The 216,670-nt window shown below is 38.3% G+C and overlaps 7 protein-coding genes across 11 annotated transcripts; 4 read left to right on the top strand and 3 right to left on the bottom strand.

Annotated features, from left to right (window-relative positions):
* Positions 1–7,013: 7,013 nt before the first annotated feature.
* LOC131958582 (chondroitin sulfate synthase 1) lies at positions 7,014–11,445 on the top strand. The gene has a single exon (XM_059323682.1). The coding sequence runs from the start codon at positions 7,014–7,016 to the stop codon at positions 8,592–8,594; it is 1,581 nt and encodes a 526-aa protein (XP_059179665.1). The 3' UTR covers positions 8,595–11,445.
* A 1,846-nt stretch (positions 11,446–13,291) lies between these two features.
* Positions 13,292–24,435, top strand: LOC131958585 (protrudin). Of its 4 annotated transcripts, none has more exons than XM_059323686.1 (12): positions 13,292–13,348; positions 16,377–16,587; positions 16,688–16,758; positions 17,077–17,254; positions 17,382–17,477; positions 17,639–17,751; positions 18,026–18,111; positions 18,692–18,766; positions 19,178–19,298; positions 20,396–20,445; positions 20,790–20,871; positions 21,559–24,435. In XM_059323686.1, exons 2-12 carry the CDS (start codon positions 16,445–16,447, stop codon positions 21,666–21,668), a joined length of 1,125 nt encoding a protein of 374 aa, XP_059179669.1. In that variant the 5' UTR covers positions 13,292–13,348; positions 16,377–16,444; the 3' UTR covers positions 21,669–24,435. The 4 variants fall into 4 exon arrangements, with proteins under 4 accessions (XP_059179669.1, XP_059179668.1, XP_059179667.1 ...); XM_059323685.1 differs by having other exon boundaries at positions 13,298–13,425; XM_059323684.1 differs by having other exon boundaries at positions 13,298–13,478.
* A 2,356-nt stretch (positions 24,436–26,791) lies between these two features.
* On the top strand, positions 26,792–39,985 carry LOC131958579 (cilia- and flagella-associated protein 58). Its single transcript, XM_059323679.1, has 21 exons — positions 26,792–26,897; positions 29,999–30,187; positions 30,397–30,414; positions 30,771–30,899; positions 31,524–31,757; positions 32,011–32,141; positions 33,009–33,144; positions 33,805–33,999; positions 34,528–34,665; positions 34,918–34,979; positions 35,539–35,636; positions 35,784–35,866; positions 36,335–36,526; positions 36,645–36,806; positions 37,033–37,128; positions 37,351–37,542; positions 37,674–37,897; positions 38,169–38,274; positions 38,469–38,693; positions 38,783–38,910; positions 39,787–39,985. Exons 1-21 carry the CDS (start codon positions 26,886–26,888, stop codon positions 39,869–39,871), a joined length of 2,835 nt encoding a protein of 944 aa, XP_059179662.1. The 5' UTR covers positions 26,792–26,885; the 3' UTR covers positions 39,872–39,985.
* A 647-nt stretch (positions 39,986–40,632) lies between these two features.
* LOC131958578 (Fanconi anemia group I protein) lies at positions 40,633–64,950 on the bottom strand. The gene is made up of 33 exons (XM_059323678.1): positions 64,885–64,950; positions 56,262–56,351; positions 55,857–55,932; positions 53,532–53,662; positions 53,100–53,185; positions 52,688–52,813; positions 51,534–51,699; positions 51,154–51,242; positions 50,803–50,932; positions 50,618–50,710; positions 50,340–50,476; positions 49,688–49,865; positions 49,506–49,590; positions 48,675–48,876; positions 48,380–48,494; positions 48,096–48,218; positions 47,757–47,825; positions 47,477–47,578; positions 47,165–47,353; positions 46,814–46,935; positions 46,349–46,516; positions 46,054–46,230; positions 45,606–45,766; positions 45,361–45,443; positions 45,011–45,179; positions 44,382–44,509; positions 43,936–44,110; positions 43,342–43,499; positions 43,139–43,255; positions 42,901–42,984; positions 41,702–41,797; positions 41,324–41,464; positions 40,633–40,818 (listed from the first exon to the last, which is right to left on the bottom strand). Exons 2-33 carry the CDS (start codon positions 56,343–56,345, stop codon positions 40,717–40,719), a joined length of 4,062 nt encoding a protein of 1,353 aa, XP_059179661.1. The 5' UTR covers positions 56,346–56,351; positions 64,885–64,950; the 3' UTR covers positions 40,633–40,716.
* A 326-nt stretch (positions 64,951–65,276) lies between these two features.
* On the top strand, positions 65,277–70,172 carry LOC131958577 (polyribonucleotide 5'-hydroxyl-kinase Clp1). Its single transcript, XM_059323677.1, has 13 exons — positions 65,277–65,453; positions 65,924–65,998; positions 66,147–66,260; positions 66,453–66,578; positions 66,759–66,872; positions 67,062–67,089; positions 67,175–67,345; positions 67,545–67,634; positions 67,737–67,837; positions 68,153–68,291; positions 69,248–69,328; positions 69,819–69,912; positions 70,028–70,172. Exons 1-13 carry the CDS (start codon positions 65,439–65,441, stop codon positions 70,137–70,139), a joined length of 1,260 nt encoding a protein of 419 aa, XP_059179660.1. The 5' UTR covers positions 65,277–65,438; the 3' UTR covers positions 70,140–70,172.
* A 1,011-nt stretch (positions 70,173–71,183) lies between these two features.
* Positions 71,184–76,741, bottom strand: LOC131958583 (ubiquilin-1). The gene is made up of 14 exons (XM_059323683.1): positions 76,588–76,741; positions 75,543–75,695; positions 75,392–75,436; positions 75,179–75,301; positions 74,841–74,966; positions 74,620–74,748; positions 74,410–74,533; positions 73,976–74,098; positions 73,724–73,863; positions 73,541–73,624; positions 73,340–73,455; positions 72,888–73,113; positions 72,625–72,709; positions 71,184–72,457 (listed from the first exon to the last, which is right to left on the bottom strand). Exons 1-14 carry the CDS (start codon positions 76,696–76,698, stop codon positions 72,396–72,398), a joined length of 1,647 nt encoding a protein of 548 aa, XP_059179666.1. The 5' UTR covers positions 76,699–76,741; the 3' UTR covers positions 71,184–72,395.
* Positions 76,742–85,282: 8,541 nt separating this feature from the next.
* Positions 85,283–174,746, bottom strand: LOC131958587 (G-protein coupled receptor 183). Of its 2 annotated transcripts, XM_059323689.1 has the most exons (3): positions 174,546–174,746; positions 126,498–126,561; positions 85,283–86,647 (listed from the first exon to the last, which is right to left on the bottom strand). In XM_059323689.1, the coding sequence occupies exon 3, from the start codon at positions 86,644–86,646 to the stop codon at positions 85,552–85,554; it is 1,095 nt and encodes a 364-aa protein (XP_059179672.1). In that variant the 5' UTR covers position 86,647; positions 126,498–126,561; positions 174,546–174,746; the 3' UTR covers positions 85,283–85,551. The 2 variants fall into 2 exon arrangements, with proteins under 2 accessions (XP_059179672.1, XP_059179673.1); XM_059323690.1 differs by lacking the exons at positions 126,498–126,561; positions 174,546–174,746 and adding an exon at positions 98,117–98,237.
* Between the last annotated feature and the right edge of the window lie 41,924 nt (positions 174,747–216,670).

The raw sequence follows: 216,670 nt of genomic DNA, 5'->3' as shown, positions 1-216,670 counted from the left end.
TTTAGATAGAGCCTTGGTGATCCATAAATGACGTCACGTTTTTTATTTTGGCCAAGTTTACCGCCTTTCCCCTTTTGTCAACAAAAGCCAGGCTCCCATTATATGATGCCCCTCCCTAACCCATCACTAAATTGTTATTAATATTATATCAATTGTTTTGAAACATGAGTTTCTTTTAAAAACTATTTATTTTAGTCAAAATGAGGGATATTGGTCTTTATCATTTTTTAATTACATTTAACAAAAATAATCTTTAAAATTCAAAATAACTCCTAAAATTTGATTTTTAAAATATAAAATGGGACGGCATGGCCGTTGGTAGAGCGCTCCACTGCTTACCCAAAACGATCGATCTTGTACTCGTTGCTGTTGGAAACACTTGAGTTCACCCAGCTGTAATAGTTGGCAGGCTAAGGTTAGGGGGAGGACAGGCGTATGGAAATACACCTGACCACACTATCCGTGCATACGCCGTGGTCACAGAATGCTGCTGATCTGTCCCACAAATCCATCCCGTCATCATGTGATTGGGGGGGGGGTTACTTGATTTTGAAACCCGTAGTAGTCGTTCGTAGAATTTGAATATCCAATTATTTTAAATATGTTCAATTACTAAATATTGTGGTTAAATTATTCAGCGTTTTTTTTTTATTGATCTTGTTCTCCACTCTTTCAATACCCAATCTCTTAAAGTATCTAATAACTGTCTACTGGAACCTGTTTTAATAGGCCATTATTTCAATGATAGTTGGATCAAAGCAAGCATTCAATTGTTACAGTACGTCATGAAATGAAGAGGGTGGGGGGGGGGGGGGGGGGCAATTTCTCTCTGAGCGTGACGTCATTGACGAATTTCAGTTTAGTTTAAAAAGAAAGGACTACTGAAACCTGTTGTGATGGGCCATTATTTCAAAGTTGGTCGGAATAAAACAGGCTCAACAAATCGAGTGCTCTGGTTGAACACGCTATTTGTAACACTTCCTCTCCAGCTTTGTGCTACAGCCGGGGCATAACACGCCAGTGAAAACATTCCAGAAGTAAATCATGCATCCATCGTACATGATTAAATGGGCCCCGCAGCCATTCAAACACTTGGTGTTAAGCCAATACAAAAGTCCTGCTTGACTATGGTATTTAGTTACTCAGGCCTATACTTTTTCAAAGCTAATTAAAAAATAAAGTTGTGACTTGTCTAAAATGAACTCTGTGTTGAACTACTACATAAATTCTGCTTGACTATGTCTTTGAGTTACCCATACCTATACGTTTTTAAGCGAATCAAAAAATAAAGATGTGACTTGTATAAAATAAACAAATATGTTCTATGTGATTCGACTTATTAAAACGATTACTAAGGCAAGTTTTATACATTAGATATACTAAACTAGTTGACAGTTTCAAGTTTCAATACTTTAGCCCCTAGGACATCCCAGAGTCCAACCAGCTCTAAATTGATATACCTAAATAACGTTTGGAGTTATAAAGTACTAAGCATGCTGCCCAGCTTCGCTTAGGCTTTCGAAAACATTGAGAATTTGCATGCTTAATTAATTCGCCCGAGGGTCGGTCTACGACCTCAAGAGTTATGAAGAGGTTCCTCCGTGGACATTTTTTTTCGATTTATAGCTCATATAAGGTACCGGTCAGTCGAGGTCAGTTTTGACCCCCTCATCGTAGACTTTTCGGCCAACCGGCCCCCGTGCTCTGTCGCCCCAAGGCAAGATCCTGTCAAATTTGAAGCGCCTGCGGCGCCGGGAAGTGCCTTAACGGACACCCGACAATCTAGATCTAGATCTAGAATCCTAATTGAATTTTTTTTTTTTAAAAGTTTAGTCCGAGCAAAATAAAAAAAAAAATACATTAACCAAGTTGACTTGGTGGGTCTCGAACCCGCACCACCTGCGTGGTTTATAGTACACTAACATCTCCGCTATTTAGGCACCTTATAAAATACAGAGAATGAAAGACGTATTTTAAAATCTTAACTTACGCGAATATGCCTATTCTTTCAAATTAATTTTTTTATCCCAAATTAGCCAGTTCCAAACAAAGATTTTGTTATGAGTTTAGGCCGGAAAAATTGTATTGTATACATTTCATAGTGTACGTAGATCTAAATCAAATTTGAATGAAATAGTTCATTTCTTTTTTATTCTAAACACGGCAGATGACGTCATTAGTAAGCAATAGTGTCGTCACAGTTTTATGCGTTCTTTTACACATCTATTAATGCTTTTCCGGTTGCATAAATAATACTGTTTCTCTACATTCGAATACGCCTTTATTTTATATTTTTCTTCTTTAAATAAAATTGTGGTTATACATTTAAAACATCTAACATATTATTTTCAACAAAAGTCCGTATAAAGTTCTACATATATTGCTGCCGTTTCTGACGTGATGTCCGGCGAAAATTTTTTGCGGACAGAGAGAGAGAGAGAGAGAGAGATGTGCGAACGTGGCCCATTATAGTATTAGATACAAGGAGTGGTTTTCTCCCTGTCTCTCGCTTTTGTCAATTACGTCACGGTCATTACCGCTCCGCCAAAAAAATCTGCAGTTGGAGGATTTCTCTCCCCCCCCCCCCCCCCCCCCGCCACCGTTGACCGTAAACATTATAGGGATAGGATTAGGGATATGTTTGTTAGTAAATGTTCTAAAGCAGGGGTCTCCAAACTACGGCCCGCGGGCCGGATGCGGCCCGCGAAGTCCTCTTATCCGGCCCGCAGAGATCTTTTTGTCCACGGAAAAAAACGTTAGTTGGCGATGGCTGAGGGAGTTTGCCCAGAAAATCAAAGACATGCCTGGAAGAAATGGCCCCGAACTGAAATTTGATAGTTAATGCGGCCCTCGGACTGAAAAGTTTGGAGACCCCTGTTCTAAAGGGAATATCATACGCATTTTTTACTTATTACTAATCTATACTCTGTCGTCAGCCCATTTCACATATTTTATTGGATGTCTAGGCTTTTGATTAAATGCCCCGGGTTTCGTTTTATCGATATCTTGTATAATATATATTCTCTAAAGAGGGGACTTATTTGACCCATCTTCTTTACTCCTTGTGAAGCATGGGGGAGGGGTATCTTTCAAGGCAACTCACGTGTTCACGGAAATCTAGGGCACTGCAACTTTATTGAAGGGGTCAACATTATATAGTTTTTTTTTTCTTTTACATTCACTGGTTAAAATCAATGACTATTTTTATCTTTCAAACTTTTTCCCTCTTTCAAACAAGTTAAGAATTACGCGTTCGCTAAACCTTTGTGAAGAATAAAATAGCCACATAGAAACTGGATCGCATACTATTGCCCTTGATAAATTTTCATTGCCTCGCTTGAATAACGCTTAACAAAAGACATACCACTAAACTAGTTATGATACCCCCGTAATAGCTGCCTACACACAACACTCTAATGTAATATATGGTACCTGGCCTGTAATAGTTGCCTACAACTTACACTCTAATGTAATATATGGTACCTGGCCTGTAATAGTTGCATACAACTTACATTCTAATGTAATATATGGTACCACCTAGCCCGTAATACTTGCCTACACTTAACACTCTAATGATATGTCGTGCGAAACAAAATGTTTTAATACGGATGATATAGTTCAAATATAGAGAGCGTCTGATCATTTCCGAATAGGCTTATGTAAAGTTTAACCCTATTCGGGCTGAGCAAAGTAAAATGTTAATGCTCATGTAGCAAAGTTATTGTTTCCCAGTCTAGTCAGAATCTAGTACCTCTTACACCACTCCTATAATTTTGTGAGAATGTAGCGCATCATAAACCACTCCTAGAATTTAGCCAGACTAGAGCATATGAATGTTCATTGACTAGGGTGTTTGCGCTATTAATCAGCCGATCTCGATCTATATCCCGCTGTTTTATTCTTCCAATATTTTATTTTTTGTAAGTTTCAGCCATGTAACTAGGATCTAGATTGTATCTAAATTTTAAAATAAAACATGTTTCTTCTGACATCACCGTTTACATTTGAAAAAAAAAAATAAAAAAAAAACACTTTCACGCGCTGTAGAGCCGAGTTTGAAAGTTGTCAACATCTTGAATGCCAGTAGGATTAAAATGTAAAGAGCAAGTCTGTGAATGTTGGCCCAGTATTTGTTTTCTGGGTTACTAGATCACGCAGGCTGTGACCAACATACAAACGTTTGTCTGGCTCGTTACAGTTTACTTTAATTACAGTTCTCTTAGATGTTGGTGCTCTTATTTTTAACACGGTTACTCAGTGTGTGTTAGTGTATTCCATAGTTGTGTATTGATCCGTGTGCTTAATGAAACAAACCTAAGAAAAAAATCAAGTCTAAGCAGGCCAACGATATAGGACAGGAATCCCCCCAGTGTCTGCTCGCTGATGACCCGATTTCAAATTACACTTGCAAGAAAAAAAAGTTTTCCCTCTGACAAACCAAGATACCGATCACCGCTTTAACCAGTGAAAGCTAAGAATAGATGTACACGTATGGCATATTTATTTAGCTACACACGCCGTGTCGGATGGTTTCACACCGTTCTCCCTATCTCAAGCAGTGTTTCTTTCAGGCCCCTCCGAACTAAATAGAATTTATGTAGACAATATATACCCCCTGAAAATATAGCCCCCCCCCCCCCCGAGTTTCAAGTACCCCCCACCCCCCTTCCGTTTCAAAGTTTCAAGTCCCCCCCCCCCCACCTCGGAAAAAGAAAGAAACACTAATCGCAAGAACGTCTGTATTAAGAGAATAAATAATACGTTTTATGAAACAAGTCAATAGCTGATTTTAGTACAAGCTCCAGATAGCATGGGTACCTAGATAGCGGGTGATTTAAAACATTGACATGGGTTGAATATTGGTCGTTAGGTATGAAGAGAAATCTCTACCACATCGTGTTGGTACATGGACACCCCAATGGAGAACAAATCAAACGTGCACATCTCGGATTAGCTTCCTCTTCGTGAATGGAATTGTATGTTATATTTGTATGTGTTCATACGAGCCATGATATTATTACCTGAACTGAGACATAATACATACCAGTAATAAAACTCCCACATGTCCCGTCACATGACACCGCCGACTAAAGCCGTAGGTTTGTCAAGAGGAAACACGCCATTACCATAAAACTCTTATTGTCTGCTTTATTCCGGGAATTCTCAAAGCGTTGGCACCCTATAGAAACTATTTTAGTTCATTGTGTGGTGTGTTTAAAAAGATAGATATCTAAACTAATCTGCTTTTGCCTTAATTACCGAACTAAAACACTTGCCATGTTGGGTATATACAAACTAATAATTGGATTAGGATTAAGAACCGATGATCTAAGACATTAGGGCACAGACTGGGGACCGTTGGTCTGTTGAATATTGTGTTTCTTTGTGTGGTCCATACAATGTGAATGTAAAAATAAAACTTTGTGTCACGTATTGCACGTCATTTGCCTGTATGAGGGGTGGGGCTGTCGCATTAGCATGACTACAACAACGGCAGATATTTGCACCTTGTTCATCTCTGACAACAGTAAGATAACTTGGTTTAACACTCGCGTATTCAGTTGGCAGGTTCGAAACCATGCTGTACACACAGATCGTCGCGACGAAGCATAATGACACTCGAATGAAGTTGATGATAATACGACGGGGTTTTACCATATGATGAAATGAATACATTAACTCGTGTCCCCACTCTACGCCGCAGCGGGTGGTAGACTATGCTTGACGTCACAGAATTTTGCCGCTTTCTTTAGTCGTAAGGAAAGAAGCAACGCATCTTGGTTCAATATTTGTTGAATACCGCGGGTAACGAGAAATACTGCCAGGGATGCTTGATGTACACTTTCTGTAGTCTGTCGGTATTGGGGTTTTGTTTATGAATCGTTTGATCATTTCATCTTTTGACTGCCCTTTATAACGACTAGACCAGGACGGTTACGTTGTCACATTCGGGCACACGTCCAACACACTCCGCTGACAGTGTTATGTAATGTTGTAGTTGTTGGCGTTATTAATCGTCTATTTCTCGGTACCTCTGTTTAAACAAATAGTCTTATTAATTGATTTCATCCTAACATTTTACCGTAAACATTTTAGTTCAAACCCGCCCCTCCCTATCTCCCACAACAGAGGAAAGGCATTAAACGTCAATGCGGGCCTTATCCAGACAGTTATCACCGTGAATAATTTATTCGTATTATCAACTTTGTTTAAATCAACGTAACATTTGCCGCTATCTTTATTATCTGCGTCATTAAAGCATGAACAGTGTCTGAGCGCTAAGCTACGCTAACCGCATTATTTTTTTGTTGACAAGTTTGGGTCACGTCAAGCGTAAATCGTGTTGTCATTACACTCCCAGTGTCAGGGGAAATTAAACTCTCACTGTGTAGAGAACGCTTATATCACAGATACATGTGTGGATATATTACACCACTATTGGCGTGTCAAATAGCGGACAAAAGGTTATCTTACTATAACCGCTATTTACCACTGCAACGCATTTTTATTTTTAATACCAAAAAAAAAAAGAACAACACGTTAACAAAATGCTGAGAGGAGAACAGGCATTTGTGTCCACCAGGAGTAAATAATCTAAATTGTAATTCTTATAATAGCTTCATAGTGGAACAAAAAAATACGTGGGTCTAAACATCCACTGTACTTGTATTAAACTTTAATTTGTGAGGATACTTCACTTTCTGTTTTTATTGTTACTTTTTGCATAAATCTCACTGCAGCTACAATTTTTTTATTAGTTTCTTTGAAATTAATTTTCCTCTAGAATACCTCACATTTCCAGAGGGAAATGTAGTTAAGCACCCTTTTTCCAGCTAGGGACACATTTTTCCTTTATTAGGTGGTTAGTTACATTTCTTTTGACTGATACTGTGAGCCAACTCAGCTTTTATAGACACAAATTATTATCTACACTATATACCGCTATGTCAAAAAGAATTTTAACTTCACTAATATATTTTTTAAAACTTGAATTCTTTCTTTTGTATTTGCAGATGCAGCAAATTCTTTATCAGAACTACAAAGAGGAAAAGGGTTCATTTAAAAATACTTTAAAGAACAAAGAAGTTCAGAAGGCTGTATCTCTTCACCCTGTGAAAGATCCTGACTATCAGTTTCGTATTTATAACTACTTACGCTCAGTAAAAATCATGGCAGAACATCAGCGGGAAGTACATTTGCACAGGGACATGTCAGCCATGACAGATCTGATTATGGATGGCAGACTGCCATCAGAGCCAGGGCTCAGCCAGCCTCCAACATTGAAAAAATTTCATCCACTGAATGGAAAAGAAGTCATTCCATGGGATTTTGTTGCTAGGTCCATTTATTCACAATTTAATAATAATCCTCGAAGAGGAATAGATGATTCAGTTAAAGGAGCTTTAGATGAATTAGTTAATCAAGTCATAATGAAAGTTAATAAAAATGCTCATTTACGAGGTAGAACTATTGATTTTAAAGAAATTCAGTATGGATATTATCGTCTGGATCCAATGAATGGGCCAGACTATGTGCTGGACTTGCTTTTAACATATAGAAAGTACAGAGGAAGGAAAATGTCTATGAATGTGCGAAGGCATGCATATTTGCAACAGGCTTTCTTACCTGTAGAACTGAAAGAAGAAGATGGAGTTGTAGAAAAAGAAAACTCTGGAGTTGGGGCCAAAGTAAAATCATGGATTAAAATTATTTCAGGACATGCAGAATTTCCCAAAAATATCAGTAAAAGGGTTGAGTACATTGACATAGTCATGCCTCTGATGGGTAGGTTTAAGATTTTCCAGAGATTTATGAATAATTTTGAGACAGTTGTTTTAAAGCCTAAAGAAAATGCAAGACTTGTCTTAGTTCTATATAAATCTAAAGAGGATGCAGATGCTCACAGGCTTACCTTAGATCTAGTAAATTTCTATCAAGAGAAATATGGAAAAAATTATATTGAAGTTGTGTTGACAGATACAGAATTTTCTAGAGGACCTGGGCTTCAGCTTGGTGCTGAAAGGTGTAGTCATGATGCATTGCTTTTCTTTGTTGATGTGGACATTATTTTCTCTCCATCATCTCTTGAGAGAGTTCGTTTGAACACAAACAAAGGCTCCCAAGTTTATTTCCCTATAGTGTTTAGTCAGTATGATCCAGAGCCTGTATGCTACCCTGGCTCGCCCCATTGTGAATGTTTAAGTTCAGAGTGCATACTTAAAGCTGAGGATATAAGTGACTCTGCTGGTTACTGGAGGCAGTTTGGTTTTGGTATCGCTGCAATGTATCGCACTGATTACCACAAAGTTGGTGGTTTTGATCTAAGTATTCGTGGCTGGGGAAAGGAAGATGTGGATTTGTACACTAAGTTTATAGAAAATTCTTATACTATATTTCGAGCAGTTGACCCTGGTATGACACACATTTTCCATACCATTAAATGCAGTGATAGTCTTGAAAGTGCTCAAATGGTAATGTGTGTCAATTCAAAGGCCCAGAGTTATGCTTCCACATCGCTACTGGCCAACCAGATTTATAACAATCCTGAAATATTACGGAGACTTGAAATTTATTCTATAAACCATGGAACATAGTTTTCATGGCGTAAATATTAATTTTTGTTGCTTGAAAACATGTTTACACTATGGGTTGTGCTAAAATTTGCTTCCACATTACATAATGTAACCTTGGTAAATTCTAAATAAATTATGCCTCGGTTATTACATTACCCTCTATCTGTATTAGAAAGAAAATATTTTTAAAAAATTATCCTTAATTGTCATTCATTTATTTATTTTTATCTATTTTAACAAAAAAAGAAAAAACAACAGAATACTTCAAATCTAAAATAATAAGAATATTGTTGTAAAAATTGATGTTGAATAAACGTTAAGTATGCAAAAGCTTTAATGATGCTAAATAAGTGAACCACACTGTATATTACATTAGCTTGACAATGTGTAGGTTTGACTATATTAGAACAGTTACATTTTCGTATTACACCATGTTATTTACGGAATTGTAAAATAATGTAACATTTGGGGTCCATTTATATAACATCTTTTTATGGGTGCATTACAATTTCACCTGATAACTCTTGGGCTAGAGTCAACTGAAGTGAGTAAATTATTCAGTGTTCTTATTATATGAATTTTAGAGTTTTCCTAGCTTTGTTATGATCTTATTATGTTCCATCTTTCACATGTGTCTTATAGTATATAGTATATTTTAATATATTAAAAAGTAAAGATCTTCATTTGTCACATGCCATTTTATAATTTCTTTCACCCGAATTTGATTTTAAGGAAATGTATAAAGTAATTACATCTCACAAAAATGCCTTATTATTTTGTCAACAACATTTAAAATTCTAGTTTTCATTACTTAATTGTAATATTAATTAAAATAAAGTACAATTTTGAAATGTTGATAATTTTAGTCAAGTGTTAGAGATTGCCTAGTTTATATTATTTCATATATATAGTGTAATTACAAACACATAAGAAAATTATAAAATATCATATTTCATAAATTTAGACCATAATTTTTCATAATCTTGAACATCATAGCCTCCAAAATTGCTTAATTGTTAACACAGTTAAAACTGAGAACTTTCATTGTCATGTTAATTTAAATCAAATATATGTAGATACTTTCATTGATTGCTAACTGATCTTCAAATTGCATGTTTGTGTTGTAAAATATTTTATTTTATCTTAATCATTACTAGTTATTTTGATGCTGAATTTATGAAAAAGTGTTTGAATAATGTGTTTGCGCATGATAATACAAAAATATTTGCATGTGATACTTGTTAAATGTAACATATTTATGTACTTGTTGTTTACAATCCTGATCAAATGTTAACTGGATTTTGGCTTTGAAAAAAATGATAACTTTGAATATTATGCTTGTAAGTTATTAACATGCTTTTTCTGATGTCCTATGAACTCATGAAGGAGATAAATGATAATGTTTACTATTACTGCAAAGCATTTGTTAACAAAACAACTTTGATCTCATAAGGAGAATATCACAAGTTATGTTTTTTATGATTTATCACTATATTTAGAATTTATCCTCTACTAAAAAAATATGGATAAGAAAGAAGTGTTACCATATGTTAACATTTTAAGAAGCTTTTCAGGTTTGAAAGAAAGTTTACCCTACAGGACACGGCAGGTTAACATAGTAGGACACAGCACTAGTTGGTATTGAAGTATATAAAATGTTCTTAAAATATCTTTAAAATTTTATAGTTAATTTCTAATCAAGTTCAAGTCCTGATTCACCTTAAATTTAAGACTTTTGTAACTTCACTGTTAATATGGTACTCTACTGTCTACAGCTACTGAGGCTACATTGCATCTAATTTTTAGGCCACCTTTTATATTGTCAATAAAAGCAAATAAGATTAATTCAGTTTTTGACATTATTTCTAATTAGTACTTATAACATTTAATTAAAATTATTCATATAGTAGATATATAGTTTTGCTAAGTAAGATCATTCAGAATGAACCTCTTACAATTTTAATATTTTACTTAGATATATAAACCAAAGAAAATTACGGCACTTGGCTATATAAATCGTCAAACAAATGATGTATCTTAAATAATATTAAAAAATATTTTTAAAAAGTTACTTAAGAAAAAAAAGTTAAATTTTCAGTGCACTTTCTATTTTTAGAAATGTAAAGTTATCAACATATTCTTGAAAATATAAAGGTCTGTAAATGATAATTTGGATTAACTAATATTGAAAAGCACATGCATAGTCACTATGTAGATATAAACATAGCTTTTTTAAAATGTATTTTAGAAAAAACTAAACAATATGGAAAATTTATTAACTCAAGTGATGAAAATGTTTTGTCTAAAAAAAAGCTTTAATATTAAAAAGGAATTATTTAAATTATGCTATTCAATTATTTCACACATTTCAGTTAGAATTTAAAGTTTATTTTAAACATATTCTAACCTAACAGCGGTCTAAAGAGACCCTATTGAAAATAAGATATATTGATTCAAATTTTTATAAAGCAAAGCTTTTCAGTATACTTTCATCCCTGGGCTGCAAATATTTCCATTAAAAATATGGTTTGTACACACAGTTATGTTATGTGTGTAAGGTGCTGAGGGATGTCAGCTATATTTTGTACAATGTGTAATCAATGGAAGACTTATCTGATGGTTTGTGCCCTTTAGCACATTATTGTGGGTTATTACACTTTGATTTCATTCATTCTGTATGTTTTTGATTTATGAAAAGTATCTGTTATGTTGCAACAGGTATTGATACTTAATACACATTCATTCATCTAACAGTTTTAGAAATCCGTCATTTTTGTTTTTTGATGTATATTTTAAATGCTGAACTATTTAATGTATGTGAATACGTATTCAAAAAAGAGGGAATCGCCTAATAAAGATTATATTTTTGGAATTTACCTCTTGTTTCTAATAATTTTCGCATGTTTGTAAGTATTTTCTATTTCTTTGTTAGTTTCATCATGCATCGCATATATGTAATGCATATATGTATGTAAATATATATGTATGTGTATATATATATATATATATATATATATATATATATATATATATATATATATATATATATATATATATATATATATATATATATATATATATATATATATATACACTTATATGTATATATATAAATTTAAAAACACTTGTGCGCATATGAATACAGGGAATAAGTTTTACCTCTCTCTCTGATAACATAATATCCTGATAACAAAAAAAAAATGCACATATTATCTCAAAGGTGTTTCGCGTATTCTGTAGAGCCTCTCGCACTAGGATACCATCTTCAAAATAGATTATTCTATGCACTTTATTCATCATCATCTTTTCCTGTTCGTGCCCAAGACACATGGGGGAGATGAAGTGGAGTTCATCTGTTTCAGATACCTTGGCATATTGAGGGAAACCCATCAGAGCTAGGTGAAGTCATACCATCTACAGACTTGAACCCAGCTTCAAAATCGAGATTTTCTTTTTTTTACTTGTATGACTGTGTCTTCATATATATAGGGCTGGTAAGAAGGTCACCAACCAGTTCTACGGCTCAATAAAACCTTCATGGGCCATAGAACTGGTTGTTGACCTACTTACCAGCCCTATAGGGAATATATTGCGTGTGTATATATATATGTAATAAATATATATTCAACTACACCACTGCATATATAAATATATAAACATATATATATATATATATATATATATATATATATATATATATATATGGGTCGTCCATAAATTACATCACACTGGGAGGGGGAGGGGGGGGTCTGTAATTTTGTGGGAGGGGGGGTGTTCAGATGATGTGACGTCAAACTTTTGCATTATGAAAAAGAAATATTAGAAAATAAGTATTAGCCAATATTTTGCGTTTTAGTAAATTGTTTTAATAAATTGCAATAGGAATTGATTAAATTCCTCTATCTTAACATAGTTCAGACAAGATTTTTTTGCAAAATATCTATGTTTTAAGAAAAATGCAACTGCAATTTTGAGGGGGGTTGTAGGCTGATGTGTGACGTCATTTGGGGGGGGGGGGGGGGTTCTGGCTTTTTGTGACGATGTGTGACAGAGGGGAGGTAAAAATCGTCAAAAAAGATGTGATGTCATTTATGGATGACCCCATATATATATATATATATATATATATATATATATATATATATATATATATATATATATATATTCCATAAATATATGAATACACACAGACCGCACCGGGTGACACCATTTAGGGGGGGGGGTGGTGACACCAAGGCAAAAAAATAGCAAAATATAAGAGAAAAATGATAATTCCACTTAATTAAATGATTAATTCGAGTGTTAAATAGTCTTTTAAGAGGTGCAAATCGAAAGTTTGGGGGGGGGGGGGGAGGTGCAAATCGAAAGTTTGAGGGGGGGGGGGGTGTGCAAATCGCCTCTGGGGGGTGACACCATTAAGTGCAGCACCGGGTGACACCCGACCTCGCTACGCCACTAATACACATACATGTATATTATATATATATATATATATATATATATATATATATATATATATATATATATATATATATATATATATATGCCTAGATCTATATAATACTATATATAATATATACACACAATAACACAAATAATATTCAACTACACCACTGCAAAGGTTCTAAATGAAGTTTAAGGTCAACTTGGCAAGTTTTAACTGATGTTAAAAACATTCATCATATTTTACGAAATAACTCTAAAATGCATACTAATAACAGGAAGTTGTCGAAAAAAGGACATTTCTTCTTTGCTTCCAAGATTTAGAATATCTTGTAAGTCAAGACGATCTAGAATCATTCTAGATCTACATCTAGATTTAGGATCTAGATCAGAAATCTAGACTTATTCAGTGACTTTTCATTTTCAGTGAACTTCGGTATTTATTAGAAATTTAAAAAAATGGTAATCTCACGGATATAGGATTAATAATTTAATATAGCCGCAATTTTAGCGTATTTTATTCTCCGCTTCACGTTCTTCTCCAGTTGAGCGTATTTTAATTTATTATAAACACAACCGAAACACACAAAAACGTTTGGAAATCAGAGATCTAGATCTAGATAGAGATCTACTTATTTTTTTATGAATGTGATTTTTAATTAGAAAAGGTAAAAAAAAAAACAACATAAAAATTAAAAAGCATCATTAGAATGGAGGCGAGCGAGTTGACGAGATTCCTTCCATAGTATTGTTGACATGGAATAAAAACGTGCTTTTTAGATTTAGACCGTAAAAAAAAATAAAAAATAAAAACTTACGCCTAAAATTAATTTACAAATTTTATATTTTTAGAATCAATGCTATCCACTATAAAAGTTGCAAATCCAGAGAACTTGAAAATAATTTGTTGAGTTTAAGGCTACATTTATATTTATTTTCTTAAAGCCTAAGTTATAACCGGATGTTTCACTTTCGTAAGACAAATATTGATTGGCTGTAAAGTAACTTAGTGATCGATAACTATTTGTTTACAAAACTTTTCAGATCAAGTTTTTAAATAACAATGCAAATTTAAAACCCCATGACCTAGTTTTCTATTTTTAGCTTACAATGTGTACAATAAAATTAATGGCGGCCTATCCAATAGCAGGATGCCATTGTTTATGTCGCCATTACACGTGAAAACCAAAATGTTTTTGCTTTTTTTTTAATTTTTATTTAGTTACCGAAAATATTAAAAACATCAAATACGTCCAATCTTTAGTAAAGTCCGAAAATAACCAGAAAGACAGGATTTTATAACCATATTAATTGTAACTACGCCGTGCAAGATTTTTGAATTAATTTATGCACCTCTCAAATACCTTTGAGACTTTTCTCGCTGGTGTCCATTAGAACAGTACTGGGAGATACTTGTAACAATACTATACAAACTTAACCGCCTTGCAGTTGTGAGTTGCGCTTACGTACTTCATCCATTGCCATGAAAATTCTAACTGACACACGAACATAGCACATTCAATATTCTAAATTTGGATTTTGACAAAAGTAAATTATCAAAATCTAAAACGAAGTCAGTCTCTCTCTTTGTTTTTTTATTCATTTGTTAAAACAAAAATACAATACAAATAAATAAATTGTGTTTTCCTAATGTTTTGGTGTGTTTCGGGTTAGTATAATAAAATACGCTCAACTGAAGGTAAACGAGGAGCGGAGAATAAAATACGCTAAAATGGAGTTTTATGGAGATCAAGTATTTAGTATTAGTAAGCCATAGGTATTTATTTGACCATTGAAATATAGATCGTAGATTCTAGTTCTAAATTCAAGTGCATTAGGCCTAAATTTAAAAAAAAATAGGGCCTAGGCCTAATGTTTTAACTTAATTTTAAGTTTAATTGACAGAAAATTACTTGAACTTAGGCCTAGATCTAAATATTAATTATTTAAAGTCTTGTGCAGTAGGCCTAGGCCCCCAATTATATTAATTAAATAATTAGGCCTAAATAGTACTAAATACTAAATATAGATGTATAGGCCTATTATGTTTTTTAAGAAACAGAAAAAAACTTGTAGAAGATTTGCCACAACTAGATTTCTAGCTTTAGACACTTTAGTTAGACTCTAGATCTAGATTTCAACTGGTTTTCGGAACAGAGTGACAGACTATGCCATGGATTTACTGTTTTTTACTGCTGCACCATTCCGGAATAACAGATGCTATATCTTGAGATCACCCAATTAACATTCAACACTTTTCATGACTATCGCTAATTGTGAAAAAGTTATAAGCAAATGTGGCATGCTGGTCAAAACTGTATGACCTTCTGAAGCTTTATGTTTATTTTGGTTTCATGTGTTTGTTTTTTAAATTTATTTGAATTGATTCATTTTTAAAGCTGTATCATCATTTAGTGTGTATTGTTTGGATAATATTTAGTTAGAATTGACCCTTTGAATCTCTGACAGAACAAGTCCTCAGAGTGGGCGTGTTGCATTGAGTTAAATATAAACTCAAAACAACAATATAAACAATCTATTTTAAATCAGTCAGGCCTCATGCCAATTACATATAAGGTTGATCAAGAATGCTCTACGGAAAAACCCATAATTCTTCATTAGGACTAAAGTAGTAAATAGTCGCAAATTTTTCTGGCATAGACCTGAAAAATATCTATTTCATTATAGTCTCGCACTAAATTTCAGTTACTGTAATAGGGCCTAATTATATTTTTCAGATGTCAGCAAGACTTGAAGTTAAGTCACTTATCCCATTGAGGATTCCCCCTATAAGCAAAAGTAAAACTAAAACCGAAGGCTACCATTGTTGTTGCTTATGATCATTGCAGTGTCTATAATCATGAGACACTCTACTAATTAGTAATTGTAATTACTAGAGTAACTCTTCCTGTACCGACTATGCACCTCGTTACAAACACCTCCTTTTGAATTAGAAACTAGAATTTGAAATTTGAATTAAAATTAGAGGTAATTCTTACATACATTCTTGTATCTAAGTTGGGGATTTGGAGAAGCTATCTATGAGAGATTTGCATTCCTCTTTATTATGAGATACATCTGCAAAAAATATGTGATTTTTGCTTAGTTCTTAGTCTATATAAATTTAAAAAAAACCCCACTATTTGCACATGTAAGAAGGTATATCCCTTCTGTAGAGTCTTTGAACATGCTGAAAAGAGTTGAGGCCTAGTATGTAACCTATGGTTATAAAACACAAAGCACTAATCTTATAACTATCCTATAAATATTTTGTACTTATTATTGCCATTGATTTGGTTGTAACTTCTGGCTTAATTCCTGCTGATACATATCATTAAAAGCTTTATCCATTTTTTACAGAAAGTCACTGAACATATGTAATGCTGAAAGAATGATTTTTGAAATCATCTGCATATAGATGTGAAAAAATGGGAAAGCCTGAGAATAATGGAAAGCAGAAAGAGACATCTATGGTGCTTGATTTGTCTGAATTTGTTGCTGAGGTGGATAGATTTTCCAGGCTTATTGAACCATTTGCACTAATCTTTTACTTTATTGATGATATTAGACGGTAAGTGTCATTTTCTGCTAACATTTTAAATATTTTATCAAAGTCTAATTTAGTACAATTTTTTAAATACTGAGATCTATAAATTTTAAAATCATTTCAGTTGGCGTTTTCGGCAAAGCACAATATTAATATGGATAGTTTGTAATGTAGCATGTTTTTGGCTCACGCAAGGTAACTGATATGATTTATTCTTCATTCTTTAGTAAACTATATTCTTTAAATGAGTTATTTTTAGTTGCTTTTTTTTTTTTTTTTTAATTTTATTTTTTTAACCCTAAGAGCTTTAGTCAATGATCTTGAGACAAACTAGAAGTATTGAAATTCAAGCCCCCTTCTTGACTGTGGTCTAAACAGGGTTAAGAAACCTAGACCATCTGCTGGTTTGCAATTTTGTCTTGTACTGCTTAACAGATTTAATAATTGTTGTTCAACAGGTATTTAAATTAATTGAATCTTCTGATAATGAATTTGTGTTGTTATTTTTGAAAGGTGCTGTTTTTGTGCTGGCATCTACCTTTGTCATTGGAGTTGCAACTTTATCGTTGTTTCAAGTTCACACACAAATACTGAATAAAATATTACCAAGTAATCAAAAGGTATCAAAACTACAAGATGGTGAAGAAGAGGTGGCTGGTGCTTTGGACACTGTTCAAAACTTCAGATATAGGTACCCTAATAAAAATATGAGTAGTAGCTTATGTATTTGTTTCTTATATTAAAATGCCTTGAAGTTTTTAACCTACCTTACTTTGTTAAAGTTATACATTACATTTTTAAAAACATTTTTTTTTCAGTTTAATTGAAATGCATGACTTTGTGGTCAAAAGTAATGAATATCTTAGTTACTTTTACTCCATTCTAAAATGGGATTCAGTGGGACCATCAGCAATGTAAGTGAATTACTTTTTCATGTGTAAAAATATCAGTCCTAATACAATTTATCTTTTTCACGCTGTGTAGTCAGAACACTCCCTTAGTAAGTAAGTTAGCCAACATTTCAATTATCTTATCATGTAATCAACTCCCAATGTGTTTGGATTTTTTCTTTCAGTTATCACATTGAAGCATGCATTTTCTTGCTGAGCTTGGTTATTTGTCCGGCAAGATGGAACTGTTTCTTATTTATTAACTGGTTTTTTCTTTGTCATCCTCATAAAATTAAAAGTAAGTAATCCATATTTATTTTTTGCTAAGCTAGCAATATCTTGTTTAACTGTTTAGCCTCTACCTCATAATCTTTCACTGGTCGGTACTAGTTTTAAATGGGTTACACCTGTTGGACACAATAATCTCCCATGTAGAAGAGAAGTATTTAGTGCTTTGAACAAAACCCAGACTTTTTGTTTTCAAAATATTATGATTTAATAGAAAATTTAGGTAATTTACTTTTAAATGAGCAATGGTTGAATATAATCAGTAACTAGCTTTTTTTTTCTAGAATGCTTCACCTGCTTAACAGAGTATTTGTCTTCTAAGAAACAAGTAGTAGATCAGTCAGAAAAAGTATCAGCCGAGGGCAGTGAGGTAAGATCTATAAGTATACATTTCAGTGTTTACCAGAACTTCATTCATATTTGACTGTATAGAGGACAAATACAGTATGTTCAAAAACATAATTTTGAGAAAAAGGAGTTTATTAATCTCATTCACATATTAAAATAGTGCAAAATATTGTGTTGAAATATTCATGAAATATTTGCTTGATAGTTTTATGACAGTTAACATAAATGCTCTGGTAGCTTTCATTGTTTCCAACAAAAATATAAATGTACATTGATTTTTTTTTTAAAGTGGACATACACATTTGACTTTTGTAGAGTCAATATAATATTTTTTTAAATGTCTTAAAATATTGCTACTCACACTTGGAAGTGAACACTTTTTTGGAACTTAGATCAGGATTAAATTTAACTATTCCCATGCATGATTCAGAAAAATACACATTGAATATTTTGAATGAAGCCTTGTAATGGACACTAATTCAAACTGTTCTGTTTTATTGAGTTGGTCCCAATTATCTTTGTTCGGAGGCATTTTTTTTGTAACTTACTTGTAGAAAAATTGTATAGAATGATAATTAATAATTTCACCCAAATGTTTTCAGAAAGAACAGATCTCAGGAGAAAAATGTGAAAAAGATCATTGTGAGGAGGATCAAAGTGGTGAAGACAGCTCTGATGTGAGCCTGTTAACTAAATATTTTACTGTCAATAAAGCTTTGTGTTTAGTTCATCTGGCACAAGAACAGGGCATTTCATAACTCTTCAACTTGCTATTAAGTACTATACAGCATTAGTTGTGTTAGAATGCCAGCTCAGAAAGGTGACCAAAAAAACCCTGTTTTAATCACTTTTGGAATAAAAGTCTGGTTAGAAAAGAGAATACCTAGTCAACTAATAGAAATTCTCCTGGTGCTAATTGTTTCACTTTTATTACTTTATGCAACCTAAGCATTTGACTTGCCAATTTATGACAGAGCCTCCCTCAAACTTTTGTTGCTAACATAAAACTGAAAGTTGGGCCTGGCTGATTTATTTCAGATTATTCTACTTTTCAATTTATTGTTTACATTTGTGTGTGAATTTTTCAGCAAGAACTAACAGAAGAAGCCAGTGATAATTCTTTAGTAAATTTAGATCCAGCACCTGCAAAACCAGGAATGGTGGCAAGATTAATGGAGATTAAAAAACGCAGGAAACAGATTGCCAATGGTAAGCTTTTTATTTCTAATAGTAATAGCTTTTAAGTATACAGGAGTAAAAGAAAAGATTTATCACTTTTGTAAACAAACAAAAAATGTAAGATTTCAGTTTTAAAACTAAATTTCCAGTGGGGTATATCATTATAAAATTAGTAGTTTGCATTAAAACTATTTTACAAATAAAAATTCTATCACTTAAGCATGACTCATATTAGTCCATTGCATCATTTTTTTTTTGTTTTTCAATTTTTGTATTTTACAATGTAAACTATAGATATTGATAACAGATGAAACAGGGTTTTAAATATTCATTACTTGAGCATTTACAAATATCATATTTTAAGACATAGAATCTATTTCAGTTGGTCTAATTTCTATAACAATATAAGTATTTCTTTTCTTTTAATGTTTCAACTCATGAACACTTTAATCAAATGTATGTGAATTGAAAAACCGCAAACACAGGAGAAACTACCATAAAAAATTCAGTTTACACTGTGAATAATAATGTAACACTTTATGTAACTTCATTCTTAGTGAGCCAATGATAAAGTAGGTTGCACGTGTGCTTTGTATTTCAGTCCTATTACAGTGTAATAAGTCATTAACATCTTGATACATATTCAGTATAAACCAGCATTTTTGTTGTACATGTATCCCAACTTTACTACATATTTTAAAGTATCTGTGTTTGACTTCTGATCAGTTTGATACTGTATTAAAACTACAATGTACTTTTTGTTTTTTCTTTATCTAATGTTCTTTTTTCTGGTAAAACCTTTGGTGGAACAATTGGTTGCTTTTCTTGTTTTGTTGTGCATATTTAATATGACCAAAAAAAATATCTGCATACTGGTATAGTATGATTGATAATTTTACAGATTATTATTAAATGATTTAAAATCTTTTCCTCAAGCAATGAATGAGTTGCTGATTTCAGTTTGACTCTACTTACAGTTCATAAATATTGAAATGTCAGCTGTAAAAGTTTAGGGTGTCTCTAAAACAACACATTTTTTATTTATTTATTTTTAAATTTTCAAGGATTTTAATATTTAAAACATCTTTATTTTGTGAGTCCTTTGCTTGTTTCCTCCACCATTTCAGAAAGCTGTTTAGGTTGTAAAGTGTCTTTTGCATCTATTTTGAAAAAACGAGTAAGTAGTTTGGAATTCATACAATTTCAAAAAAAAGAAAATATTTTTAAAAATAATGAGAAAATTCCTGGCATAAATTTTATAGTTTAGACCTGATTTCTATTTTTCATAAATACACAGCTATTAGTAGCAACATGAATACATCAGTTTTTCTTAAGTCTTATTAGAAATTTGAATTTTAAGTATTAAGTTATTTAAAAAAAATAGCTTTAAAAAGTTGGAGGAGGATCTGCCTCATTGTTTTTTTTTTTCATAAATATGCTTACCTTCTTGTGTATACTCTCACCTATCCCCATTATGCATGCTGGATTTTGCATCATGCTTTGCTAATGTTCTATCCCTAGTCATATTGTCGGCACTGTGGCTACAGTTTTTGTAACCGATGTTGTTATCAAAAGGTTCCCCGTTCTGTTTTTGGAGCAACTTGTAAGTGAGGTCTTTTTGTTTAACTGATTGTTCCACTTTATAAAAATATTTGAATATTTAAATAGTTTACCTGAAGTATTTATCTAGGTTAATAATATATTATCTGCATGTTTAACACTTACAGCCAAAATGCAATGATTAATTATTATTGCCAAGCCCAGTAATAATAATTTTAGATCCAACTGTGGTCATTTATAACCATTTGTTTACCTAAGTTAAAACACACCCGAAACTCTTTCTGTTCATGTCTTTTTATATTGTTATATTGTCTAAATATTATTTAAAACATGAACTTTGGTCAAGGGATTTTTTTTTTAATAAAAGAATTTTTCCACTCAAAGATTTAACCTAAAGAAAAAGAAACTATGTAATTCTTATGGTTAAAATACTTCCAAAACAACAGCCCTAGTATTTCAAGGCAATGTCTTTGTAAAAATCTAAAAACAAGAGAAAAGCAGGTGCTTAAAAAGCACTCATGGGTATTTTCACTACTTTAGAACCAAAGACAGTGTTTAGTAACTTGCTATCTGCCTTGTTAAACTGTTCTTTCTTGTTGATGGTTAAATTTGACAGTAGATTTGTCCAAATTTCTAAAATGGTATTTTACCCTATTTTCATTAAATAATAATAAATAATATCAGCTTTAATCCCATGACCTTTGACATTTATGTCTTATCTCTTCCTTAGCTCCCGCAGCCATGAAAGAAACAGTTTTAGTTTGCTGCTCCTGTCATGCTCTGTTGGTGAGTCAAAGTGAGGCCACAGCAGAATCAACTGAAAAACATGGGCCTGGCTAGGAAATATCTTCACTGTGTAATTGTTTTTATTTTCTAATGAAATGCTACTTAAGCCATTGTTATACTTATAAACTGGAAAGCTTTTTAAATAAGTTCTTTTGATACTATGCATTTTGCTTAATTAAAATGTATCATTGCTGTAAACTTAATTTTTCTCCTACCACAGTCCATAATTAGTTTATAATATTCTTACAGTGAAAAACCACTAGAAGTAGATTTGTCTAACTTACTTGAATTACATACTTATATTCTAGTGGTTGTCACAAAAATGAGATGACTAAGTTACACCAGAAAATATAAGTCATGTAACCATTCAATTGTGTTGTTAATGTTATAGCAGTCTAAAAAGCAGCACTTTGATCAAATGGACCAATCTTTTGGGTGTAAAGAAACAGTCACTTAAAAATATTTACACATCTCACATTTAACTCTTCATAGTGAAGAATAAATTTTGTGCTCTATAGTGATGAGCTATTTTGAAGGATTTTCCCCATAGTTTTAATTTGACCTTTGTTAAAAAGAATAAGGTGCTACTGCAGTGGAACTAAGTTAACATACCTACTCAGTCATATTTATATATGAATTTAAATTATACATTCTGGGAAGAAGAAATCAAATTACCTTAAGACTCTTATGGGATCATCTATTTAAAATGTCCATACAAAAAACTGGAATTTTGCACTCTCTCACTCAGTAATTCATTAGAAATTACTATAATGTTACTTTGTATTTTTGCAGTCTTGATAATAATAGAATGGTATCTGAAATTCTCTTTAACAAAACTCTATCTGAATATTTGCATTACATCATTCTTTACTGATGTACTAAGCTGATTAATTTATGTGTAAAATACAAGAGGAAGTTAACTGTCAAGATTTTCACTTGATGCTTATCACATGGTATGATCATCATTCTTCTTTTTTCTGAGACAATTTTTTAATAACATGTCTAAATTCTTTTTAAAACACCAACTTCATGCTAAACTCAGTGTAATTTGAGTTTGAAATACTAAGTAATTTCAATGTTAAATTACGTTCATCCATAGAACTGTGACCTTTCTTTACACTCCCCTGCCTTCAAATCCTAGTGTGGAAATTATAGAGTTGATCTAAATGTATGAACATAGAGGTTCCACTGGGTTTCAATATTTAAATTATTATTTAGTCATTATATAAATAAATTATTTTTACAATGTTATGTAATTATTAATTTAGATTTTGGTCTTATTTAACAATTTGACAAGGTAGTTATTATCAACATAAGTAAATTCCCTACAAAACTAGGTTCCTTTTACAGACCCTAGCCTCAATCTAGTCCAGTTCTGTGATCTTTATATACACAGATTGTTAAGAAACATTTCATGATGGGTCATCTCTAAAAGACTTCTCAAATGTTCAGAAGAGAAAGCTTGCCATATATTACTATTTTTTTGTTAATTATCAAGACACAATATGTTGAAAATGTATCCAAAATATATTTCAACTTAATAATTTATCTATTTATATAGCATGTTAAATTGTACTGTAATTTTAAAAATATACAACCATCTACTTAAACACTTTAAGAGCTTGTATGAAATAATTTTTTTAGTTTTCTTATAAAAAAACAATAAAGAAAAAAACTACTTATATTTGTTTTGTGGACTTAAAAAACCAGGGCATAATTGTTGTTCTTTAAACAAAATAACTGGCACATTTTTTACAATTATTTCAATCATCTGTGATGAAAAAATGGTATTCTCCACACTGAGTTAATACATAATTCAGACTACTAGTTCTTACTTTATGTGACCAAATCAAGCAAAGTTTTCAAAGAATAAATCTGTAAATGATTCTTATCTTAAACCAATGAAATCCACTCATAAATTATAAACCAAAATTAAAATGAATAAAAGACTATTTTTTTATAATGATAAAATAAAACTTGATGTGTGTCAAATGTTTGTTTTATTGATAGTTTTTATTCCAAAACTTGATTTTAAATTTGATTTTGTCAGACATTGTTATTTAAATTTTGTTTTTACATCAAGCTTTTCTAACCATGTATGTTTTACAATTTATTTAACACATTTTTCAACTATTTCATGACACTTTTTAATATGATAACTTAATGAAGCAACAAACTCATTTAGCTACAGCAAATGATTAACTCAAAATAAAAATAAAAAATGAAGTCAGATACCCTATGTTCTCTCGTTTGACTGATGTTTAAATTGCAGTACTAAATATATTTAATTACTTTGACTGTCAAGTGACACTGATGTACATATTATTTCAACAGAGTTTTATAACTATTATTTTGACTGGTGTTTATTTCTTTAAGTTATTATAATTGTGATTTTGGTTTCATGTGTGTAGAGATTTTGGCACCTATTGTAAATTTTGAGGATTTCCTGACATGGATAGACTAAAATTGCCAATCCTGAAAGGGTTATGTTTTCCCTATTTTTTTTACTTTACCCATGTGACCAGATTTTTAAGAGAATTTTTAACAATCAACACTACTGTTAAATTTTTTGTTTTGTTTTTATTTTATTGCTCATTTTAAAACTATTTCCAGTCATCTAGAAAAGGTTGTCGATTTGTCTAATACAATATTTTACTCTTTTATTTATATTACGCTGCTTTTTTTCCTGAATATTTTTAATTTGTTTAATACTTTAATTTGACAATTAGCAACTCATTTAAGCTCAAACATTTTATTTTATTATCCAACTGAAGAGATCAAATTTTGATTATTTAGAAAATAATTATTGTAAATTAATTGTAACTTTTTTTTAAAAAAAATATACGGAAATAGCTAATTGTAGTGTTCTTTTTTTTTAAAAAATATCCTTATAAAAAATAACTTAGAAGTTGCAATCTTATCACATTTTTTTTTGCTCATTTGTAGGTTTTTTAATCACATTTTTATCCACCAGTCATTTGTTACTTTGAATAGCATTATTTTAATAATGTTAATAAATATATTCTTTTTATAAACATGTTTTAAGCTACTTAATAACTTAAAATCTTTTAAAAAACTTGTGAAGTATTAGTAGCAGAAATTCAGATTTTTAAAAAATATTGTAAATGTTTATTGAATTTTATCATTATCTTAAATACTTAAATTTTGTGTCTTTCATAAATGTAACAAATGCAGGGTTAATTTTTAAAATTAAAATATAAATAATTTGTAGGTCTTTTTTTTAAAACATTAAATCTAATCACAAGGAGCCTCCTCAAACTGTGTAGAACTGAATTTTGTAGTGATTTTTCCTTAATAGCTTTTATAGTACAATGCTTTATAATTAAATATTTTTGCTAAATCAACTTACATATTTGCTGGTAAAATATCAGATGTGTTAATGTTGTAGTTGGAGTTTTAAAGATGCATAACATAGCAAGCAGTTTTGATTTAATATTTCCAGTTTTTTTTCTGTATTAGGTGTTTATCTGTCACCCAGTTATAGAAGTGTGTATGCTTATTTTTAGAGTGAAATTATTATAGGCCTGCTGATAATTTTCATTTCAGTTTGGAATGTCAAATTCTTACAACTACTTGTGTTTGTGTACCTATGATATTCATTATTTAATCATGTATCATATCTGTTGTCAACCGGAATTCGTATTGGTGTTTCTTTTTACTGCTTTTACTTTTCTGTATTTGAAAACCACAGTTACAGATTATTAGATAAGTTGTAGCCTAAATACACACAGTTTTTTTATTAAATTGAGCCATAACTTCAAACTTTTTTCTTGTAATTCAATCATGTGTTGTCATTTCTACCTGAACAAAGAGTGTGTGATCTAAGCACATTAATCACATTCTTATTTCATTATTAATTACTCATTCATTCCTTAATTATATTTGAAGAATATTGAAAGGATGAAAAACTGAGGTTATTTATGTTTTTAATAGAGAATAATTTTGTCTGCAGATAATTTTAATATAATTAAATTTTTTAGATAACCGCGGTTAGAATTTTAATGTAGTTTGTTACTATTATAAGGTCATAAGTTAATAATAAAATGTGAATAAATTTGGCTAAATACATTGTTTGAGGGGATTAATAATTAGTTCACCTATTCAGCATTTTTTTAAACATACTGATAGTTTTCACATTACATTAAAAATAAATTAAACATACCTAGAGGAAATATTGTTTTGGCAAGCTGATCAGCTTAAAATAAGGATTTGAGTATACTTTATACTTTAATCTTCCTCAACTTATGTGCGGGCAAAATCTTATATAACATGTAGTTGAATCGAGATGTTTATTTGGTTATAACAATTGGTTGAATCAAGATGATGATTTGATTATAAAATTGGTTGAATCAATATATTTACTTAGTTATAACAATTGATTGAATCAATAAATTTACTTGGTTATAAAATTGGTTGAATCAATATATTTACTTGGTACACTTGGTTGAATCAAGATGGTGACTTGGTTATAACAATTGGTTGAATCAATATATTTACTTGGTTATAACAATAGGTTGAATTCATATATTTACTTGGTTATAAGAAAGATGCCTGAAAGAAACTCTGATCGTCTTCTCACTAACTTACTTTACTGAAGTTGTGAGGTCTATAGGCTGCACACCACAGTTTGCCCACCCCCTTCCATTGAAACCAAAGAGCTGCCACCAAGGCTTGTGCGCTGCCATTATATATTGTAAGCACACAGCGCGGGACAGTCGCGTGCTGTCGAACTTTACACCCAAGCTGGTTTTTATATAATAATTTTGAAGTAACAAACAAGCTATCTAAAGCACAGCATCTTCCTACAAAATGCTGATAAAGCCATATTACTGAAAAGAGAAAAAAAAAGATATTGTCCAGATAATACAAAAAGTGTATGTGTGAATAGTTAAGCCCCGCCACTTGTGGCCTGTCTCTGATGTCTGTAGACAATATTTAAACGCAAACCATAAAAACTTCTTATCCGCTTCTAGAGTTAGGGTTGGTGACCTTTTATTTCATGCAAATTACTACATTTAAAGTGATTAAAGTGTATATTTTCTATATACATTCTACAGATAGAGAAGCATTTTTAGTCAAAATGACGTCATTGATAAACATTGCTGTAAACGTCATTGAATACTGTACGGGAAATTGGTAGAACATCCTCCCATTTGTTATGCTCAAGTACTAGCCCGTCTATCCGACCACTGGCGTTGGTTGTTGATACAGAATGCAAAGTCTTGCAGTTGGCACTGATATCTAACCAAGATGTCGGACGAGGTACCTGTAGTAAATTAAGATAAAATATAATAGGCTTAGAACTTAAATGAATGGGGTTTCTTTATACAGCGCATCTAAGATTCACACGACATTCTCACAGTTTTGGAAACCTGTCCTAAGCTTAGCCCTATGTGGGTGTGGCTCTAGATCTATATCTATACTAATCAGCGCATATCACATAATCAAAAATACAATAATTGTTAGTGGTTCCCAGGTAAGCACTGCCACTAGTGCAAAAAGTGCACACACACACACACGAAAAATTAAGCCCCGACACTTTTTCACATCTCTAATTAAATGCACGCACGCAACCTTGACAGTTGGGGTTAGGATTAAATTTACCGAAATACATACCTTTTCATGCAAATTATTAAAGACATGTCCCAATTTCATCCTCTTCAATAAAATCTAAAAGTACAAGTTTCATATACTTTTTTAAAAATAATCTTTTTTTTGGGGGGGTGGCTGGAGAAAAGATCCACACTTTTAAAAATGATTTTCCTCGCTTTCCCTATGGTCACACATCGTCACAAAATACGTAGGGGCCTACATCTAAAGCTTGCCACCACCCTCAAAAGTACCTTCTTTATTTTTTAAAATACCACATTACTTAATAAAATTTGAATATTGACTGAGCTCGGTCAACATTAAGGGATTGTGCGATAAGGATTTGAAGAGCGGGGGAGGATTTCATTCACGTGAAGAGCCATCTGTTGAACGCTCAGGTATTGTTAGTCCACAACTTGTTTGGGCGACTGGTAAAGGTGGACGAAGAAATCTATCAGTTATTAAGCTAAAATACGAGCTTCTTGGCTTTGAGCAACATTTACCATCCATGCATTTAACGATCTGAGTCAAATACTGGCTAGTTCTCACATGAATATCGTGCCAACGCTGATCCTTTGAGAGCAGAGAAGAGGGAGAGTGAATAATGTAGTAAATTTGTTAGAACACTAATTTATGCAGCACACGTGTTGGTGCTATAGTCTTTTTAGATGCGCGCTACACACAGACAATTCCCGCTCAAGAAAGATAGTCAAAGATTTGCAGAAGACGGCTTATTCTTCGTCATTTTTTGATCGTCTGTGACTGAGAACGAGAAGCAGAAGAAGAACATTACATTTGATAGAAGAGAACAAAAACTTTACAATAAGCTTAAATATCACAACTTTTTATTGAGGATTGCCATATTAATAGTCTACAAGGCAGCAGTTGTTTAATTTTGGAGTTGTCTCTCCTAGAAGAGTGGCTGTCCCCAGCTAACGAGCCTCATCTGCCCGAGGACTCACCAGTAATAATATTGCGAATATTCTTGACATATAACTATTCAAACTGTACACATTTAGGCCCTAAGCACTCCACAATAAACAGCCCATCACCCATTAATAAATCATTCAAATTCTCTGAAGTATATATATATATATATATATATATATATATATATATATATATATATATATATATATATATATATATATATATATATATATATATATACAATTTTTTAACGGGGGGGGGGGATTGTGACACCATTAAGTGCCGCACCGGGTGACACCCGACCTCGCCACCTCACTGCCTGTTACTAATATTATTATTTAATCGTTATTAATAAAATTTCTATGAAATTTGCTTAGATTTAAGTCCGACTGAGGGTCAGTGCTTCTTCCAGACTTTTTTTTTCTCCGGGGGGGGGGGGGGGATTGTGACACCATTAAGTGTCGCACCGGGTGACACCCGACCTCGCCACCTCACTGCCTGTTACTAATATTATTATTTAATCGTTATTAATAAAATTTCTATTAAATTTGCTTAGATTTAAGTCCGACTGAGAGTCAGTGTTTCTTCCAGACTTTTTTTTTTCTCCGGGGGTGGGGGGGGGGGGGGGGGGGGGGGACTCTGCCTGGAAGAAACTCTGGTGAGAGTATTTCTTGTCATTTTTCAACATCCTCTTCGCTAACAGTAAAACACGCGATTTAATAATCTAGTGGAGAGTCTTTACTTTTAAAAATCTGTTACATTTAAATTGCTTTGTGAGAGATGACATCCGTTAAATCTATCATATAGGCTACAATGAAATATACTAGGAAAATTAAAGGTCTGGGCATAGTGCTAATAGTTAAATAATTTGCATATTATACTGAATGTATTGTTATTCTCACGTGTGTCGTCATGCCTGCAAGAAATAGCTACATTTACATTAAGTATTTAAATTTTTTAAAATCCTTTCAGCTTTAACATTACCTCACTGTATTACTGTTTACCTGCTGGTGCCACGTATGGGTCATGCACGCTCATTATTAATGCTGTGTCAACGAGCGGTAATTTTAAAGGGATGAAAACACAGCAAATTTAAAACATAGGATAAATTGTAAATTAGGGGGTGGGGTGGAGTGTGACGTCATTTTAGGGGGTTGTCTGACTTTTTGTGACGATGTGTGACGTAGGGGGGGGGGGGGGGGAGGGGGTAAAAAAAATGGCCAAAAAGCGTGACGTCATTTATGGATATGACCCCTACATTACTTTTTTTAAATGCAAAAGTGTGTTTACTCCCCCCCCCCCTTTTTTTTTTCTCTCCCTTCCACCTCTTCAAACATCATCAGAGTTTCTTCCAGGCATCTCTTCAGGCGGCTCTGCCCCCCCCCCCCCAAGAAAGTCTACCCCCCAACGAAATGAAATTTATATAGAAAATATATACTTTCAACAGTGTCGCCCCCCCCCCCCCCCCCCGAATAAAATCTCCCCCCCCCCGAAAATTTCAAGTGTCCCCCTGGAGAAAAAAGTCTGGAAGAAACACTGAACATCATAGCTTACGTCTCTAGCAGTGTGAGGTCGTTTAGTGCGAAATAGGTCTAGAATCTAGAATCTAGGTGGTTTTATGACGTCTTGTCTGTGCGGCTGTTAATATCAGGGCTAGGGTAAGTTAGCCTATATACAGGGATTTACTCTAGCTGCTAGAGTACATTTGTTTGGTAGTTTAATATAACAACGATAATGTCATATAGTTATGGACGGTTTGGGTCTAAGCAAAAGATGAGCATCAATCCAACATATTCTTTCTGATGTTCACTTAAAAACTTACAATTCGGCTGCCCCTTTTTTAGGCTGATGAAGGAACTGACCAGGCTGAAGGGAGCATAGCTGAGTCTGCTGAGCTTCAGAACAATGAGCGTCTTGCAGAAATTAAAAGTGAACTTGAAGTACAGCCTTCAAGTAGCAATAAGATAGATCAACAGCCATCTCAGACAGAGAGAGAAGGACCAGATGGAGAGGAGGGTGCTGCAGAAAAAGAGGTAGATCTATGTATATCAGCCTACTAAAATTTTCTAGCTAACAAGTTAGTGCATGAATGTCAATTAGCTTACAAAAAAATATCACTTTACTGTTAGTATTATTTTAATAAAATACCTATTAAGTTTGATAATATAAAAAAATAAACAAGTAGGCCATAACCTATATTTTTTGTAATTAAAATTTTTCTTTACATAACTTTATTTCTCAGGAAGATGCAGGTGCTGAGGTAATTGTCAAGCTGGAGTTAAAATATGTTGACTAGTTCATTGCCAAGAAAGAGAACCACAGTTTTTATTTTACTTGTTCAATACTTTTTGTCCACTGATATATTTATTTCCCACATTTTAATAATGTTGATTTTACCAGCACTTTTACTAAGCTACTGCTTAGTATGATACAAATTTCTGAACAAGATGTTACAGATCTTTTGAAACATCTTATCAAAATTTTAAAATATTTGTATCATATTTGTTGCATTTGAAATTTTAAAATGTTCAACCAAATAGTCAAATAAAAAAAACTTAAAAAAAAAATGAAAATATCTAAAATGGAATTGATTGATTGAATGTTACATTTTCACAGCCAGTTCCTGACCGGCTGATCAAACTGACACCATCACAGCAAGAGATCCTGAATGACATTGAGCCTCCACTCACCAGCCGGACAGATCTGCAAATAGTGGTTGACTCAGATGACGTCTTGCTCAAAAAGGTGGAAAGTTATGGTGTGGTGGCCATGTGTCATTTGGCCATCCTGTGTTTGTCCTTTGTTTATCAGTACATATTTCCTGTTTAATTCATTTTAACCCTCAAATGTTCAGCCTGTATATGTACTCTTTTCAGCCAACAGATCTAGAATTTTTCTAATTTGGATTCTAATGTCTGTTAATTTCAACAATACAAACAATACACACTTCATTAGTGACTAACATGCTTAAAATGTACTTGAAATTCTTTTTGCATGCATAATGATTTGACAGGATGAGTTTATGAGCCTACTAGCATGATTGTTTTTTAATTCACTACTTTGGATGGTGGCACCATGTTGTGTTTTGGCTGCTTTACATTATATGAAGTGTCATGGCCATGAATTGCCCAACATAATTTTAAGAATGCTTTCCCTTTAGTATTTTTCTTTGGCCCTTGTTTAACAACTACCCTCTGTTAATGTTATCAATAGTTTTGGCAAAACATTTACATCAAAGAGATTTAAAATATTTAATGATCAAAGATTCCCTAACTTTTGAAGAGTAATATTTATGGCTTAAATATGAAAACTTATCATGTTGAGCAATTCTTTATGTTTTAATCTATTAATGTTAATAATTATTCTTAGGCCTATGAAGCAGTTAAAAGCAACTTTAATGAGGCTAAAGTGCAATCAGAGCTGCGGAAGATGTATGATCTTTATCAAGAAAGTCAAGTTCAGAACATGTTATTAGCTAACACAGTTCACAAATACTTAGAAAAGATAGACCGCTATGAGGCACGTCACAAACGGGACCCAAGGGTTATGGCAGCTCTAAATATGAGCCAAAGACATAGAATTAACATTTTGGAACTTGATGAAGTGAGTTGACTAGAATAGGCTGCTGATTAATTTACTTATATCTATGCCTGTATAAAATAAAAGAAATATATAGGCCTATTAGTACTATATATATATATATATATATATATATATATATATATATATATATATATATATATATATATATATATATATATATATATGTGTGTGTGTGTGTATATATATAGTGTGTGTGTGTGTGTGTATAAAATATGTTGCTAAATGCCCTAACTTTATTTCCATCTTTAATCAGGAGAAAAAAGAACTTCAAAATGAGCTTCTTCAAACCAAAGTTGACCTAAAACAAGCAGAAGATTTCGGTAAAGGCAAGGTGAAGGAAATAAATAAATTGATGGAGGAAATAAAAAAACTGAGGGAAATTGAGTGAGTATCATGTAGAAAATATAAGCCAAAATAAAATATGACTACAGTACAAGGGTTTACTCATTTATAGTTTTTATAGTGTTTACATATAGAGTCGAAGGAGGCATCAGAAAAAGTCAACTTTATCTTCACATGTGGACTTTGGGGAACATCCACGTTATATTTAACATAAAATGATGTGTGTATTACAAAAAACACTAAACATTGACCTGCATACAAAAAGTGTAAATTTGCTCAAAACATCTTACTTTTAAATAATAATGGCATATAATGGCATTGCAAGGTACACTTGCATAAGACATGATTAAGTTTTGAGTGAATTATTTAATTTTTATGGATGTCCACATGGGTGGGTGGGAAAGGGAGTTCATCTAAAGTGAACAGAGAGAGAGGGGTGCCTAGAATTCCATTTTTTGCATGGATCTCATTAATGGATATCCCCTAAGCTATCCATACTAGCTTACAGCAATTAGAAGTGGGGAGTATTAGACCACCATAAATTAATTAAATATTTGCAGCTGTTGAATGGTGGAGTAATTTCCTAAGTAGGGGAATATGATGATTCATTTAATGTTATTAGACTTCCTCTTTTTGGCTCTTTGTGTTTTTGTTTTCTGAGTGTAATTTACATTTATAAAATATATAAAATATAAAATAAAACAGTTGAAATTATAAGTGTACAAAATATTACTAAAAAGATGTAAAGAAACATAAGCTTGAGGATAGAGAAACTTTTCCCTGATTACATCAGAAAGATACATGAAACATATTACTGATCTAAGTTATAGTAGGGATGTTAAACAATTTAGGCATACTGTTGGTAGTCTCAGATACTTATTATCTTCTCAATATAACTGTATCCACTAGAAAACAATCTGAAGCAATAGAAACTAAGCTGATGAGTAAAGAAAATGAGATACAGAACCTAAAGGAAAAATTTGAAGATGAACTTAATCGTTCAAATACTCAAAGGGTAAAAGAAATCTCTGAACTCATGACAAAGGTTTGTTTGTTTTATTAAACCTTCTGAAATAATTCAGTAATTTTTGTTTTATTAGGCTGGAAGTTTGACTATCAACACATAAGTATTTCACAAAACTGTCTGGAACATAGTATTCAAGCATGTGAGCTCATTATTCTGTAAACTAATTTCCCAGCTTTATTCTGGTGGATGTACTCGAGTCCATCTAACTCATGCTTTCTAATATTTTTATTGACATGAATAATTATACATTTTAGATGGAAACATGGAAAGGTTCTCTATGATAAAATTAGTTCCTGACATCACATACACCATCTGTGAAAAGTTAGGCATCGTCTTGGCCAACAATCCCTTCATATGCAAAGACCAAATAAACCAAATACGCACATTATTTGTATTGATTTCACTATTTCAAAAATATTTCTGTCATCCAATATTACAAGTAGTTAAGCAAATCAAAATAAATTTAATGAAGTAAAAGTTTGATAGTAAAAAATTACTTATGATTACTTGTAACTGTTCATTGTACAATTAATAATAAATTAATTATAGCGTTATGTCTATTGAAATACATATATATTTTGCAACAATTTCCTTGTAATTTTGACTCCAACTAATTCTAAGTTTTCAATTCTTTTTTTACAGTTTTATATTGTATAAAGAGAAATAGTTTTCATATAGTTTGCAGATGACCAGTCAACTAGGCCATCATTGCCAGAAAAGAAGTCACTTGTTCAAGACCAGCTGCGTCAAGAAAAATTAACGCTAGCAAAGGAACTGGAAGAATGCAGAAGATACCTCAGAATTGTTGACGATGATAGACGAATAAAAACTGATGCGCTGTTGACAAGCAGAGACAAAAACAGAAATTTACAAGTGAGATCAAATATATTTCATTTACATTGAATTATAATACCACATGTCAGCTAGGTAATTCCATTACAAAATAGTTAAACTGCTTTGCCATAATCTTAAATATTTAATAGATCTTTTTTATTGAGTTTAGAAAATAACAACTGGAATCTCAAAAACAATATATTAAGTAAATCTACCATGAAAATTTAATTTAATTTTTCAAGTTTGTCATCCTCTCTGTCTGGTTCAAATCTTGCAATCAGTTTACAGAAATAGTACTTTTTGCACATGGAGGGAGGTACAAACTGATATAGGTTACACAATTTTGTGTTAAGAATGCACGTCTAAAAATGGCAAACATTTTGTGAGAAAACAATTTTTTTTCCAGTTTTATTTCAGAACATGCCATAGCTCACAAAACTAAATGCAACTAACATACAACATAGTATTTTATTTTGCATTCAGTGGTTGCAATATTTGTTTTGGATTCTACTGATCTAATTAATGAAATTGTAACTTATAACAGTCATTTATTTAATATTTTTCCAGAGAGAAATACGTACCCTGAAAAAATTATCTAACACTTGTAAAACAGAAGCGGCACATTTAGAGAATCAAAAATCATCTTTATACTCTAAATGTGATTCTCTTCATATAGATCTGAAAAGAGTTCAAGGTCAATTTGAAGTGAGTATATAAACATTATATACATAGTTTATTTGATTTAAATTAAAAATTTTTAAATTTCAAATTTATCTTATATAAAAATTTTTTTTTATCTAGGTCTACTCATATCCATTAAACATTAGTCTAATGGATGTTTCCTTTTCATTAAAATAATTCTGTTGAGTAAAAGCTTTTAATACAATTATTATTAGAACAGCTTTAAAAAAATCAAAGTGATGTTGTCATAAAATTGTATTTGCTTACAATTTTCAGTCTTGCAACAACGCTAATCATGATTTAAACAGTAAACTTACAGCAATGACTCTTGAGCACAGGTAAGAAATTTATGTTTTAGAAATTTATGGCATCTAATAAAATTTGACATCAGGGATTTAACATTTAATCTAGTTCAAAGCAAAAGTTTCTTTCTCAAAAAAGTGATCAAATGATAAGAATAATTAATTGTAATAACATAAAAGAAGATAAATATCCCTAAATAATATCCCTAAATGTAGATTTATTCACTTAACTAGTTAAGAATTATAGACAGATTAGGAGGGACAGCAATAAGGGTAACAATTAAAAAAGCTTTATATATATATATATATATATATATATATATATATATATATATATATATATAAATATATATATATATATATATATATATATATATATATATATATATATATATATATATATATATATATATATATATATATATATATATATATATGTACACACACACACACATAAATAATATTAGTTCCTTTTTGCTTTCTATAATTATTATTAGCATTAGGCCTTTTTTACTTATCATAACGAACCACTATAAAATGTATTGCTTAGAAAATATTGTTCTCATGTATCAAATAATACTAATTTTATCTTTAGAAAAATGACATCTGAGTTAATTGACACTAGGAGACTTCTAGATCACCAAGGAAGAGAACTCATACAGATGAACCAAAAGGAGACAGCTAGACAAAATGGTAAGTTTTTATCATACATCTGAAAAGGGAATTAACAAAAAAGAAATTTATACATGCAAATGTAATGAAGTTATTTAAGAATTTGTATACTATTAAAATTTTAAAATTCGACAACTGGCTTTTAAAATTAAAAAATGTATTTTGCAGAAATCAGCAAACGTGATTCTGAAATAGATCATCTTGAGAAATTGTTAAAAATAAAACAAGATCAGAATGATACACTAACAGCTGTAAGTAAAGTTATTGAATAACTTTGCATGTATTTATTACTTTATCTTTTCTAATTATTAGTACACTCTTTTTTTGCTAGTCACAGAGCATGCAATTTTAGATGTCTACCATAACATTAAAGTAGAAAAAATATTTTCCCCTTATTTTATGGCCCTTCATGTAGAGGATTAGTGTACTTGCTGCAAATTTTCAACCACTTTAAAAACTATTAACATCCCTTACTTACCAACTTTACTTAGGCTTCTTTAACATGAGGGCCACTAAACTTGAACAGGCATACTAGTCTGTTGTGAGTTTTGAATCATACAAAGAATCATATATCTTCATATTCATGAGCGAGGACATTTATTCATTTATGATTGAAAACCTGACATACATTTTGTAATTTTTTTAAAGTGAAAAGTTTAGATTTTTCAAGTTATTTTTAAAAAAATTGTCTCTGTAGTTTGATCCCTCTAAATCTCCAGAGGTGTGTTGATTTGTTACACAAAAAAGCTAAAGTGGCTCATCTATTGAATCTCTCTGAAACCAATGCCATGGTTCTTGTGAAAGAGCTGACAGCTATGCATGAGGAAATACAACGCCAGAAACAAATTGTGAAAGAACTTGTTGTTAAGAAAAACCACTTACATGCCAATTTGGGAATCATCAAGAATCATGTGAGTTTTATTTTTTTTTATTATTTGCCTCTTAAAAAGGATAATAAGTTGTAAGTTAATATTTCTGTTCAAAACCTAATTTATATTAATAAAAAGATTATCTTCACATGAATTCTAGTATCTGGATACAGCAGAGAAAAGCCGTCTATTAACCAGAGAGGTGGAGGCTCATAAAGACTTTGCAAATAAAATGGATCTAAAAAGAATGGAGACAGAATCTAAGCTGGAGAGTCTAATGAGGACTAACATAGAACTCTATAATGAGACAAATACACAAGCAGTAAGCTCATTCATTATTTCAATCTTAAACTTGTCCTGTATGTATTTGAAAATTGTGTTTTTTATTACATCTGTAATTTTTGAGTGATTACATCCTCTAATTTATCACTGTCTAACTGTCCAATACCATTTTATTGTTTTTTTTCTGATCTATTCATAGAATTGAGGAGCTTTTTTTTCTTTCTAGAGTGATTCATTAACCTATTGATAATAGAATGTCATTATAGGAAATTGAACAACTACAAGTGCTGCAGTTCAAACAGAAAAATAAAGAGATAAAAGGATTGCAGTCCATGAACAAAGAGAAAGAGGATTTTATTCTGGTAAAATTGTCTCATTACTGAATGTTTCAACTTCTTTATCACTTGGCGAGTTAGTAGGCTAACTTTTTATAAGGTTAACAATATTCAAATGATTGAAGCAACATTGTAAAGTTTGTTTTCTGTAGCCAAGGGTTGTACATTTTTTAAACATTTTATTTGTACTTAATCATAATAAAATATCTTGCTAAATGACATATACCTAGCAAAGTTATACTTTCACAGAAAATGGAGAGCAATACAAAAGACTTACATCATCAAATAGAACAGCTGGCAGCAGAAGTGATCAGTTTAAAAGCACAAGTGGAGGATGGGAAGGCTAAAATTTTAGTCATGACTGAAGAGATTAGGATTATGATATCCCAAATGCGAAAAGCATGGCACACTATCAAAGAATACAAAAGCTTCATTGAATCGGTAATTTTTTTTTGTTTTCAAATATTGTTAATTGCATGAATATCCCTTAAAACTCCACAATTAAATAAAGCTGAATAAATTTAAAGTTTATTTTTTAAAAATCTAAAATTTGTAGCAATTTATATTTACAGCTTCGTAGAAAAAGAGATCTATTTGGAGCAAAGTTGGTCCAGGCTACCGTTGAGCTGGATTTACTCCATAAGAAGATTGAAAGATCAGAGAAAGTGATGAAGATGTCTTCAGCTGACCATAAAAATATGAACAATGATTTGTATATCCTCAAACTGGAAATCAAAAGTTTACGAGCGAAGTTGAGAAACCATGAAGTCTGTCAATTTGTGATCACAACTTTAAGGTATAAAATTATCACAATGCTGGTTGATTTCCCTTTTTTCACAGCAACAGTTGATGCCAAGCTGTTCCCTCTTCCTTGTTCCCATCAGCTGTGCAGAGAGAGGGGGCCTGATAAATGGGCTATCTAGCCCCTTTTCAACTTACTGCCTAGATTTTCCACCTGGCTTTCCAAAGCACCATTTTTTTCTTCTTAAAACTATCACTTAAAAATTGTCACTCTTTATTGGGATATTTTGTCCTTGATAAATATTATTTATTCTAATTGATTTTAGGCAAGAACTTTCAAAAACTGCAAAGCTTTTAGAACTAGAAAAGGCCAGAAATGTGGCACTAGTGGCCACTAGAGAACCAATCATACATCGCTGGAGAGCTCTTCTGGTTTGTATATATTTTGTGGTGTTAATTATACCATGGTTTATGTACACAAGAAATTGTTTTTATTTCCAAATCTCTGTTTACTTTCTAGTCCAGGTTTTTGTCACTTAAGCTATACATTTTATTTTAGACCAATGTGATAAGGGATCTAAGTTATCATCAAACATACTGCATATTTATAAAACTATCCCTTTTAGGCCTCAGATCCTTCCAAGTATGAGCTCTATATTAAGATTAACAAACTGACGCAACGTTTGATAAACAAAACAACAGAAGTTGTAGAAAAAGAGCAGCTGTTACAGAATAAAGATCTGTGTTTCATGGAACTTCGTGCTCTAATTCAGCGCCGTCAAATGCCCTCTCTAAGTATAGAGATGACGCTGGCTAAGAATACAATAAGAAAACAGCAAAGACAAATTCAGGCTAGTATTTTTTACTACTTTATCATCATATTTTATGTCCCTTTAAAAATTAGACATTGTCTAATTGACTCTGTTTTTTGCATCAACAGGCCATCACAGCAGAGCTGAATATGGCAACTGATGATCTCTCAAAGCAACAACTGTTGACCAACAATCAAAAGAAAGAGATTGATAAAACTAAGAAGAAAGTAGTGATCCAACAAAGGGTTAATCGCACGTAAGTTAATCATCATATTTTATTTTTTTATGAAAAATGTATTTTTATTTGCTAGCTCATGACACTAGAATCACCCACCACACATCTACATTAGACAGTGAAAAGTTTATGGGAGTTAATAACATATTTGCTCTATGTAAAAATGGTGTAGCTAATTATTGTCTTTATTAAACCTAAAACTGTGTTTAAATTAGGGATATCAAATGAGCTTTATTTTAGTCATGTTGAAGTGTAGGATATCTAGCTTTTTAAGACATATTTAGGCTTCAAGTGAATGATATCTAAGTCGCTTCTTGTCTTTCACACCTGGAATATACATCTTTGTAGGCAAGAAAATTTGAAATATTTTAAAATCTTAGAAATATTTGTGTGAAGGCATACAGTCAGTTTATATGTGGTGCAATTTGTACATCAATACCATAGCGTCATTGATCACCTGAAAGAGAAGGAAAATGCATATGGTATTTTCAGGTTACGTTAGGTTTGCCTGTCGTCCCTCCTGGGACATAGGCCGCTGACAAGAACTTTCCAGGTGTCTCTGTCCCGGGCTAATCTCTCCAACTGTCCCCAGGTGTATCCAATCTTCTTGGTGTCTTCTTCCAAGTCACGTCTCCAGGTCTTTCTTGGTCTGCCTCTCCTCCTCTTATTTTCAGGTGGAAATTACAAATTTCAAGGAAATACCAAACAAAAGACTTGAAAATGTTTTTATAACTTCACACAATTCCTCAAAGGGGGAAAAAAATGAGTTACATCCCTGACTATATGAAAGCATATGTATACATTCATGACAATTGGAAAGTATATGTTTCATTGAAATATAAACACAAATTTTGGTGTATAAATTACTTTTAATTTATCTTGAATGACATTATTTAGGCTGCAAGAGAAATGCAACAGACTTCCTCCCATCAACCTGAGACAGCACCTGAATCCAATGAATCAGCTAACACAAGGTTTATAGTCAACCTCTATCATTAATGTAGGCTAATATAGGTCTTGAGTTTCACAAGCCTCTTTTTAAAAACTATAATGAATAAACAACTAAACACTATTAGATATGGATGTATCTAAATAAACATACGTAAACATTTGCTAATGAGTTGCTTCATTTTTTTTTTTTGCTTGAACCATTTACAATATGTCAATTACTTCTTGTGTAGTGCTAAGCTTGAACCATTTATAACATTCACAGCTTATGAAGCATGCCATCACCCATAGGTTGTCTTTAGTTATTGCTGATATTAGAGTAAACATTGTTTTTTAAATCACTGGTCAAAACAAGGCTATCTATAAAGGAATATACATAACTGTTTTAGCAGTAAGTGATTAATATACAACTGATAACATTAAAAATCATTTCCCATTTAACATAGCCATTTTACTTATAAAGGTCAGCTGTGCACTAGTAAATAGTGATCAATTCAGATAGAACTGAGTAATTAGTTCATTAAGGTTTACAAGTTACTTGGTTAGACAATACACAATTCAGTATATACTAAATGTTTTGCTCTGATTTGGAATCTAGTTGGTCTCCTTACCACTTACCTAAATTTAACTAAAGCTTACATGGAAAGATAAGAAGGGGAAAAGATGAAAGCTTTCTTTCAAATAACAGGATAGTCAAAATACATGAGTACACCTTAATTTTAAAAATCACTTTTTTTTTCATTTTATTTATCCTTAACATGAATTTTGTCAAATAATTCTAACAATTTATTTAAAAAAAACCCACTTATATCTTAATGAATGTAAAAATTTGTAAAGTAGATTAACAATTAATTAATACATAATGAGATTTCATATATCTCAGCTTTTTCTCTTCTTTTTCTTGGCTGGAGGTTCTTCTGGTGGATCCTCTTGACTTTTGTTTTCCTGGTCAGAACTTGAACTTTCCCCACTATCAACAGCCTAAGTGAGGAACAGACATTTATTACATTTTTAAAAAATTCAGGCAATAGCCTAGTTTAATTGTGTTAAACTTTCAGGCAAAAACACAATGAAAATAACAGAAAAAATGTGATAATCTAAATTTGTTGGTTTAGAACATTAATGAATCCCAACTGTTAAAAAGGACACACATTGCTATAAATAGTTTTGTTACTATTTTCAAATTCAAAGTGCAGTCCTTAATTATGCATCTTACTTGTAAATAACATTTTTAGATTGGCACAAAATATACAATAGGAAGGCTGACCAAAGTCAGTTACAATTTTTTTAAAAGAGACTGCTTTAATGTGGCAAGAAGCTGCTCTCAACAAATACATTTACTCCAACAACCAACTAGACTGTCACAAAGATTCCTGAATTGGATTTTGTTAATTCTCTTCAAGATTTCCTGTCATCAAACAAGAGATAGATCAACAACACTTATTTCAGCCTAATAACTTGTTTAGTATATGACAAGAAAACTTACTTTTTCAGCTGTTGTTTCATCCTCATCTTGCCCATCAGTGTCATCAGAAGAAATTTCTTGTTCAACAACTGTGTCCACATTTTTAGAGATTATTCTAAAATCTCGGGATGTGGAAATCTTAATGTTTTCCAATAAATTTACCTGTACAATAAGTAAAAAAAAACTTAGATACATTTCAATGTCTTGACATTTAACAGGGTCAAAAACATTATTTTAGAAAAGAAAATTGTAAAAATTATAAAAGAAAGAGCCATTTACTGTCTGAAGTATTTTAGATGAAGCTTTCAAATATTTAGATTTCCATAGGGAATGACTAATATAAAAGGACAGTTGATCAGTTATTCTAAGAAATCCCGAACTGAAAAGATAAATGCTCACCTTTGACTTTTTGCTCAGCTGCATGAGAAATTTTTCAAATTGCTCAATAGCAAATATAAGATTAGGAATCACTTTCATTTGCTTCATGGTCTTGATCTGGAAATAAAAATATATCAGGGTTCATGCCGCTTTCTGTAAGGGAGATTCCAGATATTTTGCACTTTTCCCAGAAAGTAACATTTTACGGGGTGGCTAACCCATAAAACAGGGCATGGTGCTGACCAGACTATCCCTTCATATGCGGAGGTCACAGAAACAAGTGAACTTTACCTTCCCCATGTATCGCCAGGTTCAAAAGGGTATTTTTTAACCCACGAAAAATGTCTCAGTAACAAAAGCATTATTTTCTAAATCAACATTTATGTAAAGGTATTTTCTAGCACATTTTTGTTTTTGGTATTCTGTAAGGTGCATTTTTTAAAGAAATTGAATATAATGTAACACTGATTTTTTTAAAATACCAAAATGATGACAAAGTTTGACCCAAAACAATTTCCCTTTTCAACTAAAAAATTAAAAGGTTTTTTAATCATTTCCATTTTTAAAAATACAATCACAAGATAAAGAACTGTCACATTTCTTGACCCTTTCACCCTTGTTACACAGCATCACAAAATCTCAACTTCCCTCTATGTAAAGACCACTGTCCTTCCCTAAAAATTAATTTTTAGTCAGTGCCTTTAACATCTGATCAAGCTTTGAAAAATAAGTTATATGTTTGAAAGCTCAGGTTTTTTGTCTTATAAATTAATTTTTCAATGCAAGACAAACCATCATTGCGTAACTAATGTTACACCATAAAATGTATGTGAAAATCGTAAAATTATTTAGGAAATTGTGAGCAGCCCCCATCTAAAAAAAAACAAGATTTAACAAATCATTTGTGTTAAATCTTTACACAATCAGCTACACAAAGTCAAGGTGCATCATTATACCACGACAGCACAATGTTGCATGAGACGACAAAATGTGAAGTGGAGAATATGCAATTTACATACATAGCATTTGTTACTACTAGCGTACAAAACTATTGACAAGTTTCTTGTTTTAATTTTAACTTTTCTAAATTCCAGACCTTTTCCAGACTACATACTGCATATTTTGAACTATTCCAATAAAGAAAAACTGCCAGACTTCAGTCTTTAATAAAATATCCAGCCCAAAACATCTCAGCATTACTAAGAGTAGTGTATAAATACCATTCCATTTTGGGCAGAACTGGAAGCTTTCTTCTTGCCTTTCTCTTTTTTATCATTTTCAGTTGTTGTCTCCGTGTCTGACATCTACAAAGTTAAATACATAATGTAATCTATAGCGCAAAAGACAATAGCATCATCATATATATTTATTACGAAACCTTCAAAGAAACTTAAATACCAGCCATTATAGTAAACATAAATAATGAGCATACAAGTTATTACAAGTAAATTAACAAACCTGAATGTAGATGATCATGCTATAGGTTGGTGGAGTTAGTTGTTTCCCAACTAATGTTACAAGTTTCTCAAATCTGCTGCCCAGCTGACCAACTTGGGATGTGTACATTGTTATATACTGCAAACATACATTTTTTTAAATCAAACGTTTTTGAATTTCAATAAATACATAGTTGGAATCAAGAAAAAAAGTCAAATACCTACATGTTTAGTCAGTAAGGTGAGAGTGTTGTAAAGCTTAGTCACAGCCTTCAATAGCCCATGTGAACAAGGTTTTGTGCGTACAGCTGAATGTGTCAGCTCTATAAAACTTGTAACTAGCATTCCCAGTCTGGTGCAGATTGGTCGGTCCATTGATTCTTCTGAAAAACAAAACTGTTTAAGGTTAATAAACCATATAAGCTGGCATCAATAATAATTGCTACACAAAAAGTATAGTCTGAGACAATACTCATGACAAAACTTTGAACAGTATTTTATAACCAGCCCTGTTATCTCCCCTGATAAATACAGATGTTCAGCTTGTGCAACTATTTAGACCTTTAACAAAAGATAAACATTCTCACGCATAAGTAGGCCTATTTATAAAAACTTAAATATTTGAAATTTAAAGTATTATTGCACATCTATCCTATTTTCTTGCTTTCTAGCAACTTATTATATAAATAAAACATCCTACTCGTAGGTCATATAACACTAGGCTGAAAATACAAAAGAAATATTAATTAACTTTTAGTTAATTTTTGATGTTACAGAAAATAGTCAAAAGTGATAATTGTGTAAGCTTGTTACATCTACCTTGATCTTTTCTATTAGCTCCAGCCACGACTTCAGCCTTGTGACACTTGATCACCCAATCAACATCATCCAGCTCACTCTCTAGATATGTTAAAACCTGGCTCAAGATTCCAGCTGTTGGGCAATGGGCTGCTCTTGTTATGGTGTAGTTTGTCGTGTCTTCTATTTCAGTGTCCTGGTCAAATGTCATTTCTTATTTTAAACATACAATTTAAACATACAAAAATATTTTTAACAATATTGATAAATTAAATTCCCAAGTCATTTCTGTTCTTTTGGCATAAATTTTTGTCTGTATTTTTCTCTCTAATAGCATGGTATTAGTTTATACCTTAACCTTTCTATCTGATAGAATAGATTTATATCTGCACTTTTCTTACTGATGGCATAGATTTATATTTGCACTGCTCTGCCCAAAAGCATACATTTTTATCTGAATTGTTTACCTGCTCTATGTCTCCGAGCTGACTGTGAATATCTTGACAAACATTGCGTAGAATTTGAGGAAATGATTTTGTCTTTTTAGCAAGGGTAAAGAGAACAGACAAAAGTTGTCTACAAGTCGCTGCATCATCTGCAATCAGGAAAATGAACTACATTAACATATGCATGGGCTATCTTTATTGACTATTTGCTACTAATAAAAAAGTTTTTAGTTGAAAGCAGAGTTGTGGATGTTAAAAACTATGAAGAACAACTCCAAATTCTACTTGTGTAAGTAACGAAGTCAGAGTATACATTCTTGATTCTTTATACACAAGTCTAAGAGTTGTCCCTGTAACTACTTTAACCAAACCACTTGTATATTGACCAACATATCACTTCCCCCTTGATCTTATGCTATTGATAATTTGTGTACATTTTGTACTAAAAATGCTGACTAGTGTTTTAAGGTTGATAAATATAAACAAGGAGAGTTTATTCTAAATCAACTCTAATGATTACATTGTCTTTGATAAATCTATAAAACATAACTATCCCGATAAATATATTTTAATTGGAAATGTCTAGAACAATCTAACAAAATTTAAAAGTGTTTTATGATTTGCCAAGTATCTTGAACTGTATGATTTACCAATGGTTTGTTCTGTGGCAACTTTTAAAACCCATGTGTGCACTTGTTGGTATTCTTCTCCATGGTCAGACAAATAAGAAGCCAAATTAGCAATCACTGAGATAAGGCTGGTCATTTCCTTCAGGTTCTGATTCTCTTTGTCTTCACTCAAGATTGTTGAGACCAAGCGCTGTAGATACATTGCAGTGGTATCTTTTGAACAAATCTATTTGCTTGGTTATGGAAACTATTATATTACAGCATTAATTCGTACATCTTGGAACCACCCTCAAATGTTTGTTCTGAAAGTTTTCTGTGAGTTAATTATGAACATTTTCCAAAAATTTTTATTACAGAAACAGTTTCTTTACCTGGAATCTTTTGATGTGCTGGTGAATTTTTTCATCTTTGTCACTTTCTTTTAAATGTCTCTTTTCATCCACTGGCTCCTTTTCTGTAGGAAACAATTTTAAAAAAGAAAAATATCCATTGACATTTTGTTTTGCATTTTGACATATTTATGCTTAACTTCTATGAATTAAAGTGTAATTAAAGTATATAAATCCGAAAATATTTATTAGTAAGACTTATATGTGTCACTAAAATCCTAAATTACCTAAGAAGCCAAGACAGTGAAGCACAGATGGCAATCCATTTTTACAAGCTATTCCCACAACTAAATCTAGGCCTTCTAAACACTGGCTAATTAACTTCCTGTCCCGTTGGTCAATATTAGCTTTGGAAGCCTCATGTTCAACGTAGTAAAGATGAAACAATCTAGAGGAGAGAAAAAACACAATGTTACACATTTGTTCACAGTAGCACTTCATTCTTCTAGAACTTAATTTGTTTTTTTCTAAATAAAATAATTCAAATAATGAATTTGTTCAAAGAATGAAGCACCATTATTCTAAAACAGCAGTCAAATATTTTAAATACCTGTTCTTACAAAGTATTTTCTCACATTATACAATTCTAGATTCTGGTTTCAAGGAGAAAATAATGCCAATACTTCGGTATCAAATGAAAACAAGACTTTAATGCATGTCAGATATGAAACCTACCTTCCAAGCATAAAGAATGCTTTGAACAGTTTCTCTTTGTTCTTTATTTCACCATCACAAGTTCCTTTGCTGGACATTTGGTTCAGTTTTTGTGTGGCAATACATATGAGATATGGGAGAAAATCCTTGTCCTCTCTCAGAATTTTGATGCCACTTTCATGCTCAGGACTGTTATCACTATGGAGATTTTTAGACATTTATTTATTTACCACAGTAGCTTGTTAATCAGTAATTATAAAATGTAATCTTAAAATTATTTAACTTCTTAATTTATACAAATGAAAAAACATCATACATGATAATGGCTTGCAGAAAACTGACCACACAACTCAATGATATAAGACTGTTTGGTGTTTTAGTCTGGGCAACCTTCCCTTTTTTGCCTGCTGTAGACTCCCTTACCACAGTAATAACTTTTTCATGTTTGGCAAAGAGTTGCAGTACTTGTTTACAGCTATCTTCACTAAATAAAAGATTCATAAATAAGTAACCCTTTTTTTAGTTATGTTATTATTATTTCATATTTCTCAACTTATATTTAAACTTAACATTTAATTCTAGAAATAAACATGTTACTGTATTATTATCTAATCATAAGTTTTAAGCTTATTCTTTCACTATGAAGAGAAGAACATAGAATTAGTGTAAAAAAAAAAAGATTTAAAGACATTCCATCATAGATTATATAAATAAAATTTTTAAAATTTAAAAAGACCAAATTTTATTTTAATTGATAAAAATTACTAATTTTTAAACAGACCTATATTTTCCAGTGAGAAATGAATTCTCCATGAGCACCTCATACAAGCCCACAAGAAGTATAGCATGGATGTTATTCCTGACACCAACACCATTTGTTGTGCTGAAGTCTGCACTTTTGTCCTACACAATACACAAGAATAAAAAAAAACATTTCTAGTGTTACTAGTAATATTTCTTAAACAATACTTATTTGGTTAATTAAAGAATGTAAACTGAAATGTTTAACTTTATAGTTTTTGTTATGAGTGCTTGACAAAACATCAATTATAATTTGTTTATTTGTAATATAATATTACAATTAAAAATGTATTTATCTAATGATAAAAGGCAGTTTTGTTAAAGCGCTTACAAGTTCAAAATCTTCCATTTCAGCAGTGATCATTCTGCTGGTAATATTTTCCAACACTGTTTCCAGCAGTTCAACTGATTTTACTTCTTCATTTGCTTCATCTTCATCATCATCTTGTAAGTTATTGTTCTTTGAAATGATCTCCCTTGCTATGTGCAGGCAATGTTGTATACAGCTGATGAGATGTGCCTAGTAAGATGTATACAATTTAGAGTTTATAAGCAATCCTTTATATTGTAAGAGTATTATACAGAATACAAAGAGAAATGTATTAAATAATAAAATTTCTTAACTTAGTAGTAAAATGCTTACCAAGGGTTCTGCCAAATAAACTTGTTCACCTTGTGTTAAAATACAAGGTTCAAATCTCAAAGGAGGGCACACTTCTTCATTAGCCTCATAATATTTTTTAAGCTAGAAATTTAAATAACTACTTTAGGCACATTGTAAAAAATAAACATTTGTTAATACAAATTTGAAAACTTAGAATCATCAAATTTAAAAAAGTATACATTTAATAAGACAATTAGGAAAAAAAATGTGCAAGCAACAAGGTTTAGTTAGGACACTATAATATTGAGTAGCTTGATACCTGTGCCATAAGCATATCAAGAACTGGAGTCAGTAGCTTGGAATTGTTTTGAAGAACTTGATAAAGTCCCTGCAAACAAAGTAATAGGATTGAGAACATGCTAAATTGGTTGATTTATCCAAGAAGATAATGTCAGAATAAATCTAATTAAGAACAGTATATCATAGATACACAGCTTGCAAATGTCAATTAGCCTGAAAAAAAAATCATAGTGCAAATGTATAAGATTTGTAAAACACACTTGCCATGCTTATTAAATTTTATGCAATAATTATTTGGTTAAAGACCATATTTAATATTTTTAAGGCAATGAATTCTTTATTCTTCAAATACATTTACCATATAGATACTTGTGCGAATATCTGCCTGTTGGATAAAACATCTTCTCAAATTGCCAAGTATTTCCAAGCATAAGGCCTCATTGCTTCCAGCATTGTACCCAGAATGCACATCTACTTGAAGCTACATTAATAAAAAAAAAACTTTTCTAGGGGATTGCAATTTTGAAAATAAAAAAAAAAAATAATAAAAAAAAAAACCTATTAAATTAATTTTCAAGAAAAACTGTTTAATTGATTAATAAGCCTAAATTTTCATTTATTTAATGAGGAAGAAACATTTACCTGGCTGAGAGAAATGGGTTGGCTTGCTTGACTTGAAGGAAGTCCTCCTACTACACGGAAACTTTTTAGAATCAACAGGAACCCAATAGCTCCTATTTTGCGTGATTCAAGCTGCCTATAAAAATAGGTTTATACTTTTAGATCTTTATAACAACAGCTTATCAACTTTTAACTATATATTTAAAAAGATTATGTAGAAAATAAAAGTTTTGATTTAGAAAAACGGCAAATATGAAGTCTAGTGTAAGCTCACAATACGTTATTAGAAATTTTTTAAATACAAATGTGTGTTTACCTTGAAAACAAAGCTTTTCTAAGCACCAATATCAAAGTGTCTTTCAATAACGGGCTAAGTTTTAAGAGTGGTTGTAGAGCATTGAGTAAACCTTCAGCTGTCTTAAGTGGTAGCTCAACCAGTTTAACAAACAGTTCTTGAACTTTGCCAGTGGACTCCAGTAAAAGTTGTGGAGCAGAGTAAACAGTATCAGCAAGCAACTCTGTAACACCCAAGTGATAACAGCCATTCAATTGTTAGCATTTGGTTATATTTAAAATAAAGGATGGATCTGTTTACTTGTTGGATGTTCTGTTATAAAAAGGATATGTATGTTTACTTGTTGGATGTTCTGTTATAAAAAGGATATGTATGTTTACTTGTTGGATGTTCTGTTATAAAAAGGATATGTATGTTTACTTGTTAGATGTTCTGTTATAAAAAGGATATGTATGTTTACTTGTTGGATGTTCTGTTATAAAAAGGATATGTAAGTTTACTTGTTGGATGTTCTGTTATAAAAAGGATATGTATGTTTACTTGTTGGATGTTCTGTTATAAAAAGGATATGTATGTTTACTTGTTGGATGTTCTGTTATAAAAAGGATATGTATGTTTACTTGTTAGATGTTCTGTTATAAAAAGGATATGTATGTTTACTTGTTGGATGTTCTGTTATAAAAAGGATATGTAAGTTTACTTGTTGGATGTTCTGTTATAAAAAGGATATGTATGTTTACTTGTTGGATGTTTTACCATACATGAGTAATAATATATTTCCTAGGGAGAGACAAGCAAAGAAATATAATTTGAATGTTAAGACTGTTAAAATATTTTTGAAAGTAAACTTACCAAGATAATGGGTAACTGGGGATGTAGATTTCATAATAAAATTGAATATCTGATCCAATATTTCACTTCTAACCACTTCATGAGCCTGTAAGGAAAATTGCCAACAAAATTTGAAAAGAAAATATTTTAATTTAGCACTTTATTGTAATTTTATCAAAAAAGAGATCTAAAGTGTGTCTTACTTTGAATGTTTTTAAAAGCAACTTCTGTGCTAGCTGACAAGCCTGTTGTACTGGAGTTTTATGCCCTTCATTCATCACAGCCTCTGGGATTGCTCCAAACACCAACTTTGGCCCAAAGCTGTCCATCAGCCCAAACCCAAGTTTCACTAGCCCCAGTGTTACAAGTTCCAACTCATAGCTGCTTATACAATTATAAGAAATAATATTCATGTTTTAAAATTGTATCATTGTGGTAGGCAAAATACAGAATCAAACCTGCTCTAAAGTAAGTTCCAAAGTATAATTTTAGATTACGGTTAGATAACAGTATCTAGACACTATGCATAACATTTAAAGTATGGAATGGTCAAATGGTAAAGAGTATGACCACTAACTAAAAAATCTTGAGTTCGGATCCTGGACACCAGTCAGTATGACCTCAATGTGTCTAGAATGTGTTTAGAATGCAAAGGCCATTTAAACATGAACTCTACTCCATCTGCCCCAAGTGTATTGGGCACTAATAAGAAAAGATGATGCATAACACCATCCTTTAGTACAGGATTAACAATAGTTGAAACTACTTAATGTTTGATATGCAATAATGGTTATGTAAAGTTACTTGATATTTTTTTTATAAATAGGAAAAAATGACAAATGAACATGACCAGACCTATGATCCACTGCCTCTAACACCAAATCTTCTGTTTTAACACCAACTGGATAACATTCTCTAACCCACAAGGACTGATGTTGCCTTTCATCATCTCGGAAGCATTTCAGTATAGTACTTTTGACAAAGTCAAAGACCTAAAAAAATTGAAATGGACTAGGTGAAAAATAAAAGCTTAGCATCGATACAGCATTTAATATTTAACATGTTACTTCCATCTGCAATAAAGCAATTTACAATTTTAAAAAAAAAATTGAATTTTAGAGACTAATTCTTACCTGATCTTCAAAATGATGTAGTTGAGAAATAGACAATAAAAGTGACAAATTGAAAGGGGAAATAACTTTAGTTGCTTTGGATTGTTGAAGAATCTGTCAAAAAAATATTTATTACATGAGTAATACCTTATAAATTAAGCTATGTAACAAAACCCATTATAAGTATAAATATTTGTAGTACATACCTTAAGATATTTGATCAATTCTGTACCAAGTTCCTGGTCTTGCATAATAGCAGTTGTAATATGTAAGATAACAGTGCCTTCAATCTGGCGTAGAGTTTTTAAACATGTTCTTTCTGATATCAGGTCTTCACTGCATTAAAAAGAAAACTGTCATTATGGTCATTGACCTTAAAAATAAATTGCATTTTGAAACAAAGCGATAATCATGCAAAACTTCAGTTATTTAAAACAACCAGACACTGATCTTATAAAAACAAACTTTTAAAAAAATCTGTAATAAAAGAATTTGCTTGTCAAGCATTATTTCAGAAAAACAAACAATTTTTAAACTCTGAAAAAAAAATTATTTGCCTGTCAACCATTATGCTTTGACCTCTGTTCACATCATCCAATAAAGTGTAGTGTTTACAGATCCCTTCAAGTACTAATTTCTTGTGACCCTAAAGAATACAATCATTAACAGCAATGGTAAGCTTTCCTTTTTTTAAAGATCTTGTCAAATTAATTATTATAGCTGCGGATTTTAAAACATTTATGGTGAAATACATTGAACATTGTGATGACAAGTTTTATTTTAAAAAATCGGAAAGTAATTTACTAATAAACAGTATGAAAACCATAAATGATAAACTCCTACTAAAGAATACTAATTTAACAACCCTATTTTAAATCTTTATTTTATAAAATATACATTTTCATACATGAAACTTAATTTAAAAATTAAAACAAACCTTTGCAGAAAGCAGCAGAAGCTGAAATACTACTGCTGGTTGATCAGATAGTTCTAATTCAGCAAACATTCTTACAATCTTTTCAATAACAAATTTCAATTCCTCTAGTGTAAGCGGGATCTCATGAAAAAAAGTTGCCATGTGGACAATCACAGACGGTGCCCATCTAAAATAAAGTTTTAAAAAAGTGTTAATTGTTTATCATCCATGAAAAAAATGTGACATTTTTTACAAGCTTTTATTTAACTCACTTCCTCTGTCGTCAGTCGTCAGTCTGTCTAGACGGAAACGCAGGAGTGAAAATTCGGAAACTTCTACTTGACCGATACGATTCACATTTGGCACGTGGGTCAAGACATGAAGACAATGCAATCTGAATCTAAATTTGACTTAATTGGATGCCTAATTAATTTTTTATGAATTAATAAAAATTTGGACCGAATTAGTAGGCATGTCTAGCCAACCACACCACACGCGTCATCACCTTCAATAGCTGCGCCATCACGTTCAAAAACCATTGCGCGCCTACTGAACGTGATGTTCAGTAGGCGCGCAATGGTTTTTAGTCATGTAACTCTATTGTAAATAAAACATGTAAAGTACTGAAAAAAAAATTCATAAAAAAACGTTTTAATAACAAGCTTTTATGTAATGATGCACTAAAAAGTAGAAAATAAATTATAGACTACTATTTAAATAACTATAAAGAAAAGCGTGGGTGTCTTCCTTAACATTAGTAAAGGTATCCAATAGATACTAAAGTGACCCACGCTTTTCTTTATAGTTATTTAAATAGTAGTCTATAATTTATTTTCTACTTTTTAGTGCATCATTACATAAAAGCTTGTTATTAAAACGTTTTTTATGAATTTTTTTAAAACCACAATTTTGTTTCAGCTTCTATCATTAAACATATGATAGGATTGTAAGATTAACAAAACCTAAGCTAGTTAGGGTACTACTTTGTTAACTTTTTTTTTCATGATTTATAAATGTTTCATTAGAATTCATATAAGATGAGAAACAACTGCAGTTGGTGTTGCTGCCAATAATTATCTGGTGCTTTCTGCTGTTAAGCAACAAATATTTCTTAAGTAATTGAAAAATATTAGAGCAAACTGGTTACTTTTATTTTAAAAGAAGAGTATATACACCTGCAAGAGCAAATACTGTTTATTACATGACCTTTGAATTCTGAGCCTTTCATATCCCCTTCTCCTTTAGGCACAGAATCACATGAACTAATCAAAACCAGGATCTTTGGTAGAAGTTCAGCTGACCTACAAATGATATATTTGACAGCATTTATGGTAAACTGTATACATCTGTCTTAAAATAACAAAGAAACGCTTTTTTGTGTGTGATGTAAATGGTTCAATAAAAAAATGTTTTTGAATGTATATGGTAATGATGAAATCACTAAATATATATATATATATATATATATATATATATATATATATATATATATATATATATATACACACACACATACATATACAACAAATGTCATGAATTTGTTCAAAATAAATGTATCAAATACTACCCTTGGTTATACTAACTTACTTGCCACCATTAAAAGATCCATTTTTTATTGAATCTATGTAGAACTGTGCTAAGTCAGCCAAGCATTTTGGTTTCAGTAAATCTAACTTAATGTGAGGAGAAAAACAAGATCATAATATACTTTTTAATTAAACATCAAGTAATTAAGGCTTGTTGTAAACTATAATTAGACAACAGTTATATCCTCTAAAAACACTGTTAGATTTATGTCTACATTGCTATGAAAGATAAAGCACCCATTTAGGGCAACATTAAAAAAAAAAAACATAAATCATAATTCAAATCCAAACTGTTAAAAAGTTAACTTACCCTGCATGATTAAAGTAAACTAAAGTCACAAACTGTAACATTGGTTATCAGATATACACAAGTTAGAGTTAGTATGAAACACTTGACAGTTAAATTAAAGAAAAACATTTGATACAGTGGTACCTCAGTCAATAATAGACTAGTAATTCCAAAAGCTGTTTTTGAATTAATCTCATTTTTCTGAAGTACTTTAATTATACTAATAATGACATTAGTACATCGCTGTAGACTTTTTTCTGTGGCTTCCAGTGAACCTATATGTTATTGAACAAATTAGTTACACAATCAATTTCAAGAAAATTTTGAAGCCTTTAGTTAAAATTTCATAGTAAAAGCATAATTTAATTTTCATTGCCTCATGGTGTTAAATTACTTGATCCTATAGACCAGTGGTTCCCAACCTTTTTCGAGTGGCGACCCCCTTTTATAAAAAGTAAGTGACCCGCGACCCCCATAGAATTAAAGAGCCGAAATTAGTATGGAAAGTAATAAGCACTAAAATAAGATTTTCTAGTAAACTTTCAATATTAACTACACTTGATAACTGTTTTAATAGCATGAGTAAAATTGCATACTATTCACTAAACCTTCGAGGTTAAGTTTTTAAAAAAAATTTTGTTAGCGCCAACTTATGTCATTATAATTATCTTAATTTTGTTTTTTAATCGAAGAATAGTGTTGAAAATATATTCTCGAAAAGTCAATCAATTTTACGTTTGGGTATGAATGGTGAATACTACACCAAAATTGTGTCTGCAGTTTTTCATCTTACTCGGAATCATTCTGCAAATCAAAGAATTCATCTTGTAATTCATCGGGAATGCTGGCAACATCAAGGGAAGAAGAGAATGGGTAATGCGTAAATGCAGATTCTTCTTTTTTTCAGCTCAGAGAAATAGCGATGCAGTTCGTTTTCAAGAGATTCAAGATGCCCAGAAATCACTTCTTTCAAATTTTTAATTATCTCACAATCAGATTCATCTACCACACTGCAGAGTTTCTCAAATTTACAATATTTCCAAGATTTATTTTCTTTACTGATTTTGCAGCTTTGATAAAAATGCCCCGAGATTATCATGGAAAGTTATAATATTCGTTCATTTTCCCTGAATCTTCAGGTTAAGCTTATCGTGATGTTCGAACACATCTGCTAGGTATGATACTCTCTCCAACCACTCTATGTCGTTTTAAGTATACCAAAAAGTCTTGTTTCCTTTGCTTTCCCAAGAACAATTTGATTTCAGATTTCAATTCAAAAACACAATTTACAACATTTCGTTTGCAGCCACCGTACTGTAGTGTAGAAGAGCAGAACCTCGTGATCTATATTAATGTTTTTGCTCAGTTCTTTGAAGGCTCCAGATTTTATATAATTTACGACCTATACTAGCAATGGACTCTTCATGTCGATTGGTTAGTGCAGTGGTTAGGGAGCTAAATCTTTTCTGTTTTCTGAAAGCCCGATTTTGAGCTAAACATAGATGGCGCACCATTTGTACAACCCCAAAGCCGTTCTAACCCATTTTAATCCTCCCGTTTAAAAAAAAAAAAACGTATTTATTTTCTCGATGCTATCTCCACAAAATAGCAAATCTTCTTTGCTATCATCCGCATGAATATAGACACAGACCAACAACTGCCAACACGAACTCACGTCTGTTGATTTATCAACTTGAAAAGCAAACAATGGTCAAAGCTTAATTTCAATAAAAATGTGTTATTTAACATTTACGTACATGCAGTGTTTGATGAGATTTTCTCCTATTGTTTTTTTTTTTTTTTTTTTTTTTGCTTGGCATTTTCTATCGCGATTTCGTTTGATGCTTGCACTAATGCTGGTGAAAACTTCCTGTTCGATCAAGTCTCTGGCGTTTACAACTTGCTTCTTACCCAGAGTTTTTTCCAGGCATCTCTTCGGGGGGGGGGGGGGGGGGGCTTACCCCCGAAAATTTTTTATCGCCCCCCGCCCGAACGAAATGAAATTTATATAATTTATATAGAAAATCTATACTTTTAACAGTGTCCGCCCCCCCCCCCCCCCCCCCACCCCGAAGAAAGTCTACCAACCCGACGAAAATTTCAAGTGCCCCCCCGGAGAAAAAAGTCTGGAAGAAACACTGTTCTTACCGACGAAAGAACTCCATATATTTTTTGTGTGTTCCAAATGACTCGTCTCAAATGACGTTTTAGTTTTGAAGATTTCATAGATGTGTGACTGAGAACAACTTTGTACAGTGTGCTTTGTTTCTTCTCTATTACATTTCCAGTCATGTTAATGAAGCCGAATTTCAAAAATTCTTCTAAATATTTATGTTTTGTTTCAAATTACTAAGGTTTAGTATACCAGTTGGCGACCCCCCAGAAAGACCTTCGCGACCCCCAAGGGGGTCGCGACCCCCAGGTTGGGAACCCGTGCTATAGACTATGTTGTATTAATTTGCTTCTCACCATTAATTATGTACTTAATAAAGTTTATAGGATCAGGTCTCCCTTTCAGAATGTAGTTAGAAACACATTCACAAACCTGTTAAGAAAAATTTACATTTAAAAATAATTTGTTCACATAATAATAGGATATTTTCATTACATGTCTTATTTACGCATCATATTATGACATAGATTTCATCAGTTTCTAAAGATTTGCAATATTGTAGGGTAGGCCCTACCGCATGCTAGTTTAGTGACTGACATCTTAAATTTCCATTAACTTCAGCCAGGAACTCATGACGTTCATGATCTGAAGACCTAGTATATCAAAAGGATTAAAACTTAAAACCCTTTTGGTTGAAATTTAGACTAATAGTATTTTAGTTAGTATGTAACATTGTTCGATAAATACTATTAAATACTTACCTCTTCAGTTTCTTTGAGATTCAGCAAAGTTTTTATATCATCAAACTTTTTTAATCTAATGAGTTCCAATACTTCCTTTTCCATCTTTTTCTAACAAAATAAATAGAGAGTTATGAGTGTGAAACATTAATATCTAGGGCCTATGTATTGGTAGAGCTAATTATCACCAGTTCCAAGTAATATGTTTACAGATTACACTACAATTGATTACATCAACCCCAAACCTAGTCTTGGAGGAATGAAATTACACATTATATTACAGCAGTAAAAAAATATTTACATAAATGGTATAGGCCTAATCTATATATGCTTAATTTATAACAATTTTGATGAGTAATAACATAATATATTATAAATTAAATTTAAATCCAGATCTAGCTATGATGTGTATGTAGCTAAAGGCCAGTTAGTAGTAAAGTAGACAGTACTAGTAGATCTAGACCTAGTAGTATGTAGATCGGTAATCTATCGTTTTGTGTACGTAAAATCGGCCTAGGCTAGTAATGTGAAAAGAAGGTGCCTCATTAAATTTTAGTAAATATTTCACATTTTTAGGAAGTAAGATGTATGTTTTGAAAGTTAAAAAAATGTTTCAAAGTTTCATTCATGTAGTCTACCTGTTTTTAAACAATTGTATTAAAACTTTTCAGTAAAAAATAAAGACTATCAATGTTTTCATCAGATGCAACAAAGCTCATTGACTTTAGCAGCCATCTTCTTTAAGTTTTCATTTGTAAACTTATAGCTGGAGATTCAGGGGAAGCCATTCTATGTTACAAATAGCTGCTGTTTATATACTATATACTAATATAATAATATAGGCCTACTATTATAATATTACAGGCCTATAGGCTAGGCTAGGGCCTAGTATTATAATTTAATTATATATAGGCCTAATTATACTAATTAATATATTTTTTTTATATAGGCCTATAGCAAATCTTGACTCAGCTAAACTAAAAGATCCCACCATTAAGGCAAACTTCGCAATTGAACTAAAAAATAGATTTAGTCTACTCGAGAACCTACCAGAAGAGGACACCAATACTCAATGCGAGAAGATCCTGGATGTATACACGAAAACAAGCCAATGCATACTAGGACACAGGAACAAACAAAGGAAGGAATGGATCTCAAACGATACTTGGAATCTCATTGAAAAGAGAAGAGAAGCCAAAATCAAAACACTATCTGGAACCATGGAAAGCAGGGTACGGAACGATGTAGAATATAGAAGACTGCAAAAAGAGGTAAAAAGGAATGCTAGGAAGGATAAAAGGAACTATGTAGACACAATGGCCACAGAAGCACAGGCTGCAGCTGATAAGGGAGATAGCAGAACAGTCTACAAGATTATCAGGACTCTAACAGGAGGAATAGCAAATAGATCATCTACTATCAAGGACAAAAACGGGAAAGTTCTTACAACGGAGAAACATCAATTGAAAAGATGGGCTGAATACTTCGAAGAGACCCTAAACAGACCAGACCCAGAAGAAACTGCTGACTTCACTGACATGAACATACATTTTGAAATGTATAGAGGACCCATCCTAGAACAAGAAATAATAGAAGCTATCCAAAAAACAAAAAGCAATAGGGCTCCAGGAGAGGACAGAATCACTGCGGAGATGCTAAAGGCAGACCCAAAAATAGGTGCAGAAACTCTATTAGGGATCTTCAACAAAGTATGGAATGAAGAAAAAGTCCCAGATTCTTGTGAGAACTCGAGAGGCATTAATCTTCTGTCAGTACCAGGGAAAGTCTTCTGCAGAGTCCTATTACAAAGAATGAGGAAAGGAATTGATGGGATCCTTCGTGAAGAACAAGCTGGCTTCAGGGCCAACAGGTCATGTAACGACCAAATATTTGTCTTGCGCACTATAGTGGAACAGTCCCTGGAGTGGAATTCGTCTCTCTACATCAACTACATAGATTTCGAGAAAGCATTTGATAGCATCCACCATCCATCATTATGGAAGATACTAGAGCTATATGGCTTTCCAGGAAAAGTCATAAACATACTTAAGGACATGTACTATGATAACCAATGCTGTGTGCGACACGAAAATCAGCAAAGTGAATGGTTCAAGGTAAAAACAGGAGTCAGACAGGGCTGTGTCATCTCACCTGTCATCTTTTTGGTGGTAATAGACTGGATTATGAGAAGAGCCACTGAGGATAAGCCAAGAGGAATTGTTTGGGAACTTACCAACCACCTAGAGGACTGTGACTTTGCTGATGACTTGGCTTTACTTTCACATGCCCAAAAAGACATCCAAGCGAAAACCACAAGAATAGAGCAAATTGCCAAAAGCGTTGGGCTAAAGATAAACTCCGGAAAAACCAAGCTAATGAAAATAAAAACCAAAAGTGCTCTCAAGACCTTTGCGAATGGAGCAGAGCTAGAAGAGGTAGAAGACTTTAAGTACCTCGGCAGCTATATATCAGCAAATGGCAGCATGGAGAAAGAAATTGCCACCAGAATAGCAATGGCAGCACAAGCTTTTAACAGACTCGCTAAGATCTGGAAATCATCCTCACTGCAGCAGAGAACTAAAATAAGGATCTATAAGTCTAATGTACGTTCTGTACTCCTCTATGCTGCAGAGTCATGGAAACTAAACAAGAAAGTAGACAGCCGACTCAGAGGCTTTGAAAGAAGATCCCTCCAACGCATCCTCAGGATAAAGTGGGACGACAAAGTCCCGAACAAGGAAATATGGCGAAGGACAGGATTAAACGACATTGTCTCAGAAGTTAGAACGAGGAGATGGAGATGGCTGGGCCATGTCCTACGCATGAGCAAAAAAAGACTCCCCAACATGGCGCTGAAGTGGAACCCACCCGGAAAGAGAAGTAGAGGAAGACCACTGGGAACATGGAGGAGGGAGATGGAAGAAGAAGTACAGGCTACTGGCAAAACCTGGCATGAACTAAAGTGGCTCGCCCAGGACAGGGTGGAATGGCGGAGATTTGTTGTTGCCCTATACTCCACAGGGAGTGATGAGGATTAAGTAAGTTAAGTAAGTATAGCAAATCTTGGTAATCTATCGTTTTGGGTACGTAAAATCGCCCGCGGCTATTTATGTATGAAAACGTTACCTCATTGTCAAGGCTTTAATAGAGGTATATTGTGATATGTTTGTGTCAAATATTATAGATAAATGAATAATAAACCTAAATCAATGGCTAAATATATCGATATAGGCCAGAAATTAACTTTAAACAGCAGTGTCTCAAGTGTCTGAGAGCAAGATTTGCTATATAAACAGCAGCCATTTGTAAAATAGAGTGGCTTCCCCCTGAATCTGGCGCTAAAAGCTTATAAAAATAAAACTTAGACAAGATGGCTGCTATAGTAAATGAGCGTGGTTGCATCTGTTGGAAACATCGCTAGTCTTCATTTATTACGGAAAAGTTTTAATTCAATTGTTTAAAAACAGGTACATAAATGAATCAAGGAAACATTTTTGAATTTTTTTAAACATAAATCTTCCTCAAAATGTGAAATAATTATTAAAATTTAAGGAGTCACCTGTTTTTCACATTACAAATCGCGGGCGATTTTACGTACCCAAAACGATAGATTACCCAAATCTTGCTCGCAAACACTGCTGTTTAAACTTTAAAGTTAATTTCTGGCCTATAGTTTAGTTAGGGTAAAACTCCATTTCAGCGTATTTTATTCTCCGTTGCTTGTTTACCTCCAGTTGAGCGTATTTTATTATAACAACCGAAACACAACAAAACATTAGGAAAACACGATTTATTTTTTGTATTGTATTTCTGTTTTCACAAATGAATAAAATGAATGTTTAAAAAACACGACTTATTTATTTGTATTGTATTTTTGTTTTAATAAATGAATAAAAAACAACAAAGAGACTGACTGAAGTGATTTGTTTGTTGGTTACAAAAATAGAGATGCACACTTTGTACAATTAAGTGTTCCAATTTCAACTAAACTGAATAAAAGTATTAAAAGGCACAATGATGCTGCCGAAAGTGGGCCGAGGGGGGGGGGGGGGTGGAATTTGGTGAGGGATTGCTTGGAGTGTTAGAGAAAGTGTGTCAACTCACGTTGTCATTTAAAAAATAATAATGTTAGAGGTCGTCCATAAATAACGTCACACTCGTAGGGGGGGGGGGGTCTTGCTTTTTGTGACGACACGCTTTTTTTTTACGAGTTTTACCCCCCCCCTCCCCTCCGTTACACGTCGTCACAAAAAGTCAGACTCCCCCTAAAATGACGTCACACCATCTGAAACCCCCACCCCTCCCCCTCATCACACACCGTCACAAAATTGCTGACCCCCCTCTCCCTTACGAGTGTGACGTCATTTATGGACGACCCCACATCAATTTTTTTTTTAAAGTCAGAAATTTACTCATACAAAAAAAGGAAGGATGGTAGATTTACTATGAATTTAAATAACATACAACTCTATAGTAAAATATTTTTTTCAGTTTTAGCAAAACTGTCAAATTAAAAAACACAGTGTTTGTACATTTATTGCATAAATACAAAAATATAAAACAGAATGATTAACAGTGTATCAGTTTCACCATGAGACAAATGCCTTTTTTTAAAGTACAATACAAATAAACAAGTCGTGTTTTTTAAATATTCATTTTTATTCATTTGCTAAAACAAAAATACAATACAAAAAATAAATCGTGTTTTCCTAATGTTTTGGTGTGTTTTGGTTGTTATAATAAAATACGCTCAACTGGAGGTAAACAAGCAACGGAGAATAAAATACGCTGAAATGGAGATTTACCTTAGGCCTTAGTTAGTTACTATAGTTAGTAAAGTATATATATTTGATATAGATCTAGAATCTATCCATTGATTTTGGTTTATTATTCAATTATCAATAATATTTGCCATTATTTGCCATAACGATGAGGCAACTTTGTCACACATTACTAGATCTAGCCTGTGAGTAGCCTTGGCCGATTTTACGTACCTAAATCAAGTAAATCCAAACTAAATCGGAGTAGATTTCTATTTTCTAAATCCTAAAAAAAAATAAAAAGATAGATTACCTGTAGTGTAGACTAGATCTAGCTTTCTAGAGCTAGATCTCTCTAGATCTAGATTCTAGATCTAGAAATCTAGAATAGATTATAATTCTAGATCTAGTTTATTTTTTTAATTTTAATATTATATAGATCCTAGATCTAGGTATTATAAATAGTAGGCCTAAGATTAAGTTAAAATTTGGCGCATCAACACATATTTTATTATTTTCTATACTGGAGATTTTGTATGGAGTCCGCTAAAAAGTATCGATACGGACTATTTAGTGTAGAGATTAGGTCGAGTAACACTAACAACCTGTAGGATTTTCAAACGCAGCCATAAGTGTAATAAAAGTACTTTGGAGCGATTGAAAAAAAAAAAAAAAAAAAAAAACAAGAGAAACTATTACACACAACTAATGCCTTTTTGTGTGTTGAAGAACCAGATCTCGTCCGACCTTTCCCCCCTCACCACCGCATGTAGTAAATCAAACACCACCACCCCAAAAATGATGTAGATCTGTTTTTATATACCAGTCACAATGGGAAACGTTTGGAAAGCACTGGCCTACAAACTACAATTCTAGCTGTATATATTCAAGCTGTTACCACAATAGAAGCTATCATAATTTTTTGAATCATAAAGGCCCTCAGCTATTATTGTATTAACACAATTCATTCTTCACAATCTGAATTGCATTTGTAATAACTTACGTCGAACCAGCTAATAACCCTGCTGTGAAGCAAGAAAGTAGTCTTTACATTTTATTATAGCATGTCACATTGTATGGTGTTCATGTCTTTGAAACAACACAGGAAAATCAATGATGATAAGGCAGGCACTTTTAAAATTTTGTAAACATTATTTGACCAAAGCAGTTACAATGTTCATTTACACAGGTTCTACGCTCCAATGTCGAAATTTACCAAACTAAAGAGGTAGGCCTATATTTTTAAAATATAGGTCATGAAAATGTTTAGTTACGTATAGGTTCTGTCATAGCTTAGTCAAACCCCTCCCTGATGAATTAAGTTGATACAGTGACACAAAGTCGTCGAATACGTTTTTGGAAGCCTGAAGTAATTGAAGTTTCAGATTCAATGGCGTCTGTATTTAAAAATGTAGAGCAGTAGCGTAGCGAGGGGGGGGGGGGGGGGGCGGGGACATATGTCCCCGGGCGCCGAGCTTAGGGGGCGCCAAAATGGGTTGGAAAAATAAATTGAAAGGTTGAGGGGGGTGCAAATTGAAAGTTTGAGGGGGGGGGGGGGTGTGCACATCAAAATCTCGAGGGGGGGGTGCAAATCGAAAGTTTGAGGGGGGGGGGGGTGCAAATCGAAAAGTTTGTCCCCGGGCGCCGGGAAGGGTCGCTACGCCTCTGATGTAGAGAGCCTATATCTTAAGTTTCCATAGATTGATTTTTCACATATATGATTATATAGCTTTATGTGAACGTTTGATCTAACAAAGAAGTTTTAAAAATAAATAATATTTCAGTGTATGCAAGCAAGTTGGAAACGAAGCAGACTCTCCAAGCTAAAGCTACAGCGAGTAACATCGCCCATAACAAGCTCCATAAAAAAAGTGTCGAATATTTCCATCTTTCTAGAGTTTATGGGACCATTTTACGGATTTTATCATGTGTCCATCAGTGACGTAGGCTGCTGGGTGGTTAATAGCCCCCCTCCTTAAATGTACCCAGTGGCGTAACTAGGAGAGGGCGGGTGGGGCGACTGCCCCAAGTTCCGATCATTACAGGGCGCCAAAAGGGTAGAAAATCAATTATAAAGCTGAAATTTTGAATTATACGCAGTAAAAGTAAAAAATATACACGGATACAAGGCTTTACACACTGACTTAATTTTTTTTTCTATAACCATTACGTGACACCAACAAAAAATCTATTACGGGATAATGATTGCTAAAAAAATTTCCAACAACCTTTTCAAACTAAATAGTCCATATGAAAGCGAGAAGGCTGAAAAATTGCTCGGGCGCTGGAATGGGCCGCTACGCCTCTGAATGTACCTCCAGAATTATAGTCACCTATCTCATATCAGGTTACAGCTATTGTTGATGGTGCGCTCGTGTTGCTTTATTGTTATAGTTTTGAACGTTATAAAAATAAAGTGTATAATTAAAATAGTTATGGAATTAAAATTTAAAAAATCCCATTAAAAGCCATTACATTGCGACTCCCAACCAATAGTCTTCCGTCATTTAGCTCCCCACAAGACGGTTCCCGTCATTAGGATTTTCGACAAATAGGCTCCTGTCATTTGGGTTTCAGACGCAAGGGCCCCTGCCAATACAGTTCTTCATTCAATACTCCCCTGTCAGTAAGACCTTTCATCAATACTCGAGATTATACTTAGCCAGCACCATTAAATAATACAAATATGGGCTTATTTTTTTCATTATTTTGTATCTAATTAAAGAAATAGTATGTTTTTAAATTCAAGCCCAAGTGTCATCTACTGAATCTAATTAAGTCCATCAAATTAGTCGGTTCTGGGCGGTTCCAACTCATTTTGTGGGGAGAGATGTCCACGCTCTACTCGGCACATTTATCTTCAGTATGTTCATCAAAATAAAAAGTAGTTTTTCTATTAAAAAACATAATACATTTAAACTTCTATGCTCTATTTTAAGCACTATGTCTTTAAAAATGTATTATTGTTGGTTCATGAAGAAGTTTTTCATTGAGCATTTAAAACAGATTACGGGCCTTTTTGTCGAGGTTACTTTGATTACTTCGTTTGGTCTGAGGCCGATTATTCGGGGTCGTTTTTGACGGGATTGTTTTGTCGGGCTGTTTTGTTACGGGCCGTTTTGACGGTGCATCGTGAACAGGATACGGTTGACTAGATCTGATTCTAATTGCCATTTCAAAAATCTAATTGAAAAGGGGGAGAATTCAGCAGACCAATTAGGATAAACCAACTGTTCTTTCTGCCCAGGCTAGTCCACTATGTAAGCTAGGACATCAGTGTTTCTTCCAGACTTTTTCTCCGGGGGTGCACTTGAAATGTTCGGGAGGGGGGGGGCGGACTCAAATTTCCGGGGGGGGGCGGACACTGTTAAAAGTATATATTTTCTATATAAATTCCATTTCGTTCTGGTGGAGGGGGGGGGGGGCGGTAGACTTTCTTCGGGGGGGGGGGGGGGCGAAGATATGCCTGGAAGAAACTCTGTAGGCTATCTTGACTTAACAAACAATTGTACATAATGTGAATGTTACATAGGGGTGCGTGTCATTACCAATATTGATCCAACGTCTCCTATCAACATTTTTTAACTTTTTATTTCATTTATAGAATTTGATTAATTCATGAGCTTTTTTGTGACAAAATTACGATTTTTCAAAAAGTAATCCAGAATCAGAAAAGGCAAAGTTTTTCAATGTAGGCCTATCAGTGGGAAAGGCGGTTTGACTTTTGTGACGATGTTCGTTTTACTGTTTAATGTTCTCTGTCATACTATCCATTCATATATCTGGAGCACCGATACAATACAGGTGAGCTGTACTTCACTTGCCTCATGGATCGTCAGGTTCGAAAAGGGAAATTTACAAATTTGTACTTATTAAAAATATACCTTGGTTTAGAATTTCCATATATTTGGGGATGTAAATTAATGTAATTTTAATTTTAGGGTTATGGATGAATCAGCTGTTGTGGTTGATTGTCCCCTCTTCTAGCAGACACAATTTTAACTCCACTAAGGATCGATGTCTATTTAATCGTTTCGATACCTAGCACTTTTCCTGTAAACATAGCTACCACATTGGCAAACCAGTATCTATAGTGACAAAAATAAGTTTCATTGTAGTTATATTTTCTACCTTCCATAAGTTAATGGATTTCGGTAACTATCAACAGTAAAAAAAACAAACGACAAAATGAATATTGAAACTACGAATGATCCATTGATTCTAACATAATTTTATAACTATATATTGACATTAAACTATTCTTTTGATCTGGCAATTGCTCTAAACCATGTTCATTGTTGTTGAAAAGTTCCCTAATATTCAAGTTTAACATCTGTAGTCTCTAGATTTCTAGACCTAAAGCTACACTAAATAGGATCTAGATCCTCTATCTATAGGCCTAATTTGCTATATTTTTAAATAGACATACGTCATAAAAATGACGGAAGACGAGGTGATTCTTATTCCTAAAAATTGGATCTTAATAAACTTAAAACAATGATTTTACTCCCGTACTCTCTCCTCTGACTCTGCTAGCTAGGATTATTTTGTAGACTAAAACATTCATAATTCATAATAAAATCAACATTGAAATTGAACATTCATTTTGTTATGTTAAAACTAAGCAAATAAGCATTAGAAGTTGCACCAAACTTATTTAAATAAGTTATTATAATTATTTAATTAGGCCTCATCTGTTGTCCTAATTTCACCAGATCAGACTAAGGACTAAAGAAGATTATTAATAATTAATATTAGCTTAATTAGGCCTATTATATTTAAGATTGATGTTGATGAAACTATTTAGTTTTTAGGGCCTATTTGTTATTAACTCACTGTTTGATTTTCCCATACAATGCTTTTATTATTTTATAGGCTATTGTTTTTAAATATAATAATGTTAGTCATAACCATTACTTTTAGGGACAAGAGTTTAAACTGCAGGCAAATTCTGAACTTAGATTTGAAGTTGAGGCCAAAGCTACTGTTGAAATTGAGGTAAACATTTTATCATTTTTTTATCAGTATTATTAATTAATCAATGTAGGCTGAAGCTCATTAAAAACATTATTTTTAATTCAGATAACTTAGAAAAAATACCTATTTGAAAAACAGATGCTTTGATGTTTTCACTGCTTATTAACAGATGCTGGAAGGCCGGAGTGAAATGTTTGGAACAGAATTAGCGAAAAATAAAAAATATATTTTTGTGTCAGGATCGAAAATTGCAATATTTACATGGCATGGTTGTGTCATTCAGGTAAATCATATATATTGTGAATGCTCACATTTCTTTTGAAGGAATCACCTTTTTTTCATTATATAAAGAGGTCAAATTCAGCTCAGTTTAAGTTTACCACAGACTTTCTAAATCAACAGAACTGCTTATTGGCAGATAAAAACCAAGTGGTTCAGTACTATGTAACCTTTATAATATTGTCTTTCATCTTAGTTAAAAGGCAAAGCAGAAGTGGCTTACATTTCTAAAGAGACTCCAATGACTGTTTATGTCAACACACATGCTTCCCTTGAACAAATGAGAGAAAAAGCAGAGAATGAAAACACAAGAGGACCAAGGGTAAATTATAAAAATATGTATTTTTGGAATACAAAACTTTATCATTTACTTTAAACTTTATAAGGAGCTAGATAGGAATGTTGCTGTTTGTAAGAAAATATGTTCTAAGATTTATTTAGAATGTTTTTATTTTTAGTTTAATTTTTAACAATTTTTAATGTTTATTTTATAAATGACCAGATGTTAGTTGTTGGTCCAACTGATGTTGGGAAGTCCACCTTGTGTAGAATACTCGTCAATTATGCTGTTCGACTTGGAAGATCACCAGTTTTAGCAGACATTGATGTTGGCCAGGTTGTTTGGCATGTTTTCTCCCCAATATTTGGTTAAACCTTTGTTTTGTTGTTACCAATTTCTAAAAACTATACAAAATATATGCAAGGTTTTTTTGAAAAAGAACAACAAAGGTATGTTTTTTAAAAATATTGTTTAATTAAAATCAATTACAATTTTAATAAATACAATGTTTATACTTTTTTTTAGGGCAACATGGGTTTACCAGGAACAATAGGTGAGAGTTAAAGTTTATTGGTTATGAAAATCTTAATCTAAGTCTTGCTGCTATAGAAACTAAATGAAGTTATCTATGTTCACAGGAGCTCTTGTTGTAGAGAGAACAGCTGATGTAGAGGAAGGTTTTCAGCAAACAGCACCATTGGTCTTTCATTATGGTTATAAGAGCCCAAATGATAACTTTCAGCTGTACAATTTGCTAGTTTCTCGTTTGGCAGAAATTATTAATGTGCGATGTGAACAGAGCAAAAAAGGTACACATTTATACAATCAATCGATCATACCTTAACCCTTATTGGGGTCAATGGAGTACCACAATTAATTTTCTCTTAATTTTTCGCATAAAAAATTATCAATACACTCTCAAACAAAAGCTACTTATACTTATTAACAACTTTAATTAGCTGAAAAGTATGTAGTTAGATTATAGCTTTGATAATTGCTTTTTTTTAGTGAATTGTAGTGGAGTCATAATTAACACAGCTGGCTGGATTAGAGGAGCTGGTTATGAAGCATTGAAACAAGCTGCTGGAGCCTTTGAAGGTAAATACACTAAAAACAAAAGATCTATCTTTAAAAATTGCTTAAAAATCACCAGCTGATTGTTTGTGTACACTTTATAACTGTTTTAATTTAATATTTTAGTGGATGTAATTTGTGTCTTGGATCAGGAGCGACTTTACAACCAGCTCAAGAGTGACCTGCCTGACTTTGTCAGGATAGTTTTACTTCCAAAATCAGGAGGGGTAAGTCTAAATGTCGATGGGTGGGTTTGTAGTCAAATCTTATGGATCTACTAAATTGTGACCCATTCAGATGCAGCTAATTCTTTCAAAGACATACAAGATCTCTAATATATTTTAGCATGTAAACACTTCTTAAAGGTTTCTAAACTACTTATTTTCTTTTTACTTTTAAAACCTTGACATAAAAGTCAACGGCAGAGAATTTGCCACAATCTATTATTTTGCCATTATATTGTTAGCTAATTTCTTAAGAACTACAGATGTTCATTATTAAGCAGTTATTTTTATTAAGCTATAATCATATCATATTTTTAGGTTGTTGAGAGATCTCAAGCAGCAAGAGCGGATGCTAGAGACAGTCGTATCAGGGAATATTTTTATGGCTTGAAAAATAACTTTTTTCCTCACAGTTTTGATGTCAAGTTTAATGATCTTAAAATATTTAAAATTGGAGGTAGTAGCAATCTTTTTGCTTAGATTTTAGTATGTAAAGTATGTTAGAATTAGTACTCTGTTGGCATACATATATATATATATATATATATATATATATATATATATATATATATATATATATATATATATACATATATATACATATATATATATATATATACATATATATACATATATATACATATATATACATATATATATATATATATATATATATATATATATATATATATATATATATATATATATATATATATATATATATATATATATATATATATATATATATATATATATATATATATATATATATATATACATATATACATATATATATATATATATATATACATATATATATATATATATACATATATACATACATATATACATATATATATACATATATATATACATATATATATATATATATATATATATAGATATATATATATATAGATATAGATATATATAGATATATATATATATAGATATATATAGATATAGATATATATATATATAGATATATATAGATATAGATATATATATAGATATATATATATAGATATAGATATATATATAGATATAGATATATATAGATATAGATATATATAGATATAGATATAGATAGATATAGATATAGATAGATATAGATATATATATAGATATAGATATAGATATATATATAGATATATATATAGATATATATAGATATATATAGATATATATATATATAGATATATATAGATATATATAGATATATATAGATATATATATATATATATATATATATATATATATATATATATATATATATATATATATATATATATATATATATATATATATATATATATATATATATATATATATATATATATATATATATATATATATATATATATGACTGATTGTAAGCAAAAACAAATGTTTAAATTTATAAATTCTCCTCAGCACCATCACTACCAGAATCTTGCTTGCCATTGGGAATGAAAGCTCAAGACAGCCAGACTAAACTAGTTCCATTAATTCCAAGTAAGAATATTGTTAAAGTTTAAGGGAAAATGAAAAAAAATCATCAGGGACTTTTCATGAAGGACTTTATTTAATGGACAACATTTTGTCTGCTCTTATTCTTCTTCTTTGATCTTAATTGTAATGTTGGAAGAAATTTCAGCCTGCTTTTCTTTCTGGATCTGCTTTGTTCCTTGTCTTTGCCAACAAAGAGCAAATTGCAAGGCTGAAGTTGTTATATTTTGGAGTTTTCTCTCATAGATGAGTTGCTGTCACCAGCTATTGGGCTGCAACTGTCATGGGGTTAAAACTCTGGACTTTTTCAGTTTAGCAGCCATGAGCTTTATTGATCCAACAACCCACTTGTCTGCTCTAAAACCTTAAATTTCTAAAAAAGAATGATTTTCCCTTTACCATTTGTCAACTCAAGTTTATAAATGATTGCTTTATGAGAGTTCATTTTAATAAAACTATCGAAATTCATTTAATATATTTCTAATGGCTTCTCTAGGCAATAACCTTCTGCATCATGTACTGAGTATCAGCGCTGCTGCAACTGTTGATCAAGATATTGTTGAAACTAATGTTCTGGGTTTTATTGTTGTGTAAGAATATTTTTTTAAATAGTACATTTACTTAAGAATAACTGGTACTTTGTTGTTTAATAATATCATATGAAAATAGATTTTATTTTACTCCAACTTATTTTTATTGTTTCAGTACTGCTGTAGACATGGACAAATCTGTCTTTACAGTTCTCTCTCCATCTCCAAGACCACTCCCTCGAGATATAGTATTAGTGATGGACATTCAATTCATGGATATTAAATAATCTCTTTTGTTGAATAAAGTTTTTTTAATCTTTGTTTATACTATTAAATTAATATTTTCAACTCATTTGTTTTCTTGATAACCCCTGATTAAGTTTAAGCTTTTAAATTGTAACCAATAAGCTCTTTATTCAATACCAACCTCTTTGTCTGAAGTTTTAAAATTTTCTGTAAAGTTTTATACAGCCTTTTTATATAATATTATATTAATAATTGTAACTTCAATGAAATTACTGTTATTTTTGTGTCATTTCAACCTTAAGACAATATAACCTTGTAGGCTGTGTTAGGGGATTTTTTAAATTAGTGATAGGTTACCAACTACAGATAAAAAAGGACTTCCTTCTTTATTTTAATTACAAAACAATTAAGAGCTTTTGTATCAGCAGCACTTATTCTATAGCCCAAATAGTGATTAGTATCCAGTTCTTTGTTAACAACAATTCAGTAAAGATGCAAAGACTGCTTGTAAAAAATGTTAATAATGGAGGAAAATGCTTTAACAATTTACTAACAAAGAATATTTAGATCTTGAATTACCTTCAGGAAATTTTTTTATCTTATATATTTATTTTTAGTACCATAGTTCAAAACCTTGAGCATTTTTAATAGTATTTTACTAAGGCCCCTATATGTTCATTTTACCATACTAAACTTTTCTGCCATTTCATTTCGAGGGCCAGTTATAAAAAAATGGAATCTTTCCTAAGTGCATAAAACACTAGCAGTTATAATATAGGGTAGGGCTTACTAGAATTAGCCTTAAAAAAACTAACAAATAAATTAAACAAAACTATTATTTATAATCGGTAAACAACTTTAATTTTTTATGTGCACAAACAGTGAAAAAAAAAATTACCTTGAGAATCAACAACCAATGCAACACGTTAAGAGAAAGGCCTTAAAATCAGCTGGTAGAAGACAACACAGTGTTTCAACAGAAAGAGGTAGTTAGTTGAAACAATGTGGGGGAAAAATAGACTTGAGAAATAGGTTTGGTGCTTTTTAGGAAGAATGTACGTTTTTTTTTACGTTTCAAAAATAAAACTGAGTCTGTATAGATATGCACCAAATTCTTAGCATATCACACAAGATCTAAAATAACCCATTTTTGTTAATCAGTAGTACAAGGTCCACATTGAAAAAAAAAGAGGCCAAAAGTATTCTAATTCAACAATTCTTATTTGTTGACTTTAATTAAATGTAACTGAATAACATCTAAATAACTAATAATTGAAAAATATCTAAATAAAATGACGGAATTCTTAGGCATAAATATTTATTTCTAATAATTTCAATAATATCTAAGTTCTGAAAATGTTAAATGCAACTCAAAATGTTAACTTACTGAATAACTGAACACATTTCTTAATTCATTGATAAAAATAACTTTTCCTACACAGTATTGTGTAAACGCCAAAGACAGTGCTAAATACTAAACCATTTTCAACAAAATATTAAGATATTTCATACAAAGCGAAGAGTATTAAAATTTTCAGTCTAAAAACAGCTTCACTGTGTCCAAGGAATACATAATCTTAAACAGTTTAAAAAAAAATAAAATACTTATTTATAAAAAAAGATTAATCTTAATGAAAAATCAAGGTTTATTAGACAAGGTGTATGACACAAGATAATTGAAATGTAACTTGTATGCGATCACAAACTTTGTCAGCTGGTACAACCAAGGGTATGTTAAAACAAATGACATAGTCAGAACAAACCTACCTTCAAAAACTTGTAAATCTAGAACCGGTAGTTTGTTTTTCTGTTTAAATACTTTCAACAACTGTACACAATGTGTGCACAATCACACCTACTGCTAGTGTAACTGAACACAGCAGTGTACACAACAGTGTTAAAACCAGAGTACACCCACCACTTATTTGTGGGTAAACCAATGTACATTAGAACCTTTGTGTGTCTGTACATTTTTATTCATTTATAAATGCAATCTTACTTTGTACATTTAAAAAAAAAGCCAGATAGGAAGTTGAAATGAAATAAAAATAAAGAAAGATTTAAAAGATTTTAAATGAAGAATAATTAAAAGATTTTGTTAGCACATATATATTTCCTACATTTACCTATATTAAACTGTCTTTGATAACTTAACATTGAACATGTAAACATAGACAGGATTTTGGAATATTTGAATAATGAAATAAAATGTATTTTTTCACAAATGAATCATTATTTAATATAAAATAATAAATATTTTGTTAGTTTGTAGATTTTGAAATAAGTCTGTTAGAGCATCATCTTTGCTGTAAAAGTCTGTCTATAGCAGCATTCACATCACCAAATGTTGCTGTTAGGGCTGTCGAATTTAAAATTAACATTTAAATGCCATAACTTTATTAAATATAATAAATTATTCTAACAACAACTGTGTCATGCACAATATGAGATATTTTGAAGAAGTCAAAATTATCAGTGTTTAGTAAATACGAATTGCCTAATTATATCTTTAGACAGACAACCCACCTCTAATATTTGCTTCTCTATCAACAAAGCCCATGGTTGCTAACTGTTCTAACTGTGATGCATATCTCTGCTCTGGGGGCTGATTCTGTTCAACAATTAAAAATTACACTTTAAAAATAACCTTTAGCTGATTTTTTTTTTGCAGTATGCTAACTTGTGGTTATTCTTAATACTAAAATTCTAACAAACAAAAAAATACATTAAAATTTGTAAGCATGATCTGTAACTAAACTTTAGTTTTCTTGAAATGTATAGTTTCTAACCTGTTGTCCTCCAACCATCATCTGCATCATTTGAGCCATCATGGTAGAAAAAGCTTCTGGGTTACTTTGCTGCCCTAAACCTAGAGGTCCCCCAGCAGAGGTTATACCACCTCTGCTTGGAGTAGTTGCTGTTACTGTGGAGGAGGGGGAAGTTGTGGTTGATGGAGTAGCTGTGGATGTTGTACTACCTGTCATCATTGTTGGTAAACCACCTAAGCCTGTCACACTAGAAAATAAATGGCAAGAACAACATAGGATTAAAAACAAATACTTTAAGTTGAAAACCTAAACAAAACAAATAAAAAACATTAACTTTTATCATAACAATAAACTTTTTGAGTTATCTTTCTCTCGTATGATGTATACACCTAGAACAAACTATACCGTTAATATGGTTTTAACATTCACGCAAACAAAAAAAAAAGCTAAAAGCTATTCTAGTAATCACTTACTTAGAAAAAAGATTTGGAGACTCTTGTTGGAGCTGACTTAAACCACTTTGTATCTGCATGAGAGCTTCCAAAGCTCTAGGGTTAGTCACCATGTTTTGAATATCTGGATTCTGCATCTAGAAAAAAAAACAGCAGCAATTAGACTTCAGTAGTTTTTCCAGCCCATTTTGATTTACTTCTGTTATATTTAAATATACTAACCTGCTGAAGAAGAGTGGGCATCATTGTTGTTAAATTGGCTTGCATTTGTGGATTGTTGGCAAACAAAGGGTTATTTCCAATAATCTAGAAAATAATAAAAAGTTGGTTTTTAATAAAATAAGTAAATTAGGAAAATTAGCTTCAACAAAATGACAGTGTTGCTATTGATGCCTCTTAATGTACCTGTTGAGCAAGCTCTGGATTTGCAGACAAAGACTGCATCATTGACTGCATGTACGGTGCTTGAAGCATGTTGCTCATCATTTGAGGATTCTGCATCATCTGCATCATTAAACTTTGCATACCTGGGGTGTTAAACATACCTGTGGAAACAAGCGCTCAGTTTATATATTGCCAATAAATAAATTAGTTTACAAATTATTTCAGCTATATAAGACTGTGTAATGTGTAATAAAGGGGACTAAAATGGGTTACCAGCAGTAGTAGTGGTTTCTCCTGGTGTAACATTGGCAGCACTGCCTGTGGTACTTGCAGGTGGACTACCCCAAGGATTAGGCAAGGGATCCCTGTTTTCTCTGCCTTGTTGTGTATTTTCACCTTCAGATTGACAACAGTAAATTCAATTCAAATCTATAGCAATTTGTCAATGTACATAACTTCTTCAAAACATCTGAAATGAAAATTTTACTTTCGACTGAAGTCCTAAAAAAGAACATAATTTTTATAAAGAAATTTTCTGCACAAGCACAAATTCTGTGATATAATTACTGCACCCAACAAGACAAATTCAGCAATGGTTGTTTTACTTGAATAGAAAACATGATTAGAATAAAAAAACAAAAAAAAAATTAATTGAAGCTTATAAATGTAAGAAGTATAAATGTAAATAATATATAAATGTGACTAACCAGAGGTATTGCTCACAAGGGAAGCAAATGGATTAGATCCCATTGTTTCTTGAGCTGCACTCATCATAGGTTCTTGTATATCACGGTACATGCGTGTTAGAGCATTAAAACCACCAGGAATACTCTACGTCGAAAAGAAAGTTACAATTTTATACAACCTCATTTAAATTTCATGTAATATAAATATAGGTGTATGTGAATTATTCCTACCTCTAAATTACTCATAGCTCTATCTTGCGATCTCATTAGTTCCTGCATCATAGCTGGGTTGCGGGCCAATTCCATTGTTTGACGCATAAGTTCAGGGTTATTTAGCATATGAGTGATCTCTGGATTACGCTGTGGCAAGAGTTAAAATTTTTTCAAATTTAAGATCTAAATAAAAAAAAAAAGTAAAACCAAACAATTAATAGATAATTAAATATTTATACCTCCATAAGTTCTCTCATCTGTGGATTGTTCATTAACAAAGACCTCATAATTTCTGGATTGGACATCATTGATTGCACAAAAGGGTTGTCCATTAGTTGGCGTAACATATCTGGATTACCCAGCATCTAAAAGTAAACAGGTTATATAAAAAGTGTTTTTCATAGAGAATAAAAGAAAATATTTAATTGAGAAGCTTGAACATATTTTTATCTACTACAGATAGTGCAACATTTATAGCAAACATTCTTAAGTATGTACTACAAAAAACTTTCTTTTTAAAATGTCAAATTATACAGTAAAATACAAACTAAACAGCAATTTAAAAAAGCAATCCTACTTCACGTTGCATTCTCTGCTGCATCTCCATAAAGTTAGCAGAGCCCATGCCCAGACCACTCAAGCCACCAAGTCCTCCAATACCTCCAAGTGAAAAAGGTGTTTGAGATATATCTGGGGCAGTCTACAGAGAGAAATTATCAATGTAATAAGTGCAAGAGTAAGTCATGCTTAAAAAAATAAAGAAGTTTTTTTTAATAATAAACAAACAAACCTGCGGGGTAGCTGTTGAAGTCCTAGGTGGTGGGTCTGGCACAGTCTGAAAGTTACAGTAGATTAAAAACAAGTTGGTATTTCTTCACATATAGATATTTTATTAAATATTATATTATTTCCTGTTATATGAAAACATTTTGAGTACTAACTCTGTTGGCTGATTTAATGACTAGATGCACTGTTAATCCATCTTTTATTCCATGTTGCTCAAGGGAGTCCTCATCTTTCATGATTTTTCCAGCAAAGATAATACACAGTTGCTCATAAGGAGCATTAAACTTTTTTTGTATTTCCTCCTTTAGCTGCAACAAAAAGTTTTAGGTCATAAAGTATTTTAGAATTATTTAGAATTCAAAATTCAAATTTGTGTCCTAAAATAGTTTAGATTGTTAAAGAAAAGTGGTATTCAACATTTAGGCCTAATAAGAATCCAAATCTAGTAATAATAATAAATCATGAGGCAGTAGGCCCCGAATGATATTACAGATGTCTGATAATTGACCCTTCAAAACTTGGTGTATTTGTTTTTTTAGGTGTTGCGATAAGTATTTTGATCTCAGATTTAATCTTATGATCAGAAATTATTGTGGCATTATCAGACACAGTTGTAACTCCACATACCCCAAACTGGGGTAATGGTTTTGGTTAAGGACAGCCTTGGCTTAGCATTACTGGCATTAGCAAGTCTTATTTCAGTATTTAGTTAACTGCCAGTCCAGTAGGCCTAACCTAACATCTCTTTTTAAAGAAGATGCCATTGCTATAAGTATAACAGTATAACACATTCCAACAATGTTTTTTTCCCCCAGATCTAGTAAAATAATAAAATGAATTGGTGGTGTGTTAAATAAAGTAAATTTAGTTTGTTTTTTTTGTCTTAATTTATTAATTTTGTATTTGAGTATTTTGAGTTCAACACTTTAGTCGGATTGGCAGCCAATTCTCCAAATAAAGTTATACAATATTTATTAGCCTACATAGTAACCATGTCGCTAATGAATGACGTTACAACTAGACCTATAGAACTTCTAATTTACAAGCAAAAGAGAAAAGATCTAGCACGTTCTACATCGATTATCTCACCGCGGGTCAAATGTCACCAGTCAACGCAGCATTCGTAGTATTACTTCACAACACATAGTTTGTGTGACAAACACGTTTCAAAAAGTTAAAATACAGAATTTAAAATTATACCTCACGAACAGAAGCTCCGTCTTTCACCTCTACATTATGTTTCTCTTTAGGAGTTTTAACGGTTATTGTTATAACACCAGATTTTCCGGAATTGTTAATGTTCTCCGCCATGTTAAAACTGTGTTTCGGTGTATTTCAGAAATACGGCATTGTGGGAAAGACTAACTAAATCTTATGTGAAGGAAACCCGTTTAGTTAGCTTTAAATGATTATAAAAATTGCAATATAGGCCTATGACGATATATCCCTAGAAACATGCAACGTAGGCTACTCATTTGCAGACCATATTCGATTAGACTTATTTAGTTTTATATACAATATAAATTAGCACCAGTAGATAGGTCTACTCAATATTACTATATTCGCCTTTTATACACACAAGTTAAATATAATTAAAAAAAAAACAACCCACAACAAACAACAACAGCAGCATCCGCGTAGCGTAGGCTTCATTCAAGTAGTCGAGATTCTAGATTCTAATACTGGAATCTAGATCTAGTACTTTTGCTAGTAGTCATATACTTTAGTTAAACGTCGAACATTCTTGCAGCTTTATTATTATTAAATATTAATACAAAAAACACACTGCCTAATAATTCACTAATAAACATACGTTTTTAAAAAGCAACACCCTACAACAAAGTATTGAAGTTTAAAACATTGAATGACAAATCACGCCTACATTTTTTTAAGTATAGGGAAAGTATTTCGGCATAGGCATAGGGGATGGGAATAAGGTAGGTTAGCCAGTCTCCCCTCTCAGAGGCATAGCGACAAATTTTGGCGCCAGGGACAATCAATTTTGCGCCCCCCCCCCTCCCCCGAAGAGATGCCTGGAAGAAACTGGAAGAAACTCTGAAGAAAGTCTACCGCAACCCCCCCCCCCCAACGAAATGGAATTTATATAGAAAATATATACATTTAGCAGTGTCCGCCCCTCTTCCAAAAGAAAGTCTACCCCCCCCCCGAAAATTTCAAGTGCCTCCCCGGAGAAAAAAGTCTGTAAGAAACACTGCCCCCCCCTCCCTCCTCGTCTCTCTCTCTTTTTCTCTCTCTCTCTTTATATATATATATATATATATATATATATATATATATATATATATATATATATATATATATATATATATATATATATATATATAGCTATTGAAGGTGGTGAAACTGAAAAAGCGACCCCTCCCCAACCTAGTTGTAAGGTTGGTGGCTTTTCAAATGTTGGAATATTAATTTAACCCATTGTCCGATTGAGTTGGTATTTTCTTTTTTTTGGAAACGTTTTTCTACTTGCCTCACCTTCAGCTGCAAGTTGGTTACTGGTGACGCACATTTTCTTCTCAAAGCAAAACATCGATTGCTCGACGGCTGGAGAATGGGCGTTTGGCAGCTAAGCTGTGCAGGCTAGCGATTTTGTAACTGCCCCAAAAATAATTTTAACAGTGCAACCCCCTTACTTTGACTTACTGTCTCTGCCTGATACAGACAGATGCTATACTTAATATTCTCAGAAGTTGTTTCAAAGAAATCTATCTGGTAAAAAAATTGAATTACGTATTTATTGGACTATATTTTTAGGCTCAGACTAAAAAAATTGTAGAGGAGAAAAGAGTTAATAGTAATTCTAAAAATCATCACATTTAACTTACACTGTTAATAAAAGTATTGTTATTATTATTTTTGCTAATTGTATCAATAATCATGAATTGACTGTGAAAACCAAGGGACGGAACTTAGTAACTTTTGCTTCGTATAGTTATGTCACTGTTATTTCCCTTGAAATATCTTTTCTTGGAATTCACACATTATCCTAGAAGAAAATAACAGTACAGCAACCTCATTGGTTTAACACGGATGCCGTGACAAACTGAGGGAGGATGAAGCAGTCAATGATCCCCAAACTTTTGGATTTCTAAACTGTTCACTTCCATACCTATATTACATTTTAAAACTTTCTAGCTAACTGTTGTATGTAATGAGACATGCAATATGCGGAGGAGACACCGACACGTTTTTAAAATTCCCCATTCAGACTTAATTTTAATATATATTATACTAGTGACTGTTTATTTATGCATATTACATATTAGTCATCCAGGTATTAGCATTCTCAAAAGTTGACCAGACGCGTCAGAAAGTCATGTCACATACTCTAACCAACGACCGATGAATAACGCATACATAGATGCTTATTTTGTTGTTGACTAGAAGTTTCTTTGTGTTCTTTTTCATCAGCCGCAGATTTTTAGTTTTGTGTGTGGGGGGGGGGGGGGGGGGGGGAGGGAGAGGGGTAAAGGGTGAGTGAACAGAAGGGGGGGGGGGAGGGGTAAAGGGTGAGTGAACAGAAAAAAAACATGCGTAAAATATTTTAAAAAATTAAATGAGCTCGAAGCTTAAATTATAAAATTGAAATTTCATTGTATCAAAGCTCCAAGTTAGCCTTCGTGATTCACAAAATGAAGCACTTGTTCATATTATTAATATTATGTTTCGTAATCGATGGACTGAATAGAATAGCCATACGTCTCTTTTAAGTGTACGCCTTGTTAAACGGGAAAGCAGATTTAGCCATTGGTCTAGTCTTTCTGTTCAGATACCAAACACCATGTCCCTATATGGTAAAAAGATGTTGATGTGAAAGAATTCGTGATTGCCGCCTTCACGTCAACATTTTGCTTACACCCTACTTGTATGATGGTCCCAATGCTCAGACATGACCAGCTGTGATAGGCGCATTTGTGATCCAACATTGAATTTCATTGATCTACAAAAACTAAGTTTCATTAACCGCTATTGTTTTTTTTAAATAATGATTGCAGACCGTCATAGTTTTTATAATTAATATTTTTAAAAATGTTTTTTCAAAAAGCGCAACTGTTCAACATTTCTGACACAGACAAGTGTCACTAGGACTGTGACTAGTTGGGTTTAACGTTTGAGTTAGACAAGTGTCACCAGGACTGTGACTAGTTGGGTTTAACGTTTGAGTTAGACAAGTGTCACTAGGACTGTGACTAGTTGGGTTTAACGTTTGAGTTAGACAAGTGTCACTAGGACTGTGACTAGTTGGGTTTAACTAACGCTTGAGTTAGACAAGTGTCACTAGGACTGTGACTAGTTGGGTTTAACGTTTGAGTTAGACAGACACGTGTCACTAGGACTGTGACTAGTTGGGTTTAACGTTTGACTTAGACAGACAAGTGTCACTAGGACTGTGACTAGTTGGGTTTAACGTTTGAGTTAGACAAGTGTCACCAGGACTGTGACTAGTTGGGTTTAACGTTTGAGTTAGACAAGTGTCACTAGGACTGTGACTAGTTGGGTTTAACGTTTGAGTTAGACAGACAAGTGTCACTAGGACTGTGACTAGTTGGGTGTAACGTTTGAGTTAGACAAGTGTCACTAGGACTGTGACTAGTTGGGTTTAACGTTTGAGTTAGACAAGTGTCACTAGGACTGTGACTAGTTGGGTTTAACGTTTGAGTTAGACAGACAAGTGTCACTAGGACTGTGACTAGTTGGGTTTAACGTTTGACCTAGGGCTGAGTCTTATCTGAGAGCTGAGGTTTAGCGCTAGCCCCACAATCACTGTGGTCACTGACACTCTACTTCATCTGTCAGAACAAATCTTTGTTCATTGCACTCGATGTGTTAAATTTTCTAAAACACCCTGCTTATACTAATAATAAAAACATCAACAAACACACAAATAAAATCACAGAAACATTCAATTGTCTATTTCTTTATTAATGATGCAAGAAATGAAATGTTTTATAAGACTATGACGTATCAAATACAAGAAATAACACGAGTCTACACCATGAGACACATCACCAGGGTGTACTCACCAATCAAAATACATTTTAACTACAATTCTTTACATTTCTTAATAACTACCTTAATTAAAACAGATCATTAACACCTCAAGTGTTATGTAATTCTTATAACTGGCGTTTGCATTTAATGGAAGAACCGAAGAAAATAATAAAATCTACTTTTTGATCTGCTGTGTTTATCTTTTCAATTCAAACGCCATTTTGTCAATAACTAACGACAAGTGTGATACACAAGTAGTAAAACAAAATGGTATGTGCTTATATGTTACAGTCTGTTACAAATTCTGAAGTGCTCAGTGTTACATGATACAGCAGTTAAAAATGTGAAGTGCCCACTGTTAACAATAATTACAAAAAAATGGCATTTTATGTCCAATGTTACAACCCACTACAAACAAGAAATGTTAAATACTCGTAATTAAAACCCAGTACAAGTAAAAATGTGAAATACCCATTGTATCAACCTACTATATATTTTAAAAAATGTGAAGTGCTCATCGCCATAAGTCCTGAAGTAGCTAAAAATGGCCACCGTTTCAAACGATCGATTAAAAAAAAAGTGTGTTTTTAGGCTCAATGTCACACCAGAGCGGACAGGTTTGTCAAATGCAAATATCCAGTATTCATCTCAATTACAAAACATGAAATACAAACATGCTGAAACAATACCAATCATTTCATAGTTTAAATTCAGTACGTTAAAAAAACCTTTATAATAAATATGACTCAATAATCCTATTATAAAATTCTCTAACTGCAGAATACAATATTGGTCACTCGAGATAAGATAAATATGCCCAATAATGGACTCGTCCAACTGTATACTGTACTGGTTATTTGGCTAAAAAAATTAAGTTATTCATGAAGTCAAGTGGGATATAATATACGTGAAGACATTCAATAAAATTGCTGATTAATTTCAGGCGTGATTAATTCAAAGCGTAATAATTCAAAGCCGTCTGAGCTTTTTTTAGCTCATTAAAACATGTGCGCGTTAGAAGAGGAGTGTCTAAATAGCACCTTATTTCACAAACATGTGCGTTCAGTTAAATGTCGAAGTTTTTTACGCTTATATTATTCGTTTAGGTAGTTGGTATTTCAAGTATTTTAGTTCACAACAATGTACGTTTGGTAGCCTGACATCTCGTATAAACATACTATTAAATTTTGTGTGTGCATAACAAATATTTTCACCGTTTTTAACCGTTTTATTTACTTTCTCCAGCGAAACTAACCGCTTGAAAATGTAGACGTTGTAATTTGATTCTACCAAACACCAATAACATGTGTACTGTTGTGTGGTTTAATGAACATCACAACAGAAGATCACGTGCACCTGACGTCACTTCCTGTTGTACCTACCCTGCCTCCGTAGTTGACGGGTAGGGGGAGCTCGACACAAAAAAAAACCGTTCAAATTAATCATTTTGTAATTAGCAGCACCAGCCGACAGTTCCACGCCTAATGAGACCCTGAGTACCGGCAGGTGGCGCTGGTTCCAGAGTTGTCAACCTGTCCGGGAAAGGGGGATCTGTCTTGTAAACAAAAAGCTAACCTTTCGCAAGGTCAAGGGTGGGGTTTTGGAGAAAACAAGTTTGTTGATAATTTTGTGATGGAGCGTCAACACAGCGGCTTATAACTCAAATGATTTAATACACCTACCACGTCAAAACTCTATGGGGGAGGTGGGAGGATTCGCTCTGGGAGGGTTGAGGAAGGAGGAGAATAAAGGAGGAGACGGGGGAATAGTTAAAAGTAAAAATAAAACCACATTAACTTGAATTTCAATATATATATATATATATATATATATATATATATATATATATATATATATATATATATATATATATATATATATATATATATATATATATATATATATATATATATATATATATATATATATATAAATCAGTACTGTAGAAACACCCGCAAGGACAGTGCGTATGTGACGCTGTCATTGATCGCCCTATCAGATACGTGTTGCTACGACAAGCTACGCAAGAAAAGGGGGCACCATAGAACGATCGTGGTTAGGGGTCATCCATTTATGACGTCCACAATTTTTTTTGGGATTTTGGACCCCCCCCCCCGTCCACAAAAATCCACTTTTTTTCCTTATACAAGTCCATATGCGTCCACAAAAGTCAGTTTTTTTCGGACCCCCCCCCCCCCCCCCGCGTGTGGACGTCAAAAATGGATGACCCCCTTACCTATACTGGTAAGCAGTGACGTAGGCGGGGGTGTTAGGGGTGGGTGCTCTAACATCCCCTACTAACTGGAGCCTTAAAATGAAAGTTGTCTTAAGTTACAACTATTGGTGTCGCCGTGTCTTCTATTTCAAAATTTGGAACCCAACCCCACGACTGAACCCTGGCTACGCCACTGGTTGAGGAAACATGAGACAGCAGGGGGAGGGGATGAAGTGAAAGTAGGGGAAAGGAGTTTTGCTAAACGTGCTGAATACATTTGTCAGCGATGACATTAGTGTGTATGTGCGTATGAATGTGTATGTGTGTGTGAATGTGGAGGTATGGGATCTCAAAGATATCTCCAAGTTATCCCACATCTAAATAATCCAAACAAGAGCGTTTGCGGTGCCATAAACAGCAGCGAGCCCGCCATATTTGCTGATAGCACGTGCATCAGAAGCAGACGGAAATAACATCTTGATGTCAGATAAGATATCGTCTAACAAGCGAATTCTAATTTTACAACCCCGAGCGGTTTATTTTTAAAATAAAAATCAAACACATTTTACACTTTAAGCGAAGTATTACAGAATGGACGTCTATCTAAGGTCGTGTAGTGTAAACCGTATTTTTATACCGCTAGAAGTGTGTTGCTTTGGCCAGATTAGGAGAAATCTGAGAGAAATTATTTAGAGATCACTACTGCAAATAATGAATTAAGAAGCAATTGCGAATATTGAATTCTGGTTAAAAAAATAATTATAAAAATGTTTCTAATATAAAAGTGCAGAAAAAGTGCTCTGAATTTAAAACTTGAAGAAAAAAAATCAATTATTCTTTCAACACCTGGCGGTCAAAGAGATATGTTCTTATGTTGTTATGTACAATCAATCACGTCTTTACTTGCTCGATATACAATTTCACGGAAGTAACGCATGGGCGTACGGCAGATTTAGAACAGAACTGGGAGGACACTCGGTGGCCTAAAAAATGTCAAACTGGAGAAAAATCTACGATAAAACCCTATGGGCAAGGAAGTACAAAAGAGAAAATGGGGATGGATTGAACACACCTTGGAAAAGATCAGTGTTGTTAGTGAAGCAGAAGTAGCCGGAATGTCGTGGGCCCAACTTGGAGGAACCGCCCAAATTCGAGTACGACGGAGGGGTGAGGTTAGGTCCCTATGCTCCACAAGGGGTCCACAGAATGATGATAGGTGTAGTAGACGGACGCCTTACAGTAGAACACAAGTGTGTGGACAATATGACGTCATAGAGACTTACAAAGACATCAAAAATAGTCACAGGGACGAACTTTGAGTAACAACACAGTTGGGTGGACACGGGGTGGGGGCTTTGAAATTTAGGACAAACACCATATTAGAATAGAACTGCTGGACATTTGGACAGCAGACAAGAGAGGACATAGAGATATCTTATAGACTCGATAACTGTTTCACAGGACAGTAGGCCTACAGATGTTTGTAGCGTCGAGTTTGTAGTTGAAAGTTTGTGACGTTTGTATACACAGCATGCTAATGCTCGTAACGTATACGTTTGTAAACAGACAAAGTAAGTTAGACAAGGCAGCGTCGGGCACGCGACTGAAGCAGTTTTTGCCGGACAGGCTTGCGTGACAGTCACGTGCAGACCGTGAGCACCGAGTGCTGCTGATGCCATGAAAGGTTAGCGATAATGGCGCGTAGATGCTGCGCCCGCCGGATGCTCAATGCACGAATGTGACATTTTTTGGAGTTTTTTTTAATCCTCTAGAACTTATGAAACGGGTTTTTATTTACGATCCATCAGCTATAACGTTATGTAAATGAAGTCGGCCATTTTTATTCATCCAGGAAGTTCATTTAACTTGAAAACTTCCGCTTTTTAGACGGCATAGTACACTGAGTATAATGGTAATGATATACACATTGTAAAATAAGTAGCTAACTATGTCTACAATTGTAATTCTTTTAAAAGCCTCGTTGATATTGCAATTCAAAAGTCTTTTAAACAGTTTAATAATTCTTTTACATACAATATAACACATGCAAATCTTAAATAACCTCCTCCAATGCTAACATAAGCCTGCACGAAATTTACTTGTTGGTGTATATACATGTGGTACATATATGATATATATGTATATATATATATATATATATATATATATACATATATATATATATACATATATATATATATATATATATATATATATATATATATATATATATATATATATATATATATATATATATATATATATAATAGAGGCGAGAAACAGTCCTCTAGACAAGCTAAAACATGGCAGACAAACCACCAAAATGTCTGGAAGCATTAGCTTCTCTTGTTCAGGATCTCTTTATCGAACAAATCGACAGATCAGAACAATCGATAGCCAATCTGATCAGGTTGTCTCGCTTAGATTACACAGGATCGATAACTCGAACCGTTGGATCACATGCCTCTTCTATCTTTTAATCGGAGACAGCTTAGAATTTTCAAGGAACACATTTAGATGTTTTTATAACAAGTTCCCAGATATTCGTTTAAACAATGCAGTCAATCTGACCTTATGGCGCTCTGATGCAGTTCGCTGTGATGTCAATGATTAAAGGGGGCCACAAGGGGGTGGGGGTGGGGGGGTGGGGGTGCGGGGTATGCGGGCGGGGCCCTGCAAAGATTGTTTTCTTAAACATCTAATTTCAGCTGTACAGGAACTGACATTTCTTTTGTGTTGCATCACGTGACTAAGGTCAGATGTTTTGCATCAAAGATAAAACAAACTCCAAGCATGTGTTGTTGATTCAGATTTTCTGCCGTGCCCTAAAACGTTACAGAAAGTCGTAAGGAAAACGTAAAATAACACACGTATGTAACACGTCTAATTAATTAAACGAGAGACTAATTAGTTCGCTGTGTGAATTATTAATTTGGCTAAACACATGTGATCATTGTTCCGTTGCTTTTGCTCGATTTTGACACAGCGATGTACTGTTTGGTCTCAAGATGGCGGTTGCTTCCCTTGATGCATCGTTTGGGACACAGAAGGTCGTGAACCCGGTCCCGGAAATGTGTACCAGTTGCATAGTAAATAAAAAAATAACACGCCGAGTTGGAGAGTGTGATCTCAGTTAATATAACCCGAATGGTGTTGAACAGGAAGTTCCTCTGCCACGTCGGGTCGCGGCTGATTTCCTCTGAACTCATTCTTAAATCGCCCATCGGAAATTGCCTGTTTAGCGAGTAGACGATGGTGTACGGAAGCCACGTGCATATAAGATAAAAAGAAATGCTCAGTAGAGTAACGGTGGAGGCCTGACTCCCCCCCGATGACCCAAGATGGGCTGGCCCACAGTTCGTCAGGCTGTGAATCTCGCGGATAACCAAGACATTGAAAACAAGAGCAGCAAGGGGCGCTACTCCAAACAAAAGTAGTTCCGTGAACCAGGTCCAAAGTTCGATGAAGTTGCCAGTCTGGAGCTGGACGCGGTGGTTGCACGACTGCTGCTCGGCGTCGTACGTCCAGAAATACGCCTGCAGTGAGCTGATCAGCACGCAGAAGACGAAGAGGCTGACCACCACGAAGGCTGCGCGCCGGACGGTACAGTAGCGAGCTTTGGCGAAAGGATGGCAGACGGCGATGTAGCGCTCGACGGTGAAGCCGAGCACGACGAGCGGGGCGAGGTACTGGGGGATGTAGAACAACATGTGGAAGATCTCGCAGGAAGCATGGCCGTCGTACGTCTCGATGTTCCAGGCGTACTTGAGCTCCTGTAGCACGTGCATCAGCAGGAACACCACGTGGGAGATCGACAGCGCGCCTAGGTAGATCGCTGAAGAGTTGTTGGCCCTTGTTTTTCTACTCAACCAGATGTAGGCGCACAGTGGATTGGTCGGAAGTCCAATGACGTAGAAAAGGGGAGTGACCGTCTGATCTATAAATATAGCCGATGAATGTTTTGCATAAATCTCATAATAATTTCTGAATTCTTCTGTGCCGTTGGCGTCCGCGCTTGAGTTATTCATCATTCTGTGGACACACATAGGACATAGAGTTAATAGGGAACACTGATAACCATAAACATTCAATTAAATGATTAGAAACAAAGGGTCGTCCATAAATGAAGTCACACTGGTACGGGGGAAGGGGGGGTCCGTAATTTTTTGACGGTGTGTGATGGGGGGGGGGGGGGGGTGTTCAGATTGTGTGACGTCACACTTTTGCATTATAAAAAAAGCAATGTTAGAAAACGAATTTTAGCCGTTATTTCGCGTTTTTGGAAACATTTTTTAATAAATTCTAATAGGAATTGATTGTACTCTGTATAGCCAGGCAAGAGTCAGACACTGGCCCCAGCCCACCCCACTCAGGGAAAAATTATATGGGACACCTGACAAACTGGAAACCACAGTCCGGTTTGTCCACGAAGTTGGACTTGTTGTCTGAATCCTCCACCATATTCAAAAATTAAGAACGAAGAAGAAGAAGAAGAAAAGAGTCAAAAGCGTGACTTCATTTATGGATGACCCCCCCCAATGGATTAATCACAATAAAAAACATTACTTATATCAATGGTGGAGGTGGGGGGGGGGTCAGACAGTAGTTGTGAAGGAGTAACCCCCATTACCCATTACATAAAACACAAAAGCTAACAATACCTCAACCTCTAGTTTTTTAATAACTATATGAACAACAATCGTCCGAGTCTTCTGGTGCCACCCCCCCTCCCACCCTTCACTGCATCGCGTGTTTCTATTTTGGTACCACCAGTTTAAATTGCTTTTGTGAAACGAAAATTTTGGAAGTAGCAAAAGTTAAGCCTTAAATTAGAAACTTTAATTTTCAAAACTAAAACAAAACTTCGCGCAAAACAAGAAGCAGATGAATAATACAAGACTTTCTCTAGCAGACGGGTTCTCAACAACTCATCTGTTAAACAGGTCGACTAATTGGTCAAAATAAGGACCAATCAAAACAGTTAAAACAGGTAGTTAGTCACGAGGAAGCCTTATTATAAACCCTTTATTTAATAACGTCTCTTGCTGAAAATTAAGTTTCAGAATAACTGAAAAAAAAACCTGGTTGTTTTGGGTACATTCATGAATGTAAATCTAATTATCTAGTACCCCCCTCCTTCCTCAACACACCCCCCGCCTTCATACCAGCTGAGAATGTGCTAGAAATAGATTGCTTGTTGACAGGTTTTGCTTACTACATTCTCCAAAAACAACCCTTGCCTAGGATAATAATAGAACACACTAGAAGCAGATTTGAAGAATCTTTGCAAGATCGATAATAAAAAAAACTGAGAAGCGGGTGAGTTGAAACTGGAAAGATTAAAAATCTTTTTTTATAATTGAGCACTCGATATCCCATAATCCCACACCTAAAGCTGCCCGGTGTAAAACTATGACGTTCACAATTGATCTATACAGTCATCATGGTTTTATTGTGTGGGGGTGGGGTTGTTCTATACAGTCATCATGGTTTTATTGTCTGTGGGTGGGGTTGTTCTATACAGTCATCATGGTTTTATTGTGTGGGGGTGGGGTTGTTCTATACAGTCATCATGGTTTTATTGTGTGGGGGTGGGGTTGTTCTATACAGTCATCATGGTTTTATTGTGTGGGGGTGGGGTTGTTCTATACAGTCATCATGGTTTTATTGTGTGGGGGTGGGGTTGTTCTATACAGTCATCATGGTTTTATTGTGTGTGGGTGGGGTTGTTCTATACAGTCATCATGGTTTTATTGTGTGGGGGTGGGGTAGGTGGGATGAGGTAAGATATGTTCAGCACATTTGATCTATGAAATCATTGAGATTATTGTGTGTGGGAGGGGGGGAAGAGGGAGTCCAGAGGTATATGTTTAACACAATTTAAATGTTATCATAAGATTTATTGTAAGTGCTTGTGCGTAGGGGGGGGGGGGAGAGGGTAGTTGCGCAGAAGTGAGACAAGTATAGCACATTTGATCTCTGTAACATTAACGTTTGTATGTAGAGGGCGCTGGAATATGTATGTTAAAGATATTGGATAGCGAAAACAAAAAAAAAAACAAAAAAACATGAAAATAAATAAAATTAAACCGGACATTAAAACTTAAAAAATGAGCCGAGGTATGATTATATTAAAGACGATACGCCACAAAATGGCAGATTTGAAACTATTGAAGCTCAGAAATAATGTGTCAAAAAATTGTTTGGAGCTAAGGTGTTTCTTAAGCTCCCACCTCCAGCCATTGTGTTGTATGTGTGTGAGGGTGGGGGTCATATTAAAAACTGAGATTTCGTTGCATCATTTGCGCGATTGAACACTGTTTTGAGTCGAAATCATGCACAAAGAGTTTATGGGTCAGTTTTTCCAGTCAGTTTCTCGGGTCAGTATATGGGTCAGCTTGATGGAAACTGCTGATATTCTTGAGGAAAAAGAGCTTTTCAGCCTTTAGTTCAGACAATGTTAACGGTTGGAAGTGAGCAGATATTTGTTGTTTACACCTCGAGCGGATTAACGAGGATCACACAGAGATAATCTGTTTTCTTCAGGAGATTTATGGTATATGTGGCGTAATTTTCTTAGCACGCTGCTAGGCAATGTTTTTTCTTAGCTCCACCACATCAACTAGTCCACAACATCAACTAGACCATGTTTTTCTTAGCTCCACTACATCAACTAGACCATGTTTTTCTTAGCTCCACCACATCAACTAGTCCACAACATCAACTAGACCATGTTTTTCATGGCTCCTCCACATCAACTAGACCATGTTTTTCTTAGCTCCACTACACCAGCTAGACCATGTTTTTCTTAGCTACACCACATCAACTAGTCCACAACATCAACTAGACCATGTTTTTCATGGCTCCTCCACATCAACTAGACCATGTTTTTCTTAGCTCCACTACATCAGCTAGACCATGTTTTTCTTAGCTCCACCACATAAACTAGACCATGTTTTTCTTAGCTCACCACATAAACTAGACCATGTTTTTCTTAGCTTCACCACATCAACTAGACCATGTTCTTCTTAGCTCCACTACATCAGCTAGACCATGTTTTTCTTAGCTCCACCACATAAACTAGACCATGTTTTTCTTAGCTCCACCACATCAACTAGACCATGATTTTCTTAGCTCCACCACATCAACTAGACCATGTTTTTCTTAGCTCCACCACATCAACTAGACCATGCTTTTCTTGTCACAGCAACAATTGCATATAAATAACAGCAGAAGAAACAACACAACCAGACCACTCTAACAACACGACAAGACCCCCCCCCCCCCAAACAACATGACCAGACCCCTCAAACAACACGACCAGACCCCCCAAACAACACGACCAGACCCCCCAAAAAACACGACCAGACCCCCCAAACAACACGACCAGACCCCCCAAACAACATGACCAGACCCCCCAAACAACTCAACCAGACCCCTCAAACAACACAACCAGACCCTCTAACAACACGACAAGACCCCCCCCCCCCCCCAAACAAGACGACCAGACCCCTCAAACAACACGACCAGACCCCTCAAACAACATGACCAGACCCCTCAAACAACACGACCAGACCCCCCAAACAACACGACCAGACCCCCCAAACAACATGACCAGACCCCCCAAACAACACGACCAGACCCCCCAAACAACACGACCAGACCCCCCAAACAACACGACCAGACCCCCCAAACAACACGACCAGACCCCCCAAACAACATGACCAGACCCCCCAAACAACACGACCAGACCCCCCAAACAACATGACCAGACCCCCCCCCCAAATAACACGACCAGACCCCCCAAACAACATGACCAGACCCCCACCCCCCAAATAACACGACCAGACCCCCCAAAACAACACGACCAGACCCCCCAAACAACATGACCAGACCCCCCCCCCCAAACAACATGACCAGACCCCCCAAAACAACACGACCAGACCCCCCAAACAACATGACCAGACCCCCCCCCCCCCAAACAACATGACCAGACCCCCCAAACAACACAACCAGACCCCCCCAACAACACGACCAGACCCCCCAAACAACACGACCAGACCCCCCCCCCCCCCTCAAACAACATGACCAGACCCCCCAAACAAAACGACCAGACCCCTCAAACAACACGACCAGACCCCCCAAATAACACGACCAGACCCCCCAAACAACATGACCAGACCCCCCCCCCCCCAAACAACACGACCAGACCCCCCAAATAACACGACCAGACCCCCCAAACAACACGACCAGACCCCCCAAACAACACGACCAGACCCCCCAAATAACACGACCAGACCCCCCAAACAACATGACCAGACCCCCCCGCCCAAACAACACGACCAGACCCCCCAAACAACACGACCAGACCCCCCAAACAAGACGAACAGACCCCCCAAACAACACGACCAGACCCCCCAAAACAACTCGACCAGACCCCCACCCCCCACAAACAACACGACCAGACCCCCAAACAACATGACCAGACCCCCCAAACAACACAACCAGACCCCCCCAACAACACGACCAGACCCCCCAAACAACACGACCAGACCCCCCCCCCTCAAACAACACAACCAGACCCCCCCCCAAACAACACAACCAGACCAGACCCCCCCCAAACAACACGACCAGACCCCCCAAACAACACGACCAGACCCCCCAAACAACACAACCAGACCCCCCCCCCAAACAACACGACCAGACCCCTCAAACAACACAACCAGACCAGACCCCCCCCCCCAAACAACACGACCAGACCCCCCCCCCAAACAACACAACCAGACCCCCCCAAACAACACGACCAGACCCCTCAAACAACACAACCAGACCAGACCCCCCCCCCCCAAACAACACGACCAGACCCCCCCCCCCCCCAAACAACACGACCAGACCCCCCCCCAAACAACACGACCAGACCCCCCAAACAACACAACCAGACCCCCCCCAAACAACACGACCAGACCCCCCCCCCCAAACAACACAACCAGACCAGACCCCCCCAAACAACACGACCAGACCCCCCCCCAAACAACACAACCAGACCCCCCAAAACAACACGACCAGACCCCCCAAACAACATGACCAGACCCCCCAAACAACACGACCAGACCCCCCAAATAACACGACCAGACCCCCCAAACAACATGACCAGACCCCCCCCGCCCAAACAACACGACCAGACCCCCCAAACAACACGACCAGACCCCCCAAACAAGACGAACAGACCCCCCAAACAACACGACCAGACCCCCCAAAACAACTCGACCAGACCCCCACCCCCCACAAACAACACGACCAGACCCCCAAACAACATGACCAGACCCCCCAAACAACACAACCAGACCCCCCCAACAACACGACCAGACCCCCCAAACAACACGACCAGACCCCCCCCCCCTCAAACAACACAACCAGACCCCCCCCCAAACAACACAACCAGACCAGACCCCCCCCCAAACAACACGACCAGACCCCCCAAACAACACGACCAGACCCCCCAAACAACACAACCAGACCCCCCCCCAAACAACACGACCAGACCCCTCAAACAACACAACCAGACCAGACCCCCCCCCAAACAACACGACCAGACCCCCCCCCCCCCAAACAACACAACCAGACCCCCCCAAACAACACGACCAGACCCCTCAAACAACACAACCAGACCAGACCCCCCCCCCCCCCAAACAACACGACCAGACCCCCCCCCCCCCCCCCAAACAACACGACCAGACCCCCCCCCCCAAACAACACAACCAGACCCCCCAAACAACACAACCAGACCCCCCCAAACAACACGACCAGACCCCCCCCCCCCCAAACAACACGACCAGACCCCCCAAACAACACAACCAGACCCCCCCAAACAACACGACCAGACCCCCCCCCCAAACAACACAACCAGACCCCCCCAAACAACACGACCAGACCCCCCCCCCCAAACAACACGACCAGACCCCCCCCCCCCAAACAACACAACCAGACCCCCCCAAACAACACGACCAGACCCCCCCCCCCCAAACAACACAACCAGACCAGACCCCCCCAAACAACACGACCAGACCCCCCCCCCCCCAAACAACACAACCAGACCCCCCAAAACAACACGACCAGACCCCCCAAACAACATGACCAGACCCCCCAAACAACATGACCAGACCCCCCCCCCCCCCCCCCAAACAACACGACCAGACCCCCCCAAACAACACGATGAGAAACTACTCCATGACGATGGGCACTATTTCCATACATCGAACAAGAGTTCAAGGCCATCGTATAAGCTAAAGAGGCCATTATCGTTTTTTCCCCGACCTAATTTGTGAGCCAAAAATAGATTCATCTTTAAGGTTTTTACTCCGACACCTTCTATCACCCCTTCCCTCACTCCGCGTAAAGCGTCCACACTCCCACAACTCCCCCTATCAAGTCCCACAGCTGATTTCCTCCATAACCCCAATAATCCTATCCCCCCCCCCCCCCACAACCAATGCTAAGAAACGATACTAACGTTTTAAGAGGACAGGTATAGCCCTTGGGGCTACCTTAGTACATTGTATCCCCCTTAGGACAAAATAAAATTACTGATACCCCCCCCCCCCCCACCCCACTTTCTCCATCAATCTTTTTGCAGATTCTTTTTTTCCTAGCACATTTATCATGAGTTCGTTCGTTCAACTCAATATCATACAGTTGTCCTTCTGTAATTCTTTTGTAAATCCGTCTATTTTTTCCAACTATCTGTAGTTCTTTATTCTATCCGTCTTTTTCTTCACTCTACTCACTCCTGTTTCATCCTATTCATTTATTTATCTATCGTTTTAAATTTCTAATTAATCTTCCTGATGTTGTTTTATATCTTCCATATACCCATGACTTATGTTTCACTCTAACTTTTTTTCCAATCACGTGTAATTGTTCATTAAATCCATCAATTCGTCCCTCACCTTCACCCTCTAACCTTTCACCCTAACCCTCGATTTCTCCCCTCGATCTACATCCAACGCTTCCCTTAATCAACCTCTAATTATCTCAAGCCCCTAACTCCTCCATGTGCCACACGTGATTCTCCCCAACCCCCTCAGTATCAACTTCTCATTTTCTTTTCCGCCCCACCCTCCCCCTCACTTCCAGAAAACAAGCCACGGGTCTCGGCTTGGGGGCTATTTGCATATTTATTGTCCTGAGTGATAGGTTTCAAATTGCCTGATCTCACTGTTCACTACTGGCCCCGTGAGTTTCAGTGGAATTGAACTTTTTTGTTCCAAGAATTCGCCATGAAGTTCCAAAGCTAAGGTCTTTCATTTGTTATAATTACACGGACTAATTATTATCGAGCCAGGACTAATGAGCATTAATTTTCGATCAGTCTCATCAAATAGCTTTTACACATGTCAGTCACGTGACGTCAACAGTGAAGTCTACTTGCGGGCCGGTCAGGATCGCTCACAATAAACAAGGCCATTCATATCATTCCGCGAGAATCGGTACCGGATGTAGTTTCTAGGGATGTACTTTAAAAGAAATAGTCCCACATTTTATGGGCATTAAAACGTCTCCTTCCGCCGGTCACGTGGGGAGGGACTGAGAATTTATTGCATTAGATAATTCAATTTTCACTTTAACTCGTTCGGCCCTGATTCAGGGGGGACGCTTTTGGTAGAGTTAATGGGAGGGCATTTATGGTGCCGCAGCCCGGGGTGGTAGGGGAAGTTGGGGGAGGGGGAACTGGTGGGTGAGGGTTTGGATGGTGGGTGAGGTGAGGATGGGGGTGGGGCTGGAAACTAATTTTATTTTGATAGAGTAAAACACATCTTTTCGGTACTGTAGTGGCACACACATATGTACATGGTAGAAAGAATTTACATATATCATCACATCCGCTGAACAACTTCAGTATAACAAAAATAAATATAATGACTGTATCTTATGCTCAATAGAAAAGTTATGAAGTGCAACACAAATGTATATGACATGCAGGGAGAAGTGTGGATAATTATAAACAAAGTTTTGCTGGTATCTTGACCTGAACCATACGCAGGGTCATACTCACTCAGACCAACCCAGGGGCGTAGCGAGGGGGGGGGGTGCGGACCACACCGGGTGACACCATTTAGGGGGGGTGACACCAAGGCAAAAAATAGCAAAATATATAGAGAAAAACTTGAGTAGGTTGCAAATCGAAAGTTTGAGGGGGGGTGGGGCAAATCGAAAACTTGAGGGGGGGGGGGGGGTGCAAATTGAAAGTTTGAGGGGGGGGGGGGTGTGCAAATCGAAAACTTGAAAGATTGTCCCCGGGAAGGGTCGCTACGCCTCTGAGGAGGTGAGACCATTAAGTGCCGCACCGGGTGACACCCGACCTCGCTACGCCACTGGACCAACCTAACCCTAATCTTAATCTTGACCATGATTCTAATACTAAACCTGTGCCTAACTACATAACGGAAGGCCTTGAGCATGTATTTGCAAGAGCCACATTTCTAAAAAAAAGCAAATATCATTCTTTGAAATACATATATTCGTAAAGGTCGATTCTCTATTAAGAATTTTTGACGAGCTATTGATGATATGGTTAGAGGTAGGTTTAGGGGCACTTGTGTAGTCTTTTTAACGTAAGATTATGGAAGTAAATCTACACACACGTGTAGGTGTAGTCTAATTAACGTAAGATTTTGGGAATAAATCACACACGTGTAGGTGTGGTTTAATTAACGCAAGATTTTGGGAATAAATCACACACGTGTAGGTGTGGTTTAATTAACGGAAGATTTTGGGAATAAATCATACACGTGTAGGTGTGGTTTAATTAACGCAAGATTTTGGGAATAATTCTCCCACATAATTACAACAGTAAGCCCAGGAAACAATGCAGCTGTCAAAATCAATGAGCAGAAACGAAGTATCGATACGTGTAAAGTATTCACGCGATATTGGCTGACATCGATTTGTAATCCCACGTACAAGCCAAAACTCACAAATAATTTGTTCTCAGACACTCATCATTCTCGTGTGTGGTATACTGACACATTCAAGTTGTATCCACTCATTCAACATTCACACCTCCAGTTTGTTCACATGTGTTAGCACCTGCATGGTGTACTGACACATTCAAGTTGTATCCACTCATTCAACATTCACACCTCCAGTTTGCTCACACGTGTTAGCACCTGCATGGTGTACTGACACATTCAAGTTGTATCCACTCATTCAACATTCACACCTCCAGTTTGCTCACACGTGTTAGCATGTGTGTGGTGTACTGACACATTCAAGTTGTATCCACTCATTCAACATTCACACCTCCAGTTTGCTCACACGTGTTAGCACCTGCATGGTGTACTCAAACATTCAAGTTGTATCCACTCATTCAACATTCACACCTCCAGTTTGCTCACACGTGTTAGCACCTGCATGGTGTACTCACCTAACAGCCCTAGCCACTCACTGTACACACCTTTAGTCTACACGTGTCCCATGAAGGGTTGTCAAGTTGTTTGATCTATATCATATCCAACAAAACCAAATAAACTGTTGCTGAATCCCCACACTTTTATCAAACCATTTCTTTACTTGAATTATTATTTTAATTAAGCCCTTAGCTGCATTAATTATAACACTTAGCTGCATTAATTATAACACTTAGCTACATTCATTATAAGACTTAGCTACAATCATTATAACACTTAGCTACAATCATTATAACACTTAGCTACATTCATTATAACACTTAGCAACAATCTTTTTCACACCTTTAAAGTACTACAATCTTCTGAAGGTGCAACTACAATATAAATACCAATTAAAATCTTCTAATTATACCACTGCAATTTTTTCTCACATTTTAGGTAAAATTATATAACACATAATCCCAAGACATAATTTTGTTGCATAAACAAAGATAATCCCTAGACAGGATTCTTTTGTGCCTTAAATAAAAAACATACAATACCTTAGAAGTAGCACAATGTTATGCAACCTTCCGAATGCATCAGATTTATATTTCAAAATATCACGTTGCAAGATTAAGATTTAATCCAACATCATGAGTTTGCTATTTCAAGATTCAACACCCTCCCTCCCTTAAATAAAACCAAACAAAGAAAAAACCCTAAAATAACATGCAAAAAGAATTCTAGCAAGCAGCCCAACACGTCATCACCAATCATACAACTGCACCATACATCAGTCACGTGCTAATCTCCCCAATCATACAGCTGCTCAATACATCAGTCATGTGCTAAGTTCCCCAATCATACAGTTGCTCCATACATCAGTCATGTGCTAATGTCCCCAATCATACAGCTGCTTCATACATCAGTCATGTGCTAATTTCCCCAATCATACCAATGCTTTCTACCAAGTCCACTCACTTTATAATGTTTCCTGGTCAGCACAATGTCCAGCCATCACTTCCACATTAATAACAAAAACAAAAACGTCCAAATGGAAAATTAATATCTTCATGAAGGAATTCCAGTTCACCCGGTGCAGGAAAAGGGAGATAAAAATATGCGATGTTCAACAAGAGATGAACAAAGATCCGTGTTCTAATCCTCCAATCACACCAGCAAACAGACAACAGACACGTGATCAAAGCCCAACCAACGTGTTGCACGCGCATCTAGCACGTGGCCGGTCAGAACGAGGGTAAGTCTGGTTTTACTTAGGGAGTACAAACATTTCGTTTTTATTTGGTTGGAGGACTTGGTGACTCTATAGGTCAAGGTGGGAAAACACTGATTGTATGTAGTGTATGTAGGTTGGGCAACCTCTGATTGTATGTAGTGTAAGTAGGTTGGGCAACCTCTGATTGTATGTACTGTATGTAGGTTGGGCAACCTCTGATTGTATGTAGGTTGGACATCCACTGATTGTATGTAGTGTATGTAGGTTGGGCGATCACTGACTGATTGTACATAGGTTGACAACCACTGATTGTACATAGGTTGGATATCCACTGTTTGTGACAGTAAAAATAGTTGTGTTTCTATAGCCTGTGATGGTAGTACAACTCGAGGCATGACATGGTATTTTCTGGCATTATGGTACAGAGTGTTTAGTACAGGCATTTATAGCCTCAATGAAACGCATTATAAAGAAACGTGGAGTTTACTTGAAAGTCTACTAATCAAAGTGTACTTCTAACATTCAATACGAATAAGAATTGTATTCCATTATCATGGAAAATCCCGGGCGGATGAGGCTCGATAACTGGGGACAGCAACCCATCTAGGAGAGACAACTCCAAAATAAAACAACTGCTGCCTTGCAGCTTGTTCCTAGGTAAACAAAGGCTATAGAAGCAAATCCAGAATGAAAGGCAGGCTGAAATCGGAGTCAATGGCCTAAATGGCGCACAGCAAGTTGACTTAATTGTGTAGAAGAAAATCCCTACCTACATTACACTTAAGAACGAAGAAGAGGAAGATCATAGAAAATGCGAAAAGTTTCGACACTAATGTAACAATTAAGTCTCGTATCACACTCAATGGTGTATCCTACCGTTTCTCAGAATTTGAACCATTGTAGTCGGGCGTTCGTCAGACACGTGATCTGTTGAAGCCAGAGACACGAGTATTTTGTTGTCGTCAATGAAAGAACAACAAACATCCGAAGAAAACCGAATTACATCTACGCTGAGGTCTCTACAAATCCAGGGCCCGTAACCGAATGCTACACGAGGGGAAGCAACCGGAATAAAGATAAGATTGTGAGTAACGAGTGTCCCTATTTGCTGCCTCAGTGCATGAGTAGGAGGCGAAAAAACAGCCACGGGGGTGGGAGGGGACCCGTACATTTGTAAGATTGAGAAAGTCGTGCAGGGAATGATGGAGGGGGTATTAAGATGGGGACGGGGCCAGCTCTAGAACGGAACATGAGTCGGTGGATTGTTTATGCCGACAAAGTGGACCACACATGTCGGCTCAGTTGTGGGATGTTGTATTGTGTCGGTGGAATATTGTGTCGGTGGAATGTTGTGTCGGTGGAATGTTGAGTTGTGTCGGTGGAATGTTGAGTTGTGTCGGTGGAATGTTGAGTTGTGTCGGTGGAATGTTGAGTTGTGTCGGTGGAATGTTGTGTCGGTGGAATGTTGAGTTGTGTCGGTGGAATGTTGAGTTGTGTCGGTGGAATGTTGAGGTGTGTCGGTGGAATGTTGAGTTGTGTCGGTGGAATGTTGAGTTGTGTCGGTGGAATGTTGAGTTGTGTCGGTGGAATGTTGAGTTGTGTCGGTGGAATGTTGAGTTGTGTCGGTGGAATGTTGTGTCGGTGGAATGTTGAGTTGTGTCGGTGGAATGTTGAGTTGTGTCGGTGGAATGTTGTGGTGTGTCGGTAGAATGTTGAGGTGTGTCAGTGGAATGTTGAGTTGTGTCGGTTGGTGGAATGTTGAGTTGTGTCGGTGGAATGTTGAGTTGTGTCGGTTGGTGGAATGTTGAGTTGTGTCGGTGGAATGTTGAGGTGTGTCGGTGGAATGTTGAGGTGTGTCGGTGGAATGTTGAGTTGTGTCGGTGGAATGTTGAGTTGTGTCGGTGGAATGTTGAGTTGTGTCGGTGGATTGTTGAGTTGTGTCGGTGGAATGTTGAGTTGTGTCGGTGGATTGTTGAGTTGTGTCGGTGGAATGTTGTGTCGAGGGATGTTGTGTCGGTGGAATGTTGTGTCGGTGGAATGTTGTGTCGGTGGAATGTTGAGTTGTGTCGGTGGAATGTTGAGTTGTGTCGGTGGAATGTTGAGTTGTGTCGGTGGAATGTTGAGTTGTGTCGGTGGATTGTTGAGTTGTGTCGGTGGAATGTTGAGTTGTGTCGGTGGAATGTTGTGTCGGTGGAATGTTGAGTTGTGTCGGTGGAATGTTGAGTTGTGTCGGTGGAATGTTGAGTTGTGTCGGTGGAATGTTGTGTCGGTGGAATGTTGTGTCGGTGGAATGTTGAGTTGTGTCGGTGGAATGTTGAGGTGTGTCGGTGGAATGTTGTGTTGTGTCGGTGGATTGTTGTATTGTGTCGGTTGGTGGAATGTTGAGTTGTGTATGTAATGATGGTCTATGCATATAACTAAACTCAGTTTAGACTCTGTTCTTAGTGAAGAGGACGACAGTAGCGTACTTATTTCCGAATTCTATAAAATCACATCCAGATGAATAATTCTATACGTTATTTAATTTGGCTAAATATCACACTTCTACTAAGCTCCATCTTTCCACTATTCTATGCCCCAAATGTCTCTACGTCATTCTATACTTCTCGCGTCGTACTCACAGACTAAGAGAGAAATAAAATAACAGCACATTCTCTCCAACCATACCGCCTAACGTCAAAAACCCTAAAACGTTTCAAATGTCAATGCTTAACTTTACTTTACTATAGTCGCATATAAAACTATGCTACGACACTATAGTCTGTAGTAATGCTGCTTGCTGTTGCAATATTGGGTGTAGAAATGTTGATAGCTGTAGCAATGATATTAGCTGTACTATGTTGATGGCAGAAGCAATCATATTAGCTGTACCAATGATGTTGTTTGTAGCAATGTTGATGGCTGTACCAATGATGATGGCTGTACCCATGTTGTTGGTTGTACCAATGATATTAGCTGTACCAATGTTGATGGCTTTAGCAATGATATTAGCTGTAGCAATAATATTAGCTGTAGCAATGTTGATGGCTGTACCAATGATATTAGCTGTAGCAATGTTGATGGATGTAGCAATGAGCCTGTAGCAGTGCTACAAACCCTAGTTCCTGATTAGGTTATTTCGACCACCCGATCTAATGCAGACTGTAAACATATCAGCTTAGTGCACATACTAACATAACATTTAATATACTAAGCGTTAGCCTCAAGCGTTAAAGATCCATGTAAAAGTTAAAAGCCCAAATTAATTCGAACCGTCGGTCACGTGATCGATAAAGAGAGTGTTTACGTTTTGAACGTGATTGCTAAATTTGTGTAAACATGTCATGATTAGATTATTTCCCTTGAGTTATAAAAATAAACCAATCTGACTGCAGGAAATAATCGTCAATCAACCAGTAGCATTCACTCTATTTATAGCTCAGTCCTTCACTTTAACCTAAATCAAACAGTAAGCTCCGAGCGTGGATGATAAATAAAATAAACGTTAAAGAGCTATTCACACTTAGAAACCCAAATAAAACCAGCAGACATCAGTCTCAGACGATACACCCCGGACACAGAAGTCTCCAGATGTAACCCAGGCGTGCTAACAAGTGGTCAGAGGCCGCTCAAAGTCGTCTGCTAAGTGGACCAAAGCTACGCAAGTTGTCTCCGCTTGAATCAGACGGGCACGAAGCATGAAATCATCGGTCCAACTCTTCACACCGGTCACTCAGTACTCGATTATGCTGAGTATTCGATTACGCGTCTGTCAACGAGGTGACCGGAGTCAAGTATTCCACGCACGAGATGGTACGTTTCCCAGAGGATTCGATACTCATTCATTCCATTAGACATTTTTTTCCGTCGGAGTTCCTTCCCCTGCGAGTCAAGCTAAATTCATTTCCTGTTTCATCACACACAGCGTTCTACATTGTGCGAGATTTACCGCGGTTCGCTAATTACACACCAGCCCAGGCCTCAAGTCGCTGATCTAGACAGACTAAGTATCTGTCTGTACAACTTGTCTGCCTAGACAGAGCAGTTATTACGCACGAGTTTGCCCGTCCTTTCAATCATGACCGTTAAGTCAGCATGACCTTAACCTTTCCAGCGTTGAAAGGTCTGACCCTATTTTTGACCCCAGTCCCCGACCCCTTGAGATTCTCTTTATTGTAGACGTTGTCAATTATTTTCAATGCGAGTACACTTCTGGCAGTCTAGGGAGTCGGGCAGTGTTAGAGTTGGTGGAGGGTGGGTGGGGGTGGGGGTGGGGGAGAGTTACCGGGGGCGTCCAATCATTAGTGGAGTTTAAGAAGGAGGTCGAAAGGTCATGTAAAACTAATCCAAATTTCAAACACTAGAGAGATCAGCAAGCTTGCATTAGCGCTACACAATAGCGGTCAGTTAGCCTACAAGAGAGGCACACTGCAGTGGGCAGTTGGTATTACGATAGCGATACACTACAGCAGTCACTTGGACGGCGTGGTCGGATGGTAGATCACATAACTGCTAGCCCGAAAGTCTCGAGTTCGGATCCCGTCAGTAGAACGTCCCCAAGTCAATCCAGGTCTGATGGGTACATGTTAGGGAAAGTAAAGGTGGTTGAACAAAGTGTTGACCACACTATCCTTTCATATGCCGAGGTCACAAAAAAAACAACAGGTGAACTCTACCTTATCTACTCTATGGATCGACAGGTCAAAAAGGTCACTTTTCGAGGTCAACTAGCTCACGATAGCGAAACACTACAGTAATCAGCCGGCAATAGCAAATAAGACACAATGCCAAGACGTGAATTGAGTTCCTGCGTTACCATAGTACATATAAGCCTACTCTTCTCCAGTATAGAGGGGGAGGGGAAGTAAGCCCATGACGTCATGTATCGACGACCCTATAGACAGCGATGAAGATTTTTTTAGATAAAACAGTAACTTTAGTTACTACATTACCAAACTACATCACATATTCCAGGAGGTGGGGGGGGGGTGCTGAGCCGATGAAAGAAATTCACACTATTCTGGCTACTAAATCACGGTTAATTTGAACAGACAAATCCTGTTAATCCAAAACGGCTCTTTTATTTCTCCTTGGTGTTTACCTAACGACTGCTTTACGAGCGCTAGAACTGTGTTAGAATTTCAAGTAAACATCGGCCTACAGAAACGGCCGTTAATTTAGCTGGGTGTAAGAAACTGGAGGCTTGTGTAATCTTGAACGTGCCCAGCATTGGTTTAGGTAGTGGATGGGGTTAAGGCTACATTCATTGTTGGTGGTCGAGCTCAAGTCAACTTGACAAGGGAAGGTTCGGATCCTTGTGGGAATAAAAGCGTTAGGCGCAAACAGTTGTGATGGGTCGATATACAGATGTGAGAGTCCTGTTGGTTGAAGAGTTAGTCACATGGTGGCAGTGGGTAAACGTCAAGGGATCAAATCTTTAGTCATCCGATGTCGATTTAATTACACGTGGACGCTTGTTTGCAGACAATACAACATTTGCTGACAAAAGACAATTTGATACAAAATTTGATGACAATACAAATTTGATACAAAATTTGATGTCAACACAAAATTTGGTACAAAATTTGATGTCAACACAAAATTTGGTACAAAATTTGATGACAACACAAAATTTGGTACAAAATTTGATGTCAACACAAAATTTGGTACAAAATTTGATGACAACACAAAATTTGGTACAAAATTTTATGACAATTCAAAATGTGATTGCCATACAAAATTTGCTTAGAATATAAGTATTTACTGACATTACAATGCGAACATTTTTTATACGAAAATAGCGAAAATACTAAAATTTGTAGACAATATAAAAGTCACCTGACAATGCAAAAGTTTACCGCCGACACAAAAGTCTGTCAACAACAAATATATCCCATTATGTGTTACAGGCCCAACTCCGTCAACACATTGATCCCCCCTTCCCCCTTGTTTCTCTTCATCACTAGTGTTTGCTGATTTACTTAAACAAAGTTATCCCCCCCCCCCCCATCCAGAAATCGATGGAGGAGTTTTATCCCCTGCGAAATACGTAGAGGTCAAGTATACTAGAGCAATTAGATGGGAGAATCTTTCTGCATGGTTGTCTCTCTTGTGTGTTGGGAGTGCGAGAAAGTGTGGAGAAAGTGGGAAAATTGGAGAAGTGGGAAAAGGGGAGAAAGTGGGAAAAGGGAAACATGGGAGGAGAAAGTGGAAAATAGGAGAAAGTGGAAAATAGGAGAAATTTCACGTAGTGTTGTCTCTCCTGACTATGCTTAGAGTGGGAGAAAATGGGGGAATAGTTTTATTTAATCTGATTTTTGTGGGAGATAATTTATATAGGATTGTTTCCTGTGATGTTTGCATCGATTGAGAGAATGTGAGAAACGAACACTCGGAATATCTTTTCCGGTCATCGGATGTCAACTCGACAGTGCCTGTATACTAGGGACCATTAAGTAGGCGTGGTCAAGGTTTCAGTGACAGCAATACCATTGTACTAGGGACCATTAAGTAGGCGTGGTCAAGGTTTCAGTGACAGCAATACCATTGTACTAGGGACCATTAAGTAGGCGTGGTCAAGGTTTCAGTGACAGCAATACCATTGTACTAGCGACCATTAAGTAGGCGTGGTCAAGGTTTCAGTGACAGCAATACCATTGTACTAGCGACCATTAAGTAGGCGTGGTCAAGGTTTCAGTGACAGCAATACCATTGTTTTTGTACCTGATTTGTAACCCAAGTTTGGCCTTGATTGTTTGGCCGTGATTGTTTTGTTGCCAGAAAATCTCGATACATTTGGCCGTGTTTGTAGACAAATGATCTGCTCGTCAGTCCAGTGTGCTTGTTCTGATAAGCATGTCCACACTCTTAACACTAAATACATACTCTATCAATAGATTCTTCTAAGATAAACATTATTCAACAATACTTCTACAAAACCGAATTCAGTTTCACATAACAACTATCCGACCATTATAAATTGGAATAATAATAGAAATTATACATTTTGAAAATATCAACACACCTCAGTAATGTGTCTCTAGCCTCACCCTGATGAACTATATCAACACACCTCAATAATGTGGTTATAGCCCCACCCCGATGAACTACATTGTCTGTGATATTGTAGTAGACTAAACTTATGAGAAGCCACCTTAAGGTACGGACCACTTTAGACCTGTATCAAAATATAAGCAAAGCTACAAGTCTCAGCACTTGACATTTCGCGAGACACCGTGTTTGTCCTGAAGACTGGAATCCACGACCTACCAAACTCTGGCATTTCGCGAGACACGGTTTGTCTAGAAGAGTAAAACCTGCGACCTCGCTTGCTCTGGCAACAATCAGAGTTCTTTTGTTAGGTGTTTATGGCGCATCAAGGGCAGATCACTCCGCCGTTAGGAAAAGGTTAGCGCCACCCCAGCAAACCGCACAGACTCGCCGCTTGCCGTGAATACACATGCCTACGTCACAAGACATCCGGCCAATGCTTTTATTTTTATCCCGTAACACCGGATGGAGTATAGCGGCACCAGGCGGGGGGGGGGGGGGGGATACAATTGATTGGCGCCACGCATGTAATAAAAGTTGCAACCTTCGATTTTAGACGTATAATAAAAAGTTAGAGTTTTCGATTTTAAAACCTAAATTTGGACGACATTAAAGTTTCACGGGGCATGCCTAGGAAATCATGAAGACAGACCTACCATCATAGTTGTAGCTATTTGATCAACATCATAATGGTACCGACAACCACTTCAACACCAATTAAGACGACTTCTATCGTTTTGTAGTTGAAGTTGCTAGTATCGTAGATGAAAATTGTTCAGCTCTAAACTTGTTAATCTCTACTCCTGAGTTTTATCTTCATCATCGCGAGTCTAGTTAATCCGTTATGGTACTTTTAACAAGTATAAGATTTTTTGAGAAATTAACAATAAAAAAAAACCATGGATGGGTTTTCAAAGGTAGAGGAAATATAACCAGAAAATGTCAGATGAAATCATACATATAATAAGTAGAAGGACGAAGAAAAACAGCAGACACACGCCTAAGGGAATGCGTCTGTAAGATTTGCCACAAGTAGAGAAGAAAGTTAACCCATGACAAAAGGTTTTCGACAAGACGGCCTTCTGTTTACAGGACGCGGGACTCATTTTTCCCACGCATGCGTGTAGGCCACGCCACGCGAGAGGTAAACCATCCAGCAGGAAGCGTGGCGTTGTGGAACAAACCCGCCCCACACCTGGAAGCTGTTGGGGATTAGAGGTGTTAAATATTGGGTATACACATCCGGGAACTTACAGGTGACGTAATGATGGGGTTATTTTTAGCACAATTGACGGTCACGTGGGGGTAGAATTGGCTGCCGGTGTTTACTTTCTAGAAACTCATGTGTGAGTTAGCATCTGGGTAGTTAGTGGCAATCGACAGGTAATCATCACCTGCTGAAAAGTAAGTGGGTTTTCAGGTTGTCAATTACCGAAAGGAAGGTGGTTTTACAGGTGGGTTTTAGCGATGGTGGGTAAGAAGCCAAAAGTTGGGTGGGATGGTGATATCAGGGGATTGTGTGGTGGAGGGCTTGTGCCAGGTGCCAGGTCATACAGAGTCGTGGTCAGGGTTTGAACTTCTACTTCAGGGGATTGTGTGGTGGAGGGCTTGTGCCAGGTGCCAGGTCATACAGAGTCGTGGTCAGGGTTTGAACTTCTACTTCAGGGGATTGTGTGGTGGATGGCTTGTGCCAGGTGCTCTGAGAAGGCCAGAGTCGTGGTCAGGGTATGAACTCCTACTTTACATGGAGACGAAGTTAAGGGAGTGGAGATGGGGCGGCCATCAGGGCGTCGACACTGGGGGGGGGGGGGGGTGGCGCCAAAACTGGTTAGGAAAAAAATAAAAAAATAATTATGGGTTGCACTTCTGAAATATTCACAGTCGAAGTTAAGAAAATAGGCAGCATCTCGTCTTTACTGAATTATTTAAATATTTTCTACATCAGTTGTTTGACACCAAAATGCAAAACTGTAAAGGGATAGTGACTGGTGAAAAGCGCATCCAACCATTCCAAATTTGGGGAGGGGGGGTGCGCTTTTTCGGGTACATGAATAACTACATACATTGTATAGAGGGGGGGGGGGAGGGCAAAACTGATAGTACACCCTGGGCGCCGAATCTGTCGCTAGGCCACGACCTTTAGATGAGAAGTCGTGAGTGCTTTCGCTTGACCACACGCCACTGTTCTACAGAAAAATGCCAGTTAGTATACTGCAAGTTTAGGTGGTCTATTGTTTGACGGCACGCTGTAAATTATTAACCCTGTTGACCTTGAAATGCAAGTGCTAAAATATTTGACCGTATGACCTTGACCTACACCAAGCAATCGTTACATCAAGTGAAGTAAATCAATGCTTCAGTTATTAAGCTTATTGGGCCTATCAATCAAAACGATCCCATAATTCAACAGTCCCGACTCTAGTCGGGTGAACAAATGACGTCACAGCTCGTGCAGGCCGGGGGTTGAGTAGTGAGCTGGGAGGTTGTCTAATAACTAGAGAGGTTTGTAACAAATGGGGGGAGTAGTGAGCTGGGAGGTTGTCTAATAACTAGAGAGGTTTGTAACAATGGGGGGGGGGGAGTAGTGAGCAGGTTGTCTAATAACTAGAGAGGTTTGTAACAATGGGGGGAGTAGTGAGCTGGGAGGTTGTCTAATAACTAGAGAGGTTTGTAACAATGGGGGGAGTAGTGAGCTGGGAGGTTGTCTAATAGCTAGAGAGGTTTGTAACAATGGGGGGGGGGGGGGGTGAGCTAGGAGGTTGTCTAATAGCTAGAGAGGTTTGTAACAATGGTGGGGGGGGGGGAGTGGTGAGCTGGGAGGTTGTCTGATAGCTAAAGAGGTTTGTAACAATAGTATTGTTCCACACTTTATGTTGGTGATGTGGGTTCTTGTAGAGATTCAGTAACATTGACTTTTAGTCGTTGACTCTCAGTCGAATCACTCAAATCAGATGATCTAGAACACGAGTCTGCCCCCACACTAACCCACCTCTGCCCCACACTAACCCACCTCTGCCCCCACACTACACCCACCTCTGCCCCCACTCTACACCCACCTCTGCCCCCACACTAACCCACCTCTGCCCCCAACACTAACCTACCTCTACCCCCACACTAAACCACCTCTGCCCCCACACTAAACCACCTCTACCCCTACACTAACCAACCCCTGCCCCCACACTAAACCACCTCTACCCCTACACTAACCAACCCCTGCCCCCACACTAAACCACCTCTGCCCCCACACTAAACCACCTCTGCCCCAACACTAACCTACCTCTACCCCCACACTAAACCACCTCTGCCCCCACACTAAACCACCTCTACCCCCACACTAAACCACCTCTGCCCCCACACTAAACCACCTCTACCCCCACACTAAACCACCTCTGCCCCCACACTAAACCACCTCTACCCCTACACTAAACCACCTCTGCCCCACACTAACCCACCTCTGCCCCACACTAACCCACCTCTGCCCCCACACTACACCCACCTCTGCCCCCACTCTACACCCACCTCTGCCCCCACACTAACCCACCTCTGCCCCCAACACTAACCTACCTCTACCCCCACACTAAACCACCTCTGCCCCCACACTAAACCACCTCTACCCCTACACTAACCAACCCCTGCCCCCACACTAAACCACCTCTACCCCTACACTAACCAACCCCTGCCCCCACACTAAACCACCTCTGCCCCCACACTAAACCACCTCTGCCCCAGCACTAACCTACCTCTACCCCCACACTAAACCACCTCTGCCCCCACACTAAACCACCTCTACCCCCACACTAAACCACCTCTGCCCCCACACTAAACCACCTCTACCCCCACACTAAACCACCTCTGCCCCCACACTAAACCACCTCTACCCCTACACTAAACCACCTCTGCCCCCACACTAAACCACCTCTACCCCTACACTAACAAACCCCTGCCCCCACACTAAACCACCTCTACCCCTACACTAACCCACCTCTACCCCTACACTAACCCACCTCTGCCCCCACACTAAACCACCTCTACCCCTACACTACACCCACCTCTGCCCCCACACTAACCCACCTCTACCCCACCTCTACCCCTACACTAACCCACCTCTACCCCCACACTAACCCACCTCTGACCCCTACACTAACCCACCCCTGCCCCTACACTAACCCACCTCTGCCCCTACACTAACCCACCCCTGCCCCTACACTAACCCACCTCTGCCCCTACACTAACTCACCTCTGCCCCTACAAAACCACCTCTATCCCTACACTAACCTACCTCTACCCCTACACTAACCCACCTCTACCCCTACAAAACCACCTCTATCCCTACACTAACCTACCTCTACCCCTACACTAACCCACCTCTGCCCCTACACTAACCCACCTCTGCCCCTACAAAACCACCTCTATTCCTACACTAACCCACCTCTACCCCTACACTAACCCACCTCTGCCCCTACAAAACCACCTCTATCCCTACACTAACCTACCTCTACCCCTACACTAACCCACCTCTACCCCTACACTAACCCACCTCTACCCCTACACTAACCCACCTCTGCCCCTACACTAGCCCACCTCTGCCCCTACACTAGCCCACCTCTGCCCCTACACTAACCCACCTTTACCCCTACACTATCCCACCTCTGCCCCCTACACTAACCCACCTCTACCCCCACATTAACCCACCTCTACCCCTACACTTACCCACCTCTACCCCTACACTAACTCACCCCTGCCCCTACACTAACCAACCTCTACCCTTACACTAAACCACCTCTACCCCTACATTAACCCACCTCTACCCCCACACTAACCCACCTCTACCCCTACACTTACCCACCTCTACCCCCACACTACACCTAGTGGTCAGTCACGTCCAGCAAGCACGTCATAAAGTGCTCCCCTAATGGAGGTCACGGCCTCTACAACCATCACGAGCAGTTAGAGTTGACTTAACGATGGTCAGTTGGCCAAAAATCCAGTAGCTGGTCATCTCGCTCAATTTATTACCCGGGTCATTTCGTCCAAATGTGTCCGCCTCTGGTTCAAATGTATGTCAATACCCTCTGAGTCACGGTGTCCAGTTATGTACCCCCTGAGTCACGGTGTCCAGTTATGTATGTCACGTGAGCAAGCTTCCTTCTAACGTCGTCCAAATAGGTTTTAGATAGACGAGCTAGCAGGGGAGGTAATACAAGACGAGAATATTGAAAGAACGAAACGAGGCTACAAATACCAATTTTTGCATTCTGTTAAAAGCGGGCTGTAGTTACAATGTAGTTATAAAATCCACACTTCTGTTTTCGTATGAAAGCACAAAGTAGTTATCGTGTGTTTAAATCAAACAAGCAGTAATAAAAACCACACTTAAATCGTGTTGAAAGTTGGCTATAGCCAACCACCAACTCGTCACGATTCAGGACCATTCCCCCAATCTGACCATCCCCCAATCCGACCATCCCCCAATCTGACCATTCCCCAATCCGACCATCCCCCAATCTGACCATTCCCCAATCTGAATTCTGCAGCTCCCCTGATTGAGATTAAGATAAAGCCCCTCCCCTCAGCATGTAACGCCTCCTGCACAAAACGTTAAGCAACATAAAGCGGCTTACCCCGCCCCTCCCCCCGAATAGACCTGATGCCCAAATCTCCTTGCATGGGCTGCACCCCACTAAAGCCCAATGTAAAAATTGAAGTAATCCACGTCTGAGCTCTTGCTCGAGGTTTATCAAATTTTATCTTTTGATGAGCGAGACTTGTCCCGGAGATATACAGACAAATGCCATCCTGATATGATAGATAAATATTAGTTTGCTGCGCCTTAAAAGGTTTCACGAAAACTAAAATAAAATCGATTAATAATATCAAATTAAAAAAGAAGGGGTAACAAAATATTCATATACGCAGTAGATCAAAGCGAAACTTGGCTTTAAAAACTTCAAATACGCTGTAACAAAATATATAAAAAAGCTGGAAGGAAAATATCGTCGTATATATAGGACGTCAGAGAAGGGTATATATAAGAAACAAAATAGCGAAATAATTTTCTTTAATGTTATTAGTTCAGTTATCTCATTCAAGCATTTGATAAATCTTAGTCATGTCGTGGGTGAAAGATTTTCTTATTATGGTAATTAAGCTCACACTCCAAAGGTACATCTTTATCTCTCACCAGTCAATTTAGCACCTCTCACTCTAGTAACTACACCACCCCATATTCCAGTGACTAAAACACCTCATATTCCAGTGACTAAAACACCACATATTCCAAAAATTTAACACCATCTCTCACTTCAGTAAATTTAACACCCCTGACTACAGTAACAACAACACCACATATTCCAGAACTTAAAACACCTCTCTATTCAGCAAGTAAAACATTTCTCGATACTAAAACACCCCTCTATCCAGCAACTTACACATTTCTCGATACTAAAACACCCCTCTATCCAGCAACTTACACATTTCTCGATACTAAAACACCTCTCTATCCAGCAAGTAAAACATTTCTCGATATTAAAACACCCCTCTATCCAGCAACTTACACATTTCTCGATACTAAAACACCTCTCTATCCAGCAAGTAAAACATTTCTCGATACTAAAACACCCCTCTATCCAGCAACTTACACATTTCTCGATACTAAAACACCTCTCTATCCAGCAAGTAAAACATTTCTCGATACTAAAACACCTCTCCCTTTACTGCACTAAATAGCGATTGAGTTAGACAAAAAAATACGAGACTGAAAAAAAATAGCGATGGACTAAAAAAAAAGAAAAACAAACAAATCAAATAAGTCAAGGCGGGTGGGGGTCGGGGTGGAGCCAGTTGAGTGGCAGACTGATTGCATTTGCTAAACGTCTGTCAATAGCCGAACATCAAGTGGTGGCCGACTTCTCTACTCGGATGTCTTTAGAGACTTTACCCCACTAACTACGTCTACAAGTCTATAAAGAATGTATTCCACAAAGTCCGCCTTTAGTCAATTGATTCCACCCTGTCTTAGAGACTTTACCTCACTAAGTCTTATCTTTATAGAATTATCCTACCAAGTCTGTCTTTAAAGAATGTACCAGACCAAGTCTGTCTTAAAAACAAATTATCGTACTATTCACACGGGGCATGAGTAAGGTTATATTTTGGTGCAGATAAACTCTAAAGATCCCCTATTTACAAGATTTTTACAAGCTTTTACTTACGTCAAGGAGCCTTGGTGTTTAGATCAACATGTTTACCTGGTGTAGAACATCATGTTTACCTGGTGTAGAACATCATGTTTACCTGGTGTAGAACATCGTGTTTACCTGGTGTAGAACATCGTGTTTACCTAGTGTAGAACATCATGTTTACCTGGTGTAGAACATCGTGTTTACCTAGTGTAGAACATCATGTTTACCTAGTGTAGAACATCATGTTTACCTGGTGTAGAACATCATGTTTACCTGGTGTAGAACATCATGTTTACCTGGTGTAGAACATCGTGTTTACCTAGTGTAGAACATCATGTTTACCTGGTGTAGAACATCGTGTTTACCTAGTGTAGAACATCATGTTTACCTAGTGTAGAACATCATGTTTACCTGGTGTAGAACATCATGTTTACCTGGTGTAGAACATCATGTTTACCCGGTGTAGAACATCAAATTTACCTGGTGCAGAACATCATGTTTACCTGGGGTAGAACATCATGTTTACCTTGTGTAGAACATCATGTTTACCTTGTGTAGAACATCATGTTTACCCGGTGTAGAACATCAAATTTACCTGGTGCAGAACATCATGTTTACCTGGGGTAGAACATCATGTTTACCTGGTGTAGAACATCGTGTTTACCTAGTGTAGAACATCATGTTTACCTGGTGTAGAACATCGTGTTTACCTAGTGTAGAACAACATGTTTACCTGGTGTAGAACATCGTGTTTACCTAGTGTAGAACATCATGTTTACCTGGTGTAGAACATCATGTTTACCTGGTGTAGAACATCATGTTTACCCGGTGTAGAACATCAAATTTACCTGGTGCAGAACATCATGCTTACCTGGGGTAGAACATCATGTTTACCTTGTGTAGAACATCATGTTTACCTTGTGTAGAACATCATGTTTACCCGGTGTAGAACATCAAATTTACCTGGTGCAGAACATCATGTTTACCTTGTGTAGAACATCATGTTTACCTGGTGTAGAACATCATGTCTACCTGGTCTAGAACATCATGTTTACCTGGTGTAGAACATCATGTTTACCTGGTGTAGAACATCATGTTTACCTAGTGTAGAACATCATGTTTACCTGGTGTAGAACATCATGTTTACCTGGTGTAGAACATCATGTTTACCTGGTGTAGAACATCATGTTTACCTAGTGTAGAACTACATGTTTACCTGGTGTAGAACATCATGTTTACCTGGTGTAGAACATCATGTTTACCTGGTGTAGAACATCATGTTTACCTAGTGTAGAACATCATGTTTACCTGGTGTAGAACATCATGTTTACCTGGTGTAGAACATCATGTTTACCTGGTGTAGAACATCATGTTTACCTAGTGTAGAACATCATGTTTACCTGGTGTAGAACATCATGTTTACCTGGTGTAGAACATCGTGTTTACCTAGTGTAGAACATCATGTTTACCTGGTGTAGAACATCATGTTTACCTGGTGTAGAACATCATGTTTACCTGGTGTAGAACATCATGTTTACCTAGTGTAGAACAACATGTTTACCTGGTGTAGAACATCATGTTTACCTGGTGTAGAACATCATGTTTACCTGGTGTAGAACATCATGTTTACCTAGTGTAGAACATCATGTTTACCTGGTGTAGAACATCATGTTTACCTGGTGTAGAACATCGTGTTTACCTAGTGTAGAACATCATGTTTACCTGGTGTAGAACATCATGTTTACCTGGTGTAGAACATCATGTTTACCTGGTGTAGAACATCATGTTTACCTAGTGTAGAACAACATGTTTACCTGGTGTAGAACATCATGTTTACCTGGTGTAGAACATCATGTTTACCTGGTGTAGATCATCATGTTTACCTGGTGTAGAACATCATGTTTACCTGGTGTAGAACATCATGTTTACCTGGTGTAGAGCATCATGTTTACCTGGTGTAGAATATCGTGTTTACCTAGTGTAGAACATCATGTTTACCTGGTGTAGAACATCATGTTTACCTGGTGTAGAACATCATGTTTACCTGGTGTAGAACATCATGTTTACCTGGTGTAGAACATCATGTTTACCTGGTGTAGAACATCATGTTTACCTGGTGTAGAACAACATGTTTACCTGGTGTAGAACAACATGTTTACCTGGTGTAGAACATCATGTTTACCTGGTGTAGAACATCATGTTTACCTGGTGTAGAACATCATGTTTACCTGGTGTAGAACTACATGTTTACCTGGTGTAGAACATCATGTTTACCTGGTGTAGAACAACATGTTTACCTGGTGTAGAACATCATGTTTACCTGGTGTAGAACATCATGTTTACCTGGTGTAGAACATCATGTTTACCTGGTGTAGAACATCATGTTTACCTAGTGTAGAACTACATGTTTACCTGGTGTAGAACATCATGTTTACCTAGTGTAGAGCATCATGTTTACCTGGTGTAGAACATCATGTTTACCTAGTGTAGAACATCATGTTTACCTGGTGTAGAACATCATGTTTACCTGGTGTAGAACATCATGTTTACCTGGTGTAGAACATCATGTTTACCTGGTGTAGAACATCATGTTTACCTGGTGTAGAACATCATGTTTACCTGGTGTAGAACATGTTTACCTGGTGTAGAACATCATGTTTACCTGGTCTATTACAACATGTTTACCTGGTGTAGAACATCATGTTTACCTGGTGTAGAACATCATGTTTACCTGGTGTAGAACATCATGTTTACCTGGTGTAGAACATTATGTTTACCTGGTGTAGCACATGTTTACCTGGTGTAGAACATCATGTTTACCTGGTCTAGAACATCATGTTTACCTGGTGTAGAACATCATGTTTACCTGGTCTAGAACATCATGCTTACCTGGTCTATTACAACATGTTTACCTGGTGTAGAACTTTATGTTTCCCTGGTCTAGAACATCATGTTTATCTCACACCCTATTAACCCCTGATTTCCCATAAAGCCCTCTCTTTGACATTTATCGCATGATTTGTATTCCATAAGGAAATAATTTCTTCAGATCAGCTGAATTAATCCATCCATATTTTTTTAATTGACGTCAGCATACATTGAGCGAACTCAAGTTAGAAATTATTCAACTGACGGAACAATTTGTCCTGCAGTTTTGGCTTGATTAAGTCCAATTTTGAGAATTTTGGTCCATCTTGCTAAAAAATTCGGGTTTTTCTTTTAGAACAGATGCTAAAACTGGATATTTTGAACAATTTAACATAGAACAATTCTTGAGTAGTGTACACAGTTAACCTCATTTACAAAGAGTCAACGTATTTCAAAGGAATCTGGCGTTATAAAAATGCTAATGATTTATTTTCCCTCCATTGGATATTAAACCTTTGAAACTTGTTTTATTTGTGTAAAATTCTTCAGCTGAAATCGCGAAATTGGATCACAGACGAAAGAGTGCAGACTTGCTGGTAAAGACTAGTAATTTCATTCCAACTAGTGCAGAGATTATTGCAGGAACGTCACTGGTATTTGAACATGTCACAACAAAGTAAACACAACACACAACAGACTGGGTACAGTTTTCTCCATAAAAATGTAGGAAATATTTTACAGCAAAAAACTCATAGAAATAAAAATTGTATGTACGTATTTTATTTATCACAGCAACCTCAGAAGATAAGGAACATCGAAATGCGTAATCGAAAGTTACTTTTATTGAAATGCGTAAAATAAACAGCGTGGTTTATAGAGTAAAGAAAACTGATATTTAAGAAGAATAAGATTTATTTTTGATATTGCATTGCTCCAATGTGGCAAGCGTTTAATCAACCTTGCATTGGTGCCAGATATTTCTAATCCCCACTAGCAGACGATCAGATACCAGTTATTAAAAATTTGAACTGTCTAAAAGACAAAATAAAATTATAATTAGAGCTGATAAATTTTGGAGCAATCGCATGAGTGGAGTAGGAATTCATGCAGAGGATAGTTACAGTCAGGGACTTGCAGTTGAGCAAACAGCACACGGAAGTAATTAAGTAATTACTCTAATGAGTGTGGCTGACCTGACTCTCTTTACACAGTAATTACTGTCTTCGCCAGTTTTGTATAGGAGCTAGAAGGAGAATTACAGTTAAATAAGTAATTAGTGAGAACAGTTCAACCAGAATATCAGTTGGTCCATAAAGTGGGTTTCTGTAAACTGTTGTATCAATTGGTCCATAAGGTGGGTTTCTAGAAAATGTTGTATCAGTTGGTCCATAAAGTGGGTTTCTGTAAAATGTTGTATCAGTTGGTCCATAAAGTGGGTTTCTGTATAATGTTGTATCAGTTAGTCCATAAAGTGGGTTTCTGTATAATGTATCAGTTGGTCCATAAAGTGGGTTTCTGTAAAATGTTGTATCAGTTAGTCCATAAAGTGGGTTTCTGTAAAATGTTGTATCAGTTGGTCCATAAAGTGGGTTTCTGTAAAATGTTGTATAAGTTGGTCCATAAAGTGGGTTTCTGTATAATGTTGTATCAGTTGGTCCATAAAGTGGGTTTCTGTAAAATGTTGTATAAGTTGGTCCATAAACTGGGTTTCTGTAAAATGTTGTATCAGTTGGTCCATAAAGTGGGTTTCTGTAAAATGGTGTATATATATATATATCTAGAGCCCTATTTGTAATGTATGGACCCAATAGAAATCTAGAGCCCTGTTTGTAATGTATGAACCCAATACAAATCTAGAGCCCTATAACATCTGTAAAGCTTAATTTAGCTTGACGCCAGTTTAAGTTTACGTCCAGCGGTCAAGGACGTCATACGAAGGTCAGCACCTCGTTGGTTGGCTAAAGTTTGATCTGGACTAAGCGGATCGTACTTCCGGTGACGCACGTACCGCTGGGGTCTGATGATTGGGTAAATATTGGAGCCAGGGGTCTCTGGGTGTTTAGGGGACAGCTCGAATAGAAGTTAAAGCCGCTAGTGTACTTTATCCGCTTGTTGTAATGGGGAGGGGAACTTTATTAGTTGGGCTTGGAACCGTCAAAATGCTCGGTTTGATGTTTTGACAAGTTTAGTATAGAGTACAGCCATGTGTATGTTCGCTTTGTATGTGTTGTTTAGTATAGAGTAGCGCCGTGGATATGTTCGCTTTGTATGTGTTTGCTGAGAGATATCACAAGATGGGACAATAATTTACACATTAACTATTTATCGACGAAAATTTAAACTAATTAGTAGACATTTAAACTTCCTGTACAGAAATTCACACCATTTACAAGAGGAAATGTATATATTTAAAATAATTAATAAAAATGTTTTAATTACAAGCTATTTATATAATGTTTATATAATATATTAAAGAAAATACGTTGTATGGTAAATATATCAAGGAAAATAAAATACTTTGCATAGTAAATATATTAAGGAAAATAAAATACGTTGTATAGTAAATATATTAAGGAAAATAAAATACGTTGCATAGTAAATATATTAAGGACAGGGACGCCATTTTATTGTCGTCTGACATTTGTACTTAATGACGTCATACTGTTTCCTGTTGAGTGACAGGCGAACTTCAAAAATAAATGACAGTTGTTTCATGACCTTTTATCAGGGAAGAAAATCTTAACAGACATAGCCGGATCATAAATAATTATACATTTGAAATACGCTTTTAAATAAATCCCCGGAGTATCAATTGTATTCAACAAGATAGAATTTTGTTTATGAAATATGAATACGATAGAAATTCTAGAAAGAGACATATACGACCAGAAAGAATGAAACCCCATTGTGAAACGATATATTTTCTACCACAGACAGGCTGCTTGTAAGAACCTTTCAGTACTGACAAAACAAAGAAACTGATTTCATACTGACAAAACAAAGAAACTGATTTCATACTGACAAAACAAAGAAACTGATTTCAATACACTCAGTCCGATTCGCGTTACCTGTTCCAGATTTGTATCACAAACATTTTGAACATTCAACGACAAAATAAATCCATTTGATACCAAAACCAAATTTTCCTGACACCAAAACCAAATCTTTCTGACACCAAAACCAAATCGTTCTTAAACCAAAAACAAATCTTGTCATCAAAACCAAATCTTTCTGACACCAAATCTTTCTTAAACCAAAAACAAATCTTGTCACCAAAACCAAATCTTTCTGACACCAAAACCAAATCTTTCTTAAACCAAAAACAAATCTTGTCACCAAAACCAAATCTTCCTGACACCAAAATCAAATCTTCCTTACACCATAACCAAATCTTCCTGTGAGCAAGCAGCGAACACCGAAACCAAATCTTCCCGACACCAAAACCAAATCTTCCTTACACCATAACCAAATCTTCCTTACACCATAACCAAATCTTCCTGCGAGCAAGCAGCGAACACCGAAACCAAATCTTCCTTACACCGAAACCAAATCTTCCTTACACCAAAACCAAATCTTCCCGGCCCAGAAGACCTCTGTAGCAAGACTCGCTCAAGTGGACGGACCAGAGTGAGGGCTGATGTCAATTTCCACTTGTCCTCTTTAAGCCGCAACTTCCGGTTCCGCTGATGGCATTAAGTTTGGGCCGAAATTTACCTTGTCGTTGGGGAACTGGCTTATTCAATATCAGTGTCCCATCTAGCGCGACGAAAGCACAGCGCTGACGTATTTGATCTTTAAATTGAAATCAGTCAATGGGCATTCACTTTTTGTTTGGGATGTAATTACGTATTGATTATGGACCAAGCGCGAGGGAAACTCCTGGCCAAATCTGAACGGATTCAGCCGGTGATATTAAATTTTGGCACTTGGTAACACCCCTCAGACAGGGAATTTACCGCGCAAGTTTTTAGCGCTGGTTGGGCTCGGCTTGGGTGTGAAGAAATCATTGGGGCAAGTGTCGGGGGAAAAAAACGACTCGAACTTTCGACAGGTTAGGGCTGTCCATCGGAAATTGTGATCTCTCTGGAGCACTGACTAACGCCGGGATGGTTCGGATAAAGATTCTCTCAGTCATATATTTTCAGGTTCTCTCAGTCATATATTTTCATTTTGTTCTATTTTTAGAACACTTGTCCCTTTCTTTAAAATGTAGATTTAGTTCATATGTTTTTTGTATTTTATTTTTAAGAATTTTTTGTAATATATTTTTTGTTCGTGTATTTTATTGTTGCTCTGAAGATAGTTATTGGAGAAGAAAAGGAAATAGTTTAGAAGAAGAAATTCCCATACAATAAATAAATCATTGGATGCTGAATGGGGTGAAGAAAGCGGATCAGCCCGGGAGGAACTCGAGAAATAAATAAATACGTCGGTCAGGACTGAGGCACTGGGGGTAATTGTGGTGGATTGTTCTGGGTAGGGGAGGGGTGGTGGGTATGTTTGTAGGGTACATGTAGGGTGGGACACATGGTACACGCGGGAGGGGGGGGGGGGGAGGGTTCTGAAGGTGGGTTAGACTAGGTAAATGTTAGGGTGTGAGGGGTGGATACAACTGGGTAGAGGGTCGGGAGGTGGGTTAGACAAGGTAAATGTTAGGGTGTGAGAGGTGGATACAACTGGGTAGAGGGTCGGGAGGTGGGTTAGACAAGGTAAATGTTAGGGTGTGAGGGGTGGATACAACTGGGTAGAGGGTCGGGAGGTGGGTTAGACAAGGTAAATGTTAGGGTGTGAGAGGTGGATACAACTGGGTAGAGGGTCGGGAGGTGGGTTAGACAAGGTAAATGTTAGGGTGTGAGGGGTGGATACAACTGGGTAGAGGAGGTGGGTTAGACAAGGTAAATGTTAGGGTGTGAGGGGTGGATACAACTGGGTAGAGGGTCGGGAGGTGGGTTAGACAAGGTAAATGTTAGGGTGTGAGAGGTGGATACAACTGGGTAGAGGGTCGGGAGGTGGGTTAGACAAGGTAAATGTTAGGGTGTGAGAGGTGGATACAACTGGGTAGAGGGTCGGGAGGTGGGTACGTCTGGGTACATTTCAGGGTTGGGAGGTGGGTGCGTCTGGGTACATTTCAGGGTGGGGATGTGGGTACGTCTGGGTACATTTCAGGGTTGGGAGGTGGGTGCGTCTGGGTACATTTCAGGGTGGGGATGTGGGTACGTCTGGGTACATTTCAGGGTGGGGATGTGGGTACGTCTGGGTACATTTCAGGGTTGGGAGGTGGGTGCGTCTGGGTCCATTTCAGGGTGGGGAGGGCCCCAGAACAGTATTGAAGTGCAGTATTGTGCATAGAATTGTACAACGTTATTTTGAAATGGGTTACTAAATTTATCTTTGTATGATGTAAATTAAGCGATCAGTTTTTGTCATAATTTTAAAAGTCTTTCATTGGCTCTCAATGTTAGAGTTTATAACAGGTGTTTATACTTAGCATATGTGGTTATTTAACCTGCAGGCAAGATAGCAGGTAATGAAGTTTAGGAGATGTAGATCAACAAATATGATAGGACAGCAGGAAATAATTTCTATGAGAGGAGTAACAAGCAATGTGACAAGAAAGCAGGTCATCTAGTTTATGTGATGAACAACGATATTTGAGACAGCAGGCAATGGATATGTAAATCCACAGGCAACATGACAAGTTAGCAGGTAATGGAGTTTATGTGATGAACAACCATTTCGAGACAGAAGGCAATGAAGATGTACATCCACAGGCAATATGACAAGTTAGCAGGTAATGGAGTTTATGAGAGATGTACATCCACATTCAACATGACACGTTAGCAGGTAATGGAGTTTATGAGTTGTACATCCACATTCAACATGACAAGTTAGCAGGTAATGGAGTTCATGAGTTGTACATCCACATTCAACATAACAAGTTAGCAGGTAATGGAGTTTATGAGTTGTACATCCACATTCAACATGACACGTTAGCAGGTAATGGAGTTTATGAGTTGTACATCCACATTCAACATGACAAGTTAGCAGGTAATGGAGTTCATGAGTTGTACATCCACAGGCAATATGACAAGTTAGCAGGTAATGGAGTTTATGAGAGATGTACATCCACATTCAACATGACACGTTAGCAGGTAATGGAGTTTATGAGTTGTACATCCACATTCAACATGACAAGTTAGCAGGTAATGGAGTTCATGAGTTGTACATCCACATTCAACATAACAAGTTAGCAGGTAATGGAGTTTATGAGTTGTACATCCACATTCAACATGACACGTTAGCAGGTAATGGAGTTTATGAGTTGTACATCCACATTCAACATAACAAGTTAGCAGGTAATGGAGTTTATGAGTTGTACATCCACATTCAACATGACACGTTAGCAGGTAATGGAGTTTATGAGTTGTACATCCACATTCAACATAACAAGTTAGCAGGTAATGGAGTTTATGATTTGTACATCCACATTCAACATGACAAGTTAGCAGGTAATGGAGTTTATGAGTTGTACATCCACATTCAACATGACAAGCTAGCAGGTAATGGAGTTTATGAGTTGTACATCCACATTAAACATGACAAGTTAGCAGGTAATGGAGTTTATGAGTTGTACATCCACATTAAACATGACAAGTTAGCAGGTAATGGAGTTTATGAGTTGCACATCCACATTCAACATGACAAGTTAGCAGGTAATGGAGTTTATGAGTTGCACATCAACTGGCAGCATGACAAGACAGCAGGGATATGAATGGGTGATGGTGGTTGTTAGAGCGGAATCAGGGAAACCAACCGGCAATAAAGTCGCAATAAAATGTCTAGGGTAACATTTTATCATGCAATAAACCCCAGCAGTAAAAGATACATCTTTGGGATGATGTTTGATGTGCGAGTGATGTCATTTGTATTCGTGTTTTATTGAAGTCCGCCTTACAGCGCCCAAATGGCTCGTTTTCTCATGTTCTCGGCTGCTGATATTAAACTGATCATCTCCCCTGGTTTCTTGTTTTCTGACATGCTTTATCTGCCCCTATGTGGCGTACATTTTGTTTTACAGCTTCTAAATTCGATTACGTTGGATAATACAGCGGACATTCCCGAAGCTTTCAGGGAGATGTATTTTCACTTTCGATATGACCAAGTCTTTAATGTCGCGCTTGCGGGCAAAACCTTGATATCATGTAGACTCAACTAGACGCAGCCCACAAACCTGATTGGCTACCCTGGGGTTAGGGAATGTTATATTAAAGAACTCCAGGGCTGGGTAACCCTAAATTTTAGGCACCACATAATACTTTTTAAGATTATTTTGTATATTGACGCATACACCTTACAATTTAACTTGTTAGCCGCTTAGCGTAAACTGACAAGAAAATAATAATCAATCAAATCTGCTCGCTAAAAATCACAAATCACGGAATTATAACATAAGGCTAGTGAAGTTTTATAAACGTACGGGTTTCAAAGAAAGACGGGAACACGGTTTTCATTACAAAGAATATAATTTCACTAGGTACAATACACAATACATTTACTTTCATTATTGACTTATACACTATATGTAAGAATATACGTTAAGGATAACATATAAATATATACATTTATGATACCATATGTAAGGATACACATTAATGATACCATATGATATCCATTATATCAGTAAACATGATGGCGTTATTTAAATCCTCGTGTATGTAAGACCAAGGGAACCAGTTTCAGCCGAACACGTGTACTTTAAGTCTAGATTTCTAATTTGTTGACGACCCATGTTTGTCAACAGAGACCTATGACGTCCTGGAGGAGACTTCTGATTCCCCGGGACTGGCCAGTTCGCCGGAAGAGAAAGCTACTGTTTAGTCTGGTCCTGGGGGGTTAATTTGCCGCCATTACTTGACCATATATGTCAGTAGCATCCGGTCTTTTCCCCCCTTTCTTAGAGCCAGCGGAGTTAAGATTGTGATCAATTCCGGTGTCTGTTATTTACGATTTGCTTATTTTTAACGGTCCGTTGTTTGTTTATCGTTTTCTGTTTGTTTACGGTTAGCTGTTTTTTAACGAAACAATATTACTACGGGTCACTCGTGTAATATCTAATATGGATAGTGTTGTAAAAATGATACATCAAAAGTACAGAAAATATCATGAACGGAAAACAATCGGCTATTTTGAGACTTATTGACCTAATGAGAAAGATCCCAGATGAGGGGGCGTGGCCAGGAAGTAGAGAGCTCCACTAACCCGGAAGTCTAGATTTCAAAAACGTGGGCTCGAGTCTGTGTATCGTCGCTGTGTCCACCCGGTCTGATGTGAACCACATTAGGGAAGGTAAAGAAGGGTGGGCATGGTGCTGAACACACTAGCCCTTCATACGCAGGGGTCATCGTAAAAGATGAGCTATACTTGATAATCCTCCGCAAGATTTAATAGGGTAATTTTATGAATGTTTAAAAAATTTTTTCTTTCTTAAAATGGAATATAAAAGATTGCGTTAAATAAGATAAGTCTCTTAGAAAACAGAAATCAATGCGCATGCGTGCACGTGACGACAGGAAATAATAGCCCGTTGTATGGAAGCTAACTAAGTTCGTATTTTCAATCCGGCAATTTTTCATAACACAACCTGGCATCTTGTAGCTCTTCACGTGACACACATCGTTACAAAAACCTGGCCAGGTGTCGCCTACCATTTTACTCCAACAGCTGTAGAGCTTCTAGGCTTTGGCAGATATTTCTGCACTCAATAATGACGTCATTCTAGACTAAATCTTTGATGTTTTCATACAAAACCCCTGATGTCAAGTTATAGGGTTGACTTTTTTCTTCTTCATTCTAGAAACACATTCTTGTACATTTTTAAGGTAAAGCCTCCCAATGAATTAATTAGCATACAAACAGAATCTGGCTAATTATTTCAACACGCAATTACATCTCATTTTGGATGCTAAAAACGTTTTTATAATGATATGCTCAGAAAAAAAAATCAGCAACGAATGTTGAAGTTGGTCGACATAATCAACGCACGTACAACGAGATCTCGTGACCCTTTGTGAACCAGATTTATCGTTAAAGTTAACGATTTACAAGAAATATATGCTCAAACCACAAAATAAAATTACATTTGCGAATAATAATAAAAAAAAATCTGAAAAGATAATTCTATTTTGTATTTTAAAGACGCAGGCCTCTAATTTGAATTTAAAAAACACAGGACTCCACAATGCGCTGTTTTCCATTACTAGCCATCGCGTCATTTTAATTTTAAAATAGAAAACATTCGATATACATAGATTGAGACACGACCTGTCTTGAAAAGATGGAATAATTGAAAGCAAAAACCTCCAGCACATTATCATTCTTAGATTCACATCTATTTCAACTTCAATCGCTGGAGAGCGATGTTGGCTAGAAATGGGTTCATTCAGCCTCGCGGCGTCGGCCTGTACGCCATCAAGTGATGAAGGTTGCCATTCATAGGCTAATACATTCCTTTAACCGGGTCTAGGGCGGGGAGTGACGTAATACATTGCCGTTTGGGTGCTGACTACAGGAGAAATTCGTCATTTGAGGGTACTAGATCAAGGTTGACTACAATATTACTCAAGCTGGGTCAACAGTCGTACAGAAATGTGACCAATAGTCGTACACAAATTATGGCCAATATTCGTCAACAAATGATGGCCCGTCCAGAATCAATGGCCAAAGTAGTCAAAATATGGTGGTCAATAGTGATCCAAAAATTATGGCTGACATTTGTCTTGAAATGATGGTTACCACTTGTCTTAAACAAAAGTCAATAGTTGTAAATAAATATTTGGCCTTTAGTTGTATAAAGCACGACAAATTGTAGTTCGCAAAAGATGGCTTTTAGTCGTAGGATAAGACCGCCATTAAAAGAACAAAAAATGCTTTTAGTTTTATCTTTTGCTAACCTTTCATTAAGATTTAAGCTGTAATTTGCTTCTATTGTTTAAATTAGCCGAGATTCTAGCCAAAGCCTGAGGCGAATTAATTTCGTTTTAGTATCGGTCATTAGCACTGAGGTTAGTTAGTACCACCAAAACAGGAAGTTCGAAACTGAAAGAAAATTCTATGGTACAATTTGTATCCAAAATTACATACATTATGTATACTTTGAAATGTGTTCGACACTATAAACATTTAAGAATTCGATATGTAAATTCTTGCTTTCTTTCATACTCAGGAAATGCTATCTATTCTTCAGATCGGGTATTTTGTAAGTTTAGCACCTCCGTTGTTGAGACCCTCTGGTCCTTAACTGAATGTTTTATTGTTTAAAATACCCACATACATATCTCAAGCAAATTAATGTCATCAAAACTTTCTGCTGGACTCAGATTATCAATTGGTCAATTATCTAGCGAATTATTTAGTTGGTTCATAATTTCTACTGGATTAAGTTTATTAATAATTACTGCTGGATTTAGTTTACCAATACTTTCTGTTTGGTCTAGTGTATCAATACGTTCTGCTGTATTTAACGTATCAATACTTTCTGCTGGATTTAGTTTATCACAACTTTCTGCTGTTTCTAAACGAATCAATAAAGTACCAACAGATCACCTAGGGGGAAATAATTACAAGATCCCGATAAACAACACACGGTTCTCTTTGAAGTTTTCACAACGTCGTTCCTTATTTCCGGTCGGCAGACGCCATGTTGTCTTTGCCTTGCCGGATTAATGGCTGCTGTTGACGATAAACGTAAAACCCCTCACCGTGCCATTCGTTTGCTTAATATACATTCAGAAAAATACGTAGGCACAGAAATAGCAGATGACGTCATCGTACGATGTTGTAATTTGTCACCAGTTTTGTACCAACAATTTAGTTTGACATTAAGGTCGTTCACACGGATATAAACGGTACTTAGGTTTTATTTAGTTCGCTGGCGTTTTTCTACTGCCAAAAATAACTCGATGCATTTGCAGAAATCTTCTAAAATTAGGACCTAAGTGAATTAGGGGCGGGTGGGGTACGAGTAAATTGTTTTCGGCTATTAGGTGTAGCGGGTGCGTGGTTTCTATTCTAATAGAAACGGGTGGTGGGGCGAGAGGTGGTGGTTAGGTCTAGATTTAGGGGGGGGGAGGTGGGAGAGAGGGGGGTGAGACTGCTAATGGTAGTGGAGGGGGATGATACATTACAGCCTTCTATTACTTGGGGTAGGGGGTGACACTTTACAGATTCCTATTGTTTGGGGGAGGGGGTGACACGTTACATATTCCTATAGTTTGGGGGAGGGGGTGACACGTTACATATTCCTATTGTTTGGGGGAGGGTGGCTGACACATAAAAATATAGAACAAAAAACCCAAATATCAAAAATCTATTTTCCATTTGTTTATAGGGGGGCCCTAAGCACGAAGTATAATTTATAACCAATGGCATAGAGTACGTTTCAGACGGTTGCCAATCAAATGGCACACAGTACGTTTCAGACGGTAGCCAATCAAATGACACACAATACGTTTCAGACTGTAGCCAATCAAATAACAGCTGCATACAGGTGACAACCAATCACGTGACAGGTGTTGACAGGTGAAAAGATCTTGTAAAAATGAAAACAATTGATGTGACGCGATGTGACATGGAGAGTCCGCTGACACGTGATGTGACATTCATCTCTTGACATGTGAGGGGGGGACACACAAAGAATGTCAGCGGCGACATTAGGAATGACAGCTGCAGCAAAAATAAATAACAAACGTCGACCAGCCGTGAGAAGATGTTTTGTCAAAATGTGGCGGGTTCTAGTCCTGCTTCAACTGAGACTATTGTCGCTCAGCCATAATGAGTACTGAGCTTTAACTGTTTCAACACAGTATTTAAAACACTTCCTCAACTTGCGGTCAAATACCTACGTCAAATAAATAAATACAACTGCTATAACTTAATTAGGTCATTAGATCTAAACTTAGTCTGAAAGCTTTATTCGTCACGGTTCAGTTAATTCCACTCAATTTAAGCTAAATGTAACCAATCAGGTTACATTTGTCACGTGATTTCCTACGAACCACGTGGGTTTTTAGTTCTCAATGCTGGTCTAGACACAAGAGCAGGTAACCCATAGAGTCAGATGGTACATGAAGGTAACAGGACGTGACGTCACTAGCGCTAGGTAAATGATAAAGTAGTATTACCTGACAGAAGGTCTGTGAACGTTCTAGAAGGTCGCCAAATGTCTTGATGTATACAGCATCGCTCCTGGAGAGAGAAACGTTGGGGCCAGTTTATATGGGTTGTACATGGGGTCACGCTTCAACACATATATTAACTGACCAACATACGTTATGACTGACCAACATACGTAATGAATGACCAACATACGTAATGACTGACCAACATGCGTAATAACTAACTAACATAAGTAATGACTGACCAACGTGCGGAATGACTGACCAACATACGTAATGACTGACCAACATACGTAATGACTGACAGGGGGGGGGTCATAACTAACACAGTAGAAGTCAGTAGTGGAAAACACACATCACTTAATTGACTGACCAACACAAATCAGGACTGACCAACACATCAGTTGTCGACGCACATCATTTAGCAACTGACGAATGCACATAACTAGTAAACTGACCAATATACGTCACTAATAAACTGACCAATATACGTCACTAATAAACTGACCGGTACCCGTCACTGGCAAACTTACTTCAGAATTACACAACAGACATCTAAATACGAACTACCCGCACATTGCTGAGCTGGCAGACTGAGCACATTCTTCAGACGCCAACCCCAAACCTGACACCCCCCCCCCTACCTCAACTCCATCATTTGACGAAACTTAAGCGATAAGCTAATCCAATTAGATCATGTTAAACTGGAGACGATCAATTCTCACGCGGAAACCGATGCTGTTATTTGATTGTTATTAATTGTATAAATCCTTCGACGAAGGGAAAAGCTTATTTAAAAAAAACCTATCGAATCACTTCCAGCCAAGTTTTTCATCAAATTCTTTGAATGAGCAAAAAACGTGACACTCCAGGATGAAATAAATCACAGGAAGAACAAGATCAATGCTGGTTCGGTCGGGGTGAAAACAAAACTCCGGAAAGATTTCTCATTTTTCTTCCTGAAATACATTTCAAGACTTGCAAGGCAGATGGGAATAAAACATCGCACCAACATAGATGTGTAAGTATTAATTAAAACATCGCACCAACATAGATGTGTAGGTATTAATTAAAACATCGCTCTAACATAGATGTGTAAGTATTAATTAAAACATCGCACCAACATAGATGTGTAAGTATTAATTAAAACATCGCACCAACATAGATGTGTAGGTATTAACTAAAACATCGCACCAACATAGATGTGTAAGTATTAATTAAAACATCGCACCAACATGGATGTGTAGGTATTAACTAAAACATCGCACCAACATAGATGTGTAAGTATTAATTAAAACATCGCTAAAACATAGATGTGTAAGTATTAACTTAAACATCGCCCCCAACATAGATGTGTAAATATTAATTAAAACATCGCTAAAACATAGATGTGTAAGTATTAACTTAAACATCGCCCCCAACATAGATGTGTATGTATTAATTAAAACATCGCACCAACATAGATGTGTAAGTATTAATTAAAACATCGCACCAACATAGATGTGTAAGTATTAATTAAAACATCGCACCAACATAGATGTGTAAGTATTAATTAAAACATCGCACCAACATGGATGTGTAAGTATTAATTAAAACATCGGTCCAACATAGATGTGTAAGTATTAATTAAAAACATCGCCGCCAACATGAAACCACTAAACTGTACAAAGGGACTATAGATTCCACATTTAGGCAGGATGCCTGTTGTTTAAATAGATATGCGTTACAAAGCCGCCTACACAATTTGTCTAAATTTGAGCAATGCTAGCCCTGTGGTATAGACCAGCACCACAAAAGATTTTACAGTAGGTCGCCACTAAAGATTTTACAGTAGGTCGCCACTAAAGATTGAACTGAAAATGGAGTTTGGCTTCAAAATATTTCTCCCCAATATGGGTACGCTTCAGACTTTGGACATGACGCCTCTGCCTGACCATCCCATGACGCCTCTGTCTGACCACCCCATGACGCCTCTGTCTGACCATCCCATGACGCCTCTATCTCACCATCCCATGACGCCGTGTGACCATCCCATAACGCATCTGTCTGACCATCCCATGACGCCTCTGTCTGACCATACCATGACGCCTGCCTGACCATCCCATGACGCCTCTGTCTGACCATCCCATGACGCATCTGTCTGACCATCCCATGACGCCTCTGTCTGACCATCCCATGACGCCTCTGTCTGACCATCCCATGACGCCTCTGTCTGAGCATCCCATGGCGACTCTGTCTGACCATCCCATGACGAATCTGTTTGACCATCTCATGACGAATCTGTTTGACCATCCCATGACGCATCTGTCTGACCATCCCATGACGCATCTGTCTGACCATCCCATGACGCATCTGACCATCCCATGACGCCTCTGTCTGACCATCCCATGATGCCTCTGTCTGACCATCTTATGACGCCACTGTCTGACCATCCCATGGCGCCTCTGTCTGACCATCCCATGACGCATCTGTCTGACCATCCCATGACGCATCTGTCTGACCATCCCATGACGCCACTGTCTGACCATCCCATGACGCCTGTCTGACCATCCCATGACGCCGTGTGACCATCTCATGACGCCGTGTGACCATCTAATGACGCATCTGTCTGACCATCCTATGACGCCACTGTCTGACCATCCCATGACGCATCTGTCTGACCATCCTATGACGCCGTGTGACCATCCTATGACGCCTCTGTCTGACCATCCCATGACGCATCTGTCTGACCATCCTATGACGCCACTGTCTGACCATCCCATGACGCCTCTGATTCTGTCTGACCATCCCATGACGCATCTGTCTGACCATCCCATGACGCCTATGTCTGACCATCCCATGACGCATCTGTCTGACCATCCTATGACGCCACTATCTGACCATCCCATGACGCCTCTGTCTGACCATCCCATGACGCATCTGTCTGACCATCCTATGACGCCACTGTCTGACCATCCCATGACGCATCTGTCTGACCATCCCATGACGCCTCTGACCATCCCATGACGCCTCTGACCATCCCATGGCGCCTCTGTCTGACCATCCCATGACGCCACTGTCTGACCATCCCATGATGCCTCTGTCTGACCATCTTATAACGCCACTGTCTGACCATCACATGACGCCGTGTGACCATCCCATGACGCCTCTGTCTGACCATCCCATGACGCCTCTGTCTGACCATCCCATGATGCCTCTGTCTGACCATCTTATGACGCCACTGTCTGACCACCCCATGACGCCACTGTCTGACCATCCCATGACGCCTCTGTCTGACCATCTTATGACGCATCTGTCACCAACACCTGCTGTTGTAACCTATGTCCAACACAAAGCCTAGTGACACGTGACACATTTGATTGACAAGCACTGGACACCCACACCAAAGTAAACATGTGAGTATGGTTCAACCTGACACGCTTTCAGAGAAAACACTTCAGCAACAGTACATCTAGACAACACTATAGACAACAGTACATCTAGACATTGTCTATACAAAAACCACCCAACTCTGTTTCGGCTAACAAGCGCCACTACAACATCTCATGCATAGCGAGCAACCTATTTGTTTACCAGTGCGACACATGTAAAAAAAATGAGGTACAACAAGAGACAGCAAAAATTACCCATCACCAGCCATAGCTAAAGTGCACGGAGAAATTGTCCAATCGTAGAGTTTGATCCTGAACACCGGACATGACGTGTCAGGAGGTCAGGTTTGTACCAAAAACTGACCACATGACGGACAGCGTAAACAAAGAGGCAATCAGGATTGTGATTGGCGCATATCTCCAGACACGAGGATGTTTCTGGAAGCGGAAGTCTGCGGAGAATCTTCAGACCGCCGTACGTGTTGTTTGTCTGGGACCGTGTTTTAGTTAATGACGGCCGGACTGATCTCTCTTGTTGGCGCACGGAATGGGTAGTCACGTCAACACGTGCACTCTAAATAATAGAAACATGGGGTAGCGCGCGGGCTGGGCGGAGCTTGTTTATTATAAGGGGAGGGGGTCAGTGGGGGTTCGATAGCTTACAAGCTAGATGGACCTAATTTACTACAGAGAGATGTTCAATGGACGCTTAGTAGCTCGCAAGCTAGACAGACCTAATTTAGTGCAGTAAGATGTTCAATGGACGCTTAGTAGCTTACAAGCTAGATGGACCTTATTTAGTACAGAGAGATATTCAATGGACGCTTAGTAGCTTACAAGCTAGATGGACCTAATTTAGTACAGAGAGATATTCAATGGACGCTTAGTAGCTTATAAGCTAGATGGACCTAATTTAGTACAGAGAGATGTTCAATGGACGCTTAGTAGCTTACAAGCTAGATAGACCTAATTTAGTACAGAGAGATGTTCAATGGGCGCTTAGTAGCTTACAAGCTAGATAGACCTAATCTAGATCTAGTACAGTAAGACGTTCAATAGATTTTCATTTGCAGGCTAAATGCTCAATGGACGTTCAATAGCTCGCATGCTGGACGGAACTACCTTAACCCATACAGGATTTCTTAAATCTACCCCGAACAATGTCGTTTTGATACTCTGCTGTAAAAATGTTTACAAAAAAAAAAGATACGATAATGATTCAATTTTAGATTTAAAATATTATTTGACATAATTTTCAGTGGAATGTGGTTCTTTGAATAAAATAAAGGAAAGAAATAATGTATTAAACATTTCGGTGCATTGAAAAAAATATGTCTATCATTGCATCGAGGTATGAGATAAATAATTTTTGGCATGCGTTACAAGAAAACTTAATCTAAAATGACAAACTCCAAAATTACGTGCGTAAAACATAGCCACGTTGAATAATACACACTGGGGAAACTTTGCACTCTGGAAAAATTGTAATGTTGGTCAATTTGGTCAATTTGGTCAATGTGGTCATGTCCGCCTTAAGTTCATGCCAGTGTTCTGCCGGTATCAAAACATAGCCCGTGTCGATCTCTCACCCGTATAAACCTTTTTTTTTCAAGTAGGCACATGGTTCTGAGCCCTATAAAATATCATGTCACGTGGCTCTGACCTCTATACAGCAAGCGGACAGAAAGACGTGTTTCGTGTATCGTTACTATTGTAACATTTTCACCTGTGCTATCTACCTGGGTGCATATGTTACATACAGATATCGATTTCTAGAAATTTCGAGAATATTGTGGTAGCCAGATTTCTTCCTTTGTCTTTCTTGTATCAGGCCATCGATTGGCTGACCCTGCGCTCGTGCGTAGGTCACATGATGTGCTACAAACAATACACCACCACGCTACATTGAACCATCCAGTTGTTCCGCCTGACTGGAGTTAATAAAGCGCTCAATGAAAATAGAGTGGAGGATATAAGGAGGATCAACGCTAGAAAACCCGCCAAACCAGATCACGTGGTCCGTTTTAACACCTCGCGCTTGTTTGATCACACTTTGATTCGCAGATCACGCTAGGGTTCGTAGATCACGCTAGGGTTCGTAGATCACACTTCGGTTCGTTGATCACACTTCGGTTCGTTCGTTGATCACACTTCGGTTCGTTCGTTGATCACACTTCGGTTCGTTCGTTGATCACACTTCGGTTCGTAGATCACACTTCGATTCGTTGATCACGCTTCGGTTCGTTGATCACACCCCGATTGGTAGATCACACTTCGGTTCGTAGATCACACTTCGATTCGTTGATCACGCTTCGGTTCGTTGATCACACTTCGGTTCGTAGATCACACTTCAGTTCGTCGATCACATTACGATTTTCTGATTGAAATCACACCATCCTAAGCTGTGTTTCTGGTCTGTGATCCAATGTTGAGTTTAACCGTGGTCACGTTTCATGCCTACAACAGGATGAAAGGTTCAACCAGTGGCGTCACTAGGTCACGTGTCACCCGTGATGTAACCTAGAATATCGCACCCACCCCTTCTGATAAATTTTCTATTTATCATTATGTTAGGCGACCTATCACAGGCGACCTATTACCTGTTGACTCAACTTTAGTTTACTTTCTAGATTTGCTACCTAAGCCTTTTCCGACCCAATTATAAACAAAATGCAAGGCAACAATTGTTTGATTTGGGAGTTTTCTTTCCAAATTGGGTGGCTGTTCCAAGCTAACGAGCCTCGTCTGGCCGAAGGTTCGAACTCGGGACTTTTGGAGTTACCAACCAAACGCTCTCTCGCCCGACCTTTCCGTCGTTCCCAATATATGGAGTTCATCGTTCTGTCTGACAACATTATGTTGTCTCCTATCACACGATCATTTCAGTCAACATTTTGTTGTCTCCGATCATTTCTGTCAACATTTTGTCGTCTCAACACGCACATAAGATTAAAGACATTATTTCCACTGACAATACACACAGTACCGACATAACCCCGCTTTAATCCAGCTTTAGCGTCATATCCGGTCATTTTCATTATGACAAAAAAAATTTATGGCTCACAATATGATTGTAAATAATGTCGCCGCGGGCGGTACACAAAAAGTTACAAAGCGAAAAAAAATCGACAGATAACAGGTAGGTCACGTGCCATTGTTTATCATTGGACAGGATGTAATGGCTTGCTCACGTGACCGAATGTTTATGAACTGTATTTTGCTTGAGAAATGATCAAATTCCATTATGTAAACGGCGGGCTGGGGTACTAATGGACACTAGATGATAGGATAGGTCTTGTTCCAGGGTTAAAGGTTATTTCCGGCTCGAACCTCCGTGTCCCCGTGAGAGTGGGTGATCAATGAGCGAGCCTGCAGTGAGTGTCGGTGTTCCCCCGAGTCAGTACTCACCGTGGTCAGGACTGGGCTGTGTGTTAATTGATGGATTAGCCGCACGAGTTGTGGCCGTGAGGTGCGAAACGTCTCGCGTCCGTACAAAGTGTGGCAATCATCGGGCCATCCCAGGCTGATGATGTGTGGATGTTTAGTGTGGCAATCATCGGGCCATCCCAGGCTGATGATGTGTGGATGTTTAGCATGCCGCACATCATTCATCACGGCCGGCGTTAATATGAGAGACGTTAACACTTAACTGTCGATTTGTGGAGCGCGCTGAATGAGGATTTACTGGCCCGTGCTGTCATATAAGAGATTCCCATGTACACTTTTCGTTCGTGTCCAACCCCGTTCGAAGATTTGCTCCTCGACTTTAACAGTTCATTATATTAGGGCTTCAGTTACGTTGGTAATGTTCGCAAGGGCGTTGATGTATCATCAGGGCGGATGATGATGTCGCTAGATATTGTTGAATAATGATGTGATCTGGTTCAACTCCCTGTCACACTAGATGATGATGTCGCTAGATGTTGTTAAATGATGATTTGATCTGGTTCACTGTAGATGTTGATGCCTCTTGATGATGATGAGATCTGTAGGTGCTTGATGTCGTCAAACGACTCAATGATCTGCTTAAGCTGCTGCGCGCTTTGTTTAATAGCTTCGCTTTTTATGGTTATATCATAAGAGCTAACTTTTCTTTTGAGTTTATTGGTTATATCATAGGAGCTAACTTTTCTTTTGAGTTTATTGGTTATATCATAGGAGCTAACTTTTCTTTTGAGTTTATTTGTTACGGATGTTTAGGTCGTTTTGAAAAGCTGGATGTAGTTGTGAGTTCTGTCTTACTGTTTCACGCTTAGCGTTTTATGGCTATGATTTACCTGTTTCACGCTAAACGTTTTATGGCTATGATTTACCTGTTTCACGCTAAACGTTTTATGGCTATGATTTACCTGTTTCACGCTTAACGTTTATGGCTATGATTTACGCTAATTTCAACGTGACATCAAAGCTACCGTCGTAATGTAGGAATGGTGGCTCCATATTGATTCCCATGTCTCTGGCTTTTGTTATAAAATTATTTATCTATGTGGGGGCTAGTTACATTATTTTCATTCTGTTATACAAGGGGGGGGGGTTGATGTTTAGAGTTCCCGTGGGGGTAATGTAGCGTATGAGAGGGAGATCTATTTGTATAGACAAACATTCATCAGTTGGGATAGTGGTCTGGGCATAATTTTATGCTATTTGTGGATTTTACCCCGCTAGTAGATTATATCATAGTGTGTCAGTTTTGATAATTTCTTGAGGTCTTTATATTTGCTTTAATTTAATGCAGGCTACTCAATTAAAAAACAACAGTTTTTTTCGTGCACACAAAACTGGAATAATTTCCAGAAAAGTCGCAGCTACCTTGTAACAAACGGCATTGGGTACCTTGTAACAAACGTCATCGGGTACCCTGTAACAAACCGCATGCCCCGATTCCCATCAATCACTGCTTGACCTTTCCCCACTGTCCAGTCTTGATTTCTCCCGTCTCCACAAATAGCAACAGCATTCGATACGAGACTGCTGCCCTCTGGCGAGCTGCAGAACAAGTGAGGACCCTGGCAGTTGTTAGAGTACCCAGGTCGGACTTAGATGGCTGAATGTTCTACTCAGATACTTAGTGGACCAGAATATACCACCAGCTTAGACCACCATCAAAGACCACCAACACAGACCACCAACAGGAACCACCATCACAGACACCATCACAGACACAATCACAGACCACCAATACAGACCACCAACACAGACCACCAATACAGACCACCATCACAGACCACCATCACAGACCACCAACACAGACCACCATCACAGACCACCAACAGGAACCACCATCACAGACACCATCACAGACACAATCACAGACCACCAACACAGACCACCATCACAGACCACCAACACAGACCACCAATACCACCATCACGACCACCATCACAGACCACCATCATAGACCACCATCACAGACACCATCACAGACCACCAACACAGACCACCATCACAAACCACCAACACAGACCACCATCATAGACCAACATCACAGACACCATCACAGACCACCATCACAGACCACCATCACAGACCACCAATACAGACACAATCACGGACACCATCACAAACACAATCACAGACCACCAATACCACAATCACAAACACAATCACAGACCACCAACACAGACCACCATCACAGACCACCATCACAGACCACCATCACAGACCACCATCACAGACCACCATCACAGACCACCATCACAGACCACCATCACAGACCACCATCACAGACACCATCACAGACCACCATCACAGACCACCATCACAGACCACCAATACCACAATCACAGACACCATCACAGACCACCAACACAGACCACCAATACAGACCACCAATACAGACACAATCACAGACCACCATCACAGACCACCATCACAGACCACCATCACAGACCACCATCACAGACACCATCACAGACCACCATCACAGACCACCATCACAGACCACCATCACAGACCACCATCACAGACCACCATCACAGACCACCATCACAGACCACCATCACAGACCACCATCACAGACCACCATCACAGACCACCATCACAGACCACCAACACAGACCACCATCACAGACCACCATCACAGACACAATCACAGACCACCAACACAGACCACCATCACAGACCACCAATACCACCATCACAGACCACCATCACAGACCACCAATACAGACACAATCACAGACCACCAACACAGACACAAACACAGACCACCATCACAGACCACCAACACAGACCACCAACACAGACCACCAACACAGACACAATCACAGACCACCAATACAGACACCATCACAGACCACCATCACAGACCACCAACACAGACCACCATCACAGACACAATCACAGACCACCATCACAGACCACCATCACAGACCACCATCACAGACCACCATCACAGACCACCAACACAGACCACCATCACAGACCACCAACACAGACCACCATCACAGACCACCAACACAGACCACCAACACAGACACAATCACAGACCACCATCACAGACCACCATCACAGACCACCATCACAGACCACCATCACAGACCACCAACACAGACCACCATCACAGACCACCATCACAGACCACCATCACAGACCACCAACACAGACCACCATCACAGACCACCATCACAGACCACCAACACAGACCACCATCACAGACCACCAACACAGACCACCATCACAGACCACCAACACAGACCACCATCACAGACCACCAACACAGACCACCATCACAGACCACCATCACAGACCACCATCACAGACCACCAACACAGACCACTATCACAGACCACCATCACAGACCACCAACACAGACCACCAATACCACAATCACAGACCACCATCACAGACAACCATCACAGACACAATCACAGACTACCACCATAGACACAATCATAGACACAATCATAGACACCATCACAGACCACCATCACATACCACCAACACAGACCACTATCACAGACCACCAATACCACAATCACACCACAACCATCCATCACATAGTTTTAAAATAATGACCGTTGTTTTATAAACACATGCACTTCACAGTTTCAATACTTCAGTGACAAAATCGACTAGCTATTTCTTGTTGTTGACAAGATTTCTACATTGGTGAACGGTAATTTTTTTCTTTATTGAAGAGCCGTCGAGATATTTCTTTCACGAGCATTGGTCGGGAAAATTTCCCGTTTTTCACGAAGATCATGCCAGAAATTCCACGAAACGAAAATAGTTTGTTCGCCACGTAGTTCGATCTCAACTGTTTACGTCATTTGTCCACGTGACAACCGAATTACTCCTGCACGATCGTCAACACGAAGCTATATCAACACGCATGCGCGCAGTGTGCTCCGCCGTCCGGTAATTGTATTTGCGGACATTGGTTAAATTTGTTTTTCGGAAACTTCGAAAAAAAAAAACGAACCTTAAACTCTTAACTTGTTCAAATTGTTCGTGTGCAATCTTTAAAAAAAATTGTCTTAAATTTTTTTTTTATTACTGAAGACGGATTAGTAAGGGAGGTTATTCCAGACACGAAATACAATCGGGGTAATCCTTTTGTGGACAGCGGGGGAGATGGTTGTTCGGGCGGAGAAAGACAAAACAAATATGACAAAGCCTCGTCTAAAGCCGCCACATATGACTAGGCTCACCATTGTTTCGTTTTTTCCAATTAGCAGACGATTAAAATGCAATAATCTGCTTGTCACTCAGGACGGATCGATGCCACGTTAGATTGTTCCAGCATCGATACCATGTTAACTTGTTCCAGCATCGATACCATGTTAACTTGTTCCAGCATCGATACTATGTTAGCGTGTTCATGTATCGATACCATGTTAACTTGTTTCAGCATCGATACGATGTTAACTTGTTCCAGCATCGATACTATGTTAGCGTGTTCATTCACCGATACCCTGTTAACTTTCCATCAGATTTGACCTCATACTTGACCTCAGACTTGACCCCAGACTTGACATCAGACTTGACATCAGACCCCAGCCCAGCGCTAATCTACCACAGCTACAGACAACCAATCTCCCGTGTGAGTGAAATATTCCAGCATCGATACCATAATAGCTTGTTCCAGCATCGATACCATGTTATCTCTTTTCAGGGTCTATATCGATACATAACCCAATTTAACTTTTCTTTACTTGTTACTTAAATGGCACTCTGACTTAGCGTCAAACATGACCTCAGACTTGCCGTCAAACTTTCCGTTCATACTTTGACCCCAGACTTCATGTCAGACTAGCCATCAGACCTCAGTCCAGCTGTAACCAAACACAGCTACAGAAGACCAATCTCCCGTGTGAGTGAAAATATCACTACGCCTGTAGCAACAATAACCAAAAGTAGTCCGGATGAGCGTACACTGGACTTACACCAGATTAGTTCTTAGAGCTTCAACTACAGGCGTCTCAGTTGTAAACAAGACGCACCCCCCCCCTCCATCATTAGGACCAGGCTTGTCTCTAATCTTTACAGTTGTCAACAAGACACCCCCCCCCCCCCCCCCCACGCCCCATCGTTAGGACGAGACGTGTCTCTAATTATAATTTCATCTGTTGAACCACATCATTTAGTGAAAACGCCAGATATTTACCCACTAAACGTCTGTAGGGGTGGGGTGTCATATACAACCACATAAACCCTTGTCAACCACGCCAACCCTGCCAGCTACTCCAACCATAGCCCAACCCTGTACTATAAAAACAAGATTATCCCCCTCCCCTGAGGTTGATTTACCGGCTGATTAAGATGAAATAGCTCAAACCTTTCACAATCTAGTCTTTGATTAGAGAGCTAGGTGGGTGGGGAGGGAGAGACTGCTTTCATAGGCCTACAGCGTTTATTTACAAATAATAAATAATTACAGAGCGCGAGGATTGGCAAGTGTTAAGCAGCAGGGTGTGGGTGTGGGGTGGGGTGGGGTATAACTTAATGACGCCCCAGATTAGACTCAGCTGATGGAGAAGTCTGGACAGCGCTGGGATAGATTTTCTGACAGCTAATAAGATACGAATACTGATGGGGGATTTTCTTAACATATTAAAGCTAGTACTTTGTACGAAAGCTTGGGTCAAAACCAATTTCCGATCAATGGCCGGCTGTTGCGGCCTGTAGGAAATGATTCTCCCGGCTGGTGAGTCAAGGCCTTGTGCCGGTAGCCGGCACTTCTCGTCAGACGACACCACGCGAGATCTGGAGCGAGAACTCGATGACTGAATTCGCCTCCAGGCATTCTGTACAAGTTGCTAAACCCGACATCAAAATGGTTGATTATGAAACGCCCGAGGGCTAATTTCCAAAACTAACTTTGCTTGGTTCGATAGATGCTTCAAATAAACAGTGGCAGCAGAGTTTAGCTGTCACCCCCCTCCCCCACTTACTATATTAGGTGGGACAAGTAGACTAATAAGTCACAGGTTAGTAAATGGAGATACGAAAAAATACAACAGAAAAAAATGGCCGTTTTAGAAAGTAATTGCCTTTAAATAATGAGGATTATCGTTAGCCGTGGTTCTGGGAGTACAATAATTAATTACATTTGTGTTGACTATGAGGAAAAAAATATGAGGAAAATGAGAAAATAAATGATAAAAAGATATTATGACAAAACCATCTCACAAACATTTACGATGAATGTATGATTTTTAAAAAATATATAAAAATGTCTTTTTCAAAGTCGTATCAAATATTTTATCATATATTTCTATTACGGAGATTTATAAAATCTATTTATATTTATCATAGTTTTAATTTTTTTTCGCTTGTTATGATTAATTATTCTTATTAATTATTTTCAAATATTGTATCATTTATTGTACCTTATATTTCACTATTTTATTATAAGTTTAAGGTGTATTTTTATGATCTCTTATTATTTTTATTATGCGACCATATGATAACATTCAATGAAAAAGAATGTTAACAATGTGACAAAATATAAGATTTAAAAAATAGAACAAAATGTATGATAAAATCTATGATAAAAAAGTTGGTTATATATAGGATATGTTTATACCAATTTCTCACAAAATGTTCAGTTAGGTATGATCAAAATTTGGCAGCAACATAAATATGATAAAAAAAAGATAAAAAAATTTTCTATAAAAATCAGTTTAAAATTATATTTTAAACTGCTGATCTAAAAGTTACTATTATTAGGGCGGTGTTATAAGTATCAAATTGATCATTCTGATAATATTTGTGCATGCATTTCATCAACCTGAAGTGTATATGTAAACAAGTGTATCAGCAAATGGTTTGAAAAACAGTTGTTTGAAAGGAAACTAGAAAGATGATTTGAACAGAGGCCAATAGCCTCTAGACGGCGCCGCAGTCTGTACAATCGATAGCTCATAACGTCGCATTGTGTTCAACGATTTCACTGCATTGTGGGGGGGGGGGGGGAGGGTTGGGATAAACATGGATACAACAGCAATGAATGCTGGGAAATAACAGGGTGGGGCAGGGGTTGATGGCGGCTCCAGGAGGGAGTGGGGTGTGGGGTGTTAGAGGTTAAGCCAACAGGGCGTCGTGACGGGATTTAAAACCAGGGGGTGGTGTTTGAGGTTGGGATTTATGCACAGAGGTTGAGAGAGAGAGAGAAAGTATTTATTTCACGATGATATTGTTTAGACAACTGCACATTTATACAGAACACACCAAGTCTTTAGCCATTAAATAAGAGCTAGGTACGCCAGGTGTTGATTTCATACAAGAACATACACAGTGTAATCAGTGGAGCTAGCGAACAGTGAGTCTATATACTAGTAGACTCAGCGAGACAATGTGTAGTCGACACGTCGAACTGTCTCGATATTCGAACAATAATGTTTTTAGGTAGTCGACACGTCGAACTGTCTCGAGATTCGAACAAGAATGTGTCTAGGTAGTCGACACGTCGAACTGTCTCGATATTCGAACAAGAATGTGTATAGGTAGTCGACACGTCGAACTGTCTCGATATTCGAACAAGAATGTGTATAGGTAGTTGACACGCATACCTGTCTCGCCATTCGAACAAGAATATATCTACGTAGTCGACACGTAGAACTGTCTCGATATTCGAACAAGAATGTGTATACTTAAGTGACACGTCGTACCGGAACCAGAATGACACCACATTCCACCCACCAGAGATGCCACGGTTGCATGATTAAACTTGTCGTTATAGTCTCCTTCAAGTAGGATACGTTACAAAGCTAATTAAGTTTACACAATTAAAACATTGATTAAACCAGCCGGCAGAAGATAAATTTAAGACGCTGCTTCACGCAATGAACGAGTAGGCTACATTCTAGGGAGCGGTTTGATACTTGCATCTAGAGTAGGCTGATAGTACCATCACGTAGAGTAGATGGATAGTACCATTACCTAGAATAGACTGATGTTACCATCACGTAAAGAAGACTGATGTTACCATCACGTAAAGAAGACTGATGTTACCATCACGTAAAGAAGACTGATGTTACCATCACGTAAAGAATACTAACTGATGTTACCATCACGTAAAGAAGACTGATGTTACCATCACGTAAAGAATACTAACTGATGTTACCATCACGTAAAGAAGACTGATGTTACCATCACGTAAAGAATACTAACTGATGTTACCATCACGTAAAGAAGACTGATGTTACCATCACCTAGCGTGATGATACCGTAAACTAGAATAAACTTATTTATCATCACAAACTGTATTCTGATGTTACCATCACCTAGCCTGTGACATCATGGCAAGTCCAGCCAATAAACCCTGACGACTGAGGTTTGATGAGAGAAACCCTACAACTTGCTTACAGTATGGCCACTTGGCATAACAGTACAGGTCAAGCGGAGGTCAAGGTTAAAACAAAACAGGAAGTCTAGCCATAACACTGGATTTCTTGATGACTTTATGAACTCACGTTTAAAAGGGGACAGACAGAGAACAATTTATACAGTTCAAAGGCTGACGTTGGAAAATTAAAATGTAGAAAGCATGAAATTATACAACTTGAAAACTATAAAATACAGGGGTACCCAAGTGAGACCCGTTGCTGACATGGGTACCTACGTGAGACCCATAGATGACATGGGTACCCACGTGAGACCCGTAGATGACATGGGTACCCAAGTGAGACCTGTAGATGACATGGGTACTTATGTGAGACCCGTAGATGACATGGGTACTCACGTGAGACCCGTAGATGACATGGGTACCCACGTGAGACCCGTAGATGACATGGGTACTCACGTGAGACCCGTAGATGACATGGGTACTCACGTGAGACCCGTAGATGACATGGGTACCCACGTGAGACCCGTAGATGACATGGGTACTCACGTGAGACCCGTAGATGACATGGGTACTCACGTGAGACCCGTCGATGACATGGGTACCTAAGTGAGAACCGTAGATGACATGGATACCCACGTGAGACCCGTAGATGACATGGGTACTCACGTGAGACCCGTCGACATATTTACGGGCATTGAACCAATTTCTTGTTAATATGCTTTAACATACAGGTGCCATACACCAGCTGACGATATGAGACATACAGGAGCCATACACCAGCTGACGATATGAGACATACAGGAGCCATACACCAGCTGACGATATGAGACATACAGGAGCCATACACCAGCTGACGATATGAGACATACAGGTGCCATACACCAGCTGACGATATGAGGCATACAGGTGCCATACACCAGCTGACGATATGAGACATACAGGAGCCATACACCAGCTGACGATATGAGACATACAGGTGCCATACACCAGCTGACGATATGAGACATACAGGAGCCATACACCAGCTGACGATATGAGACATACAGGTGCCATACACCAGCTGACGATATGAGACATACAGGAGCCATACACCAGCTGACGATATGAGACATACAGGTGCCATACTCCAGCTAACGATATGAGACATACAGGTGCCATACACCAGCTGACGATATGAGACATACAGGAGCCATACACCAGCTGACGATATGAGACATACAGGTGCCATACACCAGCTGACGATATGAGACATACAGGAGCCATACACCAGCTGACGATATGAGACATACAGGAGCCATACACCAGCTGACGATATGAGACATGCTAGCACACATACACAATTGGCCTGGGAATTGAGTTTTTGACCAGTTCAAATATTTCATCAACTAAACACACATGGACTTGCATCATTGGGCCGTTGTTTTCTGCTCCTGAGTGTCACAACATTATGTGAGAGATTCGCTGGATTTATTGTGACATCCACTTGATGTATTGTGATATCCACTGGATGTATTGTGACATCCACTTGATGTATTGTGATATCCACTGGATGTATTGTGACATCCACTTGATGTATTGTGACATCCACTGGATGTATTGTGACATCCACTGGATGTATTGTGACATCCGCTGGATGTATTATGACATCCGCTGGATGTATTGTGACATCCGCTGGATTTATTGTGACATCCGCTGGATGTATTGTGACATCCACTGGATGTATTGTGACATCCACTGGATGTATTGTGACATCCACTGGATGTATTGTGACATCCACTGGATGTATTGTGACATTCACTACATGTGTTGTAATATCCACTGGATAGTAGGCCCAGATTGGATTAGAAACATTACATACTCGATGTTACGGATGGGGCCGAGTTCCCATCACATATTTTAAAACGTCAATAAGCTCAGAGCTGATGTCTGAAGAACGTTCGCAAGCTCAGAGCTAATGCCTGAAGAACGACCGTAAGCTCAGAGCTAATGCCTGAAGAACGTCCGTAAGCTCAGAGCTCACCTAAAAACGACTGTAGGCTCAGAGCTAATATCTGAAGAACGCCCATAAGCTCAGAGATAATGTCTGAAGAACGCCCATAAGCTCAGAGCTCACCTAAAAAAACGACCGTAGGCACAGAGCTAATATCTGAAGAACGTCCGTAAGCTCAGAGCTCACCTAAAAAAACGACCGTAGACACAGAGCTAATATATAAAGAACTTCCATAAGCTCAGAGGCAATTTCTAAAGAACTTTCTTAAGCTCAGAGCTAATGCCCGAAGAACGTCCGTAAGCTCAGAGCTCACCTAAAAAACGACCGTAAGCTCAGAGCTCACATAAAAAACGACCGTAGGCACAGAGCTAATGCATGAAGAACGTTCGCAAGCTCAGAGCCAATGCCCGAAGAACGTCCCTGAGCTTAGAGCTCATCAAATGACCGTAAGCTCAATGCCATTGACGGCCATGACCCCATCTCATAAATGTTGGCTGTCGTTTGACTTGTTATTCACCGTCGCCGCGGTAAATATATCCGGTTTTAACAATGAAATAACAACTCAGTTTAAAAACAAATATTTTCTAGGTTACCCGTTTTTTTATTATTTGAACTTTGTATCAAATGAAGGCAGATACACAGCTTTTGTTTACTTTTTTCTTTTAAAAATGTGGAGTTTAAAATCCCACGCAATGAAGACAGACTTCGTTTCCCGTGTAATACAACAATGTTCAATCGTAAACAACTCTAAAATGTGACATTTTTAAAGATAGTCTTTGCCCACAATCCCACATAGTATCAAATGTGGGAAGAAAATAATGGATTGGGACGTACACCGGTCAGGTATTCCCCATACTTGTGGGAGGAAAATAATGGATTAAAACGTATATTAGTCAGGCATTCCCCACACTTGTGGGAGGAAAATAATGGTTTAGGGCGTATTTCAGTCAGGTATTCCCCCAGACTCTCTGTTGCCAGAGCCTCGTTCAATTATCGACCTAAATAGCAAAATTATTTCTGAATCATAAATGTGTAATCGAACATGAAACACACTAAACGAACTATAGTATCGTCGCCGAGTTAGCGTGCTTAGAATAAAGTCCGTCAACCTGAATGCAATACTAACACAGATGTAGTTTTGATGGAGGAATCTTCCCAGCACACCTGTCAAAGCTGGTCACAAAGATCAGGTAAAAATTATGTAAAAAGTTTATCTGTAAATGTCGGCAGTGGATGTGTACAGGTCACTTGGGTGTGTACATGTCGACTAGATGTGTACAGATCAAATAGACGTATAGAGGTCAACTGGACGTGTACATATCAACTGGATGTGTACAGGTTAACTTGGTGTGTACAGGTCAACTGGACGTGTACAGGTCAACTTGGTGTGTACAGGTCAATTGGACGTGTACAGGTCAACTTGGTGTGTACAGGTTAACTTGGTGTGTACAAGCCGACGTGTACAGCGACGTGGTCAAACTCTGCCCCTTACATCCATCCAAGATACGAGAACCACAGACCCCATAGGCAGCTAGAATTACTTGGTGTGATGTAGACAAACAATCACACGGTGAAGCTGAGGCTATCAGTCACGTGATAACCCTGATCTCAAACAGGTCATAATTTTATCGCTGGATCCCTTATGTTGGGGACAGGAGAGGAAGTGTTACTTATACAGGGAGGGTTGTCTAGGCAGGCTTTCATCTTAGGGTTGTCATTAGAGCAGGCTTTAAACGTAGGGTTGTCATTAGAATAGGTCTCAATCCCAGGGTTGTCGTTAAAGCAGGCGTTAATCTTAGGTTTGTAATTAGAGCAGGCTTTAATCCCAGGGTTGTCTAGACATTACAGCATATTTTAATAACCTGCTTCCACCAGTTATATAATTTAGCTTACGACAAGGAAATCTGCCCATGTCTACTTGTATATCCCACATGTAAACTAGCCACTTAACGGAGCGGCACCGCATCCATTCAGCTAAACACGTAACCCGTCAAACACAGGCGCAGCTGTCGTGTCGTCAGACAGGTGTTGTGGAGAGCAAAACATGTATGGGGATCAACATAGTCCTGCACGTTAAAATATGGCTTAATCTTGGGATTAACACAGTCCTGAACATTAAACTAGGGCTTAATCTTTTGGGATTAACATAGTCCTGCACATTAAACTAGGACTTAATCTTTTGGGATTAACACAGTCCTGCACATTAAAATAGGGCTTAATCTTGTGGGATTAACATAGTCTTGCACATTAAACTAGGGCTCAATCTTTTGGGATTTACACAGTCCTGCACGTTAAACTAGGACTTAATCTAGGACATACGTCACAGATTAAAACGACCCCACTGCCATGTCGCTAAATAGATCTGATCTATTCTACGTCAGCAATTAACGACCCCCTTGTCCAAAAGATCAATGCTCCCCCCCCCCGCCTCCATATTCATGTTAACCTTTTAGTACAGTTGTACCGCTTTACGTATCTATCCACCGAGGTAGAATATGCTGTACAACATCACTATCACCTCCAGCCCAACACCCCATCAATAGAGTACAGCTTTACTTTCAAATGGTGTAGACATCAAATCACGCTAAAATCCCCTCAATATACAGCTCAACCACGCTAAAAAATCTCAATATATAGCTCATTCACAATACACAGCAAACCTCAATATACAGCTCAATCACAATATACAACTCAATCACAATATACATCTCAATCACAATATACAGCTTAATCACAATATACAGCTCAATCACAATATACAGCTCAATCTCAATATACAGCTCAATCACAATACACAGCTCAATCATAATATACAGCAAACCTCAATATACAGCTCAATTCAATCACAATCACGTTTTTAGTTCCCGTGCAAAATGGAGAAAGAAAAATGGCGAGATAGAAATAATCCGAGAAATGGTGAGAGAAAAAATAAGGAAACGAGAAATATTGGGGGAGAGAATTACATTTAGCCTCGAGCGCTCTAACGACCCGGCAGCTAATCCTAACCTTAATCCTAACCCTAATCCTAACCCACGAGTAGCCGAATGTACGGCTGACGTAGGAGAATTCGGTTGGTCGAACAGATTTACAACTTCCGAGTGCCGGGTTTTTCTGTTTTTGTGTGGCCAAGTTTGATTCATGCTGGAAATGTATATTTGGTCGCCAATTTTTTGTGTGCACGAAATTTATATTTCGTTTGCCAAGTTTTATTCATGCTACAGATTTTTAGGTGACCAATTTTTATTATTCGGTGGCCAAGTTTAATTTCTGATAGAGATTTTTTTATGTTGGCAATTTTTATAATTCGGAGGCCAAGTTATATTTATGCTGGAGCTTTGTATGTAAGTTGCCAAGTTCTATTAATGCACACATTTTTATATGATGGCCAATTTTTATTAAACCAAATACTCATTTATATTTCGGTAGCCAAGATGGGGTGAGATTTCAGGGTCAGGAAACTAAAACGAGGTCTCGTGCTCTAAGTCAACCCATAACGAGGCCGTGTAGGTTTTGCCTTCTGCTGCTGAGAGAAGAAGCAGACTTGAGCCACGTGCTCCACTGTCATTGGTGATTGGTTTACCCGCTGCACGCGCCAGCCTCCTTCTGATGGAGGTCGGTGTCTTGTGTCCACATCCTCCTGGTCACGTGATACGCTCATTTTGTCCAAGTCGTTTTGTGGAGGTTTTTTTTGTGTCAATAGACTGTCATTTGGCGATTTTCTTGTGTCATAGCCTCGTGACAAAACCTCATGTGTTTGTCATTTTGGAGCGTGCATGGGCGTCAACACATGGGGAGGGGGGGGATATTTACTGTGTTAATGAACTTATTTTCCTGTTATTTTATTTTTCTGTTCCCATTTTTACTGTGTGTATAGTTCTGTTTGCTTATTTCTGCCACCTACTATGTGTTTACTGTGTATATAGTTCTGTGTTTGCTTATTTCTGCCACCTACTATGTGTTTACTGTGTACATTACATAATTGCTTCGTTCACACATTTCACAAGTTCATCAAGGTCAAAAGTTAGAGCAATTAGACCTGAGCCCGATGAAAATATGTTTTTAGAGGGATTGATAACTTAAGATGTTGTATGAAGGGATTGGTGAATAAAGATGTAATAAGGGATTGAAGACTTAAGATGTTGCATTAAGAGATGGATGGTTGAAGAATTAGATTGCGAGATTGTGTATGCTGTGATCGTTGACTGAAAATGTGGAAAAATACAGAACAAGTTTACAAAGGACAAGTCAAAATGACCGTCTTATTGCCTTTGGTAGTCTTCAAAAAACTAAAGTCACTTTTTTATCAATAAAAGATTTTGCACAAGTACAAAACTCTATCAGAAACTGATTTATCTACCATCTAAAAATATCCTAAATACGATTTTAAAATCACGCTATCTACTTTTGAATGACTTAGCCCCCTCCCCCCTACCCCCTGCCTCAATTTAATTTTTTTGTGTGTCTGTGGCAGCAACCTAGTCTCCTACAGAGACAAATTTTTCTGATCTCATTTATTTCACTACTTAGTACAGTAAGCATGTAAACGGTTTATATATATATGCCATTTTTAAAAAAAATAATTTCTGATAAAGAAACACACAATACACATACTTGACACATAACCTATATGTAAGTAGCGCATAGATAAACAGGTTATACAAATATATAAAGCTCAGTTATGTATGTAATGCATATGTTTGTCGTTGGAATTGTATGAATTTAAGTGTTAGAAAATTATCGTGCGCATTTGTCTAAATTTATGAGCTAAAAAATTACTATTGAAAGTGTTGGGAAATAATTTTCATTTTTCAAATTATAGTAATAATTGTCGGCATGTTCATTAAACACAAGTTTTAAAAAAATATCATCTTTTACAAAAATTCTAATTATGTCTTTATTTAGTCCTATAGTAATTACTTCCCTTTGATAAATTAGGAAAACAAAATTACTTCCCTTTATAAAACCATTGCATTAGTCGAAAATAATTTACTTTTTAATTACTTTGTTTTGGTGTTGGGAAAAAAAAATAATTACATAATTAGCGGGGATTGATCAAGTGCAAATGTTGTAGGTATTTTACGGATAAGCTTGGAGTATTAAAATTGTTCATCAAATTGAAACATGCGCGTTCGTTTAAGTGAGTGCAAAAGACTATGAATAAGTTGGGGTACTATAGTCGTTCATTAAGCTAAAACAGGTGATTCCGCCCCGGGCGCTTATGTTCGCGTTAGTGTTTTCTTTGTGTTTAGGTGGGTTTGCGTTAGTGGTTGCGTTTTGATTTGGTTCGTTTTTGTTCTTTCTTTTTTCGTTTCTGTTTGTGTTTTTTTGTTTGGGTTTGTATTTGTGTTTTTGGTTGGTTTTGCGTTTGGATTTGGTTTGTTTTCGTTTGCTTTTTCGTTTTTTTTTTTTTTTTTTTTGTTGGTATTGGTGTTTGTGGTTGGGTTTGTTGTTAGGTTTTTGTTTTCGTTTGCTTTTTTGTTTGTTTTTTCTTTGTGTTTGTATTGGTGTTTGTGGTTGTGGTTGGGTTTGTTGTTAGGTTTTTGTTTTCGTTTGTATTTGTAATTGTGTTAGCGTTATGTTTGCGTTTTGTTGTTTTGGTTGGTTGTGGTTTGGGTGGGCAATGCCGGGTTTATAATGATTACTAAACACACAGGTAATGGTCTTTAACAGAAAGGTTTTTCACAGAAGCCAGAGCAGGGCCTGGCCGGGACGGCTAGTTAAAATATAATTACGCTTTTCTTTTCAACGAAAAGTGTACTTCTGAACAATTACTAACTTGTAGTAGGCCACGGATAAAAATAAAAATACATTACTCAGTATATATTAAAAATTACAGTAATAAAAAGCTGAGATAAATTATTAATAATTCTAAGATTAATGACACGGATTAATTATTAATCATAAAATAAATAATTCCAAAGATGAACTGTGAATAATAAAATAAATAATTGCTCTGATTAATTATGAAAAACATAATCAATAGCGGCTGCAATAAATTGTGAAAGAGATTGATGCGGAATTGAAGATGGATTTTATTTCCCGGTATTGTTGAGTTAAATCCCCTTCAAGAGCAGATCAGTTATTTCTTAAGGGGAAGTAATTATTCCATGCCGAACCCAGTCGTCTCCCTTGTGATATGAGCCTCTCCCAATTTCATCATCTGAATTGTCACACTCTCGGTCTTTTCAACGAGTTGAGCTGTCACACTCTCCAGAGCCTTTTCAACGTCCGTAATTAAAGCTAGGCCCCCCCAAATTAAAGACAAATATTTTATTTCCCGATGTGGGAGAACACAAGTGTCACAACTGCACTCGTTAAGTGCTCGATACGCTGGTGACAGAGTGGGGCTGTATCATCACGCAAGTGTGTTGTGGGGCATGGGTGTGTTGTGGAGCATGGGTGTGTTGTGGGGCATGGGTGTGTTGTGGGGCATGGGTGTGTTGTGGGGCATGGGTGTGTTGTGGGGCATGGGTGTGTTGTGGGGTATTGGTGTGTTGTGGGGCATGGGTGTGTTGTGGGGCATTGGTGTGTTGTGGGGCATGGGTGTGTTGTGGGGTATTGGTGTGTTGTGGGGCATGGGTGTGTTGTGGGGCATTGGTGTGTTGTAGGGCATGGGTGTGTTGTGGGGCATTGGTGTGTTGTGGGGCATGGGTGTGTTGTGGGGCATTGGTGTGTTGTGGGGCATTGGTGTGTTGTGGGGCATTGGTGTGTTGTGGGGCATGGGTGTGTTGTGGGGCATTGGTGTGTTGTGGGGCATTGGTGTGTTGTGGGGCATTGGTGTGTTGTGGGGCATGGGTGTGTTGTGGGGTATTGGTGTGTGGTTGAATATTGGTGTGTTGTTAACTATTGGTGTGTTGTTAAATATTGGTGTGTTGTGGGGCATTGGTGTGTGGTTGAATATTGGTGTGTGGTTGAATATTAGTGTGGTTTAGGGCATTGTTGTAGAACAAAGGTGTATCGTGGCACATATGTACAGTAGGTTCATATAAAAACATGACAGCTTTAAACGTTTTAAAATATAGGTATGTAATCGATCGCCTTTGATCCTTTATAAAAACGAAAGCTTTTGAAAAATTTTTCTCTTTGTAATTGCAAAATAAGTAGCACATGTGAAAATGTTTCATAGACTATTGCATCCGATGGTGAAACAATCATGGAGCCGGCGTATAGGGAGAGCTAGACTTTGGACTTTAGAAGGATCATAGTAGTGGCCTAACATAATTATTTTATTACTCGACATTGTTAAATTGCTTATTGGCAGTGTTGGTGCTACTATTACAATAAAAGAAAATTAGCTCAGAGAAAACGCAGACAACCTTACCATTCAGTAGGTCAACATCACCATTCAGTAGGTCCACCTCACCATTCAGTAGGTCCACCTCACCATTCAGTAGGTCCACCTCACCATTCAGTAGGCCCACCTCACCATTCAGTAGGTCCACCTCACCGACCAGTAGGTCCACCTACTGAACAGTGTTTCTTCCAGACTTTTTTCTCCGGGGGGGCACTTGAAATCTTCGGGGGGGCGGTAAACTTTCTTCGGGGGGGCGGACACTGTTAAAAGTATATATTTTCTATATAAATTATATAAATTTCATTTCGTTCGGGGGGGCGGTAAAAATTTTTCGGGGGGGCTTCGCCCCCCCGAAGAGATGCCTGGAAGAAACTCTGCTACTGAACATGATCCCAAATGATCCCAACAACAGCCGGGCGGGTGATCCCAACAACAGCCGGGCGGGTGATCCCAACAACAGCCGGGCGGGTGATCCCAACAACAGCCGGGATAAATAAAATATCCGATCCATATTTGTATTTTAGACAGACCGGGCTCCACAAATTTCCACACATTTCCCGGCCAGTGTCCTAACGGTTAACTGTCTAAACTGGCACATTAGAGAGCTCAAGTGTCCAGAGAAAAAAAAACGGTGAACAATTTAAAGAGCTGCTTTAAGCTAATTCCTAGGGAGGGGGAGGGGGGTTCAATAAATGACGTCACGCTTTTTGTCGAATTTTTTATTCCCCCTTTCCGTCTTCACATATTCTCAAATTTCACATAATATGACGTCAGGTTTAAGCCACCCTTTCCGCCCAACGTTTTATTTTTATTTACTGAAAAAATGTTTTTTTTTTCAACCAAGAGAGACAAGGTTAGGTGTGTTTTTAATTATAATTAACAAAAAAGAATCTTTGTCATAACAATCCGACCCCCCCCCCCCCCCCCCGCCCTCGACCCCCGACCCCATGTGACGCCATGGCAGGCAATGCCAGCGAACTGAAAAACTTTCCTTACTGGAGCAGTGTAAAGAGTCGACTATAGCGAGAGAGGACAAGTCTATTATTTAAGTACGGAGATCTATTGTTCAAAAACAGACCTGATAAACTTGTAATTTGTAGCTTAAATCTGATTGCAATGGTCCTCTCACACGCCTACACATTCCCGCACAAACCCTTTTCTTTTTTCGACACACATCATTTCTCCCACAATTCCACACACACACGCGCTCTATGCATTTATCGGCATCTTCCAATTAGATTTATTCAGCCGTGTAGCACAATATTGCAGAGCCCACCTCCTCCCCCACCCCCTCCAGCACTACACGGCTCATTACACCAACTGCTGGGCCTCTTCACAGATGTTTTATTTCAGGCTCTCACTATGTGGAAACTGAGAATATCTAAAGAGAATCGCCTTTGATTGAGTCTAAAGCACTCAGTTCGAGATGAACAGCTTAGAACAGCTGTATGATATCTATAGGAGGCAAACTTTTCGTTAATACTTAATCCTTAGATTTAAGCGATCTTGGCGCATCCCCAACTAAAATATGTTAACTAATTAAGTGGTTGTGTTAATTAATAAATTAACTTTGAAATTAAGACTAAGAAGACCTGATGGTTTCTGTTTTACAAGCTTTTATTTAGTTCGCAACGTCTGTTTGTTTGTTTGTGGGTTTGTGTCAAATCTTGAAACTCAATTTTGACCCACTTCTAATACAGCGGTTTCGTTCAAACTTTGATGCCAATACAAGTCTATCTATTTTTTAAATTGAATAAATTAGATGTTTAATTAGTCATTACAAATTAATTTCACAGTTTCGCAACTGTAAACTGTGGTTCTGGACGGTTGTTTTTAAGGGGCAGATAATCGTCTTTATTTTCTTATTTTCAGTCCATTTAAAAGCTTGTTGGTATAATCATGTTTTAAATATTTTTTTAATATAAACTATGCACATACCAGCTCCAAGTCGGCTAAATTATCCTCAACGAATGTGCTTACAAAAATAAAACCACTGTGGTTACAAAAATAAAACAACTGTGCTTACAAAAATAAAACAACTGTGCTTACAAAAATAAAACAACTGTGGTTACAAAAATAAAACAACTGTGCTTACAAAAATAAAACAACTGTGCTTACAAAAATAAAACCACCGTGCTTACAAAAATAAAACAACTGTGGTTACAAAAATAAAACAACTGTGCTTACAAAAATAAAACAACTGTGCTTACAAAAATAAAACAACTGTGCTTACAAAAATAAAACCACTGTGCTTACAAAAATAAAACAACTGTGCTTACAAAAAACAACAACTGTGCTTACAAAAATAAAACAGCTGTGCTTACGAAAATAAAACAACTGTGCTTACAAAAATAAAACAACTGTGCTTACAAAAATAAAACCACTGTGCTTACAAAAATAAAACAACTGTGCTTACAAAAATAAAACAACTGTGGTTACAAAAATAAAACAACTTTGATTACAAAAATAAAACAACTGTGCTTACAAAAATAAAACAACTGGGTTTACAAAAATAAAAACAACTGTGATTAAAAAATAAAACAACTGTGTTTACAAAAATAAAAACAACGAATACTATTTTAGCTATTGCAATTTTTATGTGACGTAATCAGTGCAGACAGTCCTTTGATGCTAGTCCATGGGGTATTTATGTGATGGTATCTTATAAAGGTAATTGTTGCATTAGCCCAGATGTAGCTCACTGTTTCGCTAGCCCAGATGTAGCCCACTGTTTCATTAGCCCAGATATAGCCCACTGTTTAATTAACCCAAATATAGCCCACTGTTTCATTAGCCCCAATATAGCTCACTGTTTCATTAGCCCAAATATAGCTCACTGTTTCGTTAGCCCAGATATAGCCCACTGTTTCATTAGCCCAGATGTAGCCCAGTGTTTAATTAGCCCAAATATAGCTCACTGTTTCATTAGCCCAGATGTAGCCCACTGTTTCGTTAGCCCAGATAATAGCCCACTGTTTCTTTACCCCAGATGTAGCCCACTGTTTCGTTACCCCAGATGTAGCCCACTGTTTCGTTAGCCCAGATGTAGCCCACTGTTTCGTTAGCCCAGGTATAGCCCACTGTTTCATTAGCCCAGATGCAGCCCACTGTTTCATTAGCCCAGATGTAGCCCACTGTTTCATTAGCCCAAATATAGCTCACTGTTTCATTAGCCCAAATATATCCCACTGTTTCGTTAGCCCAGATGTAGCCCACTGTTTCGTTAGCCCAGATATAGCCCACTGTTTCATTAGCCCAAATATATCCCACTGTTTCGTTAGCCCAAATATATCCCACTGTTTCGTTAGCCCAAATATAGCCCACTGTTTCGTTAGCCCAAATATATCCCACTGTTTCGTTAGCCCAAATATATCCCACTGTTTCGTTAGCCCAAATATAGCCCACTGTTTCGTTAGCCCAGATATATCCCACTGTTTCATTAGCCCAGATGTAGCCCACTGTTTCGTTAGCCCAAATATAGCCCACTGTTTCATTAGCCCAGATGTAGCCCCGCAAAGCGTTCCTCTCCCGATCCCCACATTAGAATTTGACCTGAGTAAGGGATCTAAGTGTTTTCCCCTGGGTACGGGCGATAAGGGTGATAGTAGCAGCCGTATCCCTACGACCGGCGTGCTGGAATATTCTCTACTAATGTACCATCCATCAACTGTTATGTAGATCTCATACTTAGCATGCACAACTTTGTGAATAATACTATGTTTTATTAGTACATTAATTCAACAAGATAATGTTGCTCTACTGAAGTAGAAAAAGGTTATCTTTAAGAACTTTAAGTATTTATTTTTTGAAATGATATTTAAAAATATTTCGGGAAAATTTTCCGCGGCTATCACGGCGTCAGCCTGCTGCACCTCGGGTGGGGGGGGGGGGGGGATGATGGTTTAACTGACGTCACCATTTAACATAACACACCGTTTGAAAACAGGTCCCACTATTATACAGAAACCACCATTATACACAAACCAACATTATACAGAAACCAACATTATACACAAACCAACATTATACAGAAACCAACATTATACACAAACCAACATTATACAGAAACCAACATTATACACAAACCAACATTATACAGAAACCAACATTATACAGAAACCATTATTATACAGAAACCATCATTATACGGAAACCCCCATTATACATACACCCCAATTATACATAAACCACCATTATTAAGAAACCACCATTATACAGAAACCACCAGTAAACAGAAACCACCATTATACAGAAACCACCCGTTATACAGATACCATCATTTAAATGAGTTTACGAGAGGTAGTGCTAGGGGAGATGTGGACTAGTGCAATGGGAGGTGTGGACTAGTGCTAGGGGAGGTGTGGACTAGTGCTAGGGGAGGTGTGGACTAGTGCTAGGGGAGGTGTGGACTAGTGCTAGGGGAGGTGTGGACTAGTGCTAGGGGAGGTGTGGACTAGTGCTAGGGGAGGTGTGGACTAGTGCTAGGGGAGATGGGGGACTAGTGCCAGGGGAGGTGTGGACTAGTGCAATGGGAGGTGTGGACTAGTGCCAGAGGAGGTGTGGACTAGTGCAATGGGAGGTGTGGTCTAGTGCAATGGGAGGTGTGGACTAGTGCCAGAGGAGGTGTGGACTAGTGCCAGGGGAGGTGTGGACTAGTGCCAGACAGTGTTTCTTCCAGACTTTTTTCTCCGGGGGGCACTTGAAATTTTCGGGGTGCGGTATATAAGTTTCATTTCGTTCGGGGGGGGGGGGGCGGTAAAATGTTTTCGGGGGGGGGGGGGGCTTAGCCCCCCCCGAAGAGATGCCTGGAAGAAACTCTGGTGCCAGAGGAGGTGTAGACTAGTGCCAGAGGAGGTGTAGACTAGTGCAATGGGAGGTGTGGACTAGTGCTAGAGGAAGTGCAGACTTCAAATAGCAGATTATACGTCAGAAATATTTAAAAAAATAATTTAACAAATATTAATGACAATAAAAATATGGTCACAAGTAAATTCGATTGCAAAGATTTATGAAGACAGATAGAGAAAATAATGCTCACTGCGTCCTTCAGAATACACAAATCGTAGGCCTTACTTCGTTTTAAGTGTCCCTGATTCAAATGTAAGGAAAATAACATTGGAACTCAAAGATGAAGAGTTTGTTATTTTTGATTAGCAAGCAGCATTCTTATAAATGCTACCTCATATATATATATATATATATATATGTAACTAGGGGAAGTTACCAAGAGACATAACGTGTTACAGTCTGACGTCACAGTGCAGGTGTTGGCTGATGCCAAGGCGTAATATCTCGGGAGGCGATGCGAAGGACGGTCTGTCAACTTTGATGTGACAGGATGCAGGTGGCTTATTAAAATCGGACTGTACGACAGAAGCGGCGTAATTAACAGTCTGATGTAACGATTAGAATCGATTACAATAACGATTACGGAAATGGATACAAGTACGACTACGATTTCAAGGGATAAATAGGGGGGGGACGGCGGAGCTCGACCCTTTTCCCCTCTTGCCTCTTTCATCGCTCGCTTAGATCAGTCAGTCTGTGTGACTATGTCAAATCGGTTATAGAACGGGTTAGCCGTATTGTGTTAAGAAGGATTATAGACATGTGGATTCAGTTATATAAAGCCTAGTGAAGGACTGTTAGGGGTCAGTTGATTCAGACTATTATTGAGAAGCATTCCTGTTGATTTATTGTGTTATTATGAAGCATTTCTTGATTCATGTAATAAAGGATCAATAGCGAACCTGCATCTTGAGTATCTATACTGTGGTCAATGTTGTCTAGAATGAGTGGTTAAACTCGTTAACACGTGGCACCTATAGTCAACCTTGTGCATAACTGTGTTTAGTGTGTGTGTGAATTCGGACATTCAGGAACTGTGAAAATTGAGGAACGAGGAAAAATTTTTCATACACACACGGTAAGAAAGAACTCTTTTTTTTTTAGTACTTAAGGAAGAAAATGTCTACTCTGGACGAGAAGCAGACCCATATAGTGGTCCTACCCAGAGAGTCCCATATTAACAAATTTTACGGGGACGGAGATCCAACTTTAACCAACAGGTTCAGTGAAGAGGTCAAAGCGGCCTGGGCCTCGAGACATATGTCACCAGAGGAAAGATTAAGACTGCTGATGGGCAGTATAGGTGAAACGGTTAGGGCAGAGGTTAAGTGCCACGATAGGACCGTCCAATCAGATCCAGATAAGGTGCTGGATCTGATTATGGAGACCTTTGGGGAGAGACGGTCGGGAGTGCAACTGCTATCGGGATTCGTGGGCTTAAAGCAGAGAATGGCGGAGAGTGTGATGGAGTACTCACACAGGATGAACAGGGCCTTTGATTTGGTAAAGGGCAAATCACCGGACATTGATGTACGCCTACTGAGGGACCATTTCATCGAGGGGCTAGCAACCCCGATCTTAAGGAGAGAGTTGAAAGAGGAGGTCCACAGAGACCAGCAGTTGACCTTCCTTCAGGTCAGGAACTCAGCGATCCGCAGGTCCGAGGATGAGGACCAATCGAACTGTTCGGTGGACAAAGTCTCTGTGCCTCAACAGAGACAATCCCCACCCACAGGGGCCGACACGATGGAGACCATGATGGTTCAACTGTTGGCCCACCTAGAGAAGGTTGACCAACGCTTGAAGTGGTTGGAAAGCAGGTCAACAGCTGAGAATCAGGAAAAGAACGGGACAAAACAGGGACGGGTTGGACGGCCGCGTCCTGCCAAGCCATCACTCCAATGGACGGCAGACGGTCGACCAATTTGTTTGTCTTGTTCACAACCCGGACATATGGCACGGTACTGTCCGGTGAAACGATCGCCCTCTGTAAGGCAGGTCAAGGCTACAGAGCGGCGAGGTAATGACTTGGTAAACAAAATGACACAGAAACACAGTAGGGAGAAAAAGAAAGGCAAAACACAACTAATGGAAAAAATGAACTGTGAAATGAACTTGAATGTTGAAAAGTTTCAAGTGAACAATTTGTTGGTAGAGAAAAATGATGATAAGAAGAAAATTGGTAGACTTAATAAAGGAATTCAAAGTCTAACCAGGAAACTGGATAGGAAAAGTTCATGCAAATTAAAAGCACAGGAGAAATGTTCATCTTTAGAGTGTCTGTTATCGGAAGAAGTAAATAAAAATAGTGGACAACAGAACAGTGTTGGCAAACTAGAAAAATTATCAGATATTGAAAAAGAACTTCAAATTACAGCAAAGTTGGGATCCATCGAACAGCGATGGGCAGCAGAATTGGCACTCTTTGACCTGGAGAGAAAATATCGCCCAGGGCAGTCCAATGGTAATGCTGACGCGTTATCAAGGAATCCTTACGAGAGACCGGGTGATGAGGAGGAAACACTGACAGGAATATGTGAGGTCAGAGCGTCAACAGATATCCCTCATGGGGTACAAGTGATGCAGAACGGGCAGACCGGGGTGGAGCACATATCCACGGAACCCGGACATATGGACAGTAGTGATTTTAATTGCCTTAATCACAAAAAGATAAGAGTTGCCCAGAGAACGGATAGTGGCTTACAACCGCTATTGAAATACGTCCAGGAACAAAAATTCCCAGGAAGAAGGGAAAGAGAACAATTTGGTCGAGAAACAAAGAAAATACTGAGTCAGTGGGACCGTCTCAGTATACAGGATGGTGTTCTCATGCGGAGAATTCATGACCAAATCGATGGGACAATACACCAGGTGGTGGTGCCTGGACAATTACGAGAAGAAGTGCTAAGGTTGGCACATGACAGGGCAGGACACCAGGGTCAGGACAGGACGCACAAAATTTTACGACGGAGGTGTTACTGGCCCAATATGGAAATGGAGGCCAAACGCCATTGTGAGGCTTGTGTGAGGTGTCAGCATGCGAAAATGCCAGTTGTCAAAATGAGACAGCCATCAGGACACCTACTAGCGACAAAACCACTAGAGATTGTGGCGATGGACTTTACGTCGTTGGAGCAATCATCGGATGGGACGGAACATGTGTTGGTAATGACTGATGTATTCACCAAATGGACTGTGGCGGTGCCCACACGAGATCAGACTGCCAAAACAGTGGCAAAGGTCTTATTAGAACATTGGTTCATCAAATATGGCATACCAAGACAATTACACTCTGACCAAGGAAGGGCCTTTGAGTCAGAAGTAATTAACCAACTGTGCAGTCACTACGGGATCAACAAATCCAGAACAACCACATTTAATCCGAAAGGAAACGGACAGTGCGAACGGTTCAACCGCAGCATGCATGATTTGCTGCGTACGCTAGAACCTGACCAGAAAAAACGTTGGCCTGATTTTCTCCCAGAGTTGGTATATCTATACAACTGCACACCCCATGCCACAACCGGCTTTACGCCATACATGTTGCTGTTCGGACGAGAGGCTCGACTCCCTCTTGATTTGTTCCTAGGAAAAAGAGAGAGTATGACTGGCTCATACACTGCACTGGAATATGTGAATGAACATATGAGACGAATTAGAGAAATGTACAGGGTAGTACAGGAAAGACTAGAACATGAAGCACGGCGAAGGGAACCGCCGGTACAGACAAAGGACCCGCCACTCAAACTGAACGACAGGGTATTACTGCGTAGCCACCCGTTAGGCAGAAACAAAATCCACGATCTCTGGGGACAGGAGATATGGCAAGTCGTGGAGATGCCTAAAGTAGCAGGTGGCCCCTTTAAGATAAGACCCATCGATCACACCAAACCGGATCGGTGGGCGAATATTGCTCAATTAAAGAAATATTGGAATAGGCAAGAAGAGCAGTTACACACAGAGAAACCCAAGACAATTAGGGAACCGGAAGTTATAACGGAAATTCACATACCCATTCCGGAACCATATCACCATCAACAGAACAACCGCGATACGCAAGGGGAGGATACCGGCAACAATGAGGATCCCGGTCCCTCCAAAAGCAGAGAGACAGTAGACCATCAGATAAGTGGTCCGCGGAGAAGTTTGAGAAACAGAAAGAATACGAAATTTTTTGTCAGCAACCATCAATTCTTTCATGGTCGCGCTGGTATGAAAACAGACTGTTCAAAAAGTCATAAAAGTGAACTGGTGAAGGCACCAAACGAAAAAAGGTGGATGTGAATTCTAGAACTGTTTTGTGTCTGAGGAAGATGATGTAGACACATTGGATATGTGAAATGGGGATAACTGTCAGTCTTATACGAATGTGACGACATTGACAGTGAGTGGAACAATGGATTTTTTTTGTTTTACGGTGGTGCGATGGACTTTGAAGGACTGCACCTGCCAAGCGTTGTTTGTGGTTGAAAACACACAAAAAAAAGCAGGGGTGGATGTAACTAGGGGAAGTTACCAAGAGACATAACGTGTTACAGTCTGACGTCACAGTGCAGGTGTTGGCTGATGCCAAGGCGTAATATCTCGGGAGGCGATGCGAAGGACGGTCTGTCAACTTTGATGTGACAGGATGCAGGTGGCTTATTAAAATCGGACTGTACGACAGAAGCGGCGTAATTAACAGTCTGATGTAACGATTAGAATCGATTACAATAACGATTACGGAAATGGATACAAGTACGACTACGATTTCAAGGGATAAATAGGGGGGGGACGGCGGAGCTCGACCCTTTTCCCCTCTTGCCTCTTTCATCGCTCGCTTAGATCAGTCAGTCTGTGTGACTATGTCAAGTCGGTTATAGAACGGGTTAGCCGTATTGTGTTAAGAAGGATTATAGACATGTGGATTCAGTTATATAAAGCCTAGTGAAGGACTGTTAGGGGTCAGTTGATTCAGACTATTATTGAGAAGCATTCCTGTTGATTTATTGTGTTATTATGAAGCATTTCTTGATTCATGTAATAAAGGATCAATAGCGAACCTGCATCTTGAGTATCTATACTGTGGTCAATGTTGTCTAGAATGAGTGGTTAAACTCGTTAACACGTGGCACTACAGGCAATTAGGTCTCATTACATGTGGCGTTGCGAGCATGGTAACTGTTGGCTCGTTACAATTGGCGTTGTCGGCAGGATAAATGTTCGCTCGTCACATATATATATATATATATATATATATATATATATATATATATATATATATATCTATATATATATATATATATATATATATACAGAGAGAAAAAGAGAGAGAGATAGTGAGTGAGGCGCAGTGGAAAATATATTAAAACCTCTGGACTACACAAAAACTTGGGTGCTGATCGAAAGAAACACCGTATACCCACAGGGGACGCCACCCTAACTACCACGACATGAAGCCATCAAACAAATAGGACCCCACCCCAATAATTGAATTAACATGTTATATAGTTTGTGATCAATTATTGCAATTTTTGCCAGTTGTGTTCGTTTAGTAATTAGTCTCTACATACGCTCATGATGTAGTGGTTTCTCACAAGCGGGAACAATGGGTGACTGGACTATAGAGTTGACGGTCAAATTATCAAAGTTACAGTACACATGAGAAAAGTAGAAATTAGATCACTTTTTATACTTTAGTTCCATTAATTATCTACGGTGTTCAAGTATTATTTTAAATGACGGATGTACTAAAATTTCAATATAATATGTACGGAATAGTGAATAATGTAAACTACATTAAAAATTAATGAATACAGTTAATACAGTAAAATATATTTAATTTTAGATAATACTGTAAACGTAAAAATAATAAGGCAGTATAATAAACCCATAGTTATAATGAATTGAAGTATAAAATAATTAGTGTAATCAAATGGTGTAAATGTGCACGCCGCTACCAACGTTTAATTAACACAAATACTCACCATCACCTGCACGTCTGGAGTTGAAATGGGTTCTGATTTGATTTCAACTCGCGCATGCGTACTGGCAGTCCTATGTATCACTCACTGGACCATACAAGCCTGTCTTCCCGCTTGTCAAAATATCTTTTTTATTTCGCTCTTTTATCGAATTTTTATACCGTTCTTTTATACCATTTTTATACCGTTTCTTTTATTCTAATTTAAATGGATAAAAATTAATTAATTCAGTGGGGAATTTATGAGCAACCTCCCCGAGCTTAAGGTATTGTAGGTTTACATACATCATTTTTACATCAAATCCCCACCCCCTCCAATATTTGTTAAAATTTCATTATTCCAAAGACGCGGACTTATTTATTATTTAACAATGCTACAGAATTTTTTTGGCGTATGCTTTATACACATTGCACTTATAAAATATATGAAAAGATTATTATTGTAATAAAAGAACTTCCTTTTTTTCGGATTTGAATTGCCCTGGGAAAGATAGTTATGTTACTTAATTAATTTTGCAATATAAAATTCTATAATTTAATCAAGAAAATTGTGTAATGATTATTTTTAGGGCCAGCCCGCTAGTGGCTAATTTGAAGCGCTAATTTTTAATCATTCTAAAATCACGTGCTAATAAAACAAGGATTGGTTTACTTGCTTATCTTGTCTATAAAATAAAATTGGATTTTTTAGTTTCCTCACGAGTTAGTGCACAAAAATGTAAAAATTTCACAAGTTAATTACAAAATAAATCTCAAACTAAATTTCCTACGAAAAAAAACCCCCTCGTCACTTTAAATATAATTTTTATTATTTAATTAGCACACTAAGGTTATTAAAAAATTCATTAATTTCCTCTATATAAACTTGTAAACAAAACATTAACTTTAAAAATCTGGACATATACTATTACAATGAATATTGAATGTTTGTTTCCCCAGATTTGGCTACACAATTAAAATAAAAAAAAGCCAAATTAAGATATCTGGTGAGGATAAAACGGACAAAATAGCCCCATATCAATTTTTTATTAACCATTGTCGACGTTTGCTGATGTAAAGAGTCAGGGAACACGAGATGATGTGAGTTCTAGAATTTCATAATTATAGACATCAAAGTTTTATTGGGTTTAACTACACACGTTCTATTTTGGTCAGTTTTTTAATATAACACGACAGTCATATAGGTTTGGTGACATTGGTTTTCTTTTACAGTTTGGTGAATAGGAAAAAGTGGCTTTCTTTTACAATTTGGTGAATAGGGAAAAGTGGTTTTCTTTTACAGTTTGGTGAATAGGGAAAAGTTGTATTCTTTTACAGTTTGGTGAATAGGGAAAAGTTGTATTCTTTTACAGTTTGGTGAATAGGGAAAAGTGGTTTTCTTTTACAGTTTGGTGAATAGGGAAAAGTTGTATTCTCTTACAGTTTGGTGAATATGGAAAAGTGGTATTCTTTTACAGTTCAAAAGGTCGACCTATTGTAGTATTTGTGGGATTTATTAGTGGTTTTAAACTGTAATATTGGTGGGATTTATTAGTGGTTTTAAACTGTAATATTGGTGGGATTATTCAATGGTCGTAAATTGAAATATTGGTGTGACTATTAATAGTATGAAGTTCGGTATTTATGCAACTGAAATTTTTTTTGTTTGAAAATGTTTTTTTTTTCTTTTCAAGAAATTCGATAGTTTAGTTTAAAGAAATGGAATTTGGTTTGAGGACAGTATGTTTGACTAGTTGTGTGGACCGCTAATGACTACAATCAGAACACAGAATAAGAAAACCACTGGTTTGGTTGATTTATCTGAACGTCTACCCTTGATGGGGTAACAAGAACAACATGACTGAGGCCATTATGTAACTTAGCCCGCAGCAACAAGCGAGGGTCAAGTTGCGTTAGTGAACGTAAAGGTTATAGGTTAAAGGTTACACGTTGCTTTGTGTGTACTGCTCACCCTTGTATGACGGTATAGAAGATTTGTGAGGAGTCATCAGTCGTTTGGCTGGTCACCAATAGTATGTCTGGTCACCGTCTGTCTGGTCACCAATTGTCTGGTCACCATTCGTCTGGTCACCAATTGTCTGATCACCAATTGTCTAATCACCAATAGTCTGTCTAATCACTAATTGTCTGTCTAATCACTAATTGTCTGTCTAATCACCAATTGTCTGTCTAATCACTAATTGTCTGTCTAATCACCAATTGTCTGTCTGGTCACCATTTTTCTGAGCACCAATTGTCTGTCTGGTCACCAATTGTCTGTCCGACCACCATTTGTCTGTCTAATCACTAATTGTCTGTCTAATCACCAATAGTCTGTCTAATCACCAATTGTCTGTCTGGTCACCATTTGTCTGTCTAATCACCAGTCTTCCATCATACAGTCGTGTGTGGTTTCCGCCACTGGTCAGGTCAGATCAATTGCGGGTCTCTAGGTAAAGGTTAAAGGTCATTTGATATATATTCCTGAAACCATAATACCAGCCCATTTTAGATTCTTTTTGACATTGTTTTGTTATTGCTTTATTGTTGGGCAGGTCTTTATCTGGGGACTAGCCTATAGCTGGGAGCTGGTCTATAGCTGGGGACTAGCCTATAGCTGGGGACTAGCCTATAGCTGGGAGTTGGTCTATAGCTGGGGACTAGCCTATAGCTGGGAGCTGGTCTATAGCTGGGGACTAGCCTATAGCTGGGAGTTGGTCTATAGCTGGGGACTAGCCTATAGCTGGGAGTTGGTCTATAGCTGGGGACTAGCCTATAGCTGGGAGCTGGTCTATAGCTGGGGACTAGCCTATAGCTGGGGACTAGCCTATAGCTGGGAGTTGTTCTATAGCTGGGGACTAGCCTATAGCTGGGAGCTGGTCTATAGCTGGGGACTAGCATATAGCTGGGAGCTGGTCTATAGCTGGGGACTAGCCTATAGCTGGGAGCTGGTCTATAGCTGGGGACTAGCCTATAGCTGGGGACTAGCCTATAGCTGGGAGTTGGTCTATAGCTGGGGACTAGCCTATAGCTGGGAGCTGGTCTATAGCTGGGGACTAGCTAATAGCTGGGGACTAGCCTATAGCTGGGAGTTGGTCTATAGCTGGGGACTAGCCTATAGCTGGGAGCTGCTCTCCATAGCTGGGCCGTGGTCTATAATTCAGAGCTGGTATTTAGGGGACCAGTCTATAGCTTGGAGCTGGACTACAGCTGGGAGCAATAAGTGAGCTAGTCTTTACGAGCTGTTCTATAGTTGGGAGCTGGACTTAAGGAGTTGCTCTATAGTTGGGAGTTGCTCTATAGCTGGGAGCTGGTCTATAGCTGGGAGCTGGACTTAAGGAGTTGCTCTATAGTTGGGAGTTGCTCTATAGCTGGGAGCTGGTCTATAGCTGGGAGCTGGACTTAAGGAGTTGCTCTATAGTTGGGAGTTGCTCTTTAGCTGGGAGCTGGTCTATAGCTGGGAGCTGGACTTAAGGAGTTGCTCTATAGTTGGGAGTTGCTCTATAGTTGGGAGTTGCTCTATAGCTGGGAGCTGGACTTAAGGAGTTGCTCTATAGTTGGGAGTTGCTCTATAGCTGGGAGCTGGTCTTAAGGAGCTGCTCTATAGTTGGGAGCTGGTCTATAGCTGGGAGCTGGTCTTAAGGAGCTGCTCTATAGTTGGGAGCTGGTCTATAGCTGGGAGCTGGGCTTAAGGAGCTGCTCTATAGCTGGGAGTGGGTCTCGAGCCGAATGATTATGTGTACGATCTGATTTATAAGGGCTGACCTATATCAAGGGACTGCTCGCTAACTTAACCAGTGAATAAAAAGCCCACAACAAAAGGGAATGCCAAGACAAACAGCCGGGAGGGGAGAGAAAAAAAAAACTCTAAGGGAGATAACCTTACAGCGCCATGAACATAATCTGGTCAATAATACACCATTAAACCCGTGCCCTACATCAGGGGCGTAGCGAGGGGGGGGCGGGGGGTGCGGACCGCACCGGGTGACACCATTTAGGGGGGTGACACCAAGGCAAAAAATAGCAAAATATATAGAGAAAAACTTGAGGGGGGGGGTACAAATCGAAAGTTTGAGGGGGGGGGTGCAAATCGAAAACTTGAGGGGGGGTGCAAATCACAAGTTTGAGGGGGGGGGGTGCTTGAAAGTTTGTCCCCTGGAAGGGTCGCAACGCCTCTGGGGGGTGACACCATTAAGTGCCGCACCGGGTGACACCCGACATCGCTACGCCACTGCCCTACATAACAACAAAGTGATCAGTCATACTGTAATAACCTGCTACATTCCTCTCTTCAATGCGTCATCCTATAATGTAGTACAATAGAATCCATAACAATAGCTCGGAGGGTGAGTTAAAAAATGGGATTTTCTCCAGGCAAAGAATCGAGTTAAATAAAGTTCGATCACCGTCCAACGACGGATTAAACCTCTTGTTTCACGTGCCAGCCTTAAGTCCGCTGAGATAAACGACATTGGTGAGGTATCTCACTTTCGTATCGGGTAGTTTTTCCCGCTTGGTGTAATGATTAGCACACGATGACGGTGGTGAGGTGTGTCAATGGATGGAATATTGAGCACACGGTGTGTCAATAGATGGAATGTTGAACACACGGTGTGTCAATGGATGAAATGTTGAACGCACGGTGTGTCAATGGATTGAATGCTGAACACAATGGATGTGTCGCCATAATTTTCTTTGGTAGGTGAATATATATCTGGATGTTCTTCTGTATTTAGAGACTATATATATATATATATATATATATATATATATATATATATATATATATATATATATATACATATATATATATATATATAAATAAATAAATAAATAAATTATATATATATATATATATATATATATACACACACACGGCCACATCCACGTCCTACGGCCACACCCACGCACCTAAGGCTTCACCCACGCATCCAGCTTATGGGGATAAATTTCTCCACGAACAATTATTCTCAAAACTCTTTTCTGTGTTACCGTCCTTAGTTTCGACATAAAGCTCAGTTTGAAACGTCAAATTTCACATCCGGCATGCACTAGTCTATTTGGGAAAGCAGAAACATCATACATAAAACTTCATACATAAAAACATCATACATAAAACATTATACATAAAACATCATACATAAAACATCATACATAAAACATCATACATAAAACATCATACATAAAACATCATACATTAAACATCGTACATCAAACATCATAAAACCAACAGCATTGGAAAAATAAGAAGCACAACCAAAAGATATATTTCACGTCTTTAAAAAAAAAATCTTGCTTGTTGGTATAAAAATATAGTGACAACAATGACATTCTTTTAAAAATGTATGAAGTAAAATAACTGGATAAACAGGTTTTTAAAAAAAAAAATGGATTTTTAAATTCTGAGAGCATTCTTTCATCTAGATTGTAGTGACAAACTTAGCCAAAAAAAAAAAAATAGGCTAACTGCTGCTACTAAAGTCCGTTGATTAAATGTGTGACCACCCCCCCCCCCCCCCATTCCCTCGTATATAGTGATATCTTGCGTTAAGTTATTGCAAGATAAAATGTTTGGGGATTTGTTCTGATATCAGAAAACACGTTGAATTATACTGGATCTATGTTAAATGCTACTAGGTCTATGTTGAAGTATGCCTGCACAATAACTAGAAAGTTGGCTGCGGTGCTGTTTGTTTGATTGATCCACACCTCTACAGCCGAACAACAGAGAGCTTATGACCAAATTACCCCCCCCCCCCCCCCACGAACTTTGTATGGTGACACACCTTGGTGGGCCAAAGGCTTGCTGTGCTAAAGGGTGTAAGCAGTGCTTTAATCACAGGCTTGCTGTGCTAAAGGCAGCAACATCAATACCCAGAACGGTTAGTTTCTATTTCACAATGTAAGAAGGAGCTCAGTGGTGTGGTTAGTTCAGACTCGACACCGTTTATGTGTGTCTGGGTGATCGTAATGGTCATAGTGCATCTTTTAGGTCATCTTATATATGACATCTAAACTGCTTGACACTAGACAACTAAACTGCTGAACTGCTAGACAATTAAACTGCTTGACTGCTAGACAACTAAACTGCTGGACTGCTAGACAACTAAACTGCTTGACTGCTAGACAACTAAACTGCTGGACTGCTAGACAACTAAACTGCTGGACTGCTAGACAACCAAACTGCTGGACTGCTAGACAACTAAAACAAAACACTTAGTTCCACTACCTGTAGGAAGTCGGGACAATTTGATTTCATTTCCTGGCATCGATTGGCCAAGGTCCAGTCACTTAACAGATGGTCTTACAGCGGCTCGTGGTCACAACACCTGGCTCTGGTACGTTGGTGTGCTGGCTCTGGTTCATTGTGGCTCGCGTTCATGGTGGTTCTCGTTCATGGTGGCTCTCGTTTATGGTGGCTCTCGTTCCTGACTCTCGTTCATTGTGGCTTTCGTTCATGGTGGCTCTCGTTTATGGTGGCTCTCGTTCCTGACTCTCGTTCATTGTGGCTTTCGTTCATGGTGGCTCTCGTTTATGGTGGCTCTCGTTCCTGACTCTCGTTCATTGTGGCTTTCGTTCATGGTGGCTCTCGTTTATGGTGGCTCTCGTTCATGACTCTCGTTCATGGTGGCTCTCGTTCATGGTGGCTCTCGTTCATGTTGGCTCTCGTTCATGGTGGCTCTCGTTCCTGACTCTCGTTCATTGTGGCTTTCGTTCATGTTGGCTCTCGTTTATGGTGGCTCGCGTTCATGGTGGCTCTCGTTCATGACTCTCGTTCATGGTGGCTCTCGTTCACAAACGCTGATTAAATTGCTATCATTTACATTTCCTTAGCGCAATTTCGATGCCACATATTTACGAAGCAAGTACTGCAACCATTTCATCAAGATTTGCTTGATAGCCACCAGTTTGGTTCGTCTGTAGTTACAACAGTGGTTCTTAACCTGGGTTCGATTGAACCCCAGGGGTTCGATGAATCAGTCTCAGGGGATCGGAGGAGGTCAAGCCACACACCCGACTCATATGATTCACGATCCCATTTTTTTCAATGAGGACAATAGAACCAATAAGAAGGGTTCGGTGAATGCGCATATGAAACTGGTGGGGTTCGGTACCTCCTAAAAGGTTAAGAACCACCGAGTTAGAGTGTTGAGAAGTCGACAACAAGATACGAGAATTTTTAGAAACTTAATGAGAATCTAGTAGGAGAAAAGTAAAACAAAGATAGGCCCTGGGTAACGAGATGTTGGGATACCTCTGGATAATGAGATATGGAGAGGCCGCTGGATAATGAGATATGGAGAGACCTCTGGATAACAAGACTCCGCTCATTTCCAATGTAGATTCCAGTTTATAAGCCATTTTAAATAAAATACTTAAAAAAAACTTTTTAAAAAACCACGTTTTTCTTGTGGACTAAAAAGTAGAAAATAACTATTTACATACATTTGATGACAAAAAACGTGGGTACGTTCACCATCAAATTTCCCGACCCATCTGCCCGACCCACGTTTTTTGTCATCAAATGTATGTAAATAGTTATTTTCTACTTTTTAGTCCACAAGAAAAACGTGGTTTTTTAAAAAGTTTTTTTTAAGTATTTTATTTTCTCCTTTTTAGTCCGTTGCTACACATGAAAAACGTGGTTTTTAAAAAAGTTTTTTATATAGTTTATTTTCTACTTTATCTAATGACTTGATTAAGTATGAATTGACTAAGTGTTTATAAATACACGGACTAAAAAAATCTTGAGCGACCAGGATTCGAACCTGGGTTGTCGCGGCCACAACGAGAAGTACTAACCACTATACGATCACGGCCAGCGCGCTCACATCGATTGGGGCCGAAGTAACTGTGTCGATAAGCCTCCAGTCTTGTCGGTATCTTTAGAAATCATGTCCTCAATTTTATGGTCCTTGGGGCGTAATTAAATTAAGCTAATTACGGTCTCTAATTGCTAGTTTTTATGATTGCATCTGAAATTGTTAGGCGAAAGTAGCATGCATGCCAAATTTCAGGTCTATAGAGCAATCAGAAGTGGGCTAATTTTCGATGTCAATTTTAACAACAAACACACGCGAAGCTGAGTTAATAAAAACGTGTTAAAATGTAGCATCTTGGTTAAATCTATTTTTAGAACTGCATAGACAAGGCAAAGCATGGGGTTAGCGGCGAGAATGGGTTTAAACGTGTGGTGGTAATGGTGAGCTGGTGTAATAGGACACCATGGTGTCACTAACTGGCTGTGTAGGATGTCACCATCCTACTACTAATGGTGTTATTCTCACCACCTCTCAGCTGTCGGGATGTGTTCAATAACTGTTGGAGTACAACCAATACGTTAGCTATGTCTATTCACAAATTTAAACTGAAAAACATGTCTATTCACACGTTTAACCTGTGACAACAGCACTGTCTATTCACACGTTTAACATGTGACAACAGCTCTGTCTATTCACACGTTTAACCTGTGACAAAATCTCTGTCTATTCACACGTTTAACCTGTGACAACAGCTCTGTCTATTCACACGTTTAACCTGTGACAACAGCTCTGTCTACTCACACGTTTAAACTGTGACAACAGCTCTGTCTACTCACACGTTTAAACTGTGACAACAGCTCTGTCTATTCACACATTTAACCTATGACAACAGCTCTGTCTATTCACACGTTTAACCTGTGACAACAGTTCTGTCTATTCACACGTTTAACCTGTGACAACAGCTCTGTCTACTCACACGTTTAAACTGTGACAACAGCACTGTCTATTCACACATTTAACCTGTGACAACAGCTCTGTCTGTTCACCCGTTTAACCTGTGACAACAGTTCTGTCTATTCACACGTTTAACCTGTGACAACAGCTCTGTCTACTCACACGTTTAAACTGTGACAACAGCTCTGTCTATTCACACATTTAACCTATGACAACAGCTCTGTCTATTCACACGTTTAACCTGTGACAACAGTTCTGTCTATTCACACGTTTAACCTGTGACAACAGCTCTGTCTATTCACACATTTAACCTGTGACAACAGCACTGTCTATTCACACGTTTAACCTGTGACAACAGTTCTGTCTGTCCACACGTTTAACCTGTGACAACAGCTCTGTCTACTCACACGTTTAAACTGTGACAACAGCTCTGTCTATTCACACATTTAACCTATGACAACAGCTCTGTCTATTCACACGTTTAACCTGTGACAACAGTTCTGTCTATTCACACGTTTAACCTGTGACAACAGCTCTGTCTACTCACACGTTTAAACTGTGACAACAGCACTGTCTATTCACACATTTAACCTGTGACAACAGCTCTGTCTGTTCACCCGTTTAACCTGTGACAACAGCACTGTCTATTCACACGTTTAACCTGTGACAACAGTTCTGTCTGTCCACACGTTTAACCTGTGACAACAGCTCTGTCTATTCACACGTTTAACCTGTGACAACAGCTCTGTCTACTCACACGTTTAAACTGTGACAACAGCTCTGTCTATTCACACATTTAACCTATGACAACAGCACTGTCTATTCACACGTTTAACCTGTGACAACAGCACTGTCTATTCACACGTTTAACATGTGACAACAGCTCTGTCTATTCACACGTTTAAACTGTGTGCACAGCCGCTGGTGACGTAGAACACACAAACACCCAGTACGAGGGCGAAGATCTGCCCGAGTCACGACTCAGCTAAACCCAATACCCAGTCTGTTGACCCAGGCGTCCCTGCACACTTTTTCTCAAACCACGAAACCCAACACATATTTCTATTTTTAACTCACCCCCCCCCTTTCCATAACGTCCCCTATCACCCCCTCACCCTGTATTGTATATGACTGCTTATGTTGCAGAAAAAATGTAATTGGTATTCACGCTTGACATCGATCTATATGTAGGTAACTAATAGCTTTAGCTGGTCTAACAACTTGACTTAGCCAGGCTCACTACTAGCTTTAGCTAGACTAACTACTAGATTTAACCAGGCCCAACTGTTAGATTTAACCAGGCTAACTACAAGATTTAGCTTGGCATACTCACCCAAACCCCCTTAAAGCCAGTATATTGTAGTCAAAAACACGCTGCATCTCAAGGCTTTCTTTAATTATTCACGGAATATTTTTTTCACGTGACAATAATCTAGACTTGTGACAGCGAGACTAAGTCGTGATGGGTCGGGCGTTAGATGTTGACAGTTGTACACATACACACACACACACACGGGCAAACAAACACACACGCACACACAAACACACACTTGGACAAACACACACACACTTGGACAAACACACACACACACACGGATAAACACAAGCAAACACATACGCACACGCACAAGCACACACACACGCACAAACACACACACACAGTTAAGCAGCAGTTCTTGACATCCCCCTACCCCCACCCTTCATCTTTTGTAGCTCAATTTACGTTCGTCTCACGAAGAACATGTAGGATCAAGTTCTAGAACTCCCAAAACACCGACCCAGCCCCCCCCCCCACCCATTGCTCAACTTTACTCCGTAGCTCTCCAATAAAAAGAGATTTCGTGCGAGATTCAAACCGTACTCAACTTTTTAAGTTTAATTGGATGGGGGATTTTTTTCTTGAGGTCAGCGTAATACCCTGGCGGGGCTGGGGCATGAAGGGTAGGGGGTGGGGATAAAAAAGCTAACTCCCATGTCATTAGGAAGTTTCCAAAGACTAGTACAGGCGTCTGGTACTGAGATATGTAAAGTCGTAAGGGAGAGAGGAAGGGGACATTTGCATTCTGCTCGCCCAGGGGGCAATTAGGGGGCTACTCATGAAGTTTATAGTCGCTGTACGCATGGGGTTAAAGGTTAAATAGCCGTAATCAAGGGGTTAAAGGTTAGATGTACTCATGGGGTTAAAGGTTAAAGAGATGTATTCAATAGTTTTAAAGTTAAATAGATATACTCATAGGGTTAAAGGTTACTTGTACTTGTGAAGTTAAAGGTTAAGTAGATTTATTAAAGGTTAAAATAGCCGTACCCAAGTAGTTATAGTTTAAAAATATGTACTTAAGACAAGTCTAATAGCCGTACACAATGAGTTAAGGGTTAAATAACAGCACTCAGTTCCAATAAACAACGGCCTATAGCTTTATTACACGTGCAGCTAAGAGTGAGTGCGTTAAACAGTTGTACTACACAACAATCGAGAGTGTTTAACAGTTAAACTATCTGACAGACTATGTTTAACAGTTAAACCCCAAAAGAGTCTAGAAGGTTTACCATGGAATTCAAGAAACGAGATTTAGCGAGATTTCCTACTTCAAGAAACGGGATTTAGCGAGATGTCGTACTTCAACAAACGGGATTTAGCGAGATGTCCAGCTTATGGTCTTATGGTGGCAGGAGATTTAAACCAGCCAATGGCCAGGCGTGTTTGGGACGCCATTAACTGGCGACCAAACAGTTTCTATAAATAGCAGTGTCTAGGAAGAAGAACGTCCATGACAGACAGACATGGACACGTTAGACAGACAGACCGACAGACAAATGGGTGGATTGGCGAAAGGACAGACCGACATACCGAAGGACACACACATAGACGGACAGACATGGGCACGTTAGACAGACGGACCGACAGACAAATGGGTGGATTGACGAAAGGATAGACCGAAATACCGAAGGACACACACATAGACGGACAGACATGGGCACGTTAGACAGACGGACCGACAGACAAATGGGTGGATTGACGAAAGGATAGACCGAAATACCGAAGGACACACACATAGACGGACAGACATGGGCACGTTAGACAGACGGACCGACAGACAAATGGGTGGATTGACGAAAGAACAGACCGACATACCGAAGGACACACACATGGACATACGGATAGAGAGACGGACTGAATGATGTACGGACATACATACAGACGAACAAACATACGACGGACATACCGACGTCCAAATGGACAAGTCAAAAATGTGAACGTCAAAATGTCATTACTGTACACAAGTCGGGCATTTGATTGAATTGAGATAGAGATAATTCGTTGCATTAGCAAATAGATTTTACTAGCTTTGACCACAAACCGACCGACAAACGAAAAAATGAACCCGACATCGTGATGAAAGTAAAAGGTTTAAATATAAATAGTATGAAATCGCTCATTAAAAATTCCAAGAAAGAAAGCCGTCCCCTCCGATTACATTTAGCAGCACTGTATTATTTAAGACATATATCGAACTAGACACTTTTAATTTAGTCACCGACACATTCAATTTAGCTATCACCTCAAACAGCTCTTAGACAAATGTATAGCTCTTAATGTAGGCGATTGAAATACTCCCAACTATAACAGTGTAGCTATCAGACCAGCTGTTCACTAACGAGATAAACACACAATATTATTGCAACAAGGTTCACTTGGTAGCAAAGTGGCAGGGTGGTCAGTAGTAAGTGCCCTCGGGATCTAGAGTTCGAATCCACGCTTTATCTTTTACAAACATATTTCAGTGTGTTGAAATGGAAGAATATTTATATCTAAAATGCCAACAACACATGCCATCATTAATCTTTATAACATGGTGCTATGGAGCAAAGATAACCTTTTTATTTTGCTAAAAAAAAATTCGCGAAATTAGAATTCCCCTTCTCTCAGCGAAAGTTGTTTATATCTGTCTATTCATTTATTTTGGTCAAATGTATAAAGTCGTAGGGCTTACTTACATCAGATTATAATTATCTTAAAATGATTATAAGTTATCCTAGCTCCCTAAAACACAGAATGTTTATAAAAAGACGGATCACGTGTGTAAACAAACTTAAAACCTACCTGTTTGTCACTTCTACTTGTAAACAAATAACACGAGTTTACCGAATTAGACCACCTGACTTTTCCTTTACTTTACTGTGCTTGTAATTGAACTAGCTAGACCGTTGTATGCCAGTGACCACAATGGCTACTAAAGAAATCCCATGCCTCTGTTGTGTGTGGATAGCCCGCTACAACCCGCCGTTCAAATCGCTCATTTATTTGGTGAATGACACCTCGATAAGACGGTACGTAACTCCTTCTCTCGGGTGTTCGCAAGTTATCGCGCTTGGCCTACGTCACCAGCCGCGCGTTCCTAGCTGAGTTGATAGCGAGGCTGCCCGCCAGCAGGAGACTCACAGCGACGTCACAGGTTCTCAAGGTCACAAACCGGCGACGTCACATGGTTCTCAAGGTCACAAACCGGCGACAAAAGGCCAGAATCTTTGACTTTTTCAAATACCCCGCCCCTCACCTCGACTTGACTTTCCTTTATAATTCAATCAGACTTTAAGATCCTGAGGCCATCTTCAGTACTCCACCCCCTCCCCCCTCCTAACGCCTAAAGTACTGGGTCATACTTCACATCCCCAGTACAGAAAGTGGAGCTACAAGAAGTCATAGACCAAGTCAGATATCATAGTTTTTAAAACCTTCCCAAAGTATCTTATACAATTGGATACTGAAGCCTAAAATCTCAATCAACTGTAGTAACATCTTTGTACGACTACACTCATGGACCGAATGTTTGTATGACTACACTCATAGACCGAATGTTTGTATGACTACACTCATAGACCGAATGTTTGTATGACTACACTCATAGACCGCATGTTTGTAGGACTACACTCATGGACCGAATGTTTGTAGGACTACACTTATAGACCGAATGTTTGTATGACTACACTCATAGACCGAATGTTTGTAGGACTACACTCATAGACCGAATGTTTGTAGGACTACACTCATGGACCGAATGTTTGTAGGACTACACTCATGGACCGAATGTTTGTAGGACTACACTCATGGACCGAATGTTTGTAGGACTACACTCATGGACCGAATGTTTGTAGGACTACACTCATAGACCGAATGTTTGTAGGACTACACTCATGGACCGAATGTTTGTAGGACTACACTCATAGATCGAATGTTTGTAGGACTACACTCATCCACCGAATGTTTGTACGACTACACTCATAGACCGAATGTTTGTAGGACTACACTTATAGACCGAATGTTTGTAGGATTTCACTCATGGACCGAATGTTTGTATGACTACACTTATAGACCGAATGTTTGTAGGACTACACTCATGGACCGAATATTTGTAGGACTACACTCATCCACCGAATGTTTGTACGACTACACTCATGGACCGAATGTTTGTAGGACTACACTCATAGACCGAATGTTTGTAGGACTACACTCATAGACCGAATGTTTGTAGGACTACACTCATAGACCGAATGTTTGTATGACTACACTCATGGACCGAATGTTTGTAGGACTACACTCATGGACCGAATGTTTGTAGGACTACACTCATAGACCGAATGTTTGTAGGACTACACTTATAGATCGAATGTTTGTATGACTACACTTATAGACCGAATGTTTGTATGACTACACTCATAGACCGAATGTTTGTAGGACTACACTCATAGACCGAATGTTTGTAGGACTACACTCATAGACCGAATGTTTGTAGGACTACACTCATGGACCAAATGTTTGTAGAACTACACTCATGGACCGAATGTTTGTAGGACTACACTCATGGACCGAATGTTTGTACGACTACACTCATGGACCGAATGTTTGTAGGACTACACTCATGGACTGAATGTTTGTAGGACTACACTCATGGACCGAATGTTTGTAGGACTACACTCATGGACCGAATGTTTGTAGGACTCCACTCATAGACCGAATGTTTGTAGGACTACACTCATAGACCGAATGTTTGTAGGACTCCACTCATAGACCGAATGTTTGTACGACTACACTCATAGACCGAATGTTTGTAGGACTACACTCATAGACCGAATGTTTGTAGGACTACACTCATAGACCGAATGTTTGTAGGACTACACTCATAGACCGAATGTTTGTAGGACTACACTCATAGACCGAATGTTTGTAGGACTACACTCATAGACCGAATGTTTGTAGGACTACACTTATGGACTGAATGTTTGTAGGACTACACTTATAGACCGAATGTTTGTTGGACTACACTCATAGACCGAATGTTTGTAGGACTACACTCATAGACCGAATGTTTGTAGGACTACACTCATGGACCGAATGTTTGTAGGACTACACTCATAGACCGAATGTTTGTAGGACTACACTCATGGACCGAATGTTTGTAGGACTACACTCATAGACCGAATGTTTGTAGGACTACACTCATAGACCGAATGTTTGTAGGACTACACTCATAGACCGAATGTTTGTATGACTACACTTATAGACCGAATGTATGTAGGACTACACTTATAGACCGAATGTTTGTAGGACTACACTCATCCACCGAATGTTTGTACGACTACACTCATCGACCAAATGTTTGTACGACTACACTCATAGACCGAATGTTTGTAGTACTACACACATGGACCGAATGTTTGTAGGACTACACTCATGGACCGAATGTTTGTAGGACTACACTCATAGACCGAATGTTTGTAGGACTACACTCATGGACCGAATGTTTGTAGGACTACACTCATAGACCGAATGTTTGTAGGACTACACTCATAGACCGAATGTTTGTATGACTACACTTATAGACCGAATGTATGTAGGACTACACTTATAGACCGAATGTTTGTAGGAATACACTCATGGATCGAATGTTCGTACGACTACACTCATGGACCGAATATTTGTAGGACTACACTCATAAACCGAATGTATGTAGGACTACACTTATAGACCGAATGTTTGTAGGACTACACTCATCCACCGAATGTTTGTACGACTACACTCATAGACCGAATGTTTGTAGGACTACACTCATAGACCGAATGTTTGTAGGACTACACTCATAGACCGAATGTTTGTAGGACTACACTCATAGACCGAATGTTTGTATGACTACACTCATGGATCGAATGTTTGTAGGACTACACTCATAGACCGAATGTTTGTAGGACTACACTCATAGACCGAATGTTTGTAGGACTACACTCATGGACCGAATGTTTGTAGGACTACACTCATAGACCGAATGTTTGTATGACTACACTTATAGACCGAATGTATGTAGGACTACACTTATAGACCGAATGTTTGTATGACTACACTTATAGACCGAATGTTTGTAGGACTACACTCATCCACCGAATGTTTGTATGACTACACTTATAGATCGAATGTTTGTAGGACTACACTCATAGACCGAATGTTTGTATGACTACACTTATAGATCGAATGTTTGTAGGACTACACTCATGGACCGAATGTTTGTAGGACTACACTCATAGACCGAATGTTTGTATGACTACACTTATAGATCGAATGTTTGTAGGACTACACTCATAGACCGAATGTTTGTAGGACTACACTCATAGACCAAATGTTTGTATGACTACACTTATAGATCGAATGTTTGTAGGACGACACTCATAGACCGAATGTTTGTAGGACTACACTCATAGACCGAATGTTTGTAGGACTACACTCATAGACCGAATGTTTGTATGACTACACTTAGAGATCGAATGTTTGTAGGACTACACTCATGGACCGAATGTTTGTAGGACTACACTCATAGACCGAATGTTTGTACGACTACACTCATAGACCGAATGTTTGTATGACTCCACTCATGGACTAGATGTTTGTAGGACTACACTCATAGACCGAATGTTTGTAGGACTACACTCATAGACCGAATGTTTGTATGACTACACTTATAGATCGAATGTTTGTAGGACTACACTCATGGACCGAATGTTTGTAGGACTACACTCATAGACCGAATGTTTGTATGACTACACTTATAGATCGAATGTTTGTAGGACTACACTCATAGACCGAATGTTTGTAGGACTACACTCATAGACCGAATGTTTGTATGACTACACTTATAGATCGAATGTTTGTAGGACGACACTCATAGACCGAATGTTTGTAGGACTACACTCATAGACCGAATGTTTGTAGGACTACACTCATAGACCGAATGTTTGTATGACTACACTTAGAGATCGAATGTTTGTAGGACTACACTCATGGACCGAATGTTTGTAGGACTACACTCATAGACCGAATGTTTGTACGACTACACTCATAGACCGAATGTTTGTATGACTCCACTCATGGACTAGATGTTTGTAGGACTACACTCATAGACCGAATGTTTGTAGGACTACACTCATAGACCGAATGTTTGTATGACTACACTTATAGATCGAATGTTTGTAGGACTACACTCATAGACCGAATGTTTGTAGGACTACACTCATAGACCGAATGTTTGTAGGACTACACTCATAGACCGAATGTATGTAGGACTACACTCATGGACCGAATGTTTGTACGACTACACTCATAGACCGAATGTTTGTAAGACTACACTTATAGACCGAATGTTTGTAGGACTACACTCATCCACCGAATGTTTGTACGACTACACTCATCGACCAAATGTTTGTACGACTACACTTATAGATCGAATGTTTGTAGGACTACACTCATAGACCGAATGTTTGTAGGACTACACTCATAGACCGAATGTTTGTAGGACTACACTTATAGACCGAATGTTTGTAGGACTAAACTCATAGACCGAATGTTTGTAGGACTACACTCATAGACCGAATGTTTGTACGACTACACTCATGGACCGAATGTTTGTAGGACTACACTCATAGACCGAATGTTTGTAGGACTACACTCATAGACCGAATGTTTGTAGGACTACACTCATAGACCGAATGTTTGTAGGACTACACTCATAGACCGAATGTTTGTATGACTACACTTATAGATCGAATGTTTGTAGGACTACACTTATGGACCGAATGTTTGTAGGACTACACTCATAGACCGAATGTTTGTAGGACTACACTTATAGATCGAATGTTTGTAGGACTACACTTATGGACCGAATGTTTGTAGGACTACACTCATAGACCGAATGTTTGTAGGACTACACTTATAGATCGAATGTTTGTAGGACTACACTCATAGACCGAATGTTTGTATGACTACACTTATAGACCGAATGTATGTAGGACTACACTTATAGACCGAATGTTTGTAGGACTCCACTCATAGACCGAATGTTTGTAGGACTACACTTATAGACCGAATGTTTGTAGGACTACACTCATCCACCGAATGTTTGTACGACTACACTCATAGACCGAATGTTTGTAGGACTACACTCATGGACCGAATGTTTGTAGGACTACACTCATGGACCGAATGTTTGTAGGACTACACTCATAGACCGAATGTTTGTACGACTACACTCATAGACCGAATGTTTGTATGACTACACTCATAGACCAAATGTTTGTAGGACTATACTCATGGACCGAATGTTTGTATGACTCCACTCATAGACCGAATGTTTGTATGACTCCACTCATAGACCGAATGTTTGTACGACTACACTTATAGACCGAATGTTTGTATGACTCCACTCATAGACCAAATGTTTGTAGGACTATACTCATGGACCAAATGTTTGTATGACTACACTCATCGACCAGAAATGTTTCTATATCACTGTGTAAGTAAGTTTAACAGTCACGATGCTGTCGTCCTATATAATTACACCATCATTTAATACCAGCATCTAAGAGACTTCAGACAGCGGATGGTAAGTCGTGGGTAAACTAGAGGTAATCGACTGGGTAAACCACAAGGGTAATTGCTTGTTCTGTGTAGTCTTGGTATTTTTTAAACGATTATAACGAGGTTGTAGTAAATAAAAATAACTATATAGAGTATATTATAGTAAAATTATATCTTTAATTATGTTATCCTGCGGCATATACCCGTCTTACAAACAAAGAATCAATAGCAGATTTTACAAATTCAAGAAGCATTGTTGTCGCAACACTCGTATCGTGACCGAGTTTGTTTAAAATAAATTTAATAACATTATGATGTCATGTTTTCAACAATGAAACCACAAAAATACAAAACAATGCTTGGCTATTTTTGGCTATTACCGTAGTAATCTTCCAATTCTTAAACTTTGTTTGACACTTATTTAATGTATAGGCTCTGGGCTTTATGGTTGTGTCAGACCCTAGTCTATGTATGTGCTGTCGCTATGTTTGTTAGACCTTAGTCCATGTATGTGCTGTCGCTATGTTTGTTAGACCTTAGTCCATGTATGTGCTGTCGCTATGTTTGTTAGACCTTAGTCCATGTATGTGCTGTCGCTATGTCTGTTAGACCTTAGTCTATGTATGTGCTGTCGCTATGTTTGTTAGACCTTAGTCTATGTATGTGCTGTCGCTATGTCTGTTAGACCCTAGTCTATGTATGTGCTGTCGCTATGTTTGTTAGGCCCTAGTCCATGTATGTGCTGTGGATATGTCTGTTAGACCCTAGTCTATGTATGTGCTGTCGTTATGTCTGTTAGACCTTAGTCTATATATGTGCTGTCGCTATGCTTGTTAGGCCCTAGTCTATGTATGTGCTGTGTATATGTTGTGTCAGACCCTAGTCTATGTATGTGCTGTCGCTATGTCTGTTAGACCTTAGTCTATGTATGTGCTGTCGCTATGTTTGTTAGGCCCTAGTCTATGTATGTGCTGTCGCTATGTCTGTTAGGCCCTGTCCATGTATGTACTATGGATATGTTGTGTCAGGCCCTAATCCATGTACTATGGATATGTTATGTCATACCCTAATCCATGTACTATGGATATGTTGTGTCAGGCCCTAGTCCAAGTGCTATGGATATGTTATGTCAGGCCCAAGTCTATGTATGTGCTATGGATATGTTATATCAGGCCCTAGTCCAAGTGCTATGGATATGTTATGTCAGGCCCAAGTCTATGTATGTGCTATGGATATGTTATGTCAGGCCCTAGTCCAAGTGCTATGGATATGTTATGTCAGGCCCAAGTCTATGTATGTGCTATGGATATGTTATGTCAGGCCCTAGTCCAAGTGCTATGGATATGTTATGTCAGGCCCTAGTCCAAGTGCTATGGATATGTTGTGTCAGACCCTAGTCTATGTATGTGCTATGGATATGTTGTGTCAGGCCCTAGTCTATGTATGTGCTATGGATATGTTGTGTCAGACCCTAGTCTATGTATGTGTTATGGATATGTTCTGTCAGGCCCTAGTCCAAGTGCTATGTATATGTTGTGTCAGACCCTAGTCTATGTATGTGCTATGGATATGTTGTGTCAGGCCCTAGCCTATGTATGTGCTATGGATATGTTGTGTCAGACCCTAGTCTATGTATGTGCTATGGATATGTTCTGTAAGGCCCTAGTCCAAGTGCTATGGATATGTTATGTCAGGCCCTAGTCCAAGTGCTATGGATATGTTGTGTCAGACCCTAGTCTATGTATGTGCTATGGATATGTTGTGTCAGGCCCTAGTCTATGTATGTGCTATGGATATGTTGTGTCAGACCCTAGTCTATGTATGTGCTATGGATATGTTCTGTCAGGCCCTAGTCCAAGTGCTATGGATATGTTATGTCATAGCCTAGTCCATGTGCTATGGATATGTTGTGTCAGACCCTAGTCTATGTATGTGCTATGGATATGTTGTGTCAGGCCCTAGTCCAAGTGCTATGGATATGTTGTGTCAGACCCTAGTCTATGTATGTGCTATGGATATGTTGTGTCAGGCCCTAGTCCAAGTGCTATGGATATGTTGTGTCATACCCTAGTCCATGTGCTATGGATATGTTGTGTCAGGCCCTAGTCCAAGTGCTATGGATATGTTGTGTCAGATCCTAGTCCATGTGCTATGGATATGTTGTGTCAGGCCCTAGTCCAAGTGCTATGGATATGTTGATTCATGCCCTAATCCATGTGCTATGGATATGTTGTGTCATACCCTAGTCCATGTGCTATGGATATGTTGTGTCAGGCCCTAGTCCAAGTGCTATGGATATGTTGTGTCAGGCCCTAATCCATGTACTATGGATATGTTGTGTCAGGCCCTAATCCATGTGCTATGGATATGCTGTGTCAGGCCTTAATCCATGTGCCATGGATATGTTGTGTCAGGCCCTAGTCCAAGTGCTATGGATATGTTGATTCATGCCCTAATCCATGTGCTATGGATATGTTGTGTCATACCCTAGTCCATGTGCTATGGATATGTTGTGTCAGGCCCTAGTCCAAGTGCTATGGATATGTTGTGTCATACCCTAGTCCATGTGCTATGGATATGTTGTGTCAGGCCCTAGTCCAAGTGCTATGGATATGTTGTGTCAGACCCTAGTCCAAGTGCTATGGATATGTTGTGTCAGGCCCTAATCCATGTACTATGGATATGTTGTGTCAGGCCCTAATCCATGTGCTATGGATATGTTGTGTCAGACCCTAGTCTATGTGCTATGGATATGGTGTGTCAGGCCCTAGTCCATGTGCTATGGATATGTTGTGTCAGGCCCTAATCCATGTACTATGGATATGTTGTGTCAGACCCTAGTCCAAGTGCTATGGATATGTTGTGTCAGGCCCTAATCCATGTACTATGGATATGTTGTGTCAGGCCCTAATCCATGTGCTATGGATATGTTGTGTCAGACCCTAGTCTATGTATGTGCTATGGATATGGTGTGTCAGGCCCTAGTCCATGTGCTATGGATATGTTGTGTCAGGCCCTAACCCATGTGCTATGGATATGCTGTGTCAGACCCTAGTCCAAGTGCTATGGATATGTTGTGTCAGGCCCTAACCCATGTACTATGGATATGTTGTGTCAGGCCCTAATCCATGTGCTATGGATATGCTGTGTCAGGCCCTAATCCATGTGCTATGGATATGTTGTGTCAGGCCCTAATCCAAGTGCTATGGATATGTTGTGTCATACCCTAGTCCATGTGCTATGGATATGTTGTGTCAGGCCCTAGTCCAAGTGCTATGGATATGTTGTGTCAGACCCTAGTCCAAGTGCTATGGATATGTTGTGTCAGGCCCTAATCCATGTACTATGGATATGTTGTGTCAGACCCTAGTCCAAGTGCTATGGATATGTTGTGTCAGGCCCTAATCCATGTACTATGGATATGTTGTGTCAGGCCCTAATCCATGTGCTATGGATATGTTGTGTCAGACCCTAGTCTATGTATGTGCTATGGATATGGTGTGTCAGGCCCTAGTCCATGTGCTATGGATATGTTGTGTCAGGCCCTAACCCATGTGCTATGGATATGCTGTGTCAGACCCTAGTCCAAGTGCTATGGATATGTTGTGTCAGGCCCTAACCCATGTACTATGGATATGTTGTGTCAGGCCCTAATCCATGTGCTATGGATATGCTGTGTCAGGCCCTAATCCATGTGCTATGGATATGTTGTGTCAGGCCCTAATCCAAGTGCTATGGATATGTTGTGTCATACCCTAGTCCATGTGCTATGGATATGTTGTGTCAGGCCCTAGTCCAAGTGCTATGGATATGTTGTGTCAGACCCTAGTCCAAGTGCTATGGATATGTTGTGTCATACCCTAGTCCATGTGCTATGGATATGTTGTGTCAGGCCCTAGTCCAAGTGCTATGGATATGTTGTGTCAGGCCCTAATCCAAGTGCTATGGATATGTTGTGTCATACCCTAGTCCATGTGCTATGGATATGTTGTGTCAGGCCCTAGTCCAAGTGCTATGGATATGTTGTGTCAGACCCTAGTCCAAGTGCTATGGATATGTTGTGTGAGACCCTAATCCAAGTGCTATGGATATGTTGCGTCAGACCCTAGTCTATATGCTATGGATATGTTGTGTCAGTCTAAAAGCTATGAATATGTTTGGTTTGACTATCATATAGGCTTCAACAAACACACATTAAACATTGAGGTAAATTTTGTTTTCTAGCCGACAAAAAATATTACGTTAGCAAAGTCTTTAAGGAGAGGGGAGGTGGGGTGGAAGGTCTTGTGTACATATCTGTGCTGGTTATTTAATTAAGAAGTTAATTAATGAATATGGCAGGGAACACAAATATTACACGCGCTAGGAGCAGTGGAAACGCAGTCTCTTTATAATCATCTGTTGTCTACTTCTTCTTCTTCTTCGTTCTTAATTTTTAATGTTGGGAGGGATCGAGCCTTATCTGCCAGAATTTTTTCGAATTTATCAACCATGAGCTTTGCCGACTCGACCATGCTTCCATCACAATTAAGGATTACGTGTCAACTGGTTATGCGCCATTGAGGCCATTGACTCCGATTTCAGCCTGCTTTTCTTTTTGGATTTGCTTCCATAGCCGTTGTCCAACCAAGAACAAACTACAAGGCAGCAGTTGTTTGATTTTGGAGTTGTCTCTCCTAGAAGAGTGGCTGTCCCCAGCTAACGAGCCTCATCTGCCCGAGGGTTCGAACTCGAGACTTTTCGGTTAAGCAACCATGAGCTTAACCGACTCGACCACGCCGACCCCCTGTTGTCTAGATTTGCCGTTTATCTTACCTCCATATGACCAGCTATTGTCTAGATTTGCCGTTTATCTTACCTCCATTTGACCAGCTATTGTCTAGATTTGCCGTTTACCTTACCTCCATATGACCAGCTATTGTCTAGATTTGCCGTTTATCTTACCTCCATTTGACCAGCTATTGTCTAGATTTGCCGTTTATCTTACCTCCATATAACCAGCTGCTGTCTAGATTTGCCGTTTACCTTACCTCCATATGACTAGCTATTGTCTAGATTTGCCGTTTATCTTACCTCCATTTGACCAGCTATTGTCTAGATTTGCCGTTTATCTTACCTCCATATAACCAGCTGCTGTCTAGATTTGCCGTTTATCTTACCTCCATATGACCAGCTATTTCTAGATTTGCCGTTTACCTCTATTTCTAGATTTGCCGTTTACCTCCACATGACCAGCTAGTCTAGATTTGCCGTTTATCTTACCTCCATATGACCAGCTAGTCTAGATTTGCCGTTTACCTCCATATGACCAGCTAGTCTAGATTTGCCGTTTATCTTACCTCCATATGACCAGCTAGTCTAGATTTGCCGTTTATCTTACCTCCATATGATCAGCTGCTGTCTAGACTTACCCTTTAAAAAAGATATATTCAGCCTATTGTCAAGCTCCAAAAATATCGACCAGCGCGCTATTATTAAGCAACAGAAACGTCGTTCAAAATGTCTTTTCTTTCGTCCATGTCCATTGATTGATTAAAACTTGAGCAGACGTGGGCCAGAAACATGTAGGCCACATTTTAAGTGGGCCGGTGCCCTGTCAAAACGGCCCCGTTAATTTGACCCCGTCAAATCGACCCCCGACAAAACGACCCAGTCAAAATAGCCCCGTCAAAAGGGCCCCGACTTATTGGCTCCCGTCAAATGGGCTCCCGTCATATTGACTTGCGAAATATAGATAGGCTCCCGACAAATGGGCTCCCGATATTTAGGCTCCCGACAAATGGACTCCCGACATATTAACCCCTGACAAATAGGCTCAGGACATATTGGCTCTCGACAAAGCGGCTTCCGACATATTGGCTCCCGACATAAGGGCTCAAGACAAATGGGCTCCCGACAAATGGGCTCACGACATATTGGCTTTTGACAAAATGACTCCCGACATATTGGTTCCAGACAAATGAATGGCATGACCACTATTGGCATAAAAGTAACCATTTTGTCCTACCTCCAATACCACTATAAATTCTTTTAAATGCCCGAATGAAATTGTTTTTCATGAACCAACATTAATTCACAAACAAATCAGCTAAATTTTTAATTTACAACAGAAAAGATCTGTTGCTTAAAAGCGAGCACAGAAGTGTAAATGTATGATATAAATGATGTTTACATGGTAACAGCATTTTGTTTTGATAACCTACAAGCATACTGGAAGTAGGAAGGTACAGCGTGGACCCTTCTCCCCACACAATGAGTTAGAACAGCCTTTAAATCAATTTTGGATGTCATAGATAGGTGACACTTAAATTAAAACATACTATATTTTATAATAGATAAACTAATATAAAAATAAGGCCTGCCGAACAAGAGATGCATACGCTGTATTACATGAGAGTGTTGGATAAGCTAACTCTAAAGAATATTGAAGAAGGGGTCCCACTGGCATGTGTCATATTCAATGCGACCGCTTTGTCGGGAGACTTAATCTCTACAGAAACGGTATTGTCAGTGGTCCTTTTGTCTGGAGCCAGACAGGAGCCTTTTTGTCGTGAGCCAAAATGACGCTAGCCTATTTGTCGGGAGTCGTAATGACGGGGGCCGTTTTGTGGAAAAACTAAATGACGGGAGCCTATATGTCGGGAGCCAAAATGATGGGAGCCTATTTGTCAGGAGCCTTATTGACTGGAGCCCTTTTGTCGGGAGCATATATAACGGTAGCCTATTTGTCGGTAGCCTAAATGACGGGAACTTATTTGTCGGGAGCCTATATGACGGGGACCATATGTCGCTGGCCATTTTGACGGGATCAATTTGACGGGCCGATTTGTCGGAGTCGTTTTGACGGGGCACGGAATGGACCACATGTGAGCCACTTTAGTAAGCCACATTTCAGTACCCTAGTGGGCCACATACACATAGGGCCATATTTTAATACCCTAGTGGGCCACATACACTATAGGGCCATATTTCAGTACCCTAGTGGGCCAGATACACTATAGGGCCATATTTCAGTACCCTAGTGGGCCACATACACATAGGGCCTTATTTTAATACCCTAGTGGGCCACATACACTATAGGGCCATATTTCAATACCCTAGTGGGCCACATACACTTTAGGGCCATATTTCAATACCCTAGTGGGCCACATACACATAGGGCCATATTTCAGTACCCTAGTGGGCCACATACACATAGGGCCATATTTTAATACCCTAGTGGGCCACATACACTATAGGGCCATATTTCAGTACCCTAGTGGGCCACATACACATAGGGCCTTATTTTAATACCCTAGTGGGCCACATACACTATAGGGCCATATTTCAATACCCTAGTGGGCCACATACACTTTAGGGCCATATTTCAATACCCTAGTGGGCCACATACACATAGGGCCATATTTCAATACCCTAGTGGGCCACATACACATAGGGCCATATTTTAATACCCTAGTGGGCCACATACACTATAGGGCCATATTTCAATACCCTAGTGGGCCACATACACTATAGGGCCATATTTCAATACCCTAGTGGGCCACATACACATAGGGCCATATTTCAGTACCCTAGTGGGCCACATACACATAGGGCCATATTTTAATACCCTAGTGGGCCACATACACTATAGGGCCACATTTCAATACCCTAGTGGGCCACATACACTATAGGGCCATATTTCAATACCCTAGTGGGCCACATACACATAGGGCCATATTTCAGTACCCTAGTGGGCCACATACACTATAGGGCCACATTTCAATACCCTAGTGGGCCACATACACTATAGGGCCATATTTCAATACCCTAGTGGGCCACATACACTATAGGGCCATATTTCAATACCCTAGTGGGCCACATACACTATAGGGCCATATTTCAATACCCTAGTGGGCCACATACACTATAGGGCCATATTTCAGTACCCTAGTGGGCCACATACACATAGGGCCACATTTTAATACCCTAGTGGGCCACATACACTATAGGGCCATATTTCAATACCCTAGTGGGCCACATACACTATAGGGCCATATTTCAGTACCCTAGTGGGCCACATTTCAAAAGCCTAATCAGCCATCTCTAGTACATGGACTTAGTTTAGTGTAATAAAAAAAAAACAGGATTGGAGCCCGCCGCTTTTAAAGGCTGAATTTTTTTGGTCTTTTGTGATATTTTAATCCGTTAAAACAAATAAAAAACAATCCACTTGTGAGAAAAAAAAAATGACAATCAAATATCGTGTTAATGAAAGACAAACACTTAAAACGGTGCAGGGCGGTAATTAAAAAACAAAAACCAACAATCTGTTCAGCGCAATCTTAGACAGGGGAGATCAGCGTGTAATTGACGTATAATAAATGGTGATAGGGGTCGTCCATAGACGTCTAACTTGGTCAAAACTAAATGACTCAATCGGTTAACATTGTATTTAATAAATATCTTATTTATTATAAATGTAATTTATATTTTCCTTTAATTATTGATTAGCCGGTTATTTGGTTATTTAAGGGAAGACAACTGCTCTAGTTTGGAGCGCTGTGATCTATCTCTTGTGCTGACAATAGTTGTATAACCTTTCCCCACCGATATTTTCTAGATTTTTTTCTTGCATAAAAACAGACTTGACAGTTTGATATAAATCACAATTTTATTTAGCCTAAAAACGAGTACGTTTTTGCCGGGAATAAATTTCGATAGAAAACTCAGAGACGTTTATAAACTTTCGACCATTTTGTGATGATGGATGTGGCACACAACATACAAACTTTCGTCTATTATGTGATCTCTTATGCAACATAACAGAGCATAAAAATACTGTATGGAGTGGTAGGCTTAGTGGGGGTTAGGGTTTTGGTGAGGAATCAATACGACAGAAATAGAGCTGAGTTAAAATATTAGCAGTGACAAGCGAACTTTAAGTCGTCACGTGTCCTTCACCTTGAATTTGTATCACATACAATCGAATTAAAAAGTACAACCGGAAGTTGTATTTACGAAAAGAGTAATACTCCCTATGTCGACCTAGGAACACTTTCGATTTTCTGAGGCCGAGCCAAAACAAAGCCGTGTATGAAAACCGTTACGCTAGAAATACTATGATCAGTCACTACTACTCAATAAGCGGGGAAACAAGAGACATAATACGCTGGTAATCTTTGTTTAGAATGAGGTTAGACCAGCTTGTTATTATATATTTTATCTCTTTGATTTTCTTTATTGATGCCAACAAAAAAGTGCCAGCTAAATTGGTTTTGCCTAGAGTGCATTTCATTGATCTGGCAAGCCGGACATCTAGTGTCAACTAGACGCTAAAATCGGTGATAAAGTAGTATATAGTGTAGCAGTCGATGCTCTGCAATGAGAAACATCTCTTACGTTTTACTCACATGTAAAGTGCACATTGTGGGCCTAATGCTATAGTATAGGTGGTCCAGGTACATATTGTGGGCCTCATACTATAGGTGGTCCAGGTACATATTGTGGGCCACGTACTATAGGTGATTCAGGTACACTTGAACCACTGATGACGTCAACTGGGAAAGTTGAGCCAGTGCAACATAAAATTGACTTGTCGAATCCTGTCAGCCAGGACGTCCTACAGACTCTGGTCGGGAACTGAACTAGAAACGTTTTGGTTAGCCATCGTCTGGTCTAGCGCTCAACCAAGATTCTAACACAGCTCAGTCTCCATTTTCGAATAGCTTATAATATAATATATAATACAACATATTACACTATGTTACTCTTATGATCTGCTTAGAAATTTTAACTATGAGGTGCCAGAAATATATAACACTACTATTTAACAGCTGCTAACGTAATTAATGTGGATATCAAGCAGATTGTCAACAAAAAAAAAGAATAAAAAACCTACAAAGTTCACGGGAATAAATATTATAGACACATATTGCTCAAACAGACCACAATACTTAACGGTTAGTATCAGTTCGAAAGCTGTTATTTTATCAAGGTATTGCAAAAAAAAAAAAAAACGATTTTTTTTTCAAATATAGAAAAAACAAATATAGTAAGAACTTTTTCCAACGTGACGAAGCACGGGACAGATTATGTATGGTTGAGTTGTTTCAGTGACCGTGGCATATGGAGGGATAGTGTGGTCAGCACTATGCCAAGCTGTCTCTACATTCCCTAACGTGAGGTACACATCAGCTAGATGGAGTCCTGGAAGTCAGGTACCCATCAGCTTGGTAGGGCCCGGAACATTGTACGGTTTCAGGTCCTGGATACGAGCTCGATAAATACAGATCTTTTGACAGAATATTACTCAAACTGACTTAATTAAACATGTATACATTTAAATATTTTAAACTGCCGATCTACGATTCTAATCTTAGGCCTGAGAACCAATCACAAGCGAAGGATTATCTGACTTACGCGCTACAAGTCACGCTGCAGGGGAGACAACTCCATTGATTTCTTACGTCCTACAGTACAAGGGGCAGTTTTTAAAACACACCTCAATGAGTCGTTGGTTAGCTGAAGAACCAGTCAGACAGGAAATAAAACATAAACATTTTTTTTTCAGTTCAAAACATCTGTTTGTTTGTCAGTGGGTTTGTTGTAAACGTTTTAAATATTTTTGACAGTTTTCGTTCAAAGCTCCCACACACATTTGTCTTTTAAGATAATGAAAGAGCAATCAAATTAGATATTAAATTAGTCATTAAGTGTTAATTACAAATTACTAAATTCAGTAACGAAAAGGGGACAAAACAAGATTAAGTAGCAGCCGACGGCATTGAACTGTTGGTCACGGACGGCTGGTTTCACGCATGAGCGCGTCCATGGACTAACGGGGTGCAAATACTTCTCTTAGAGAAAGTCAGTTTCTTTAGCAAATGATATGGGCGTTTGAAATCTCTTACAAGGTTTAGCGAGCAACGCTTTTAATGTTTTAAATTTTCAGCACATCCAAAAGGTTATTGGAAGGGTTGTTAAAAATATTTGTCTGTTTTGATTCCACATGATTTAAATTCACAATTGGAACAGTTCATATGATCAGGTGACGTATGTTATCAGGAACTGCCGGCTGTTGCCTACCAATCCACCTCACCCAAACTCACAGAACTGTTAGGTTGTTACCTGGTATTAACAATATTTATTTATTAAATCATTTCATTTACCTATACACAGGTACAGCAGTTCTTCCTACCTGCAAACGTCTGCTTAAAACAGTTCTTCCTACCTGCAAACGTCTGCTTAAAGCAGTTCTTCCTTCCTGCAAACGTCTGCTTAAAGCAGTTCTTCCTTCCTGCAAACGTCTGCTTAAAGCAGTTCTTCCTTCCTGCAAACGTCTGCTTAAAGCAGTTCTTCCAACTTGCAAACGTCTGCTTAAAGCAGTTCTTCCTTCCTGCAAACGTCTGCTTAAAGCAGTTCTTCCTTCCTGCAAACGTATTCTTAAAACAGTTCTTCCTTCCTGCAACGTCTGCTTTAAGCAGTTCTTCCAACTTGCAAACGTCTGCTTAAAGCAGTTCTTCCTTCCTGCAAACGTCTGCTTAAAGCAGTTCTTCCTTCCTGCAAACGTCTGCTTAAAGCAGTTCTTCCTTCCTGCAAACGACTGCTTAAAGCAGTTCTTCCTTATTGCAAATGTCTGCTTAAAGCAGTTCTTCCTTCCTGCAAACGTCTGCTTAAAGCAGTTCTTCCAACTTGCAAACGTCTGCTTAAAGCAGTTCTTCCTTCCTGCAGTCATCTGCCTGAAGCAGTTCTTCCTTCCTGCAAACGACTGCTTAAAGCAGTTCTTCCTTCCTGCAAACGACTGCTTAAAGCTTAAATATCTTCAGGCCTGTAAATCATTCAGTGCTGACGTCCTTCTTTCAATATCTTCTGGGACCCATGTTGCGTGACTTTGTTGAAAACTGAAATTTAAAAAATTGAACACGTCAGTCAAAAAGTTTTTCACGTGACAAGCTACCTCTTGTCAGGATTTAATGGACACCAGCAGGTTTCCACTGGATCGGTCATTTAACATTTGTGACATGTCACTGCCTTGGCTGTAGCAAAATACGACATTTGTGACATGTCACTGTCTTGGCTGTAACAAAATACGACATTTGTGACATGTCACTGCCTTGGCTGTAACAAAATATGAATTCCTCAGAGCCGATAGAGGTTTGTGAATCCTCCCAAACTCTCCCATATGTGACATCTTCCCATACTCTCCCAAGTGTGACATCCTCCCATACTCTCCCAAGTGTGACATCCTCCCATACTCTCCCATTTGTGACATCCTCCCATACTCTCCCATATGTAAAATCCTCCCATACTCTCCCATATGTAACATCCTCCCATACTCTCCCTTATGTAACATCCTCCCATACTCTCCCATGTGTGACATCCTCCCATACTCTCCCATATGTAACATCCTCCCATACTCTCCCATATGTAACATCCTCCCATACTCTCTCATGTGTGACATCCTTCCAAACTCTCCCATATGTAACATCCTCCCATACTCTCCCATGTGTTACATCATCTTCCCATACTCCACACATGTAACATCCTCACAAACTCTCCCATGTGTGACATCATCCTCCCATACTCTCCCATGTGTGACATCATCCTCCCATACTCTCACACATGTGACATCCCCCAAACTCTCCCATGTGTGACATCATCCTCCCATACTCTCACACATGTGACATCCCCCCAAACTCTCCCATGTGTGATATCCTCCCAAACTCTCCCATATGTAACATCCTCCCATACTCTCACACATGTGACATCCCCCCAAACTCTCCCATGTGTGACATCTTCCCATACTCTCCCATATGTGGACGAGCTCAGGCGAGCAGGTCCAAAAGACGAGATGACGGAATAACCCCCAGCCTGCACGTGCATGAGCGGTCAAGTTTGAGCAGCTATCTCTCTAATCTGTGTGGACGTTACATCGGCCTGGGCGACCCTTGAGGAAATAGGACTTGACAGCTTATCCCTGATGAGAAACTTGGAGACAAACTGTCCCTAATTACTGAAGATTTGAGGGAGTCACGTGATACAGGCGGACACTAGAGGGAACATTGGCCGGGAACTGTTTCGGACAAAACTTACAGCCAGGGAGCTGGGTGGAAGAATTCACATCCACCCCCCCCCCTCACTAACCCACTCACCCAAAGACGCCCACCCACCCACAGGCACTAAAATGAGTCTCATAGCTCCAACTACACATATTGGGCGCACTGGGCTACTACACATATGGGTTTCATGGCCCCAATAACACATGTTAAACTAATGGTTCGTATATTTATCAAAACAGTTATTTAGAGTTTGACTTCAGAACTCTAAAGTAACTTAAACTTAAAAAAAAAGATGTTTTTATTGAGATTTATGGGCTTTCAAAACTAAGGTCAATTAATGGATAAATGGCCATTGAAGGCTAATTTAGGCTTCAGTTCTGTTGACTACAGTCTACACAACTCTTTAAAAAATCAGCCACAAAATTAGACCATCGAAAAAGGAGCTCCTGTTAATATATTACCGGAATATCTGGTCTGAGTTATGCAATCCACAACCTCTACATCTGGATAAAAGACTGTGTTATCCAACAATGCTCGGGAACCCCACGTGATCAAAGTTTGTAAGAACTTTGTATGTGTTGAGTGCAATCTAAAGATCGCTCACACTTGGCGGCAGACGCCAAGTGTACTCCAACAGACGCCGATATCAGACGAATAGTTCTTCGACCTTGCACTCATTCAAGTTCAGCCAACATCTGTATTCCCTAGGTCGACACTTACTACTTTCTCCGTAGTTAACCTGTTCCCCAGGCAAAATGACAATCCTTTGGAAATGGGTTTTTTAAGATGAACATCAACACTGATGTATTTTCTTTTAAATGATAACATTGTTATCAAACTAAATCACAAAATCTTAAAGTCCAATTTATTAGACTACAAATCACATTTAATACCAATGACTTAAAAATCCCCACATAATTTCACTTATTCCAGAGTTTCAATGTTTCTGATAATAAACTCTGATGCCAGCTATAGCGATGTGCAAATTTCTCCACAGCTACAGCTAAAAAAACAAATAAACAACATAATCAACAGCTCCAAGCTCCAGCTAATTTTGTTGGTCCATAGCACCAAATTATCAGCTAGAAGATTTGGTCATTAGTTTAATGGCACAAGTTGGGCTTCAAATCCAGTGGTCATCATTTTAATGGTACAAGTTGGGCTTCTAAGGCCACTGGTCATCATTTTAATGGTACAACTTGACCTTCTAACTCCAGTGGTCATCATTTTAATGGTACAAGTTGAGCTTCCAACTCCAGTGTTATGTAAAAGATGTTGAAATACATAAACAATTAAAGACATTTCTTAATGAATATTTTAAAATTCTGTTAATGTTAGCTTAGGCAGAATAGGTGAACTGAATTGTGAAATGTCAGTGTTAAATTAAGTTTTATTACCTACAAGTCAGCGTAGGTTTGACATCACAGTTTTTCTTCATAAAATTTATATTCTAGATGATATAATTTATAAACAATTAGCGAAGTTTTAAAATCAAACAATTAAAAAGATAGTTCTTATGTTTTTTTATGCCACCTCAGTTGATATGTGCGTGTGTTTGACGTGTTTGTATGAGTTATAGAGGATAGGATGAGAGAGAGAGAAGGGGGGGGGGGTGAGGGGGGGGGGGGGAGACTGGCTGGACATTTTTTTTTTGCAAACCGCTCATTAAAAAGTTTATCCTCTTAAAGTGTTTACTAATCCAATTGGAAGTAAAATGTTAAAGGGGTCACTAACTTGACTGAAACCATTTTTTACTGGCCGAATCAGAAAACATTTACAATTCACATGACCAGAGATCCAGGAAAATTTCCATTTAGATCAGAATTTCACGTATGGCCTTTTTCTAATTCTCTAGTTTAACGTCACACATTTGTTCCATTCATTATTTAGCAATTAAAGCCCCCGCCAGTTCCCCATAGATTATTGTAATGCTAAGGGTAAAGAAAATAGGAACTGAAAATAAAGTTATTTCATTTAGCTCAACTAGATCGTAAAAAACGAAAACAAAACGATTGAAGAGAGATCAGATAATTCTGTTGGCTGCGTGGTGGTGTTGACCAAAACATGCTGCACCTGAATTGGTTATTGAAGCTACTTACACATACTTTCATCACAGACATTTACCCATCACAACAACACATCCACCTACCACAACAACCCAACCACCCATCACAACAACCCATCCACCCATCACAAGAACAACCCATCCACCCATCACAACAATCCACCCATCCACCACAACAACAACTCATCCACCCATCACAACAACCCATCCCATCCACCCACCACAACAACCCATCCCTCCACCACAACAACCCAACCACCCATCACAACAACCCAACCACCCATCACAACAACCCAACCACCCATCACAACAACCCATCCACCCATCACAACAACAACTCATCCACCCATCACAACAACCCATCCCATCCCTCCACCACAACAACCCAACCACCCATCACAACAACCCAACCACCCATCACAACAACCCAACCACCCATCACAACAACCCATCCACCCATCACCACAACAACCCAACCACACATTACAACAATCCATCCTTTGGCAAATTGTGTGTGGTTTACCCCCGTGGTTCAACTCAGGGTCAAGGTTACTGTATTCATAAGGTCTCTCGCTTGGTCCTCTGATAGTTTTACCATGCAGGAAATTAATTTGTTTTCGCAACTTAACCACCGTTCACAGTTAACTAGATCAGCGTTGCCATGACACAAAGAAAACATTGGCGCCATTTAATATCACATGCCAGATTTATATGGACAAACAAAACAAGTTTTTATGTTAAACCGCCTGGAATAAAAATGTGTACTACTCAATACACGTCAACTGACATATAATTTCCGTAACACTTAATATCGTAGCCCGCACTTATCTTTTGTTTTCACATTTATCTACAGCGTGTCCAGTATCCCCCATACAATCCCCCACCCCCCGCTATTCCAACAGCGATACAAGGCACTAACCAAACCTTCCAAGGATTCATAGAGTATCATATCCCGTTTAATGACTTACAGAATACGTGACTTATGACTTCATGACTTTAAAAGATAACGGTAGAGTTGCAATATCTAATTAACACATTGTAAACGAACAACCTATGGGCACGAATGATCTTTTCTATCAAAAGTCTGTCATGAAACTTTAATGAAGCTGGCCGACTGTCTATTTCATTAGCTTAGTAAATAATTAACTCTAAAAAGATGGAAAGCAAATGAGAAAAAATTCAATCAGCTGAATTAAAAATAGTTTTTGAAGGAAAACAAAACGTGTGTTGGGTATTGTCTGTTTGTAACACAATGAGTTGGTTTCAGCCTGAAGGTGTTTATCGTGCGCACTTTAAGATGTTGTTGTTGATGTGATGGTAGTGGTGACAGTAAGGAAAGGTTGACGGAGTGTCGCTGTTGTTTGTTGTTGTTGTTGTTGTTGTTGTGATGGTGATGACAATAAGGAAAATCTGCAACGGAGTGTTGCTGTTGTGTTTGTTGTTGTTGTTGTTGTTGTGGTGGTGGTGATGACAGGAAGGAAGGGTCAGTTGACGGAGTGTTGCTGACGTTTGTTGTTGTTGTTGTTGTTGTGATGGTGGTGAGAGGAAGGAAGGGTCAGTTGACGGAGTGTTGCTGACGTTTTGTTCTCTAACTCTTTAAGGTCTTGCTGGTCGTCACGTCACGGGTGTAGTATGGTAGATTAGGGTACCGTCAGAGATTTGTGGGGACCATCATAGATTTGTGGGGACCATCAGATATTTGTGGGGACCATCAGAGATTTGTGGGGATCATCAGAGATTTGTGGGGACCATCAGAGATTTGTGGGGACCATCAGATATTTGTGGGGACCATCAGAGATTTGTGGGGATCATCAGAGATTTGTGGGGACCATCAGAGATTTGTGGGGACCATCAGAGATTTGTGGGGACCATGAGAGATTTGTGGGGACCATCAGAGATTTGTGGGGACCATCAGAGATTTGTGGGGACTATCACAGATTTGTGGGGACCATCAGAGATTGATTTGTGGGGACCATCAGAGATTTGTGGGGACCATCAGAGATTGATTTGGGGGGACCATCAGAGATTTGTAGGGACCATCAGAGATTTGTGGGGACCATCATAGATTTGTGGGGACCATCAAAGATTGATTTGTGGGGACCATCAGAGATTTGTGGGGACCATCAGATATTGATTTGGGGGGACCATCAGAGATTTGTGGGGACCATCAGAGATTTGTGGGGACCATCAGAGATTTGTGGGGACCATCAGAGATTGATTTGGGGGTACCACCATAGGTTTCGTAGAGTCGACAGAAGATCTTGACCGTCAGATATTGATGGAGGAATCCAGAGTTGGCACCATTAAACATGGGCGGCGCTTGTGACGGTGTCAAATCACGTGATGGATTAAAAGATGACCAGAGCTCCAGTAAATTACCAAAGTCCTATCTAGTCGATTTCCCAGGAGTCTCGTCCACTGTCCAAATTCGTTTGAATCTTTGGAGAGAGGGGGGGGGGGGGTGGGTGGGGGATGGGGTGGGGATAGAGGATACGTATGAGAGGAATAAAAATGTAAAATAGTATTTAAAGCAACACAGAGCAGCAAAACTTTCAGATGGAATTGTCGCCTAATACGCATGTCAGTCCGGCAACTATGGGCACAAGTTTACAAATGCCAAGAATACGCACGAAAAGAACTGAGTTTAACAGCCCGGCTACTATGGGCACAAGTTTACAAATGCCAAGAATACGCACGAAAAGAACTGAGTTTAACGGTCCGGCAACTATGGGCACAAGTTTACAAATGCCAAGAACACGTACGAAAAGAACTGAGTTTAACGGCCCGGCAACTATGGGCACAAGTTTACAAATGCCAAGAACACGTACGAAAAGAACTGAGTTTAACGGTCCGGCAACTATGGACACAAGTCTGCAAGTGGCTGCGTTTAACGGTAAACTTGTTACAATGGGATACAGCATTATCTTGATGAGTTCAGAAGAAAAAACAATAAATTCAATTAATGTTTATGTCTTTTAGGAGAAGTAGCCTGGGCCATTATGTTTTCAATTGTTACAAAGCGAGCACTCAGTTGTATGAACTAAAAAACTCACATAACTCACCACACTAAAATATAAGCCACTGTTATAACATGGTTAGAAAATGAGCACAAATTTTATGAAATAAAAAAGAAAACATTTTTTCGACGAACTTTGGCTTGTAATTATTATTTGTTCTGGTGCTTAGAGATAATAATATCTTTGTAATGCGGCGTCACATGTCTGGTAATTAAATCTATAATGAGATCCTGGATTAGTGTCATGTTGCCAGTTAGAATAACGTCATCAATGCTCTGACCGGATGTTCTAAATATTAATCATCAAAAGTCAACGTCTGAGTTTAGCCTGTCCCCGGGGCTACATTTGTTAGTTTCATTATTTTCACTTATACTGGGGTGGGCTCTGACGTAATGTGACGTCACAACGTCAATGTTGTTATAATCCTCGTATAATTTAAAATTCAACTAGAAATACATATTCTATGTATTGCGATCTTTCTGTTCACTAAAAAATATTTTAAAGATTTTATTTAATACTTATATCTATTTCACAGCGACTCATTGTTCTATGCCTCAGTTTGACCTTCATCAATCTCCAGATGTATTCATCTCCGAAGAAAACGTAAGAATAACTGATTTTTAATCTAATTATACTTTAAAGATTACATTTAAAGATTACTATATTTAAAAACAAAAGGGGAGATAACTAGATTAACAAGAAGCGTTGACTATGGTGAGATGTGTTCACGGAAGTTTTAGTTCATAAGAACCGCCCAAGGACTCGCGAAAGGGGGGGGGGGGGGTATTTACAGTTTAGAGTTAGAGATTGTGTTGAAAACAAGTATTTTTAATCGTTTGGGTGTCAGATTAATTAAATTTATCTGAATTAAAATAATAAATAAGGCAAGCTTCTAATTGGTTTAAAAACTTACATATTATAGAATTACTGGTGTATCTTTAAAATATCTAATTAATAAAAAGTAGACATTGAAACGATAATAAACATATTTTTTTAATAATAAGCTTTAATGCAATTTAACACTTTAAAAGCATTGGTCGCTCATGAAATAATCGACACACTTTACGCTAACTAAAAAGGGAAACTTTGTTTTATTTTTTTTAGCGCACGACAGCTAGAGTTCGGATCCCCGGCTCCAGTGCGTAGGACGTCCCCGAGTCCATCCAGCTCTGATGGGTACCTGACCTAAGTTAGGGAAACTTAGCGACAGGGCATAGTGCTGACCACACTTTCACTCCAAGCAGATAAAATCATACAACATCAACAACACAAGCTGATAGTAAAATATAGTATTATTTAAAAAAGTACATCTGTGGTGACGGAGTGGTCTAGCGGTAGAGAGCTGGACTGCTATCCCGTAAGTCTCGTGTTCGAATCCTGGTTCACGTCAGTAGACCTGAGTCCACCCAATACTGTTGGGTACCTAACTCACGTTAGGGAAAGTAAAGGCGGCTGGGCGTAGTGCTGAGCACACTTTCTCTTCATATGCCAAAGTCACAGCGACAAGTGAACTCTACTTCACTTGCACTATAGACCTTTAGGTTTGAAAGGGAACTTTTTTTTTACATCGGTAGAGTCATGCCAAGTTCAGCTATACAAACATGGCTATGGCTGTGATTGTATAGCTAGATCCAGCAGTAATCAAACTGATTCCAAAAGTCATAGAGCCAGTAGGCTGAAACCTCAGCCCGTGAAATCAGAGCCAAACGCCAGGTACTTTACTAGCCTGGATCCAGACGCTCTTTTGTACCCAGATATTCAATACCTCATCATTTACTGTTTACCAATAGCTGATGAAAACTAAAACATCTTTCTGAGATAAAGCTCAGGGGAGCTCATTCAAATGTCAAAGATATCAATTTTCTAATTACTCTTTATTGGCCAGTTACTGTTTGTTTTAAATAGATTTTTAAGGAATTAAAAAAAGAATATTTACATTTACGTAATTTCTTTTTATTTTGAATACATTTGTTTAATTCTTTATTTTTTAAATCTGAAAGTAATAAAACATTCAGCATAAATGAAAGTAATAAAAAATTGATTACAAATGAAAGTAATAAAAAATTGATTACAAATGAAAGTAATAAAACATTGATTACAAATGAAAGTAAAAAAAAATATTACAAATGAAAGTAATAAAACATTGATTACAAATGAAAGTAATAAAATATTGATTACAAATGAAAGTAATAAAACATTGATTACAAATTAAAGAAATAACACATTGATTACAAATTAAAGTAACAAAACATTGATTACATATGAAAGTACCTAAGTCCAATGGAAACTTTCATTTGTAATTATTTATAGAATTACAAACCACATATTAACATATGCTATCACACCATAACACACTCAGACTAGATTTTTAAAATCCTGGCAAACCACGAAAAATAGAATTTCATTTTAGTTTCGTATCTCAAAAACATTCGTTTGGTAGTTCAACATTCGTTTGGTAGATCAACATTCGTTTATTAAATCAACATTCGTTTGGTAGATCATCATTCATTGGTTAGATCAACATTTGTTTTTTAGATCAACTTTCGAATGATAGATCAACATTCATTTGGTAGATCAACATTCGTTAGTTAAATCAACTTTCGTGTTAGGCATTGACCACAAGCTAACGTTACACCTCCCACCATCACCTACAATGTAAGAATTCTAGAGACAACCATGCTATGTGACGCTGGGACGCACCCAGTCAAAGCTTAACGTTAAAACAATGATCTGAGTCACATACCGTAATTAATGTGATAAAGGAGCGGCTTGAACCAACGTTTTTAATGTTCGGTCACGTGACTACCATGAGTTAAAATGTGTGTGTAGGACGATACTGATAGACACAGCTGCCATTAAGGTGTGTTGCATGTGTGCTGTGTTTGTATTGTGTGACACAGCTGTCTACTTGATGTGTGCTACATGTGTTGTATTGTTTGACACAGCTGCCGCTTTAGGTGTGTTTCGTGTTTCCAACCTCCCAAATCTCCGTCCTCTTCCCCCCACCCCCTTCATGTTATATTAACAATGACAAGTGCTCTTTTTTCAAATTTAAACAAAAAAAAAAGGTTGAGTTTTGTGTGGCATTTACCAAGTCCTCATTGGACTAATTAATTAAATAAAGTACCCATGGGAAATCGCTTCAACAATTAAAAAAGGCTATGAACTAATTCGCGACGAATTCCTTTATAGATCTGACCAAAGTTCGAAACACAGCTGTCGATAACATAACAAAACATGCACTCTAGACCCCCCCCCGCCCCCGCCACACACACACTCCATACACTCCACACACAGTTTACTATGCTGATCCCTACATGTAAAAGATGTACTTTCAAAACATGATCCCTTAATTCAAAATGATGTACTTCAACATTCTAATCGGATTAAAAAAAAACATGCACTTTAAAACTCTAATCCAGCCTAAACATACGTCGCTCATTACTCCATATATAAAGCCAAAAAGCCATACTTTAATGCCCTCGCTGAACTCCAAGGTTCCAGAGTTTTCATAAAACTATAGCGTCATCTCCCCTGATGAAATTATTCCTCACAGAAACTCCAAGGCTGAAGAACTGCTTGAACGAACTTGTGGAGTTTTTTCCCTTGAAGTGGCTGACAATTGAGTTAGACGGAACTTTTTGTGTGCGGATTAGAGCGGTGATTAGGTTTAGATTAAAGCTATGATAATAATCGAATCAAACGGGGACGTTTTTAATGCTCATTAGTAAAATGTGATCTAGTAATGAGTTAATTTTAGGACGAAGACCGATTGAATTGAAACATTTGTCTGGGTAAGGTGATCGAATACTTAAAATGCAAGGTTAGAGCGACATGGCCTGTTATATGGTAATCAAATGTCGAATGGCAAGTTGTATGTGGTCTGACGGGTTGTATGTTGTTTGCCGGAAGGTATGGTGTATAACGGGTTGTATGTAATGGCTGTTGTATGGTGTATAACGAGTTGTATGTAATAGCGGTTGTATGTTGTATAACGGGTTGTATGTATAACGGGTTGTATGTTAAGTCTGTTTAATAAACGCCAACTAATTAACTAGACTGTCCAATGAACGCTGAGATACGGAAGGCTTACTTTGTGCCAGACTTGTCTTGTCATTAAATCTTTATGAATGAGATAAAATTGATTGTATTTAAACAGCTTAATTTCCTCAGTGTTTACCATACAGCTCAAATCGTCTGCTCAACTGACCATCAGGACTCTGTCGGACGGCACAAATCGTCTGCTCAACTGACCATTATGTCCACCTGTTCCCTCCCCAGACCTCTTGACGCCAGCCTTAAGTGTGGGGTCACTTCGTCTGTACACGTCCACAACAAAGGCAAGTCTTTACCTCAAGGAAATTGTAGCCCTTCTAGATGGGCAAAGACTCTTGGATTCTAGAAACAGATGTCATGGAAGGGGGGGGGGGCACACACAAACACACACGCTAATACACAAACATCCACACATTAACTCGACCACACACACAACCACACATGCAAATACACAAACATCCACACATTAACTCGACCACACACACAACCACACATGCAAATACACACATATACACATATTAACTCGATCACACAATAAAACACACACCACACACACACCCACACATTAACGCTGAGAGACACATAGGCATCCTGTCACAACCCACACACTCTCCCATCCACTATCCACACTCTCCCATCAACTATCCACACTCTCCCATCCTCTATCCACATTCTCCCATCCTCTATCCACACTCTCCCATCCACTATCCACACTCTCCCATCCACTATCCACACTCTCCCATCCACTATCCACACTCTCCCATCCACTATCCACACTCTCCCATCCTCTATCCACACTCTCCCATCCTCTATCCACAATCTCCCATCCTCTATCCACACTCTCCCATCCTCTATCCACACTCTCCCATCCTCTATCCACACTCTCACCTCCACTATCAACATTCTCCCATCCTCTATCCACACTCTCCCATCCTCTATCCACACTCTCCCATCCACTATCCACACTCTCCCATCCACTATCCACACTCTTCCCTCCACTATCCACACTCTCTCATCCACTATCCACACTCTCCCATCCACTATCCACACTCTCCCATCCACTATCCACACTCTCCCATCCTCTATCCACACTCTCCCATCCACTATCCACACTCTCCCATCCTCTATTCACACTCTCCCATTCTCAATCCACTCTCCCATCCACTATCCACACTCTCCCATCCGCTATCCACACTCTCCTATCCACTATCCACACTCTCCTATCCATTATCCACACTCTCCCATCCACTATCCACACTCTCCCATCCACTATCCACACTCTCCCATCCACTATCCACACTCTCCCATCCACTATCCACACTCTCCCATCCTTTATCCACACTCTCCCATCCACTATCCACACTCTCCCATCCTCTATCCACACTCTCCCATTCTCAATCCACTCTCCCATCTACTATCCACACTCTCCCAACCACTATCCACACTCTCCCATCCACTATCCACACTCTCCCATCCACTATCCACACTCTCCCATCCACTATCCACACTCTCCCATCCACTATCCACACTCTCCCATCCACTATCCACACTCTCCCATCCACTATCCACACTCTCCCATCCACTATCCACACTCTCCCATCCACTATCCACACTCTCCCATCCACTATCCACACTCTCCCATCCACTATCCACACTCTCCCATCCACTATCCACACTCTCCCATCCACTATCCACACTCTCCCATCCACTATCCACACTCTCCCATCCACTATGCACACTCTCCCATCCTCTATCCACACTCTCCCACCCACTATCCACACTCTCCCACCCACTATCCACACTCTCCCATCCACTATCCACACTCTCCCATCCACTATCCACACTCTCCCATCCACTATCCTCACTCTCCCATCCACTATCCACACTCTCCCATCCACTATCCACACTCTCCCATCCACTATCCACACTCTCCCATCCACTATCCACACTCTCCCATCCACTATGCACACTCTCCCATCCTCTATCCACACTCTCCCACCCACTATCCACACTCTCCCATCCACTATGCACACTCTCCCATCCACTATCCACACTCTCCCATCCACTATCCACACTCTCCCATCCACTATCCACACTCTCCCATCCACTATGCACACTCTCCCATCCACTATCCACACTCTCCCATCCTCTATCCACACTCTCCCATCCACTATCCACACTCTCCCATCCTCTATCCACACTCTTCCATCCACTATCCACAGCAGACATTGTTGTAGTCTGAGTGCTAGGTCCAAGATTCAAGTCATGAAACTTTGAGTACCCAACCAGGACAAGACGATCCAACGCTTTGTGGGCCAAAGGTTGATTGCTACATGGTAGCAGGATGTATATTTAAAGAGTCCAAATGTCACAGGCTACCTTGTGTTGTAGTTATGTAGCTAAAAAACTCACACTGTGTACATATGTGTTGTAGTTATGTAGCTAAAAAACTCACATTGTGTACATATGTGTTGTAGTTATGTAACTAACACACTCACACTGTGTACATATGTGTTGTAGTTATGTAACTAACTCACGATGTGTACATATGTACATAATAAAGATTTTGCGACGGCGTTTCGCAATTAACACGTGCTAAACACTACCAAGTGAATGACCTATCTTAAATGATTTTATAATGAAGACATTTCTTTTTCGAAATAAAATACATAACCGTTGATTCTTTACAAATATGTTTGGAATGTTAGCGCAATGAAATAAACTCAACCTTCCAATGTGGCAAGTCATTCAGGCGCCAGAACAATGTGATGCAGAGCTGAAAGGGGTAACCTCCAGTAGCAAAAGTTAATTTGTGTTTTAATAGCTGACCAATAGATTGTGGGGGTCGTTCTATCAAATGGTGATAAGGAATGTTACTAGGATCGTTGTATCAAACTATGAAATATACATTTATGGGATAGGTATTTGAAACTAAGGAATATACATTTTTGGGATCAGTTGAATAAAATTACAGAATATACATTTTTAGGGTCGTTGTATCAAACTATGGAATATACATTTTTAGCATCGCGTTTTATCAAACTAGGAAATATATACATTTTTGGGATCGTTCTATCAAACTATGTTATATAAAATATGATAGAATATAACAAAAATATGATAGAAACGATAATTACTAAAAAACCGCAGTTAAGAATACGTGATCAGCGTAAAAAAATGTAAAACAATAACTGGGAAAATAAAAACAAAAATTGCAAATAATTGCGTAGGTTTTTAAAGGGCGTGGCGTGTTGAATTAGTTGGGGGCGTCAGGCTTGTGGGCGGATGTAAACGTTACATAACGGCTGTACTCACCCACGTTGTACTCACCACGTTGTACTCACATTGTACTCACCCACAATATCTTCACCCACATTGTACTCACCCACAATATCTTCACCCACATTGTACTCACCCACAATATCTTCACCCACATTGTACTCACCCACATTGTACTCACCCACAATATCTTCACCCACTTTGTACTCACCCACAATATCTTCACCCACATTGTACTCACCCACAATATCTTCACCCACATTGTACTCACCCACAATATCTTCACCCACATTGTACTCACCCACAATATCTTCACCCACATTGTACTCACCCACATTGTACTCACCCACGTTGTACTCACCCACAATATCTTCACCCACTTTGTACTCACCCACAATATCTTCACCCACATTGTACTCACCCACAATATCTTCACCCACTTTGTACTCACCCACAATATCTTCACCCACATTGTACTCACCCACAATATCTTCACCCACATTGTACTCACCCACAATATCTTCACCCACATTGTACTCACCCACATTGTACTCACCCACGTTGTACTCACCACGTTGTACTCACATTGTACTCACCCACAATATCTTCACCCACATTGTACTCACCCACAATATCTTCACCCACATTGTACTCACCCACAATATCTTCACCCACATTGTACTCACCCACAATATCTTCACCCACATTGTACTCACCCACAATATCTTCACCCACATTGTACTCACCCACATTGTACTCACCCACGTTGTACTCACCACGTTGTACTCACATTGTACTCACCCACAATATCTTCACCCACATTGTACTCACCCACAATATCTTCACCCACATTGTACTCACCCACAATATCTTCACCCACATTGTACTCACCCACAATATCTTCACCCACATTGTACTCACCCACAATATCTTCACCCACATTGTACTCACCCACAATATCTTCACCCACATTGTACTCACCCACAATATCTTCACCCACATTGTACTCACCCACATTGTACTCACCCACATTGTACTCACCCACAATATCTTCACCCACATTGTACTCACCCACATTGTACTCACCCACAATATCTTCACCCACATTGTACTCACCCACAATATCTTCACCCACATTGTACTCACCCACATTGTACTCACCCACATTGTACTCACCCACATTGTACTCACCCACAATATCTTCACCCACATTGTACTCACCCACATTGTACTCACCCACAATATCTTCACCCACATTGTACTCACCCACAATATCTTCACCCACATTGTACTCACCCACAATATCTTCACCCACATTGTACTCACCCACATTGTACTCACCCACATTGTACTCACCCACAATATCTTCACCCACATTGTACTCACCCACATTGTACTCACCCACAATATCTTCACCCACATTGTACTCACCCACAATATCTTCACCCACATTGTACTCACCCACAATATCTTCACCCACATTGTACTCACCCACAATATCTTCACCCACGTTGTACTCACCCACGTTGTACTCACCCACATTGTACTCACCCACATTGTACTCTTGTACTCACCCAGATTGTACTAACCCACATTGTACTCACACACGTTTTATTCACCCACGAAAAAATTCAGTCTGATGTGCGATTTAATCTTTAAATAAAAAACCTAGAACTGAAAAAATATAATCTATTTAAAGAGTTTTTAAAAAGGAAAAGCAAATGATGTTTAACTTTGAAAGAAACACTATGAGGATTTAAAATACGGGAAACATTAAAGAACAGTGATCTGTGAGCTGCTTGATATAGGGCAGCACTCTTATAATAGTTTCTTCATTCGTCTGGCACCGTCCTTCTTCTGGGGGACACTTCCGGTTCCGACCACATCAAAGATGGCGGCTCTTAGCCCTTGTCAGTTTGTCGGCAGCTGGCATGACGTGTCACTGTCATTTCATCTCTCGACCGTCTAGCTCGTGTAGTTTTAACGCGGTGGATTTAAATTAACCCCGAACTCTCCTGTGAAGAGGATTAAGTATCTAGACATTCTTGGGGTGCTAATTGGACCAATTAAACTCGACAGACTAACCTTTGATTGGTGACAGATTAGTTTGATATCACAGACCAAATACTAATATCTAGGTTGACGTAAAAGTGTACACAAATATTTGTCAATATCTTTTTTATAAGAAACTATTTCATCTAAGGGAGTTAACCTATTTTAGTTATGAATTCCCCCTAAAAGTACAAAAAAAAATCTGTAATCCTCTTCAAGAATGAAGTTCAAGGTTTACATTATTTTAGTTTGTGACGGACAAGTATACGCCTTACAATATTTTTTATATAAGACTATCAACTCTAAGGAGTAAAGAATTTTTTTTTTGACTATCAAGGTTAAGATTTACAGTATTTTTGTGTATGATTGTTACATTTAAGCCATACAGTTTTGTGTTAGTTACTATCAAGTACTTTGTTCGGATAAGTACAAAATAATTCAATTGATTCTTCTTACCCTCATGATAAAGTCAATTTAAATGAGTTTGTAGTGCAGCCATCTGCTATTATTTTCAAACACCCAAAATAAGTTCTAGTAGAGTGTCTACAGTAAACCAATCTAATGATGTTGGGACCATCTGTCATTATTTTCAAACACCCAAAATAAGTTCTAGTAGAGTGTCTACAGTAAACCAATCTAATGATGTTGGGACCATCTGTCATTATTTTCAAACACCCAAAATAAGTTCAAGTAGCAGAGTGTCTACAGTAAACCAATCTAATGATGTTGGGGCCATCTGCCATTATTTTCAAACACCCAAAATAAGTTCTAGTAGAGTGTCTACTGTAAACCAATCTAATGATGTGGAGCCATCTGCTATTATTTTCAAACACCCAAAATAAGTTCAAGTAGTAGAGTGTCTACAGTAAACCAATCTAATGATGTTGGGGCCATCTGCTAAATGTGAGTTCCCTGTGGTATTTAGACAGAATGGTGTCAAAGTCCAGTGTTCATCAAACACCGGAAGTTCTGTAGACCAGTGATTGACCGACCGCGCATGCTCGGAAGTCCAAGAATCTTGAGTAGGAGGTTTACAATCAGGTTTTTAAAACACCAGATAATAACATTAGTCTTGTGGTTTGAAGAAGAAAAATGTTTCTTATTTCGAAAAAAGTACGAAAGTAACGCTTAGATTTGTGGTCAACATTTGTAGCCGTTGCTTTCAGAAAATAAAATAGATTTTATTTTAATAAATACGAAAATACGGCTTAAATTTGATTACAGGTGAATAAAAAGGCTGGCGTTATAAAAAGTAGACACATTAGAATAAAACAAAGGTCTTTATGTTCTTGTTTACGTCATGCTAATGTGCTTGGATGCTTGAAAAACTTTTACATCGCTCGGTGTTTAGTCGTGTTTGATGGCAGCAGTTTAAAACTTGAGTCGAACATCGTCGATTAATGACTTGAATGCTGTTGTCTTGGTGTCGGAAAGTCTGTGGTTTTAGCCGATGTGGCACAATAAATCAGTCACATTACAGTGATTTATTTTGATAGAGGGAATAAATGTGTTGGCATGGACGAGTGTCGGTTACAGACAATGATGTAACGACTTAAAGGTGTGACTGGCAGTTTGATGGGGACTGATGGATTACGACAAGATTGGACTAATGGTAGGACAACGTTAAGTTTAGTAGTTGGGTTATCATCTCAAACATTTAGGTTCACTGGTAGTGCTGACAGTTACAGGTCAAAGGTAGAGCTGACAGGTAGAGGTCACAGGTAGAGCTGACAGGTAGAGGTCACAGGTAGAGCTGACCGGTAGGGGTCACAGGTAGAGCTGACAGGTAGAGGTCACAGGTAGAGCTGACAGGTCACAGGTAGAGCTGACAGGTACAGGTCACAGGTAGAGCTGACAGGTAGAGGTCACAGGTAGAGCTGACAGGTCACAGGTAGAGCTGACAGGTACAGGTCACAGGTAGAGCTGACAGGTAGAGGTCACAGGTAGAGCTGACAGTACAGGTCACAGGTAGAGGTCACAGGTAGAGGTCACAGGTAGAGCTGACAGGTAGGGGTCACAGGTAGAGCTGACAGGTAGAGCTGACAGGTAGAGGTCACAGGTAGAGCTGACAGGTCACAGGTAGAGCTGACAGGTACAGGTCACAGGTAGAGCTGACAGGTAGAGGTCACAGGTAGAGCTGACAGGTAGAGGTCACAGGTAGAGGTCACAGGAAGAGCTGACTGGTAGAGGTCACAGGTAGTGCTGACAGGTAGAGGTCACAGGTAGAGCTGACAGGTAGAGGTCACAGGTAGAGCTGACAGGTCACAGGTAGAGCTGACAGGTACAGGTCACAGGTAGAGCTGACAGGTAGAGGTCACAGGTAGAGCTGACAGTACAGGTCACAGGTAGAGGTCACAGGTAGAGGTCACAGGTAGAGCTGACAGGTAGGGGTCACAGGTAGAGCTGACAGGTAGAGCTGACAGGTAGAGGTCACAGGTAGAGCTGACAGGTCACAGGTAGAGCTGACAGGTACAGGTCACAGGTAGAGCTGACAGGTAGAGGTCACAGGTAGAGCTGACAGGTAGAGGTCACAGGTAGAGGTCACAGGAAGAGCTGACTGGTAGAGGTCACAGGTAGTGCTGACAGGTAGAGGTCACAGGTAGAGCTGACAGGTAGAGGTCACAGGTAGAGCTGACAGGTAGAGGTCACAGGTAGAGCTGACTGGTAGAGGTCACAGGTAGAGGTCACAGGTAGAGGTCACAGGTAGAGCTGACAGGTAGAGGTCACAGGTAGTGCTGACAGGTAGAGGTTACAGGTAGAGCTGACAGGTTGAGGTCACAGGTAGTGCTGACAGGTAGAGGTCACAGGTAGTGCTGACAGGTAGAGGTCACAGGTAGTGCTGACAGGTAGAGGTCACAGGTAGAGGTCACAGGTAGAGCTGACAGGTAGAGGTCACAGGTAGAGCTGACTGGTAGAGGTCACAGGTAGAGGTCACAGGTAGAGGTCACAGGTAGAGGTCACAGGTAGAGCTGACAGGTAGAGGTCACAGGTAGTGCTGACAGGTAGAGGTCACAGGTAGAGCTGACAGGTAGAGGTCACAGGTAGTGCTGACAGGTAGAGGTCACAGGTAGTGCTGACAGGTAGAGGTCACAGGTAGTGCTGACAGGTAGAGGTCACAGGTAGAGCTGACAGGTAGAGGTCACAGGTAGTGCTGACAGGTAGAGGTCACAGGTAGAGCTGACAGGTAGAGGTCACAGGTACAAGTCAGTTGTACAGCTCACAGATAGTACAACTCTACATCTTACAGATAGTACAACTCTACATCTTACAGATAGTACAACTCTACAGCTTACAGATAGTACAACTCTACATCTCACAGATAGTACAACTCTACAGCTTACAGATAGTACAACTCTAAATCTTACAGATAGTACAACTCTACAGCTTACAGATAGTACAACTCTACATCTTACAGATAGTACAACTCTACAGCTTACAGATAGTACAACTCTACATCTCACAGATAGTACAACTCTACATCTTACAGATAGTACAACTCTACAGCTTACAGATAGTACAACTCTACATCTCACAGATAGTACAACTGTACATCTCAGAGATAGTACAACTTTACAGCTTACAGATAGTACAACTCTAAAGTAAATAAGTTGTTTTGATTGGAAAAACGAATCAAGTTTGTTTTCAGCCCAACACCACTCTAGTAAAAGTTCATTTGTGTTGAATAGCTCGACATCCCACGAGCTCACTGAATCAGACGTCATTAAGTTAATTGTTTCGATAATACCCGACACAAGTTCAACTTTCCAAGACGCCTCAGCGGAGCTGGAGATCATTGAGAATAATTCAGTTGATCTGGCCATGAGCCTGCCGTATGAGATGAGAGACCAACTTTTTCTGGCCATATGAGATAAGAGACCAACTTTTTCTGGTCCAACAAATGACCATATGAGATAGTAGACCATCTTTTTCTGGTCCAACAAATAACCATATGATATGAGATACCATCTTTTCCTGCCCACTAAATGACCGGATGAGATAGCTGAACATATTTCTGGCCCACTAAATGAGATGAAATTGGTAGGAAAGGAGTTCCATCCCTTGGTGACCAAGCGGAAGTAACTCTAGGCGGATTTTGTTTTTTTTCTATAGAAAGGTGAGTGACAGTGAGGGTCATTGTATCTAAAAACGGGAACGTAAGAGTTCAATGGTTGTTCTACTAGTGCTGGAAATTCGTGATCATCTTTCTAAATTAACTCTTACACAATTACATTTGCCTCTGATATTGGTTAAAAATGTTTTCGGATCGTGTTTACAAAGGCGTTATGTCGAGAATAATGTTGTTTTAAAATTAATGTAATAAATAATTCTTTATCCAAATATTTTTTACATTTGTTTTTTAAATACGAAAACAGGAAATCAATAAATTAAAGGTCAACCAATAGTGATCGATCTATGTAGTTAGTCTACACTAGTCTAAATTGTGAGGATCGATTCAATCGATTTTTGTACTTAATGTGTATACTGTTCCACGCTGTTTGTCCATCGTTTCAACAATTATGTACACAATCACATACGAATAAATCTTCGCAAGACACTTCACACATTGAATATTTGAACGGTCTAAACAAGTTTCACAACATTGCTTTCTGTTTGCTTTGATTTCCTCTCTCGGGAATTCCCCATCCATCAGGAATTCCCGATCCACCGGGAATTCCCATCATAGCATCGCTAATTATCCCAATACAGAACAGCGCCGATGTTCCGCTGCACCATCGAATGGTAACCCGGACATTCGCATCCATCAGTCTATCCGGTAATTTAATCACGTGGTCCGTCGCCCCGCCCATTTGTCCGGCCGACACCGAAAGTCTAAACAAATTCCAGAACGTTCCGTCTGATTGTCCAGTCCCTGCATCACAGCCTCTCCCCAGAGCCACGTCCGTATCTAGCAGGCGCCATCTTAACAGCGTTTCACACGTTCAGCACAGCGTTATTACTGTCTGGAGATGAGACGACTCCGGCTAGCAGCCTGGATTATTACTATCAGGAGATCAAAAAACTCCGGCTAGCTAAAAGTGGTGGGAGTCAATTTGTTCGCTGCATGTTGACGGATGGTGTTTACTATTGGTGTATATACGCAGTTCAAAAATGTCGGTCTCTGAAGGCCGATAGATTTACAGCTAGGTCTCTGTAGGCCGATAGATTTTCTCCCAGGTCTCTCAAGTTCGGTAGAATTTCAGTTAGGTCTTTCAAGGTCGATAGATTTACTGCTACTGCGCGGTGTTAAAAGACAGTCTCTTCTATGTCTTACTAGAGTTTCATCTTTATAACAAATTATCTTCCTACTTCAGTTTGATCTATGATTGTATATTAAATTCCCACCTCAATTTGATTTATGATTGTAAATTATCTGCCTATTACAGTTTCATCTATTATAACAAATTATCCGCCTGCTACAGTTTGATCTGTGATTGTAAATTATCTGCCCACCAAAGTTTGATCTGTGATTGTAAATTATCTGCCTACTAAAGTTTGATCTGTGATTGTAAATTATCTGCCCACCAAAGTTTGATCTGTGATTGTAAATTAACTGCCCACCAAAGTTTTATCTATGTTTGTAAATTATCTGCCCACCAAAGTTTGATCTTGGATTGTAAATCATCTGCCCACGACAGCAGCCCGTGAATTAGTAGCAGGCATGAACGTATGGATGTTTGCAATAACAATATGCGAGATGAAATCAATATGTCGACCAGTGTTGGGCTTTAAACATTATTCGCCTCATTTTTTGTATGGGTTTTTGTTTAGGGTCTTTTTGCATGTAGACTATGTATTGGGTTTTATAGATTGTAGCTCTTATTTTTGCGTCCTTTAGCGTTTAGTGTAAGAGTTTGTGCTTTATATAGGTTTGTACATGTTTTTATATCATAAACTGCCTTGTAAACTCTTTCACATCACACCAACATATTTCAAGTATCACCAGATTGGTGCACCAGACACCATCTAACACCATCAGACCGGTGTACCAGACACCATCTAACACCAACAGAATGGTGCACCAAACACCATCTAACACCACCAGACCGGTGCACCAGACACCATCTAACACCATCAGACCAGTGTACCAGACACCATCTAACCCCATCAGACCGGTGCATCTGACACCATCTAACACCATCAGACCGGTGTACCAGACACCATCTAACCCCATCAGACCGGTGCATCTGACACCATCTAACCCCATCAGACCGGTGCATCTGACACCATCTAATACCATCTGACCGGTGCACCATACACCATCTAACACCATCAGACACCATCTAACACCATCAGACACCATCTAACACTAACAAACCGGTGCACCAGACACCATCAGACCGGTGCATCAGACACCATCTAACACCAACAGACCGGTACACCAGACACCATCTAACACCATTTGACCGGTGCACCAGACACCATCTAACACCATCCGACCAGTGAACCAGACGCCATCTAACACCAACAAACCGGTGCACCATACACCATCTAACACCACCAGACCGGTGCACCATACACCATCTAACACCACCAGACCGGTGCACCAGACACCATCTAACACCATCCGACCAGTGAACCAGACACCATCTAACACCAACAGACCGGTGCACCATACACCATCTAACACCACCAGACCGAATCACCAGACACCATCTAACACCACCACACCGGTGCACCAGACACCACCTAACACCATCAGACCTTTGTACCTACACAATAACAAGAGCTAGAGCGAAACTAATGGAACATTTACTAAGTCTGACCAGACAAACGGCTTAACCAGACAGTAAAAGTTGAAGAAAACTTTCAATTATCTCTCTCTAATTTCAATGGTTTATTTTTAATGAACCTAGGCTTAACTGTGTTTTTTAATCACGAGTTTAAAGCTGGTAAATTAGTCACAAAATTAAAATGAAAAACAATTTTAGTTGTTAGAGTTACTTAAAAATGTGGCATTAGTGTCTTCAACAAAGCAAGACACTCCTAGACATGACCTCTTGACACTCCTAGACCTGACCTCTTGACACTCCCAGACCTGACCTCTCGACACTCCTAGACCTGACCTCTTGACACTCCTAGACCTGACCTCTTGACACTCCTAGACCTGACCTCGACTCTCCTAGACCTGACCTCTCGTCACTCCTAGACCTGACCTCTCGACACTCCTAGACCTGACCTCTTGACACTCCTAGACCTGACCTCTTGACACTCCTAGACCTGACCTCTTGACACTCCTAGACCTGACCTCGACTCTCCTAGACCTGACCTCTCGACACTCCTAGACCTGACCTCTTGACACTCCTAGACCTGACCTCTTGACACTCCTAGACCTGACCTCTTGACACTCCCAGACCTGACCTCTTGACACTCCTAGACCTGACCTCTTGACACTCCTAGACCTGACCTCTTGACACTCCCAGACCTGACCTTGTATCTCCCAGACCTGACCTTGTATCTCCCACACCTGACCCCTTGACACTCCCAGACCTGACCTCTTGACACTCCTAGACCTGAGCTTGACACTCCCAGACCTGACCTTGACATTCCTAGACCTGACCTCTTGACACTCCTAGACCTGACCTCTTGACACTCCTAGACCTGAGCTTGACACTCCCAGACCTGACCTTGACATTCCTAGACCTGACCTCTTGACACTCCTAGACCTGAGCTTGACACTCCTAGACCTGACCTCTTGACACTCCCAGACCTGACCTTGACACTCCCAGACCTGACCTTGACACTCCCAGACCTGACCTCTTGAGTGGGGAACTCTAGGGCCAGAGTACTGAGCCAGGTGTTTTGGTACGACGGCAATTTTACATGGCGAGTGTTGATGGTTTTAATTTGCGGAACATGTTGTTGTCTTATTCTCATCCTAGTGTGGCTATTGTCTCATCCTAATGTGGCTATTGTCTCATCCTAATGTGGCTATTGTCTCATCCTAATGTGGCTATTGTCTCATCCTAATGTGGCTATTGTCTCATCCTAATGTGGCTGTTGTCTCATCCTAATGTGGCTATTGTCTCATCCTAGTGTGGCTGTTGTCTTACCCTAGGCTACACTCTAATATGACTCATGTGAAATCCCAAATGTTTAGTCCCTCACTTCTATCCTCCCCTGATTGTGTGTTTTGTTATCGAATGTCTAACAATTGCCTTGTGTTGTCTACACCCTGATGGCGTGGCCTAAGCGGTAGAGCGCAAAGCTGCTAAACTGAAAGTCTTGAGTTCAAATCCGGGCCCAAGTCAGTAGAACGTCCCTGAGTCCACCCAGCTCTAATCGGTACTTAACTAATGTTAGGGAAAGTAAACGCGTCTGGGCAGAGTGCTGACAACACCTTACTTCATACGACAAGGTTAACAAACAACACAAACAACACTACTTCAGTCTGCCCATCTGCTAGGTCTAAAGAGGATTCTTTGAGTCTACCCTCCCCCCCCCCCCCCATAGACATAGAAGAACCCGACACCTAACATCAACTAAAGTTACAGTCGTCTTTGTCACTTTATAAGTAAAAGAGCCCTCATTGTTAGTGTGAATCTTCATCACTAAAGACGACAAAGATACATCGCGCATTTGACCACACAGATGAAAAGTTGTCAATATGTAATATTAGTACACAGACTTACATTGATAACATAAAAAATAACAATATCTTTAACCTATCATTCATGAAGTGGCGTAGCTCGACTTATAAAAGTTGGAGCAGTAATATATGCAAACGTTTCACACCTGTAGAGACACGTATCACCAGTTACACAACGAATGTAGAATGAAACAGTACAAAGGTGGTAGATGTAGACATTGTTTACCATCACC

This window comes from Physella acuta, unplaced genomic scaffold, assembly GCF_028476545.2.
Source record: "Physella acuta isolate Inbredline_101_S28 unplaced genomic scaffold, ASM2847654v3 ptg001338l, whole genome shotgun sequence".
Lineage (NCBI taxonomy): Eukaryota > Metazoa > Mollusca > Gastropoda > Physidae > Physella > Physella acuta.
This window is presented reverse-complemented; position numbering and strand designations above follow the sequence as displayed.

What these genes read in the sequence shown, in the direction of transcription:
- LOC131958578 (XM_059323678.1), bottom strand. Translation starts at nt 56,345, where the DNA reads ATGGAAAAGGAAGTATTGGAACTCATTAGATTAAAAAAGTTTGATGAT. An exon ending in TTCTGCTGCTTTCTGCAAAG is followed by an intron (nt 51,243 to 51,533) that starts GTTTGTTTTAAT and finishes TGTATTCTTTAG; the next exon opens with GGTCACAAGAAATTAGTACT. An exon ending in AGCACATCAAAAGATTCCAG is followed by an intron (nt 45,180 to 45,360) that starts GTAAAGAAACTG and finishes ATGTATCTACAG; the next exon opens with CGCTTGGTCTCAACAATCTT.
- LOC131958583 (XM_059323683.1), bottom strand. Translation starts at nt 76,698, where the DNA reads ATGGCGGAGAACATTAACAATTCCGGAAAATCTGGTGTTATAACAATA. An exon ending in CTTCAACAGCTACCCCGCAG is followed by an intron (nt 75,302 to 75,391) that starts GTTTGTTTGTTT and finishes TTCTCTCTGTAG; the next exon opens with ACTGCCCCAGATATATCTCA. An exon ending in ATCCAGAGCTTGCTCAACAG is followed by an intron (nt 73,625 to 73,723) that starts GTACATTAAGAG and finishes ATTATTTTCTAG; the next exon opens with ATTATTGGAAATAACCCTTT.
- LOC131958585 (XM_059323686.1), top strand. Translation starts at nt 16,445, where the DNA reads ATGGGAAAGCCTGAGAATAATGGAAAGCAGAAAGAGACATCTATGGTG. An exon ending in ATGTTTTTGGCTCACGCAAG is followed by an intron (nt 16,759 to 17,076) that starts GTAACTGATATG and finishes TATTTTTGAAAG; the next exon opens with GTGCTGTTTTTGTGCTGGCA. An exon ending in TTCTGTTTTTGGAGCAACTT is followed by an intron (nt 20,872 to 21,558) that starts GTAAGTGAGGTC and finishes TCTCTTCCTTAG; the next exon opens with CTCCCGCAGCCATGAAAGAA.
- LOC131958577 (XM_059323677.1), top strand. An exon ending in AAGCTACTGTTGAAATTGAG is followed by an intron (nt 65,999 to 66,146) that starts GTAAACATTTTA and finishes GCTTATTAACAG; the next exon opens with ATGCTGGAAGGCCGGAGTGA. An exon ending in TAAAATATTTAAAATTGGAG is followed by an intron (nt 68,292 to 69,247) that starts GTAGTAGCAATC and finishes AATTCTCCTCAG; the next exon opens with CACCATCACTACCAGAATCT.
- LOC131958582 (XM_059323682.1), top strand. Translation starts at nt 7,014, where the DNA reads ATGCAGCAAATTCTTTATCAGAACTACAAAGAGGAAAAGGGTTCATTT.
- LOC131958587 (XM_059323689.1), bottom strand. Translation starts at nt 86,646, where the DNA reads ATGATGAATAACTCAAGCGCGGACGCCAACGGCACAGAAGAATTCAGA.
- LOC131958579 (XM_059323679.1), top strand. An exon ending in ACATTTTGGAACTTGATGAA is followed by an intron (nt 31,758 to 32,010) that starts GTGAGTTGACTA and finishes ATCTTTAATCAG; the next exon opens with GAGAAAAAAGAACTTCAAAA. An exon ending in GAGTTCAAGGTCAATTTGAA is followed by an intron (nt 34,666 to 34,917) that starts GTGAGTATATAA and finishes TACAATTTTCAG; the next exon opens with TCTTGCAACAACGCTAATCA.